The sequence below is a fragment of the Pyrgilauda ruficollis genome, unplaced genomic scaffold (genome assembly GCF_017590135.1).
Source record: "Pyrgilauda ruficollis isolate IOZ18807 unplaced genomic scaffold, ASM1759013v1 scaffold4, whole genome shotgun sequence".
Taxonomy (NCBI): domain Eukaryota; kingdom Metazoa; phylum Chordata; class Aves; order Passeriformes; family Passeridae; genus Pyrgilauda; species Pyrgilauda ruficollis.
In genome coordinates this window covers 2,977,619-3,264,431 of record NW_024525489.1, presented here as the reverse complement: position 1 = coordinate 3,264,431, position 286,813 = coordinate 2,977,619, and the positions used below count along the sequence as shown (strand labels likewise).

Below are 286,813 nucleotides of genomic sequence, written 5' to 3'. Positions count from 1 at the left end.
TTACACAGTCTCTTAACACGATGGTAAAAGTACAGGTGTGTTCGTATGTGAGTGTCATTCAGCATTTCTCATAAAAAGCTTGACTGGTTATGTAACTTTATTTTACAGCCCTCAATCACCCATATCCCCATTTCTGCTCCTCTAGTTGAACTGTGTCCACAGGAAGATCCTGTTCTTGCTGCAAGCTGCTCTGTGTGGGCTAACTTCACTGACTGATCTGAAACTCCAGACGGAAGAAGGGTGGAAGTACCAGCAGGACAAAGGTTCACACACAGGAAGGCTCCCTCAACATTTTATTCACCTGGAAAACAGGACAATAACTAAGTTGTGGTCAGTAATTTCCTCACCTGTATGATTAAAAAAACTCTTTCAAATTTGATTGCTCTTGCCTATTAATCAAGTCCTTAAACAGAGCTGATGAATCACCTACCCCTAGAAAGGGATGAGCAAGTGTGCTTAACCTCTCAGTGCACTGACAGGACAGGTCCTGAGTCCATACTGGAACTTAGCAAACAAATGGGATGACCAGAATTTACAAGGGAAATTTCTAGCTTGTGTACTATTGTCATTTACTGTAAGAAATGAAAGAAAAAAAAAAAATTCATCTCTAGAGATTATTTACCTTGCACCCAATAGTGCACTTGGAAATTACTGTACCCTAAAACAGCTCTGATAAGCAAAGATGAAACTCAAATAGCTAAAAGGGAACTAAAAGAGCTCTTACTTAGTATCAAATCCTGTTTTAAAACTTTCTGCTCTTAAAGACATCCTGTTTATATATTTAATCAATGAACTGGATGTAAGACAAACAAAAATGGCCTGCAATCTTCTGTGAAATGCATATTTGCAGAGATGGAGTAACTCAGCTTTTAAAGTAAACAGCTAAACAGCTTGGGAAATTCCCCAGATTCCTGGTAGATTTTGCTTCTCTTTCTCTGTGAACAGTGTTCTAATTTTTTCTTTTTTTCTGGGAACATATCATGGTTCAATGGTAGGCATTTAGAAAACTCCCTTTTTTTCCACTCTTTCCTTACATGGATCTAATCAAAGAATTCAATTTGGTAAGAGACTCTGCCTCTGACAAAACCCTACATCTGACCTCCTGTGAAATGAGTTCCTGGATAAAGAAATCTTAGGGGATTGCTTTGTTTGTTTTAAGATCTGCTTTCTTTTAAAGTTCAATTGCAAGCCTTCTCCAAAGAGAATAAGGAATGGGGACAGGAGGAAATATTTTGGACCAGCAGCATACTCAGTTCATCCCTCATGACATACATGACCTCCACCCCAAAACTAAGTGGGTTGCACACACACATGCCAACCCACAAAATTGCTCGTATGCATCATTTTTGCTGGAAGGCTTTCTGATGTCTTTCTTCTGAAAGGTAGAAACTTCTTCACACATATAGCTCAAAAACAAGTACTGGTTATACCTATTTATTCTTCTACTAACACTACTACTTCTCTGTGACAGCCCTTATGTGATATTTACTCTGATGTTATTACATAGAAAATGATCCCACCACTTTTCAGACTTTGTCTCTGAAAAAAAAAAGATTCTTTATTCCCCTAACCCTCCTAGTAGCTTTCTCTGTATCTGTACTAGTTTTGGTTCACCTTTCTTTATCATGGTTGAGCAGAAACGTATGCAGTATTTCAGATGAGGGCTGGCCAGGCTCTCACATAATTACATTGATATTTCTCTCTTTAAGAACACAGATACACAAATAAAGAAATAACCCCATCACTATGCATTTGAGTGTCTATTTTCCCTTCTTTTTGCTCCACTGCATTGGTGCCTCAGCATCAGTTGCTAATATGCTTTTGCTCGTTCCTTCTGTTGGCATTTCCAACTCAAGAGTCTACACCTTGTGACAGAAATTCTGGTGAATTGTTCTTAGAGTGTGTGACTGTACACTTGGCGTCGTGGCAGGACGCTAGATAATCTCATCTAGCCTCCCTTGTCCCCAGAAGGCTGGAGCAGATGATCTCTCAGGGTTCCTTCCAACATGGGCTGTCCCATGACTCTATGGTTCTATGAATAATGGCATTTCTATTCCCTTCTGCAAGGTCATGCAGTCTCTTTGGCAGAATATTTCAGTCTTCTTCTGTAGTAATGGTCCCTTTGTACCCAAAGTCTTCACCAAAGATACTAAACAAGAGTGGTCTGTGATCAGTACTTGAGAATCTCCACTAATAAACAATTTCTTAGCCCAATAACTCGCTTTTCAAAAATAAATTTTGCCATTTTCCTTCAGCTAGTTCTACTTTTTCAATAGCTAGTCCTATTTTTCAATTCTTGCACAATTTCTCCAGCTGAAACAATTGTATCTTATATGGCATTGCATCAAATATTGAAGCAGTGTCTTGTTGCTTATTCCTTATTGTCAATTATTTACCTGAGATGGATAATAAATTGGCACTCTCAAGATTCAGTTTATAATGGGAAGACAAATTTTAATAATCTGCTTATCCCAAGAGAGACTACTTACAACCCTTGCTTAGAATTTCAAGAGCTTTGATATTTTAATAATTTAGAATAATGAAAACATGACAATAAGGTCATTATGTGACAGTTAAAGGAGAAAGTTTTTCCACCTGACTGGAGATGTACCCACACTGTGTTCCAGGGGAATGGTCTGGGCATACTTAATTGGACTGCAGCCAGATGGGTGTAAAAAGCTCTACCAGCAGTCTGTAGAACTTTCTAAACACATACAATAAAAGCTCTCCCACAGCAAATTTAAAGCAAACACACGTTTTACAGATGTCGTTTTCTCTTTGGCTCCATGAAGAAGCTGCTCCAGGATGAGATAAGCTGTGACAATGGAGCACCATAGTCACTCAGTACTGACTCCGCAAATGAATGTTTTTATTCTACACCAAGACCTTTGTGATTTAGTTTTTCCACTTCTAAAGAGAATAGTAATGATTCCTTTGCAGCCAACCAAACCCATAATTAGCAGGAAACAGGTTATTTGCAAAAGCTATGCCAGCTATTTTCACAATACATTTGATGTCATGATTTCAAAATTCTGCAGTGAGAAAAGATTCCTACTCTACCATTACAGGTTTTTTCCATAAGAGCTAAGAGTAGGAAAAAAATACCTGAATGAATGCCAGAAATGGAGCATGCAATCCCAGGGATGATTGTTACTACAGTTTCTTTATTAAGAAGTACCCACTTCCAGTGAGCCTGGAGCTATTCTTGGGTTAAATATTACCCAAGTGAGTAAGCAAAGGACTGCATGTCCTCTGAGGTAGCTGTAGGACCGTTTCTACTTCCAGAGAAATCAACGTAAATCCCACATTTCTGCAAAGAATGAAGCCAAATTCTTTCACTCCCTTATGGATGTGTGCCTGCACCACATGCTCTGTGTACATGTAAGATGTTTCTCCAATGACCACTTGACAGTAACCCACGGTTTACAAACAGAAAATTCCTACCCTCCTATAAAGAGAATAACATTAATCTTTGTGACAGAAAATAAACCCCCCACTTCTCCTGCTAATCAGACATGCTTCTTTTCTGTAACAGGAATTATATCACTGCACTGATGGGAAGAAGAGAAAAGGGATTTTTTAATGATTGTTTTATCTATCACTTTCACTGAGACAGAAATTCAAGACTGATTCACATATGGAAACCCCAAATGCCATGCAGCAAAGCATTCATCTATGGACAGGAAACTTAAAGGTGGCATAACCTTTAAGCACTTCTTAAAAGACTGCACAGACACCTTCCTTAATACTTGAGTGACAAAACAAGGCACACATCAAAGCCTTTAATCATATACAGGGTATACAAGTGAAGTGCAATTTCTATATGGCCCTACAGATTAGCCTTGATTCTCTAAAACTGATCCTATTAAGTCATGTTGTCACCAAGCTATGCAGAAACAGAAGGATACAGGAAGAAAAAAAAAAAAAAAAAAAAAAAAAGTGGCATTTGAAATAATGAGACTACAAAGACTAGTGCAAGTACCAAATGCAGATGAGATCAGGAGGTATTGCAGAAGGAGCACTAAATTACAGTAACTGGTACCAGGGCAAAGAACACAAAGTCTGTAGAACAGGCTGGTTTAATTTTTTTTTTTTTAAGACATACTTTCAGTGAGACTGGATAAGTACATGAAGGCACAGGCATGCTCACAGGCATGAATGTAAAATACCAGTGGGAAGGAGCAAGACTTTCTAATAAGCTCTCTTGAGGTATAACAATTGATCTCTGTTACATGAGCAGTAATGGGAAGCTTGACTTTGCCTTTCTGTTGATTTTTTTAGCTTTGGAGGCTAAAATTAACTTTTTAAAATCTAATAATTTTCAATCTGACCCAACTAAAACCAAAATAAATTAATAGATAAATAGCTGAATTGGACTCAGTCTGTTCCTTAAATAAATACTTTTGTCTGTAAGTTTGCAGTAAGCACTTTGCTTCTTCATTACACTCATAGAAAATGCAAAAAAAGAAATCCACACTGAATTGAAGGTTACAAACTGTAACCTTCACTATGAACCTAAGAGGCAAAATCCAGCTTTGCTAGCAACCTTCATCTACATAATACATCCACAAATAAGACTGCAATTCACAGTGCACCCCACATGAACCATGATCTGAATATAGAAAAGATCTTCCCTATTTACCTGCATCTGAAAATCATGTGGATGTGATACAGACCACATTTTTGTGGGGAACAAGTCAAGCCAACTGGAAGCTTTTTGAAGCTACATACATCAAGTGGGATTTTAGCCATATATAGATGTGAAACCTTTTTTTTTTTTTTGATGGTGTAACACTGCTGCAAAAGGAGAGGTTTGGATCTGAAAAAGAATTTTCTGTTGCTTCCTTAACAAATGGGCTTTTTCCTTTCTGTTCTCCTTTCTGGTTCCCTATTCATGTAAAAATTATCCCAGGCTCCAGGACACACTTTCTGTTCTGAAGGTTCCTGTAAATCAATATCCTTACAAAAATCTCCTGCAAAAAGCATAATTGCTGCATGTGTAAGGACACATAAGCCTTTGCTTTAACAGCTCATGGTCTTTGTCAGCTCATGATTCAGCTATCACATTAATTCTATAAATATACCAGAATGTTGGACTTAAGTGGCTTGGGATACTAATTTTGCTCACTTCTTTTACTTGAGTCTCCCAGCTGCCTTAGAACATTAATCACACAATACACTGATTGGTGACGTGCCTTAGTGCCTCTATCAAAAAGAAGAATGATGCAAAAGGCCCTTTGGAAATATTCCTGGGAAAAAAAAGTGAAGCAAGAGATGGAGGAAGAAGCAACCCATGCCCTACTGTTACTAATGGGCATGATGCACAGGAAGAGCTGGAGTTGTACCCTGAGGCTGCGGGAAAAAAGTGGGGACAGTGAGGACTCCCACAGGGCTCCCAGCCCTTCTAAGGAACAGCAACATATTCTTGGACTTAGCTTGTTTTCTCCATCACACATTACTGAGAATTCTGCTGTCTTCCGCTGTACACTCTGCATAGACATTATATAATTTGTAAAGCAATGAACTCCGGTGCAGACACCATGGATTAAAACTTTAACTGCAGAACAAGAACAGTGCTTTCTGATGGGGAGTCTACCACAGAACTTGGATATGACACCAAGTGATAAGCTGGAGTCAGTTTCTAGACAGATGTTTAGAAGAATAAATGTGTAAGGAGGAGGATTTTACTCAGGGCACTAGATTTCTACTTCTGGAAGAGAGTATCTGTGGAACAAAATTCTTTAGAAGGATTCTGCTGGGATGAACTGTCTTGGACTAGCTGATCTTTCCTCCCATTTTTGAGGGCCTACAGGGCTCTATATGTGAGACCAGCTTTGTACAGTCCTGACCTCAATATGAAACATTCCGTCTCTCCCTTCACCCTAAATTATGACAGATTTTCCCAGAGTGAATGTTGTTCATTTCCACCAAGCTACTCCTTCTCCATTACATCTCTACTCTGCCCAAATTACACAGTGGCATCCAGTGCCTGAGGGAATGTGGGTGTGTGGATGAATATTCATAAAATAGCTTCCATTCTTAAGGGTGACACACAGAACAGTTTCAAGGACATTACCCAAAATGCAAACCTTGAACTGTACTGAGACTTTTGTTTTCCTAGGGAGGGACTGCTGCAGATTCTCTCTGTGGGATGACTCAGTTCTTATGGGACCATAAGGAACTTTGAAGACAGCATTTAGGCTGCAGATGCAAATTCTGGAAACTCTCTTGGGAACAACCTAACAAATAATATAAAGAAGCCAACAGCTCATCTGGAGTTTCTAGCCTAAGAAAATGGTACAAGAGGGCCCTTTAGAAGGCAGAGTTGACTAAATGGTTTCCCAAATTCTGTCTTGGCAGTGATCAGCAGTGCACCACTCTACCAAAGAAACAAAAAAAAAGTTTACAAAAAATTAAAATTCAGACATTTCAGATCATATGCTGCTGATAAATACTGTGATCCTGGTGAGGGGAGAAATGAATCCCATGAGTTTAATTAAAATAAAAAAAAAAAATCCAAATGCTGAAGTGAGAGAGTTGGCAATGGGGAGGAGATTTTTATTATCAAAAGGTGCTCTTTGACTGTGAAATACTGTGAGAAAAAGACTCACTGCTGGATCCCAAGCTACAGCATCCACATTTCAAGAGGCTGACACTGTTAGGAATCTTCAGAGAAAGTAAACACATTTTTCTGTGTATTTCTCAATAACATTGCAATCATACTTCCTTTTTGTAACTAAAAAGAAAAATAAACAGAATGTTTTTCTTTCAAGCAATTATCAAACACCTTCAGTGTAGACATAGAACAAAATGCTTAGCAAAAGTCAACCCACAGACATAATCTTCCAGAGGCAATAAGCAAGATGAAGGAAGGATGAAGATACTTGTTCATTTCCAGTGGGTGCATTAAAAGAGTAAATTTTAAAATCTGCTTTTTAAAACAATGTTTAAAACCATCAAACTCTGTTTGCTTTTCTTCCACACAGAGCAGACAATCATCATCAGAAAATGACCAAGCCATATTTTAGGATATACAACACTCCAAGGACTAATGCCAGCAGGACTGATGATTTGGAATATTAAAGACTAAGAAAACTCTTTTGTTACACACACCTCAAAAGAGGAATCAATGAAGAGGAGATAAGTAAATAATAGAACAACTAACAGGAAGATTAGCATTAGACTTTGGCATCGACCAGCAAACGAAAAGCAGAGATGCTATAAAGATTACTGAAGAAGGTGGAGAACATTATGGAGATGAGACATCACTTTTATTAACCAAACCTGTTTAGAGAGACAAAACCCAGCAGCCAGATCCTGACATGCATGGGTGACAAGTGACAAAGGGTTACTGGCAGTGGATGTGTGGGAGAAAGGCATCCCAGTCTGAGGTCGGTACTTTTCCCTGTCTACTCTCCATCATTCCATAGTGGGCTGCACGGCACTTTGACATTTCCAAAGGCAAAACCATGGCTTGAAGAGTCTACCAAGTAAGAAGCTGCTGTTCAAACTGTCTTCTTTTTCCATACTGGTGTTTTCCTGAGATTTAGAAGACTGTAACAATTCAATGTCGAGTAGAGCTGCGTGGTTGAGTCCAGCCCTCTTCGATGGAATAACTGCACACTAGGCAGTTCTTGAAACCTCCTGTTAATGACACTTTCCCACATCACATTGAGAGGTGATTGAGGAGAGCACTCATCTTGGTAGGCAGCTGGCAAGTGCATCAGGCCTTGGTATGGTCACAAAGTTCATGGTGCAGTGCAATAGTGGACAGATCTTTTCATGATCCTTCAACACTTCACTCAAGTGTTTCATTTCATCTGTTAGCTTTCCGATTTCTCTTTTCAGGGAGGTATTTTCCTGCTCAAGAGACTCATATTCCTGGAAGGAGGGGAAAGAAAAAAACCAACAACTTACAGTCAAAACATTCCTTTCAGTGCTTCCACCTTGAGTACATTCACATAACAGTAGAAAAACAGTGTTTCTTACTACAACTTACATAGTGCTCAGAAAGGCAGACCCAGCCTGGGTGCTGGAACAGGGCAAGTGCTTTACCACCTGTGCCCTGATCACACTGCAATTCCTTTCATGGCCCTGAAGACCAGGAGGTGCCGCTTGCCCTCAGAGTCTCCCAGGAGCCCAGGGCTTCAGGCATGGACGGCTGTGTCCCCATGGTGGCCTCTTCCACTCTGGGCTGTCTCTGATGGGAAGGGCCAAAATGGACTCTGCACGGTGAGATCGAGAAAATGAAAGCACTGCCTGCTGAGAAGTGCTGGGAAAACCCGGTGCCTGGAACTGCTGGTGAGAGAAAGGTAGCCCCTGCCCCAGGGCAGTGCCAGGAAAAGCCATTTATCCAGGCTAGCACAGCACGTCCAGTGCTCTCCTCCAAGCCTGGCAGACAGAGCTTGTAGCCACCTGCTCAGAAGCCCGAGAACTCAGGAGGAGGGAAGCATCATACCAGCTTGAAGCCAGACTCATTTTGTCACCACTTCGGGATAACCAAAGGCAGACCACTGCCTTTGGTTATCCCTGACCTGTCTGCTTTTGAGCTAAAGCTTCTCTGGCAATAAATAAGCTGCTATTAACTGCAGAGGAATTTTGAGTTGCTCTGCAGCATCCATGTGATGGATGCAAGACTCCTGCGCCACATTTTTTTATAACTGTGTTTCTCAAGTGTCCCTGCTTCTAAGCCTTCCCATCCTGAAGAGCAGAGAGCTAGAGGTTCAGAGCCAGGCCACTGAAAACCTGCAGATGGATGTCTTGCTGCTGGCCCAAGGCTCAACATTCACCCAATCAATCTCACCTTCCTGGGAAAGCTTCAGAGCAAACTTCAAAGCCTACACGTGCCTTAAAAGGCAGCAGGGAGAGCACCTCATGAAGTGTTCTTCTGGGCAGCCTGGCACTGCCTCTGCTCCCCTTTGCTGCAGAACTTTGGGCTCCTTGCCCTCCCTCACACCCTTGAGCCACCTCTCACAGAGTAAAACAGGCACAGTCCTCCTAACACAGCATTGGAACCAAACTCAGCCAAGTTGTCCGACCCCCACTGTCATTCTGTTCATCTCTTGTTGCCCCAAGCCCCATGGTCCCAGGTTTTGGAATAAATGTTGCTGTCCCATTGCTCTGTTTCATTTTCAGAGGTGAAACTGTCACATTGTTCTTGCTAAGAACGAATGTCTATTCAACCAGATCTGCCTAGAGCTGGCAAAACCTGTGTGCCTCAAAATGAAAATTCCCAGCACAAGGAATATCCTCAAGTTCAGGAGGAACATCAGAGAGGTTGCAGGATGGCACAGGGCCCAAAAATTATTCCACAAAAGCCAGAGGTTACCCCTTTTCAGAACTACCCTGCACCTGGCTTTCTCAGGCGCTGACTCAGAGGAGATCTGGGAAAAAACCAAGCCCAAAACTCCCCACATTGTCCCTCTTACTCTCTGTTAACTGCTGGCAGATCTTTCCACAGTGAGAAAGAAAAAAGCCTGTGATGAACCTTCAGAGCTGAGCAACTGACTCAGCCACAGTGGCAGTGTGCTGCAAAACTGTCGCTTACCCCAAAAGCTGACTCCTGGCTACAAGAGCACTGTACCAGAGCAAAGGGATCCCTGTCCTCCAGTATTTGCACTGGGGACACAAGAAAAGCACACCACATTGTGATATTAAGAGTTTCTGGAAGAATCAATTACTTTCATTGTATCTGTTTGAACACCCACTGTTACTTTTCAAAGCATACAAGGGTAACAGCTAGCCAAGCTGAGCTCCCACACTTGCAGGTTCCCAAGTTCCTAAGAAACCTTTTCAACTGGGTATGTCTGGGAGCCCCATTGCTGAGTGGCAGTGCTGGCACCACAGTTCTAGAACTGATTTAAGCCAGCATTGCCACTGCATGGCCCCCTCCCCTTCCATCACTTTCTACCTTGTAAGACAGCAAGAATTCATCCACTGTCACAGCAAACGTGACAAGCTTAACACTAGTACAGAAGAAAATGGTTCTGGTTGAGCCCAAAGGAGCCCTGTGATCCCATTCTTTGGGTGATCACAGGAAGAGCAAAAGAGGGAGGATGAGGCATGGGCTGGACCATGTCTCTCTCTTCCTAGCAGTGTCACTGAAGGCAGAGCTGCACTGTCCAAGAGCAGCATCAGTGTCTGGGAGTTCCCAACCAGGCATCCCACAGCACACCTTCTGTGCTTCACACCCACAGCTCTCTGAGCAGGATTGTATGAAGACAGGCCCACGCCTGCTTTAGAATTCCTGTTTATTGTAAAGTCCCGTGCTTGGTACCCAAGCCATGCCTGCAAAGCACCAAGTACCCATTCACCTCGTGAAGTTTATCTGCTTTCTGAGTTTGCTTCTTCCGGCTCCTCTGTGCAGCAACTCGATTTTTTTCTCTCCTCCTTACTTTCCTGTCATCTTCTTCACGACTCTGGAAGACATCAGCCAGAAACACTTCACTAGTTTGCAAGGTGCACATAGAAGATGACCGAAGTCGGGTGTGTAACTTTCTGAGAACGAACACTTCCAGTTTTACAGCGCTGATCCTCGGTCTCCCAGAGACCGCAAGATCTCTGCAAAGAGCAGCGCATCCCTCTGCCCCACTGCACAGGCGGACCCGAAGCGGAGGGGTGGAAGCCGGCAGGCTGCCCGGGGATGCAGCGCTTAGCAGGGGCACTGCTATTGATGGGGGAAGCTGGGTACCCGAGCGGGAACGGGCACTGCCGCTCTGCCCGGCGGGCAGCACTTTACACCTGCCTCGCTCCAGCGCGGCCGACGGGGCGGAGGTGCGAGCAGCGTGAAGGAAAGCCCTGCTCCCTTCCCGGCTGCCCGCGCCTCAGGAAAAGCCGCTGCCCGCGCCGTGCCCCGGCGCTTTCCGCGCATCGCCGGCGGCTCGCCCGCGCTCCCACCTGGGAAGAGCCAGCACGGCGGCCGCCTCCCGGGAAAAGAAGGGCCGAAACCCAGGGGCAGCGTGCATCCCCGCCGCGGCGCTGCCCGGCGTGACTCAGCCCCATGTGCCCGCTCTCCCGCCCGCAGCGCCCACCGCCGCCCGGTCCCTACCTGCTGGCCGCCCTCGGCCGCCGCGCCCCGGGACAGCGCGCTGGCCCCCGCCGCCGCCGGGACGGCGCACGACATCCCGGAGCCGCCGAGCCGCCCGCCGGGCTCCCCCGGCCCGCGGGGGGTGCGACTGCCGGGAAGCGGAGGGAAGGGAGTACAAGGGCAGGGCGGGCCGGGGCGGGTCGGGCCGGGGCAGGGGACGCGCCGCCCCGGGCCGGGGGCGACGCAGCCAGGTGCAGGAGCGGCCCGGGGCGGAGCCGCCGCCCACATGGCGCCCGCCTGCATCGGGAACCCGGGAGCACCCGGCCGCCCCATCCCGCGCTGCTCCCCCGCGGGGACCGCCCCCCGGGACCGCCGGCTCTCGTCAGCCGCCGGGAGCCGGGGGAAAGTCCGGGGCACGGCGCTGCCGGGCAGGAGCTGCCTGAAAATCCCCCCGGAGAGCCCCAGCCCCGGGGGCCGGCTGCGTTCGACGCCCCTCCGGGAGGCCCGAGTCGCTCTTTCGCCTGCAGAAATAAACTCCCCGCAGTTTCTCTCCTCTCCAGGCTGCCCCCGGGAGCCGGCCTCGCCCCCGTGTGCCTCCCGCCGCTCACCTGCTGCCGCTCCTGCGCGCCGCGCTCCTCTGACATCGGCTCTCTGAAGCGGCGGCAGCTCCACATGGGGGACAGCCAGCGCAGCCCGGGATCGTGGGTGTGAGGACACGGCATCCGTGCTGGGATAAAGCGATTTTCACTTTCGCTACTCACCCTGTTCCTTTAAATAATAAGGAAATGCGACGGACTTCTTGTAAAGGCAAAGCCAGACAAAGACTGCTGGACATACAGTTGCTGCAGACAAAAATCTTTCTCTTCTACTATTCTGTCGAGAGTATCTTAACAGAACACTGTTTCTTTTACATCTCGGAACACCTTTCTGCGTTTTAATTGCACAGTTACCTTGGCCTTATGCTCTGAAAGGCGGTGTTTGCACTGACAGCTACTTCAACATCCTTGCTCTTCTGCAAAAAGATTTGTACGCTCCTGGCTGTGCTCAGCTCACAGAGGTGAACACATGACCATGTGAGGAGGGTATGTGCCCCCAAGCTGCAGGGCAGTCAGTCACAAAGCCCCAGGTATCTCAAGAAATCAGATACTTCCCTATTTTTCTGTTTTCCTCAGCAGCTTGCGTCATCCAGCTTAGATGAAGTTAGAGTTGGCAAACTGAGTAAATATAGACTATCCTTCCAGGAAGATCTGGCTAACAGTTCATGCTAAAGGTGAGGGAACCAGGTTCCCTGGAGTCCAAGGGTCAAACTGACGCCTGTGCTCTGCCACATGTTTCCTGGTAGGCTCTGGGACTGTGACTAAAAGACTTGAGCATGACTTCCTTGGTTTGAAGTGCTTCTTCCCAGCTGTTCCACCTCAAAGCAGCTTGTGTCTCAACCCTACAGGCTACCCATGCATTTATTTGATTTTGCACTTTTCAAAGAGCTTCTCCAACCCTGGAGGACTGAGTCCCTGTGAGTCTTCCCACCCTATCAGCCATGGGAAGATGGCTGGTGACCACAGCTGGGAAACACACTCTTGCCAATATACCCTGACCTAATCTGCAGCCCCAGACTGTGCTGGGGCTCCCAAGCATCTCACAGGGCATTCCCTGGTTTTTTCAAAAGCAGTCTTGCTTCTTTCTCCCTTTGTCATCTAATGTGCCAAGAGCAGGATGTTCACCAAGGGCGGCTCATGGAGGCAGCAGTAAGGTGTGGGTTCAGTGACATTCTCCACGGGAGCAGATCCAAACCAGCACATCCTGGAAAGCAGCCCTGGCCACCAGGCAGAGAATTAGAGGGTGAATTGCTCTCAACTGCCCCTTTGAAAGAGCCTAATCTTGCTAAACTACACCTCATGCAGTTAAAGGTAAACAGTACACGAGGGCAGGAACAGAGACTTAGTTGGGACAGCTGCTTAAAAAGAGAGCTCTGGGATCTTGCTGCCTTTGTAGCTTAAGCTCAGTTGAAATAGGACTAGAAGCCGGTATTTTCACAGGCTCAGGGAACAGGTACGTTCTCTTGCTATGAACCATGTGGATAAAACACCTCAACAGTCCTCTGGAGTGATCTGTGGGAAAGAAAGTCCCCTTCCACAGAGGGACTTTGAACCCCATGCTCCAGGAACAATGCTGCTGCAAATGGCACCTGCACCAGCTACCTGTCAACATCAAATCATGAGCAGCTCACCAAGAATTTATTAGTCCTGAATAAATATCTGCTTCACTGAATAATTCCCAGCAGCTGCAGAATAAGGTTTCCAGGATAACACAAGCATGGGACAAGCCAGGGGACAGTCCCCTTGAGCTTGAATAGTCTGTTCTTGTTCAGAACAAATGACAAAGGAAATGACAAATCAAAATTTGCTTGTGGGAACAAGTTTCTACTGAGCATTAAAGCTATCTCTGGTACATCTGCAGAAATGCCTACACAGTAATTCCAGGTAGTGCAGCAGTAAAGGCAGAGCGTTTCTGTGGAGGAGAGAAAATCAGCCCAGAAAGCAGCCTAGTCAGCTGAGCTTACATTTTATAATGGCAGTTTATCAGTGATATTTGTCTGCATGAAGCAGCCTACACACATGCAGACTAGTGTCTGATCACAGCTTAGCACAGCACGGCTCTTCTGGAGAATGGCACAGGTCAGAACTGGGTCTCAGAGTGCCCAGGCTTCCAAACAGATGTTAGGATCCATGTGAAGATTTCTGGAAGAGGAGCTTCCCCTCTAGAGTTCATAATCCCCTTTGTTCAGAAGGTACACACAGCAAAAGCATGCGTGGATGCTGCTCCAATTTGCAAGTTTTTCTTGGCTGGGGATGGCCCAGCCTTATGAGCAAAAAGCACATTGCAGACAGGACACACCAACAAACAGCAAGATGTTCTGTCTCGCCCCTGAAAGCCAAGAAATTCAAACTCAGTTTGCAAATGAACCCAAGCATCCATCACCATTGAGCTGTCTTACAAAATTCAAAGGCTATATAAAGAAAAACTACCAGACATTTCTTGATGCAATACCAATTCGTCCCAAGTTAAAAATAAGAAGCTTGGCTGTTGTGACATTTCAGTAGAAGCCTGATTAGACATGTCTTGCACAACACTGCCAATTCCTATGAAAAGTTAACTGAAGGACAAAAGGCTACTGGAGTGGGGGAAAATGAAGTGTTTTATATATTTCTGCCAATGGGAAGAACAGCTAGTTGCAGGTATCACTGGCTGTAGAATTTTTAAATAATCATTGGAAAAACTGCTGAACATTCATGTTGAGTTTAGCTCATCATAGAACTTTCAGTTCAAGGGAGGCTCTCTTTCCAGCACTGCTTGGCCACCAGATTTTTAAATTCCTAGTTTATACGCTGCACTTGGAACCCTGATTGCTTTATCTTTTTCTTTAGGCCATTTGGCCAGCATTTCCAGATGCATTTTTCTTCTTCCACCCAGTTGCAATTGCAACATGGGCTTTGGGAACAAAGATTGACTGCTTTAACAGGGCATTCATTCCCACTTCCTTGAAATCCTGTGCAGGCCAACTATCCCTCAGTCTCTAACTAGAAACATGCACTGTAGTGTGAATCTATGAATTTATTTATTAAGTCTTAAACCACAGTGCTTTCCCTTTTTACTTCTTATGGCATTTGTCTTATCCCAGCTATTTCTGACAGAACTTCTTTGAAGAGGTATATACCTATTCCTAGTTATTTTCTGTACTTGCCTATCAGTTGCAGACAAGAGCACAGAATATTCCTATTAACAGAGGAAATGGCCAAATATTGTAACAGTTGCCATGCAAAATCTTGCAGCGCTCACCTTAGCCTAGCAACACCCAGGATCTATATGAAGAAAGCTGAAGCAGGGATTTCCAACGCCGCACACAGCACGGGCACTCAAAATAGCAAGTGGCTGTGTGAGAAGCTGTCTGAGCCACACGTTCCACAGCCCTGCAGCTCCAGTCCCTCTCACATCCTGTCCTCTCTCACACGAGAAGCTTTGCAGCCCCGAGATTAATAACACTTGTGAGTTCAAAGGCAGTACATGGAACTACTTCAGTTACTCAAGCCAGAATTTAACACAGATGTCCTCTGAAGTACGCTCACTGCTCAGCCACCATCTATTCCAGAATTAGAACTGACAATATTATCTGAAGCTTTGATCTTCCTTAATTGATTTAATTTACTTCATATAAAAACACACATTTGTATATACAAGGTCAGGAAAAATATTTACATATGATTACATATACAAAGTCTCAGTACAGATGCTCACTTTTACATTTGTATATACAAGGTCAGGAAAAATATTTACATATGATTATATATACAAATCAGTACAGATGCTCACTTTTATGAAATAAATGATGCTAAAATCTGTTTTCTTGAGAATTCTCAGTCTCTTAGACATTAGGTCGGACCTGTCTTCTTAGCACCAAATATGTCATTAAGAAAGCTTCTAAAACCCCCCCCTCCATTTACTGTGTTACAAATATATTACATACTAGACAGGAGTATTTACTGCAGGCACATGCAACCATAAACTAGAAAAAGTTATAAATGGTTAAGGCACAATGCTCAATTTAGTACTAATTTGCAATCTTCTAGGTACTAATGAGTATAGAAAACAAAAGTAAGCTAGCTCAGGTAAATACCATTTACTGGTAGCCTCTACTGATCTTTAAAGTTTAGTCAAACAACACAAATGCAAACATAACCCAAGTCAAGATCCTTTCTTAGGTAGAAATATTGCTCAGGAAAACACCAGGCTGCATAATTGGATTACATGAAGTGATATATCAGACCCTAAAATTCTGATGGTTGAATTCCTGTTCAGAAAAGCACACTGCAAGTAAATATATACAATTATTAAAAATCCAAGTTTCAACAAACATGACTATAAATAAGCCTAGATGACCTACATTCAGGAAAGGTAGAATAGCAAGGACTAATATCACATGTGTGCATGGACTTCCTTAAAACTCCAACATCGCATCAAATTTGGTGATTTAATTTTGCTGCAGTGTCAATTAATTCATTAACATAAAAGCCACATGCCTTAGTAATTAATTAAGGTGCATTAGGAGAACTACACATTCTCCAACCTCTTTAGAGAGGTAGTTTCCTAAAAAACTGCCCACATACATAAAGCATGCACAAGAACTCTGAGAAGCACAAGGACTCAAGCTAAAAACTGCAATATAAGAGCAAAAAATGAGTCAAATGGAAAATACACTTGCTGGATATGGGATGCTACTGGTACATGTACCATATACCATCAGCATGTCAGCAAAAGTAGAAATATTTAAGAGGTCAAAGACTAATTAAAGAAGCTCCCATGTGTAGCACTGAGGGGAGATGAGTTCTAAGAAAAAAGATGGAACAGATGTACAACTGAGATTCCAATGTGAAAATACAAAATGAGAAATTCATGCACTGAGAGTGATCTTCCTCCGCCGCAGTGGGTAGCGCCTTCTCTGGGGGGAATCTGCAGCTTTTCTTCTTTTTAGCAAAACATACGGATTTTTACTGGAAACAGTTCCTGTTGGTGTGACTTCTCCTGGTGGTACTGAATTTTGGACATTGTTTTCCTCCTTCACCTTGAAACCAGAAAAGACTTCTTGGCGCAGCTTGCAGAGTTCCAAGGTTGGTTGCAAACTCAGTGCTTGGGAAAAACCTTCTGCTTTTTCTGTGAGTGCCAGAATAGACTGCAAAAACAAACCCAAGTATCTCAAGTTACATGGGAAAAACAATGGTTATAAGGCATGCAATATACTAATGAGATTCTGACAGGCACAAAAGCTTCAGTGTCTGCACAGATGATGCTCAGGATGGTGGGTGGAGGTTGTGAACGCAGAGCTACCACTCCAATAGTGAGGTGTCTGCACTCAGAAACCATGCAAAGAGTGCACCAAGTTGAAGTGCTCCCTCACGACATCTCTAAGCCCAGGCAGTATCACAGGAACACCACAGCCTAAGATGCCTAAGCAGGTACTGAAGTAACAAATGTCATACTCCAGATGAAGTCATACAAGTCTTCAAAAGATGTTCTGTTTTTCAAACACTGCAGGTTCCAAAATCTCAGCAGAAGTATTTCCTGGGTAATCTCCCTTACTACCACATAAGGGGAAATGCTTTACAAAAACAATGCTTTACCTGCTTCCTAAGTACACACACAGGCTTTTTACTACCAAACTATAAGGAAGATGAGTTAGAACTCGTGTTTTGTGACATACTACCAGATCAAGAAAATAGAAACATACTTCTCTTGGAGCACATGGAGGTCTCACCTGCATTGCTTTGCTGATCTGTTTGGATGCCGCTCCTGTCACCTGCTTCAGCTCTGCGATGTAAGCATCTACAGACAAACACAGCACAAATCACCTTCTGAAACATAACTCTTTCCCCCACTACTCACTATCAGAAAATGGACAGAAAGCCAGTAAAGTCCCTGTATAAAACCTAAACCTGCAGCACATCCCTTTCACTGTAACACTGAGGATGACAGCTGGCATGGTATACCTCATTAGTAATACTCTTTATCACTCAAACTGCAGTAGAGGCTAGCAGTCCCAACTACAGAAAGCCCCAAAGTTCTTACCTAAAAAACACAAAGATTTGTTTTCAAAACTTTTAAGCTCACATTACATTTGATAAAACCCATACAGAAACAGAGAATAGACACCACTGTGGCGAACATGAGATTTAGAAAACCTATTTTAAGGAGGGCAAATAAATCATAAATCTTCCTATGTCCTCCAACAAGTTGGCTTTTACAATAAAAGCTGCTTTTTTTTTTTTTTTTTTTTTCCCTTCTGGCTTAATTTATCAAGCATCAACACCAAAAAGAACCAAGTATAAATAACACGAACTGCATTAATTCTGCTGTGCTAATAAGGAAACAAAAAACCCCCAGCTTTCAGGAACACTGAAGCAGGTAGCAGGTGCAGAACACCAGCATATATTTGACTGTAACAGCAATATTATAAGATCACTAATACTTTAATTCTATATTCAAGAGTTAAACTCTAGCCTATTATGAAACTGTTTTCCACGTTCTCCATCCACAAAACTTAAAATGAGGAGACTAGCATGCTTCTGGGAAGTAAGGAGCCTCTTCTCCATTACTATTAGTTTTCTGAAGGGTTTCACCACTGCCTGCAGTTTGACATGGTGTCAGGTGGTGCACACAACCCTAAACCCTGTCAAGGTTAAACAAGGCATTCTGTTTTGAAGTCAATCTTATTAGCGCTGTCAAAAGTATTTTGAAGTCAGTCACTGCATTCTAGCTCAGGGTTACATTCTAGCTTCAGGGTCCCTGCTGAAACATGGTAACCACCAAGAGATGGTGCTTGTTCAACTGTCCATGTATCCAGTGTGCTGGTCAGAGCTGGTTTAGGAACACAAGATCCCTACATGAACATGGACACTAAAATGCACCATCATTCAGTTTGGAAGAATTAGCAGTCCAGAAGCAACCTCTTTAAACTCATCTCAGAGCAATATGGAAGGGTGTTCTGTAAAATAAGGATATATGTACAATGAAGCACTCTTACAATAAAGTATTGGGATGAGAAGGCTGGTAACCTTATGAAATGGTAAGGACGGAGTTAAGTGAAAGAAGAAATAATTATTTGGATTATTGTACAGAAAGTACACAGTTGACACACAGTTAAATGAAATGTGCCTGCAAGAGTTTGGCTTGACATAGATGGCATTATATTCCTCAGTGTTCAAGGCTTTCCAAAACATAGGGAAATGAAACAAGGAAATGAAAGGTATTGAGTAATCTAAACATTTTTGGTTTCTGGCCACTGTACTTGCTAAACTGGGATACATAAACTTCCCAAAGACTACATAATACCAAAATGCTCCATAAACTCCATGGTATCTTTGCTGCAACTTTGCCGTTATCAAATCCAAAACCACAATATCATAGTGTAAACTGCTACTAACTTGCAAGTAGTTGACTGACATCAGAAAAGCCTGGATTTGGACTCTAGAAACCAAAAGGAAGTCAGATATAAAGTGACCACTATACTGCTCCTACTGGCTGCTTTGCTGCACAGGCTGGCACTGCTGGAAACCATGTCTCCCTCTACAAAGAGGAAATTATGTTTAGAATGAAGTCAGATCAGCAGGGTGAGAACTTAAAAATCCAGCTCAGCTCCTCAAACTATGAGCACTGCTGCTTGTTACATCATGTGCAGTAATTCATAGTGAGGGTTCTCACTTTTCAAATTAGAACTGCACTGCTGAATTCTGTCATTTTTCAATACTTAACAACAGGCAACACAAAACTTCCCATTTATTAAAGCCAGCTTCAAAAGAGGACATCCCAATCATCCACTGCAAAATCCATCACCTTGTTCCAAGGAGTCTGTACAAGGCATCTTTCCAAACCATGCAGCAAACTTAAAATGTTGTTTGCAGCTCTGTTCCTTCATCAACCCTCACAAGTGACACAGGCATGATGAAATCTGTGTCCTACTTGGCAAGTTAGGAGAGTCAACACTGCCACCACTGAGTCCTGCACAACAGCTTTCAATTCCCTGAAGGAACTGACTGGTTAGGAAGAGAGGTTGAAGCATTTCTAGTACTCATGCAAAAGGAACACAAGAACAGATGAAGTACAATGTCAGTGATCCATCCAGTTTCCCACCTGGCCTCCACCAGTGATGAAAGAAAGAAGTAAGGAAGCCTTCTGGGGGTAGCTGTGTGACCATTTCTCCCCAACACACACACACACAGAGGCCTTTGCCAGCTTTTTGCCTTCAAGTACAATGCCTAACTGCAGGCAGCACTCAGAATGAGAGAAATGGACACCGTAAAACTCAGGCAGCAATATATTCACTTATGAAAAAACTTCTAGCTTTTTAGAATTTATAAACAGCCAATTTTAAATAAGCTTGAAGAAAGAAAACTTTTTAAACATGTACAGATAGCCAGTAAGTGAGGCAGTGTTTCCTCAGTACAGTTGCCCTCCCCACAAAATCTTTACCTTGAGAATCCAGAGGTCTTATGTCTGCTGGTTTTACCACAGGCTGGTAGAGCTTCTACATATCAAAAAAAAAAAAACAAAAACACAAACCAAAATTGTGAAATACTCCCTTGGTTTAACAGATATCTAATATACATATAGTAATCAGAACAATGGAGATTGTGGTGGAATTATTTAGATCAAGAATGTATTAGAGGTACAGATTATAGATACTTAGTTACTGAAAGTAGCATACTGGTTAACACAGTTACACTCACTGTAAACACATCTCCAGAATCTGCTTTAGTTTGCAGAATTCTGATTATTATAGCAAAAGAACTGACATCCAGGCATTTTGGAAGAAGCATTGCCACCTACTGCATGACTGAGGAAAAAACTGCTCTGGCTTCTCAGGAGCCATTCACAGAACCAGCATGCTTTCACAGAACCACAAACTCCAACAATGGGTACATTAAGACAAAAAGCTAAGAAAAAGAAAAGTACTTAAACAACTACACTCTAGCCCTACAGTTACTTAGATAGAGCTAAGAACACTCTGTTCCACAAACTGTGAATCTTGTGACCTTACATCAGTTAACTGAGACATGAAGTAAACTAGTAATAACTGAACGCAACCCATACTCAGTTACATTAAAGGTGGAATTAGAAGCAGCTAACAGAGAAGAAGGAAACAAAGCAAGGCTGAGGGAACAGAAGTTAGATCATCTGCAAGTTAGTGTTCTCCACTTCAGGAGCTGTCCCTCAACCTTCTTCAAGCAAAACCAAGTAGGGGAAAGCTAATTATGCCTTGCTGTACTTTTGGGAGAAATTTCTTCACAGTTCACACAACTTCTTAGCAAGTCTGCAGTAACAGCTCCAAGCAGGAGAACAAACATGGGTTGCATTTATCTCAAACTCTACAGACCATATTGACTGAAAACCCACAGGACGATCTCTTGCTTTGGCAATTACAAGGAAATCACCACAATAAATGAGTGGTTCTCTCCAGACAAATCACATCTTCATGGCTGCTCTTTATCCTCAGGAAGCATCACACAATTAGCTATGGTGATGAAAGAACCCAAGAAATCCTCAACCAAAACCAAAGAAACTACTGGTACCTTTACAAAATAGCTGAGAGATTAAAAAAAGGACCATTTACAGAGATAAACTAAGCTTTCCATATTTCTTACATATATTTCTACATATTCTTACAGGGAAAAACTAAACTTTTGCAGACAATTTTAATTAAAATAATCATCAAGTTGTGGTAGTGTGAACTTTGAAGAGATCAGCAAGAGAAAAAAAGTAGCATGAGAGGTATTCCACATAAGTAATCCACTGTGGCACTCAGGTAGGTCTTGTTAAATCTTGGTGTTACGCAATAACATATTTTATTTAAGTTGATTTTGTTTGTTTTACATACTTAATACATTGACAAAACAGAGAGATCACAAAAGGTAATATACGTCAGAAAATATCTCAGGTGTAAGATGAAAGTGCACCCATGCACTTTTTCCTTACTGTAAATCATCTCTGCCTGGCTAACCTAGAGAGTTAACTAACATTTGTCAATTTTAGTCCTCAGAAATGCAATGCAGGCTCCTACACAACTTTCTAAAAAAATCCCTGTTTGCTTTAGTATAGAATAGCTGAAGTTGGAAAGGACCTCTAAACACCCTCCTGAAAGTTGGGCTAACTAGGGCAGGTTGCTCAGAAACTCATCCAGTCAACTCCATGAATCTCCCCAAGGATGAAGACTGCACAGTTTCACTGGACAGCTTGTGCCAGTGTTTGACTCTGCCTCAGCCTCTTGTTTTTTATGAAAGGAATCCTAGTTAATCAGGAGGTAAACAAAAGAGAGGTCTAACATAACTTCAGGGAAGAAATCCAGCAGCTGAGGACACCACTGGGTTGTTTAATGCCAGTAATTACTTTACACTGCGTGTCAAAAATCCCACAGAATTTACTGTGCTGATTCATTAATCCACACTGCCTTTTTTCCCATGCTTTACTGAAAGTCATTACTCGATGTAGTTACTTGCTCAAAAAAGTGCTTAGGAAGCCACTGACATTTTTTTAAGTCATACACTGCATGTGATACTATCTGTATGTATGTAGTGCAACATTTAGTACCTCAACCAGCCCTTGAGCAAGGACTTCAAGAACCTGGAAGATAACTAGGTGCCTACTGGTTTGTAAATCTTGAGTCACAAGGATGAAGCAATATGCTTCAGTTTCTTTGTGCTACAGACACAATTCAGACACAGTCACAACACTTTGTAGCTACACTTAGTTACTTAGTAAACTTACTAAGTTTAAACCTTGTTACTGCAGAACCAGTTCTTAAAAAAACCAATTTCATTTTATGATTAACAATCAAAAGCAACCATGGGAAGGAGCTTAAAGGTCAACACTGGATGATTGATTTCTTAATGCAAAGGTTTTCTGGAAGTTTTAGATTACCCACCAACATCTCTTGCTCTGCTTTCATGGTCTGGATAGCATGCACCAGGATCTTTTTAGGCCACCGTTTACGCCTAGCTGTTGTCTCTGCTACTAATTCATGAAATTCATCCTCCAGAATTTCAATATTGGAATCTGAAAGTGACAAACACACATACTTACTGTGGAATTCTCAGACAATTTTTTTTTTTTTGAGAGAAACTTATCAAGACAAAGAAACTTTAGATCTCAAACTAAAAAAATCACGCATGATTATCAACAGAGAAATAAATGGATGTCTTGAATCTCCCTGCTAAGGCAGTATAGAGATTGGAGCATAACATGATGTTGGCCAGTTATTTTGAAGTAAATTATCTGGGGGGGGAAGGCAGAGAACCATCCAGGGGAAAAAATAACAAATATATTTCCCTATGAACTCTGAATCTGTGAAGAAAGTCTTAGGAAGCAATGGCTATCTTTTAAGGAGAAAAATGGTTTATCTGTGTGATTTACAAGCATTAAACAAATTCCAACTGTACAAACAGTAATTGGAAGCCTAACTGATTTTACATCACACAGTGCACAAATAAGCAGTTTAACATTTAAATTCACTGTTCCCACTAATGTGTTGAGTATAACTTGCAAGCCATGTAATGTTTGCAATCTAGTGGTAAAGAATGGATTTTGAGCACCCTCTCTGGGTCACTCTGTGCAGAATCAAGTGATTGCAAAATTCAGAAAGGAAAAGTCAAGGTTCCAGGAGTCTGTGTGTTTGTTCTGGTTGTTTGTTGTAAGATCACCATTAAACCATTCAAGTAACAGGAAAGACTTAAGCCACTGGTCAACATAAACATGGAAGGCACAAAATGCCAGATCTCTTTGTGATTCAAACTGGATCAGAGATAGTCACATGAGTAAATCTATACCTAATTAAACACCAGAATACACTCCTTACACCTGCTTTATTCCAGCTGTGGGCAGATGACAGTGCCTCAGTTTTGTATCATGAGTTCCGTGCATTTTTGACCTTGTAGTCAAAGCAGCTGGAGTTTTATAATTCTAGAACTACAACCGCAGACACTTCAAAGAATCAGAGAATAGTCTGGGTTGGAATAGTCTGGGCCTTTAAAGGTGATCTAGTCCAAGCCCCCTGCAATGAGCAGGTACATCTTCAACTAGATCACATTGCTCAGAGCCCACAGTTTGCTCAGAGCATCCCGACCAAAAAACAGTTCAACGTTTTTGGTTTAACAACTCCACAGTTAGCTCAATGCATCTGTATTTTTACCTCTGTGTAACTGCAAAAGGCATTAAGCTGCAGGCAAAGAGCACCTAAAGCCAACACAACTGAGTGAATGAACAGCACTGGAATTTTCTTTGGACACCAGACTACCAAGAATCTCCACTACTATTATTCAAAACACAGTAATTATAAAAACATTGTTTCTATTACATATATTTATATAGCAATAATTTTCAACACTTAATCTGTATATTAAATAGCAGCAACAGACAGTCTCCTAGGGCCTTTTGATAGATCTTTGGTCACTGACCCCAACACTCAGGCTCTCCAGAGCCTCCTGCTCACAGCAGGGTCTACACCCATGTCAAAACAGGTTGCTCACAGCACTTTTGTCCAGATGGGTTTTGGAAGCCTCCAGCGCTGGAGACAAGCTCTGGGCAGCCTTTTCCAACGCTCTGTTATCCTAAGAATGAGTTTTTACTTCCATACATCAAGTCAGAACCTCCCTTTTCAATCGGACCCCTTCTACCTCAGGACAAAACCAAACCAAAACAAACCCAGCCAGCAGGAAGCGAATGGAAACCGACGCCTACCGCTCCGCAGCCGGGAGTCATCCGAGGCCTCCTCCCAGGGCTGCCCGTTAATGGTGACGTTCTCCCGCACCGCTGTCTCGAAGTTCTGCAAGGCATGGGACAGACTGAGAATCCAGCGGTCCATCCGTGAATTCATCCATCCCTCCTGCAGGAAGGGCCCGTCCCGCCTCACCGCCCTGCCCGGGAGCCACCCCGGGGCAAGCCGCCCCCTCACCCCGGGTGCCGAGCGCTGCCAGCCGGGCCCTGTGCCGGCACAGGACGTTCCCACTTCCCGCTCACCCAGAGCGCGTCTGCCTCGGCGGCGGCCCCGCCGGGCTGTCCCTGCGCCAGGGCCCGCACGAAGGGCGCGCACAGCTCCAGCACCGCGCCCAGCCCGCGCCGCGAGCAGCAGCGCACCCACGGGTCCCGCTGCGCCGCGCCCGCCTCCCCCGGCCCCGCGTCCGCCTCCCCCGGCCCCGCGTCCGCCTTCCCCGGCCCCGCGCCCGCCGGCTCCGGCTCCGGCGGCGTCGCCATTTCCCGCCTGGAACGCGGGGAAAATGCCGGCCCGGAAGCGGAACCCGCAGCCGCCCGGTGCCTTCCCGCCGGGCGCGGCATGGCGGGGCCGGTGGACTGTCACTGCCACCTGGCCGCGCCCTGCTTCCAGCCGGTGAGGCGCGGCGGGCGGGGGGAGTCCCGGGCGCGGCCCCAGCGCTGAGGCGGTGTTTGTCTCTTGCAGGACGTGGCGGCCGTGGTGCGGGCGGCGGAGCAGGTGAGGCGGGGCCGGCCTGAGGGGACCCTCTGCCCGCGGCCCCGCCGGTCTCAGCGGGCCGGGGGTCTCTGTGTGCCGTAGGCGGCCGTGTCAGCGCTGGTGGCGGTGTCGGAGCAGGCGCGCGAGTTCCGGAGCGTCGTGGAGCTGTCTGAGAGGTGCGAGGCCGGCGGGGATTCCGGCGCCCGCCCGTGTCCCGGCGTGGGTCCGCGGCTTGGGGATTGACGGGGGATGCGCTGTCCCCCTCCGTCAGGCCGGCCCTTCTTGTCTTTAAACCTGCGCTCTCTGTGGGCTCTTGGCGTTAAACTTAGGCTCTCTGTAGTCTTTCACACTCTCGCTATCTATTCCATGCTTAGATTCCCAGGGTTTGTCTTGCCATGCCTGGGAGTTCACCCCGTTCAAGAGGTTTCTCCAGAGGAGCAGCGCAGTGTTACTTTGAAGGTAAAACGCGGCCTCTAAAATACTGCTGGGACTTTTCAGGACAGACGACAGGATGCTCCGGTCTGCCTGATTTACCTTCAGGTCTGCCCAGTGGTTTTTCTGCTCTCTGTAATGCAAGGAGACCCAGTGGACCAAATCCCAGGCTCTCTCCATTTTTCCCTATCAGCCCTTAAAGCAGAATTGTTCTCTGGAGTCATCTGGCTGTATTGCTGCAGAGAAATGGTTTTAAAAATCCCAGGTGTGCTTTGCTTACAGCAAACAACATGTGCAGATGTTCCTTTGTTAACATGGGAACTGGAAGGCAATTGTTTGTGACTTTGTCCTAAAAATCTCAGGGAGCTGTCTGCAGCTTTTTTATGTTACCAAGTTATTTTGGGACCTTGTTTTAATTACCTCTGCTGCTACTGTGAAAAGTAGCTCAGAAGTATTTAGAATAAGGTTTCAATATATAAATATATCTATAGAGAGATAGATATAGATAAAGAATGTAATATGTAATGAAATGGTTATTAAGAAGATGAATCCTTCAGGCTTCTAAAATCTTGACTGCACAGCTCACAGTAATGGCAAGTTGTAAAGTACAGAATTTCAGAACAGTGAAGGAAATGCCAATTTAATCAAAATGCTGCGTTCGTAACCCTTTCCTCTTATAAAGGCAGTGAGAGTTGCATCTTTTATTCTTTCAGGATCTGGATGCTGCACTGCCTCTTATAGAACTTTACAAAGACAAATTGGTGGGGATTGGAGAAGTGAGTGGAATTCTATAACTTGTTTAAATCTCTCAAGCAGCAGCTGTCACAGGAATTACAAAAACTGAGTCAATGCTTGTTTTTCTGTATGTGATATGAATTGCTATCAGCCTGAACAAGCATTAAGTCTGATTGGTAGTTCTCTTAATGTGCTTTCCTGTATAGATTTGCTTGATTCCTTCTTTTCCTTTGTTATTGCTATTAGAAAATAGATGGAATTTATGCTGCTGGAGTTGTTGGAAGATTACATACTTATGCTCTCTCATGTTATACCCAAAGGCAGATCTTTCCTGCTTTCTTCTCTGACAAAGTTAGGCTAAGCTGTAATTTCAGTACACCACAATGACTTGTACAGTTCTTTTTTTTTGTCCTTCATCTATCTGTATCCATCTGTTGTCTCCTGTCTTACATTTGTTTATGAATTAATTGAGGCTTTAGGATGGAGTCTGCCTCTATTTGTGTGTTAGTACCAGAGGGACTTACATCTGGTAGTGCACTGGCTACAGAAAAAGCGGGTTTTGGCAGAGCTTTGTAGCTAAATTTGCCATGTTGTACTGTATATGGAGAACTTATCTTCATCTAACTTTGAATGGGACTGCTTTGACAGACTTTAAATTTTGCCTGAACATGTTTAGATCAAAAAAGTATAAAATTAGTGGGTAATTTTTGCTAGAGATTGGACTAAAGCTATAGGTTAAGGTCAGAAATTTTACTTATACTGGAGATCCATGTTTGAGACTTAATCTGATATAATATTCAATAGAACATAAACCCCCAAAAAACCAGTTACAGACTACAATGTTAAATACCCTTGTTAGTAGCTGTCTGCCCACAAATGCTTTCATTGTTGAAAAGTTTATGGTTAAGAATGCATTCTTTTTTTGAGTTAAGCTGCAGCTGAGCTCATTTTAATTGCAGTCTCTAGTATACATAATTTGAAATTCTTTGCAGTTTTGAAGCATGGTATGCCTTTGTATGTCTAATTATGGTTTTGTTAAGTGTTAGGTCTGTAAAACCTTTCCCTTGTCTTCTTGTACTGTAGGTTGGACTAGATTTCACTCCCAGATTTGCCAGCACTGATGAACAGAAGGAAGGACAAAGACAGGTTTTGATCAAGCAGATTGAGCTGGCAAGAAGACTGGATTTGCCATTGTAGGTTTTGTTTATACCAGAAGGAGGATTTGTCAGGTCTCAGTAACATGTTGAAATACTTCCCAGGATTTATGGTTATTAAGTGCCCACAGAACTTTTCTTAGATGGATTAAACTGGCATAAGTGTCCTGTCAGTCTCCAGTTTGAGATTTAATTTTAGAATTTTCCTTATGTTTGCACTTCTGTACAGACATCTTATGTGCCCTGTCCATGCTATGTTGTTCCCATTAATATATGCATCTCTGGGGTTTTTTCTTGATAAAAGTTGTAATACAGATTAATTATTTTCATCCTAAGATACTGTTAGTTTGTTTGTATATGCCAAAAAAAAAAAATTTGGCTAAATTTCCTAATGCTGGTCCTCTCCTTGCTGTGCAGAAATGTTCATTCCCGCTCAGCTGGAAGACCAACCATTAATCTTCTGAAGGAACAAGGTATCCTTTTTTAATGCATTTCCTCTGCCATGGCTTTTGCCAACAGGATTTCTCCAGTTGTGCCATGTCCTCACATCAGTTTGTGTGTGTTTAACTCAGGAGCAGAAGTGCGGAGTTTCTGTGTTAATTCTGTATGGGACCAAGGTCCCATTGGAAGCTGACACGGCAGCCCTGCTGTAACCCTGCTGATGATGTGGTTTGCTTTATTTCTCCAAGGTGCTACCAAGGTGATGCTCCATGCCTTTGATGGGAAGCCGTCTGTAGCCATGGAAGGGGTGAGAGCTGGATACTACTTCTCCATTCCTCCTTCCATTATAAGGAGTGAACAGGTAACGTTTTGTCCCGGTTCCGGCTGGGGTCTGCTCCTTCTCCATGCATTGCACATTTTTACTTTGGCGGAATTTCTGCCTGGGGCTTTTGCCTTAGCTGGACTTTGGATGGGGAAGTCTGGCTAAAACAGCTCAGCTATTCCTGAGAAACAAGGGGGGTTTTTCTCATTTTATTGTGGTTTCTGGTGAACTGTTCTTCAGAAGATTCTGTCACTGTACTGTTTTACAGTAGGGACACGACATGTAGAGAAGGAGTAGTTTTTGTGATAGGACTGCTTTCTGTGATAAGCTCAGGAAATGTAAGAGAGTAAAAAGTTTGATTCAAGTGGAGGGAGCATGAGGGGTGGATATAAATGGGGATGAGGTTAGGTACTTAGGAAGGAAAAACTGCGGTTGAGAGGTAAAGCAGAGAGGAGGAAAAGGAACCCAAATATTATATGCACAGAAAACAGCAAATTAGAATTGCACTGGCAACTCTATAACTGCAATATACCATACCTGTGATTTAATAAATAACAATGAATTCACCTTTGAGATAATAGTGCTTTGGATATTTAGAAAACAGGAGAACCCTAATTTGAAGGGACTTCTGGAGCAGCTCCCGGTGTTCTTGCTTCCATACAGAAATTGTTGATAAAATGTAAACTGTGGCACCAAAGTCTTTTGATGTTGCCTCTAAATGTAGGGAATATCCTCCCTTCATGTTTTTTTCCCCAAAGTTTTAAGTGCATAAAGCATTTAAAGGCTGTCTTATTTTCTTCAAGAAGCAGAAGCTTGTGAAACAGCTGCCGCTGGAAAATATGTGCTTGGAAACTGACTCTCCTGCTCTGGGGCCTGAAAAACAGGTAAATGATGGGAGAGAGGGACTTCTGTGTATTTGTATCCAAACCCACACCTAGTGGAGGTCAGCTACGGGCACGGGATAATAAAGTAGCCTTAAGCGTGGTTACAAGAGAGGAATGAGACCATCAAGGGAACTTAATCCAAGAGTAATGGACACGTGTCATCTTTCTGCCACATGTGCCACAATGTGACTGAAGTTGTGTCAGAAAGTACTGAATCTGAAACACTTGTGATCTCTAGGGGTCTGTAATTTGGTTGGTTTGTTTTTCAGGTGAGAAATGAACCCAAAAATATTTACATTGCTGCTGAATACATTGCGAAAATTAAAGGAATTCCAGTTGGAGAAGTTATAGAAATGACTACACAGAATGCACTAAAAGTATTTCCTAAACTTCAGCACTTTATTCGGATATAGATTCAGAAACTGAAATATATGATGTTGCAGAAAGTATTACTTGTGGTGTTATTAATAAAACCAATGTATATCTTGTATTAAAGTGGAGTTTTGCAGTTGGAAGTTCAAGAAGCAAGGAGTGTAATATAGCTGGATAGGATGAAAATAGGGAATTTCTCAAAGGTCTTTGGTGTGCACCGTAATAGTCTCTTGAATGTGATCAAGACACATTGTTCCTTTGCATCTTTCATGTCTCTGAACAAATAGTTTGTAAAGAAGAGCACCATAAAATTGTCGGTTTAGTTTCTCAGACTGCTTGCCAGCTGCTCCTAGTGTGGGAGATGGCTACAGTACAGTGCTTGCTGTCCCCTTCACTTCTTGTTTCTGCTGACTGAAAGCCACAAGTTGTGGACCCAGTCATGATAAGAAAGCTCCTGTTACAACTGGCAGACTACACATCTCTTTCTGAGCCATTAAAAGAACCCAGCTGGATGGACATTCTCTGTATTCTGTGCTGACTGGACTCTGAGGGGTGCAGAGGCAACATCTTTTCAGAATACAGTTGGAAGAATTATAGTCCTTCTACTCCTTTTCCTTGGCTACTTAAGATGGATTTTTAAAATACTTTACTTTTTAAATTGTGTTAAAAGCAAAAAGCCTGGGTTTGGTCTTAGTTCAAGGATTCACTCTTCTGACTGCTCAGTATCAGGAGACACAGGATGTGACAGGGAGACAAGCTCAATTTTGTGATATCTTGGAGGTGTTCTCTGTAGATTCAGCTATGTTGTCCAGTGTGCTAAAGCTGAATCTGGTGCTCCGTCACAGCCCCTGTGTGGATGTGGGTTTGTGAAATACTGATCAAAACTTTGTTGATTATAAACGAGCAATTGAATGAGGTGAGTTTTACATGGCACCCAGGTGTTCTGAGGGCCACTAAGAAAGTGGAGGTTTTCTCTTACTATGGGGAGTTTTACCAGGTCAGTGAAGAAAATACACAAGCATTAACTTAATTCATGACCACTTCATGGGGGGAGAAGGGGCCAAAGCTTGCAGTGTAAGTGATGCCCCATCCTAAAGTTTTGTTTTCCTCCACCTCATCTTCCTCAGTTTCTTAAAATCACATTGTCAGGGGGTTTTTTTGGCTGCCTTTATCAGAACAGCTGTTCTTCTTTTTGACTAGAAGTAGCTTATTAAGTTTAAACATGTGTTCCTAAACAGCTTTCAGCCTGCAGCAAACAACCAAACTTGCACAATTTGTCTCTACTACAATGTGTATTTAGAGCAGCAACCACCTGGATCTCTACTGAGTGTTTGATCCAGTGGAGAGCTGTTCCTTATCCTGGATCTGCAGGTACCATTTCCACTAAATGGGGCGAAGGACGGAGTTTGCCTGCAGATGGTGCTAGGGAACAGGTGTGCAATAGTCAGACTATTAGCGTGAGCCACTTAATGAATAATCATGTCATTGGAGATGCTAAACATGTGATAGATAGCAGGCAGCCTTACGATGGCTTCCTGCTGCCTATGTGTTGGGAAGTCTCCCAGTATTGCTTGGAAATGCAATTATGTGAGGAGGTGCTCGAGGTAAGAAGTCAGGCAGCATCCAACTATTTGCAAAGTTTTGAGCTAATTATTTTTCTCTATGGAATCCTTAGCATTGGATGAAAACACTGGTTTTGCAAGAAGGGGGAATATTAAATAGGCTCCTCAAAATTCCTGTCTCTGCAGGGGGGTGGTGCTGCTCTGGTTCAGCCTTAGCCTTGCTGCAGGATGATTCCTGACTGTTTGAATCCCTTTTGATGTGGCAGAAACCTTCAACACACTCCCATCCTTGAGCTCCTGTGTGGGCAGGGCACTGCTGAGGGTGGGCAGCCCCCGGGGACCATGGGGCTCTGGGACAGCCCATGTCCCTGGGCCTGCAGCAGCAGGCCTGGAGCTGCTTTGGGTGGTGCAGGAGTGTGGCTGATGCTAGCAAAGGAGGCACGGAGTTGCTTCCCCTCGGCCAGGAAGAGCTGGCATTACAACAGCGATGGGCAGGGTGAGCCTGGCAGGGGCCCATGGCAAAACAAACCAGCTTTGTCCTCTCCTCAGACCTGCGGCGCCACAGCTAAGTCATGGAATAGGTGACCTGGAGTTCCAGAAAAGGAAAACGTAGTGTCACTCCCACTCTACCTTGGCATCCTTGACACATAACAAGAGTCAGAAGCAGCACTCTTTTTCCATTGCAGCTGGTTTGGCTGTGCAAGTTGTGCCCCAGTCCGGCAGTCAGTGCTGGAGGTGGGCAGCAGGTGCTGGAAATAAAGTTGTTGCGCTGCACAAGAAACTCTTTAAGGTGCTCACTCAGGACTCGTGGTACTGCTGTGCAGTGAGGAGGAAGTATAGTTTCTGAGCTGGAAGATGTTGCTGATCCTTAGCAGTCATTCTGTAACTTTACCTCAAATGGGGTATTTAACAGAAGGCTTGGATTTATGCCTGCATTCCCACAGTGACATCTGGCCTGGAGAGGCTGGGGAAGGCAGGATGGCTGGGGGGGAGCTGCCTGGCTGTACACTGTGAAGCCCTGCATCCTCACAGAGGTTGGCCTTAGCAACATCAGTGTGTGTCCTGAACCCTGTTGCAAGCCTCTCAGACCTGGATAAACCATGCCTTCCCCTAGGTAACACAGGAGACTGAAATGGCCAAGGATGTATTGGAGGAAGGAGACAGTGCAACTGTAGTTTTTGGGAAAGTTACTGGTGACCCAAGTTTTCTTTTCAGCCATGCCATCAATTTTGGAGGTCACACACAGGCCAGGTGACCTCCGTCTCAGAGAGGGGAATGGCACAGATTGTCTGCAGCAGTGTGGAAAGTAGTAAGTGTCAATTTCCATCATACCTTCAGCCATCAGCTTTCCTTGGGATGCTACAGCAGTGGACCTGGTGGCACTTTGCAGGACTCCCCATGTCGTTTTACCTTGCAGGATGTACATGGAGTGATAAAAAACCAAGAAAGGGCTCGATCTGTGCTCACTGAAATAGTCTTTGGAGGGCTGCAGCCCTTTGGAGGACTCCCAGGGCCTTTCTTCGGAAATTTGTTTTTAGCCATGGATTAACGGCCTGAATCTCCTGAACTTTGGGACAAAGTGCTCTGAGTTTTTCCAGAATTTGACATGGGAACAAGTGAAGAAATGGTAATGAGGCCAAGTTGATGAAATGCTGCTTATTCCTGCTATTTATCATGATAAGAGTTTAGACTAAAGACTTTTACTGGAGGTGCTTCCAACAGACTCCTATGCAATGCATAGATAGGCTCTTAAGAGGCAAAAGCAAATAAATAAATGGCTGGAAATGCAACTTTCATCACCTATGAAGTTCTGCTTTTGTTTGTTTTTTCATTAATGCAGGCTGGGGTTCAATCCTCTGTTCCCATTACAGAGCAGGAAAGTGAATTTGAGAAAGTCACTGGCTTAGCATAAAGCTTTATTGTTCTCCCCTTTGCTTTCTATATGCAGTACAAAGACACTACTGAGATCAAAGAAAGGATATGAATTACCATAGCACCCAGTTGTCTCAACATTTTCCTCTTCAGCAGGTGGTTATCCATCTGTTCATTTTCCCTGCTGGGGTTGGCTTTTCTATCAGTGTGACTCTCTTGGGGCATGGGAATGTAAACCCTGAGTGCACTGGGTGGTGGCCCCACCATGCAGTGAGTGCCAAGTGCCTCCTCCAGGAGCTGGTGGATTTTTGTGCCCCTTTGAACTACTGTGAATGACAAAACAAGGAGAAACCATAGTGAGAATCAAGGTCCTGATGAACCCTGGGGCAGGAGCTGATGCCCATCTCCCCAAATGCTTGGTGCTGTGCTTAGAGAGACTCTGCTTTGTGCAAGCACAGGAGATCAGTGCCTCTACCCTGCTCAGGTCTGCTGATGAAAACAGGGGCAGGATTCCTTTGAGGAAGCAGAAGTGATCAGTCACTGGAGTGCCTCTGAGGCATGGCACTGTGGACAAGGAGTCTGGACGAGCGCATCTGATGTCCTACCAAAGTGGCAGAATCAATATATACGGATTTCGTCTGCAGTGTCTGGGTGAGGTAATAAGCCTTGTACCCTGCCTCTGAGGGCAGGTGAGGCGGCTGTGTGGTGTCTGTGGGCAGTGATTCAGATGAGCCCAGCCTGCCACAGCACAGCCCTGGCTGTGTTGAGGCTGAGCAAACCTTCAGCTGCCCGTACAAGGCCGAGTACAGCTGCCTGAATGACCACAAAGCAGCAGCAACATGTGGGGAAGCAGAGCTACATCCCCCTGTTCTGGAAGTGCAGTGGGTGAGACATGGAAAAGTGACAGTATGGGCAGTGTGATTGAGGCCCTGCTGCCCCAGATATCACCAGGCAGATGGGCTGGGTCTGTGCCTGGGCTGGCTGTTAAAGCCTGCCTGCAGTGCAGGAGAGCTCTTTGTGCTCCCCACCCTGCTCAGTCCCTCTCACCAAGCCTGTGGGGCTGAGCAGCAGCAGAGCCCTCCCTGTGGCCATTGTCCTCTCTCCTCTCCATCTGCTGCCAGGTCCCTGTGGCTGCCTGCACTTACTGCACCTGGGCTACCCTGGCTGCCAGGGAACAGCAGCTGACGTGTCCCTGCCTCCTCAGCCCCCAAAGGCATGCTGACTCCATCATGTGTGTGGTGGGGTTCATCCCATTCGGAGCAGAGCAGATGGGCAGCGCCACAGTCCAGGTGAGGTGCCCACATGTATTTTGTATTTCTGTGGCAGAGTGTGGACATTGGGTTTAACTTGTTTAGTGTTCCCATATGGACTTTGCATCTGCTATTTTGCCTGTGCCAGGGCTGTATGCTTTGTCACCCAAGAGTGCAAATGGGTGCTGGGTTCCTTGCTGGTGCCCAATCACACCTTAAAGTACATGATGCAACATTGATAGAAGATGTTTCACAGGCAGCACAACCAATAATGCTTTTTTTTCCCCAGGGATTTATGATCTCCTCACCATAGTTATCCCAATCTCATACCCATATCCTGTGATGCTCCCATTAGAGCCCAGCAATCCCAGTGCTGCATTTCCAGCTCCCAGTGTTTCTCCCTAATCTCTGTCTCCCTAAGCTCCTCCATGTACCTTCTGGGCTCTGCCTGTCACAGCACCTTGGCTTTCTTCTGTGTCCCTGTAATCTCCCTGTAATTCCCCATCTCTCTCCCATGGTGCCTCCCCGAACCTGTTGGATTGTCTTTTAGGAAAGACTAGTGTGGGTAGATCATGTTTGGATAGCTGCTGGCATCAGACTCAGCAGCTGGATGTGTGATTCCTCTTGGTGGCCTTGAGAGGGAACAGAGACAGTGACACACAAGTTCCCACAAACTTTCTAGGGACTTTGTACCTCCAAGACGTTTGTCTCTTTGCCAGATTTTGTTGACCATTGTAAAAAACCTCTGAATTGTGGATGTGGACTTAGGGTCAGCATGACCATGTTAAGTGAATTCCATAGAAACGTGTGTGCATGGGATGCTGCATTTCCTGTGTGGAATTGGACCTGTTGCTTGGAGCCTCTTAAGTCTGCTCAGCCTATGAGCACTGGTGAACCTGTGAAATGGACCTGGGGTTATCTAGCAGGAAGGTCTGTCTTTGTGAAGTGCACTGCCTGGAGAGGGCAGCTTTGAAGTACTGCTTGGCACTGGCTTTATTGTTATAACCATATAGAGAGAGTGTTTTTGTGCTCAGATCGTTTCTGGACACACAACAAAGGGTGAGGAAGCAAACAAATGGGGGGCTGTGGGAACAAGTTAAATGGAGCACCATGTGGGGAGTTCCAATCACAACATCACCAGATAACTTCCTGTTTCTCTAGGGGTCATTATTCCTGCCTGGAAAAGTCAGGGTGGAAACTCAGCTCTGTACTACACAGGACCTCTGTGCTGAGTCGAAGCAATGGTGGGTGCACGTGCAGTGGTCTAATGTGGTGTATAATGTGCACAAGCAGATGTCAGCACTGTCCAAAGCAATCCCTTCTGTGCTCCTGGTGAGTGTAGCACACCCATTGACAATCCATGTGTGTGACATTTATCCAAAGATGGCATTTCTTGACCAGCGCATGTAGGCTGCTGTTGTTATTCCAAAATGGTTTCTTACACTTTATTTCACCCAGTGTGCAAGAGGCCAATCCACCCACAGAGTCAAGGTATTTGATTTATTTACGGTTCTGTGCAGAAAGCAAATCCAAAACACAGCCCTGTACCAGGCACTTTGAGGGAAGTTAACTCAACCTCAGCCCAAACCAGCACAATAGCCCAAAATGATGAAGGGCTTGGCTGAAAAGGCAGTGATTTGTGGGACTGGTCTGGAAGGGTGGTTCAACCCTGGCATTGACAACTGCCTTTCCTCTGGAAAGGACTCGGGACCAGCTGCCAGAGACCTTTTAAAAGGTTTCTCAGAGGTTTCTCGGCACTTAAAAGATGAGGCTCAGTTCAGCCAAATGATGAAGAATGGGGCCTTTCTTTGCTCACTAGCAGAGTTACCTGGACTAACATCCCTCCAACTCCCTTTGAATCTATCTTTTAATTTTGTTCTCAAAGGGCTGAGTAATTAGGTTATTTAGAAGCTGTCAGCAATACAGGAGGCTAGTAGCCTCTGTCCTGGACAGTCATTTTCATGGTCTGCTTTTCAAGTTGTACCATAATACAGTTTAGTATTCTGGCTTTGTTTGCCATGGCTCAGCTGGTTTATTACTGGCCATGGATTCTGTCCTGCTCTTCAAGAAACACAAAGATAAAGCTGATGGCCATTGGTGAGGTAACGTGCTCTGATTTCTGCAGAACCACAGGGTGCTTGATTTGGCTATGTGGAAACTGTCTGAAGCTAGCTCATTGTAACATCTGACTGCTTACATTCCTCTGCATGGATAGATATGAAATGAGTTAAGATTAAATCCCAAAACTTCATTTTCTTGGCTAAACATCCATGCAGGAGTAAAATGAAAATTGCAAAATCCCACAAGGGGAGCATATTGATAGATGTCTGTTAATGCTGGTTTCCTGCAATGAAAACCTTGTAGGGAAGCTACTTTGATCTGTGCCAGGAGTGTTTTCGCAGCTGTTATCACATTTTCTTTATTTTTATTAGTTATACGTTACTATATTTCAAGGTTTGTTGTCTTTTGAAGGGTGCTGCCTTCTGCTCTGTTTCTTCTCTGATAAAAGCTTCTGCCCCTCTCCTGAGAAAATGAAGCCAGCAAAGGCATTAGATCCCCCCATTTTGAAGTTCATCACATTTCATGAAGTTTTAGATGACTTTTTGTGTGGATTGGGTTGGACTTCACTCCATGGATTATGTCCATGCCTCAGCAATGTGAGGAGCAGCAGAGAGCCCTTGTGCCGCAGCTGGCACAGCAAAACAACTGGACCTGCCTGTAGGAGTCAGAACCTTTCAGAGTGTCTCCTTTGTACATGGGACTTTAACTAGGCTCAACACCTGTTTCCTGCATCACAGCTCCACAGGCATCTTCTAAAGAACACTAGTGATTGTTTTGAAGGTTATCTAAGTGTTCAGTGTTTAAGATGAAAAGATAACCATACTTGTGAGCACTTACATCTAGGAGCATGGTGTCTGCCAAAAACGAGCTAGAAAACGGTTCCTTTCCAGCTGTGCCTCTGAAGAGGATGTGGCAGACTTCCTAGTCCTTTCCTCAAGATTCTCCCAAAGGAGACTTCTTTTTATGGTTCTTCATCTCAGAGGCTCAGGGATGCTGGTTAGTACAGACCTAGTAACATAAGGAATCCCAAAATACACCTGAAAATTAGTGAAACAAAGACTAAGGAGAGCACTGTAACTTTGGGGGGAAGAGTAGTGAAGGTAGTGGAGCAAAACAGCCACTGCCACAGCATTACCCAAAACAGTGGATTTTTTTGAATTATGGAAGAAAGTATGATTTTGTAAGGTATTTTTTGTCCCTGTGGACTATTTTAAGCAGATATGTATATGCCAAATTTTACTCATCTAATGGGGAAAAAGACATCCTTTCCACTCATTAAAAACCAATATCTTAAAATAAAATGTGAAAGAAGACAATAGGACAGAAAAAAGTGCCATGAACCTGGAAGAAAGGCAGCTGAGCAATTGCAACAGACTTTTCTTGTATTTGCAAGTCCCATTTTGGACCAGGAAGATGCTAAATGAAAAATGTGCCCATTCCCAGTCCTCTGGTGACTGGTAAGTTAATTTGGTGGTCCTTGTCTACCTACCAGTGGGTTGAGGGAATCTCAGCAGACATTTCACCATATGGAGGGCAGAGTTAACAAATCCAAGCTCTGCATTTTTCAGTGCCTGTAGTACTGCTTAAAGTCTTGGAGCATTCTCATCCTGCTGTAAGAAAATTTGATACACAGGGTTTGGGTTGCTCAATTCTGCAGCCTGATCCCAGCTCCCTGGCTTTCATGTGTACACTGTGGATGTTCAGGACATGCTGCTCCATAACTTTGCTGGGACACAGTCTGTCATCCTAGAAAAGGTACAAGCTGATTATTATTTTTCTTTTATTCTTTTATTCTTATTATTTTCTTGCTGTTATTATTTCCCCTCTTGCCATTACAAGGCTTGATCAAGTTAATCCATGCAGAGTTGCTGGAAGTTATTTCAGCAGGGTTATAATTGGATTGCATGAGCCTTTACCTTTTGCTCTTTCTTCCAAATATAATTTACCAGTATCTGAATCAATGTAAAAGGAAAAGTAATACTAGCAGGGATGAGGAATTGGCTGTGGCTGCCACGAAACATATCAATGTCCATGTTTCCCTTTGGAGTGATAATGAGACACTGGGATTTTTTTGATATTGGAAAAAAAAAAAAAAACCACCCAAAAAAAAAAAAAAAAAAACAAAAAAAAACCAAAAAACAATGAGAAAGGGAAGTCACATAAAAAAAAAAAAAAAAAACAAAACAAAAAAAAACAACCAAAAAACAATGAGAAAGAGAAGTCACACAGCAGTTTGAAGCTAAGCCTCCTATAGGCGGTTGTTTTGAAAAAAAACCTGTCCATCTTGAAACTAGAGGCACATTTATTTTTCAGTATTCCCCAGATAAAAACAAACATTTCCACACTTCTAAAGGGAAAGCTCAGTATGACATTCTCAGTGAAACAGTTTGGTGTTTGTAAATAAATAAAATTTCCCAAACATCTAGGTATCTTCAGTTCCTCAAAAAATACAGCCTCTGCCAAGCCCACCTCTTGTCAGGGAGCAGTGGGAGCTCCACCTTCACCACTGTTCATCCCAACATCACCCAGCTCTGTTCTTGTCCCAGGCTCTGGCTGCTCTATCACCTTCCTCTGGTCTGAGGAAGAGGAACAAGAACTTTTGCTTCCAGCACTGACATTTATCCTGGGAGTAGTTGAGCTGGCAGGAGAGTCACCAAGACTGCCAAATCTGCCTGGGAAAAGGGAGGCAATCAGAGCTCTCCCTGTCCCTTCACTTAGGCTGGCAGGAGGGATGCAGGATGTCTCTGAGCATGGTACTCTGAAGCTGCCAGTCTGCTCATGGCTATGATGGTCTTTTGCCAGCATGTGAAACTGCCCTGTGCCTCTCAGCAGCTCTCTGAGTCTGCCTTCTGGCATCAAACATCACCTTTGTCCTGTGCACAGCTACCGAGGTTGCTGCACAGCCGGCATAGAGGAGAGAGCGCTCAAAGCACAGTTATTCCCAGGACCCAAGTTATTTCCACTTCATTCCCCTCCTAAGTTTTCTAAAAGCTATGAACTGTTGGTACTGTCTGAGGTCTTAAGGGACACAAATACTCTGTTCACCCTGTGTTTGCAGTTCATTGGAATTGTAGGATTATCTCCAAAGGCTAAAACAGTCTGAATGCCATTCTGGCAAAGCTGGGATGTATTTTGCATGTTGCTGTATGGATTGCTGTAGTGAGACTGCTTCTCATGGGCCATTCTCTCATGTTTACAGCCCCGGCTGCACTGGTGCAGATAAGAATAAATGGCCTCAAGTTACACCAGGGGAGGCTTAGATTGGATATTAAGAAAAACTTCTTCACTGAAGAAGTGAAGAAGTTTTTTGAGTGCTGGAACAGGCAGCTCAGAGAAGTGCTGGAGTCACCATTGTTGGAGGTATTTAAAAGACATGTAGATGTGGCACTAAGGGACTTGGTTTAGTAGTGGACTTGGCTGTGCTGGGTTAACAGTGGGACTTGATCATTTTAAAGATCTTTTCCAAAATAAATTCTGTCATCCTATATTTAAGAGCCGCAGGGTACTCACAAGACAGATAAGTGGTTTTTAGGTGGACACTACAGCTGTTGGGCTGATACCATATGACTGCTGCTCCAGTGAAACCCACTGATGAATGCATTTGGGGACACCTCAGGGATGTCAGGAGCTGGGTGACTGCTGGAGGTGCCGAGTGCCCTCCATTCCCTGTGGTGCCACCAAGAGCTGGGCGTGGTGCTGAGCTGGACAGTGTGCAGGCTGGAGGTGGGAGCAGAAGGCCAAGGTCTCTAAACATCTGGGTGAAGTATATGTTGTCACTCACATGCAAAAAGGTCTACATACTTTGGGGTTGTCCTGGCACAGGAGCTGCCCACTGTCCGTTGGTTGATATGGGCACTAAGTTTGTCTCCCCTGACAATAAGAGAGGGAATTTTCTGTGAAAGATTCTGGGTTTGCAGCTAATCTGAAATAGTTTGTATCTTGTAACAGTGATGCAAAAGAATACTGTTCAAAACAGTCTTTGGAGAACTCCTGGAGTACTTTCCCAACACAGGAGCTGCCACAAGGAGAGTCTCTGGTGTCTGTCTGTATGACTTCCGGTTAGAATGATTAATGCTATTGGAATGCCAATGCATTTTCCATAATGTACTCTCACAGCCAGGGTCCTGGGCAGAAATCTTTTATTGTTACTCAGTCTAAACAACAACAACAAAAAAAAATCCTGCTGATTTTTAGTTAAGCTGAGGTCAGCCAGCATCTTCCCCATCTAATGCATGTAGGCCTTTAAAGGCTCTCTTCCTGCTGATAACCTCTTCAGAGACAAAACTGGGAACTTCAAGCTGTTACAAAATATTTGGTTTTCCTCAACAGTAGAAGTAGCAATGTTTCTCAAGCTTGGGTGAGCAATCTGTCTCTAAAACACATTTTCATACCAGGCTCGTAGTGGCTCCAAAATCACATGTCCCTTCCATTTAATTTTCAAAGGATCTGTGTGCATGAACCAGACAGGTAAAGTGCAGTGAAGGAGAGCTACACCATGTGTTTTCAAGAGCATAGTGCTTTTTTTTGTAACTCTGAGACATCCTAGAAGTGAAGATTTTGTTGTTGTTGCTCTGAAAAGTGGTTTCACCAGCTGATTGCTCACCATTCCTATGCAGATGGGCAGGGAGCAGGAGCTCGCAGTGGACATTCTGCATCCACAGAAGGCTACCTCTGACTTAGTCACTTGCTGTCCTGCTGCAGCCAACAGAGAAAACTCCCACATTACTGAATTCTTGTAAGTTGAGTTGCTAAGTGGAGTGTGTTAGTGGAATCCTGCCACATCTCCCAGGTGTGCTGTTTGGGGTGGGATGAACTGCAGCCCAGCAGTTCCTTGGGCTGTGGGGGAACACACACACAGATGCATCTGGCTGCATCCGCACAGCTTCTCCAATCCCTCCTGTTCCACAGCCCTCTGATGGTCCAGGCTGATGTCACTTGTCAGCTTTTTGGTTATCTTTTTAGTAAGGAAATGAAGCCAAGGATTTCCTGACAGCACATTGCTGTGCTGGTGTATCAGTGGAGGGAATCTGTGATGTAACACTGAAAATGTCTCCAAGCCTTTCCCCAAATTTAATAACCTTGCAGTGAACAAGTGCTGATCATTCACTGCAAGGTCTAAGACAACCCTTCTACAGATCATGCTTTTTTTCTTTTTTTTTTCTATTTTTTTGGTTGTTTTTTTTTTTTTGTGGGCTTTCTCTTTTCTTACTGTGCATAAAGGATTCAAATGAAAGTTACATTTTTTGTAATATATGAAGAGCCTGTTAATCTTGGAGAATAAGAACCCAATAAATTTTGCAACTATATTTGTTGACATGATTATTTTTTTGTATTAAAAATTTGTTTTGGGTCAGTCGTTTTTCCTCTGCTTGCTTTGCTAGGAAACTCAGGGGTAAAATTCCATTACATATATGAATGATAACTAGCTACAAAAATAAAAGCAGATGGCAGCCAAGCAGAAGTATCAGATGTATATTTCTTCATCTTTTGTACAGATCGAGACACTCAGGAACACAAATTTCTGTTGTTTACAGTAGAGAAGTTAATTACCCATATTTTAAAATTCAGAACTTTTCTCTGCATTTATATATATTCTTGTCAGTACACCAAAAATTGAACCCAGGTCATTAACAAACATGCCTACTGTGGGCAGTCACATTCCCAAACTGGCGTGGCCAGGCAACCTCCTGGAGGTACAATTTTCAGGCAAGTGCCCTGGGTCGCAAAAGCTTTTTCTTCAGTTGAGGGTTCTGGCTTTATCTTGTGGGGAGACTGGGCAAATGTAGCTGCAATGAGGACTGCATAGGAGGAAAAGGATGTTTATGTTTTCCCCTGTATTCTCTCTGAGCTTTCCACCTAGATATTTAGGCGTGTGACTATCCAGCTACTTTATTTCAAGTCCAACTTACTGAGGTTTGTTTAATATCCAGCTAAAATATCTCATTTCTAGCTCAGTTGGGACTTCAGATCTTTTGTTCTGAAATCCCTTTCTTGAGCTGCTGTGGTTTTCTTTTTTAAACAACTCATCTGGGAGACAAGGACCTGGTGCACTCCTGTCATGTAGGTTTTCTCTGCATGGAGAGATCAGCTTTTGCATTGACAATCATAACCAAGATACAAATACATTGTAAAATAAAGTTTGTTGGTTTTGTTTTTTTTTTTCCTTGCAGACTGAGATACATGGTTTGAACCATTAAAACCAGAATATCTGGAAGTCTTCACTGAGTGTGTCTGATGTGCATAAAATTTCTAGGTTTTTTGAGGTTTGGAAGGAGGACATAACTAGGAATTGATATGACTGAGATAACCCAGCTAGGGGTGTCCAAAAGCTAGTAACACCCTGAAAGCAACACTCTACACCTGAGTTTCCTGTATTTTGTGAAATGCCTTGGATTGAATTAAAAAGGCTCCTTCTGAGCCATTTTTTGTACAAACATGCAGTAGCTGCAAGGTGAATTTTTAGTTTCAAAATAATTGTGAACTCTTCTTTCAATGGCACATATGCTAACAGAAGGAACAAAAACATTACTACAAGTAAGGATTTGGCATTTCTAATTGCTTTTTAACCTTCTCCAGCCCAAAAATGTAAGTGTTAGGTCCCTGCCTGACTTCTGAAATTTGGATACAAGAAAATAATCTTTGTGGAGTAAATTTGTATCACTTACTTCCCAGTGAATGTCTGATACATAAGAGGTATTTTGTCCTTTTCAGAGCATTCAGGAAAATAACTTTGTAAATGCTTGGGTATACATGAGGAATTTCTGGCTCTATCACCGATAGGAGTATTCAGGAGAGCCTAAATGTTCATTCAGAGGGTAAATTTAAAACAGATAAAAAATTTAAGCTAAACTGTGCTGTAAACCTTGATATCAGTGTTCTGTTTTTAGATTTATAAATTGTCCATGAAATGTAGAAATCCAGGGACTCACATTTTAAGTGAACTGCTACAATGGATGTTTCTCCTTGGGTAACTTTCTCTTGCTGGGCAACTTTGTCCTTGGCCCTGCTTTTTGAACAAATGGCTATAAATCAGAAGTAATGCTCGTGAAACCTATGAAATACAGCAGGATAAATAAATATCAAAGCTTTGCCATCATGTTGTAAATTTAGTTCGCCTTTTCCTTTCTTTTTTAGGAAGGTGCTTCTGGAGATAAATGTCCCCAGGATGGAAACGCATTGGTTGTACCTCACCAAAATCAAACGGGTTTGATGTCACTGAGACCAGCGCAGCATAGCAAAGATGGATTTGCTTCTGCGTCGATCCGCTGTAAATAAACTTGCTTCTTTCTGGAAGAACTCTCCTTCTCGGAGTTCGCTTGCATCCACGGCCTCTTTCCTTTTCTCTGCAGTTCCCTGGTGTCTCGTTACTGCTTCCGTGCAGGAAGCACATGACACTGAGTGTGCCGAGCCATTGGGTGGAGAGGGAGGACAGATGATGCTTTGTGGGCACGGCGGCAGTGAAACCCAACATGTGCCAGCCATTCTCAGCACAGGACGAGTTTGGACCGTTCTCTGAGGTTGTTAGCTGGCAGCAGCTGGAAGCAGGCAAGGGTGCAACAGTACGGAAAGGAAGAACGGGAGAACAGAACCTGTTTTCATCTGGTTTTAAGGAGTAAATGCTGTCTTTGGATGGACTTCGAGTTCATCCAGATTTCGAGGGGAAAATATGTTAAATGAAATCAGATGTAGATCAGTGTTTGTACCTTATTCCAAAAGAACAAGAATAATTTAGGATGCTAATGCATCTATTCCACCAGCCAAAGTGTCACAGCCGTGTCACAGCCCTTTCCCTGATGCCAAGGGCAACCCAGAGCCTGTGCCAGAGATTATGAAGGGCCACTGCTGCAAGCACTGGCACAGACAGAGTCTCAGCTGTGTTTTCAGCACACAATGTGTAATATGGATATACATTCCTAAAGTCAAAGCCAGTTATTCTGTTGCTTTGATAATGTTTGTTTCAGTTCCCACTATACTTCTTCCTCTTGAGGTCCTGTTTTTAAAAAAAAGATCCATTGCTACAGTACTTAGAACAAGTCAGATAGAGAAACTGAGAGAAATTTACCAAGCATCTGATCTTACAGAGGAAAACTAAAAACAAGGCTTTCTTTTTGGCATGAATGAGAGAGGCAAGAAGGGCCTGAATCTGACACAGGTAACTTTAATTTTAAACAGCAGATTTCTTGCACACACCTCTTACCTGCAAATTCAGGACTACTTGCAGTAGTCTCTAAAATTCCATGGTGCCTGCAGTCATCGCTACTGTTGCTCAGCTAAGTGCTCAGGGAAAGCACACATAGCCAAATTAATAGTTTGAAGCGTGTGTCCATATTATTATCCATACTGTAAATAAGATCAGGAGCTGTGGCTTACATAGGTCAACTGGTCTTGAGTAAAATACCAGCTCCTAATTAGTGAGGGTACTTAAGACTGGTTGCTGAGGGTATCCACAGCCCAGACAAATCTGATTAGACTCTGACATACCTATGAACAATGTGCAGTGTGTTATTTGCTGAACATGTTCCAAACAATTTCCCACAGAAAACAGTAAAATACTATTAACATTGTTAGCAAACTTAAATATTTCTGTATTTTCTTGTTACATTTTAGAGAATAATCTGTCCCTATTATGCCTGCAGCAGCAGAATTACAAACAGTAACAGGGGCTGCCAGCCACTGCTCCTGTGCAGACATGAACCGGGCAGGATTTGGAGGAAGATTGCTTACTGAAGTGATATCTACCCGCCTCTGCACATGAGCCAGACAGCCAGTTTTCTGGGGTATGTGTCAAATCAAATTTCAGAGGTTGAGTGGAAACAAGGAATGTTTTGCCTGCGGCTCTGGAGGCAATGAAGGACTGGGGTGGATGCACACGCCCTGATTATGCTGTGTAGTGGCCACCCTCTGCTGCAATTTGGGCCTCTGTTTCTGCCCATCCATCTCTTATCACTTCAGTACATTTCTCTGCATCACCACTGTAAAGAGACAAATCATAATATGGCAGGGGAAGGCGCTGGATTTTCCCAGGATGTGCTGGAAGTGGTGTGGCCTATGTGTCCCTGGCACAGATGGTGCAGCAGCTGAGGTGCCCTGCCTGTGCCCAGGAAGAGGGCTGAGGGCTGAGCCACAAAGCACCAGTCTGTGCCCACCCAACCTTGCCTGGGCCGGACACACCAGCCGCCAAAAAGGTTATAGGAAGGGGGTGATGCCGATCCTTCCTTGGAGATGTTGTGGGGATTATTTACATCATTGCTATTGCCCAGTCATTCTCATGCAGCCAGCAAAAGTCACACAGCCTTTGTAAGTTCAGTTTAAAAGACTTAAAGAAGTGTGAGTCTCTGTGTGTGTGCACATACACCACTCAGATGTTGGGATGTGGAGATTAAAGCGGAGATGGACAGGAGCAGGAGTGCAGGGATTGTGCAGATAAGGAACCACGAGAAAGATGGACAAAGAAAACGGGAGCAGAGGTATGAAGAAAACAACTACCTCCATCTCCATCCTTATCTACATCTCTATATCTCTATCATCTCTATCTCTATGTATATCCACATACACACACTCCCAACACTTCCCAGCAGCCCGGACTGCAGCCTCTGCCCACCGAGCCCGCCGCGGCCGCAGCAGCGCTGCCGGATCCGGCCCCGCCCGCCCTCGGCGCCGCCTCCCGCTCCGCCCGCCGGGCTCGGCTGCCGGGCCGGCCCCGGGGCGGGGCGGCGGCGAGCGGAGGCACAGCCAGGTGACCTTGGCGGGCAGAGCCGGGCTGCGCCCGTCGCCGCCACCGGGGAAGCTGGGTGGGGAGACGGCCGAGATGGTGGAGGACGGCGGCGAGGAGGAGGCGGAGGGGGAGAGCGGCGGGATGCCGGCGGCCGCGGCCCCGCTGCAGCGCTGCAATGGCTTCCTGCCCGGCAAGGAGGCGGCGGGCGGCGGCCGGGCGGGCGGCGGGGAGCAGGCGGCCCCGGAGGCCGAGGAGATGCTGTCGGCGGGCGGCGTGCGGCCGGAGGCGCGGCTGGAGACGCGGCTGTCGCGGCGGCGGCTGGCGGTGCTGGCCGTTTTCAGCTGCTACTCGCTGGTGAACGCCTTCCAATGGATCCAGTACAGCATCCTCAGCAACGTCTTCGCCGGCTTCTACGGCGTCTCCTTCACGCAGATCGACTGGCTGTCCATGGTGTACATGGTGGCCTACGTGCCGCTGATCCTGCCGGCCACCTGGCTGCTGGATGCCCGCGGGCTGCGCCTCACGGCGCTGCTGGGCGCGGGGCTCAACGCGGTGGGCGCCTGGCTCAAGTGCGGCAGCCTGGCCCCCCAGCGCTACCCGCTCACCCTGGCCGCCCAGGCCGTCTGCGCCGTCGCCCAGGTCTTCATCCTGGGGCTGCCCTCCCGCATCGCCTCCGTCTGGTTCGGCCCCACCGAGGTCTCCACCGCCTGCGCCGTGGCTGTGCTGGGCAACCAGGTAGGGCCGCAGGGGAGCGAGGGGGGCTGCGGAGAAGTGGGCTTCCTTGGAGTTCGGCATCGAGTTAAAAACGTGGTGCTTAAGTGGGAAAAGGCTTTCTCCAGGATGTGGTCCTGGGGGAAAGTGGCCGGGAGAGTAAGCGGGGCTGCCCGGCCGGCCTGGCGTGCAGGAGCCGGGCCATGTGGCAGCGTGTGGCAGGCAGCTCACACATTTCCAGCAGCTGCCGGCAGTACCTCAGTCGAGAACCTTTACAGAAGTGGTTCTGCTCCACTTCCTCTTTCTCTTGCGTTTTGGCGCTTGGATTCATTTGACTGGATTCACCCCCGGTTGGAGGGGTATGAACTACGTGAACTTTCATGAAGAGCCCCAGCGACAACATATATCGGTTTCTGCTCTTTAAAATATGGCCTCTAATTGCCAGGTGCCAGTAGTCAATACCCTGGTGACTCCTGAAGTTTTGTGTAACGCTGTGATAGTTCACATCACTGTTGGGAGCTGATAACTGAGTCACGGATTTCCTCAAGCTCCCTGGTCCTGGCCAGTATCAGAGAGCTGGAACAGGTGCATCTGAAAGCACAGGTGCAGGTATGATGCTTTTTCCTCCTACAGCCTAATTCTCACCTCCTGCCACTGTCCCAGCGCTTTTTTTTTTTTTTCTCCTGTGGCAAAAATTTGTTTAGATTCAAATCAGCATCACTGATGCAGGCTGAGGTCATAGGTAGGGTTTGGTTAAGATAATGGGGGATTTGTTTTTTATCATGTGAGTCTAATGATTTTATGTTTGTGCACTTTGGATTATGACAGCAGTGACATTCATTTTACATATTTACAGTTAGGGTGTACCTAAACCTTGTTTGTAGGTCCTCCAGAATGGTTTTTTTTTTTTTTTTTTGCATCGAATGTTTCCAGTGTACAAGTTAACTATCTCTTTTGAACTGAAGATTTCAAAATATGTTAGTTGTTTCAGCAGTGAGGCAAAAATTTTGGATCTCTATCCTGGTATGAGGTTAAAGGTTTCTTTGGCAGCTAAATTTCCACTCTTCCTGACACGCACCAGTCCTCCCAGTAGCAAGGTGTTACCGGGTTTTCAGTTCTGCAGTGGAGTGTGAAGTATCCAGCTTGGAGCCTGAAACATGCTTCACTTGGATGCTGAGATGTGGGGTTGAAGTGGTGCAGGACAGGAGCAGGAGAGCAGGGATTGTGTGGATGGGGAACCATGAGAAGGATGGACAAGGGAAACAGGATCAGGATGTTAACAAAATAAGCTGTGGATATTTCTGGAGTGTATTCCCCTCCAGAAGCTAGTACTGATCTCAGTGTGCCTGCTTAAGTGCTTGCTGGTACTGTGTCAATAGAACAACAGAATTTCTCTGTTCTCGCATTTTACTTCCTTAAAAAAATCCCTAAAAACTCTCAAAAGCTAGATTGAAAGAGTAGCAAGAAGTTAGGCGCTTGGAAATTAGAAGTAATGTCTGTGTATCCCACTGCAGTTCCCTTCTGCACAGGCATTCCCGCTAGGTCTCACTGTACTGATAATTGCACAACGTGAACTGTGTAAAAGAACAAGTTGCTATAACCCACTCACTGCACTGATAATTGCACAACGTGAACTGTGTAATAGAACAGGCTGCTATAGCGCACCCAGCTGTTGGTCATTTAATTGCTTATCAGATTGCTTATCACACAGCTTCAGACTATGTGAAACTTCAGCGCTACAGTGAGCGAGGCCGGGATAGCAGGCAGGGCAGGAACAGAGCAGTTATCAAAATTTAGATCTCACTTCTTTGGAATGCTGATTGTTCTCAGCTGGAACACAGAGATCACTGGGAATGCAGCGATGTACCTGTCAAGGGTTGTTAGGAGTGCCAGATCTCCACAAGTATTTAACATCTTAAATGAGGCACACCAAACTCATTGGAAGACTTTCTTCTGGCCTTAACCTCTCTAGATGTAAATGATGGAAAATGCTGTCATTTGACTTTGTTGGAACATTGTGGGTACTGCACTGGCTCCTGTTGGGGGAGGAAAAAATAAACCTAAAGAAAAAAAGTGTGTGCTCAGTTCATGTTTCTAGGGTTCATGTACTGAAGAGTGAGGACAAAAGGAGACAAATTCTTCCTGTGACCACTGGATACTGTGTCAATATGATGGCCTGTGGGAAAAAATGTAGCAAACCCCTCATCAGGGTATGCACAAAGGGTGTTTTGTAAGTGCAGTGGCACACCTCTAATGTGCATGCTTTCTGATTGTTGGACTTGTTACTGTAACAGTCTTTGGTGCTCTTTTTTCATTTAATTTTACCTAAAATAAATGTTTCAACACTTTAAAATGCCGTTTAGTTTTGGGGGAGCAGAAGAGAGAAATTGAAGAATAGCCCAGGACTTGTTCCTTCATATTTTAAAATGCTTTACATATATATATACCCAAAATTTCAGTCCCTGTTTTATGTCTCTTTAATGCAAAATCAGTTGTTACATTGGAATTTACTCCACACACAAACCCACTGCTTCTTCATTCTGTGATTTTTATTTATTTCCTTAGCAATAATTGTTGAGTTTGGTCTTAATAAGGATATTCCTTTTCTCTGTTCTGTCTGTTCTTCAATAAACCTTGCAGGCAGGCTTTGTAGTGGCAGGAACATGACATCAAATGAAGAACATTTCTACAAGAGTAGCTGGAATCTTTTGTCATCTGTAGTCCTTCAGCTGGAGGATGACTGATACAAATTTATGTTCGTGCATGGTACTTTCACTTCCTGTGAAAGATTCTTGTATAAGTATGAAGATTCTTGTATAAGTACTATGTGTAGTGCAAATATATACACTAAGTGTGGTATTGTAGTTCAATTGAGAAGTGAAAAGGTTAAACCTGAGTTATGGAAGATCTGGTTGTAAAACAACATTGAGAGCAAGTGGCTCAGAAGTGTGATACTATGGTTTTATTAATGCTTATTATGATAACAATTCTGAATTCTACCTGGTAAGACTTTTCACTTCTGTTAATTTGTATGTTCAGAGGGAAATGATTTTTGGTTTTCTTTTCCTTGCTTTACAGCTTGGTACTGCAATTGGCTTTTTGTTGCCGCCTGTTTTGGTCCCAAATACACCGAATGATATTGATCTTATGGCACATAACATCAGCATCATGTTCTATGGGACAGCGATAGTGTCCACGCTTTTGTTCTTCTTAGCAGGAGTTGGTAAGTGTTTAAATTACTGGAATTTACATGCTGGCCACAGGGGGTGTTTACAACGTCTCACTTTTAAAACAGCTGACTGCTCGAAGTAGTTGAGGTTACAATTTTTCCAGTTTGTGTTCACTTACTAGTTGTGCCAGGGTTAAGCAACAGCCATTTCCCTCTATGTTGTGCTTCACATGGGGTGATTTCTTTCAGATTATTTAGTTCTCTTAGTTTCTTTGCTGCAAGGATTTATTATATAATGTAAATTCACTCTGTTAATCTTACAATTTATATACAAAGGTCCTGAGTATTGCAGATGAAGTCTGTCTTTGACCATATTTTGGTAGCAATCAGATGTGACCAGATAACAACACATCCTTTGTGCATGTGACTCACTTCTTCCATGAGAAAATGTAGATTTTTTTTTCTCGTGGAGTTGTTAAAACTACAAGTCACTCTCCTGAAATTCATCAAGCTGAAACACTTCCAAAAAAAAAAGCACATTAGTTTTGTAGAGATGAAGCAAAAATTTTTCCTTCTTCTTTTTCCCCAGTGTTTGAAGAAAAGCCCAAATACCCTCCCAGTCACTCTCAAGCAGTCCTGCAAACTAAACCTCCTGAGGATTACTCCTACAAGCAGTCCATTATTAACTTGTTCAAAAATATTCCATTTATACTTTTGCTAATCAGTTATGGTAAGTGGTGCTATCTCCTTGTAGTCTGGCAGGAAGGTCCAAATGCAGGCCAGAAGCACATAGAATTTTAATTGTGGGGTTTTTTTTTTACGGGGGAGGGAGTGTCAAGCTTTTATTTACTCAGGTGCCAGTGCTGGAAAATCCGTAAGGATGCAAAATATCACTTATAGGTCCAGTGAAGAGATTTTACCTGGCACATAAAAGGTTTTGTGTTGTGAGTCTTAAATGGCAGAAGATGACTTCTTTAGGGTAAAAAATCAGCATGGTTGCACTTGGAATAACTGAAGTTTTTTTCTTGGTACTGCAGGTATTATGACTGGGGCATTTTATTCTGTCTCCACATTATTAAACCAGATGATAGTAACTCATTATGAGGTAAGTTTCTTGGCTCTTATCTTTCTCTTTTCCACTGTACATTTGCAGAGGTGATATTTATTTTGTAGGTGCTATGTGTGCTCAGACATTTGGTTTCTTTTATACCTCTGTACAGTTTCTTGTGCCATACAGCTGTGGGAGTCATAGGAATGTTTGTTTGCACTTATGACTGCCAAGAGGTCTGAACTTGACTCTGAATGGAAGCAATTATTAATGAGCACCATATAAATATTTGTTGAAAGGGAGAAGAAGTGAACGCTGGGAGAATTGGCTTGACACTGGTGGTGGCAGGAATGGTGGGTTCGATTATTTGTGGTTTGTGGCTGGATTACACTAAAACATACAAGTAAGTGTGGGTAGGCATGTGTGGGGTTAGGGGTAGGAGAGTGGTGCAATTGCATTAGGAAAATGCTCCAACATAAGGGCTGAAATGAACTGCTGATGAAATGAAGTTGGTCCCTGACCTTCTAGTGGTCTTGATGGAGAGAAGTTTCTGCGGCTACAGCGAAAGCTTGAGACTCTTACTGGTTATTGGCTAAAAGAAATGAGGGAGAAGAATGCAAAGGGGTTTATCATCTACTCCTGTCTCTTAGGAGTGTAAGGAAAGCACTGTAGGTCCTACATACAGTGGCCAGGTGGCCCAGTGGGCTTCTTCTCCTAGGAAAGCATAAAGTCTCAAAGCCTGCCCTGCACTGTTTTGTAAAATGGCCAGCTGATGGATTCTTGATTATTTTATGCTACTCCTGATCCTATTAGTAAGTGTAATGTTTGTTTTAATTCAGGGGATGACCATAGAGCAGAGCTCTCTTCTGGGGTAGGAGCTCCTGGGTCCATCATCCATGGAGTGGTGCCCCCAGGAGCGAGCGCTGCCCTGGAGCACTGTTTGTGATGGAATAATTCTCCCCTGTGATTCTTAGTACATTGTGTGCCTCTACAAGCCTAATGGATGTTAATGCTGTAGATTGGCTTTGTTTCTGCGTGTGTTTTGGCTTACAAATATGTGCTTTAAGAATTTGGAAGACATCCCTTTTTCCAGATTCAAAATAAATAGAACACTGTAATGAGATTTGTTTGACTTGCCTCTTGGTAGGCTGACATTTATTGCTAATAGTGTTGGACTCAGCTGCTCCTGTGTTGATGTATTGTGTAATGGGCAGCACTGCAGAATGGCCAAGAGGTACAGCATAGCAGAGAACTAAAATAGTCTTAAGGTAGTAGTATGTGCTGTGATTGTCCATTCTTTGAGAGTTTGAGTAAGTGTCCTTAGCCTTGAGTGAAGCAGCCAGATAACCAAGACAATGAAGGGTTCAGTAATGGATGTGTGCTCACTGCATGCTAAGTTCGAGGCAGAATTACATGAAGCAAATTTTATAGCTTTAGCATGTAATGTTCGTGTTATCCTTCCATGCTTCAGCAATGTGCTGCGGCCTTCTATGAACAATGTTAATTTTTTGTTGTTGTTGGGTTGCAGGCAAACTACTTTGATTGTTTACATTCTCTCTTTCATTGGGCTGCTGGTATTTACTTTCACCCTGGACCTCGGATACCTTATAGTAGTGTTCGTGACTGGAGGAGTGCTTGGGTGAGCAATTAAAGAGCACTACAAGACTTACTGCAGTTCTGTTCTAAAACATATTTAAATGTTTTACCTAGATAATTCTACTGTGTATTCTGTCACCATGGTCTCAGCCTATGCCTTTAGCTCACAGTACAGATAGGGTTTCAGCTTCTGTTACATCAGAATAAAGCTAAAGTAACTCTTCAATAAATCTCATTTATCATTTTATGGAACTAAGAGAGGTCTCTATGAAGTCAATTTGTTTGGTTCCAATTCACAAAGCTGTCTGCAGTGAAGTTGAAACTTTCTCTTGACCAGTGTGTAGGTGATTAGTTTAACTGAGCAGATCTAGGAAAACTGGCTTCTCTGCATTTTCATTAATCTATACTTTGATAGCCCAAGCAACATGCTGGTTGCTTTGTTTGCTGTGCTCATAGATACCCAATCTAAAAGCCTCAAGAGGTGCTGAGGGAGTGTTGCTGTATTCAGACACAGAAGTTAAGATAAAACCAGAAAAGTCTTGAGAGTTTCAGTTTAAAAACCAATCAACCATCCTCCCCGGCATTGAGCCTCTTCTCTTCCCATCATTGATCGGTCCCCTCAGCTTCTTCCATTGCAGCTTCCAGCAGGTGTTCAAGTGTACAGCCCCACTCCCTACTCATGGGTTTTTTGTCCTCCAGCATGGATATTTGGGCTGATCAAATGATGATGTGTATGGCTTTCATATGAAGGTAATTGGCTTCAAGTATGGAGTGGCTTGCGGACTCCTTTGAAAAGGTTGTTTCATATGTATGGTGGTTATGGGAAATAAGACAAACATGCTTTAACAGCTTTGCCCTAAAGAGAAAGATGTGTGGCTAAAATTCTTGGATCACACTGAGGAAATGAAGCAGTCACTATTATTTGGAATTATTGAATTCTGTTAAGTCATGAACACATGACAATTCAGAATACCAGCTGATTCATAATACCGTGTGTGTATGTTAGGTTTTTTTAGCTGTAGTAACAGATGAAGACCACACCTGTCATCCTCTTACTCTCCTCTTCAACAGGTTCTTCATGACTGGCTATCTTCCACTTGGGTTTGAATTTGCTGTGGAAATTACATATCCAGAGTCTGAAGGCACTTCCTCAGGTCTCCTTAATGCATCAGCACAGGTTACAGCATTTTATTTCTTCAAGTGAAGTAATATTCAGGAATGCCACGATGCTCAAATCTAGGAAGGCTTTCTTAGACTTAGCTAAGTCTCTGTTTTGTTGCTATAGTCCTGGTTTTTTAAAATTTGATTTCTGTAAGATGTGACCTGGAACTTTTAAAGGTAAAATGATGACTCTTTTCTGTGGTCCTGATGAAGTTACTTGTTTGTTTACAGATATTTGGAATTATCTTTACACTTGTTCAAGGAAAGCTCACAACAGACTACAGTCCTCGTGCAGGAAACATCTTTCTTTGTGCTTGGATTTTTGTGGGCATTATTTTAACAGGTAATTACAAGTGCAAGTAATGGCTTCTCTTTAATGTAAAAATGTAGGTGCTTTTGGGATGATGTTGCTAATATATGGACAGCCATCTGACCCCGAATTCTTGAGACATGTCTTGAATTTGAGACAGATGTCCATCTCCAGAGTGGGGTGAGAAATAGAAACAAATGCACAAATGGAGGCAGTTTGCAGTTTTCCAAATGCGGGAAATTGCCGATGCACTCTGGAACTATGCCAGTGTTTATACATGGCGACTCACAAATGTGCTGAAAGTGCTGAACTATGAAGCTTTTCTTTAAGTGCTAGTGATTTAAAAGATTTTATTGTCAATTCCTGCTTTGTGTGCTTTGTGAGGAGCAAGTTCAAATTGTCAGTGAGTTCAAATTGCAAAAAGCGAATACAGGTATTTTGAAAACGTGCTGAAAGCAGTTTCTGTGTGCTTGCACCCTGCAAACATTTCCCTTGAAATGCATGTCACTGCAAAGGTGTGAACCAGCTTCTCTTTTTCCTTCTTTTCTCAGCCTTAATAAAATCAGATTTGCGAAGACACAATGTGAATTCAGGGATTATGAACTTGGACGTCAAAGCTGTAAGTGTTGACTCTTTTACTGTGATTGTATTACCTGCTTGAATGCTTGACTTCTACTGGCATAACAATATTAGCTGCAAAAGAGTACTTGACAAAATCTTATGACTGATCCCGTGCTGCTTTTGACAACAGAGCCACATGGGATGCTGCCCTCACGTATCTGTTTTTCTTCTTAAATCTCATGAAAAAAACTGGAAAAACTTCTGCTCTCAGATTTTTTTTTTTAAATTTTTGAGTATTTGAATTTTAAGTGGCTAATAATATTTATTTATTGCTTGAATCTTGCTTTCTCATAATAGCAGGGTAGCACTGTAAATTGTGAAGCCTTTTTGTTTATTGTTTATTTATGAAGCCATCCTATAGACTATGTATTTTATTTAAAATACCTGCAGTCCCTTCAGATGAAGTCAGTGTCTGATAAACAGAAGCCAGGCTGGAGTTTCTATGCAGTGCTGCATAAAGAGCTGTGTTTGTTCTTCTGCTGACACTCTCAATTTAAAGGAAGAGTGAGCATAGCATTTTCTGATGATCACAAGGCTCCATGTTTCAGCAGCTTTCCCAAACTACTACAGTTACTAGGAGAAATAAAGCTCTCAGTTGAAAATTTTTTCAGTGCTGTGGTTTTTGATTATTCGGATCAAGATATGAGACAGCTTTTTGGAGTCACACATCGCAAGATCCTCTGCCATGTTTATTTTTGTGTAGGTGTCTTACATGCCCAGCAGCTTTTGATCATCTGTGACCAACTGCACACTGTTAGTGTCTGTATGAGGTTCAGAAACCTCCGAACTGGTGCGGTCTGAGCTAACTTGAGCCTGAAACCCGTTCGCAGCTGCGTGTGCTCAGGGTGGCATCCTGTGGGTTTCCCAGCCAGGGTTGCGGCTGTGCGTGACTTATCTGCTTTCCATTATCACCTCGTTAACTAGCCTAGGTCGTCACAAGGCTTCGTTCATATTAGCCAGGGTGTAAGAAAAGCTGCAGTCCTTGCCCTGATGTTGCCATGCATGATTGAGACCTTCCTGTGTTAATAATGTTCAATATCACTTTGATACTGAACCTTGATCAAGATTCTACTGTGGTTAAATGTAAAGGAGAAAAAAAAATGGGAAGTTAATCTTTATGTCACAGATATTTATATGCAGTAAATATACGCTTTAGAGTTATACTAAGAAACTAAACTCTATGTTTGGTCTCTTTTTTTTTTATTACAAAAAGAAGTTAAAATAGGATTTTATATAATTTGCTTAATTGGGCTAATTAACTAGTTGTACTGTTGGAGCCTAACCTAATAATTACCCAAAAAATACTGAGTTTGAGAATAATTCTGTTGAATAACAGCTTAATTCCTGTTGTGTTTTTACTTTTTTCTCCTTCTTCAGGTACCAGTTGACAGTCCTGTAGAACCTGAAAGCACTACATTAAAGATTCAGTCAGCTTTATGAAGCTGAAGGAAGGTGACTCAGAAACGCACAAGTTTGGTTAGATATGGAATGATATGAGCTAGTGTAATCACTGGATTTGTGTGTACGAGTAGTGAAATGTGTTTGTTGATATTGGTGGTAGTTGTGTACTGGAAGCTATGAAGATGCTCAGTTCGTTTTGCTCGAGATACAAACAATTCACCTTTGTATGGAATATTTATTTTAACATTTTCAAGTCTTGCAGTTTCATTAGTAAAGAGCTGTGTGAACACTCTCCGTGGTAGGGAGACGTGCATTCAGGATGCATACTTGAAAAAAATCAGGAATCTTGAAGTACAGTTGTCATGATCAGATGTATCTAATCTTCTTTTCTTGTTCAGTCTTGCTGGTGCATTTGAAAAGTCAAAGAGTAGGGAAATGCACATCAGGAGGATGTTCACGAGTTCATTTTTTATTTTAAATGTATCTGTATTTGAATATAAGCCAATGATTCCTTCTGGAAAAGTGATAGCACAATACTGAAAACAAGAGATGATGTATGTGTTTCATACTGGCATCTGACATTTCTTTTGCCTTGAAACTTCTTTATAGGTATCAGAAGGCAGATAAGAGAAAACACTGTTCTTGCTATAGCTTCATTGTAGCATTTCTGGGGAGATTTAAAAAGTTTCTCACTAGATAAATTGGAGAAAAAACATTTCTTATTAAATACAGTAAAAAGGAGGACAAATGCCTTTGATATCTCTATTATGAAATATTTATAAGCAATGGAACACTACCACACAAGTTTCCTCCATGGAATATTTTGAGTGCTTTCTCAGTTAAAGAGAGAGGAGTATGTGTTTACAAAGAGCCAGTGCCTTTACTTTGTAAAGAAGATCCCTGCCTCATCTTGAGTTTAATCAGTGCTGCTGAAGAAATTCCATTTTGTGTGTTAAACTTCTGAATATTTGTGGAGTATCAGAAAACGTGTTCTGTCCTTTTTATGAATTGTATCACTTGTCTCATGTGAAATTCCTGTGCTTGTGTAACTTAAATCATTTATTTTGTGGTTTGTTAAAAGCTATAAGGATGACTGAAAAGAAAATAATGATATTTTCACTTTTTCTGATCAAGTATTTTCTTTTATACCATCTTAGCTGCTAAATGAGCAGACATTATTAACAGTAACTTTTTGTTACTTCATTTATCTGGATTTGGTATGTGGGTTTTTCAGTGCAGTGCTTTTGAAAATTTTCTCCTTTACCTTGTGCTCTATCTACACACCCACAGAACTGATAGCACTACAATAATACTATTGCTGGGAAAGTCAGACCTGGGTTAGTGGACTTTTTGGAAACATTTCATTTTTAGCTCAGCAAACTGAGCCTGCAAGTTCAGTGCTATCAGTGGTGCTGTGTCTTTGAGTTCCCACAGATGCAGTGCCATCCAGAAGGTGGAATCCTACTTGAAGTTTTCCACAGGTTTTAACAGTTGGGGATGGGGAATTATTTAACTCTGTGCTGGTTTCAGCTGGGCTAGTTAATTTTCTTCACAGTGGCTGGCATGGGGCTGTGTTTTGGATTTGTGCTGAACACAGGGTTGATAACACAGAGATGTTTTATCCTTGCTGAGTAGGGCTTACACAGAGCCAAGGCCTTTTCTGCTTTTCATACGTCAGAAAAGGCGAGGAAGCTGGGAGTGCATGGGATGTTGGGAGGAGACACAGCCAGGACAGGTGACCCCAACTGACCAAAGGGATATTCCAGACCATGTGACATCATGTTCAGTGTATACAGTGTATACAGAAGGAGGAAGGGAGAGATGTTTAGAGTAATGGTGTTTTCTTCCTGAGAAGCCATTGCAATTGGTGGGGATGGCTGAACACCTTACTGCCCATGGGAAGCAGTAAATTAATTCCTTGTTTTTCTTTGCTTGTGTGTGGCTTCTGCTTTCCCCATTAAGCTGCCTCTCATCCCATGAGTTTTCCAGTTTTTACCCTTCTGATTCTGTCCTCAATCCCACTGGTGGGGAAGGGAGTGAGCAAGTGGCTGCCTGGGGCTTGGTGGATGGCTGGGGTTAAATAACAACAAACTCCAAGATAGTCTCTAAGTACAATAAATATAATTAAAAGCTTTTCTTTTTCTTGTTTTGCTGTAGACTCAGGAAAATCCTTTTGTATAAAAAGGGCCCTGAAAACTTATCTTTGTAAGCTTAGCCTCTAAATGTGATGATCTTGATTTAAACATTTTGTATAATAAATGCTTTAGACGGGGAAAGGCCTATCAGAATAAACAAAGCACACTTGGAACACTTGCCTTGCCAAAAAGGGTTCATGTCTCTTTGCTGGGTCCAGTGCTAGGGAGAAAATGGCCAGGCCTTGCTGCTCCTGGGCGGGTCAACTCTAGAAGCTGAAGCAGCTGAATATAGGAAAAGTCACTCTTGGCTATTCAAATGGCAGGCAAGGGTATAGGAGTGAAAGTAGAGATGCTTTCAGTATGTGAGTCCTTTACATTGAAGCTGCCCCATCAAGGGATGTGCAGGTTTTCAGCCTGACTCAGAAAAGTGAAAGTTTCTGCCTTGTGACATATATGGGTGGCTTTTCCCTTTGAAAAAATGATAATAACATGTGCCAAAAAATATATATGTTTTTCATCAAGATATAGATCCAGAAAATATTTATGTTCATGGCCATGCATGGTTGCTTTGACTTTTGGTGTTGCAAAATCTTAACAAGATAATATTTTTGTAGTTTTGGGGAATTGTTTTCAAATTCCCCAGTAGAAAGTCTTTGGCAGTATCCAGGATGTTTGCTGACCTGTTCAATATACACTGCTCAAAATGAAAGATTGAGTATTTTTGTTCCATTCTTAAAATTTATTTTTTAATTCCTTTCTTTACTGCTAGTTTCCAGTTTCTTTAGTTATGTTCAGCTGATTATTGAAAAAATATTCTGGTTCTGGCTCCTTGTTTTATCTTCTGCCAAATTACTTGGCTACCTTCTGAAAAGGTTGAAAGAAGATTTTGGCTTGCTGGAAACCCTGCTGGGTCCCTGAAAAGAAAATATTCCTAATAGTGAAGGCTTAATTACATCCTGGATTTAATATTCCCCTTCTAAAAGGAGCTTGAAAGTTGGAAACCTATGAGCTATTTTCAGGCAATGATAAAGCATTTAAATGAAAGGCTCAGCTGCAGAATAAAAAGCAAATAAAGAGCAAAACAGTATTTTTTTATGCAATAGTCTTATCATCTGTCAAAAAATCGAGGTTCTAGCTCATGGCAGAAATAAATTTGGAGTAATTTAGGCTTTGTGGTTTTTGCTTTTAATTTTTGGATTTTAGCAGAAAACATCCACTCAATCAAGCATAAAATCATAGCATGTTAAGAGGTTGGAAGGGACCTTAAAGTTCATCTGGTCCCAACCCACCTGCCATGGGCAGGGACACCTCCCACTAGACGAGGTTGCTCAAGGCTCTATCCAACCTGGCCTTGGACACTGCCAGGGTTGGGTGTCCACAACCTGCCTGGGCAACCTGTTCCAGTGCTTACCATCCTCACAGTAAAAAATTTATTCCTGATATCTAAATTAAATTCCCTCTCTTTCAGTTTGTACCCATTCCCTTTTGTCCTATCACTACAATTCCTGACAAAGAGTCCCTCCCACTTCACTGTAGTCCCTCTTCAGATACTGGAAGGTTGCTATGAGTTCTCCATGCAACCTTCTTAGCCTGGAAATTCCACATGCATTTGGAATTGCACATAGGGTTTCTGACTCTTAGCCTTCAGACCCTGGCTCAGCCCCCCAGCAAGAGTAGAGTTGAGGGCGAAAAATTCTAGCTGCTTAAAAAAAGTAATTGTATCATGAATTGAATTGCACATCAGCTAGGAGAGGATGGTGTAAGAAACGAGAACAAGCGAGAACAGGCATCCCACTCCCATGCATCAGCTTTTTCTTTTCAATTTGCTTTTTTTCCGCCTGTTTCAGGAGAGCTCTGGAGGATGCAAGAGAACACACACAGTGGGGAGCATAAACAAGGGAACTGCCCCCAAGTTCCCAGGAGCTCAGCAGGTTGTGCAGTTGATATCTTGCAGCTACAAAATTCGGAGATTAGCGTTCTTACCTGTGTGGTTCTTCCCAGCCACAGTAAACTTTTGGTCATTTCAGTGGAAGAGACTCAAGAGAGCATTGACACATTTTTATTTAGGATTCCTGCCACAGCCTTAAATCCCTCATTTGTACTGGCTGGGTGTGAAAATACCAGACCTGTAGGATAGAGTCTGGAATTGCTGGTAGGTAAGTGCCTCAGAACAAGTATTTGTAGATGGGTGTTTGTCTTTAGTAACATCTCTTTCTGTTGCTAAATGCCCATGGTTTACGAGGAAGAAAGAACAAGGGAGGAAGTAGCAAGAATACATATAAATAATTGCAGATTAATAGGGATGTCTTGAGAGGCTAGACAGTGTTAAAGGAGTAAAGTACGTATTTGTTAAAAAGGCCTTCAAAGGATACACCTTGGGCAGTACAACAGCCCAGCCAGGGCTACACCCAAAATGGATGATGGGTCACACGTTTTCACACTTTTATAAGTTTTGGTCCATGTACATTTTGGGGTTAATTGTCCAATTACAGCTTCAGGTTACGAAGTCCCATCCTCCCAGATTGCTCTCCTCAGTTATCTGTTGTTTATATCTTTTGGGCCCAAAGCTGCAATGGTGTCCTTGGTTCTCAGGCTGGAAAAGGATTGTTTTGTCAAACTAAACTGTGAAGAGAATTTGCTAACACTTTATATAAACTTCAGAGTTATATACTAATGCAGTACAGAACTAATACAGTACAGTATAGGAAGATATGAAAGCTAAAACTTAAGACATCCATAGGGCTTTTCTAACTTCAGCCTCTTGGTCATCTCTTTTGTTCAAGGCAGTATGTGGTTTCAGAGACAATCAGTGGAGTGTGTAATCAGAGCTGCCAGCCCATATTGCCTAATGAAACAATGGGTTTTTGAGAAATATTTGTACTACCTTCTGCATCTACAACCAAGTGAAATTGGGTTAAGCTGTAAACATTTGTTTTCCTTTTCCATGTTGTGAACTCACTAGTTTTTCTGTGTGAATGGGAGTGTGTGACCTTTACAGTTGTTGTCTTTCAATACATGTATGTACCTCCTCAAGTGTTACAGGCTATTGATGTTTCATGGAGCACAAGCTGTCATTGTACACAATAATATGTGATTGCTCCCAGCCCCACCATTTGGTCTGAATTCTTTGAAGAGGAAAAAGTGATTTTAATGCAGGAACTAGAATGAATTAAGCAAAAAATTTCCTAAGAGAAATGTATTTCTGTGTAAGACCCGTGTTATTTACTGCTCATGCCTTTGTTCTACTCATGAAGATAACAAATGTGTTTTGCTGTAGTATTTTGGTTTTGTTAGTGTCCAATTTTTTATTTCAAGAGAAAATTAAAAGTTCCTAATGAATATTCTCTGATTGCAATACTGTATGTATGTGTATATGTGGATGGCATCATTCCTTACCATTCTGTTACTAATAAAGTGTATAATGCCTAAATTGATTGGAGCCAAGAGTAATATTTTTGACAGCTGCTAATCTAAAAGTGATTATTTTTTTCCTTAGAACCTGCCTTTTAATGTAGGAAAATATATAAGTGTATGACTTATTGTGTCATTAATAAACATACATGTATATGCAGAGTGCATGTATGCAGGGTATAGAAATTTATTTTACACAAGAGTATTGGCATCCAGAGACATTTTCTTGGGGCATGGAATTAAAATACTACCATTGGTAGCCGAGTTGTACTGCTCTAGCACAGAGATTTCTCCTCTGCTTTGGAAAAGGTCTATGAGGAAATGAAAGGGCAAGTTATCCCCTGAAGCAGAGTGATCCAAAGGCAGCTCCTTGAGGATAGTGCAGATATTATTTTAATAAAGCACTTAGCTGCCTAGAGATTATATGGGGAGAGAGGGTAGGATAACTTCTGAGACAGGATAGAAGTGAGACATTACATTCAGTTATGGCTAAAATCAGAGTTGTCTTCAGTGGGAGCACAGCAGAACCCTTGTGAACACTCTGCAAGGGTTCTGTCACCTACCTTCAGGCATTTAGCCCAGGTGTGAGCCAGGCAAATTTGAGGAAACTGCTTCAAAGTATGTAGAGTCGTGGTAAGAAAATGTTTCATTTTTTTTAAATCTCACTTCTCCACAAAGCTGGGATTCTCTCTCAGCTATTTTGGTGTAGGAGGTGCTTCACAGAAGGAGGTTGCATGTGCTGCAGAGCACAGAAAACACAAGCCTTGTGTCATAAAGCAACACTGATATGCAGTTCAACGCTGGGTTGAACTTTCAGGTGGGTTCTTCATTTTACAACCAGGACCACAAGGTCATGTTCCTCTTACGGTACCTCTATGAAAGCTGCAGGCAATATCCCCAGTTAGCACTGTAATTTAAACATTCCCACAGCTAGGAAGGAACAATCCCAGAAAATTATTATTGTCTAAAGTTTCTTTGGCATTGGAGTTTTGGGGTTGGTCATTTTATTTCTTTTTTTTCTGGATAGATTCTTGGTCCTTCCAAGAAAACACTAGAAACCTCATCAGGTAAATGGGAAATGTGAAGCCATCCCAGCTATGGTTAGTCAGATAATCATTTCTGTAGCTGGGAGGAGGCTTTGTGATCCAAAGCTAACAATTATTACCCCTTCCAGAAAGTGATGTGGTTTGTGCATGGATAAAATAGGCAGATGTCTAACAGTCCAGCTGCTTCCTGGCCTGGAAAGGTTTCTTAGTACTCTGCTGGATTTCCTTCTGTCTGTGCTTCACAATGAGCTAACCCTATCTGACCATGTTCTAAATCAATATTTACAGCTCTATTAAACAACAACTTTTCAGAAAACAAAACAATAATATCCTGAACTTTGTAGAAAGGACTTCAGCACATATGTCACAAAGGCTAAGTATTGGCAATGGTTAGGCATAATTACTGATTTGTGAGTAATTATATATTTGTGAGTAAGGAGCTAATACCTGCTTAATGTCAGGGATCAAAATTTGGCCTCTAGGATGCTAATTTCCAGTGCTTCCTCAGTAAACTGCTTCTGCTTGTAACACTGCTTAGACCATTAAAAAGGCAGTAAATACTATCTAAAGGGCATTGTCAGTATTGTGGACTTGTGTTACCAGTTTCCCGAAACAGACACAAGACTCTACAAAAGCTACAAACTCCATGCAGATGGAAAATCCTGGGGAAGTATTGAAAGGTTCAGAAGCTTTTCTAGCCTGTATTAGGCTGAACCAGAGAGTTCCCACTTTCTTTTTTCAGAAAGGGGGAGACCTAAGGTTTTTTAGATGTTGATCACTAGTTTGGTTAAGGTAATAGAGGGAGTACAGGTGACTGCAGAATCAGTAATTCTTTTAGAAATCAAATTGTCCAGCTTGCTGCCAAGAGAAAAAGAAGTTAAAATATAACAGTGCAGCTTCCAAGGCTGTGCATGGCGTTTTCTCCACTAAATATTGGAAGGCAACTTGATTTTCTCAGAATAATTCATCAGCTAGTTCTGAACAACCCTGCAGGCATTAGACAGAATGTACATCCTGTGTGGAATGAAGAGGCACTGTCCCACAGGAGTGAGAATGACTCACCCAGAGATCATTAACAGGCTCCAGGGAACTTGAATTTGTGTTATCTTCTGCTCCCAATGAACAGCTGAATTTTCTTTGGGCCCTAATGCTAAAAGCCTGAAATTCACTTAGAGGCTACTGCCTAAAGCCTAGAAATACCGTGATTTCTCATCTTGTCACTGCCCCACTGAAGCTTCAAAAGGGTAGAGAAGGCCTCAAAAGCTTGATGAAATTGTCTGAACCAGACTGTCACCAGGGGAGATACAGAGGTTCCCCTGCTTTTGGGGGACAGAATGCTCCATGGTCAGTGTAATTTTTCTCTGACTTACTTCATCTGCTCAGAATGTGAGAATCTCATGAGGGTTGAAATGTCTGTTGCACTGAGAACATTAGGGAGTCTCCTTGAAGTCCACAGCTTGTGTGATTACACAGCATTCCTGGGTTTGATTCTAAAGCCAGAAGGTGCTCTGTAGGCTTCAGTTTGCTCTGAAGATTACTATCATTCATGTCATGGCAAATAATGAAGACGGCTGAAAAAAAGTAATTTTGCTCCAGATGACTGTATTTCCTTTAAGAGCTTTATTTTTTAAATGACTGTGGTATTTGAATTTTACTGTCACCTTCAGGTACTTGTGGAGCATTTTGATTACTCTTCAATCATTCTCTGGAAAGGGGGACTCTTAATCTGCAGAGCACTGTCTCTCAGGGATGCTTGAAGTGATGCTTCAGATCAAAAATTGTTTGATGAAATCATCAGTGTAGTCATGACACTTTGTAGCACCATGGCATTGAGAACAGTAAATCACACATTTCTCTTTGCAGTTTTCACACAGCATCTCGATTCAAAGGCTTTTGGTGTTTGGGCTTGTGACACATTCTATTGCTAGGCCTAATAACTTTCCCAGTCTACTTTTCTTTCTTTCTGGAAAGAAAATGCATTTGAGGAACTTAAATACATAAGGATGACATTTGGTCAGTGTTTCCTAACCAGCATCATACTATTCCTAGAGGACACAGGTTATCCAATAGCAGAACTAGACTGCTTAATTGATTTCTGATCAGCAACAACAATTGTACTTCTAACCTCAAGCAGGCAGGGGTTTATTGCAGTACATTCCTCTCTCCACGAAGGCAGGGATGACTCAGGTGTTCACTTGGCAGTGGAGGCAAGTCCTGACTCTCACCTCTGGTGCCACCACTGGCAGCTCCTTTGTGACAAGGCCTGTGGGAGCTGACGATTGCAGAATAGCAATCTCATTTCTAGGTACCAGCTTTTTTCAGCCACTACCTGTATTTTTATTATGCAGTTCCCCTGGGGGAAAAAAAAAAAAAAGAAAAAAAAAAAGTGATTGTGCTGGGTAGTTTACCCTCTGACAAAACGTCAAGGAAGTAATTAGTAAAAAAAAAAATATTGCCAATATTCATGGAAGGTTACATTAGTGTTTTCTTGTTTTTGTAAGCAGAGCTTGCTGCAGAGGTACAAATCATGTGATATGATGTCAAGTAAGACCTTCACAGTAAACAAGCTACTGCAATGTTTGAGACTGAAACTTTGGAACAAGACAGGAGTAAGGCAGGCTAATTGGGATGCTAATGTTGTACCACTCAGGAACAACAGCTTCACCTCTATCTGATGCCATCAGTTGTAGACCAGAGTGAGGTGACTGCAGAGTGAGGAAGTATGGAAAAGGTTATTTTACTGTCAGCAAAGGGTCAGTCAGGTTACTAGGACATGCTGACCTGCAACTGGGAGTGGAAAGTGAAAATTTGCAAACCAGTTTTGGGGAAGGTCTGATTTATAGGCTTTTCATGACACTTTGATTTTTTTTTTAATGCTTTTAAAAATCTTTTTTATTGCAAGGAAATCTTGCCTGTTGGACTATCTGAGAACAACCGGAGCCCATCTAGCCCCATCTAAAATAAACACTGTAATGTAGAATTATTGCAGGAGATCCTGTACTTGCTCAGGTAGAAATCAAAACATGCTGCTGAAGTTCTTCATTGGTGCAGCCAAAGCAGCTGATGGCTGGTTTTTCTGCTAGACCATTGCAAAATAAACAGTGTGTTAAGAGTTCTCAGAAAGGGCTACCTTGGGGAAAGCTCCAAGGAAGCACACCCTCAGGAATTTCTTTTATAGCTTACTTTTTTTAAGTCTGCTTTAGATATTTATTTTCCCAGTGATCACAGGGAAATTCTATGAGTACAGAAAGTTATTCTTATTGGTTATGCAAATCGCTCCTGCAAACTTGTACCAACAGCCATTCCCACATTGCCATGGTTACATCCTTACCACAGTTTAACCTTTCATTTCATCACTAAAAAAATCCCACTCCAGCATAATGTTAAATTTAGGGAAAAAGCCCCAAACAAACAAATTTTATATTCCTTTCAAAGGATCAGATGAGGTCACTATGGTCTTTTCAGGAAATGGGCCAATATTTGCATTGCAATAATGCAATTTACTTAAAGCAGGCAAACTTTCTTGACCTGTGTTTTTCTGCTGCCCTCTGCAAAGCTGAAGCACCCATGTAGGATTAACCATTTTGGACTGCAGCCGCTCTGCTGGCTGCTAAATGCAGAAAAAGCCATTAAGATCACTTGGCCTGACTTTAGCAGAACAGTGTGCCCAAGCTGGTGTCAGGAAAATCCACAAAAGCCAGAGGTTTATGTCCAAAAAAGGAGATGGAGGAATCCTGCAACTTTACTCACTTAAAGGGAGGGAGTCCACCGGAGCACAAGCCCGCAAACTTTTCTCTCCTCAGGTTTTGGAGGGCGCAGCCTCCTTTTATCCTAAATTCCCGGTTGCACATTGCCCCCCGCCTTCCCCGTTGGCTGAGGCACTAGGAAGGTACAGCCTTCCCGAACTGTCTACCACGTATTCCCCCCTTGAACCTACTATTTTACCCCAAAGTTCAAAAGCTCAGGCTTGTGCAGACTCCCACTTTTTTGTTTCAGGAGCCGAGCTGCCCGGGCTCTGCGAGGAACCTGCTGCCCGCAGTTAGTAGAGACATTAAGCCCCTTTTCAAAGATGTTAACACCCACACCTTCACCCATGAAATTGTGTGTAAAGACATCAGCTTTCCTCTTACTGGGAAGGTATCCAGGCTTCAGCTTTTGCACTGAGTGTTGCCAGCTGGAGGTACTGGGCACGTTTCCTGCTCCACCAGTAGCTAATACTGGTACAGAGTTGGTGTCCACTTTTACTGACCTGGGAAACAACCCAGGTCCAGATCTGTCCTGTTACCATCTGATGGAAGGAAGGAAGAAAAGATTAACAAGCTTTTGCTTCCCAGCACTGCCTTGGATGGCAGCAGATTTGAACTCTCCCTTCTTGTACAAAAGAAAACAACTTCTGCTCCTAGGAGGGTTGGAACAAAACGTGTCTCCTGCCCCTGCTGGCTGGGCTGCTGGAGCAGCTCCCCTCTGCCTGCCTGCGGAGGCATCAAAGCAAATGCACCAGGGCCAGCTTTGTGGCGTGGCTGTGGCTCTGAGAAGGGTGCTGCTGTGGACTGGGACCCGGGGAATTGCCACATGGCCTGGCTTGGAGGGGTCCAAGGTTGCAGAGCCAGGGCTGGCCAGGCAAGGCAGGGACAATGGCAATCTGCTGACCAGCCCATCTTTTGCTGCAGGGCTGCTGCTGGTCTTGTTTCACTTCTGGGTTTGTGGCCCTGGTAGCACAGAGCAGCATTCCTGTTCACAGCGAGAAGTATTTTCATGTAACAAGGTTTGTTGATAGCAGAGTCTGGACAAGGCATTACAAAGGTCTTAGAAAAGGCTGGATCTGTGCTGGCAAAAGATCTGCAGGGCAGAAAACCACTGAATTTCCAAGCAGCAAAGCAGGAGTGTGAGACCTCGCTGGCCACGAGACAGCAAATGATACCAGTCATCCTTCCCCAGCCTGGCTGCAGCTCCCTCTTCGGAGGCCAGGTCAGGCTGGAGCTGCTGCCCAGGAAAGCCTTCTCCTGCTGGCTCCTCGCACAAGAAGGGCTGTTTGGAAACAATGGGTAATAGAGGAAGTGTTTTCCCAGACAAGTCCAAATAAATACATGAATGAACTTCCTCTGCTCAATATCACAGGGCAGTGAGGGTTTGCTGTGTGGCTGGGCTGAATTCATTGCTGTTTGCAAGAGAATGCTCTCAGAGGAAGAGGACAGTGGGACTCTTTGTGGGGGTGTGGGGGTGGCACTTTGGAGAAGAAGTCTGCTTGGAAAAAGTGCCAATGCTGATATCACCTTGCTGCCATGGCGCAAATTAAGAGCTATTAAGTTTCCTGCACTTGCTTGTGTAATTGCACTGCAGGGCCTTTTGAATGCTGCATTTAAATGAGTCTGCAATTGGAAATAATGAAGGTTAAAACCCTCTTACATGATGATTCTATGATCAAATTAGTTCCTTTGACCCAGAAAGCAGCTGTGGTAGCAATGAGCTCTGCACGAGGAGTAAGACTGTAGATGGAGGTGCTGTTCAGAGCTAGCTTTAGAAAGGTACATCCATACAAAGTGACTGAATTTCAAAGTCAAACAGGTCTGGCACACTGGGACAGAGGCTGGGCAGGAACCTGGTGTGAGAGGAAGACCTGAAAACAGAGGAAGGCAGCTTTGCCGAGAGTCACGGTATCAAAATTAGGTGGCCCTGTGAGGTGAAAGCCATGAGATACTGGGGGCATGATGCATATCCCATCCTGCTTTTACTCACCTTCAATGTCTGTTCATAACTAATACCAGGGAGGGCTTTGGCTAATCCAAAGCAGCCTTATTCTATTTTTACACTTAATTTGTAGCTGGTGAGAGGGTTATTGAGACTTTCCCTTAGTTGCAGGGACTTAGGAACTCCACTTTTATTTCCTTAGGCTGTTGCTTTGAAGTTGCCTTTAGCTCCAGGACCTCAGCTAATTTCTGCCCTGCCTGTTCAGCCCACAGCTGGCCTTGGACACACTGACTGACCTCTGGGAGTTCAACTTGTCACTCTTCTGCCTAAGCAACAGGTAAGAATTTTCTTTCACTTCTGATTGGAAGTGGTCCGAATGCTGCAGACTGCTATGAACAGAGCTGTGATGTCTAAACCTTGCCATGCCCCTTACCTGTCTGGCCAGGGAGAGTCCTTCCCTCTGGCATGGAGCACACCCTGACATGGTGGATGCAGGAGGCTTTGAATTGCAAAGCACGTAGCATCACTCTAATCTTCACCCTTTCAGGGTGGCTAAGAAGTGGGTGGGTGTAGGAAAACACAATCTGAAGGTTCCTGTCTGGTCTGGGCAGTGAAGCAGCACTGAATAAGGCTGTGACAGCCTCAACATAGTTGCCTGTTCCAACAGGCACCATAGTATACATGGGAATACATGTGACTGCCAGCTTGTGTATCAGCATCCTTGAGGATGACACTCTGCTGGGTAATCCCAGCACTCCAGGCTCTGTCACATGCAGTGTGCCCCTCAGCTGCTCACACATGGATGCCACCACCTGCACTGTTCCATTAGCTCTAAGATCCAGGTCTGAATGATTTTCAGGCTTTCTCCTGGCTCTGCTCCAGTGAACTCACAGATTTCCTTGGCCTTCCTTTCCTTGCACTGTCTTGCCTGAACCTCTCTTGGCTCCTTGAGAGCCCTCTCCTCTGTGTCCACTGTCATCTGCAGCCTCTCTGGGTGTCTGTGCTTCATCATCTCCCATCGGGAGCTCTTCTTGGTGCTCTCACATCTTGCTGATGTTCAGCATCATCTACACTGCAGAAAGAGAGACTGTGCTTCCCCTGGGATCCTGCTTCCAAACCCAGCAGGGTGTGTGTGTGTGGGTGTGTGTGTATCATCTCTGCCCAGCATGGATGTGCATTTTCCCCCCAACTGCAGTGTTTGCTTGATTAGGGAAATGCAGGACATAGTGGAAAGGGTGAAGACTTCACAGTAGCTCTAAATCCACTCTGACCTTTACCCCTTTCCCCCAGATTATGTTGCCATTTACACACAGAGTCCCGACATTCAGCTCGGGGAGGGTCCTACACCGAAGTCTCTTGGGTTGAAAGCTGACTCTAGGCAAGCCATGTAAGCTGAAGCCCTTGATTTGCTTTAGCTGACGGAACAGATTTTCACTGTCCTCCCTTCTGTTAAACCCCCTGATGAGATTCTGGCATACCATGTGGCCAGGGGACAGCAGGGAGGATTACTGGTAGGACTCACAGAGACGTCGGCTCCTGTGGAGAGTGATTAGCAACTCATCATACACTCCTGGCTCCTGAGAGCCTTCGGGAAGCTGATTAAGGCACCGCAGAAATTTATTCCTGTCTGGGAGCAGGGGAGATCAGTGCGGCAGCAGTATCTGAGCGCATGGTCAGGCGATGGGAGCGATGTTTTTCAGACTATTTGATGGGGGTCACTCATAGGTCTAGGAGAAGCATTGCACTGACACTGTTGTGCTTGACATGAAGAGCTGAAAATTCCCTCCGAACGTGGCTGTGGCCATCAGGGCACAGTGGCGCTGGAGCGGGCAGCACCGCCAGGGAGGTCTCTGCCCACCCCTCTCTGGTGCCCCTCTCGGCAGCCCTTTGCCCCCAGGATCTCACTGCCACCACCGTACCGCTGAGTGCTTAACAGGGCGTCTTCCAGCTCGGCTGGGACGAACGGAACAGCCCGGCTCTCTCCGAGGAGGACTCCATCCTCCGGCGTCCATCCCGCAGTGGGGACCGGGACGCACGGCTGGGCTCGGGCTGGCCTGAGCTGGGCTCGGTTTGAGGGGATCGCCTCAGTTCGGAGGGACCAGGCCCCGCGCTGCTGGGCCGGGCTGGGCTCGACCCGGCTCGGCGCTGCTGGGTTCGGCTGGGCTGGGCTGGGCTTGACCCGGCTCGGCCCGCCTGGGTTCGGCTGCGGGCGAAAGCGCTCGGACTGCGCCGCCCGCTTGTGGTGTCCCGCGTTGTCCGGCAGGGAGCGCCTCCCGGCGGCGTCTCCGCCAGGGGCGGCCCGAGCAGCCGGCGTGCGGCGGCCGGCAAGGAGGGCGGCCGGTCGCGGAGCGCCCAGCCGCGGGCGGCGGGCGGTGGCGGCGGGAGCGGCGGGGGCTCGGAGGAGGAGGAGCAGGAGCAGCAGCGGGACGGCGGCTCGCTCTTCCTGGTGAACAAGAGCGGCTTCCCCATGGACGGGCAGACCTGGGAGCGGATGTGGGGCCACGTGGAGCGGGTGCACCCCGACGGCGGTGCCGTGGCGGCGGCCATCCGGAGCGCCGCCCGCCTGGCTCGGGTAAGGCGAAGCTGCCGTGGGTCCCCTCGTGCGGGAGGAGCGGGTGACGCCGAGCCCGAGGTCGGGGGCCGGCGGCTGCCGCCCTCTGTGCGCGTCGAGCGGCCGGGGAGGCTCCAGGGCCGGGTGCGAGGGTGTGACACCGCAGCCCGGGGGATGCTCTCGGGGCACTGGGGAGAAGGATGCATTTCTGCGTCTGCTGTACGAAAGCGCTCAGAACGGACTGCGGGGGCTGCGGGGTGCTCAGGGGCTGCAGTGGGTGTCCTGGAGAACAAGCAGGAAAAAAATCACTCCTTTTTGCTTGGGGAGAAAAAAAACAGAAAACAAAAGTTAAAAGAAATCTTCGGGAACTGAGTGAAGCAGTTTGTGAAATTTAAAGCAGGTTTTTCTTTTGCTTTTGGAACAGTAGGGTTTCCTTAAGCACAATGTTGCTCCTCAAATGTAACAAGGGATTTAAAATTCAGACATTTCTTTTCCAGTATGTGGAAAGTTTCCAAATGCTTTTCTCTGGTACGTTCCTCAGCCCCAAATAGCTCTGCCTCACCCAAATCTTTTTCCTCCAGACAGCAAATAAAATGTTGAGGTCTGCTGTAGTTGCAAGGCTTCTTGACACTGTGCTGTATTACTGATCACAATGTCTTTAACACTCTCTGCTTTGGCAGACTTTGAGCTTGATTCCCTCCTCACATCAAGCAGCATTAATGTGAGCTGACCGCTGAAGTCTGGCTTGGTTCATACCCCTCTGTGTGCTGGGGTGAGATGGTCGGGCTGCTGCTGTCATGGTCCAAGCTGTCAGTGATACTGACATGAACCATATGCCTGTTCTTTTCGTGGAGTAGAAAGGAAATCTTGTGCACAGTTGAAATCTTGTTGTGTAGGGCTGTATTGGGAAGGTGCTTTTCAAATAAGCTGCAGGCTGAAAAGGCCTTTCTTCTCTCTTCTGCAATGCTCAATCCAGTGCAGGTGCAAAAGGGACCATCTCCCTCACTCTGCTCTCCTTGTGCTGGAGCCAGCCTTTGTTTGGATGGAGGAGCATATCTAACTAAAGAATAATCAGGTTATGCTGAGTTTGTGGTTTCTTGGTGTGGTTCATCTTGTGCTTACACAAGCACTTGAGGTGGAAATGAAGGGGCAGGGACTGGGCAGAACTTCTTGTTTCAGCAGCCTGACCAGCTTATGCCAGTCTAGATGGCCTGCAAGCCCATTTGGTGTTAAGAGATGGCAAAGCATGCACTAGACTTGACTTTCATCCTTTACTTCCCAGTTCCATGTAACTTTTACTGGTGACACCTGTGGTGACTGACAAAGCATCTGGTGAGAGACATGCAGTGGCTCCAGTGTGCCGGTCTGCACACTGTATTCCTGTGGGAATGTCCCAGAGAGCATTGCCCATGGCCTCTTCCTCAGTGCCACAGGTCTGGGCTCACTCTATGTAGCATGTGTGGAAGCTGGGCAGAATAAAAATGTTTTGAAATCTGCCTGGCCAAATCATTCGATGTTGATGATCAGTGCCCAGTGCTGTAGGAGTTGTACTCCTCCTGTACTCCACAGAAGTAAAAGCCCTGTTAGAGTGATTACTTTCTTCAGGGGCTGGAGGACCTGGTGCCCTCTGTGACTAAGTAGCTCTTGCTGGCTAAGTTTGGGACTTCTGGGGTCAAAGAGTAGTTTGAGGACTAGCTGGTTCTTATTAGGGCCAGCACAGCTCAGGGGAGCAAGTCTCACTTCACCACTGAAGGTTAGGAGCAGGGTTTTTTTGCCACAAAATGGTAGTGGATTACCAAAGTTGTGATGGTAATTTCTGGGTCAGAGTAGGGATGTGAGTGGAGACTTGTTCCTTAAATGGTGGTACAAATTATCCTAATTGGCTTGTGCTGCTGGGTATGTGTCACCCTGCGAAAGACCAGGTACTGCTGTTTGGGAGTGGTGAGGAAAACTTGTGCCTGTGAGAAGACTTGTAATCTGCTTGCATTGATGGTTGGTTCAGGCTGAGTGAGTGGCATGTGCAACCGCTCCATTTCTGCATCTGATCTGTTTTTAATCCCTAGTGATGGGAGAGAGTTTTCATCCCCTCTCCAAGAAGCTCCACTTGATTGCTCTAATCATCTTGGCATTAGTCTCAGCAATCATACACGCAGGGTGGTAAGTAGCTTCTGACTGTGTCTGTGAGGTTGCCCTTACTGGAACAAATGCAAACTGCAGAGGTGCAGAGCTGCGTCTCTCTCAGGAGGCAGAGTTTTTACAAAAAGCTGTCTTGTCTGCAAGGGCACTTTTGGAACCTGTGGGGTCCCCACCTCTGTCTGTTGGCTTGAGCTCTGTGAATAGTGCAGGCTCACTGTTTGGAAGGGCTGTGCAATCCTTTACCTGTTCTGTGATCTTGAAGGTACTTGGAGATTGTAATAAATTAAACCTCTCAGCAGCTTTGAGGACTCTCGCCTGTCAGCTTCATCTGTGCTGAGTAACAGTATGCTTGCAGGGGGAGCTGGTAGAAAATGACTTTCTGGTCACTGAGACAGTGGAATCGGCCAAAATGAGTTTCACACAGGATGTCAGTGGTGAAGTGAGACTACAGCATTTCCAGCCGTGGGATGAGTCTCCAGCTCTGCCACGTGGTCTCACACTGCAGCAGCTCTCCTGTCTGGAGCTGCTATTCTTTGGAAAGACTGATAGAAGGTCAAGGCTTTTCATCTGTCTCGTCTCTGAATTTGACTTGCTTTACAAATTCATGGTCTGTAGTGCTGTGTCTGCATTTTGTCTTGCCATCCATGACTTCTTGCCTGCTCCTTGCTGCTGTGGATGCATACCAGGAGCTGGAGGGCTGCATCCTCAATCACAACAAAGCTGTGCTTTCCTGCACTTGTATTGTGCAGCCCTGGCTTCTGCTTCATGCTGGGTGGATGCCCAGGATCAATCCTCCTGCAGCTGGGGCAGGAATCAGGGAGAGGAAAATGTTTGGGAGGAGTGGGAGTTGCATGTGGCTCCCCACTGCCTGGCCTGGCTGGCAGCATGGTGTGTGTACTGCCTGCCCTGCACTGGAGAGAGGAGAGCAGTGCTGCCCTGTGTGGGCTCAGGCTTATGGATGATTCTCACTTCTTGCCTGAGATCTGGAGGGGCTTGAGCCTCCTGGCTCAGCAGGCCTGCTGAGGTAACTGGAATGTTCTAGCCAGTGGGAAAACCCTGGTTCTCTTTTCTAGGCTATGCTCTGGTATCTGATGCCATCATCCTCCTTGGATAATGTGATCACCTACCTTGGAGATTGGGGGCACCTCATTTGGAGTCTGAACCTGTCTCCTCTGGTGAGGGTGGCCACTGTGGGTTTCAGGAGGGGCTGTGTCTATTCACACTGGTGCTATCCCCATGGGATGCTGTCCTGGGTCCCACAGCAGGGTGAGGGCTGGGAAAAGGATGAAATCCCCACCTCTGCAGCAGCCAGACCCCTCGCTGGCTGGGGCTCCCATTGCCTCGGCGTGTTGTGTAAGTGCAATGCATGCATCTAGAACTTCCGTATCTTTGAAGCAAAGGACTGAGTATATTGGAGCAGAAATGGCCACCCCAGGAAGGTGTGACAGCCCTGCCATAATTCCCTTTGTCAGCTCCTTGCTGCTTCTGGAGCTTGAGCCTTATCTGGTGTGTTGAGTCCAGGTGTGCCTTCGTGCTGGAAAGGACAGGTGAATAATTCATCCAGCCCAAAGGGGCTGGGTGAGAAAGGAACCTGTGGAACCAAAAAAAATGCCTCTAATGAAGAGCTTAGGAAAACTGTGATTAAGAAGTGCTAATGAGTCTTGCTCTTAACTCCCACTGGTGAGAAGAGAAAGCCCATGTGCAGGTGTGCTGGCGCCCGCCCCTGTAGCACGGGGATGGCGGGGGCGAGCTGGAAGCCTTGCCATCTGCTTGCCACTTACAGTATATTTCTGTGTGCCGGTAGTGTATTAGTCTCTGGTTTGGTGTTTTTCTGGTTTTAAATACTTCTCCAAGGTGCATTTACTGTTTCACTGTAGTAACTTGCTGCATGTAGTAAATTCTGGATTTCGTTGCCTTGGGATTCCCGGTGCTCATTTTCTGAAAGCAAAAACACAATCTTAACAGAGGTGGGAACTGGAGAGGAAAGTCTTTGTGACAGAGATGGCCTCATACCATGTGAACTGGCTGCTCTTATCAGTAATTGCTGACTTAGAGTGTATTAAAGACAGTGGCGTGTCACTTTATGAGCTTTAAACTATGGTTATGGCAACATAGTCCCACAGACGCTTTACTTTGCACCTTGTCACAGCTGCCCAAATTGCTGGTTCCTGAATTTGAATCTGCATTAATATTCAACTAAACTGCTTCCTCCACTGTGTGAGAATTGTGCTAACTTCTTTTTAGCCATGCTGCCCACTTTAATATCTGCTGACCCCATATTTTGCAGTCTTACCCCTGAAATAAGTGTGTGACATTCATATTTTCTGAAAAATCCCTTTGCCCAGGATTTTTCTCTTGGGAAGCTGCAAAGCCTCAGAAAAAAAGGAAACCAATAATTGTCTGATTAGCTTCTCCTGTGTTTTGCTCATTTGAAATGTGTTTGGAGATTGTTTACCATCAGGTGGTTATTTCACTGGGTTTCTGATGTGAATTGTTTTGACTTATTGGCCAACCAGTGCCAAGCTATGCTGGGACTCTGGAGAGAGTCAGGAGTTTCGTTATTATCTTTTTAGCATTCTGGAAGTATCCTTTCTGTATTCTTCCGTATAGTATAGTTTAGTATTCTTTAATATAATATAATATCATAAAATAATAAATCAGCCTTCTGAAAACATAGAGTCAGATTAATCATTCCTTCCAACGTCAGGACACCCCGCAAATACAATATAAGTGGACTTGGGACAAAGCTGTGCTGCTTTCCTGCATGGCTGCAGGCTCAGGAGCCAAATAGCTGTGGGGATTAAGTGTGGATTGGGGGCCTGCCTTCTTAAAATGCTTAGGCACAAGCAGATGTCTTACGAGATTTTGGAAAAATCCCATTATGTTGCCAGTCTATATCTTTAAGTGTCTTAATGTCATTAAATATTTGGGTCCCAGGTGGTCTTCTAGGTGCTGTGCTCTCCCTCCCCAGCAAGCGTGCTGCAGACATATGGCAGATGGGAAATTATGCAGCTTAGGATCCTTGTCTCCTTTTATCTTTCTCTTGTGGTAAAGAAGGCCAGAAGTTAGACTTGAAATGGCTTTCTGGGGGAAGGAGAACAGCAGAGTCAGTAGTGGGACTCTGCTCATCCAAACTGCTCTGTGCTGGGGCGGGGGATGGAAAGCATAAGCTTTCTGTGCTGGACTGCCTGCCTGCATCGGTGGTGTTTGAGGGATGCTGGCAGCTCTGATGATCAGCCTGCCACGGTCTCTGTGCAGGGAAGGGCTGGCTCTGCTGCTGGGGCAGCCCCCGTGGTCAGCAGGACGACTTTGCCTGATGCTGGAGTTCACGTGGGGCTTAAGCCATCTGTGCTGCCGCGTTGTGTTGCACTGAGCACATGCCGCTGCTCAGTAAATCACTTATCTGCTCTGCGGGGAGCCGTGGCTGTCTAACCTCTTCATCTTTTTCCTTGTGTCCAGCCCTCAGTCCCGCCAGTGCCAAACTACAAGCTCTCCATGTCAATCCCAGAATGGCTCCAGGCAATACAGACCTACATGAAGATGCTGCAGTATCCTTCTCCAGCGTGTGGTCTCTGGAAAGAAAGCTGACTTGTGCCTGGTGTGAATTAACAGAGCTTTACTGAAGCTTTAGCTGGTTGCGAGGGCTTGGGATCATTTGGGGGTAAAGGGACACCTCCAGGGATTTGTGATAGCATCAGCAGCACTGAGCTTGTCATAGCAGTCCTCTGGGAGATGTAATTAACTTTAAATTATACTGAAAAATTTAACTGAAGTGACATTGGTGGGAATAGAGGTGCTTATTTTCAAGTTGATGTATGAGGATATTATGATCAGATCGTGATGCCTGGAGAAATAATATGGCATCTTGTCATAAAGCGACTAAGAGAGAGCCAGTGTTGTGGCAAGCCCTTTCTCCCTCTGCCTTGGCAGCCCCTGTGGGTTCCCTGAGGATTGCCTGTGTACTCAGCCTGCAGGCAGTGCTTGTCACTGGGGTGAGAGGCACAAGCAGCTGTCCTGACCCCAAGGTGGGCAGGCTTGCCTGTGACACAGGAACTGACCAAAGGCATCTCCCTTCCAGATGTTCCACCTTGCTTGGGAGATTCATCAGGCATCTACACATCTGTCTAGCCTGTCTGTCACTGCCCCATGCCCAATTCCTGACTTTCCATTGCTGACACATAATTTCAGAGAAGGTTACTGGCCCAGTTACTGGCCCACTCTTCTGTTTCCCTTTTTTTCTGAGCTCTGCCTTCTTGTGTGTGTGGGGAAACTGGGGGGATGAGGAATGAGTGTAAAGTGCTGGTAAGGATTAAGAAGGATATAATAAGGAGGCAGCTGGAAGAACATGCAGAAATAGCAGGCGCAGGGAGTCGTGGTTGGGATCAAGGCGCAGCCGGGCCTGGAGCTGCAGCAGCTGCCGTGGGCGGGGGGGCTGGGGCCTGCCTGCTCTGCAGGGGGACGGTGCATTTCTCTTCTTTATGGCAGCCACTTGGCCAGGACAAGAGGCTTCTTCCTCGCTGGGATTGTGCCAGAGAGGATACCATGTCATACAGTGCTCCAAAAATTACATTATCCCCCACCTCCCCCCGTAGTGGTTTTGAAATCCTGCATTCTGCTATGTAGCAGGAGCAGGCCTTAGGCACAGGGTTTGGATCTGTGTTCAGAAAAGCTTCAAAGTGGGCTGGGGAGCAGCGTCTGGCTTCCTTTGAGGGCTGGAGGAGGATGTATGCTTTGTGCAGAGCACCCTGCAAGGGCCTCATGAATTAGTTTTGAAGGCAGGAGGGGGAAGTAAAGCCTTGTTTGTGAAGAACTCTGAACTCTAATTGAAGTCAGTTCAGAGCATCCTGGTGAGAGCTGGAGTTTTTATTTAGGCTATGGTTATCCATCCAGCAGCTGTGCTATTTATGCCTTGCAAGCAACTCTTAGCTTCCATGGGTCACCTGCTTGTGCCCTGGTGTCTGCCTTGGTATCACTGATTTTACTGGCATGAGCATTGTGATGGAATAGAATTTAGGTACTAGGTTAGGAAAGAGATTCAACTGGAAAAGTAACCTATCAAAAATAAGGGCAGTGTGATTTTTTTTTTTTTAACTTAAATGGGTTTGTTGTTTTGGTTTTACTGAACAGATTGTTTTCCTGCTCTGATTTATTGTGTTGCTACTTGAACAGAAATGCTCAAGGAGCAGGGAAGAGGCTGCTTCTATTAATGCTGCTGTGTGACAGCCTATGCTTCTAGGAAAGTGGTGCTGAGATTTGGTTGACTATCTGCTGGCATCATTTGTGATGAACTTTTCTACTATTAGTGTTAGCTAATGACCTTGACTTCCTGGTTGTTTTCATTTCAAGAGCACTGCATTTTTTAGAGAATGGTTTATATTTTCTAAGTGTGAAGGGATGCACCTGCAGTGGTTTTGGTTGGCAGGTCACAGGTGAGCCATGAGGCTGATGGAGTTAAAAGACTTCTAAAGGAAATAAGTTTTTTCAGACCACAGATTATATTGATTGGTTTGGGTAGGCTATGAAAGCTTTCTCTTGCCCACGTAGGAGACTTTTTTTCAAACTTGCAACCTAGTAATGAGCGGGACCTAATGGAAAAGAGAATTTATAACCTTCAGATGCTGAATTTGAGTGTCGTTTTTGATGGTCAGCCTTAATACATGATTCTGCACCTACTGCTGTTAATAAGTCATATAAAAAGACAAGTGAAAATTTTTGCTTTATTTTACATGCCATGTGTTTAATATCTGAGAGTCAATGGCTTTTACTGCTTGTTTTGTGTTTCAACAGGAACTCAGAACTGAAATCCACCTTTTCAGCAGTGTTATTTTATTGCTTGACTGTTCAAGTTACTTTCCCTTAACAGACAAAATACAGATACAATCACACGGGAACACAGTTCTTCGAGATCAGAAAAACCAGACCTCTGAGTGGGTAAGTGTCATTGGAATTGGTCTAGTGCCCTTGTTCCTGATCACCTGGCATCCAAGCACTGCAGCACCATGGCATGGGAGGACTGTGTCCTCTGTGCCACAGCTCCCACAGCTCCTCTGTTGCTGCCTTTGCGAGGAGTGTCCCAGCTTGCTGCTGGGTGGCAAAAGGACCATCGAGACCAACGAGTGGAAGGGCTGTTCTTGCTCAGCAGCTGCGTGGGTGCTGCTTGGCTTCAGGCCAGAGCTGATGCACAGGGGTGGGAAAACTCTCTGCTTATTGGTGTTGGGTTGGGAGGGCTGGGCTGTTTTTCTGAAAACTGAGTAAGTCCTGATATTCTGGTTGTGCTGCAATGCCCATTGCAGGTGGTAGGAAGGGATTAGCTGCGTGAAATGCAGCAGAAGTTTGGACATCCTGGGGCACAGTAGTTTTCCCTGGAGGCTCACAATGGACTGTTTAAGTTGTGTCTGTGCTTCTGCCTTGCTGCTCACTTTGCTGTTCCATCCGTGTGGCGGGCTTGTGCAGGTTTGTGATGAGTTGTGCAGTGCAACTATGAAAATGTGCATGTATGAGGCTGGCAGCAGAGAGCTGGGGTCTCTTGCATGTTAGAACTGCATCATACTTAGGACAGCTCTTTAACAGAACCTAATAAATTAGGAAGTTAGGGCAGGAAGGGTGTTGACAGTATTATACTTTTATTTTAGGGTGAAATTAAGATAAGCAGAATATAATTACTCCCATAGGTTGGTCTGTCTCTAGCTCTTCCCAGTTCTCTGTCAATAAACTAATGGTCCCTCACTCTAAAATTCCAGTTCCCATCTCAGCTTTGTGCTTCAGGTTTTCATGTTGCTGACAGCAATCTTGCTCACCTCCTTTATCTAATGTTCTCTGCTCTGGTGGAACTAGTTTAAAACAAATCTTGTGCCTTGAATGATAGATGGGTTTACAGAAGCTTAAACCAATTTTCAAGCTGCTCACTCATTTTTAAATTTGTCCCATTACTTTTTTCAAAGGAAGTGAAGGATGAAAATGAATTATGCTCAGCACTTACCACTTAAAAGGTCGTTGTCTTCATGGGCTGGATAAAAGCCTGGCTTAAGAGGATGGTGCTCTTTCCTGGAAGGGAACAGATACAGTGCTCACAGCTGGAGATGTGCCTGTGGCTTTGAATCATCTCCCAAGTGGAACCATTTCCTCTGTTTATCTGCCTTAATATTTGCTTGGGGGCAAGTGTCTGACTCCTCTCCTTCTTGCTGCTTGGAACTTCTTGGAATGGGGTGACAGGACTGTTGTGGAGTTAAGGTTGGCGCCCCTGGAAATGGTCCAAATGCTCAGGGGCTGCCAGCTTTCCAGGCACTGTTGCCTGAACATGGTGTATGCTGGACTCAGTGTAAAGTCCTAAGACCTGTGCAGCTTTGCTCCTGGGTTGGGTGGATGGGAGTGCTGGGAGGAGTGGAGCTGTCAGGAGCACCTGTTGCTGCCTGGATCCTGCTGTTCTGCTGTAGGGCTCAACTCTTGCCTGGTCTTGGTTTCTCCAATTTTGAGAAGGAGAACGCGTGCGAGGCTGTCTGAAGTTCCTGCCATTTTTATGAAACCAAAATTCCAGTTGTTTTTATGAAACGGTTTCTGGTTTAGAGTTCAGGTATTTTAAAACTTTCCTGGCCAACTCAGGAGGGTGGGACCAGACTGTTTTCAGTGGTGCCCAGTGACAGGACAAGGAGCAATGGGCGGAAGCTGGAAGTTCCATTTAAGTATGAGGAAAAAAATGTTTACTTTGAGGCTGACAGAGCACTTGAACAGGCTGCCCATAGAAGTTATGGAGTCTCCTTCTGTGGAGATATTCAAAACCTACCTGTGCAACCTGCTCTAAATGAAACTGCTTTAGCAGGAGGGTAGCTTTAGCAGATCGTCTCTGAAGGTCCCTTCCAACCCCACTTTGGTGAGTCTGTGTGAATAGTGCATTGATTCCCCTGTAACATTGAGGTATGCACGAAAGCTTCCCTTTCCTTCATCTGGCCAGTTTTCATCAAAGCTGAAAAATCACCTGCACCTCCAAGTTTGTTTTTTTTTCTTGGGAGGTGTGCTCTACTTTGCAAAAAATCTGCTCCCAGCATGGCAATGACAGGTGTCATGTGCTGAGATGACAGGAGCTGCTCTGAGCAATTTCTGAGGTGTGCAACACAGCGTTTGCAAGTTGATTGGGCAAGATGCTGAAGGCCTCCAATTGCCACTAGCTCTTGAAAAATGAGGCTGTTCCCAGCTTTATTGACACTAAACATATTGCTGATTTCATAATGTGGGGGCTCAAAGCTAATGAATGTATTACAAGATCTTTGGCAGCCTCTCCTCAAGACAGCAGTGGCTGGACACAAAGAAGCTGAGTACTAGATGGAAATTGAATATTCATAAATTCATGTCAAAGTGTCCTGAAGCAGCTGGGGCATATTAATGGGTTTTTCTGTTATGGAGGGAGGACTAGATATTGTAGAGATTTACTGCCAGCATCAGTATGATGTATGAGAAAATAAAAATGCGAGGCTGAGAATAGGAAGAAGAGCATAAATTATGTATTGGAGCTCATTAAGGGATATAGTCTTGCTATAATTCAGTATTTACAATCTCTTTAAGTAAAACTCACTCTTATTATCAACTTAACTTTCGGAGTGCCAGACACCACGTGGATTTGCCTAGACTACAGATAGCACTTTTAGAAATGCTAGATTTCTGTTTGTGTTGCTGTGCGAGTCAGGGTGGCAGAGCTGTGAACCTGTAAACTTGGTGTGCTGTTCTTGTTGTACTGCCAAACTGTGTCTGAAAATGTGCCTGGGTCGCACCTCTCCTGAGCTGGCTGTATTTGCATAAAATCCAAATTTATGGGTGTAGCTACATCCACTGTAGGAGTGCTTTGCTAATATAGGTGTCCTGGGACAGTGTCCTTCAAGGCTTCATGATGTACCTTTTTGTACTAAGTAGGTAAAGGGCACCCTGTGAAGTTCAGCTCTGCTGATCCATTTGTGTATGCATGTGATATGAATGTTTCAGACACCAGTAGGACTGGTTTTCCTATTCCCATGCAGGATTATGCTGGCTAAACCTATATTAGCCAGTCTGTTGAAAAATGGTACTTTTGACTGACATAATCATTCTTTTTAAAACTTCCAGGCTTAGATCATGACAGAGCTTTAGGAAAAAAGTGTATGTCTGGATATCTAGTAAAATCTGTAACTGTGAATTCAGTGTCAACAAGCTGTTACTACTGGGTTTACAAGGAGAAATAAGCCCTCTGGAAGCTTCTGGTTTAGGATGCAAGCATGAGACACAATGAGAAACAAATCTCTTTGTCCTCCACAGAGGATCTGGGGAGGTGCAGTATTGTGCTGTTCTCTCCAGTTAAGTGCCAACCGAACAGGGGGACCTACAACTGAAGCAGGAACTGATGTTTGGGTGGATTCTGTGGTCTTTGGGAAATGGGAGCCCAGAAGCTGCTCTGTGAGGAGGGAGAGACATTCAGCGGCAGCAGATATAATGTGTGATCGATTGCAGTAGAGGAGCACGTGGCAACGATGCAACCAAATAACAGGGAAGGGGAGACAGGAAATAATACTGTTTCCACACACCATGTTATTAAGGAACACTGATGGGGCTGTAAAGAAAAATAGGCTCATAGCATTTCCAGACAATAGACTGCAGAAGGCATTTGAACATCTGCTTCTCTCTCGCACAAAGGGGGAATGTTACAAATGTGGTGTGGTGTTCAGCATGTGGTGGAAATGATTTTGCTGTTGAAACACTGTTTTTGAGAGATTCACAAGATCCGTGTCTGCTCTGCTATTTTATCTCCTTTTGCCCCTGCTGGAGCCTTTCGCTTCACTCTTGGCTTCATTATCATGAATGAAACTGTCAGGAGCCTTAGAAAAACTTGGGAGAGGGAGATTTTATAGACCTCATGCAAATAGATGGGTCTGTGCAAGGAGAATTTTGTGGAAAGATGTGCTGGAGGAGATCTCACTAATAAAAAATGTATTCAATCTTGTAGGAGTCTTTCTGGTGAAGGTAATGGGGAGCCTCACCTAAGCATGGTTATCCCTGAAGGGACTCCAGTGTGATCGGTGCCAGCTGGTGAGATCCTCCAGTCTGGGCATGCTGAATGGTTTTAAGATTTTTCTAAGCTGTATATGAAATTGGGTGCCCCAAGTGAAAAATCTGGAAGCAAAAGGAATTAGTGATTCTTATGAGCTGTCTTTAGACACTGTCATTTTAAACAGAAAGCATCCTAAAGAGGCAAAGTGAACTCCTTTCAGGGCCTCTGTTACTGCAGGAAGCAAGGGAGATAGTACTGCTTGGCTCCTGAAAACACTGAAAGAAATTTGAATCAATTAACAAGGAAGTATCACTATCTGCCAAGGACTAGGTTTTGAGGGAGGAACAAGCAGCCTGTTCCTGTTGGCTACATTTGTTAGAGGCAGAAATGTTCACTGTAGTCTGGAATAGAGATCTGCCTGGCAGACCTCAGAGAGTGGTGTAAATGGTACAAAGAGGGGAGCTGCAGGGTGCTTGTCTTTGACTGTAGCAGTCTCTCCTGGAAGAGATGGGCTGCCCCCAATGCTCACTGGAGTGTGGGGAGAGGGTGACTGTGGGCTAATTCCCAGCTGTCTGATATAAGACTGTAAAGAGTAGCTATACATGTAGACTCTTTTCAGGTGACTGTCAAGATTTAAAGAAAATCTCAGAAGCAAACCCTGCTAAGGCAGGAAATTGAAATGCTTGATGCTGTTTTTTAATTCTTTTCTGCCTTCCTTAAATCTCCTTTCACAAGTTTAACTGCAAACTTTCTGGTCACTATTAACATCTGAGACAGTGTGATGAGAATTTAGGAGTGAGGGAAAAGAGGGAAAGGACAAATCAAAGAGCACCTGCAGTGAGCAGTTCTCAAATGAGCTGAATGCTCTGTAATTTGCAATAGATCCCTTAGAGAACTGACAAGCAGCCTTCAGCCATTAATATTTGAGTTAGAGAATGTGGGGAGGGTTGGGTGCTGAGGAAGGCAAAGATAGCAGCCTTTAAAAAGAATAAGGGAAAAGATAAGTCTAGGAACTTTGAGTTTATCTGCAGTTCAAGGGAAGGGAAAGGCAACATTAATATAATATTAATATTGTTGGGGACAGTTTGTTTCTGAGAATTTCCTTCTATGAGCATGTAAGAGCTTTTGTCATCAAGGGAGAAGACATGGATGTAATAACTCCTTGTTTTAGTGTGGCTTTTGATAAGGCCACATCTTATCTCTGCAGATAAGGCAGGGACCTTGAGTCTAAATAAAACTCTTTAATGTAAGGACCCAGCTTGGTGAAAAGCAGCACGTAGAAAGTGGCACTTTACCAATCTTGCCTAGCAGAGATTGTCAGTTGAGGTGTGCAGTGTCTGTCCCAGCTCAGTTTTTCCTTAATGGTATAGGTAAGACTAATTGTGTGCTGATGGGTGATTTGCAGTCCAGGCTGGACAAGATGACAAGGCTTTGAAAAGTGAGACTGGGATATTCAGTGTGATCTCTTGGGCTGGAGCAAACAGGAGATAATTTAGTGAGGGCAAATGTGTAGGAGAGTTTGGGAGTAGCCAGCTGTAGAGAGCAAAAGGCTAGTTTTGCAAAGAAGAAGCTTAAAAAAATAAAAGAAACCAAACAAAAATTTCCAAAAAAGCCCAGCCAAAAAATCCCCACCCCTAACAAAAAAAATCTCCCAACCAACCCACAAAAAAACCCCACCAAAAACACCAACAAAACCCACAAAAAGCCACCAGAACCCCATTCAGTGTGGGCCAACAGGGAAAAGTCAGCAGCATGCTGGCTTGGTTGCAAATATGCACTGAAAGATGGATTCAGAAGGAAATTGGTCTGTTTGTACTGTTGTGGGCTTAGCCAAAGGACTGTGAGAAGTGAGTTGGTTGAAGGGATTCCAAAATAGAAAAAAACAAACATTGTCCTAAAATCATAACCTCAGGGGGAGTGAGGGAGGAATTAAATAAAAGTTAGTGTCTGCTTCCTCATTTTACAGAGGAGAGGGTAGATTACAGTCTTTTGCATATACAAATGTCTGCAGCAAGAGGAGAGATGATGAAAGGTCTCCATGCCCACTGTGGAGAGCAGAAATAGCTCCTGATTTAATTTGCAAAAAGGGAAGGATTTAGTTTAAACATTAAGATGCAAGGTTAAGTATAGGATAGATTAGCTGGTGGGTTCCCAGGCTTTTGAGAAGCCAGTTGAAAGCAGACTGAAAAATAATCTGTGAGGAGTGATTTAGATTTGGCTTGTGCTACCTTGAGCAGAGCTGTGGCTTGGGGATTCTCCAGGGGCTCTGCTTCCAATACAAACACAGGGTTTAAGGCCATACTTTGACTCAAGCTTGCTAAAAGTGGACGAAAAACTCTCAGTGGCTCTTGAACTGGGTCACGCACATAAAGCCTGCGGTCCGTGCTGGAAATGCAGAGAGAAAGCAAACTGTTTGCAGGGTACTCCCCAGGGTTCCAGGGTGGATGTGTGTGAGGACACAGCCTGCCCCAAAAATGCAGGTGGATGCTGCTTTGCTGACAGCTGGTGGTGCCTCCTGGGCGATGCTCCCCTCGCACAGACCCTCCTCACTGTCCTGCTCCATTGGTACCTCTGAGCTGCCAGGTGCCAGTGCAGCTCCTGGATCCAGGTGCAGGCTGCTGTGTGTGCCTGAGGAGGAGATGCTGGCCCTGCCCCTCAGACTGTGTAGGGAGCACGAGTAGGTCACACCAAATGACTTGCAGATAAATGGTTTTACAACTCAACATTTTTCCTCATGCTGCACATTCATAATCAGCCGGTTTCTTTTGTGTTTTTTTTTTTTCTTTAACTCCCATGTAGTTAGAAGATAGGAAATCCAGTGGATTATCTTGTTTATGGATACCTCCCATGCCTCATCTGCACATAACACTTCTGAGACAGAGACGGGGCTGTGCAGTGGCCACTGCTGTGACCAGTGGGAGCCTCTGTGGGCAATGAAGGAGCCCCATTGTGTGCCCTCCCCGGGGCTGCTCTGTGCTTCCAGCAGTTCTCTGGGGTTCTGTGCCTGATTGTGAGAGTGGAGGAGGCAGACAAACTCTAATTAGTCTTCTGTACTGCAGGCAGAGTGTAAGGGGTGGTTGTTTACAAATGAAAAGATAATTTCTAACTTGGATAAATGGGACACGAAATGGCTGTGACAGGCTGCAATAGCAGTGGAAGTTCTGTTGTCACTTGCATTCAACACAAGGTTTAAAATGCATGAGGTGGGTGAATCAGAAAGTGGAGGAAACAGACTGATGGTTTCAGATGCATATTTTCATAATCTTCTCTAATACAAATATTTTTGTCATTTAATCTTGTATTTCCTTAGAGTATGGATCTGTTTACAAAGCTTTTCCCAGAGAAAGGATATGGATAGAGAAGACTGCAAAATAAAAGTTATCTTTTGGCTTAGTTTTCAGCTGCACTTTTTTGGGGGGGGTGTATTTTTTTGGTGTGGCATTGGATGTGACTCTTCTGGCCTTTTTTAGGCTGCTTCCAGTTTGTTGTTTTTTTTTCAAACTGTCCAGGATTTCCAGGATCTGTTTGTGGAAGGGGGTATGTTACCTATTAGGTTAATAGTGCAGTGTCAATCTGGCACAACAGCTTTCTCAGCTGACCTGAGGTTGCTTGTCACAGTGTTGTCCCTGTCAAATAATTGTACACCAGAGATAGTGTGTAGATTGTAGCTAAACTTTGGAAACTTGCAAAATCCTGAGCATGTGTAGTTTCCTGCACTCCTGCTGGAAATTGTGTGGATTTTGCCACAGGAGATGTAGAGCAGCAGCAAGACAATAACTCAGTTTGCAGGGATGTGAAGTGTCTGTGTTGGTAGAGCTTTCTGCAGAGCAGGCTTTGATAAAAAGGCAATAAATTCTGGTCTGCAGCCGTAGCTATGGGATTATGGAGGCATCTGTAGCTTTTAGGGGGCCATGTAACCATCCTTTCTCTTCTGCTTTGTTTGCCTTTCCTGCAGAGGAGAGCCAGGGTTATTTTGAAAATAAGCTAAACTCAGTCCTGCTCTGGGATTTCCATGATTGCCAGCTTGTGCAGTTCAGCGGGGCTTTGTGTAACAGTCTGCAGTGATGCTCAGGGAGTTGCTGTAAGATGTACAGAGGACCGCATTCCTTCCATTTACCTTCAATATATTTCTTTTCCTCTTTCTTTTTTTTTTTCCCCCCCAGTCATCCTCCAGAAGTTAACAGGACTCCAACAAGTCACTGAAGGGGAGAATCAAGTTCCCCAGCTCTTGCTGAGATAAGAACTGGAGATGCCTGGCTCTTGGTGTATGAGAGGACCTTTTGATTCCTGTCAATTGCTCTAGCTGGAAGGACTGAAAACTGTTTTGTTTCTGTTCTAGGTTAATGGAGACAGCAAAAGAAATGACCAGGGAGTCCTTACCTATCAAATGCCTTGAAGCAGTTATCCTGGGGATGTATCCTTTCACGTGCCTGTGACTTTTTCCACTGCAGCTCTGTTGAATACATTGCCCCTCACAGATGGTGTTTGAGAGGGTTGCAGCCAAAAAGGTGAGTGCCAGCAGCTTGGGGAGCTGCCCTGGTATTCATCACCAAGTTGCTGAGTTGCCTGGGATTGTAGGTGGGAGTTGGGATGCTGTGTGCCAGATCACAAGTGTTGTGATTTGGCCATGCAGACTTCGCCTCCTGCCCTGGTATTCTGCATAATGCCAGGATCTGACCCAAAGTGCCCAGATAAGTACCTGTCTACACAATCCTTGTTTTCTTTGTTAGCATTTCTCTGTTGGTTGTTGTTGGAGCTTGGTAACACCCGAGGAGGTGGGTTCTGTTCTGTATTTGTCTGGTGTTTACATGGCCAAGTCGTATTAGCTTTTGCCTCTGAACCCACAGCTGTGCTTTGTGCAAAAACATGTGTTTTACAGTTAAACATTTGAGCTTCCCCTTAACATAATGCTTGCTTCCTACTCAGTCTTCAGTCATTTAGACACTGACTTACTTCTCCTTCCTCTGGTGCTGTCACTGATAAATCAACCTACACCATCCTAAAACACTGGAGGAGGGCAAGGCAGGGCTGCAGGAACAGGTTGCCAGACGCATCTTGTCAGAAATGATTAAGTTTCACTTAAAACAAATCCCAACTAAAAATAAGCCCCGAAGCAAACCATCTCCTGGTATGTCTCTGCAGCGTTTTGCTGGCTGCTGCTGCCCCCTCCCGTGGGAGAGGGAGCTGGCAGAGCCTGGCAGGTAGTGCCTGTGAGAATCCATGGCTGCTGAGGAGTGGGAAGGGGATGGGCTGAGCAATGTGTGCCAGGGCTAGGCCTCGGACTGGAGTCTGAGAGGTCGCTCTGGCTGACAGGGTTTCCCCTGGGAATGCTGACAAGCTTTGCATGAGCTGGAGGGATTGGGGTCCTGGGGCTTGATGTCAACAAGAGACTCAAAGCCCTTCCAGAAGGAGAAATCATAGAATATCCTGAGTTGGAAGACACCCACAAAAACCATGGAAGTTCAGGCCCTGTGTTGTCCAAATCCTTTTTAAACTCTGTCAGGCTGCCTGGTGCTGTGACTGCTTCCCTGGGGAGCCTGTTCCAGTACCCAACCTTCTTCTGGGTGAAGAACCCTTCCCTAATATCCAACCTAAACCTTCCTGACACAGCTTCAGGCCATTCCCCCGGGTCCTGTCACTGGGCACCACAGAGCAGAAATCAGTGCCTGCCCTTCCTCTTCCCCTCTGGAGGAAGTTGTAACTGCAATGAGGTCTCCCCTCAGTCTCCTCCAAGCTGAACAAGCCAGGTGACCTCAGCCACTCCTTGTATGGCTTCCCCTCAAGGACCATCTTCATTGCCCTCTTTGGGATGCTCTCTAATAGATTTATATCCTTTTTTTATATTGTGGCACTCAGAACTGCCCCCAGCACTGGAAGTGAGGCTGCCCCAGTGCACAGCAGAGTGGGACAGTCTCCTCCCTTGCCCGGCTGGCAGTGCTGTGCCTGATGCCCCCCATGACATGGTTGGCCCTCCTGGCTGCCAGGGCACTGCTGACTCATGTTCCCTCTCTGTGATGCTGTTCTCCAGCTTCTCATTCCCCGTCTATCCACACAACTGGGTGTGCCCTGTCCCAGATGCAGAACCTGACACTTCCCTTGTGAAACTTCATAGGTTGGAGATCACCTGGCTTTCCAATGTCAAGGTCTGTCTGCAGGGCCTCTCTGCCCTTGAGAGAGTCAGCAGCTCTTCCCAATTTTGTGTCATCAGCAAACTTACTAAGCATACCTTTGAGTCTTGCATCCAAATAATTTGTGAAGATGTTGAACTGGCCTTAAAATGGAGCCCTGTGGAACTCCACTGGTGAGTGGTTCCCAGCCTGGTGTAATCCCGTTTGCTGTAACCCTTTGTGTCTGACCCGTGAGCCTGTTGCTTACCCATTGTGTTATGTATTTCTCTAGCTGTATGCTGGATATTTTGTCCAGGAGAACACTGGGAGTCACAGTATTGAAGCTTTCCTGAAACCCAAAAAGTTTATGTTAACTGATTTCCCTTAAAGTGATGTCAGTGGGTCTGTTATGCTTGCCCTTGTGTCAGGGTTATGCCCTAAACTATTGGAATGGGGGAAATAATCCCCAGGTGGAATTGATGCCCCTCTGCAGTGTCAGTGTGGCCTGCAGTGGTGTATTTCTAGCAGTGAACTGATTATTCTACATATCACAGGAGCAAAGGCTGATTAGTGGCCTATGGATAACTGTGATAACCTGAAAGTGTTGTTGCTGGGTTTTTTGCGTGCCTCAAACCTGACTTATGGGTTCAGTTTGGTGGTTTTGGTTTGGTTTTTTTTTTTTTTTTGAGAAGTGAAGGAGGCAAAATAGTCGAAAGCTGTATTTTGTACTATTTGTTGTCATTTGAAGTCTCTTCAGAGTTAAGACGTGTATGGATTTTTCTGTGTCTAGATGCTAAGTAAAAAACCCAAACTTAAGGCAAACCTTTTTTTTTAATGAGAAATTTTAGCCAGGGGACTGTATGGGACAGGCTTGTCTTTCTAGGACCTCTGCATCTAGTCTTGGAAGTATCTCTCTGAGAGCAGGGACTGTCTGCTGGCTGGTGGTTCAGGAACAGATGCATTTAGGTTTACAAGATTCATGTGCTATGAGCCCCAGGTATTTTGCTTGAGGTGTGGGTACACAGAGAGTGTAGCAGTGGTGAGTGGGTGGGCCACCTGAATTTGTGTCTGGGAAGTGGCTGGTATGGAGGCTGTGCCAATAGGGAGCCTTGCAGTGCTGTGATGCATGTGCAGCATGAGGGGTTTTGGGAGGCATCTTTGGCATGGCATGTTGGGAAGTTTGCTTTTTTTTTGGCAGCCATGAGATTTTGATCTTTGGCATTGCCCTCTGGATGAGGCCAACATGGTGAGGCCAACAGCGTTCCAAGGTCAGGTGTTTTCCAGTGAAGATGTGCTTACCCTCTCCTGAGTTCCCAGCCAGTGCCTTCACACCGGCCTGAGCTGAGCAGCCCTGTGTGTGTGTTAACCTCTGGTTCCATTCCATGTATCTGGAAATAAGGTACTGCTGTAATCTGTGTGCTGGCAGGCCTTGAGTTGCTTGGATACTGAAAAAGCACAGCCCACTCCGGCGGCCCCTCGGTGTGAGCCTTCCTTCAAAGGCCAGCTTAGCGAGATGTCGCTTTAATTGAGCTGCTTGCTGGCTTGTGCAATCGCCTTTTACTGTGTGACTTCTTATAAAATGCTTCTATAATCCCTCTTGGTGCAGAATTAAGTTTGGCATAATTGCCTATGCACTTGATCTTGGAACATTTTTATAGGGCAGTGAGGTAAAGTACTGAGCTACCCTGTCTGCACACACCAAGGAAGCAGCTGCACTGAGGTGACCGAAAGCTCAAGCAGATCTTCCAGTATTATTTTGCAGCAGTGTGCACAGCTCTTTTTCACTGTGTAGCTGTCTGAACTGGCTTCATATCTCTGTGCTTACATGATCTGCTTGTCAGTGCCTAACCAGAAGCATTCCTCCTGCTGTCTTCCCCAGGGCATTTCTCAGTTCAGTTGTAAATCAGCTGAGTAATGGTGCGTTCAGCCCACTCTTTCTGAGCAAAGATCCAATTGATTTGAGCTCATGAAAGGGAATAGTAAACCAGAAAGTGCCAAGGGAATTTTATCTGCACTGCATTCACTTTATTAAAACGTGGAGAGCAAAATATCAGAGAGGGAGAGGGAAGCTGCACACTGCAGCCCTCCTCGGGGAGTCTTGGGGAGTGTATCTGCATTGGCTGAGCATAAATCACATAAATCACTCCTGTTGCCTTCAGCATCCTTCTCCCAGTTCATGTGAGGTAACACTTCGACCCACACAGGGTATTAGAGCCCCTGGCCAATAATATCATTAAACAAGAAGAGCAAAAGTGTCTCTTTTGGAGTGAGAAATTATTCAGTACTGCACTGTTCCTTCTGTGGATGCAATCCATGAGTGATGTTTATCACCACTGGAGACCTGGGTGCATCCATCTTCTCCAGGCCAGAAGGTACATCCCTGGGCTGGAAGTGAGGGTTTTCAGTAAGGGGGAGAGCTTCTTGCAGTCATTGCAGGATATTGATATCTGTGTAGTGCTCTTCTTTGCCTCCTGCATGCTTGTCTGCAGCTTAACAACTTGCTGACTGAAATATGGGAAAGGAAGATGGTGGTGAATGTCTACAGCCTCTGTGGTGGCTGAGAAGAGCTGAGAGAGTGCTTTTAGTTGCTTACATTGTTATGGTCTAATCTTTAGACAGTCCCACCTCTCGCTGTAGCCAGGCACTGGAGAGTAGGTTTCTCAATCTAAGGGATGTCACCCAGGCAGTCCCACTTTGGGAAGCTGAACCAGCTGCTTGAGCCTTTTCTACATGGAGCCTGGAGCTGCCAGGGGGAACCCTGGGCCCTCTGTGTAGACAGCATCCAGCTGTGGGCTCAGTAGCACTCTGCCTCACAGTAAGCAATCCCAGGTCCATGGGAAATGCTATCTGACTCCAGCTGGAAACCTCTCTAAGTGTTTATTGCTGCTGGTTGGGGGCCCTCTGAGCAGTTGCTTGGAAAACCAGCTCTTCTGGTTTTACTGAAGCCTTATTGATGGTTTGGAAATTTATTTTTCTCCTGCTTCACATGCTGCTCTGTTCTAGCAGCTTCAGCATTGCTAAGAACTAGAACTGCTTCCTTGCTCCCCAGCCTGCTGCCATCCCTCCAGCTCGCTGCTGCCCAGTGGCACTTGCTCATGGCCCCAGCCCATGGGAGAGGGGAGAACCAGACATCCTGTAGTTTTCTGTGCTCATCTTGACCAGACTTCAGCAAAACACCCTTGCTGGGCTCTTAAGCACAAAGCACTGCCCCTTTTCAGGTATGGATTCCAGCAGTTGCTCTTGTTAAACCTTGTGTGGTTGGTGGTTCCCCATCTCTCCAATTTGTTGAGGTCTCTCTGCAGCACCTCTCTGCCCATGAAAGAGTCAACAGCTCTTCTCAGTTTGGTGCTGTCCCCAAACTTCCTTTGAGTTCTGTGTCCATGTTATAATGAAGATGTTGAAGAGACCTGGGCTGAGGATGAAGCCCTGCAGAATCCCTCTAGTGACTGGGCTGATGTTACCAATTTGCTAGGACTCTCTTGTGCCTGACCTGTGAGCTTCTTGTGCTTCAGTTTCTGCTGCCTCTTCTGTTGGTTGGCACCACTGAGAAGAGCCTGGCTCCAGCATCTTGATTGTCAAGAAGACCCAGGATTAGGAGGCCACTGAGCTTTGCTGCAGCTACTTTTGCCCTCTACACTGCTTCTCTATTGTGACATGTAATTCACTCCCTGACTCTCCATCCTGCAGTTACAGTCCCAGCTCAGAAGTGTGATTACAGCTGCAGCATTGCTATGTGCTTGCCTTTTGTTTGCCACAATACAGTCTCCTTGGGCAGAGCAGAAAGGAAAGCTATAATAATGATGCATGGACAGAGGGGAAGATCTGACATGCCTTTCCAGCCCATTTGCTGTGTATTTCATCTCGGGTGGGGACTCTCATTAACCAGTCCCTCAGCAGAAGCAACCTGTACCTAAAGGTTAATTTCCACAGCAGTTGTTGCTGGGTTATTTGATGGTGGGTAATTTCTGCCCTGAAAAGATTCTTTTACTCCTACTAAGTATTTAATGAGATTAAATTGCAACTTCTCTGAGCCCTTGTGGCAGAAGTGTGTATGTGTGGCGGGTGGCCGCCAAAGCTTTGTATGGGCTTAACAGAAAGGCACTTGGGGAGCAGAGTGAAAACCCTTTCATAATGAGGGGGAAAAATAGTGATGATGTTTGAAAGCTTCATAGGTGTTAATAAAAGGTAGTGCTTTTTCAGCTACACAGAATGATAAATACAATGGGCTTTTGCAGGAATCGGTCTGTAGGACACAAATTATTGTAGCACGACTTTGATGTACACAGGATGCACCTTTTAAGGCCCAAAGCAAGGTGACCTTTTAAATGAGGTGAGTGTGTGCTGAGTTTTCCAGTTGACATAATGGCGCTGGGCCCCATTCTGCCCTTGCAGTGTATTTATAATCTTTATTAATAAGTCACCTACTGATGGTGGGATGAGGGCAATTTTCTTGGAGAAGCTAGTCCTAAGCAGCAGTGATCCAGTGAGACCATCTAAGGCAAATAGAGCTGTTTCTGTTCTGCATAGGTGATGTTGGGGCAGGCTTTGACAGTCACTGCAGGGTGTCTGTGTTTGATGGCAGTGGGGCAGGAGGTGAGTGCATGTGGCCATGGCTGGGTGACAGATGTGTGTGGTAGGGAGGTCTGTGCTCTGCTGTGCACAGTCTTCCACACTCATGGTCATACAGCCAGTGAAGTGCAGCGTGAGCTGAGCCCACAGTGTTGTCTGTTCCTTTACCCTTTAACACATTTTCTCCAGGCTGCTAAAGCTGATGACATCTAGCACTGAATACAGCTAAACATGTTTGACATGGAACTGAAAATCTTCCCTGTGACTGTTCTGAAAGTTGTGTCAATGTGTTTTTCTTGCCTGTGGGTTTTTTTTTTTTTTTTTTTTTTTTTTTTTTTTTTTTGGGTTTTTTTTTTTTTTTTTTTTTTTTTTTTTTTTTTTTTTTTTTTTTTTTTTTTTTTTTTTTTTTTTTTTTTTTTTTTTTTGGTTTGTTTGTGAAACTCCTTGCTCTTGACTTCAGATTCTGGGCAGTTCATGAATCTCTTATTAGTTGGTTTCTGCTTTTACCCAGAAGCCAAAAGTTTGAATTTGTGAAATTCAACAAACACTGGGTGAAATATTCCCCTGAGAAAATGGTTTAGAGAGAGATGAGAGCCACTGGATGCTTTTCACGAAAACTTAGGAACAAAGAGGTGAAATGTGGGGTGCAGCAGGGGTCAGCATCCCAGGAAGCCACACTGGTGGTGAGGTGGTGGCATGTCAAGCTGGGCAGAGCCAAAACGGAGCCCAAATTGTGTTTTACAGTCTTTATACAAAGGCTTTTTTGTGCTCTCAGTTTCCCAGCAGCTGTCTGGCAGCCGTGCTATGGAGGCAGGGGAGGAAGGCTGGTCACAATAACATCCCAGGATATCTCAGCTCTGTGGTGGCTCTTGTTTCACTGCTGTTAAATACCTCCTTTTAGGGCATGAGGTAGGGAGAAGAGGGGATATTGGTGATGCCCAGAGCAGAATCCTGGACAAAGCAGGTCCCTGCAGCTTCAGTGGGAACCGAGCCCACTCCTCCATCTGTCAGGATGCCCCGACACTATCCTGGCAGTGCTGCCTTTTGGGCTGGTGTATTTTGTAGTGGCAGCACCATGACCAGCTGACTCAAAGGATGGCTCCAAGGTTACAGCAGGTGCCTCTGGCTGGAGTAACCCCAGGCTGGAGAGCTTTGCTACAGCCTTTTCTGGTCATCCCTCCTCCATCCCCCAGGCGTGTGGGTGGGAGCCTCAGCTGCAGAGGGGAAGGGCACCTGCTGTCCCAGGGGCCAGGTGCCAGCACGTGGAGCCAGGGTGAGTTTCAGCTGTCCCAGGATTAGCAGCAGGGAGCTGCGTGCAACGTAGGTGCTGACGCAAAGCTGCTTGTGTGAGGGATTCTCAGCCTGTCCTTTCCCTGACATGGGCCAGCAGCCTCCCTAGAAGGTGAGCTGCATGTAGCTCGGTCCTGGCCTCTGCACGTGGTGCCTTTGAAATGGCCAGTCAGCGATTCCAGGGACAGGGTTTTCTTTTTAAGAGCATTGTTTCTGACCATGCCTCTGTGCTTATCTAATTAATTATTGGACCTTTCCTTTGATTCTTCTCAGCAGTGTGTTTCAAGGGTAACATGCTAAAACACTCTATATGAGGAGTGGCAATGTCGAGGACCAGGTTACAGAAGGAAAGGCAGACTGTCATCTTGGTGAGGAATAAATCCAAATTTCTTGGTACTATTTGAAGACGTGAGAAAATGAGGTTCAGTGAACTAAGTTGTATCAAACCCTCAAGAAAGGGAGGTAAACGCTTTTCCCTTTGGAAGCGTGGGAGTTTGATGTAGGTATCAAACTAGATCTAGGGAGGGTAGTCTCTCTTTGGGTGTGCTGACCTGAACAGTGCTGTGGTTTTTATCTTTTCGTTAAGTGTGATTGAGAGTCATGCCCTTCCCCATCTGAACCATTGCATCTTATTTTCCAAGCAGTGAAATGGGCTTTGGCAGCACTGGCTGTATCTGGGCACAACGAGAATAAGTTTGTGTTTACAGGAAAGCCCTTTGCCCTGGCAGTTAAGAACCCCAAACCTGCTGAAGATGTCTCACAGGTGTAATTGTACCTGCTGCTTTCCCAGCACTGTTGTTGCCTTGATGCAGTGCACCCCAGCTACTTAACAAACGGGCAGCCCTCCGTGGAACGATTCCCCATCAGCTTTAAAACCCACTTCTCAGGGAACTATTTTCATCACGTGGTGCTTGGGATTTACTGCAACGGCCGCTACGGCTCGCTGGGCATGAGCAGGCGATCAGACCTGATGGACAAACCTCTCACTTACCGAACTCTGAGCGACCTCATCTTCGAATTCGAAGACTCTTATAAAAAGTACTTGCATTCAGTCAAAAAAGTCAAAATCGGGTTGTATGTCCCACACGAGCCGCACAGCTTCCAGCCCATCGAGTGGAAACAGCTGGTCCTCAACGTGTCCAAAATGATGCGCACAGAAGTCAGAAAGGAGCTGGAGAAGTTTGCCAGGGATATGAGGATGAAGGTAGGTCCATGCACCTGGGTGTTGGGCTCAGGAGGCACCTGTGTCTTGTCCCATCCTGCGGAGATGGATCTTGGTGTGTGTCAGCCTGAGATCATGCAGGTATCAGGTGTGCTGGGTGGGTGCTTGCATCTCTCTTGGTGCTGCTTCCCAGGATTTTTGGTGTGCTTTCAAGCCCTTACAGCTATTTAGTTGAAGGATTTCCCCTTTAGCCTGGGAAACACTTGAACCCATACTTGTTCCTGGCTATCAGGGAGCTGTTGCCCAGTTTGCTTTCCTCAGTGACTCCAGAAGAAGGTGACTGGGAAGAATCAGCATGGCTGGGCTGAAACTGCTGGGAAGAGTGGCCCGGTTGCAGGTTGGGGGGTCTGTGTTTTCTACCTGAGCTGCAGGAGGTGCCATGGGACATCTGTGTCAGTGGCTGCCTCTCCTTGCAGGACATGCCAGGGGGCTGATGTCTACTACCCTCAGCTAAATCACAGAGTAAATTATGTGGGAAAGGCGAGTAAAGTGACTCCCTGAGAGACTTCCCTGCTGGCTGGTTGGACTGAAGAGCTCATTGGGAAACAACGGGGAGACAAGGCAGGCTGCCAGGGACCTGGAGGGTTTGGCTGCCCTTGGGGATGAGGGGTGTCCCTGACAGTGCCTCTGAGCCTGGCATGGGTGAGGAGCTGTTTGTGGTCACAGTGGAAGCAGATTTGGTGCCTGTCCAGCTGGTTGCCAGCAGTGAGAGCAGAGCAGGTGTGTTGCTAAGTATGGGTCTGGCTCTTGTGCAGAGGTATGTGGCATCGTGTCCAAGTTATTCTGGGTTCTCGTCCCCTTCCCTGCTAAAGGACGGCTCCTACGTAGCAGCCACGTGCCTTTTTGGCGGAGGCACCTACCCCCTTGCCCTGACCTTGGGGTGAGCCTTGCCAGTGGCATCATAGCCCCTATGTTCTGCTGCCATCTGTCCTGCCCTGCCAAGGAGTTTTGAGGGTCACCTTGTACCGTGCTATCACCTTAAGCATATGGCCTTGATTACTGATGTAATTAAGTTTGGGTTTTTTCCTTCTTCTCTATTCATGCGCTTTTAATATTATCCAGAGAGCAAACAGCTGAAGCAGGCTCGAGTTGAAGAAGTTCACATAGGTGGATGACTTACTGAATTTTGTACTTGTTTTTGATAGAGGGACCAGCTCTCTGTGTGCACTGAGTTGTGACACTGGGTGTTGTCCTGTGATGTCCTGGGTGTTGTCCACACTGTGAGTGCCTCAGGGTCAGGACCCTGAACCCTTCTAGACTGAAGGCCCTGCATCTGATCTTTCCCTCGAGTTACTGCAGAATTCAGAGGGCTTCTTTGTGAGTGGGTTGAGTTTGGAGGATCAGGTCTTAAAAGCAGTCCAGAGCATGAGTGTAATGCTGATGGCCCTCTGATGTTGGAGGGCCTGAAGGATGGGGGCAAGTTGGAGACCTACTGAAAAGCCTCACTGTCAGAGTTCAGCTGCCAGCCTAAGAGATGGTCACCTCTGTTTGTTGAGAGAAAAGCTGGAGAGGGCGATTTGGCTGCCTGAGTTTCTTTCAGCTGAGGCTCAAAGCCATTTTTCTTATCTATTGCTGTTGGCAGCTCTGAAGAAAGCTGTGGATGAGACAGTATTCATCTGGGAACTGAACTGGTGACACCAACTAATTCTTGCAGGAGGCCCCTGAACAGCTATCACATGATAACAGCTTTGAGTTCCTCTTAACCTGGGCAGGGTTTGAATAAGCCCCAAGGGACTGAAGGCTCTTTGTGTGCCATCCCTGCTACTGTATGAGGCCCTTTATTTCAAATTTTTATTTGCAGTGAATCATTGCCTTTATTGAAGGCCACTTCCTTCCCTCCCCCATCTCTCACAGATTCTGAAACCCTCAAGTGCCCATTCTCCAATGAAGGAGAGACCCCGGGGGAAGTCGCTGTCCCCTCGCCGGAGGCAAGGTAGCCCTCAGAGACGGGCTTGCAGGAGAGATAAATCGTGAGTATTCCTGCCACCATCCCTGCTGGGGCACAGGGGGAGGCTGCTGATGTTGCTTTGCTGTACAAAACTTCCGTGCTCACTGGCATGTACAGGAAAATGGCACCAGGTGCCTTTGTTACCAGAGAGGCTCCAGAAGCTGCTGGCACTGCTGATGTCCTGGCATTGCTGTGCTTCCTGCTGCCTGATGGCCCCTTCGTGCAGAGTCCTTGCACTGTGCAGTGTACAGGGACAGGGGAAAAGTAAACTTGTCTTTCCAAAGTGACAACATCACTTGAATTGTATTCTTTGATTTTAATCAGCTCAGAAAAAACCCAGGCTGCTTTCCATGTGTGTCATAGCTAAGAGCTGTTCTTCAGCTGTGTGGGGAGGGATGGATGCAATACCTCTAAATGGATAGAACTGTGCTTTCAGATGCACAGACCCTTTACAGCCACTGGCAATTCAGACTCCCCTACCTTAGATGTGGAAGAGCTGAGTTCTAGCTGTAGTGCTCCATGCCAGGAAGCTGACAACTGTGAAAGACTATATGTAACCCAGATTAGTCACATATTTATGATCATTGCTTTTTAAACAGGCTCCCAGACTACTGTCTCAACAGTTATTTATTTATTTTAAAGCAGCTAACAAAGACATTAGACTAACCTTCTAAAGATAACTTCAAGATACGTTAGCAGCAGATGATTTCACAGCAAGCTTTTATTTTTACATGTTCATTCACACTCAGTCCACGATGCTGTACTTTGGGCTTCGTCACTGAGAGCTCCTTGTTTAGTGCATAGATAATTATAGTTGTAATGGGCTCAGCTGCTTCAGGCTTCTTCACCTCTTAGATTCTCTTTGAGGAACAGTTTAATTTTTGAGTTTCTGATAGTGCTTCTGCAGTTGCTGGAGTGGATGAAGTATTTCTGGAGAGGAATGAGTGTCACTGGGCTTGCAGACTCTCCAGTTGAGGTGGTTTCCTGAAAAAGCTGCTGGGCATGTGGCTGCTCTGCAGTGACTGATCTCTCCTTGGCAGCTTTGTTTTTCCAGGACAGAAAGACAGGGAGTGTGCAGGTGGCCTTGCAGTGGCTTCAGCACTTGTTACCTGCTCAGTGGTTCTGTTCTGTTGCTCTGTATCAAGAGCAAATTATATGTAACTCTAAAATAAACCTTGGGTCACCCTGATAGAAGATGCAGGACTCAGATGCAGTGTGATGAGCTGTGAGCCCTGAAGGGGGAATGGCATCCCCAGGTCAGGGATGACCTGAATGACACATCCCAGCACGTGCAGAGGTTGATATAAGGTGAGAAATACAACAGGAGAAATGGGATATTCTCTTCTCCATATTGATGGATCTCTGAGAACCTGATGGAGTGAGAGGCCTTTGTGTTACACACAGAAGAGGAAGGAGTCAGGTTTGCTAGGCTTTAGGCTGGAATCCAAGCTAAAGAATGGCTGTGCTTATCAACACTGTTTTGTTTCTTTGTGAATCTCTTACTCATGTGCTGTAATTACAGCTTTCTTGAGCTTGCTGGGGAGGGGGAGAGAAGTATTTTGCTCCAGTGTGAGCTGGCAGGGGCAGAATAACACATTCATTTGAAAGGCTTCACCTGCTGATGACAAGCTGTTATTACAGCCTGGGTTTTGTCAACAGTAAAATTATATGGGCCTGCTGGGAGAAATCTCCCACTGAAGGATATGGAGTGTGAACTAGAGTATCTTGGCTGGATTGTTTCTGAAGGACAAAGGCTGAAACTGTGCTTAACGATGGAAGAGGATTTCACAGCCACAAACATTTAATTTCTCATCCTTGCCCCTTCAGCTTTATTAGGTAAATGTTAGTGGTGGCTGCCAGCAAGCCCACAATAGCCTTTCAGCTTGGAAATACAGCTGCAAGGCAGGTGGGGCACATTGCAGGACAGGTGGCAATGCAATACCCAATGCATGCCTGCCTAGGAGGCTGGTGTGTAGTCAAATTGCAGCTTGTTAACTGAGCTGTGCAGCAGTCCCTGTGCTCTCAGCCCACAGCTGGTGTGATCCTGCATGAATGCAGAGGATATAGACATAGAGGGTGGTGTCAGTCTTGCTGGAGAATCTGAAGCTTTACTGTATCCACTTGCCCATCCTCTGAAGTCCCAAAGTAGAAGGGTGCAGTAAATTGCAGACCTGTCTTGGAACAGGCAGTGAAGTGTTTCATCCTCACTAGGAGTTCTTGGAGCTGGAGGGGCTTGGGAGAGTTGCTATGAGTTTGGAAGGGAGGGTCATGCAGCAGTCTGGAGAATCTCTGCTCCTAAATGTCAGCTCACCAGATCTATTTCTTTTCAATTTCACATTGAGTCTTAACGTGCATGCTTTGCGAGTGGTGTGGCAACACTGGCCTTGTGTGCTTCCAGCCCAGTGTAGCTGCTGAAAGCGCAATTCTGCTAGTCTGTTTTATCATGGATGTGCAAGGGGGCAGGATTACATTAGGATGTGTAAATCAGGCAGCTTCAGTGCAGACAGCTAATGAATCCTGTGTGCCCAGCATCTGGGCACAGCTTGCTCACCTGCTCGTGGACAGGGTACTTTGGACAGGAGGTGTGATCTGATGGGCCAGTAAAGCAGAGGCCCCTGGCCTCAGAGGGATGTTTGGCATAAGGTCATTTGCCAGCCGAGGAGAATGGGATCTGTGGTGCCTCTGGTCCAAGTCTTGTCTTTTCCTGAAACTTATGGAGGCCAGTCTGTTTGTAGCTAAAAGCTACAGACAATTGTGGATGGGTGGAAATAGGCATGTCATCATGGGTGTACAGTGACTCCCCATCTCTCCTGGATAATCAGCGAAGGTACTACCATCCAGGCATGTTTAATTAAAACCATATTGTGACCTTAATTAAAGGGAGGGAGAAAAAGGTGTGAAGAGAATCCCTAAATTGGAGAGAAGGGGAAAGGAAGGACACTGGAAATTTCATACAGTGCATCTCTTGCTGGTCTCTGACTCCTACATCAGCTCTGAGGGATGCAGCTTGTAGCTTGTTTACTGATTAGTCAAATCCCATCTGCTTGGAAGGAATAATGTGGAAAAATGCAAATTACCTTACAGTGATTTCTTTTAAGTGTGATCCCTTCCTACAAGTGAGAAAGACCAGTGAAGACTCCTTCACTTCTGTGAATTACTTAAACCGAGACAAACAAGAAGCATGGTGCAGGGCAGTACTACAGTGAGGATGGTGAGGTTATTATGAGAGGTGCTTAGATAAATGGCAAAGCAACAGGTTTCATTCAATGTGTCACTAGGCAGAAGAGCATTAGATGCCTCAAATGCTGTGCAGATTCTCAGCAGGGATCTGGTGTTAGCAGTTCTGCTCTTAAAAAGAAAAAAGTAAAAAAAATCCTTATTGAATTGAGGAATTAAAAAATATTTCAGAGGCTCTGTTGCGTGCAGTATGTGTGAGCTATACACTCTCAGTTCTTGGGGCTGCAGCAGTACAGCTCTTCCCTGGTGTGTGCCCCAGCAGTGTGCCACAGGCAGGGCTGGGCTTTGCCTGGTTTCCAGCCTGCCTGTGACACTGCTGCCTCTCGGGGGCCTGCTGCCTGCCCTGAGCTGCTCCAGTGGGAATGGGCTGGCAGCCTGCAGCGGGGAGATAAGCGCCAGCCTGGCTGTGCAAACTCAGGGGTCACATCTGCTGCAGAGTGAGCAAAGAGTAAGCACACAGAGCTGGAAACCAGGGCTGAGCAGCTGAAAGCACTGGAGCCATGATCATTGTACTGCTGGGGCTTTAGCTGTGTTTCTGCAGGGAAGCAGACGTGCTATGGAGTACTAGAGAAATGTGTGCTTTAAACAATGTCTGTCTTTAGAAAAGACAGACGGCTTAGTGTGAAAGCAGCCAAGAGCCTACAATAAATTCTCAGATTAGACACTTCCAGACTATAAATCAGCTGGCTAGTTTCAGTTTGACAACTTTGTTGCAGGAGCTTTTCAATTCCTTGCTAAAAAAAGAGACTGATAGCTCAAGGTTTCCTTTGGTTCAGGCTGTCCGAATACTTAAATGGCCTAACAGCGTCCATGTGTGTGTGATTGCTCAGGTGAATGGTATCAGAATGTTGAATGGCAGGAGGCTGAAGGGAGTCCACCCTGTTTGGTGGTCTCCAGCCCCTCACACAGACCCAATCAGGAGGAGGGGGCAGGCTGGGGGACAGCCAACACGCAGTGGCCATGTCAGAGGCCCTGCCTGTTTGCTCTCAGCTGTTCTGGCTTTGTTCTGAAAGCTGGAGTCCTGCTCCGGGGTAGATGACAGGTGGGGCGTGTCTAGTCGTAGCTACTCATTTAGGCCCTCCCTCACGTCAGGAGGAGGGGGTGCTTCAGGCTCACATCCTGGATCCCAGCACGGCTCAGCTTGTGCTTCACTGGTGTGTGGCCTCAGAGACAACACACAGATAGCTCTATCACAGTAGTTCCTGTAGCAGATTTTCCAGGATTGTGTTTAAGATGACATTAGCTCTATCCACCCTCCTGTGAGGCGAGCTTTTCCCTGTGTGGCTGCTGTGCTCTCCACATCTGCACGGCCATGCGGGATCGCAGCGCCCTCTTCCCTCCCCTGTGCACAGGCCGGCGGTGCTGGACAAGAAAGGAGACCTGGCTACACTCAACGAGGTGGGCTACCAGCTCCGCATCTGACACAGCCGTGCCACGGACTCCAGAGGGCTCCCCGCTGCTGCCGCTGCACTTTACCTGCACTCCCTTGGAAGGAAAAAGGAATGGGACTGTTTTTTAACTTACATACTCTCACAATAAAAGTTTGACCTAGAAAATAGGGGGTAATTTTTTTTTTGGTGGCAGTATTTATTTCAATTTATAGAAAAGGCATCAGTGAAGGGAACCTAAAATCAGATTTGCCAGGGTATGAGATTTTTTTTCTCTCCCATCATGTAGCAGGTGACTTCAGTCATGTGAGTTTCTTCAAATATAATTTCCCAGTACAAGTGTTAATTGAACTTGGCCTTGTGCTGGGTGGTTGCATTGGAGTAACTAACAAATCATATTCTTAGTATTAAGATGTGCTGGGGTGCAGTGCAATTAAAAAAAAATAATATTCACTATTTATCTTTAATTCAGCAATAAAAGCAAGCAGTGAAGAAGTGGCATAAGTTTTTAAAGTATCAATATTACCTCACTAGACTTAATAGATATGCAAAACTGTCAGTATTATTGTTTTCTAACCAATTTGTACTGTTTCCCGGCATTACTGGGAGTATTAAAACAGCACTGGATGTTTTACTGCCACCTGTATTATTATTTTCTGCATGTTGCCGAAAGATGTTAAGTAATAGTAATATGCAATTGTATTCTTAACACTGACATCTTGTTAGGCAAGATACGAGGTTTGGGGTTTTTTAAATTATGATAATTGATGAATAATGAATTTTTAAACTTTCATAATTTTTTTGTACTTTTGTCACAAGCTTTTAGTCTTTCTGAACTATACCGCTGAAGCACAAAACACAGAGATTGCTGTTTTGTAGAGACAAGTCAGCTTTTTTCTCATATATGTAGTACCTGGAATAATGGAAAAACTGTGGGAATTGCTAACCTGAGTCCATGTGCTTTTCTTTCCACATTTACGTGCATATTTGAACCTTGTCTTTGAAAGGCTGAGCAGTCTCTGATGGTGATGCCTTGAAACCTTGTATTATATCAGGCATGGCAGGCTGAAGTTAAGCCTTCTGCTGTGCTGTGCAGGGAGTTTTCCTGCATGTGTTGTAGTAACTACTGCTTAGTCAGACTTGAATAAGGAAGTGTGACTGAAATAGATGAAAATCAAGCTTGTCTGCTTCCTCCCTGCTCAGTTGTTTTGTTGTAAGACTTGGCTAAGGACCTGTGATGGACAGCAGTGTTCTCAAGTGACGCGGTAAGACTCACTGGGGTCCACCATTCGACTTAGTGAAGTTCTCTGGAAGCATTTGAGTGCTGCATTCCTGGAAATGTTTCACTAGGTGCCTAAATATAAACTGGATTATTGTACATGTCCAGCCTCTACCCTTTGTGCTGTGCTCATAGATGATGCTGCCATGGGCCTGGTGTACCTCCCCTCCTGGGCACTTACTTTTTTGGGATCTCGATGAAGATGGATGCTGTTACAGACTGACAGTAATGCTTATTCAAATGGAATGATTCAAGCTCCTAGAACATTTCCATCAGCCAGAAAAGGAATGAATATAGAAGGAAAGAACTGCTAGTTCACAGACCTCATTGCTCAAAAAAACTGAATTTCACCTGCCTAGGACAGGAAGAAAAACCAAGACCCAGCAACTCTCTACAGCCAATGAAAGGCTTTCTACTAATTAAGACTTCAGAAGCTCTAAAAAGAAAACTTTTTGAAAGTGTGACACCTCTTTATCCAAGTTTACCATATCAATAACAGGAGGGCCTTTCCCATCCCTCCTTCTCTAAACTTTTCCACTCCTGTGTTCACAGTAAGATTTTTTTTGGTTAAGGAGTGAAGCTGAAGAGAGGGAAATACTCTTTTGGTAGAAATTCTTGTGTGATTTGACATCAGCTGCAGAGTTTTGGTTTAAAACTTTGTGCTGCCCAGTGTTTTGTGACCTAAATAATTTTTTTAAATGACTTCTCATGGATAAAATGATGTGGAAAAACTTTTTATCAGCTGTATCCTATAGCACAATGTTATCTGATAGGTTGCAACTTTTTTTCTATGAAACTATGGTTTACTTCAGCTCAAATAATGGTTGTATATAGTTTCTACCCTTGTCCAGCACACTTTGGTTTCTCTTAACTGATACTGAAGCTTTTTAATGCTGTAGAGGTGTGTTGACAAATTGCTTTTAGTCCTTGTTTAAAGTTCTGCTGAAATACTCTCTTGAAACTTGCTTATGATGGCATTTGTCTTAAGTGTGGTTCAAGTGACAACAAAGTGGTCAAATAGTGTAGAAAAACTTGCATGACTTTTTGGGCTTTTTCTCATCACTTGTATATGCACAGCATGAAACTTCAATAAAAGTATCATGGTAGTCTTTTTTTTTTTTTATGACTCATGTGCAGTTTTTTTTGTTTTTGCTCTTAACAAGGGTTGCTCCAAAGGGTTAGCTGTAATGTGGGTGTACCCAGAAATTTTTTGCCTGTATCTAAGTATGCTGGCATCTATGACATTACACAGATGCTTGAAACCAGACAGGAGCCAGAATCAAACAGGTTGTCATCCTCAGCATCAACCTCACTGTTAATAGGTAGAAGAAATTTACAACTACTATGTTCAATTACAACTACCTATGACTATGACCAAAGTCAAATTTTCAGCAATGTAAGCTGAATGTTTTGGCAGGTGCTTATATTTTGTAATGGACTGAGGAGCTTCTTTAATTGCAGTTGTCTGCAGTCTGGGAAAGGCAACACAGGTGAAAATTCCACAAGTGCTTCTGGGAGACAAGTGTGTCTGAATGGGTGCAGGTTTTCCAGCACTACACTGAAAGACAATTCTGTTACTTCCAAGTTGGTTCAACATACACATCCATGTGTTGTTTGATCAAGTTACAAGATTTGTTTCCAGCCCCTCTACATTTCCTATTCAGGCAGCCTAGTGGTTTTTTAATTACTTTGTAAATTATATTTTATACAGAATGTTTAGAGTGCACAGTGAGAGTAAATATAAAACCATGATAATTTAATAACCTCAGGATCTGTCATTTTAAGACAGAACCTGGGCTTTTTAATAACTAAATGGAAAAAAAACCCCACCCTATCACCAGCTGTTCAATATGTATGAAACCTCAAGATGTCAAGGGCTAATTTTTTTGCTCCTGCATAGATCAGTAAAGTTTCCTGTGATGTGGTGTGCTCATTAAGCTTAACTTTATTTCAGATTCTTTAAAAAAGATTTCAGTGAATGCTACCTAGATATAAGCCCTCAGAATTTTAAGCAGCAAATTCTTAAAGAATAAGTATTTGCCTATATGACTTTCTTTCTCTGAAAGTTCAGTCTTGCAGCCTCTGCACTGACAACACTGAGTAAATTCCTTTGCAGAAGTATTAAGATGGAAGTGTCCACAAAGCACCTTTGTAGTAAAACATTATTTCAACTCATAAAATGCTGCAGGCACACAAACACGTTCCCTTTGCTTGAGGAAACACACAGTTCTCAGAATAGTCCTTTTTACTGTGATTTACAATAAAAATCATTTACAACATATTAATTAAAAATAATGCCATTTGGAGTCTGGCACAGATGTTTTCCTTTCTCAAAGAGGAAGCTAATGTAAAATCCTTTTTCTCCCTAAAAGACTTCATAAAGTAAATTAAACATTTTTTTTTTGTTTTAAAAAGGAAGTCCCTTTAGAAAGTCTACTTTACACAACACTAATAAATCAGCATGCAGGAACACTTATTTGAACCGGACCAGCAGTGCTTGAATGAAGCTTTTAAAAAAATAATAATCATCCCATGAGAGAGAAGGTAAAGGGAACTTTACCTACACCACAAGTCCTTTCAATATTACCGTTCAATAAGCCTGAACTCTGCTAGCAGTGGCAGGTGATCAGAAGAGTTCTTTTCATTGGGAAGACCATTAACAGTCCAAAGATCTTTCTCTGTTAGAAGTGCCAGCCTGCCAAGAAGTCTCAGACCTCCACAAAAAGAATCCTCTGCTCCTGTTAGAAAAAAAACCAACCAAAAGGCAATGTTTATCAGTGTGGGTAAAATATTACATGTTCATATAGATGTAGAAGGAGGAAAACAGTATGGCAGCAATAATGCACAGTTGTTAGTGTTCCATGCAAAATCACCAATACAACAGTTCAGAAATTCTTTTACAACTCAAAACAGTTTCATCAGTAGAGCTCAAAGTATTCAGAAGGACACTATTTTGTGGAGGGGTAAATAGAAATAAAAAGGAAAATGCATTTATTTGTCCATTGTAACTCCCCTGAAAAAGCCTCATATAATCCAGTCCATTACTTTGGACAACAGCTGACACTTGTGAAGGTAAGCATCTTTTTAGAGCTACTGGTTCACATAACATTTTATTTCTGTATCCTCAAGCACACAGTTCCCCAGCAGGCAGGTCATATGGACACTTTTGCTCATAAGGGTGAAGGTATTCTAGCTTTCTGTTCCCTTTCATCATAAGCAAGGGATCTCCATTATCTCCTGCTACCTATTCCTGTAACTGCCTAAGAAATCCACCCCCACCTCCTTCCCCAGATGAAACACCACACTGCTCATGCAAGAGTGAACATGACTCAAGCCTTGCAATTACTGCACAATTACACAGAATGGATTGGGTTGGAAGGGATGCTAGGGATCATCAAGTTCTGACCCACTTGCCATGGGCAGGTAACACTTTCCACTAGACTGTGTTGCTCAGAGCTCCATCCAGCCTGACCTTGGACACTTGCACAGATAGAGCAGCGTTGGTCCCAATACTGATCCCTGAGAAATGCCACTTTTCTCCACCTGGACTTTAAAGCATTGATGGCAACTGTTTGTTTCCAGCCAATTCATGGAGTGGTGCAGCCACCAAATTAATCTCTCCAGCTGCTGGGCAGGACCATGTCAAATGCGTTGCACAAGGTAGATATTCAGTTGTTCTTCCCTTTTCTACAATTTTCTACAATTATTGCCCCTCAAGGCCACTAGATTTGTCAGTCATGATTTGCCCATCATCAAAGAGCAACCAGCTTTTTCAGCTCAGGTGGAGAAATTCCACTGAGATCCTTCCATGATGTGTAAAATTTAGATTTCCTGAGCTATGTATTCAAGTTGGACAACTACTCAGCAACCTTACCTACTGCTTTTAGAGTGCAGAGATGATCCTGGGCAAGTTGAGTGCTTTCAGGACCAGCACAAACTGCAGCTGTAACTTTTGACAGAAATAGTTTCTGTGTGAAAGTTCTCAGCAAATTCAGAACTTCCTGGCTTGCCCTGGTACTGGCTTCCCAAAGAGATACTTTAAAGGACTATCCAGCAACTGCTGAGCTCCTCAGAGAGTTCAACAGCTTCATCCTTTGCCATCTGCCAGCTTTCCAGCCCTTCAACAACCCAGCAGCTGTTTGCTGCTTTAAAGAAAAGCTTTTTTACTGCAAAGATCTCTTGGCAGCTCTAGAGCACATATCCACCAGGTCTTGAGACAAATTTATCATTTGGGACAGCACCTGCATATCTACAAAGGAGCAGTGTGTTGCCACAGAGAGCTTGGTCTGCATGCAGTGGTTAATGTCATTTAGTACACTCAGCAAAACTGTGCCCTGCAGGACTTAGGTAGATACTGAACCCTGGTTACAGGAAATCCTGAATACCAAACCAAATATCTGGATAAACATGACAGAATAAAGCATGAATATTTTAAAATAAAACCCTTTAAATGGAAAAAAACAATCTGTGAGCCTAGACCACATTTAAAATTCACTTGTACAGACACTGGCAGCTTTAAATACAGAGGCCCAGGTCATTAGAAAACTGAAAATCCAAACCAGGCTTAATTTCTAAGAGCTCATGAATAAAAACTGTACTAGTTTAAAGTAGTTGGAAAATTCAAGTTTGGTTCCATTCTGTACTCTGATGTAGGAACAATCTATTTGAAAAACAAGTCCAAAAAGAAAAAAGTGCTGTATCTCTGCTGAAGCAACGATGGTGCTGATGATGCAAAAAATATATAATGATGGTGCAAAAAATATATAAACAGGTGAACTAGGATTAAATTTTGTGCAGAGATGCACTCTGCAATCACACAGCACTGCATTAAATCACATGGCATTCCAAAGTCATTTAAATACTTCCCATACTGTCGCTTTTCATTCAAAGCTTTTGTATTTGCCATTTTACATTAAGTAGCATTTACTGTGCACATTATGACAAATGAGACTTCTGTGAATCGATTCAATGAATTTTAACAATCTAGTCTCAAGTTACAAGAGATGAAGGTGGTGTTTTCGTTCCACATACTGAAAAAACAGTATTAATTTATAAAAATCAGTGGCACTGTGCAGTGGGAGCAGGAATGGAATCCAGGTTTCTTTGCTCCAAGTTCTGCAGAGACATTTATGTGCTAGCACTGCACTGATGTTTGACGGCACAAAACACAGAACTCACGAGGGCATGGAAAGCAAACTGCTCAGAAGCACCCATGGAGCGAATCCCAGAGCAGTAAAGCTTGGAGAAACACTGTGATACCTATCACAAAATTCCCACAGAGGTACCGCGACTTTCTTGCACCATCTGGTGACTTTTAGCTGCAACTGCAAACCAGAGAGTGACAGCTGGGCCTGTGCCAGTGACCGTGCTCAGAGCAAAGGCCAAGAGTCTGTTACTTGGCAGAAATTACTGCAAGACAAGCTGAGAAGTAAATTGCCAGGAAACGGTTCCTTTATCAGTTTTAATGCACATCACAAATTGCTGTTCACCATTGTGTTGATCAGGTGATTGGGAATACTGCCTTGCCGTAGGTCTGGCCTGCATTACTGACAGCAGTACTTCTCAGGTGCTACTTCCACTGCTGCTTTCCTGTACCTCCAGCTTGTCTCCATGCTGAGACAGGAACTACAGAGATGTTCAGTCAGATGAAAAGGTTGTAGTGCCCTGTGTGGCACTACAAGTCCAGCTGTGATGAGCAGACAAGGTCAGCCACGTTTCTCAGGTAACACCTGACATTCAAAGCACTACCACAAACCTGTGAGGAACTTCACATGGATGAAATCATCACTACACTCCTCTTAAAACACCAAACAAATATTCTTGTTTAGCATTTATGAAAATTAAAAGTTGGTTTCCTTACCTGGCTGGTCAACAGTATCATCATTTGCTGCAGAATAGAAAATATAATCCACAGTGACAGCACTTCGGGAATGACAAGTTGTCACTTCTGGTATCCCAGTTTCAGGGAAGTAATGAGAATACACTGAAGACAATTTAAAATGGTGCCGCAATTTCGAAGACAACCTAAAGATACATCAAAGAAAAGAATTTTATTTTCTTGCATTATCAAGAAGGAATAAGCAATGAAGAAATACCAAATAGTTCCTGCTTACAAACAAAATGAATTATCTGGATATGCAAACTAGTGTTTCTCTCCTGGAAACCATCCCACAGCCTTTTGTGTGAGACGCCTAAAACTCTGAAGCAAAATGCAGGCAGCATTTTCAAGTAAAATTGCTGATGAGAACTGGCATAGCTGACACTTTACTTATAGATAGCTTTTAACTCCATATACATTCTGTAAGCATTCATATGTCCTCACTCAGCAATCTCTCCCTGACACGCAGGCAAAAATATCCCTGAAAGCAACTCATATGAAAGCAATAAAACACAAACTCATCTAACCAGACCCTTCAGCATAAACAGAAATTCAGTTTTAGTCGTTTTTTCCTCCCCCAAGCTAGAGGTATCAAATTCCAAGTTAGGCTATGCTTAAGTCTTTCCTCCACTCAGGGTCCCATTTTCTGTCTCACCATGATTTGTCTTTTCAGTTCAGCCCATCTTGTCTCACCTGTCTTTTCAATCTTGAAAGCAAACTCTAAAACTGCACCTTTCAGCAAAAGAACTCCTGTCTCTCAGACATTTGCTTCCATCATCTCTACAAATCATCCATCCCTCAGCTGTACCTGCCTCATCCTGCATTTTAAACCTAGGCTGCAATGTGTTCTGATTGAAATCCAAGCAATTAAAAAAAAATTTTTAAAAATCAGCACGTTACCTTGCCTGATTCAGAGCAGAGACAAACATGCCAGTTGGTATAACACAGACAAGTAGTGATTTCTGCTTTTGTTACATGACATCCCTTTTAAGATGAGGGAGAAAAGCACTGTAAGAAGCATTCAGCATGCTATAGTTTTAAACCATAGCATAGGGCTTCCTGTTTGTTATTTACTTCTTCTCTCAGAAATACCATGGCACCTTTTTTATCACCAAGAGTTCTAATATGACTATCTGCAGTGATACCAAGATCTCATTTCTGGTAAGAAATAGCTGACTTGGAGCCTATCATCCCATACATACATTTAGGGCAATTTCCTTCTTCTATGCCTTACTTTATATGCCTTTACCAGTTTGGTAAATGCAAATATATTCTTGCTTTCAAAAAGCCATTACATCTTCCTCCTCAGCATTCTAGCCATGGCTTCCTCCTTCTGAGTGAAAGTTGTATTGCCAAATCCATAATACTCCACATTTCTCAGACTCAAAGAACTTAAATACTCCCACAGAACTCATGACAAGGAAGATTTTATGACCTTTCCAGTTCCGTTCCCTACTTCCTCCCAGTTTCACACTGTATTATAGGATTTTATACATCCATAAACCAGTGTAGCAAAAACAATAAAAAGAGAGAGAAGTACCAATACTTTAGCAGCTGGACAACATTGTCTTATTTTTTCCTCTCCCACTTTTAAAAACATGGCTTCTGCAACTGGACTGAAGTTTCCATGTTTCTTGCAATGTCCCTACAGAGTCTGATGTTCTGTTTATGTCAAGAAGAGACAAAAAATGCCAGAAGCATTCTTTTAATGAGCAGACAGAAAGTACCCTCTAAACAGCACTGATACCTCAGCCCTGCATTCTGAAAAAATATCTGCAAGTTCCTGGAAGAACACACATTACATTATTGCCAGTTCTAGTCTTTTGCTGTCTGATCAGCTTTTTCATGTTTAAATGAACAATGTTTTTGCCAAAAAGGCAGATGGGGTTGGGTGATCATCAGGTATTGACAGCTGGAATCAGATATAAATTTGGTCTAAAACCAAAACCAACCCCCACGTAACCAGCCAAGGGCTTCCACATTTTTCCCCAATACATACTTTTCAGATGCTATTACAATCTCCTGAGTGTTGTCTGGTTTTGCTGCTTCCAATTTTTCTCCTGGAAAATAAAAATAAATTCAATTTATATTTAAAATAGAATATAAGTGAGACTAATGCTGAAGAGCTAGAGAAAAGCTACAGTAAAAAAAAAAAGGTATCTTTAAGTACACTTATTTTTTTTTCCATCTGGCAAGATACAATTCACCAAGATGGATTAAATTCTTCTTTTCTATTAGTAACATCCCCTCTAAAGACTCTTTTATATTATGTCCCATTAATTTCAAATTGTTTTTTCCGTCAAAGGAAAAAATAGTGGATGAAAGATGTAGCCATACTCAGCAAGGAATCACTTGCTTTTCCCAACTGTTCCATGAAGTGCCAACACTGTAATTCATAAACACTGAGGCAGAATGCAGGTCCACACTATGTCCATGTGCTGCATTCCTTCCCCTCCCTTTCCCAATCACAGCACAGCTGGCTTTCAGGATGCAAACACAGGAGCTTAAACACTGCACACCAATTTCCTGAAGGGAATTTCGAACTATTATCTTATAAAGATTCAAATTTGCAAAGTTTATAAATAAATCACTTTACACTCCAATGAGCCCAACAAGAAATTTCTGTAACCTCAAGACTCACTGTTTTTCCCCCAGTAAAACAGAATGTATGGTTTTCAGTACTAGCTCAATAGTACTTTCAAAGGCTCACAAAAATTCATTAATTCAAAAACTGACCTGCATTTTCTTCCTTTTGTTGCTGTTTTATTTCATATACACAGTTTTGTGAAATACCTAATTTTTTTGGCCAAATTGGAATAGGTAAGATTCTTTGTCCCCTTGGAAACTGTTCTTGTCCAGAGACCTGAGAAAGACAAGAAGTTTTTTTTTCAGACAAACCAAACAAACCTGAAATAAGTGAACATTTTTTGTCAAGTTTAAGGAAAAAGGCCCAGCCCCTTGGAATAATTATAATGAGTCAAATCCCTGTAAAAATAACACCCTTTATGTACATCCACTCTGTTTGTCTGTAACAAGTTCTTTGCAGGTACCCAGTTTTTCCAGATGGTTCTTGTGATACTGAGACACTTCTAAGGACACTTTTAGCAATGTGACAGCACTGGCTAAGCATACCGAGCTACCCAGCACACACTTCAGCTGCAGGATGCTGATCCTTCTGAGAGCAAGTCAAGTCAAATGGCGGCTTGAATCAAGTCCCCACTAGCAAAGAACACCCAGGGCTATTTTTTTTGTTTCCTCATTTTATGCAGTTCAGTCACTCCTATTACATAGCATGTGACACATCCAACAGCTGCATACAAGAGCTCACAACAAGACATCTTTTAACATGAAACAGTTGAGATTCAGCATCTAATTGCAGCTTTGCTTTTACAATTACTGTAGCCACCAAGTTTATCTACAGTAAGAGTCATCTTCCCACAGAGAACACAGTAGGTTTTTGATTAAGTGGTTATTTTATCCTACTTAAAGTCTGGGACACTTAAACACAGTGATAAAATCATCCAAACACAGTGATACAATCGTTCTGTGGATTCACTAAATTTCAGGAATGATTGTTGGTGAGTTTTTCTTTTCAGAATGCTGGGAGAGGACACAATATTCCCTAAGGCACAGCTAATATATCCAAGCTTATTTAACCGCAATAACTTTTGCTTTGCAGGCTGCTGACAGGGCACCAAGAGAGGCATTGCAATGGAAACAATCACATCACCACCCAAATACTTCTCGTTAATCAGCATTAACCATTTTTTGGTGAGACATGAGAAGCACAGCCTACCTTCCCTATAGCAAGTCCTTCATAATTTAACTTTCCTTCCTTTATAAATCTGTACAATGGAGAGCCAGGAACAGAATTGAAGTCCCCACAGATGATAATTGGGCAGAAAGAGCCATCCTTCTGAGGGGCAACACTGGCAATCTCTGCCAGGAGCATTGCAAGCTGGGTCAGTTTGATGTCTCCTCTCCTTGGGTTGTACAGCAGGTGTGTATTGGCAATACAGATGGCAGCACTGGCTTTACAGTGAAATCTGGGTTGCAGCAGCAACACCAGTCCAACGTTGTCCCTGTCCAAGAGTGGGATATCACGGCGAAAAAATTCCACTGGCTTTGAGGAAATCAGGCTAAATTTGGAAGTTTTGAAGCAAATGGCACAGCCATCAGGTTTTCTGCCTGTCCTCATTTTATACTCACAGTGATATCCTGCAAGAAAGGCAATTAAGAATATAAAATACTATTGTATAAATAGAGATTTTAAAACAAACAAAAAATCAGAAAGATCTCATGCTGCTTTTCTCACATCAGTCAACCCACAGTCTGAAGCACCAAAGTCTGTATGAAGTCTAATCACAGACTTATTATTAATTAGACTAAGTCTAATCTTAGCTGAGGTGAGGCAGGACAGGAAATGTGGTCCAATATGTTACGCAATGTGTAAACATCTACATACTCTAAGATACTAGTCATGTTCTTATCTCCTCATCTGGGAAAAAACCCAAGCCAAAACAACAAAGAAACCCCCACAAGGCACATAGAAGTGGCCTAGTGCATTGAAGTTTTTTCTGGATGCTGCAAGAATGGCTTAGGAGTAATACCAGTGAAGCATTACCAATCAAAAGCCTTGATCATGCTAAGTCATTACACAATGTCTAAAATTATTCATGGAACAAAGGTCTCAAATGTATTTACGTAATTATGCAATTATCCAGTGAGCAGCAAATTGCAAGCTTTCACCAAGGAAACAGAGACACTTATAAAATGACAACACTGGAGTTCAAACAAGTCCATCTAGAAATAGTGATTTGCCAGTTTTTTCATTTTATGTAGAGGTGATTTAAACAAGACGGTATCTATGTAAGGAAAAAAATTTAGACCTTGAAACAGTATCTAGTTTTTGCCATTTTAAAATGTTCTCTGCCCTGCCCAGACCATATGAAGTCATGAAGTGCCCACTTAGTGAAGTAGGGTGAGTTGATTTGAGCCTACACCAGTGCTGGAACAAGGGATTCCCATTCCCCTCTCCAAGATTCAGGTCATGTTGCTCCTGCCACTTGTTGTGGCACTTAGTGCTAACTCAGTAAGCCAACAGAAACTAACCCAGAAAAATAAAATTAGTCTGGACAGTATTCTGCTGGACTGGTGGATTTCACTAGTGAGGGCCAGAACTAGCCCAGTATAAGGGGCACGACATGCACCTGGGAGTTAGGGATGGGGAAAGGAAGAGCTAAAGCAAGCGTCACATCCTCCTGCACCGTAGTTACAAGCTCGCTTGCTCCCACAAGCCTGGTCTCCCAGTGTTGTTTCATGTTTCAAGTGGATTTCAATCAGTACTGCCATTACTCTCTTCTTTGCAAACACTCAATTCTAGGAGCTAGACTACCTCAACCAACCAAAAAAGAAAAAAGTATCAGTCCAGTGCTGCTCCTTGACCATGTCCTTCTGGCATCAGACAAGAACCACTGCCAGGATGGAAGTGGGACCCTGGCACTGGAAGGTGGTGCAGGGCATAAAAGATTTAGATCAGTTTAAACCACCATGGAATCAATCCTTAGCAACACATCCCTTCCATAAAATCACAAGTCTATTCAGACTGACTGACAGCACTTGTATAAAAACTTAATGAATATATACTGACCATGGATAACATTTAGTGCTAATACGTGGAAGGTTTCAAGGCACAAAAAACCATCCCCTTGAAGAGCTTCCCAACAAGAATACTGGTAAAAAAAAATTAAGGTGGTTTCAAGAGAGCACTTGATGAATTAGTAAAAGAGGATACACAACATTGTTGCATGTGATAGCAGAAGACTTGATTCTATAATCTATAAGAGGGGGTTTTTTTGTTGGTTTTTTTTTTTTTGTTTTTTTGTTTTGTTTTGTTAGGAAACTAGTTCTGAGTTCTCAAAGGGTAACAAGTTACCCCTGCAGGGGAGAAGAGTTTCATCATACCCAGGGATTCCAAACTTGACTTGATCTCTGTTCTATAGTGGTCTTCTTGGACTTCCTGTAAGCAGAGCACCTAAAAGGCAAAGGTTTACAATTAAAATATATTAGTAAGTACATCAACATGTTACTACAGCATATCTCTGATGGCCGATCTGTATAGGTATTAAAAAAAGCAAACTCAAAAGGTTTTTGACTCCATAATCCCACTAAAGAATTCACTCTTCTACAGAAAGCGCTCCCTAAGATTATGAAGAAGGCCCCAATTCCTCATTTTTCAGACAGACATTTTCAGACGTGAGATTCAGTTTAATCTAAATAGTAACTTGCTCCTACATTCTCAGCAGCTCAGGGGAAGGCTCAGGGAGAAGGGATGAAGAGGCAAATGGCATACTACAGGGTGGATAAAGGGCTTCCACATTATAAGAACCTGAACCAAAGATCAAACTCAAAATACTCATTTAAGAGAGTTCACGGAATCACAGGATATTTTGAGTTGGAATGGACCCACAAGGATCACTGAGTCCAACTCTAGCTGTGAGCATCTCTGAGCCTTCCCCCAGCACGCTGCAGAAACATAGCTCTACAGCCACCACTGGGATAAAGGACTGAGCTCCCAAAGGGAAACAAGTTACCCCTGTCGCTGAACTGCAGCAACACATTCCACTTGCCCAGCTGACATTAGCTCATTCAAGGTCTCAAGGGACAGTCAAATCTCAAGTAACATTCTGAAATCTCTGCTTTATTTAAGGTTACAGTTCCAACCAATGAAATAGTTAAAAATCTATGTCCTTTACCAAGAAACTTCTCTGTGGAAAGGACACCTGCATCTACCATGGTCTGAGAGCAGCTGCTCCTGTCAGAAAACTATCCAAGGTATCTCATTGTAAAGATACATGCATACAGGATGTATAGCTTTATTAGGAAGAAAGGAAGAGATTGAAGGGACTTTAATTTCCAGATTCCTGACTATGTACTAACATAACTGCATTTTTCAAATGGTACAAGGCTGGTTTTCTGTGGCTTCCCTAATACAACTACTTTTTTTCAGTACTGTTTTCTGACTCAAACAGGATGGATTCTATCACTGAACTTTTGTTGGTCTGAACAACAATTGAAGCAAAATGTTACTGACTTGACTTCCTGGTTAAGACTTAAAATAATTTGTGTCCTCAAAAACAAACAATAAACTCTACAACCAACCAAAACCACAGAGGTGTTTTTTCATACCCCAGTGCAGAGTAGCAGAATTTGCTACTTCAGTTTATCAGTTCTTAAGAAATATCCACATGCTCATTTTCTACTCACATCTGCATCCAGCTCTTTGATTTCTTGTAGGATGTTGGGAAATCTGTATGTCCAGAATAGCAGTCGCTGCCTGCAGTGTTTGTACAGGTGAGAGTTGTCTTCCAACAAATTCTGTGAGAGGATATTGTAGGACATGACAGTAAAATCAAATGTTGCCTCACTTCCTGTACTGCTTTGGTCAGATCCTTTATTTTTAGCAATTTTCATTGTTTTACTCTGCTGACAGAAATATTCCCAGCGTCTTTTGATGGCTCCTGTTAAAAGCACATGAAGCAGAAAAAAGTTATGTTATAGACCAAATGACTTCTTACTGCTCTTGGAAATCATTCTACTGACAACTATTTGTCCTTCAAATCTCTTAAATAATCCTAAAAGCTTATTCAATTAGCAGTGATTCAGACCCTCTGTTTGAGATGGATAAGCATCAGGATAAAAAAATAAAAATCAAACAAAAAAGCCCCAAAACCCAACCTTAAAATAAACAGCACAAAACCATCATATGCCCTGGATTTCAACTGCTTTGAAACTGGGGAACTGGCATATTCTAAGGAGAGTGTTGCAATCAGACTACATCCCCTGCTCTTGTAGAAGGGCTGCCTAACTGGTGAGCCAAATCAGCCTGTTGGGAGTCTTACACTGCCTTGTGTCACTGCCTCCTCAGCAGATGGTGTACGCTAGTCTGGGATACACTCCTTAGAGCAGCATATGGGCACCTTGTTGATCTCTCTATCCATGGCTAACAAAGGGTTAGGAAGCCATCAGTCACCACTAGCCCCTGTACAGTCTGTAAAACTCAGCCATAAGCTGCAACAGGGTCTACTACAGGAGTCCCAAGACAAATAATGAACCAAATTTTTCTCAGTGAGTTGAGAAATCAAGAAATTAAGTCTCAGAAATACCAAGAACTGCTGAAAAGGCTCCCTTCACCTTTCTGCCATTTTTAATTTCATACTTACTATTAGTAGGAAAATTCATAGTAACATATCTGCCCATCATTAGGCATCCAATTACTTTTTAAGAAATGCATTTCTCCACTTAAATCTCATAGAGATGCTTTTCACCCCTTATATCTGACCTCATCTGAGAGCAAGCTGAGGTCCAGTTATCTGTGCTACAACCAGTGGCAGACTGCAGCTATAGCTCTCACCATCTGTCCTATTTGGGTAGTAATTTTCATTGCTGTGCTTAGATTATTCAGGACTTTACAATGTTTGCAATGAATACAGCAAGTTAAGTTCTGTTTCTGTGGTGGGAGAGAAGCCACGTTGCTCCTCAGCAGGTATCTTTAATTAGCATCACCTTATAAAGGGTGACTGGGAAGGACCAGCATGCCAACCACACTCTCAGATAAAGCTATCTGATAAAAGACAAGCAGGGACTCAGTAATTAAGGCATAAAGCGAAGTCCCTTCCTTTGGCTCCTGAAATGAATATGATGTTTCTAAGCCTTATAGGTAGGTATTTGTGTCCAAAAATTCCTTTGGGATGCTGATAGCATCTATTGCCCTTTTTAGTCATAATAAAATTTCCAGTTTATTTTGCTAAGGAAGTGATTTATTCAAGAAGGCAACAATTTTGACTGTGTCCCTCTATTTGTCTCACACTAGACAAAACTGTAAGTATACACAAGGCTCAGGAAAATATTGGGATGCTATGTGCAAGACTGTATCTGTAACAAGCCAGCACAGATGCTTTGAAGTTTCATGGAATTTTGTTACTAAGCCCAGTAGACAACTCTGCACTTCTTCCTGTGTTTATCTGGATAAGCCCACATGCTGCTTGCTTTGTCAGATGTGATCTGACACAAAACTTGCCAACAAGCCAGTGGCAGAATACAGCTGTAAGAACAAAATCACACAAGCACACCGGAAGCATGTACCATTAAAACTCAGTGCCCTCTTTCTCAGTTTTCTAGGCCACAGATAACACCACTGGTCTGGAAAGAAACCACTTCAGGTCCAGTAGGGTTTATGAGCTCAGATAGAGCACAAGGAATGAAGCTATACAACTGCCAGTCCAGCTCAGCCCTACAGCAAGTCAGCCAAATATTTTTGCTTTCCAGAGCTACCAAGTTAACAGACATGACCTGGTGACAGAGACATGAGAGAGTGTTGTTTGAACCAAGCTCAGGACTCCCCAGGCTGGGCAACCCCTCACACAACTGACTGTGTTCCAAGCACAGCGAACCTAGTTCTGGTAGACTGTTTGACAGCACAAAATACAAGTTTGCAGATTAAACAGCATTACAAAACTGCATCATTTTAGACATGTTTTCCTGAGAGGGGTGCCAAGAAAAGCAGTAACTCAAAAGGAGCAGGCACTACTGCTCATGTCTCTAACTCATTTGTGTATTTAGCATTACAAATAAACATGGCAAATGAGCAAAGAGCATCTTTTACCTTTCTTGCTGCCACATTTTTCTTCTTTCTGTGCTACAGAAAGACAAGATACTTCCTTCTGATTACACAAGTTTGTGTGTTGTTCAGGAGTTGAAGTATCATCCTGGCCACTGAGTCTTCTCTTCTTTGTCAATGGTTCTTCTCCCTCAGATTTCATACTGGGGTTGGGTAGGTGAAAGCAACAACTTTGTGTGTACTTATCAAGATGCCAATTAGAGTTCTGAAATTGTCTCCAAGGTCCAAAAAATGGAGGGAATCTCCAGTTTGCTGAAAAATCAGCTGAAATAGGGAGTGGAAATGAGGCCCAGGGAGGATAGTGTCCGGCCCATCTCATACAGCTGGAAACTGGGCTGTTCAAGGCCAGTATCTGGGAGCCATTCCAGTGGGTGATCCAGTCTCTGCCCAGCCTCTGCACATGGCGGGGCAGCATGGAGTATCTACCAAAAAAGCACAAGTTTCATTACTAGCACACAACTACATCTGCCTGTAGAAAGCCGTGGAGGCAAAGTCATCCTGGTCAGGACTTACAGAAGATTCTCTCTACAAGTTAATGTACACAAGATATTCAAACATTTACATACAAGGTATTTAAACATTTATCTAAATGACATGCAACATGGGACTTTACAAAGTCATCTTGCATCCTTTTCCCCCCCCAGATTTACAAGTGCCATTTAGCATTCAAACCCTATCCGTCTCAGTAAGGATTTAAAATTTATTTTCTGCCTTGTTGAATTCAAGTGTCAGATCTTTCAAGTGCTCAGAGGAATGACCTTTACAAAAGGTAATTTTGCATGCTGCATTAACTTTATCATAAGGCTATTTGTAAGGAATGAGAAGACCACTTTCCTGCAAGCCATCAGAACTTTGGAAAGCCATTGATTTGGCTCAAATCCCAATGCCAACACGACAGGGAAATAAAGGTACTAAGTCTCAAGCCATCACTAGCACCATCGTAAATCTGTATTCTTACTTCTTTTCCAGGAGAGCAAACCACAGGTCAGCAACTAAAGCCAAGAAAAAGGTGGATTTCTTTTTTTTTTTTCTTTAGAAGAAAGAAATCTGTCTCTCAACAAAATCACAGGAAGGAAGGCTTAGTGACAATAGTACCTCAGCTTCCTCCCTGTTTAAATAAGGTATATTTTGAACCTATAAGCAAAAGGTAACAAAGCTTGATATGCTTGAAGTTGTGCTGAAGTGAGAACCTCCCAGCTGCCATTCAGCCGAGCAAATAAGCCGAAATACAGAATCACAGAACATGCTGAGTTGGAAGAGACCCACAAAGATCGTTGAGTTCAAGCCCTGGTCCCGCACAGCACACCCTAAGAGTCACACCATGTGCCCGACAGCATTTTTCAAAGGCTCCCTGAACTCTGTGTGGCTGCCTGGTGCTGCTCCCTGGGGAAGCTGCTGCAGCACCCAGCCACTCTCCGGGTGAAGAACCTTTTTCTAATATCCAGCCTAAACCTTCCCTGACACAACTTCAGGGCATTCCTTCGGGTCCTGTCACTGGGCACCACAGAGCACAGATCAGCGCCTGCCGCTCCTCTTCCCTTCATAAGGAAGTTGCGGACTGCCATGAGGTCTCAGTCTCCTCCAGGCTCCAAATGACCTCGGCCGCCCCTCACATATGTTCCCCGCAAGGATCTTCACCATCTTCATTGCCCTCCTTTGGACACCCTCTAATCGCTAATACAACTTTCAGCAAAACCCGCCTGTCCTGAAATAACCCTTTTCCGCCACAGCGCACCACATGTAGTCCAGCGGACACAAAAACAAAACACCGCCCCGGACATCACAGCATTACTATGGAGCAAAAAGAGGCATCACTCCTTTACAAAAAAACCCCCAAAACACATGCTTTAGAAAAAAGCACTGAGAAATTGCCCCCCGCTAAACCCCGCAGCCCCCCACCCCCAGCAACAGAATGCCCCACGCCGAGCTGCCCTCTGTTTATCGCGGCCCTGCTCGGCCTAATGGCGGGCATTACCACCGGCGCCCCCAGCCCCGGTTACCTCCGGGCGGGCCCGGGCCCCGCTACCGGCCCCGCGCAGCCCCGGCGTCCCCCGAAGGGGTCAGCCCAGGGCAGCGCCAGCTCCGGCCGCCGCGCTCCGGCCGCCCCGCCGCCGCCTCATCCCCCGCACGGGCTGCGGCCGCGCCGCGCCCTCCCGCTCGCTCCTGGGACTTGTAGTCCAAGGGCCGGGCCGGCGGCCATGTTTAGTCCGGGCAGCCGACGCCGGGGCCCGGCCGCTCCGGAGCGCAGCAAAACCTGCGCGTAGGCAGCCGGACTGGGGCTCTCGAAGCGTTTAAATTGAGGTAACGCTGGGCTCGTCCAGTAGTTTCTTCACCCAGAGGGTGGTCGGGCACTGGAAAAGCTCCCCAGGAAAGTGGTCACGGCACCAAGTCTGGCAGAATTCAAGAAGCATTTGGACAACAGTCTCAGGCAAGGTGTGACCCTCGAGAATGTCCTGTGCAGGGCCAGGAGCTGGACTTTGATGATCCTTGTGGATCCCTTCCAACTCAGCGTATTCTGTGATAGTTTCCATAAGTGGTCTCCTCCCTGGGATCACAGTGTGTTCCTGCAGGGTCGAGGGGCCGGGAAAGAGCTGCCGTACATTTCAAGGCGCCATAGCACATTTCTAGGGCAGCAGCACCATGCTTAGTGTTTGCAGAAAAAAACCAAACCCCGTGCACCCAAGCGAGTATTTCAACATTGTCAGGTTTTAAAATGCAGCTGAAGGTGCTCTGCTAGGGAGAGCTGGCCTGAGAGATGGGTGGGAGAGCTGCCTGCCCTGCAGCCCCCGCTGACAGACGCACCGCTGCTTACCAGCTGCAGCAACAATCCTCTGCCTCTGCCGATGTTGCTTGAATAAGCACTTAGAACGCTTTCTAGAGGTCTTCTGAGGACAGTGGAAATGTTCGCCCTGTTTACTGTAAGGAAACGTACCACAATGCATATGAAAATTGTAGTGCTGAATAGTGCAGATGCTGTGCAGGAACTGTAATCAAGTAAAATACCGTTTCTCTGCATTCCTTTTATATCTGTCATAAAAGTGACTTTAAATAACATTTGAAGTTTTCCCAGGAGTGGTGGGGAAGACTGGAATTGAAATAACACAGTGATGAGCATGCTAGTTAGGCAACGTGTCAGATCCACTTTGGGTTTTCCTTTTCTTGAACACAACTTACTGGTGAAAGGTAAAAATACCCATAAATTTTCTGTTAGTTTCTTCACCATATGAGAATGAAACTACTAACCCCATTACACATGTGTAGTAAAGGATCTCCCAACTGCATTTTCAAGACCATCTTGTTTTGGTGGTTTGTTCTTTTCTGAATGTTTGTATTCTTATCTTTGAGATGTATTTCTAGGACAGAAGATGGTAAGCCACAGCTATAGCAACCACAACTGCTGTTATTTCTAGGAGCAGAATCTACACATAACATGCAGTTATTTTCTGTATTTTGACCTGCACAGGGACACCAAAATTGATCTGTCACTTCAAAGGTTTTTACATAGTAGTAATCTCAGTAGTGATTCCGGAAAAAAAGAAATCATGGAAGCTTTGGGTTTTAATGAAAATAAAGATGTCCTGAAAAATATGGAAGTTGTGTAACAGACAAAAGAAAAAGACTAACCTATTGATATGATGCAAATTGTTTCTCATCTCAGTGTTGCTAGATTATCTTGCCTTGACCTAGAAAAGTTTTAATAAGCCAGTAACACTTAATTGTGGGTTTTTTATTCCCATCTAATTACTACTTTGTGTTGGCTATACCATGTGAAAAGATATTCTGCAGAATTAGATATCTCCAAATTCTGATTTGGAAGTAGAAGCCAAATTATTTTATGAGTCATTTGAGCTTTTGAAACTCCCTAGTGAATGGAGGCTACTGACTCACTGAGGGATGCTTTGATTGATGACACTGCACATAAGAACAGCCACAGTGGCTCAGATCAATGGTCCACTGAGCTCAGTTTCCTGCTTTCTAAATGTTATTAGCAGCAGATGCCTAGAAATGTTCAGGGACTGGGCAAACTTCAAATGAACACTCTCCCTGCCTCTTGCTGTTTTCAGCTCCATGCATTTCCTAAGCCTGATACTTGAATACATTCAAGTACTTGAATATGCGAAATTTTGGTAACTTACAGAACTTCCATGAAGTTCTGTGTACCAGCACAAGATGTAGAAGACATGTTCTTCCCCTCTCAGAAAATAAAGGAGAGTGACAAGTGAGCTGCTAACAACCTATGTCCTCTTTCTTACCTCTTCCTTAAGAAAATGTTTCTCAAGGGAGAGGCGCGTGCTTACTATGAACTTCAGTACAAGAACTCTTATCTTTCACACAGATGCACAATTAAGTATTGTTAAATACTTTATGTCAAAAACCTTCATGAGAGCAGAGATATTAATAACCTGGTAAGGAAAAGCTGTTTTAACATCTGCAATTAAATGAATGCATGCACAGTAGTTAAAAAAAATAAATATCGAGTTTATATGATCTGAGGTGTGAGATTTGCATTGGTACAGACCCCACTACAGACAAGAAATCAAAGGTAATCTTACAAAAGGACAAGGTCCTGTGGCACAAAGTTATGCTCCTTAGAAGGGAAGCAATACCCCTCAAACCCTGGAGGGTTTCCTAACACCAAAGTGTTCTGCAGACCTGTGCACGCAGAGAGCCTATCCATAGAAGAAGTCCAGGTGCAGCTTACAGAACCTGGAGAAGAAACAACACACAAAACATGGTGACTCCATAACCATCAAACTTGCCTTTCTGGTAGCATTCCTCTTTAAAATCCGTGAGTCATTTCTGCATTACAGGCCTATGGATTTAGGGCAGCATAGCCTAAAATGGCCCACGGCAGACACTGGGAGCGGCGTACCAGGGGCTCGTTACGGATTTGTAGAGGCCACGGGCGCCTGTGTGGGCGAGGGGCCCGACGGTCAGTCCCCGCCAAGTGTAAATCCCCCACGGCCGTGCCCCTGCAGAGCACCTGGAATGGAGCCCCGCCGCCGCCGGGCTGTGCCTGCCACGTCTGGGCCGTGACACCTCGGCCTCGTCCCTGCGGCGCGGACTTCCAGCCTCGGGGAGAGACCGCGAGCCGGGGATCGGCGCATCCGAGCATCCCGCGGCGGCCGGGAGGGGCTCCCCGGGCCGGGCCTCCGGCACCGCCCGGGCGGGGCGGGGCGGGGGGGGCGTTCCCGGGCGCCGCTTCCGCCTGTGTCGGGCGGGCGGGCGGCGCGGCGGGGGCAGCGGCAGGATGCTGAGCCCGCGGGAGCGCGGCGCCGACCTGGCCCGCTTCTACACCGTGACGGAGCCGCGCCGCCACCCCCGCGGCCACACCGTCTACAAGGTCACGGCGCGGGTGAGTCGGCGGCCGCCGCCCAGCCCCTCGCCCCCGCGGCTCCCCGCGCCCGGCCTGCCCCGCATTCGGGCAGTAAAGCCGCCGCTGCGTGCGGAGCAGTGTCCGCGGCTGCCGTGCCCGGCCGCGACGTGGAAACTCCTGTGAGGGACACGGGTGGGAGAGAGGGAGGGGAGGGTAGGTGGAACACGGCGGCCCCTCCCGAGCCGAGCCCCAGTCGCCTCCTGCAAACTTGTAGCCTCGCAACGTTGTAATGGCTTCGGACACGCTTTGCAATTAACTCTCGATTTCCTTGCTGTGCGTTGCAGGGCATGCGAGAGCAGCTTTAAAACAAACAGCTCCTTCTCTTTTTCCTCCCGTTCTTCCGCCCCAGATGTCGTGGGTAGGCTGCAGTGGGATTGCCCAGCGTTCCTGGCAGCCCCGCAGCACAGCGGCGCGCTGGGGAGGAGCCGGGAGGGAGCGGAGTGCCGCGGCTCTGCACGCCCACGCCGGCAGCGCGGAGCTGCCGGAGCCGCGCATGGAGCCTGAGCGTGCCCAGGAGGGCCAGCCCGGGCGGGCAGGGCGCTCTGGGTCACTCAGGCCTAGCATAGGAAGCAGGGAAACTGCTGCAGATACTGGGAGAGCTGCTGTGCTGCTGACTTTGATGAAAGCTCCGTGTGTTCTCCCAGGGAAATTCCTTGCTTTCTTTTCCACTTTCCTATTAAACCAAAAAAACGAGGCGAGTAAGTAAATATGTGGCGATAGGTTCAAGACGAGTGGCAGTTTAGCTCACAGGTGTGGTGGAGTATATTGGGAGCATCAGAAGAGGAGTCACAGAGAGACAGGGTTTTAAATGACCCGTGATCCTGTAGTTACTGCATCCGTAGACATCCTGCCTGTGAAAGCAAGGTATGCTTATAAGCACCCTTAATTCAAAGACTACAACATTCTGTATATGTGTACAGATTCTAATGTCAGGGGTTGTTAGCCTATGATCAGTTTGTATGACTTGTAAAATTAAAAAAAATTTTTTGGTCATCTCTCAATCATCTACCTATCATCTATTTATCTATATATCTCTCCAAGGTCACCAAACACAAATATGTTAAAACTGTTCTTTTTAGTCCAATACAACTTAGTATTTGTGAAGAGGAAAAGAAAGAGTTGCTTTTTCCTATGGTGGTGCAATTTAAAAAGCCTTTCCTGAAATAGATGCAGAGAGGAAAACAGTACCATCACATCTTCTGCAGTTCTTCTTGATGGCCCAAATGTGTGTGTACTGAAAAGTTGTGTCAGTGAAATAAAGACTAATAGGAATGAGCCAAGACTTCTGCTGCTTATTTTGCTCTGGTGCTTTGTTCTTATTGACTAAAGCCAGTTAAATTTCTCTGTGATGTTTTGGTTTCTGTAAAATAGTTCAAAATGAAGGTGGGGATGTCATTCTCTCTCCTTGTCCCATAAACTGTGGGTGCTCTGATGCCTTTCCAAGCAAGTGTGAGATCAGGTGGTGTGCTTGGATTTAGCACAGAGCAAGGAGCTGATCAGTCTGTGAGCTGTCCAAATTCAACTGACTTAACCAGAGATCATTAGTTTTTTACAGTATTTTTGATAGCTAAAATCACCAAAGTGAAAAATTATTTCATTTTTTTTTTTGCAGTAAAGGATGCTTTGGACTCCTAAGTGCAGAAATATAAACTTTTGTTTCAGCAGGGTTGTCTGATAATCTGTTGTGTAGTACTTGAAGTGAGGATTTGGGAAATTGAATAAAACGATTTAAAAAGGATTCAGTGTACCTGTCAAGTACCCTTTCTTTTTCTTTCCTCCTATTCCTCCCTCCTGTTCCTGTGGTGATCTGGCTCCATGGTTGATATCACAGCACTCCAGCTGTATTTGCTGAGCATCAGCTCAGCAACTTTGGGGGACCGCCAGGAAAAAAAGTGAGGTGGGCCTTCCTGTTGTGTTGAATATCATTCTGGCTGAGATCTAGGGTAGTCAGTATGTGTTAGTGGAGATTTGTGGCTCCTTAGTGCAGTATGTGAGTGAGTCCTTTGTGAAATGAAGTTAAAGGAACTTTCTGTTTCAATGTTATGTAGATAAATAATCATGGATAAGAAAGCACTTGTATTAGTGTGTCCTGGCCAAGGCATAACTACCCATGCAATCTCTTCTGAGTGCTAAGAGGGTCTATCTTATTGCAGCTTTTTTCTTAAAAGTTTTGTTTGTATAGCAGAGAATATTTTATTTATTAGTAAACTGTAACATAATTGTAAATGCAGACAAGGTATATGAATATTGGCTTTTTAATACCCATTTCCAAATGCAAAGAAACAGATAGATATTAGCAATTATGATATGAGGAGTGTTCTTTAACGATACCTGAAAATATAGGGCACTAATAAAAGTTTAGAGGATTTGGAAGATTACAATTATCAATGATAATTAAAATCCTAATGAGTTATGTTGGATATCTGCAGGTCAGATGAAGAATGGGATAATCTGAAATACTTTTCTCAATGTTGAGGATCCTTGTAGGATCTCTGTTTTCAGAGATCTGGTGCAGTAATTACACATTGCTTAGCTCATTGGTAGGTATCCTAATAATATTTTTGAAAATAGGTTATAGTTGCTTGTGTTACAGATTTGCAGAAGGAACTGACTGCATTGATCCTTGGGGAAGGATAAAAAAAAGTACATGGAAAATTTAGGGGGCTGGGTCATCTTTGCCAAGTCTCTAGGTTGACTATAGATTGGGCGGAAGGGGCAGACCTCTTGCGAGGCTGACCTTCAGAAAAGGATATGAAGAACAAAGTAGGACAACACATAAATTATTACATACTGACTTAAAGTTGGCATGGCTGGGAGATATAGAAGGCGGTGTAACATAAGAACAAGTGTGAAACAGGGCCTCTGGGTTTTATTCCAGATTCTTACTAACTGGCTGGGTAATTACTCATCTCTCTGGGTCTCCTTCTGCCCATCTGGTAACTTACCAAGCTGCCAAAACTGTTGCAAGGCTTTAACTAAAGGTGAACTGCAAAGCAAAGCAGTTGGTGTCTGCCCTTTGGTGTTCTCTGTGATGTGTAGCCATGCTTGTGATATTTTCTTCCCCAGATCTACAGACTCCTTGCATCAAGTACGCCAGCTATTAGAAAAGGAGGTTAGGATTATTTCACCAGTTGTACTTTTAAACTGCCTGGTAGTGAATGAAAGAGCAGCAGCCCCAAGGTTAACATTTGGTAAAGTTGCCAAATGTTAGATTACTCAAGAGTGAGGAAAAGTTGAGAAAGGTTTTATCAATGTAGACTACGCTGGAAGAAGAGGACTTTGGTGTGCAAGGTGAGAGAGAGAACATGGAGCTGTGAAGGAAAATGTTTCAGGTCTTTTGGGAGATTGCTAGAGAAGGAAATGCTTCTCTTTTCCATCTTGTTTCCTCCAAAATGTGAGAGAGATGAGTGGCTGGGCTGTAGTAAATTGATGGTACAAAATCTGGGAGGTTTTGGCAAGGATTCTTGCAAAATGGAAGTGAGGAAGAGAGCTGAGTTTGTGGGAGATATAAGGTATGCTATTGTCACTTAGCAAGAGGAAAGTGTGGATTCAGTGGCTTCCATCTCAGAGCAACAGCTGCGTGGTGCTTGCGGAACGGCGGGACGGTGTGTGAGTCTCTGGGGTGCAAGTGCTGTGGGCTCCCTGCGCTTCCTTACATGCATCACCTCTTCAGGGCATCAATTATTCCGGGGTGTGTCGCTGAGAACAGTCCCAGTTGGATTAAAAATGCCCTATTTTGCTTTAGCTAACAATAGACTAATTATTTTGTTAAACAGCTTTGGCTCTTAGGATGAAGGATATACTGACTTGCACAAGATAATTGCAGTTATGAATTAAAGATGTGTCTGTTTGGTTTGTGTGTTGGTGGGGATATGTTCTTACTGCTCTTTATAGGACCAGTACAAAACTTGGATTACAAAGGCTTTTGTGATCAATATTTATTTAAAGAAAAAAAATCTTGATGAAATACTGGCTTCTTTATGGTATGCAGCCAAGCCTGGTTTTCACTGCAATTTTCCCCTGGACTAAGTAATTTATAATTAATTAGGCCAAGAGTTTTTAAGGAGAAACAAATACGCAGGGATAGTCAGATGTGTCTGCGCACTGGTGATTGTAAGTAAAGTGGAAGTACTGTCTTACTAAATACGAGTCCTCGCGTTCTCAGTGAGGTTGTTTGCAGCTTATATTAAGGCAAGTAGCCTTAGTGAGCTCTTCTTATTGGGAGTAATGTGCCCCTAATATGAATTAGCAGGAAGAGACCGGAAAGATGATAGGAGATGTGCTCAATGTAGCTTTGTTTTGAGACATGCTTTTTGTGCCATTCTGCCTAGAATGTACGTCTGTCTTTATGTGTGATCACGACTGACTGCTGCTGAAATCCCTTGCTGTGTTGTCTTTGGGTATTCAACTTCTCTAAAACTAAATCAAAACTTTCAGAGTGCACAGGACCATGCAGCTGTTTGCCTTTTTCCAGACTTTTCTCTTCAGCAACAAATCATTGTATGTTACTCTTTAACTTCCAAACTGAAAATCCAAGGACTTACGTGATTTCATTTTTGTTTTGCCTTTCAGATTGTTTCAAGAAAAAATCCAGAGGATGTCCAGGAGGTAACAGTTTAAACTTGTGCAAATGTCTTTATGAATCACACTATGCCTTTTGAAACATCTTTGATGTAATTTAGCAGTTTCTGTGTGTTTTGTCCTTGTAATTGAGCCAACAATTTTCATGTTTCCATTTGTCTTTAGCTTTCATAGTTGAAAACAGTAGCTAGTGTGATATAATACATTTCATCTCTTAGTGATGAATGGTGACTTGAAACAAAGTCTTAGAGAGTAAAGTGCTTTTTGATGACAAAACTGCTTTGATAACTTTACAAGCTCTTTTCTTGGGGCTGGAATTGGCAAATTGATGGTTAGTTAACTCCTACTGGTAAAATTAGAGATCATTCCACAATTCAAGTCTTAGGTCGCAGCTGTAGGTACTCTTTTCCTCTTTAACCAATGCTTCACTGAAAAGTCTACACCATTACTGCCTGTTAGTGAAGAGGGAGAATGGAGGTGTCTAGGAGTTGTTGAGAGAGATTAGACTGTAAGTCATATATATTATGACTATCTCTCTGAGGCTCCTTTAGTATTTTCCAGTGATACACTTCGACAAAACTTTAAAATTGCTTATTCTTTGCCTGTTCTGAAGAGTGTATGAATAAGGAGCTGCTGTATTCTTTTGCATCTTAAATACCTCAAAAGTCTGTCACAGGAGTCATTTATTGAGAGAGAAAAATACACCATGTGTGTGTGCATTGTGGATTTTTTTCTTTTTAATTAAGAAATCTGTTGTTTCCCCCCACTCTTATTTATTTTTTTTCTGGACTAGTGACTTGACATGGTTACTATTATACTATGTACCTGCAAAATCTTCCCTCAAAAGCTCAACCTTATGGTTTTTCAGGCATCATGTAACACATGCATATGTTCAGTTTCTGGTGCAGTCTCTTACTACAACTGAGGAGAACCTGCATAGTTGATGAAAGGACAGCTCTTAACTGAACTCATTGCATCTCTGTGTGGTCAAACATGAGTTATTGATTAGTGGCTTGGCAGAGGTGAGAATTGGCTAATACATCTAACACCCCTTTACTGCATCCTTCTTTGAAATCTTGAGAATCAGGGAAGCATGAGCATTTGTGCTTTCTGCATTTTTTTTTAATCTCTAGGAGATTAAAATAACCTATCAGAATCAGAGATGATATGGAACTAGTTTAGAACTGCATTACTGTAGTTTGTAGCTTGATGTTCACCTTTTCCAGGGAGACTCCTGAATTGAACCTATCCATGGGCACATTCTGCCATTACCTTAATCTTCATTTGTGAGGAAAAGCACTTTATAAGAGCTGTTGATGAGTCCATTCATCAGAAAAATATATTGTAAGTGTCTTTCAGCTAGAGTATTGCATGAATATGTGTTAAGTAGTTTTGACACAATGGCAAAACCATATCTTTTAGTTGTTGCTTTGATTTGTGGCTATAGGTTACCCATGCAGAGTTTCACATGCTCTAGACAATAAGAGGACATAAATATGAGATGAATTTCTTAGTAGTTGCCCTTTTCCACCCTGCATTGTACCTTATTAATTATTCTGCATGTTAGGTGTGGGGTGAATCTGTTATAAGCATTATCTGAAAATAGTTGGTTATTACAAGGAATATCCTAAATAGTAGTTGACATAAGGAAGAATTGTAGTCAGAAACCCTCATATGTTGAGAGCTTTTCTGTTACATGGCCTCTTACAGTAAAAAAAAGAACTGTGGGCAGCCTTTGGGAGAAAAAGAATATGCCCTTAACCTGCTCCCACAGAAAATGAATTTACCTCAGTTTTCCAGAATGCTCAATGAGGAATTGAATGGGAAATTTTGTGCACAAAACCACCTCATGGCTTTAGGATGTGTCTCATGCAACCTGCTTCCCACATCCATGCAGGACCACTGAGCTGTGCCTGCCTCTTCCTCCTCCGGGTGTCTCTTAATGCCCCTGCTGTGATGCTAATACATTCTTTACATACATACAGCTGCTCGTAAGGCTGTGTGCTGTGACCTCAGCTCCACTTGCCAGTTTTCTGTCACATGTTTTGGCTGCCCTTTGGGATACAAGTCTTCACTACAGCCCCTTTCCCACTGCAGCCAGTTAGAGCTCAATGTAATCCCAGCTGTTGTTGTTGGGGCAGGAAGGAAGAGAACCTTGTAAGGGCTTCCCTCTCGAAAGAATTAAAGAATTGAATGTGAAGTTTTGTGTGGGGATAGTAGATACAGAAAGGCCAGTGAACCTAACTTTAATGTCCTCGCTTCTGGGGACTGATGGTAGCAATGTGGTGTGTAAGGCAATTGCATCTGGGGTAGTCCTGTGGCCTTTTTTTCCTTTTCATTTAGGAGAAAGGCTTATTAATTGTGGAACAGATGAGTTGCATGAGTTAATAGAGATCTACTGGCTCTCGCCATGACAAGCACCTTATTGCATTAGCAGTCTAACATATGTTTTATGATATGCTTGCTGTGCTTCGTTGGGCCTCAAAGTACAATGTGTCCTTCCTCCAAATATAATTTCTAATGAGGAGGTTAGAGTGGGAACTTTGCTAACTTTGCTGGGCTACATGCATGCAAAGGCATGTTTTCCATGAGCTTCTGGAAGGTTTTAGGATAACCTTGACTGCTTTTGCTTTTCAAGTTACTTAGGGATATTTACTTTTTTCCTCTTGACTATTGAGTGATCACTTGTAGCAGTGAAAAATGATGCTTTTTTAGTGGAATGAAATCTCATGCTCTTATTTTCTGGCAGCTTTTCATGTTTCTAAGTACTGACAGTAACTTAATGTTTAAAGAACTCACCATCTTAAGCAATTCTTTGTTCTATATGCACACTGCTCAAGAAGTGCTAATCATGCACTCTCTGGTTATTGGATTAGATAAAAGTATAGCATCGAAAAATTATTATTTCTGATAGCAAAATGACTAGTTTGCCTTCTTGAGATTCCTCACTTGTGTGTGAGGAGTATCAGCTGTAATTAAGTAATGAAAATGTGTGCCAATGAAGGAGTCAGAATCAGGACTGCTGGTTCTAGTACAGCTAAATTAATAAGGTGGTTAGTGTGTTGCCACACTAAAGCTTTGCATGTCTGCTGTTGAGCATCCTTTTACCTTATATCTGCATTGTTCTGTAGGTAGGTCTTGCATCTGCTGAAACTTAGAAGGCCTCTGATGGCAGTGTTAAAAAAAACAAAACAAAACAAACCAAAACACACAAATGTTCTAAATCGAAACCTTTTCCTTAGCTCTAAATCTGGTTTGCTTGAAAAAAAATTCAACTTTTTCAATTATGATTGCTCATGAGAAGGCAACCTGGTAAATCATTCAGAAATATGTGGAATATTTAAAGTTGTGGTTAGTTGTATTAAGTTAATTGAGACATTTGACTGGTGCAACTGTGGAATCAACTGCTGAATGCATGCATTCTCCTTGCTTTTTTCCCTTCTGTTCTACTTTAATCACTTTGCATTAGTGTTGAGGTTTATTTTGGTGGCTTAGTGAGTCTGACCAAAAATGAGGTCAGGATATAAAAAAATCTCTGTTAATATCTTTTCATCCTGACAACAAATCCAATAGCAGTCAAGTGTAAATTTTATTATTTATTTCTTTCATTGGTTTGATTTTCCTACTGGGTTCTCCTCCTTTCTTGAATGGAAAGAATGGGGTGGGAGAAGGATAAGGTAGATAGCTGACGGGGAGATGACTACTTTCTGCAAAGGAGGGATCAGGAGTAGCTGGTATAATGGACCAATGACCTCTTTATGTTTCTAAGATGGAGTTTTTTGTCTAGATTACAAAAGGAACATAGTGTTTTTTTTTTTTTTTTTAATGTTATTACAGAAAAAAACCCCATTTAAGATGGAGGCTAGCATTTACATCTGATCCACACTTTACATACACAATTTAGGAGCTGTTTTCTAGTCCTGGGTACTTAATATATCCCTAAAAATCCCTTGCTTGTGTTGGGATTTCTCTTCCCTGGTTTTCTCTTTTGCTGTTGTGTCTCTTCCCCATACCTGCAGCTGCACCAGGCACAGTGTGCTGTTGAATGTTGGGTAGTGCAGCATTTTTTCCTCTTTTGCTGGCTCCCTGTGTAGGTCTGGATCTCAGAATGACTGAAACAGTGCTGCCTTTGCCCTCCTTTCAGCTTTTACTCAGTTTTTCTCTATGCACTGTAGCAGCCAAAATGTAGGTTGGGGGCAGTTAATGACCTTTTTTTATGCTTGTTACAGTTGGCAGTACCGACTATATATTTTTGTTAAACAAATTTGCTGGAGTTAGTGGTCTGATGTGATTAACCCAGTGGATTAGTGGTGTGATGTAATATGAACAATGAACCTCACTAATACTTCTCTCTGGTTTCTCTTCTTCAGATAATTGTTTGGAAGAGATACAGTGACTTTAAGAAACTGCACAAAGATCTTTGGCAAATTCATAAAAACCTATGCAGACACACAGAGCTCTTTCCACCTTTTGCCAAAGCAATAGTGTTTGGTAAGCATAATTTCTTCCTGACCTGCTGAAATTCTTTGATAACTTAATATCTATAAATACATCTTGTTTTGTCACTGAATGAAAAATTTTCCTTGTGCTTTTTCTACTCAACTTGTAGGTGTGCCGGTATCATAACTTGATGCTTTTATTTATTTCTGTAATGTATAACAGTTTATGTCCATGCCTCCACGTTAGACATAGTAGCTGAGATATTTATTGATGCATATGTTCTGTATCTTTACAACATACATTCCCTGTTTTCAGGAGCATAAAGTCTATATTAGCTTAGTGAACAGCACTTGAACAGCAAACAAAGTATTTTATATATGAGCTGTCCGATTTTTAGTGATGAGCTAAATTAAATTATTAAATGTTTGTTACAGAAAAAAAAATATTACGGCAATTTGATTGCAATTGCCAGTTTTATTTAGCTAAGCTTTTGAGATCAGTTTTACGTATTTCACCAAAACAATCTGCCAGAGAAACAGGTGACAAAAAGGAATTAGCTCTTACAGGTCTTAACTTCACCCTCATGTCCTCATGGATGAGCTATAGGTGGATTTCCAGTGAGGTGGTGTGACTGTATAGAATTCCACATACTACACTTTTTTTTAGCAGTGTTGCGTTTATAAAATCACCTTTTTTTAGTGTATGTTCTTCATGTTCGGCACAAGCTGGAGCTATGTTTTTGGTGTACATATATATCACATAATATACACTGTGTTTTAAAGTGTTTTTCAACAGTTTTTTTGGTGTGTTCAGCATATTTGGTATCTTTTTTGCATGCATATACTGCATGCTCTGTGAGTGTTTCTGAGGCATTTCTAAAGTGTTGCTGATTGTTGCTTTTGGTGTACATTTACCACCTGCTTTTGAAACCTTTTTCCCAAGAATTTTAAAGTTGCATTTTGAAAGTGTCCAACAAGTGTTTGACATTTGTTTACTTGCATCTATCAGGCACATTTGTTTTTTTTTTTTTTTTGCATGAACTTTTTGGTTTCTAATGTGCTTTTGGGGTTAAACGTTTCCGGTGTGGATTTGGACTGTTTTTAGGTGTGGTTTTGGTCATGGCTAGGTCATGGTCATGGTTAGGGCATGGCTAAGATGTTATTTCTGTCCAGGATTTCTTTAGTGGGTTCTTTTTGCATACATACACAGTATGAATTTTCAGTGTGTTATTTTATGAGTTATCCAGTGGAATTTTTTCTGTGTATCCTGTATATTTGCTGGGTCTTTTTAGCATGAATTTTCCATGTGCAATTTACCATTGGGCATTTTAATGGTTTTTAATCTTTGAACATGTTTGGTGGTTTTTTTGGCATGCGTCCACCAGATCCTTTTTTGTGAGGTTTTCAGTTCTTGAGGTGTATTTTGGGTTTATTAAATCCTTTTCAAAACCTAAGGCATTTTGGGCTTATTAAATCCTTTTTATGGTGTTTACAAGTTGGTTTAGTTTGGTGGTTTTTAAATTTGTTTTGTTTTTTAATTAGCACTCATTTGTATTTATGGTTTCTCTGTGCACCTTGTATGGGGTTTAGTGCCCAGGATGTTTGGCATTTTTAAAAATGCATCTGCCATATGCTCTTGTTTCTGGTCTGGGATTTCTGTGTGTCTTTTGGTGTGGATTTTGGTTCTTACAGTGTTGTCCCAGTATATTTGGCATTACTGCAGTAGTATTTCGGGTGTCCAGTATGTTTGGCATCTTTTGGCATGAATTTCCAATGTGCTCTTTCTTTGCTAAGCTTCTTGAACTTTTAAAAAAAAATGTCTTTTGTTTCTCAGGCATTGCTGCAGTGTTGCTTTCCATTGCCATGAATCTGTTTTAGTGTTTTTTTAAACATACAGCACACTTCAGCATGGATTTGCCTTTTTTTTTTCTTTTGCATCCTGCCACCACATCATTTTTTTTTTTCCCTCTCCATATTTTTGGCATTTTTAGTGTTGAGCTTGTTTGGCATTTTTTACGACACCTCTAGCACATGCTTTATGTATATTTGCAGTTTCCATGTGTTGTCTGGTTTTTGTGTTTATTGCCATACATGTTTTTGCATGGTTTGGATGTATTGTGCATGTTTTAGCACCCAGACAGTATTTGGTGTTTTTTGGTGCACATCGAGTGCTGATTTTTGCAAGTTTTCTTTGTGTGGCATTTTTTTGCAGTGTTGGGCAGTCATCTAGAGGCTATTTTCCCAAAATTTCTGTGTGGCTCGTATTGGTATGTTTCAGCATCCAGCATGTTTCACATTGTTGGCCTGCATCTATGAAGCTGAATTCTCATGTAGATTTTGTGGTTCTCTGGATAGAGCTAGGTGAAATTCTTGGTTTAAATTGTTTTTCACATCAGCCAAATTGTACCCAAGTTTAATGTAATTTTTTTTTTGCTTATTTGTGAAGTTGGAAGTGGGATAAGTTTCGGTGCTATGTCAGAGCATAGGCAATAGTGGCTGAATGAAGCATAAGTATTAGTTTCATTCTGAGATTATTTTAAATCTGATTTATAGAATAGAGTTCTCACTGGACAAATTATTTACAAAGCTAGTATTTGCAAAGCATAATTTAATTTCAGGTAGAAGATATGATAGCTATTCATAGGGGAGAAAAGAGAGGGGTAAAAGAAAATCAGAGTGGAAGAGAGTATAGGTGTCTAATATCTTAAATAATTTAAAATTGCTATAAATGCAAATCAACTGTTTTTACACTAGCTCTGTAAGCAGAGGAAGAATTGAGTGAAATCCCTTCTGAAAAACAACCTTCTATTGTATTTAGTGAACAAAAGTGACATTGTGAGAGAAGGAAATACACAGAAACATTCAATGCAGTTATTTATTAAAAACCTCTTTGAAATTAAAACTAAACAAAAAAAAAAAAAACCACCCCTCTATTTAAATGAAGCTGAGACACACAAGAATACAGAAAAGTGGATTAATGTAAAAACAAATTTTAAATGAATGGTACATAGCTGAAAGGAACAGCCCTATATGACTCTCCAATTTAAGAATTATTTTTGTATTTACAACGTAAAATTTCATTGTGTATCCTTCCATTGCAATTCTGCACATAGTAACTGCCATATGATTTATTTTAATTTAAAATAAAAATCCTAAGGTTTTTTTTTGTACTAGAGGAAAAATACAATCTTCATAGATAACAAGGTTTTGAAAAACTCGTTTTCAGTCTCATTCTGTTAGTGATGACCTGCAAGGTCCATCTCTCTCAAGATCTTTTGTTTCCATGCTGCTTTGATGGACCATTTCTGTAGTGTTGCTTCCCTGTGGCAATGTTTCCGTTGTTGCAGCTTTTAGACTAGTTTCTAATTAAACTTGTGAGTAGAATTGTTGGCAACTGTTGAGGGGGGCGGGTTTTGATTTTTTTTTTTTTTTGGATACCTGTGCTTTAAATAGTGTTATGTACCTATTGTTTGCAGAGGGTGCAGTTTGTGCAATGGGCGTTGGTGGTTCTGACAGTTGAACTTAGTTGTAGTAGAAGCGTTAAAGCTGAGGAGCATCTCCAGTTCAGCATTCAGAGTTTCAGGAGATGGTGTGGAGAACTGAGATGTATTTAAAAACAAATGTGTCATGCTGTGCTTCCATATTTCATGCAACTAAGGACTTGCCACAAAGTGTGTGTATTTTTATATTGCTGCAGTGGAGGCGCTTGTGTCAAAGCACAAAAATTGCTATGGATAGGAAAAAGAAATCATCTGACTTTCTCTGTACTTCACTTGAACATTTCCTACTTGTTTTTGTAGGAAAAACCTCAGTGAACTTGATCATGGAAGTCTAAAACATCCTAACATGTCCAGCTGCTAAAATTATGATACCTATATCTGGGACATGATTCCTGTCCTATCCTAAGATGCATTAACGTAATTTTTTTCAGTACTTTCAAGCTACTTCCTTTTTGTTGTTGTTGCACCCTTGTGTTTCCATATGTTGACCATACATGGCATTTTACCAAAATATGGGTAAATCTGCATGTATTGTATCTAGCAATTGCAGAAATGTACTCTAGTATAAAAAAATACTACACCCCCCCCAATCCACCAAAAAAGAAACAAAAATTCCCCAGATATTGATAACTTGCTAGCAGCGAGTCAGAAAGATGATTTTCGTTACAAAGCTCACATAAGGGTGCTCTTTGCATTTGAAGACACTGAATGAAGTAACTTATTTATGAATTTGGTCTTGTGAAGTCTTGTGAGAAGCTAACTGAAACGTGAACACACACTTTGCTGGGTGTTTAGTTTTTCAGATCTGCTCCACAAAATTATTTGTGGATTCTTTTTACAGGAATTTACATTTGGTTTTTATATAAACAGGAAATTTTGATTGGATCATTGCTGCAGGAGTAATAACTGTGTTATATGCTGAAGTTGTAGTTGACACTTCTTAAAAATATCAGAAAGATATGATCCCTATGATGAAGTGTGTGTATATCTGAGAATTGTAAAGACTAGCAGAAATAATGTTGATTTAGATGCAGAATGACATCCTGATAGAAATGTTGGAAGTGTCAGCTGGCTGTGTAAGCACCTTTGAGCATTTCCTTGAGAAGAGTGACAGTGAAAGTATTGAGCAATACAACATTGCTTGAAAGTACGAAAAAAGGAAAAGGAGGAAGGAGGTAGGCCGGGATGCCTGGGAATTAAACTGGCAGCAAGATGCCAGCAGGTGTGTGAACTGAGCCAGTACTGAATAACGTTCTTCCTTCCCCTAAAGGCCTCTAGTTCTAGAAGCAGTTTTCCTGATGCTATCACGGTGCTAATGGGCTGGAAAATGCGACAGTGACTAATGTTTCAACAGCTCTGTTCAAGCATGTATTTCTGTTTTTTTTAGCTCAGCATCCTAAGAAACTAAGGCTTGTGTAATTGCCTTTAGAAAGTCTAACCCCTTAGTGATGTAGCTAATATCAGCTAAATTTGAGAGTGCAGGTGGTTGCAAATGTAATTATACTTCTGCAAAGTCTGTGAAATGGCAGCTGAGTGAGAAGAGAGCATGTGTTTTGATGCTGCTGAGGGCCAGGCAGGCTCAACTGGTACCTGTGAGGTTTGCAGCTGCCTGGCAATCAGTCAATGCACACCGGTCAGCCTGGCAGGGCTGGTCCTGTGTCCTGTCTGGTGCCCAGTGGAGAAACTGAGAAGATGTGGATAAGCAAAATTAGTTTTTAATGAGTTTGATGAAATAGAACAGGGAGAGATTCTTGAGAAACGAGGAAAAATATCTTGCAGAATTTTTTTCTTGCAAAAGTTTTCTGTTTCTGGTATTGTTAGGTGTTTACTTCTTCACCCTTGATTTTCTACTGCATTGTAACAGCGTTCGTGTGAATTTGTAGATTCATTTAGCTGGCCCATGCTGCTGTGCTTTGCTGAGGGAAATTGTTTTCTTTCCATGATGTCCAATTTTGCATGGAATGAGCCAAGAGCCCTAATGCACCCCCAGTGTTGCTCTGAAGACTTAGGAAGTTTGGTGAGCAGTTTAATAGGGCCTGATTTCAATGTTACCACTCACCATGGTAGCATTGCTTTTGCCTTCTTTCTGCCTGCTTGTTGCTCACTCTTTTGTACAGCTGCTTCTGTTTGTACAGCTGAAACGGCAGGGTGAGCAAGGCACGGAACCAGTCCAGCTGAAAATTAGCCCAATGATGTCTTTTCTTTTCTTTCATGGGAAAAATAAGCCCCAAAAGCTTTGTTTGTGATCTTGTGAGTATGTGTGTGTCTTTTTAGTTTTATTTTCTTTTTTCTGATACCGCATGGGCAGGAGCTATTTACTTGAAGAATTTCTGGAAAGAATCCTGCTTTGATACTTTCTTCTGGGATTATTTTTTTGCTCGCTCTAAGTATAAATGAATTTTGCTTTTGTATTCAATGTTTCTTTTGTCCTCTTCAAAGGTTAATGCCACAGAGCTGTCATAGGTGGTTCTTATTTTTCTGGTCATGCTGTTATAGTAGTACTGTTTCTTGAACTTGTCTTCCCAGTCCTTTTTTCCCCTCTGTATAGCTGTTGCAATATCTGTTCTATTCTCCTCCAATTATTACTGTTAACCTCTGCCCTTTTTCTTTTGTAAACTTGTAACTATTTCAACAACAAAGTGATGTTGATATAAAAAGCTAAAATAAGTTGCATGCAATTGTGAAGGATGTGAATTTAAGGTAGCAATCCAAGGGTTTTCTCCTGAGAAGCAAATCTCTTCAGGTGAACTGTGGGATTGTTTTTAAGTATGTTTTTTCTAATTGGAATGTTTTGGGTGCTGGGTAGAGAAAAAGGAATGATCATACATTTTAGTAAATGAGCTGCTTCCAGCTCTGTTTACCCCTTGAATCCAGAAGGAGATGAGACCCTGTCTGCATGGAGTTACTTCAGAGGAAAGCTTCAGTGTCTGGTAGCAGGGCTTCACCATCTCCCCTACACTTTGTCTCCTCCATAAATGGCACCTTGGAACTGAAGATCTGTTTGGGGGCTTTTAGCAATACTTTGTTTACTACCCGCTCATATTGTGCGTTCTTCTTGAGAATACGTGAAGATTGCTCAGCTCCTTACAGGATTTGGGCCATAATCAAGGCTGACACTGACTGGCATATTGTCAAATTGTGCATGTATCATTTATTGTCAGATAACACTGGACATCCGTTAGTGTCTCTTGGCTAATCAAGAGTGTTGCCTCACATATTCTTACGATGAGAAGGCGAAGGATTCTTGTCGTAGCTGCCAGCTTTCATCATCCGAGCGGATTGCAGAAGACGGAACTCTAGGGACAACTGAGAATAGGAAGTTTGAAGATTTGCTATGTTCTCCTGAAGCGTTGGAGTGACTTTCATAGACTCAGGGCATTGTCTCCAGAAGGTTGCTTTTGTCTCAGTTGTTTTCTTTTGTTGTAGTTATTATTGCAAAATAAATGTGTAGTTATTTCTAAAACTGTCAATCTGTTCCAGGGAGATTTGATGAAACTGTGATTGAAGAAAGAAGGCAATGTGCTGAAGATCTCTTGCAGTTTTCTGCCAATATCCCTGCTCTCTATAACAGCAAACAGCTGGAAGAGTTTTTTAAGGTTGGTTAGTATTTGCAGAAGTATTTGCTTCTTACCGACATGACTGAAGTATAGTGCTGATTCTGCTTTACTTTATAAACCGTGGTATGGCAGTGAGCTGGTCTGACATACTTTGTGAAGGGACTGGGGGTTTTCCGTTCACTCTGGATATGTGGCTTTAAAAAACCCCCATGCCACACCTCTGCAAGGTGGAAAGTTTTACAGGAACTTCAGGTGAAGGGATTTGAGTTTTTTTTGGTTGAATGATGAGTAAAACTTGTGATGATAAATTCCAGTGGGAAGTAATAAAAATATTGTCACTGTTCCTTTATTTTCAGTAGGCATTTACAGTTTCAAACCAAAGGAGTGAAGACTGTTTACACTGTTTCCTTCTGGTCTTTGTGGACCCAGGTCCACAGCAATAAATTTAGCATGTAACTAGTCCAACCTGTTGCTTGTACAGTGCTGTGAGAATCAGTCTCCATAACAAATTTTAGGACAGTACATTGATATGGACTTCCTCTTTATTACTTCGTCTTTATTTTCAATAGTTCCTCTTTATTTCAGTAGCTTAGTCTAACATTCTGCAAACTCATAAGCATAAATTTACACGTACCCATGATAGTAACTCTCTGGAATTAAGGAAATGTTGATCTGGCTGAGATGGGACTTAAGCATATTAATGTGTTTAGTATATTTAAATGATATGCATATGCAAGAGCAAAATCTTATCAAAGCTTAAGATTCTTTGCTTGTTTTTGTGATGAAGTTATTGCAGTGTTCTTTAAAATGCTTAAAATAATGTTCTTTAAGCTTTGGTGTCAATAAGTGACTGGGGGACCAAGTTAGACTATTTTACTTTTTGGTTTATTTGCATTTGTGTTTTTCAGTTCTTTGAAAACGCTTCTATGGTTTTGGGTAGTTTTTCAGACCTCTCTTTCCTTCCTTTGCTTAATAAAAGTGTTCGTTTTAGCCTCCCAATGGACCTTTTGTGGCTTTGCAGGGAAATGAATAAAATTAGAAAACCGATGTTTTTTTAGGACACACGTGTCTTCAAGAGGGGCTATGCAAATGCAGTAATTTAAGCTTATTTGTTAGCTGATGTGGTGTCTGTAAGAGAGCTGTAGGTTTGGTCTGTCATCAGCTCAGCCTGTGTGCTTTTAGCTCTACCCATGTGTGGTTTTGTTCCTTTTCAGATTTTTGTGGCTGTGGAAAGAGAGACTTGAACAATGAATTCTTAAAAACATCTGAAGGGAGTGTTCTGTGCATCTATGTGTTATAAACTCCAGAAGAACGAGCTAGCTTGTGTGAAAATGTGCTGGGCTGGTTCAAGACAGATTAGCAATGCTTGTTTGTAATACGGTTTTGAAAATGGTGCACTTTTTGTTAAAGTGGCATAGAAAGTGTGCACTTGAGATGTGAAGCAGAAATATAAGAAAACACTGAAAACATTTAGGTGGTTTCTAATGCTATGGTTACTTCTCTTAGCTTTGATTCCTTTTAGGCTTGGAGAGGAATGTCCTTTTATCTTTGTAAATTCTCAGCTGTGACTGAACTCAAGATAGTGGGTCATGAGTGGGACATCAGTCTGATAGAGAGTCCTGTGCTTGGGAGAGCCACTGAAGGGCACAGACTATATGTGATACAAGAGATCAGGAGCATTATTATTCTCTCTTTGTTAGACTTGGGTGTGCAGGTCTGTGTGGTTCAAAATTCTGAAGCTGCAGTAGGCTAAATATTTAGCTATCTAGTCAGTCTGTGGCAACCAAACATAGCTTAACTGAAAGTCCTTGTTTAATTTTGCAGGCTTATATGGTTTAATTCAATTCATTAACTCTAAATTAATGGAGCACTCACTGATTAGGAAATATCATTTTGGCTATCACTTCTATACAATGATAATTTCCATAGAGCTCAGCAGCTGAGTAATTCCTTTGCCTCTTTTTTTTTTCCAGGGTGGAGAGGTGCATGATGGCTCTGAGTTGATTGGTCCTGTTGAGCCTCTGTCTGACTCTCTGACTGACAACCTGTCTGACTGCAGCTCTGAAGGTTTGCTTTCTCTTCCCACATAACCTCACAGCATGATCTGTTTTAAAGCACCTCGTAAATGGCAAGTGACAGATTTCTTCATGGAGCACTGGCCTCCAGTTTCTGTTTGCTTGTTATGGCAAAAAAGCTGAGCTGGGATTGGCAAGAGAGAAATTTGGCTCAACAGAGCTGTCTGCACTTCTGGAGGTTTTATTCTAAAGGTGTACATGCTGACTTGGATACCATGTGTAGAGTAATTTTAGTGGCACTTTTAGTGGTACTTCACTTGCACTAAATAATAGTGTAGCTGTAAGGAAGGGTCAGTCAGCCCAAATAAATACTGTGCTAGAGTTTCTTGCCTACCTCTAGGCTGTCAGTTTAAGCATTTCTGTGTACCATGCAATCTTTTAGATATTTATGTGTTTCTGAGTTATGCTTGGTCCTTGTGATTTCTGTGAAATTCTTCTTCGACTCTTAAGTTTTCCTTTGGAGTTGCTTAACACTTGTATATAAATCCACATTATTATGCAAACATGTCGTAAGCTTATTTAGGGAGGGATCTGATCTTTCTGGCATAGAATTTGCTTTGATAGAACAATCCTTGCATAACAAAAAATTGATTTTGTGTTCTAAGGGTGGTTGGTTAATTTTTTCTTCTTGAGGTTGTATGAGAGGCACTGGGATCTCTCTGTGTCAATAACTTTGTGCTTAGTCGTACAATATATTCTACATAGGAAGTGAGCTTTGCATTTTATTTTGTAGTACCTTCTGTGATGTTAATGAACTAAGGTCCCCACAATGTTTTGTTCTGTGAAGGGAAAGGTATAGAAGTTGTTGTTGTTTATATATATAAACCCATATAGGTTTATGTTTATATATAACACATATGTTTATATATAAACATATATGTTTATATGTAGTTGTTTAGTTGAAGAGGGCAGTTATGATAAATAGCACTAACTAGTTTTAAAGAGTTTTAATGATTTCTGTCGAAGTTAAAATTTCAGATTCTGACAATGCACTCACTTTACACTGTGCCCTATAAAATAGTGCTTCTAAAAGTGCTTAATGTGAACGTTTCTATTCATTATTCGCAAGAGCCTCATTTTTAGCAGAAGAAAACCACTTCCTTTATGTCAGATAAAATACTGAAAAGAAAAAAATGCTCTAAAGTAGAAAAACTCTTTGATACCCTTCTGAATCGGCTGGAGGGCTTTTACAGGATCCTTGGAACAGCTACGAGCACAGGAGTTGGATATGCTGAATGTGAATTTTGTGGAGTTAAATTTTCTAAAATCCTACGTGTCTGCCATCTCATATTGTCTTATGTTTGAAAGCAGATTTTAGTGGGTGGGAGGCTGTGGACAGAATGAAACATCTGTCTTTAAAACCTCTAGATGGCAGTGGCAATACTCGGCCTTGAGTCCTCTCCCTGACTCTCCTCACAACCTCCCGCCTGCATCTGATTTTTCCCACTCTGATTATGGCAGTTAACTGTGGCTGGTTCACTCTGTCCCTTTCTGTGGGCATGCAGGGGCCTTCACGTGGGCACTGCTCCTTCAGGCTATTGTACTGAGAAGTAGCAAATCCATCCCTTAACAGGTGCTGCTGTTTGCTTTTAAGGGTGGGTTGTGTTTTCTCACTTTTATCTGTTCTTTCCAGACAAAGTTCATTTTGCATAAGGTGTGCACATTAATGGTGGAAGATGCAAATTGACAGTAGTAGCAATGTTTTTGTACCAAAATAAGCAACAATTATCTTGCTTGTAAAAGGAGTTTGGCAGTTCATGCTTTCATAAGAATCTGCTTTTCAAGATACCAGGTTACCCAGGCTTTCCACCAGTTTTTGGAAACTGTGTTTACTTTTCAGATACCTGGTAAAATTGCACACGGCAGAGACAAGTACAGAGATTTGTGTTCAATTTCAGCATCATTATTCTTATCTTATATTCCTGACAAAGAGTCACTCTGTCTTCTTCTCTGAGTACACTGGATGATGTTCAGACGTCCCACTTCCTCATCATAAATCTTTCTATATCAATTAACTTAGCAGATTCTTTAGAGAACTTGATCAGGAAGTAATTTTTTTTTCATTCTCTTTTTTCCTCTTTCCTTCTGTTTTTCCATGGACACATTATCTTCCCAGAAATAATCCTGTGCACTTCAGATGCTTTCTACCCCATAAACTGACTGGAAACCCCATGTTGTTGTTGTGTGGTGCCAGCTCCAGGCTCTAAACCTGACCTAAAGAAAATTTTATTAGCTCAGGCTCTGTGCCATGCTAGCTGTGTTCATACAGCTTTTGGTCCAGTTGGCTACAAGACAAGAGCCAACGCAGTTTTGTTTGGCCTGTGGGGAGGGGAACTTGAGTCTGTGTGAAATCTGCTGTGTGGATGGGCTCTAATTCATCTCATCTGGGTGGCCAGAACACCCTTCCAAAACCCCCAGCTTTTCCATTCATGCTTTCTCTCTGCACTCTTTGTACATCAATCAGATCTGCTTCTACCACCTTGTACCTCTAAATGGTGTTTAATAAATGCTCAGTTCTCCACCCCCAAATTTGATATTGCTGCCCCTAAATTGAGCAGGTGAATGGCCCATTATTATTATGCTAGTTAATGAATCCTCTGTCTTCCTCCAGCTTTTCTGTTGTGATTTTTCCTTCTTTCTTGCAGTTTTGGGGGCTACACAGGCAATTTTCTTCTCTGCCTGTACCCTTCCCTTTATGTCCCTTCCAAGGGAAGATGAGGAGTATTGTCTTCTGTGCACCCTGTCCCTTCCTCTCAAGTAGCATAGTGTCAAATGTATCACTGTCCCTTGCTTTTCAGACAAACAGTGGCTGGTAATTGGTTGTCCTTCATGTCTTTTTCCTCTCACTCATGTTAAGGAACTACTGGCTTTTAGAAAAAGCAGTATTTCTACAGTGCCTTCTTACTCCTGTTCCAGCTGCAAAATGTAAAAGAAAGTTTTAGTTGCCTTTGAGTCAGCTTCTAGCTGCTGCCGCATACTTTTTGAAAATAAGTATGGTATGTTACCTGGAAATGTGGTTAAACTCATCACTCTTACAATAATATAGGAGAAAGCAGACACCAGGTTTTAGCTCAGAATTTACTTTCTCTGTGCATGCAAACAGCTAAATGTCTTGACCTTGTTGCCTCTTTTATTGCCTCAGTGGGTACATGTGCCAAGGTGATAAAACAAACTGCTACTTGATATCCAGGTGGCACTGCCAAATTTGTGGCTTGCTCCATATGTCTCATGCAGAGTACTATTCTGGAATGACTTTTTGAGACTGAAAGCTGGCTTTTTTTTTTTTTTTTCTCTTGGTGTGTAGGTCCCAGCTTTGAAAACTTTGTTGTTTTAAGTTTCCTTATCCATGAATCATCAGAGCAGAGAGAGATAGGGACTATAGTCTTGCTGTTGTTGAAATGAGGTGGAGTATGAGGTTTGAATAATCCCCCATCCAAGCATGGACCTGTGTTTTGTTTTTAAATCTTGGAAGCAGTGAGAAATGGCAAGCATAATACCTACTTTTAATGGTGTGTTAACAAATGGGTATATCTGATAGCAAATCAAAGAGCAGTTTTATATACTTATAGGAGGGTCATGTATTTTCATTTCTGATGGCAAAGGAACTTGTAATCTGGGTGTCAGAAACATTTTTGTCCTTCTTTTCAGTTCGAAAGGATTTAAGTGGGCTTGATGATGTGACACTTACAAGTCAGTCGGAATGTGGAGGTGAGATCTAGAAGTTGTCTCCATTACATTTGTGGAAATTAAATCATTAGAAAACCATAACTGAGTGAATGCCTTTTATGGATGATAATCCTTACAGAATGAAATGCTATATATGTAAAATAGCTTTGTTGCCATTTATTCCCAAATAACCATGAAAAGTACCTGTGGTTTAGTTACTGAAGGTCAGCTTGCAGTAAGAGTGTAGTGGCTTATGGCAAATGTAAGATAAAATGTGTTACCTCAGATTTGAGTGATGAAAGAGGTGTTAAGTAATTTATTTTACCATGTGTTAGCAATGAAGGAAGATTATATGTGTTACATGTGAGCTGAGTGCTGCATGATACGTATGCTGACAGTAGCTCTGTGTTAATTCAAACTCCTAATTTACTGTTTTGAGGGTGCTTCGTCTTACTGATTTTAAAGAGTATGTTGGGATTTCTTGCAACAGTAATTTGGCTCCTGCTGGTTGATTTTTCTAATAGCAGTCACACAGGTTTAGTTTTGTAATTTGTGGAGCTCAATGGTGAGCTGCTTTGGCAGTTTAAGTTGGGTGTTAGATGTTGGTCTCTTCATTCCCAGTACTGAAATGAAGACTAGTTGTTCTGCAGAGTTGGTAGTTAATTTTTAAAAATATGTTTCTATAGGTACGAAATTTTTTAGAGACAGCATTGCAACCAGGGAGTTTCTGTGGGTATTCTGAGGAAACTGCATAAGTGAAAAAGAGCTAAATCTTTGACGGGGATAAGGAATTTTGGACATTCCTAAGGTATATAAGCAATCTAGAGTAATGGATGCCTTTCTGACTTTCAGGCTTCTCCAGTGACAGTGACCTGATCTCTCTGACAGTCGATGTAGATTCTCTCGCCGAGGTAGATGATGGAATGGCATCCAACCAAAGTTCTCCCAGTAGAGCTGCTGGCCTCTGTGTTACTTCTGATCCCGCAGTCCAAAGCACACTGGCATCTGAGCAGGAGTGGAGCAAACCTGAAGGAGAAAAGGAAAGCCATGGTTTGTTTACTGGAAGCTTAAAATCCAAGCCAGGCAAACAAGATTACTTGGAGAAAGCAGGCGAGTTAATAAAACTGGCCTTGAAGAAGGAGGAGGAGGAAGATTATGAAACTGCCTTAAGCTTTTATAGAAAGGGGGTTGATCTGCTTCTGGAAGGTGTTCAAGGTATGGATCTTCTCATTATGTTTGTCTTCTCCTTGGTTGTGTTTGTTTATGACATTTCCATGGCTAACATCAGCTTACTGCATTGCAAAGAAGTGATCTGAAATGCAGAGTTACGTGTGCTTGGCTTTCATGTATTTGATAGCTGTGTGCATGTGAGAGAGAGAGAAACTTTTCTCTCTAAGACTGAATGATAATTTAGGGTCTCATCTTCCAAGTGCCCAATATCTCCTCTGTTAGAATTGCAGCACAACCTTCAACTTGCAGGTGAGTAGCAAAGTGCTCCACTTTTGCCTCTTTCCTTTTTATTGCCTAACCTTTAATTAATATGTGGCACTTGCAGCACTGTTGAAACATTATTTAATTTACGTGGTTAAGTGAGGATTAATTATCCCCATTTTACGCTTGGGAGGAGGCAGACTCAGGTTAACTTCCCAATCACAAAAGGATTAGAACTGCTCTTGTCTCACAGCTTCTTGCTTCTTCCATTAAACTATTCTCCTTTTCTAACTAAAGGATGCATAGAAACTTACATGCTTGCATTGCTAGAGGAGAACAGGGCTTTTTTTACCTTGTCAAAAGACTTTGGTCTGTCAATATATATCTGCAAAAGCTGTTGTTAATAAACTGGATGCAATTATATGCAAATTTCTGCCTCCTTGCACCTTGTCAGTAAGGGAGAAAATTTTTTCCTTTATCTCTTGAGAATCTCAAGTGATAACCTCATGTAATCTGTGTTTTGTCCAACAGTGGCTTAAAGCTATAAAGTACAGGGAAAGATTTGTTCTTTTCTGGAGTGAATTCAGAGTCTGTGTATTGTGCTTCTGTCCCACACAGATCAAATGAGTGAGATTAGAATTGTGCCTTTGTTTGACAGTGTACAGCACAGGTGCATTCTGCTGCTCCAGATCTGGACTTGGACATGAATGTACCAAACACACACAAGCAAAAAGCCTTTGCTGCATCCCAGTGGGATGCACAGCAGTGGTCCCGACCTTCTGAACAGTTCTAGCAATGGAAGTTACCTGCTGAGCTGATTTAATGGGACCTGACAAAAAATAATGGGTAGGTTACTGATGAGAACTAGAGGTGTGAGCCAAGATATGTGCATAGCCTTTGCTTAAAGTGTCTTATACTTTTTGGCAAAAGTAAATCCACCTCTTTTCAAGTCTCAGTGATGTCAGTAGGGTTGCTGCTTTGCTGCTTGTTGTGGCTTTTCAATAGCATCCTTCCTTTCCTTGCCTGTGTTGTCAAAATGTTTTTCATTCTTAGTGTTGAATATGCTGGCAGTCTTCTTTGGAGACCCCAGCTATTCTTTCTTTGCAAGTACACTTTTTCATAGACCTGTAGGCCATTCAGTTGTGATCTTCTGAAGGATATCCTGTTTTGTCATAAACACTTCTGTCTGCCAGCCCTGATGCAAGGCTGCCATGATGCTGTTTTGAACTGACAGTTCAAACTTCAACTTCAAAAGCTTGTTTTATTAAATAGTTTCAAGCTGTTAGGGCATAAAAACAAGTCAGTCTATTGCACATCAGTTTTGCTGTGGTAATTATTGTGTATACTTGAGTTGTGGCAGTGGTTAAACATGTTGGCTTTGAATTCATGGTAATCCTTAGAGTAATATGTTTGCTTTAAAGTTGTGAAAGACTTTTTGCATGTAAGTAACTTGCTCAACTCATGCACATGAACTTGTTAAACCAGAGCAGGTTGAACTTCTTACTTGTATTTGCCAAAATTTCCTCCAAGGATTTCTTTTTTTTTTTTGCTGTTGACTAACCACTCTTCTGGCTGCCTCAGATAACTGTTAATCCTTTTCTGTCACCCACTTATCCCTGCTTTTCAGGCTAGGAAGAAATTCAAGGAATCTCAGAAAATTGTGATATTCTGCATGATTTTCTTGATGCCACTCAGTGCAGTGGGAGCTACTAATAAATTTTTAGTGATGGCTACCTGTGTGGTGTGTGTCAGTGTTCCTGATGGATAAAGAGACATGTAACCAGCACCAGCACCTTTTTCTTTGCAGTCCCTGACATTGCATCAAGAGGAAGTAATGGGAATGAGTTGCATTTTAGGTGGCATCTTACACCTTGAGATAATTGTACACAGGGTGGTTCCTAGCAGTCAGCTATTTTTTCATTTCTCTGTGTTACCCTGCATGGCTGTGAAGAATTCATTGTTTTCTGGGCATTCACACTAGATTTGGGTAGATCTAGCTCATTTTGTCCCATTCTCCTTGAAGCTTCTGAAAGCTGGCAGAGAGACACTGTTGCCCTCTTCATGATGGCGGGGCTGGTCCAAATGTCTTCCTAAAAATGTGCTATCTCATGGTCTATGAGGACAGTAAAAAAAGAAAAAAAAAGCCCCGAACAAAACTTTTTAATGTAGCGGCTTTGTGAAGGCAGTGTGTTCAGCATAAATATGTGAGCATTTAATGTATATTGCAGTGAAAACCCACAAAGCTTCTACCTAATCACTTCAGTTATTTAAACACCCCTGGTTATGTATTTCACACGGATAATAACATACTCCTTTCAAAGATAAGGATGGTCCAATTATTACAAAATGCTTCTGCTCGTCTGCCACTGATTATTTTGCACCTATTCGGTGTAAATAAGACTTTGTAACAGCTGAGAGTGAAACACATTGTTCATCGATCCTTGCACAAGTGTGCAGTGCTGTTGTCCCTGTACACAGCCTCTGCAGAACGCGTGGCCTCTGGAACGGGCCGCAGGTGGCTTTTTTCCCTGGAAAATGCAGTGACACGGGAATGCAGACTTTGGCCACGAGGTGGCCACCCGAGACTTGGAATGGGGCGATTGTAGCAGTGCACGGAGATGGGGGAAGGAATGGCACCCATCCTCAGAGCTCCCAGCGTGGCGTTTGAGGCACACCACCTGCTCAGGTGCAGTGCCTCCGTGAGCTGCTTCGGTGGCTCTGAAGGGTGAGGCTGTGTCTGGCACCAGTCGCTCCTTTAGGCTCAGCACAAGATCTGCTGCTCAAGGCTGCCTCGACAAAACCATGCCTGAGAAAGTTCAGTGCTGCAGGTTTATACACCTGTGCTGGTCAGTTTGAGGTAGGTGGCTTCCCTAAAGGCAGTTGAGAACACTTGAGCCTGTTATACTCCTGATGACTTTCCAGCTCTCTGAGCTGCTGGCACTAGTGTTGGGCAAGGCAAGTGTTGTATGTTTGAGAAATGGACGTCTTGACTTTGTTTTCAGCTCTGTGCACATGCTCTCAGATGTACAGTGGTGTTAATTATTCTGGGCAAGGTGCATATGTATTTTCTTTTGCAAGTCTCTTGCAGACTTTAGTACTAAATCCTTTCTTGTCCTATATATAGTCCTGCCAAGAGACCCAATTTGTGTCCCTTGGGGAAAGACTGCTGCGTGCTCAGAGACTTTGGATGCTGGGCATCTGCTCCTTATACATATCTGGCCTACTTCTGCTCCATACTTGTTTTTAATATTAACCAGTTGTCAGTGGGAAGAAGAATGAAATCTTGGACTGGCAGTGTAGCCCTTGAACTGCACCTTTTGTGCCTTCCTGTTTCATGTATACCAGAGCTGCCTTGCTTGCAGTGACAGGATATCTGCCATAATTTCCTTTTTCTTCTGAATATGTACCAATTCTGCTGCTCCTCTTGTCTTTTCTGGGCTTTGCTGCATGCAGGGTTTGGAAGCTTTTGGAAGATAGGTCTGTAAAGACTGTGTAGGATGGTTCAACAATTCTCTAGGAGTTGAAACCTTCTAGAATTCAAGATTTTCTGCCTTTGTAAGCATACTGAGTATGCTAACTGAAAGAAACTTTGGCTTATACAATTATAGCTTTTCCTTTGTTTTGTTAGCATGTCAGAGCACTTCGAGGTCAGTGCATTGCTTCAGGCCTAGAGATGGAAAAAAATGTGCTAATCAATAGCAAGCCACCAACTTCTAGCTGGAAGTTAACTCTGTTTTATGCAAAGTAGTGCATTCCCTGACTTTGGTATAGGGCACAGTTTATGTTAGGAAGAAGCAGATAACGAGACTGAAATTATGGAGAGTTTTTTTGTAATAAAGAATGGAGTCTTGTTTGTATAAGCTGCTCCTTTTTTTACAACAGCAGCCTTTCTTTAGTTGTATCCATTATGGACCTGGGCAATCTGAGGTGTGTGATAAACAGAGTTAACACTGCTGCTTATTGCTGTGTTTCAATAACTTCAGGCATGTGAAGAAGCAAGAGTGTTGCATAATATGGCCAGCCTAATTAATGTAGAAAAGTTCCGTGTCTTTTAGAAACCAAATGTGTTCGTTGCTGGTCTGTCCATGTTGTACATTAACATCTGAAGGGAGACGACCCATTTACTCCGTCGGTGTTTTGGGATGTTTATTTCACATGTGTAGCAGCTGTGGCTGGGCAGAATGAATATTGATTTAGTTTAGGCAGCATGAACCTTGTTGCATGAAGCATGCGATGCCTCTGGAGTGTCAGCAGCCATAAGCTGTTTTCCAGGTATCTCTGTTTTGTGTTAGGGATCTACAAGTTCTGAATAAGGTGCTGGTGTCTTTGAAATCAGACTGTGAATGTCAGTTTTGCACTGCTCCATGCTATTTTAATGTTTATCCAGTAAACAGAGCTGGAACAAAAATTACACAAATTACTGGAACCTTGCTAAAATGACTGACTTTTAACCCAGAAATGCATATACAATGAAATGCTGGGAATACTTTGGACTACTAGATGATATTTTTGGATATACTGAAAACAAACCAACTTGTGTCTAATTACTGGGATTATGATGAGCTGTGATTTGAACTTGTGATGGAGCCAGGGATGCAAACAGGAGCATGCTTGACAGAATGCCAAGAAGACAGTACTTTATGAAAAGGAAAACAGCCATGGCGTTCCACCAGCGCATTTCTGGCTTCCTTTGCTTGTTTGTTGAATGGCACTTGTGAAGACAGCTTCTGTTACCACACAGTAGCTATTTTAAATTCCTTTCACTTGTGAAGGCCTCTGAGTAGTGTTCCTCATTGATGTTAACAGTTTCTGAGCTATCCAGCAGATGTGTCTGGTTGTGACAATGTGTTTAAGGAAACAACAGACCTGTTTTCTGAGAAGGTGAATTGGGCTGTGAGCTGGTGTCTGCAGGGAAACCCTCAGAGTTGTGCTGAGCTCCACAGGGTAGGTTGGTGATTGGATGACTGATGGAAGTGTAATTCTCCCTGCCCTGATCTTAGGCTTCTCTGTTCCTATGGTGTTATTATCATTCAACCTGTTTGCTGTAGAACTTGTTTGGGCTGAGCTTTCTGAACAATGATACAAAGTGCTCCCTCTCTCCTAGTGCTTCATACAACCTTGAAATCACAGCTGCTGCTTCAGAAGAAAAGTGTGTGACGGGAGTTGTCTGTTGATAAGATTACAACTGGATTAAGAATTGATGTTGGAGATACTGTGGTTGATTAAAAAAAAAGTCACATCTCACCATGCTGCCAGTGATGCTGAAACACATGCTAGTATGGACTAGGAACTGTTCATAATTGGAATGTGTTGTCTTCTAAGCTCATTGCAGACCATACAGAGCTTCAGAGCTGGTCAGTGCTGTAGCATCCTTCACTGTGCAGTAGGTGCTGGATGGACTTCCCTGAGTGATGTCATTCCCTGTGTGAAAGTGCTGGGTTTAGACACATCGTTGTGGCAAAGCAGTAAAATACAGTGTGTGCCAGTAAAGTATGGTTAATGTATATAGTTAATGCCAGAAACTGGTTACTGTATAAATACAGCCAGATTCGGCTATGTAAAGGAACACTCAAGGCAAAGTTCCATTTAAACTGCAAGACTTCTCTGCACAAGGAGGCTGATAAAGGTCTGAGGTTTAGTACATGCTGCAGGGCTTAGAGCCTTGCAATACATGTGAAAGTGAATTGTAGTCATGCCTGCAAGCCAGTGTGTAGGGTGTGATGCAGAGATGACTCTGAATGTGGTTACTTAGCATGTGACTTTTAAAGAATTAATAAATACGTGACCAGGTGAGCCTTAAAAATCTCTTTTTTCTTCCCTCTTGGGACACAGCTAGCTCCATTGACTTGGTGGTGTTCTGACTTTTCCAAGATTGAGTCTTTCCTCATAGCAGTTCCTTGCCAGGTTGCTGCCTGTGCCTGGCCTCTTTAACAGACATCTCTTCCAGCCTGCACTGCCTTTTATCTCAGCTGTTGTTAGCCACAACACTTAGCTGCAAAGTGCAGGAATCTTTTTTTGACTGTAGCTGTGTGGGGTTTCTGCCTCCCATCAGAAGACCCAGTAGGGCTGCCACAGTTCTTGCAGCATGCAGGGTAGACAGGGCAGACTGATTAGGTTACAGTGACACTGCTGTCTGCAGGTGAGAAATTTGAAGTCTCTGGCTGCAGAATTCAATGCCTTAGGCACTGTAGGTGAATTGAGGCAAATTACTAGCTGGAATAGAAAAATTGCATAGATAGGTTTAAAGGTATGATGCTGCATGATAATCAGTGCTCTGATTCTCTCCCAAACAGTTCTTGCATATACAGCTTCTGTCTTTTCACATTATCCTTTTCTCTTTTCCTGTCCTCTTTCCCTCTTAACTCTTCCAGTATCTTAAAGTAGCCTCCTTAGCTTCAGAGCTGTGTAGGACTAGTATAGGTTTGATCTCTACAAGGCCTGCTGCTAGCTCTTCTGTTTTAGAGATTCTTGCGATTGCTCAGGGAAAAATACCATTTCCCATAGTAGTATATAAAAGTACATATGAATTGCATTTAATACATAAATATGAGTAGTATTAGACTGTCAGGATTTATTGATCTCATAATTGGGGGTTTTTAATCTGCCTTTTTCTTTTTTTTTTCCCCTGCAGTAAACTGTTCTTACTTGAAGGGGTAGGTGTCTCTGTGCCTGGATTCCCTCTGCTCTGAAGCGAGGGATGTTTGTGGATGCTAATTATAATTTGAACTTGTGCTTTTAGTCAAGAAGTGCAGAGAAGTTGGAAATTTCCTCTCTCTCATGGTGATGGCCTGTATAACATTTTTCCCTGCTCTGACTGTCAGTGCTCTTCCCCTGTTCCAATAGTACTTGTGTTGGAGGACTTGCTGCTGCTGTCACCATTTTGTTCCCTCCTCTGTGCTAGAATGTCACTGCTTGTCCTTCTGTCTTGAAACACTTATAGGGTTTATTGCCTTCTGAAGTAGTTCAACAGAAGAATATTTAGGAATATTTATCATACTAACTCTTATTTTGGTGAAATACCTTACAGTTAGGACTACAAGTATCAGCAGATAGATGGGAAGTTAAGACTTTCCTCCCTGAAATGTTGGGTGCTGTGGCCATTCATTTTATTTTTTCCAGGTACATGCACATGAAAAGCTACCACCACCTTGTGGATTTAACATGAGAGTTTATCTAGAAGCAGATGTTTGTTGGTTAATATTTCTGGCAAGTTACATTTCTTATCTTCAGTGTTACTGACTCCTTCTTTACTGGTCACTCAAACACATTTCACCCACACCATTCTTCTGTGTAATCTTAACTTTGGCAAATGTGCCAACATTTTTTTCCCTAGAGAGATGTTTACCTAGACATTTACATGACAGGTGTGTAGCCATAAGTTTTCTACAGGATGCAGAACTGGCAACTTCATAGGAAATATAGATCTCTAAGGGTCTCAGGCAACCTGCAGTGAAGATGATGTATGTAACATATGGACATAATAGTTACCAGCACACTGGAAATTTGGAAGAAGAATTTGTAGGCATTCACTCACTGTCACAAATTCGTGCTTTGGTGTGAAAGGTTTAACTTTTAAGTGGCTTTTCTTCTTTGTTGATAGAATGCAGTACTGTCCTGAATCATCAGAAAAGCAAGAAAGAATGGTTCTGATAAATGTGTAGCATCTTAATCAATTTCGGCTCTCTCAAAATGTCAAGAAAAAAGAGGAAAAAAGATCACTTTAACTGTTTTGTCATAATGGGCTTAACCTTTGTCTTATTATTTAATATTTACAGGTTTTTTTCAGCTGCAGAATTTGATCAGCACCTCTAAGTAACTTGCTGTTAATACAATGTAAAGCATACTAGAGCTGATGAGGTAGTGGTCTTATTTCAGAATTCCAAGCCCCCACCTGCTGCTCAAATCTATAGCTCTTTCCTTGATGCTGCAGTATCAGTCTACCCCACCACCTGCCACATTTCACTTAAGTAATTGTTTGAAAATTAAAGGTTACCCACCCTCCTGTGAAAGTTGGTGGAGACTTGTTCCAAAATCAGCAGCTTTTCCCCTTCCTGAAATAAATTTTGGGGTTATAAAACAGTGTCCAAAGTCATCACAAACCCGTGCTGGATTATGAGTCGCATTGTCACTTACGGTGTGCCTGAGCTTTTGTTTGGCTAATATGGACAAAGGAGTCTGCTTCACATGATGTAAGAAGTGTTTGCCCTAAGAAGAACAGAGGTCCTCTTGAACCAATTAGGCAAAAATAACAGCTGGGCTACCCACTAATAAGGAAGGTGCTGCTAAACCTCTTTTCATTGTGAGAAGAAATACATCTTTTAAGGCTTACTCCCTTGCATTTTTATAGAGAGCAATTCTTTGAAAAATTCAGCAATCCAGCTGGGTGATATGTGCAGGAAGACTGTGAAGAAGATAAAGAAACTTTTAAAAATAAAAAATGGTATTATAGCTGTTAGATTTGGCAATTATAAATGTTTCATTGAAGATTTCAGTATTTAGAGAAAGTTTTACTGTTTAAATTGTTAAGAACGTGGAGTTTGGGGCTGGCACAACAGGCAGTCTGGCACAAGTTCCTTGTATCTTGTTCTGCAAGAGGATGTTTCTTCCTGGAGCAAATCTCTTCTGATATCTTCTTTAAAGGAAGGCAGCCCACATATATTTTTAGTAAGTCTGAGAGAAAAGCAGGAAGAGGAGGTTACAGAGGATTGGGACAGGTAATATTAACTTTATGGCCTTACTTTTTCTGTGAAAATATTCCTGTCCTGGCCAACCATCTACTCAAGTAGGGAGTGCACCCATGTTGCCCTGACAGATTAACTCTTGCTGAGGAAAACCTCTAACACCTTAAGGGGGATGATTTGGTCCTGGTCAGGTGCAAAGAAAGGAAGGAATATCTAGAATTCCTGGGAGGGTGCTACATATAATGATTTACTGATGATTTTTTTTTTTTTTTTTTTTTTTTTTTTTTTTTTTTTTTTTTTTTTTGGTATATGTTAGTAGCAAGTGGTAACTAGAGCTAATTTATAGTCCAGAGAGAAACAGGTCTTCACCATGACTTTGTCCTGGGTTCTTGGAGGAGAGTAGTTACACATCAGGGCAAGTTTGACAGCACTTCTATGCATCTGAGATGTGTTCTCTTTGTAGTATCCCAGATTATTTGGAGAAAAAGGACAGATTTTCATCCACGGTCTTTACTGACCCAATTTTTTTTTTATTTGTCTAAGTTCATTGCATGTGGCCCCCTTTCAATAACTTTTTGCTGTTTCTACCTAAGCATGGGTAACTTTACCATATGATGGAATTACAGAAGATTTGATGTGTGAATAAGCAGTTAACTGAGCTGAACACTTGAGCATTGAGTTAGGTGATCTCTCCACAGTGTGTCCTCTTCTGAGCTGTAGTTATGATATTTTATTAAAAATTCTTTCTTAGGATTTTTCTTTCTTGAGAGCTGAGGGCCTCAAGAAAGAAATGTAAACAATAACTATCTGCTGTTGTGGAATGTAACAGGTGTATTTTTTATTAGTCTGTGTAGATTGTTTTTAATTGATGACTAATCACTGCTACTTGTGTTGAGGCTGTGAACAGTCACAAGATTTTGTTATGCATTTTATTCTATTCCTGTTCTTTGTAACCTTCTGATGATTTTTTCTTTCTGTTCTTTTAGTATAGTTTTGATGTAATATTTTAATATAATATATAACATAATAAATCAACCTTCTGAGAAACATAGAGTCAAACCTTGTGTCTCCACACATGAGGTGTTCACCTCATCACTGAGCTGCTATGAAGTGTGAGTGAAGACTGAGCAGAAGACAAACAAAAATACTGCTAGTTTTCCAGATGCCACTGCTGTACATCGTGGAAGTGCTGCTTCTTTGTGTTTTTCATTCAAATCAGTGCACTGTGGGCAAACAATCAGACAAGTCACAGAAGAACTCAATTGCACAATTATTCCAGTATTTGTGGTTTTCCTCTATCAAACCCTCAAAATAATTTGAATGTTTTTAGGAATATCTATGTTTGTAAATATATTGTAGCTGAGCTGTCTTTAGAAATATAAATTAAAGAACGAATTTTAAATCATTGGCTGCTGTCCTAATGTCCTGGCTTACTGTTACTTTGGTCAGCGGGTGGCCTGTTCAGCCTTTCCAAAGCCAATTTTCATTTTAGGATATTTTAACTTCTTTGAAATAGGCAAAGCCTTTGGAAAATGAGGGAGCAGCCTGCTTGTGCTTGTGTGTGTGGATGAAGGCTTACATGTGCAACAAAGTAGCTGTAGAGTTTTTATATTCTGTTTGCAGTAATAGTAAACAGAGCATCTAAAATAACCACTTGCACATTGCAACAAACACATCATCATTTGCTTAAAAAGAGTTATAATTACAGTTGACGAAGCATGGACACCATAAAAATGCATTAGTTTGGCTTGACACATTAATTACCTGTTTTTGCAGATGTTTTTATATATTGTTGTGTGAACAGTTTACAAAATAATTACAGGAAAGTCATATGGAAAATAAACTAAGTGGGTGGTTTCTCGCCTTAATATTTTCATTCATGTGAATCTGTGTGAGGCACAGCTGCTCTGTAGCAAAAGCAGAGAGAGAGAAATGGGGAATCTTGAGGGGTTTTTATTCTAAGGTCCCTGTGATCAGCCTTGCTGCACTTTTGTATCTTGCTTTAGCAATGTAGTTTTTAAAAGTGTAAAATGACACTGCTGATTTAATCCCAGTGATCAGGAGGGGGGAGAAGCTTTGATCCTGATCAGATGAAACATAAATCTTCTAGTATCTAGGAAAATAAATGAAAAATCAATATTATTTTAAGCAGGATGAGCTTTTATGAGCAGTTGTAAAGATTCATCAAAGGCTTTGACACAGTTTAAACATTTCCTGTTTGCTGGCATTTAAAGAAAAATGCCTTTTAAGTTTAAATTGTAATTAGAGAGATACCTCTTTAGATTATTGTGAGCTAACCACAGAATGGAAATAGGAGATTAATATGCTCACATAATATTTAAATCAAAAGTTCTTAACTAGGAATAAATGATTATTTCTAATTTATTATAAAATAAAATTGATGCTTTTGAAAATACATTTTACATAACTAAAACCAATATTTAATGGCAAAATGTAACATTGCATTTAAAAAACCCATGGAGTCTGAATCACAGCTTTGACATCTGTCAGATATAAGGATTTGTTCTAGTACTGTATTTTAGTGATTTATTTGGTTTTAAGTGAACAGTTCTATGACCTCGAATTTGGCATAAATGCTAAAGATTATTTTTAGCTTAATGGGGTCTTTATTGTTACTCTCTGTGTTTGAGGCTTTTAAAGTAGCATTTATTTGTTTATTAAATGTATATCCTGTATTTATGTACAGATATTTGTGAGAATTGGCTGTTTAAATGGGAATTTGTATTGTGATGTAGTTTTTTACATTTTCTTTGTTAAACTAATGCAAAAAAAAAAAAAAAAAGCCAAAATCCTATTTTCATAAATCTAAATCATCCACCTGTTAAAGTATTCAGAGACTGAACTGTTAATGATCTCATCCACAAACACAATGTGAGAACTTGTTGAATAAATGTTATTTTTTGAATTCACACCCTTTTTTATGGCTGAAGATTTTAACGAGGGGAACAGCTTGCAAAGGTTATTTAACAAATTACTCGGGAAGGAAAAGTAGAAGGAAAACTGAAATTAATGTCTTGTGAAAGTAGGGAGAACAAAGACAGCTCTAAGGGGACATCCTAGCTGGTTTGCGTTAATTACTGTAAAATTACTGAAGCATTGGAAAAAAGCAAGAAACATCCAAACTAAATACACATAACTAACAATTAGGCAATAAGCTTGACTTTTATGATAGCCTTAGACACTAACCTAGCAGTTTTCTAGCAGCCTGCTTGAAGGAAATGCTGGCTGAAGAGTTTATTGCTGCTGTGCACATGTCTTGTTTTCCCTGAGCAGCTGCCACTTGGTGTGTCTGAGAGAACGTGGGTGCTCACCGGTGCACTGGCACGAGGAAGTTTCATGGTGCTTTCACACTACCTGCAGAGATGAAAGCCAGAGTTAGTCCTGTTTTAGGACATTGCAACACAGGCTTATTGAAAAAAATACTGTGTATCTACTCTCTTTTGATAATGCCAACTTCAAAGAGTTGAGTGATGTTATTTCTTTTTTTTATCCTAGGTGGGAATAAGACTGGCAGTCTTAGGAAGGGAACTTTTTACCAAGATTTCCCTAGGTCTTTAGAATGAGAGAAATTACTGAGATACTGATAAATAACCATAATATAGTATGCTGAAAGTGCACTGAATTTCTGTATGTCTCAAACAAAGTGTTTTGCAGAGCAGTCTTGTGTCTATATTCTAGGAGGGGTCAATCACTTTTTCCTCCTACTGTGAGGTGGATAGTAAAATTTACAAGAGATCACTTATCCCAGAACTTGGAGTACCCAAAGTGTCTTCTGCTTACTTTTGATGGAGTCTGGGTGTGACGGTTCTATGTGTTCGGGTACTCTCTAGTCATGACATGAAAGGAATGGGAGTCTCTATTTTAAAACAATCCACCTTGACCCCTGCCTTTAATTCTGCCCATGAAAATCTTACAATGTCTTCCACATTGCCACAATTGCACCCTGAAAACCTCCCACAGTAATTTCTGAATGCAAGCATTCACACAGTAAGTTCTCTATCAGAAATTCCATAATAAGCTTGCCCTTTTTTATGAGACTCATTCTTGATAACCCACAATAATCTTGGTTTTTTTTCTTATCAGTTACAAAGTTTCTGGTTGAACTCCTTCAAGGTTGCACTCGGGTTCCTTTCATGGCCCGGTGATCAGTGTCTTACGAGCTCCAGTCTTCGTTAATGTTTGTTATCTGCCGTTGGTTGGGGTTTGTTTATTTGTCTGTTTAATTTATTGCCTCTCCTGTTGCTTGCCTTGTCTTTCATGTGGAGTAGCTGTCGGGCAGATATCCTTGCAGTTCCTTGCCCTGTTTGAGCATAGGTTTGAGAGGTGCTGGCTTGCACCTGGCAGTGCAGAGCCTGTCACAGTCAAGGCTTTGTTTCTGCAAGTTTTGCATGGCCTCAGCTAGGGCTGGGGGAGACTGTCAGGGCCATATCAAGTCTCTGCTGTCCTTCGGTCTTCTTCTGGGACAGTTGTTTCTGTCTTTTTTTCAGCATAATAATCTCATTTCTCTGTTATAACAATTGTGTCTTGCAGTGTCTTACTTTGCTGGGTTTGCCATCACAGGCTGAGTCTGTTACAGCAATATATCACTCAGGATGTGAATGCCTAAACCAAACTGAAAGCTTCAGAGTGAATTTAGAGTTTGTGTGGTGCCATGTGGTTCTCACCAAGAATTTGGGTAGATCAGAAATAATACAGTGGTTGTTTAGCCATCTGGCTAAAGTGAAGTAGTTGGTGCAAGTGCTTATTGCTTTCTTCCCATGTTACTCCAAGACAAGTGGCAAGGAATGTCTAGCATGGAAAATCTGTGAGCAGGAGTTCTTAGTGTCTCTCCTCAGTTGCCTTCTTGCTTTCAATAGCATTTCTAGACTTCATGTATAATTAGGAGAGTCCATACTGGAAACTTGAGGAAAAAAAAGTTTGTTGCTTTGTTGTAAACATTTTGTTCTGCCTTTCCTAATGGATGTTGCTTTTTGGGATACAGGGTTTGTTTCAGTTCTTATCTATGTTACCATAGGAACATATACCAAATCACAGAAATATTAGGAAAGGCTATTTTTTACCATAGTCTATAGCAAGGCTTAATTTGTTATTTTTGTAGAACTCTGAGATCATAGTACTGGATTTTTAGAAGATGCATATTTTTAGGTTTGATTATGAATAACCCAAAGGAAATCAAAAAGGTAGAATCAAAGTAGTCATGTGCTTTGGTTACTTAGTACCTCTCTCTTTATAGAAAACATAACTTTTTTTTTCTCCATTGAGGTGAATCAAGTCCAACTCGTCGAGAAGCAGTGAAAAGGAAGACAGCAGAATACCTTATGCGTGCTGAAAAAATTTCCAGTCTCTACCATAAAACCTCTGAAGATGCATCTGTTTCTATGGTAGGCTTTAATTAATTTTTTTTCTGAATTAATTTTTTTCAGGGTTTGGTATCATTAAGTAGCAAAGCATATTCTAGCTTATGGTTCAAAAGCTGTCTAGCATTTCTCTTTTGGGAGGCCCGAGGAGTTTTTTTGATGTTGTGTTTCTGTTAAGTTGCCATTCTTTCTGATTCTTCATAATTTTACAAGGAGTGCTGGGTTTAATACAGGACTGCTTTTCACATGCTTTCCTACTGCTCATGGTTGATCATGTAGACATTTTTCATCATGCTGAAGAATCTAAAGGTAAAGGAAAAAGCCACACTAGAGAGCAACATTTCGTTTGACTTTTCCATGAGAATGCTGGTCAGTCCTGTGGGGAGTGAAAAGCTTGTTGGTTTCTTTAGCCTAGCACAAGTGAGTCAAGCACAGGGTAGAGGGGATCAGATTAATTTTCACAGAACAGGTCCTTAATAGAGCAAAGGTTCTTCCTGATCCTTTCAAATGTCTCTCTTGGATATGCTTGTGGGATCAGTTCCTTTTGATTTTTGAGAAGTTGCTGTGCTAATGCCACTTTCTTGAGCAGAATACCCTTATCTGTGCTCGTACAAAAGACAAACAAAGTTTGTTCTAAGATACCTTTGATAAATATCTAACTTGCCCTACCTTAAACAGTTCCTTTAGGATTTATCTCTTTCTACTTTAGACTTTTACTGCAGTCATGTTAAACTGTGTTATTGTCAATGACTGCCCTATTGCAGTAAGTATAAAAGCTACAAACTTCCTGACTCTCTAATATCAAGGGATAACAAAAGGGATAGAAGATTATTGCTTCTTACTTTGCACGGATCTAAAAATGCTTTAAGGAGACAAGCTGCTGCAAAATTTGGAGGCCTTCTAAAAGCTGTCCGTCTAATAAGTAAATTTAAAAAGCAAAGACACTGATTTTTTGAGGGTAGATTTTTTCATGTTGAGAGCCCACAATTTTGAGGATGTTCCAAATGGGATATATTTTGTGAGGCTTGGAGTCTTGCTGTTGCTATGAACTGTACTTTGAACAATTTAGTACTTTGGACAGATAGGAACTCCTACTAGGTATTCTTTCTTTGGGTCAAACACCCCTGAAAATGGGGAAGAAGCTATATTGAATGGAATCCTCAGTGTGTTTGGAAACTGAAGAACAAGAGAAAAAAATCCACGCACAACCTATTTTTGCCTTTTTATAAGTTTAAAAACTAACTGTGGTTGGGAAGGAGGAAGAAATAGGTTGCATTTTTCTGTGTGTGCTTGAGAGGTAAAGTATTTCCTCTTTTATGCTGTACTGAATAAGACACATGCCTTCTTTGCAGATCCAAAGAAGAGCAGATTTAATTGGGATAAGACAAGAAAAAAAAAGCAGGTAGAATAAAAAACCATTCTCCTTCTGTGTTGAAACTCAAAATTGACAAATCATGGCAAATCTTGTTTTGTACAAAGTGTTGCATCTGGCTGATTCTGCTGTGTACAGAAAAAAAAAAAAAAGGCCATCCAGCCATGATTTAGCCTTTTTTTTCCCTGTGTTTTTACATGTATTTTAATGTCCTTTATTTGCTGCTCTTCATAATGTGTAAGTTTTACTTTTTTCTTAGAACTTTGGAATTTGCTGATATTGAGGGCAGATAGTGCTTATGGGTCATGGTGACTGTGGTGAGGAACAGCTTGTCTCTTGTTCATAGCTGAAAATTACCTGGGAGAAGGACTTAACTCCCAAAATAATTGTGAGGATAGTGGTAGGGACCACAAAGAATTGGCATGCTCTGTGCTTTTGCTTAATGCCTTAAGGAAAATGAGGAATGTGACTGTTCCCCTGTGTTGGTTGCTGAGCAGGCCTGAATTCTTGCACTTTAGTTACTGCTTATTATTTTTACTTCTCGAGACAGTTTATATTGGAGTTTGTATGAATTATTCCACCCCATATGGACAGTGATAAGTGCCCTGGAAGAACCTCCATCTATAGACAGTGTGATTCTTGGGAGATACAAGTGGCAACTTGCAGATACTTTGTGTCCTTCTCCTACAGACCTTAAGTGCATGATGGGCACGGTTAGTGCAGTACCCGGGCCCCCTTAGGAGTGGCAGAGTGCAGTTTTGTTATGGAAAGCATGATTCAGTGCAGGGAATGTCATGGGCAGTGGGGGTGCTGAGACCATTTGCGCCTTGGAGGAAGAGGTCTGGCTAGTAAGTGGGCGTGGGGATTTAAGGCAAAGTGCTCTTGTTCGTGACCTGGTGTCACTGGGCAGAACTGGTTTGTCACCTCTGTCTGCTGTAAGTGGCTTTGTGTTTCCTGTGGTGCCCTTAAAAGGAGCAGTCATGGGCATCAGAACTCGGCTAACCTGTCCTCCTTGCAGATGGAGTTTTACCTCCTTACACATGGAGTTTTACCTCCACCAGGCCAAAGAACTGTCCAGCAAGGGAAGCAGTAAGCTCAGAAGTGCAGGTTCAGTTACTGTCCTGCACTTCTCAGCCTGTCAGATCTCCCAAAGGCTTGGGATGCCAGCCATGTGCTGGGCCACCTGCAGCAGTCTCAAAAGCCTGTGCCCACTAAATGTACCCTTTGCCATCTGAGCACCATGTGAAGGTAAAGCACAGAGCCTGGCTTTTCTCTGGGAGTCCGGGCAAGGAGGAAGTGAGCCATTCTTTTGTGGCTGGAAATGCCAGGCCCTTGCCTTTTCCAAGACTAGATTTCCCTAAAGAGGCAAAAGTCTGGTATTTGAGAGCGGAGAAGCAAAATTGTCTTTGATGTCATGGAAACCAAATGAAGAACAGCTACTTTGTTACTTTTCAGCAGTGTAGCTCTCAAGGATAGCATCCTTAGCAACCACCCCTGCTGCTTGGAAGTTCAAGTGGTGAAGAGAGGAGCACAAGAAGATGGTATTTGGAGAATCCTTGGCATTGTTAAAGAAAGGTTTTGGGTAGAGGGCTTAAAAGAAACATAGGGAACTGACTCAGCTGTGACCTTGAGCTGGGAACTCATCTGAGTGTCTTGTAAACATTCAGAAAAGCCTTGCTGTGATCCATAAGAGTAGGAGATGTGGAGACAGCTCCTGAAGCTTTTAAACAGGCACATGAACCTTCTGGAAAAACAAGCTGCAGCAAATGCTGTCCTTTCCTTCTTCCTTTGGTGCAGCACGGCAGCCTCAAGGGCCGTCTCTTGGACAAGTGCTGCAGAGCGCTGTGTAAGAGCAGCGCTGGCTCATTTTACAGATTCTCAAGCTGCATTTTCTTCTCTGCCCCTTTATAAGTAGCATCTCTGGGAGCCACCTCCAAGCCTGAGTAGGAGCTGCAGCAACAGCCTCTGAATCACACTGGCCTGACCATCAGGAAGCTGGAGTCTTGCATAGCTGTCAGTGGCAAAGCCCAGCACAGCTGCTTGTACAGGCTGTGGGGATGTTTTAACTTTGGTTGTTTTTATAAAGCACATTTTTATTCCCTCTGCATCCCAAGGATTGAAATTGGCTCTGATTCTACTTACACCTAACTTCGTATATTCAGAGTTGTTTCTTTTTGCACCATTATGAAAGCTGTTGTCTTTTAAAATGTCAATTATTTTTGATTTTTCAAAGCAATTTAGTAACAAGAGGTATATGCAAGCCTGTTGCCCAGACAGAAGAAGCAGTCTTTGTGGTTTCCATAAGATATCTTCCTAAAATTCTCATTAAATGTGCATGAAAATTACATGAAGTATAAAGAAAATGCGCTGCTGTAGTTCTGTGAGATATAAATTTAACATAAAATAAGAGATTCAGTCTCAACTTCTAGGATCACATCCAAGATGTGTCCCAGCTTCAGGAAAAGTGCATTTCCCAGCTTGTGCTCACTGAGGGCCTCCTGAAGCATGCTGTAGTTCTGTCTGGTTCAGATGCAGGCAGAAATCCGACCTGGTTTTCTCCTGGTGCAGAGAGAGGAAGAAGCCAGGATGTTTGCCATACCAGGAGAGCTGGAAGCACTGTCACACCCATGAGGCAGATACCAGTGTATCTGCATCAAAACAAGGCATCTCCTTGCTGCAAGTGAAGGTCTGGCTATGCTACAGGTAGACATTATTGAAATATCAATGAAATATCTGAAAGGCAAGGGGAGATTGCATTTTGATGTGCAGGTCTGCACTGGTATTCATGAAAGTTCTCTTATCCTGAGGATCCATGGTGACTGATGTCAAAGGTGGCAGCATTAGCAGTTAAATTAGCAGAACTTTCTGGGTGAAAGAATGAAGAGGGGAAAATAAAGATCAAATATTTAATTAGAGGGAAATCCAGGGAAAGTAGCGGTTGTGCTGGGAAAGCTTTGAGAGACCAGTGCGAGGGGCATCACTGCTTGAGCACGTGGATTGCTTTGAGCAACCCAGGAAGGACCAGGACTCCACCATTCCTCGAGTACCACTGCATCCCAGGAAGAAAAGGGTGCAAGGAGCCCCACCACAGATGCTGGGGTGCCCCCAGCCTGAGATGTACACATGGTGTGGTTTTTGGAGTTTCCCTGTGAGGCCAGGAGCTGGATCCTTGGGGATCCCTTCCAACTCAGGATATTCTATGATTTCCCATCAACTGGTGTTTGTGTCACTGGGCTAGGGATAGTGCTCTTGCCTTAAATGAGGTTAACGTGAAATGCCCTTTCTCTTACTTGACTGGTGGAGTTCTCTGTCTCCCTCTGCTCTTCTACCTGCTGGCAGTGATGCCAAAGCTGAGGCAAGGGCTATGGCCATATTCCTTGTGTAGCTTACAAAACCAGAGCTTTCCAAAGGCAAGCAGTGGCCACAGGCTGCTGGGTCCAATCAGCATCAGCCTTTTCTACTTGAAATCTACACATGGTAAAAGGTGGTGGTGGGAGAGGATCTGGTGATGCCTATCCTTACTCTGGGTAAATCCAGCCATGCAGCTCAGAGTGTAGTCTGGAAATAGAGAGGGCCTGACCACAACAGAGAAGATCCTGGGATACCTGAGCAGCATGCTGAGCATTTGAACTGCTGAAGGCCTTCTGCAGGCAGAGGTGGCCTTACAGTTTGTTCAGAATATTTGTCTCATTTCTAAAGGCAAATGAAGCTTTTTTTTTTTTTTTTTTGTTATCCCACTCTGTTTTTTGATCAGAGTGAGGGTTTTTAGTTGTTTTTCTTCTTGCTGCCTAGATGCTGAGCTTGGATTTTTACTCTATTCAGAGGAGCAGGCTGTTTCATAGAGTGCTTAATTGCTGTAGTTTTGGGAATTGTTCTGGGAATTCAGAGTTTGTTTCCATCCTGCTTCACAACAGAATGTGATGCCTTCCCATCATTGGGCTCTTCTATTAGACTTTTGAAACAATGAAACCAAAGTACTTTAAAGAGCAAAACTGATGAAAATGGAGAGCCTGCTGGGAAATGTGGATGTGATTGTAAATCCCTTTAAGGTAAGAAGTGACTGTAGAGCACACATATAAAAATCTGTGTGTACACATGCTATTACCAACTGTGCCACCACTGGTTACATTTTAGAGAAGGACCTAAAATATATATACTGGGTTTTTTTGGCTCCTTGGACAGGATGGGTGCAGAAATCTGATTGTATAGCATTATTAGAAAACTATTAACTTCTGCAGGGATGTATGAACTTAATTCATGGTTGAATGTTATTCATAAGAGCAAATTTTAAAAGCGTGATTATTGAGGAATGGTTATGAAATGTAATAGCAAGCAGACAGAAGTAAAAATCTTTTATAGTAGTCTAGAGGATTAGGAAATGTTATCTTCCTTCAAATGTCTTCCTTGGAAATCTTGTCATGAATAAACTGTGTTAACACAATTCTTTGTTTCAAGGGAAGTTTTTCATTATTGCAGAAAAATTGCCTACTCTCAAAATACTTTCAACAGCTCACTGGAATGTGGAACTGAAATTAGGTTTGGAGGAAAAAGTTCCTGTAGAATTTTCTTTTTTTTATTCTTCTTCCTGTTAAAGTTTTAGATTGTAGAATCTGGGCTGTTTTTTCTTAACTGCTGTTGGTATTCCTGCTTGGCAGGGTTTACATGACAAAACAATTATCAGATCCATACAAAAAAATGAAGATCACTAATAAACTCCCAAACATTGAGCCTAGAAAAGCACACTTTTCTGCAAGCTTTTTGAACATGTATTTATGGTCCTTTCTTTTGGATTTTGTGGACAATCCGTACTTAAATAAGTACTGATTTTTAGGAAGGAATTTGGAAGGAGAGAATGTTGTTGAGTGAATGGGGAAGGCTTCGAGGAGTAGCTTTGTCCTTGGAGGATAGCACAGTGAGGATGCCTGAGGGGGAAAAAACAGGGTGGCAGGAAGTTGCTCTGCCTAGTTCAGGATCTTGGAGTTTCTCATCACAAGGGAAAGTTTTTTGATTTGTCTTGATACTTAAGCATTTAATCCACAGCATATTTGTTTACCAACCATTTTCCTTTGTGACACAGCTGTTAAATATTGCCTCAGAATGCTGACCTTCCTCTTCCTTTGCACCTTTGTGTAATAGAAATCTACTTGGGGAGGCCAGGTTATGCTTCAAAGGAGTTTTACATTCAGCAGCTCTGCAAATGAAGTTACCTTATTTGTGAGGAAGAGATACAGATCTGTGGTTCTATTTGAAGCTACCTGTTGAATTTTTGGAGGAAGATCTAATAAATTCTCTCAGTTGGCAACTAGAAACTGCTGAAAATCTTTGTTCATATGCCAGAGGTATATGGGATGCTTAAATGTTGATCTTTATTCCAAAAGACTTCCAGTTGAAATGTTGTTCCTTCCCTCTGACATTCAAGCTTTGAATTGCTCTGAAAAACTACAAAACATAGTGTGGACAAACATCTATGTATATTAGCATATTAACTACTTGAATAGTTAGCACCTGCCAATTTTCTTGCTGTGGTGTTAATTTCTAGATTAATGATACATAGCTAGTTACTTTTTTCTAAGGCGGCTTTAGGAATCATTTCTATTGTGCACCTTATTACTAAAAGGATTTCATAAAGCCCACCAGAGAGCAAGAGAACCCTATTTATAATTCTATTTTTTATGTTCTTCAGACTTAAAAAGCCTCTAATTTGCTTTCTCCTCCTCAGTGATCTCTGAATTATTTTGTACCCAGAATACCTGTAAGGCTTTGATTGATTATTATTATGTGGTAAGAACTAAGTAATCAATTGCTGGGTTCCATTAAGCATAGAAAATATAAAAATTCATTGCTTTTTTCTTTGTTAAATTTTTGTTTTCAGTTTTATCTTGACTTTTATTTACTTGCAAGTTGATTTTTTTCCCCCCGCTAAGGACAAACAGAAAACTTCTCCTTTCATCTTCAGTCTCTCTGATTTATGATAAATTTAGTTTCCTTCGGCCTGGCATTTGCTTCAGCAGGCAGTCTTCCTTCAAGTACCACCCTGATTGATGTATAATCTTTGATATCTTCCATTAGCCTCCAGGATCACTAAGTTCAAGGCCCTCTTGGAACCTAAGGAGCCCTGCCGAGGAACTGAAGACCTTCAGAGTCCTTGGGGTGATTGACAAGGTAATTCTTCAGTGTCTCTTCAAGAATTCACTCATAAATCGACTACATGCTGACATTTTGTCTTTGAAGCTGTGGATCTTAAGAATATGAAACAAAAGGGGAAAATGACTCAAATGCATCTGCACCTTAAAATAACAAAAGTAGAAGACAAAAAGGCTTTTATCTAAGCAATTCATGTAAGGTCATGCAAAATGTATTTGAGCTAAAGGATAAGGTACATGTTTGGTAGCATTCAATAGGATCAGGCCTGTTTTTCAAAAATGAAATCATGGTTGCTGTTCTGGGGTAAGGACAAGTTGATCTCTTTTCAGTTGAACAGTCTGGTGGATACTGAAAATACAGAAGGGTAGAAATTCTTACTTTTGAACTCTTACTTGAAGTGGGAGCTGGGGACACACATGACTGTTCTCCTTCCCTGAGAATTCAGAATTGAAATCCCTTGCCAAGACAGAGATTCAAGCAATGAAGCCAAGCTTATTTTTGAGTCATGCAAATAATGTCTTCCAGAATCCCAGGATAATACCCGTCTGTAAACAGTAAAGGACCATACAGAATTTTTTGCAAGCCTAATTAAGAGACCAGAAGAATTGTTAGGTTGTTTTGATAATGCTGATTAGTTACCACCTTACCAAATACTTTTAAGATGATGCATTATTCAGCAGTGTGACAGTGGCTAATGCAGACTGGAACGGCTCGTTTCCTTTTTGCTGTGCCAAATCCCTTGTGCCTTTTGATAGTTCCTTATGTAGTCCCTAGTTTGTGCATGAGCTACTGATGCATGGTCAATTTATGCATTTGTAACGTGCATCAAAAACCTGTGGCTCATCCCTTGAGGTCTGTATTTCTTGGTTTCTTTTTCTTGTTGGACTGAACCTACCTATTGGGACTGTTTTTTGTTTATCTTTGCCTGTTTCATTGTAATTGTGTGCATAAGTTGATAACTTCTCCTTGGGGGGCTGTATACATCAGGTGTTATGGTTGTTTTTATAGCACACAAGGTTTCCTGAGCTCTGACTTCATATTCATTGTATCTTCTTTCCTCAGTTGAAAGTAGATGCAGAATGTAGCCTGTATTCCACTCTGTGTACATATCAGAGAGACATGTTGGAAAGGCCACCTATCTGTAGCACCTGTTAGTAGGTGCTAACTAAATTAGTAGCCACTAAATGGATGCAGTGTGCATGGATTTTTTGAATTATTCTGACAGAGTGAACCTGCAGAGATGTTGGAAATTGATCAAGAAAGACTTTCTCAGTATCTCCTTTCTTGTGTAATGCTAGTGAGCAGCTACTGGAAAAGATGCTTGACCAGAGTGAAGCTTTTGCAGTCCTTGGTGGTACCTGATCTCCTTAGCTCTCTTTGAGCAGTTTCAGTAAGCGTCCCAGGTGTGAGCTGAACATGTCCAGATCTTTGAAGCAGAGCTGGGGAGAATCAGGGTTCTGATGATGAGAAAAACACAAGATTCTCAGAGTTGGAGATGTATGCAAGGAGTAGCAGGCCTGTGCATACAGCTGGAATGCTCCTGTGTGAACAGTATCATAGGGCTCAGAGTTCATGTTTAATTACTGTGTAGAAAAGGGAGCTGGATTCTTTCAGGAGTCTTTGTACTCTCCTTTCCTTCTTCCAGATTCTTGTGTCACAATCTTAGCTTTATTCTGAGTAGTCTGCTTTTTAGCACATATTTCTAGGGATCTGTAAAATTGTGAGGCAAATGAAAACCTACTCTAAGCCCAGAAAATATTTTATTTGGTTTTATAGTGCATACACAAAATGCATGTGAATATGAAACAAAAGTGTGCATGTCTGTGGGCTGGAGATGATGCCCCTGCCTTTAGTTTAAAGCACCATCTCCCTTCCTTCCTCACCATCACTGTCATTTCCCTCCTTCTCTGCTTCCATATGCCCTAAAGCTCTCATCATGGAGAAATCCAATCAATGTGTAAGTATCCTTGCTACAGCAAAGTAGATGACATAGCGTGCTTGTTCCTGAAAATGGATTTTGATTTTCAGGGCCAGCACTGAAGATGCTATGCTTTTGGGCACAAGGCTGTAACTGATTCAGCACCATGCAGAGTTTTGCCTGAAAATAATCTTCCATTCTAACCCTAAGGTAGCTGCTTCTGTTTCAGCAGAAAATGGGTGTGTGGGTAGTAATGAGCCACTGGCATTGTAACTGCTGGCTTGACTAATCCTGTGCAAGACTGGCTTAAACACACCGACTTGAAAATGGTGTTGGTTGGTTTGCAGACTTGTTCTCCCACTGCTGAAGCCCAGAGTGGTGTCTGCCTGCTACAGAGCTGCCTCGAGAAAACCAGCTGTTAACCTTCCCTCATTCAAGTGCTGAAAGGTTCAGTGCTTTCCCTTAGAGTCGTGTCACTCTTTGTTCTTCTTTTGAAGCCTCTTCAAGTGTTTTGAATTGGATTCATTTTCACAGACAAAATGCTTGTTGCTACCTGAAACTCTGGGTTTTTCAAACTATTTTAGACCAGGCAGAATGTTTAGGTATTTAATTTTAGCCTGGTTTATTCCCAATGTGCAGTCTGTCTTTCCCTGTCTGCCCTTTCACCTTCCTTGTCACCTCAATAATTTTTGTTGCTTTGACCATTTTCTGCTAAATCTGAGAGTTAGAGATCTTAACATTATTAAGCTCCTTAAATTATTGTGAAAATTCAGGGAAGTATGACCATATGTGCCTTGCCTCCCATCCTTCTGCTTTTGCTCTCGTGCAAAGGCTGTAGTATAAATCTGACTATTTTAGTAGACTATATTTTGCTTGAGGAAGCCTTTTTTTTTTTTTTTTTTTTTTTTTTGAGTTCTGCTGCTGCTGTGTTTGCTCACTTCATGGTGTCAAAAGGTAACGAGGTGGTGTTTGCAGGTATTTTATATGTTTAATATGTAAAGAGCCTGCCTGTGAGTAGGTTTCTGAAAATGGAGGTGTAATCTAATTGTAAAGGTGGCTTTTGTCCTGCAAACGTTATGGAATGTGAGGTGCTGCTGTTTGGTTAGCAAGGCTCTTACTAGTGTTACCAGAGGTACTGCATAGGAAACAAGTACCTAAATATTGTAGCTGTTGTTATCACCAGCTATGAATGATCAATTATTTTATCATCTCATATACCTTTAAGTAGGAAACTTCTTTTTTTGGAATAGGGAAGAGTTTTGCTTTCAAAATTTGCCTAATTAAAAATCAAGGTTGTAGGTTCTGTGCTGAGTTTCTGCCCTAGGCAAATCTTTCCTTTGAAGCTACAACCAGCCCCTAAAGAAACGACTTTGTTATGGTGCTGCTGGATACCTTCACAATGCTGTTTCAAACCAAATTTCTTATTCTTTAGAACCCTCTGTTATTTAGATTCATTCAATTTAAAGATTCACCTTGAAAGCAGAGTGCATTAAGTAATAACTATGCCTCTGTAACCAATGACTGTCTTTTATGTCTCTTCTATCCCCTCCCCGGTCCCCCATCAAGGCGCACTGTCAGTACTGGCACTGGCTGTGTTCAGTTCTTCCACAGCTGTCCATGCATTTGAGCTTGTTGTTCAATGCACTGTTAAGCTTTATTATGATACCTAATAAAATCACGTATTCTCATCAGGGCCTTGTGGTAAAATTATTTTTGGAGTTTCTGAGATAGATTATGTTTTTTAGAAAATGGAAGCAATTCTGCTAATTGTGAATATAGGGTTTTTTTGTGTCTCCCATGCTGTCCTGAGAAGTCCTAATTCTGGTGGCTGTACATTTTGGTGAAGTGACTTTAAAAATACGCCGGAGAACCAAATTAATATTATTAATTATTTATAAAGCGTGATCACTATTTGTCTGCTTAATGAGTGAAAGTGCCAAAAGGCAGAAATCGGTAGAATATATGTCAACTTCACATGCATAATCTGCAGACCCAGAGTTGAATTCAAACAGGTTATGGCTAATTCTAATGAAATTTAATCAGAGGGGTAGGAGGAATAGTCCCTTCTTATGGCAGCATGTATGGTGTTGTTGCATGAGTAACAGACATAGCTAACTATGTCCTTTTAGTGTTTGTTAGGAACTTAAATATTCAGCCTTTTATTGTCAGGCGAGATTAAAGACTGTTGCAGCTGTGAAATGGAGTTGACCATAGCAGATGTTTTCTCTCCCCTGGCTCTCAGGTGCACTCTGTCAAGCACCTTTAGATCATCTTACAGATTTGCCTGAGTGGCTGTGTGTGCTTAAGAAGTGTGGGGGAAAGGGAGCTGGAATGTACATACAAACAGGACATAATGGAAAATAGCAGTAGAAAAACGTTGAAAATCTGCAGCTGAGTAATAATAATAACTATTCATATAAGTAAACTTTTAAGAGCTGGTTTTATGTTTTGATAACCTTTTAGTTTCTCAAGTGGCTTGCCAAGTCCTACAAAACCAAACCAACTACAGAGTTATTGTCAAAACTGATTTCTTGGCTCACCACCTTCCTTTCCCTACTGCTGTGGGATTATTCCTAAACTACTGTCAGGTTTCAAGCCCCAAGTAACAAAGCTTGCTCAACTTTAAAATGTAGTCTCTCTGCCAGCTAGAAAGGGTCCTGTCCCTTCTTCCCTGCCCCCAAACACGTGCCACTGGTTTTCCTGAAATTATTCCATTTATGTTCCATAAATCTGAACATTTCTCAGTGTTTTTTGTTGTAACCCTTGCTTCTCTCTAGCTTCTTTCCTGTTTGTCTCACTAAAATTTCTTTTGACTTGAGTGAGATTTGGTAGAGTAATGCAAATTTTGCCCTTGCCTTTAGAAAAAAGAAATTACTTTGTTGAATGTTCTTCTGCAGGCTGTACTATATGTCTTCTGGCCTTCAGAGAGAAATAAATTATTGAGATATTTTCTTTTAAGCCAAGATTATTTAAGTTTTTCTTCCTAATTGTTACTAAGTTGCTTAATACATAGTTTGTGCCAGGCAATTGTTCTGGGATGCCAGTGGCATTTCATACTGTAAAATGCTTTCATTATTAAAACCTGCCAGATACATTTTCTAGGTTAATATTTCACCATTTGTAATTTACTGGTCAGTTTTTAGTTTACTTTTAAGGAAGTGGACTTTTCTCTCTGTTACCAACTGACTCAAAGTATTTAAAAATTCAAATTTGAATATATGCTTCTTTCTTAGCATTTTCATTATTTAAAGCTGCACCATTTGTCTTATAAGTACACTATTATTCCAAGTCATAGAATATACAGAGTCTAAGTTCCTTAGAATAATGGTTTGAAAGGAGGAATAATTGCAAACTGAAGATAATTCATATTGCACAGGTACAAGGATAAGGAATAATCACATTTTTCATACATATTAGCCAAATGTAATCTCTTTCTGTAACGACAGAGGGAGATGAGTGAGAGTCCGGGTGGTGTAATCTGAAAAGTGACAAGAATAAATCTGTGTTAAGTAGATCTTTTAATCCTGGTAGCTTTGTGACAGCCGGCACAGCTGAGGAGAGCAGGAGGAATTGCACCCCTGCTCCTGCGCATCAGCAGAGCTGTGTCCTGAGTGCAGCGCCCAGCTGAGCTCCAGCCTCGGCTGAGGTTTTCTTGCAGTCCCAAATACTTGTGCCAGGCATCAGGTGGATGACTTGTCTCATTCCTTGTCATCTGTCACTACAGCATTTTCCAGCTGGTGGGGTAAACATAAGAGAAAAAATCCTCATCTGATACATCTTCAAGTTTGTAGGACTTTTGCTAGAGTCTATCCTATCTGTGTATCCTATGATAAGGATACATTTGTTTAGCAGATAAGGACCAGAGTTAATAGGTGGCCCACTGGTGACAATAATTACATGATGTGTTTTCGGTGTAAAGCAGCAATTTAATAACAAAATGGAGCTGGTTTAAAGTAATCCCTTAGCTGTGGTTTGTCTTGGAGACCTTTCTGCTGTCTGATTCTGCAGTAAGAGATCTTATTCAATTTTCTTTGATCAGGCACGAGCTTTTTTTCACTTGTGTTAGTGAACTTAAAGTCACATTTTTGTAAGCAAATGTGTTGACGTCTTTGTTTTGATTAGCGTTAAAAGCCGCTCCAGTAAATAAAAAGCACAGGTATGTTCTGTGCTATGAATGAACAGAAACTAGGAAAAAAAAATCAGTATTGTCATGCTGGGCAGGGAAGAAGGGAGGGGGGCAAAATCCCAGAAAAGGAAGGGGATCTGGGGAAGCAAATGTGTGCAGTGTGTTAACACATAGGATTTGTGTGTCAGTGTTCAAGGCACCCGCGGGAGAGCAGCGTGCTTCAGAGCAGCCCTTCCTTCTCCCAGAGCTGTCCCCCGTGACCTTGGCTGGGGGCTCGCTGGGGTGACTGCTGGTTCACCACGTTCTCTTTTCCTGGTGCGCCTTGCCTGTTGCCTGCCCCTGGGTCTGCGCTCCCCCTTATGCTGACTTCTGCAGTATTCCTTCGGTCTCTTATCTCAGGGCTTTGATGCATATGTTCTGAAGGTGGCCACCGTGACTTTGGGTGGCAGCAGATGGTAAACCTTCAGGCTGCCACCGGCTATACTGGTGTTAAGTTGGAAACTTAACGTTTGATGAAGAATCAGTAGTGCATATGAAAGAGCTTTTACTGCAGAAATATCTTTTAATTAAAAAAAATTAGCATACCAAAACATTTGCTAATTTCTGTGCATTTAAAGGATCTTAAAATTAACTGTTTTCTTAAAGCTAGACTATGGTTATTTACCAAGCAGGTTTTATTTTATTTTTCTCCAATTAATTGGACCTACTATATTGAATTGAATAGAATTTATTTTCCTCTAAGCTGTTGGGTACACTGTAAATCAAATCTAAGAAGCTAATTTTTTTAAGTAGCTGCTGTCAGCATCAGAATTAACTCTTGACTGAGGGAAGGAAAATAAAATGACAAGTAGGAAATTCTGTTTGGCATCATGTCTGCACTTTACTGAGATGCTGTTGTGCAGTGCTGCTGTGTTCACTTGTTTTTTGGGATGTTCCTGAGAGCTCCAGTGCTTGTAAAAATTTAGGATGTCTGTGCTGCTGAAGACACTTATTTACATTAGATATTTATTGGTGGTGATTGCTATTTGTGTGTCAGTGTTTTTGGCCGTGTTGAGGTTGTCATCAGTGCAAAAAAAATAAAGAAAGAATGAGTAAGCAACAGAGCTGTAAGAGCCAGCACGATATGTGGACCTTGACTCTGTTCATCCATTAGTATTACAAATAGGATTTTGCCTTGTCTCCTTTTGTGTCACAATCTAGTTGCTCAGTGCCCAGGAGTGCCCTGCTGTGCCTTCTCCCTCCTCTCTGAGACAGGATGCTGAATGTTACAGCCGGCAGTTCATTGTTAGCAGAAGTTAAATATTATAACTTATGTAGTGAAAGAGGTTCTGTCAGCTCTGTGAGCTAGAAGCAGCCTCGGCTAATGCCAGCATCTCTGTGTGATCTGCTCTAGAGAATAGCAGAGCTCTCTCCTAGGGAATACTCTGTGGAATCCTGTTTTGTCCCATTGTGCCTTTAGGGTGAGGACATGTCACTTTGCATTTTAAAAAGGAATCTTAGAATTACAAAAACCCTTTTTCCACGAGGGAAGTGTGAAGGAATGCAAACAGGAGACTTGGTGCACTGCTGTCTATAAATTGGCTGTAAAGCGTGAGGTGAGGAGTAAGTTGGCACCTGGGTCGGTTGTGCCCTTCTGCAGCAGTGTTGTAATGCATGCAAGAGCTGCTGACCTTTCTCTGCTCTGGATGAGTGATAAAAAGTCAAGCAAATATACTTGTGACCCTTTCTTTCCTGGACTTACCCCTTCCTGAAATAGCTTTCTGATAGTGACTTACCCATTCATGTTGTCCTTTAATTATTTGGGAGAATCTGGTTAAACCACATCTGTGTAATAATGCATGCAGGCTGCTTTCACTTGAAACAAGTTTTTGATTTGGTGGGCCCATGTAAAGTCTGCAGTCTGCCAGGGCCAAATGGACCATCACTACATGAATTTCTGAAGTTACTTCCAAGACTCTTCCTGGGCTTTTTGGAGTCCCTTTTGATGTAAACAGTCTTGCCAAAGGTTGGTACTGAATCAACAGAGAAATAATTGTCCCTAGAATGAAGTGGAACTGTAAATGTAAGTCATATGAGGAGGGTAGGATGCTTGATAGGAAGCAAAAGAAAGGAGCTGGTTAGTTGGACTGGGTAGTCCGTGTAGGTAGTTAACCTCAAAGGCACAGGGATCTTAGTTGCTGTTATTGCAGGTATAAAAGTGTAGCTGCTGCTTTCGTGTTGATGCTGCAATATAGCAGCAGATGAAGTTACCCCACAGGGACCTGCTGCCTGCTTTATTGGCCTTGGTGGTGGTGCTTCTGTACCTCAACTTATGGGGAGAGGGCTCAGTAATCTCTTCTGTTGCACCATATGCTAATACAGTGCTGATAAGCAAGTGTGAACAATGAAAGGGAGGAATACATTAATTGTATTTGTGCAATAAGGTATGCTATCAAAGGTAATTATTTCATGACAGTTTTAGTTATAGCAGTTGTTTTATCATGGAATGAAAGATGACTTTAGGAGCCTTTTATTGGAAAGACAATTGTATCAAATTAGTACCAAATTAGATTTTTGTCTTTATAAAGGTGAGCAAACCCATGAGCAGTTTTTAAATTGGTGTCTTCTACTGTACAAATGAACGAATCCTGTTTGAGGGTTAAAGAAGCTATTATTCTGTCCTTTATGCTGACAGCTTCATTACTGATTGGCCTACTGTTGGTATTAAAAAAATGTTTGGCTTCTTATGATCTTTGTGCGTGCAACTATAATATTAATACAGACCACGGAACTGTTCATTAAGAAATGACTTTAAATGAGGTTGATGCTTGTAAATCTGGAGAGATACAGATGTTAAATGCTGCCATTCCTTTTCATATACAGCCGTATGGCTAATAATTTCCAAGTGGCTAAAGCTCTTGTTAGCAAGCGTGCTGGTGTGTTAAGAATGGCCCTATAAATAACTTCAAGAACTGAAGTTGAAGGTGCTTCTTTTAAAGACTATTGTTAACTAAACATTATTGCCAAACAGATGGAAAGCATTCACCAGCCTGATGTTTTTAGGTCTAATTATATTATCGCCAGTCCTGTACGGCTCAGTTGAAGAGGTGTATCCAGAGGCCAATTTATAATCATTTAGCCAACACCTGTTTGGGAGATATTGACAGTCAAAGGGCACATTTGAAAAAAGAAATCACATATGTTCTCGTATTTATTGCCTCAATGTGAACAGTGTCTAGTTGCAAACAAACTTGGGAGAAGAGGAAGGAGAGTGATTGTAAACACATACGTGTTTCCAAACCATTTTTATCTTCTTTTGGCACCTCTTGTAAAGTGGCTTTTATTTTTTATCTTGTTCTGTTGATTTTCTTTGGTTGGTTGGTGTGATTTTGTGTTTCTCAATTTTAATTGTACACCTTTTGGTTAAGCAAGGATAACAAAACCAGTTTTACAGTTGTTATTTATTGAGTTGGTTTCCTCTGTTTCTGGAAGCCCTATGTAAGAGGCCTAAAAAGTTGTTTGGCAAACTCAAAAGACTGGGAATATTTGTCTTTCTTTACCATGCTGTTGAAATGGAAACTGTGTGTCATTCCTTTTTTTAAAAGAATCTCAATAGCACCAACTTCTGTTGATATTTTTTCCCCTGCCAAAGATACAGAAAAGTTTTTAAAATTGTCTGCAAGCCTAGTAAAAGAGGAGGTCTTTGAAATGGGGAAGAGTCTGTGACTTCATTTATTTTGGTGAAATATCGTGACAGAGGAATGATTAGAAAATACTTCCGTTCTCCTTCTCGTGTTTGAGATGCAGTGGAGAGAGAAGTAGGTTTTGAATGCTGCCATCCAGAGACAGCAGAGCATGGCTGCATTGCTGCCCCTCGCAGCAGGGAGCTGAGGGAGGCTGGGTGGTGCTCTCCTTCTGCCACCTGATGAAGCCCTGTTGCTCCTGATGTGTCATTCCTCTGCAAGAAGTCTTTGTGGGTGCAGGCTGGCTTGATCTTCACTGCTCCTTGTCTGTTCAACCCAGCGTTAGGTAACCCCAGTGCCTGGAAGGGAGAGAAGCCCTTTAGGAGTTTGATTTTGCAGCCTAATTATTTTGCTGTAACTGTATGTGAATATTTATATTGGAAGCTTACAATGTCTGCTGTAAACAAACAATGATGGCACATTCTTGTTCCTAGAGGAGGGTTGAGCTTGTGCTTGTGCTGCTCATGTGGCTGTCTTGCAGCTGGTGCTTTTCAAGCACATCTGTGTTCTTAGGGTTTGAAAACACTTAATTCCTGAGCAGGGTGACTTGAAGGCAGAGGGTTCCAGCTTTCTAAAGCTGCAGTTTCCTAAATGTATATATACTTGTATCTTTTTCTTGTTTTGTTTTCAACACATAAACAAATGGTGCTTGCTAAAAGTGTAGGTGCTATTTAGTGCTTCTCTCATTGCTTTGTTTAAAGTGCTTTCAGTAGAGGTGATGCACTGCTAGCAGAGATGCTCTTTGCAGCTGTACGTGTTCTTGCCTCTGCAGGAAACCCATCCACACTTTTCTCTCTAAATAAATCCTCTTTTTTGTTGTTGTTACCCTCATTTTAAAGATCTAGATCCTCAGTCATTTTTTTGCTAAAAAAAAAAAAAAAAGAGACTGGTTGTCAAGTCTGTATGCTGCAGGGGTTTAATTTTTAAATTGATTATATCACTTTCTGTGTAAGAGTATTCGGCATTAGATTTAAGAACTATGTTTTGTTCGCTTACTTCTGTGAATCCTAAATAAATTCTGATTACTTTTTGCTTAGGTTTTGCTTGTAATGGACACTAGAACACAGCAGACTTTTATATTGAAGGTGAGTAAAATCTTTTATTATATGGCCTCTGAAATTATACCACCACACAAAGATCAATTTGTATGTAGTTTATAGAGGTATCCCTGCAATATATTTTTATTATGGTAATACGCATTAAGTTCCCTGGAATTCTTTTTGTCAGTGTTTGGTTGCATTCCTTTCCTTTCTCTCTAACATCCCTAGTGCTCAGATGCGCTGGTTTAGTCACCTGAAATACTTCTGGTTATTGAGGCCAACACCTTTGCAGGCTTTGGTAGAGAATCACACATTTAATGTGCTGCTTAAAACATCTATAAAGCCCTGGTGGCTCAGGACTTCTGACAAAGGTGAAAATTCTCCTTAATCTGAGCACATTCACTGCACTTTGTGTTTGGTCTTCTTTTGCTGAGGGATATCCTGCTGGCCAGAGTGGTTTCTGGATGAAATGTACAACTGGCCTTCTTCATTTTACATCAATAATCGGAGATAACTAGGTTTAATGTTACTAACCCAGTACCTTTCTGTACAGTTATTTGGTCAGTAAAATTTTTGCATTACTCTTTTATGTTTCAGAAAGTGTTCTGATCAAGACCCCAATGTGCTCAGAGCATCTGTGATGCTGAGAATTGGTTTAGTTTTGAGTACTGTTTTTGTGGCCATTTACTTCAGGCTCCCCTTGACATGAATTCCACTGCTAATGGTGGGAAGGATGGAAAAAAAGCTGCGTCCCAAACATGAAGCTATAATTACTTGTTAACATTTTGTGACTTTGCTTCAGATCTGGCTTACAACCCACCTTAACTGTGCATCGGCCTTTGAAATTGTATGTGCAGGATACAGCAAATCTGTTTGTTTCTCATAAAGGTTCATTTGTGAATATTGTATATTAGAACCTCACATTATCTACTGGCAGATAGGGTAACATTGAATTTCCCATGTAACTGCCTATGTTTATCAATATTGTAATAGGTCACACTATTGACATAATTTTTTTCTCTTTCTCTCTCGCCTCCCTTCCACCCTCCCACATCAATTTTTTCACTTCTGGCAACTTCATCCCTGCGCTGCCTCCCAAAAATCATTGCCTCTCAAGGAGACTAATCCTTTCTGTTCCTTTTTATTGAGGTGGTTGCTGTCTTTAGTAAAGTAAAATGGAAATGTGAGGATTACCTGTGAGGCTAAGGCATTGTTTTGTCTTTAAGACTTGAATTGAATTTTTTTAATAGTGTCTTTTGGTCACGCGCAAAAATAAAATTTTAAAAAAAGGTCACAGGGAAATAACTGAGTGTCATCCTGATGACTTAGTTTGAGAGAGATTCTAATAAAAACATTGACCCATGTAATTGATTTTAATGGCAGCTTTGTGCCATCTTCTGTTCTCTGGAAACGCGCCAGATGCCATCAGCACAGCCTCGGGGGACCGAGGGGCATAGAGCAGCAGATGAGTGGTTTCTCTGAAGCCCAGAGTAACTCGGATAGATTAGTTTCGTTGATAAACACAGAGCACAGCAGGCTCCAAAGGCAACTGAGGGTACAACTGACCTTTTTGTTCTCTGTCAGGGTCTAAGGAAAAGTAGTGAGTGCAGCAGGAGCAGAACGACCATCATCCCCCGCTGCGTGCCCAACATGGTGTGTCTGCACAAGTACATCATCTCCGAGGAGTCTGTCTTCCTCGTGCTGCAGCACGCAGAAGGTTTGTCTCTCCTTTAAGCATATTGTTGAAAAGAGTCAAAGTTTTTCAGTTTTAATCAATGGCGCACTTCATTGTCAGATGAATCTCTTTCCATCCATTAAAATATTTTTAGTGTGGCAGAGAGGTGTCATGTAAGACACCCCACTATGTTCCTCTGTCCCTCCCCCTTTTCCCTTCTCATTCTGCGGTGGATCTCATTCCTGCTTCAAATGGCCTCAAATCCTGATGGGTTACTTGAATTGTAGCAGTACTGAAGGCTTCCAACTGTTTATTTTCTACAGGAGAGGGAGTGGTTTGACTGCAACAACTATCGGCATTATTTAGTTATCTCTGAGATAGTCTTTGACTAGTAAATCTTTTTAGCATCTTCTAGTTAAAATGACAAGTATTTGCACTAGAATTTAATAGCTCTGCTAAAAACCATGAACATTTTCCTGTTGGTTAATATTGCTCTGATCTGGATTTTTAAGAAAATAGCTAGTGGCATCACACAGGAGTTCAAAGCAGAACCACAGAGATGTGTCTTCAAACTATTTATAAAATTCCTGTTAAATGTACAGTGAACAGGTGGCACAAAATAATTACATTTTGATTTTTTTGTCTAACACCTGGATTTAAATATTCCCTAAATGTAATTACCCATATTTGTTTAGAATGAGTGCAGAATATAAATTTTGGGGTTGCTAATAGTTATTTTTTAGGAAATGTTAATAACTCAGACAGAATGGATGATGTGAAGAAACTAAGCTGACTGATAGAGAAGATAATTTTATTACATTGAATATTATTTATTTTTTCCCCTAATAACTTAGATTTTGGCTTTTTCATGAACAATTTGTCATATGAGGCCAGCTAAAGTTAGCTTTGCAACAGGAATGAATGTTTCTGCAATGTGTGTCTTGGTTTTGCCATGAGCACTGATGCAAGAAGAAAAGCCTCACATTGCAGTAGGGCCTGATGGTGATCTTGGAAATTTACATTGCTGCTTTGTACAGTGCAGCACTTTCTTTGAGATGTGTATAGAATAATAGACAAATTAATTGGGAGATTCTCACCTGAGCTGCACATAAGCGGTTACATTTTGTTCAGAGAAAAAGTATTTTTAAAAACCCACAACCAAAGAAGCCCCAAACCAAACAAAAAATCCCACCCACAACCCTTGTTGTCCTACAGTTTTGCTCTTCTCTTTAGGAAGAACGTTCTTCCTTGACACAAATGGAAAAATGAGTGGAGTAGTAGTGGAATTTTGTGGCAGAAGTGGTCAGATGTAAGAACAAAAGTTTTAAGTAAAAGACAAAGACAACCTTCTGGAAGTGTTAATTTTATTGTGATAACAGTAAGAGAAATAGAGACGTGGCACAATCAGAGCTCTTTCATTTTCATGAACCTACTGTCTGAGCTCAGAACATGCAAAGGGAGAGGAAGAGCCATATATTCTGTTGTAAAAAGGGGTAGCTGGGGTACACAGTGATAAGTAAATTGCCTGAGAATGTATTCAAATAAGTGTATTGCAGATGTAGGGCCTGATTCCAAATCCCAAACTGGGGCAATGGCCACCGCTCCTCACCCTGCTGTGACACTAATGCTGGAAAGGGATTCGGGAGAAAGGCTTCTAACTCTGTGGGAATAAAGAATAAATAAAAATAGAGCTAAAGTTACGCTGCATTGTATGCAGACTAGTCTTGCTCACCCCACTGATGATGGTCTTGATCAGATCAGTCTTACATTAGAAGTACTCATTCTTTAAATTACAAGGATAATAATACCAGGAATCCCTATAGACAAACCTATCTTAAAATGTTGTCCATCTCAAATTAGATATGAATAGAGAAGATGCTTGTAGTTGATTTTGGGAAAGGATAAAAATTTCTAAGACAGTACTTTTTATGCAATAGTCTCTTGAAATTTTTCAATGACTTTTGAATGCTCTAAATATTCATACTCCAAGTAATTCTAGTAAGCAGTAAGATTGTACCAGTCAAATTTGTAAGTGGTGCTGATTTATGATGTTAGGTTTGTTAGCTACATCATTGTGAGTTTGAAAGGTAAAATACTAACTTAAATGGGTAGTGGCTCATACTGTAGCAAATTCAGAGGTTTTAATGCTATGAATGGACAATAACTGTTTGCTAAGCTGCTCACTGTTTCCTATCCATAGTAGATTTTAACTCTATTATTAAGAGCAGCACTGTTGGGTTTTGTGTGGAATTCTGCAAGCTTAACCACAGACTCAAGAAGAAGACCTTGGTTGGTTGGTTGTTTTGGTAAATCATGGTGGTATAACATGCCTGGAGTTGGTGAGTGAGGTCTTGGGTTCTTTTAGAGATTTTTCTCCCAGCCACAGTGAGACACTTCAAGGATGTATCTGAAGCACAAAAGTCCATAACGTTATCTTGTAGCTTTTTTGGAAAGCACTTGCCAAGTTCTAGTGTGGGAGAGAGCCAATCTGATGTTAATAAGGCCTCGCTTCTTCCTGGCACTACTAACAACAGAAATTTTAGAAACAGATGCTTCAAAAATAGGCTGGGGGGCTTCCATGGGACATCAAAGTTTAAGTGGCTGTTAGAAGCTGTCAAATCTCTTTAAGCATAAGCAAGCTGGAGTTCCTATCAATCTGGAGAGCACTCAAGAAACTTCCTGCTGAAGAGGCTTGCTGCACGCAGCAATTGATAGACAACACCATGGTAGCACTCTGGCTTGCAAAGCTGGGGATTTGTTTTTAGGAGAGGAGATAATGCTAGCTGTAAATATTTGACAGCAATCAGAAAATGTAGGGAAGGTGATATGCTCCTTGGCAAGTGACTTTTTCAGGAGGCTGCTTTGGAATAGTAGCTTTTGCTCCAAGTGCATTGGAGCTTTGCCTAAACCAGCAAACCTTGCAGCAGAGATTCACCAGAGCACTGGAAATACAGGACTGCAGATACATGACTCTGATGCTTGTAAACTACTGATGTGTTAGAGATTGGGCAGGAGGGCAGCTTCCCGTTTGTGTGGAGCTGCAGCTCCACTGCGTCTGCTGTTGGGATGCTGTGGAATATTGTTGTTGTGCCAGGCAGTTCCTGTGTGTCTGCTTTGCTTTTGGCCTAGGAACTGTGCAAGCCCCATTTTTGGTAGCTGTTGCATTAACATGGTGAAGTTTACCGGTAGGCATGTCTCTATTCAAAAGGAGGACAGTGATTCTTTGAAAACCATGAAATTATTCCTTTTCCAGCAAGGAAGGCTATTAGTTCTCATGAGGTGCATGCTTGAGGATTGGAAGTCCTGGCCATACACAAATCCTTATGCAGTGATGTAGAGAGTTGGGCCCAGTTTTGGAGAATAATTCAAGCATATGTCTTTCAGTACTCTGTTTTTCTTCCCTATCACATTACAGTTATTTGGAAGCCTGGGTTGTTCACTTTGACTTTGTTTGGGTTTCCTAAATACAGTGACTGCTGCATTCTTAGCTGCATTCCAGTTCTGCGAGAATTGCAATACTTCATCCCTGGGAATATTCTCATGGGCCAAGCTAGCAAAAGCTACTGATGTATTTTGGAATATGTCTCCTTAGTCAGCCAATCTTTCAGGATGTGAAGCTGAAATGAGAAGTGTCTGAGCACTGGGTGAGGAAGAATCCAACTGGTCATGAATTTTTCTTGTCAGCTGGAACAAAAACATGTTTAGGAGATTAAATTTGCTGATCTGCTAGGTTTCTTTTTCTCCTGTCATATGTACTATATAGTATCTGTATTTTCTTTTTGGTGTTCCTACATCAAGTGCTATTAAAAAAAAAGGTGCAGAAACATTTGAAAGAATAATAAAGATTCCTAGTCAGCTTCATCACTTGGTCACTTTGTGCTGAATTTCCTGTTGATTATTTTGGACACTAACTTTTTAGATTCTGCCTTTAGAAGCAGAGGTATAAGCTCCAGAATACTGGAAATGTGGTTAAGTATGGTGCTGCTAACAAGAAATTTTTCATTGAATAGCTGCAGAAGAATGTGGAACTTGATGATTTTCATGTGCTTATAAAACCAGAAAGACTGAACTAGGCTGGCTGTAGAATCAGTTCATGGTAGAAGAAAACAAACTTAATAATTAGTTACGTTAATAATATAGTTCTGAAATGGCATTAAACACTAACAAACTTTAGCTTAATACTGTTGCTTTTATAGTTATTTAGTCTGTTGGACTGTTTGACAGTGACTGAAGCTTACTTGTTTGGATTGATTTCTGTAATTTTAGTTTTTATAGATTCCTGATACTATATTAGCACGCTTTGCTAATGGGTTTTCTTGATCTTACACAACACATGGGGAGAGGGGGAAAGATTATTAGTATGTCATTCATAAAGGCATAATTACATACGCAGATACAAATATCACTTTTGTTTGACCCTGGATTGAATGTTTTCAAAAAGGAATGAAATTGTTGTTTTTCACTATAGAACACAATTATTGCATGGCATTTATTTACGTATTTCCACTTGACCAGGAGGCCAATCTTGAAATATTTGTATGTTAACATATTTGGACATAATTTTTGTTTCGTTTTGATTTGTTTACTTGTGTTTAACTCTTTAGTTGAAGTTGCAGTAAGTAGTCATTTCCAGTGTGGTTTTTAAATGCAAGTCATTAATAATGAACAACTTCTTTTTCAAAACCTAAGATAATAGATTTGCAAAAACAAATGAGTTGTTGCAGTTCTCCCTGTTTTCACAAGTGGACAGTGGTGAATTCCTGAACACTGTAAAAATAAAGAGATTTCTTTTTTGTCTTTTGCAACTTTTATGTCTACTGAACCTCTCAAATCTGCCAGTGATTTTTCTGTGGATTTTTGAAGTATTGATCCCTACATGTCTCTTTTTCCTTCCTTAATCTTTCTTGGGTCTCCCTTAAACTGCAGTAAACCAAGTAGAAGCCCACATACAGTGGAGGCTGTGTGAAATCTTGCATGAGGTGAGGCGGAGGGAGCAGAAGACAGGAGTTGTCCTGAGAGCAGCTTGACTTGCCAATAGGTGAAAAACTTAAGTTGTGCAAGGATAATTCTTGCATTCTTCCTATTGTGGGCAGCCCAGCCCCTTCTTACCTTAGTGTAGGGGTACAAACATTTGGGTCAGTGAGAGCTGTTCAGGTGTCACATGTAAAAGCACACCTGGCGTCCAGTGGTGACACAGGAAAATGATGTGACAAAAGAACACAGGAAGAAGGTTTTGAGCTTTCTGCCTCCCTGGGTCAAAGCTCAAGGCAGGCCTCTGTTAGCAAGACCTTTTCTTACAACTTCCTTCAGAGGAAGCACTGATGGTGCTCATACTTGCATTAAAGCCATACCTGGAGTCTGAGGTGGTGTTGTGCCAGGCACTTCCCAAAGCTCCAAAATTCTTATGTGAGTCTTCATGGGTTGTGGTCTGTGAACATGCTTTGAAACACCTGAGATTTGTGTTTTCAGAATAAATTTGTGACTAAACACTAGTAATACATAGATGAAAATATTTAGCTTGTACTAATTTATCTTAATGCAGGTGGGATGGGGAGACGATATAATTTTTTTATTAAATAGTGTGTTTTATTAAATGCAGTAAGGACATGGTTCTCAAATTAGATTTTATTGTTTGGTGTGAAATGGACATGAATAATTCCATGCCTAGTTAATAAACTGGGCAAAGTTATTTTATTATAGTACTTGAAGTAATTGAATTTTAAAGGAAATTAATTGTTATGGATAAAAGTGTGAAAAAGAGTATAAACTCTGAGACATAGGTAAAAAATATGTATGTTCTTGCTCTCTTTCTCATTAACTTTTCTATTTTTTTATCTCCGTGCCATTTCATATCAAAAATATAAATAAATGTAGAAGTATAACATTAGAAAAGAACTGCTGGTGATTATGGGATGGACAACTCTTATTTTCACCAGATCAGCTGCAGACCAGTAATCCTGAAGTGCTGTGCAAGCTGCAGGGCTCCGAAGGCAGGCTGCCTTTGCCCTGCTGCGCTGCTGTGTCACATGTTGTGTTTAAAGCAAGTGGCCTCACCTGAAGAGCCTGCAGGGGCTCCCTGCTTCTCACAGGGCTGAAATCCTGCTTGTCAGGCAGCTCTGGCAGGAGCTGAGCCCTCGGTGTCACCAGCACAGGGCCTGGGGTCACTTGTGCCCAGGCAGGCTCAGAGTCAGTCACTGCGCTGCCTCGCTGGGCTGTGGGGCTGCTGCTCTGCTGGGAGGGGACCAGGGGCTGTGCCTCACTGCTGTGGCAGGGCACACTTTGGGTGCATATTTTGAATGCACCTCTGGGTAAGAATTTAAAATGTTTATATTTACAATGGTCAGTATAGCAGTTCTTGTTCCTCTCTCTGTGAGCATTGCTTCCCTTTGCTCCTGTTTGTTTACCTGGCATCCTTTCTCACTGCATTCTAGAAGGTAGCAAGGGTCATCCTGACCTGGTGCTCACTCTGTTTGTACCTAGGGCAGAAACCAGGGTGATTAACAGACCTAAATTTTCATTTATACCATTGGACTCAAGCTGTTAGAATTCCCTCTTAGTGTTTTTAATATACTTACTTTCAGCACAAGCAGTGAGGTATTTTTTTCTCCTTGAAAAACAAGTCTTGTCTTAGCCAGGGGGATGGAGGGCAGGAAAACTTCACATTATATTATTCAAATTAATTTTTTAAAGTGTCAAGGTTTTTCTGTCTTTGGTAAGTTTTATTTGAAATACCTGGGAGTATAGAAAATCTGTTCCTAGGCAATGATAAATAGTTTCTTCTTTTATGGTACTTTTTAAAGGAATTTTGCCTGATAAAGAGAGCATTAAAAAACCCCAGACTATTAAAGAATGTATTTTGGAAAAATATAAAACTCTGTTTTATCCAAATAAGTAACAAAAACCCAACAAAAAACCCACCAACTTTGCAGATGCCCAGTGGGATGGATACTTATTTTTTCTTTTACAAAGATTTTGTTCAAACTCCTGCATTTTCCAGAATTTCTGTACAGTCTTTTAAGTTGAAATGTCTTGACATTGCATTTCTCCCTAACTTATCAAAGCAGACTTGCTAGCTTTAAGCCAAATTCTTTGGCACATACAAGAGGTACAGTAACTTCCTGATTTATTTTGCTAAAATTATGTTTTGAAGTCTGTGAGCTTTTTTAATATGTGCAGCATTTGGAAACATGAAGAGTCCTGGTTTGTATTTTTTCAATGTAACTTATTTTTGGAGATATAACTTTCCTAGATGCTGTGAAGGAGCTGTTTGCTTGTGCAACTTAAAGTATTGATAAATCCTTGTGTGGTGCAGCAAAGCATAAAAAGCTTTTTTTAAAATTCTAAAGTAAATGGAAGAAATATATCAATATTTAACTAAAATCCCCAACTTCTTCAAAGACAGACACAGACTCTTAACATATCGTGCTAATATGTTAATTTCCCTTACTGAACTTGCTGTTTAGTTTTCAGTCCATTTCCACTAATGTTGCTGTGAGTTTAGAGCTGTGGTACAGAATTATTCACTGTAGGCAGGGGTAGTGATGGGCACTAAACAATTTGGTCTTCCCTAGTTTTTGCTTCTTTTGAGGCAGCAGGTGGAGCATAGTGACCACTTTGCAACTTGAGACACGCTCTGAAATTATACTTTAGTGAAGTTTAAAAACAAAAAAGCAGCAGCTTAATCTCAGATGCAGCTCTTTATGTAATAATACAAATCTATGTGAAAAGCAAGTTGTGGTCCCTGTAATTATTTCCTGCTGGTATAGCGGATCCAAATAACTCCGTGGACATAAGCATATAGTGACAGTGAGGATATTTTCCTGTTTCATTAAAAAAAATTCTATTTTGAGTGAAATTAAGAGATCCCCTCCCTTTTTTCTTTTTTTTTTTTTTTTCAGGAGGGAAACTCTGGTCTTATGTCAGCAAGTTCCTAAACAGGAGTCCTGAAGAGAGCTTTGAAATTCCTGAATCCAGAACATCCAGTTCAACTAAAATTTACCTGGAGCAACCAACACCAACTCCTAAAGAAACTGGTAGCAGCACCGATTCCCGAGAAAGCTGTGGGGAGAGCATGCTGAAGGTGGTCCCACTGAGGAGCAGCCTGACACCAAGCTCTCAGGATGACAGCAGCAACCAGGAAGATGGTCAGGAGAGTTCCAAGTGGATGGACTCGGCATCCAGCTCAGAAGAAGAGTGCACCACTAGTTATTTAACGTTGTGCAATGAATACGGGCAGGAAAAAATTGACTCTGGCTCCCTAAATGAGGAACCAGTGGCAAAAGCAGAGAGTGAAGGGCTGCATACCAAAGAGAGGAGTTCCTTGCAGAGGTGCAGTATTGTTGGCAGTGACAGCTTCACCTCCCAGATTGCACCTCAGGAACGAAAGCTGTTCATCGACAATGCCGAGTCAGAAATAGCCAGCTCTACTAGGATACAGGACTCGTTAACTAGATCCAAGAACAGCCCCATGGAGCTCTTCAGGATAGACAGCAAAGATAGCACTAGTGAGCTCCTGGGGCTTGAGTTTGGAGAAAAATTGTATAACCTGAAATCAGAACCTTTAAAGCCATTGTTTTCTGCCCCAGATCATGACAGAAGCTTAAATGCCCTGGAGAGCAAAATGGGTGTGAAAGCTCATGACACCATGAGCAGGGGTTCAAATGACTCCGTGCCAGTTATCTCCTTTAAGGATGCTGCTTTTGATGATGTGAATAGCATTGATGAAGGAAGGCCTGATCTCCTAATAAACTTACCAGGCATGTCTGATGAAACAGAGGAGCCAGCCATGTCAAGACCAGCAAAATTTACAAAATCTGATAGGGACATGTCAGAAGTAAAGTTGTTAGAAACACCTGATGTCTTGCAATTAAATAATTCTACAGAACCATGCAAAGCATTTGATCAAGAGCCAAATCATGTGGCACCAGAAGTGGGTGATCCTGCCCACAAGGAAGCAAATGAGCGAAGTGGTGTCACTCAGGGAGCTCTTGGGACTCTCTTTTCATCTGACCAAGAGGTAGGTGCTTCAGAAGACGGGGCTCTGTTCCAAGAGCTTGGGGCCTGCTCCTTAAACATGACGAGCCAAGAAGAAAGTTCATGTGTTCCCAACCCACTCTCAGGTGCTCCAGAGGTTAGTTTGGATGCAGATGTGCTAAGGAATGAAGGAGTGTTGCTATTTTCCAATCAAACTGAAGACAACGGGACAGAGGAGGCAGACTCGGCTATGTCACCAGCAGGTGAAAGTAAAAAGACTGCACCAAAGAAGGAAGACAAAATAGGAGGAGCAGGGCAGAAGGAAATACATCAATTTTTTCAGGACCTCGATGAAAGATTAGCGCTAACCTCCAGGTTTAATATCCCAGAGGATTGTATTCAAAGATGGGCAGCTGAAATGGTGGTAGCCCTTGATGCTTTACATAGAGAAGGAATTGTGTGCCGCGATTTGAACCCAAACAACATCTTATTGAATGATAGAGGTCAGGAACTTTTGCAAATGCATTTCTTTTTATTCGCTGTTGCTTCCAATTAACTGAGTAGGCGTTTTATCTTGTAATTAGTATCTTCATTTCCTGTCTAGAGCTTCATTATCAGTGCAGCAAATTCACCCCCAGTAATAGCTTCTAGTACTTAATGATGCCATTATTCTTAATGATACTGTTTTTAGCTACAAAAGGAGTAATTACAGTTCACTTCTGCAGAAAATGGAAGGGAAAAATGTTTTGATTTCTCCTGTCGTTTTGTTTTTAGGACACATTCAGCTAACGTATTTTAGCAGGTGGAGGGAGGTTGAAGATTCCTGTGACAACGATGCCATAGAGAGAATGTACTGTGCCCCAGGTTAGAGCAATCACCTACAATGTTTCACTTGGAAAGTAGATTAACAGCTTTCATTTTCTCACGTAGTCTCTGTAGCATGTAACTGGAGATCATGCAATATCTGAGTTTTTTTTGCTTCTTGTTCTTAATGTCTTAAAAAGCTACAGGGCTCATAACTGCTTTATTGTTGAACTGTGGTGATGTTTGTTATGTCATTTCCATAATGTATCATTGCACTGAATGTCTTGTTTAAGAAAGTTAGGAATGTTCTGCTTTCTTCCAGTTATTTCTTGTGTGTGAGTACATCTTGGTAAATGAGGAGAGCAAATGAGGGATGAGGGTGGAAAGGTGGCATTAAGACCCTTAAAACCACAAAAATTTATACATGCAAAGGACATGGGTAGTGGGGGGAGAACCACAGAGGTTTGAAAAATAGAACCCTAATAGACTCAAGGATGCCTCTGACATTTTGATGAGCTACAGTGGGCTTTGAAATAGTTTAGAGAGCTCTTTCCTTAGAACTGCTTTCATCAGTCATGAGGGTGATAAAATCAGTATTTTATAGCAAGGATGGCACTTGAAACTGAGCCCTCCCTCTTTTCCTTTTTCCAATTTATTTTCTGCTAATATAGTTGTCTGTGATTTTTGGCAGTAACTGCCAAAAATCAGGTGTTCCACGTACAGTTTCATATTTTAAAAATTTCATAGTTAACTTATAAAAACTATGTTTAGAGTTGAAATTACTATGTTTTCATTCTGAGTTTGAAATGCCAACATAACTTTCTGCTGAGTGCATGGTCTGGCCAGGCATTACAACTTGGCATGCAGATAGTCCTCAAGCTCAGAGTCTGCAAATATGCTTAGAAAAATTTAGAATAAGAACTACCAGCCATGGAAGTTCTGAATTTAGTTTGGCATCAGGTGTTTCTTCTGTGTTTTTGTTCTTCAAGTGAAACGCAGCAGGGAACTGCCTCTATGAATACAGGTGGTAGGGTCTCAACAAACTTTGAATTTCAGCTTCTTGAGAAAAATGAAAAATAAAATCTTTTCTACGCAAGTCAAAAGGGCAGGTATCACAGAAAAGAATTCTTTTCACCTATCAAAGTAAATCCAACACCTTTGTTCTACCTTCATGCCACTTTTATTCAAGAACAAGATAATTGGGGAATCCCAGCAATTACTGTGTTTGTTAAATAGATGGCTGTCCTGGTTGCCAGCATGTGTGACAGCCTGTTAGAGAGAGGTGTTTTCCTGCCTCCCTAACGCAGCCGCAAACAAAGTGCTCCCCAGTCGAGTTCTAGCAAAGATGGAAGTGCAGCCTTTTCCCACCCTGTCATCATTAATGAGCTGTGAAAGTCAAAGCTTAATTTTTCTGTACTTTAATGAGGATCCAAAGAGAGGTGCTTTTTGCCCCCTAAGCCCCAACCAGCCAACTCCTGCAGTAATTAAGTGTTTAGGGAGCAGTTGAAATAATATTTAGAAGTCCCCGAATGCAAGAATAAAGTTTTCCACACCGTCATTATTTCCACCTCACAGCACAGGTGTGGTGCCCATCCGGGCTTTTTTTTGCTGAAGTTGCCCTCCCCTCTCTGCCCTGTCTGCCCAACCCCAGGCTGCATTTGCTTTGTGAAGGTCAAGATTTGCAAATGCAAGTATTAGATATATTCAAGGTGAAGGAATTGGTACTGCTCCATGATTCTTGCCTTTCATATTTGTTGATCTTAATGTTACCTCTGTGAAACATGCTTGCACTTTAGTGTAGCTGTTACATGTTAATTTTTAGTAGGAGAGTAATACTTGGTATAATTTAGCAGCACAAAATATATTTTGGAGTCAAGTGCCATTCTTTTTTGAGGAATGATTCAGTAATGTGTCCACAGCAGCTTTCTTAGGGCTACTGCTGCTGGTAAATGTTGTTTTAGAACTTTGGACCAGTGTTAAAAGAAATAATCACATGAATAAGCTTTCTCTAAGTTACGATATTTCAGGGGGCAAAAAAAGCTTCATTTGGATGATAATTTTTTTTCATTTTGAGGAGTGTACTATGTCCCAGAACCCCTTTATCATGAAAGCATTGCTCCTCAGGCTGCTTCTTCGAATAAGGATTTTGAAATTATATTTGTCCTTCAGTTCAGTACACTAGGAACAAGTATTAAGGTTTTAAAATTATTTTTTAAGTTTCTTTTTAATGTAACTGTTTCTCACGTCTTGGTTTTGCCTTTTTTTTTTTTTTTTTTTTTTTTTCTTTTTTTCTGAGGGAAATGCCATAGTTTTGTAGAGGTGAACAATTATCTTCACAAAATTTTATCAGGTCTTATGATTTCTTACTGTAGTAAAACACAGTGTCTAAAATAAGTGATTCAAAGTGAGTCTGTCTCATTTTGAATTTTTCTGGTGTTCTCAGGATTATGTGCTCTGTTGCCCTGCCTCTGGGTAGTCAGCCTTCCTTCTCCTTTTCTCTCCTGCTGAAGGATGCAGTGAAACTTGGCTTGTAAAAATGTTGTGTTTGGCTTGCTGTGTCCTTTTAACAGAGTTTGAGATAGAATAGATTTGGATATGATAACTTGTATTCTACGTGAGTTCAACAATTTAGTGCACTCTTTCAAAGTATGCAAGACAGGGAAGGTGCCTATCAATAAACACTGCTTTTTAGGGTCTGCTGTTGGAGACTGAGAACAGATGACTTTAGGGCCGCAGGTTTTTTCTGCATTGATTTTTGAGGAGCAAATTTTGGAGGCAGAAAAAGGGGAGGATAAATGTGAAATTTAAACACGTTGCAGGATATCTTGAGTTTAAAAAATATAGGAAATTGTATTGCAGAATTACATGAAAATTTTAAATGTATTTGAAACAGTTGTGTCTTTTTGGTTGTTGAGGTTTCAGATGTTGCTTTTCTGCAGTGCAAGTTATAAAGTGATTTGCAGTGAAGTGCATGAAGATGTATTTAAATCTTAAGCTGTTTTATTTGTTGAAGAAAAACATAAGGTCTAAATTCTACAGTTCATATATTGAAAACTAATTGCTGTATGGGTGAGGGATAGTAATGTGTGTAATAGTAATAGTAGTGGGGAAGCTTTGCAGGACCAAGGGAGAATAGAAGTCCACCTATGTGGAACTTTCTTGCGGGATTTAGTGTTTAAGGCTTTCTGTGCACCAGAGTGTAACCTTGCATTAAGGTAAAGCAAGGCAGTGTAGGTACAGCAACAGTGATCAGATCCCTGCCCTGGTGAAGTGCAGGGACTTGTTCAGCTCCTGTTGTCCTACGAAAAGTGGAGAGGCAATTTGACTGCATATGTCAAAAAGACATTATGCAGTGCATATATAAAATAATAGAGCGACTGCAGCGATTATGAATGCAAAAGTGTCAAAAAGACGAGGAAGGGGAATAGTTTAAAAAGCTGCATCGCGCTCCCTGTGAGCCGTATAATTAGTTCTATATGAAAGAGCAATGGTCATTTTGCATCGCGCATAAGTTCCGAGCGGGGCTGCATCGGTTGCAGGAGTGGCACTTCCCCGCTGCCGACGGGAGGTGGCATTGTACCATTAATGGATGTTGCTGTCACACAGGCTGCCCCTAATTTGCTTCACTTCTCCTAAGAACTGGAGATGGAAGATGCAGCTCATTTGTAATGATTTGCACATCAAGAGTTGTGCTCGTAAGCTCGTGGTTTGTTACAGTGCTGTTGAATCTGTTGGTGTGGCTGGGTAACTCTTTACTGCTGTACAGTTCTGCTCAATTTAAAAACAAACCCAAAAGTTCCTGAACCAGGTCTGGCACCAGCAAAGCTGTTTGCAGATGCTTAAAAGTAGTGTCTATGCTATTCTTTGATTAGTGCCCAAACTAAATCTTTGCTGTTCACCTATGATAAGTCAAATGTTGTTTCTCTAATTTACAAGAGAAACACTGGATTATAAATCATACCATATAAACTCAACACCACTTCAAGTAAAACTGTGGGAGGTTTGGCTGAGAATGACCTATTTGCTTTTAAAGAAGAAATTAAGCACTTGTAACTAAGAATTTCTGTTGTGTTAATATGGCTAAGGTGACTATAGTGAGGTTTATATATTTGGTTTCCTTTAACTTTCCTCTTTATAGTAATTTTGTTTTCTGAACATTTTAAAGTGCACTGAGCAGCTGATGTCTGAATACAAAGTTATTAGCAGATCAGATGAGAATGATTCACTTCTGTTTAAACAGCCCTTTGCTCTCCATGCCCCCTGAGAACTCTTATCACATATTTGTCCAAAAAATCCCCACGAAAACTAACAAAAAATCCCTTGCTTTATCCCCATGCCTGGTGGCTGATAGTATCAGCAATGTATCTCTTTATCTCTTGGTTAATGTGCCTTGGTATTCTGAAGGGGGGAAAATTCCAGTAACAGATTCAATTTACATGGACAGAAACTTGAGCAAATGCCAGCCTAGCAGGGGGGCCATTATTCTGCTCTATAAATAAGTTTAAAAAAGAAACACACACACAAACCTGTGAATCAACATGTTTTGGTCTAAATGAGAGAAAAGCAAGCTAGATGAATTTTGAAATGCAAATTATCACCTTCTGTTATTTTAAGTATTGGTTTTGCCAACATTGTAATCTTAAATATAAAGAGTTGTTAACTTTTAAATACAGTAATAATTGTATTCCATTCTTGACAGTCACAATTTAAAAAATAAAATTGGTAACTTTTTTTTTTGAAAAGCCGTTCTGAGTATGGTTAATACCTGTGAGAAAGACAGAATTGTCTGCAGCCGTTGCCTAGACAAGGCTTTCTTTGGGTAAAGCAGATTTAAGTTAAAGATTTTTCCATAAAGAGAAATTTTAAGGTACTTTTTCAGTCTAACCTGTGAAGTGTCATGTTGTAGAAGCAGCTTGCTGGTCTGACATCTTGTGTAAATATGAAGTGTGAATGAGATGTTTTATTTACACTCCCTGAGTTCTTGTTCCAGCAGCGGGGATGCTTTCTGTTGCATCCCTATAGTGTTTTTGGAGGATGAGGTTTCAGAACTAGGCTGCCTTTAGAGTCTTTTTTCTTTCTTCTTTAAACAAGTTTTCACCAGACTGTGTTTACTAAAACTGGAGATTTGCTGCTTGAGATCCTAAAGCCAAAGGGAGCTTAGCTTCCTAGAAAATGTAAGTAGGAAACTGGCCATCAGTAGTGCATCGTATTATTCTGATGCTTTCATAAGCTGTGTGCTATAATCAAGTCTTATTTACACAAACTAGCATTCACAGAAGCCTACACATAAATATATGGTAAATTTGGTTTTATGTAACCTGCTGTTACTTGTGCACAGTGCAAAACCTAAGCAAAAAGAAGGCATTGTGTGTAAAGGATTTTGTTCAAAAAAAAAAAAAAAGACAAAACTGTTTCAATGTGCAACCTGATTTTTGTACTCCCAAATAAAGATGTCACTTTTGCTCTTAAACAATTGAAAATACAGATGCAAAGTGCAGCTGGTCACCTAAAATATATGGCATGAAAATAAAAATTGCTAATCGATATTATTAGCCTGCATGCTATAATTTTTATTTACTGAATAAGAGAAAAATTATTTGCCTCTGTTTACCAAATAGACATTTGATGCAGAAAAACCTGCATATTATTTGTGTTTGTGTTTTTTCAGTAGGAGTTTGCAGGCACTCATTAAATCTGCTATTCTGTATTATAGTAATTTAATTTGTGTAGATTGTTTAAGAAGCAAAATAACTGTGGTAGATTAAAGTGTCATTGACCCTGAGATGTGTCAAAGGGTGGGCTGGTCTCACGGTTATAGTGGTAAGAGTGGACTTCCTGCTTTTTACCTCTGACTCTGTCCTAGATTTTTTGTGACATTAATGTCTCAGGATTATCTGAAAAAGAAAAGAAAAAAATCTGGATAGGCAAAGGAGCTTTGGGCATCAAAAGCAGAAGGATGGGCTAGCTTGATTTGAAAAGCCCTGGCAATAAGAAACAGGATCAAACACAAACATGAAAAATACATGGCTGGTGTGAATAAGGTCTGGATGTGTAGAAAAAGTACTGATTCCTGTGAGGCTGGGTGTAACAGTTTTACAGCAACCATTTGGAGTGGGACAGCTCTCTAGAGACCCCAGGGCATCCCACGGAAAACAGTGACAACTGACTGCTCCCTGAATAGCAAAATGTCATGAACTTGGAGTTGATAACTGAAAGCATAGGTTTGGGGAGAGTGTCAGATACTTTCTGAAAAAAATCTGATCTCAGGCTTGTTGCAGGTACGCAACATGTTTCAGGTGAAGTTTCATGGTCTTGTGGTTTTTCTTAGACTCTGTAACTAGAAGAAGCAGTAAGATGTACCCAAGCTGTTGATTTGTAAAAGTCTGATGTTTTAGTCTGGCTGTCATAAAAGCCAGTTGTTAACGCCAGAAGAAACTGTACTTTACCTGTGTTTATTTATGTCTGTTCTTATTAGTAGTATTAATATTACAGATGATACTAAACCTTGAAGAGAGCATACAAGATGCCTTGTGAAAATAAACTGAGCTAGCTATGAGGTTAATTAATGTTTGCTTTGTTTTGATAACAGAACAGTAATAAAACTTTGTCTCTTTCGTCACACAATTATTTTAGAGGAAGTTTTGATTCCATCTTGGGCTGCTAAAAGAACGAAAGAGCATGGTTCCCTCTATTATTTTTTCTTTTTTTCTTTTTTTTTCTTTTTTTTTTTTTTTTTGCCAAAGAGGAACATAGATGCTCATATGTTTTTGAATAACTTTGAGATGAAGCTTTCTATTTTCATACTCCATTTGATCTTAGCAAATGTTCATTGGACTTGCCTCACTACTTCATTGTTTAAAGACCATGATAAACTTCTTATACTTAAATGTAGATGGTTCAATACTGTGCTTTATAAATTGCTGAAGCATTTTAGGCAAAGCATTATGGCCAGATTGCTTGTGGGATGTTTTATTTAGTGACTGTATCTTACAGTATCTTGACTGACTGCGTCTGTTGAGAGTGAATTAGGTTGGAGTTAGTTTAGTTTATTCTCTGCACATGTTTCTTTACATATATAGATATCAAAAGATGATAAAACAGTAATCTTTTAAAATTAAGTCAGTGTACGGTAAATAGAATTTCCAGAGTCTCTAATGTTTTTTCCTGCAGTGTTTATCTTAAGGACCACAGGAGGGGAAAACATTGTATTTCTTTTCAGGATGTTGAATAAGTCCAATTCCTCATGAACAGTTTCAGATACCTGATGGTAGTTCAGATGTCTCCTTATTTTCTTATCAGTGCAGAAATTATACTTGAGAGTATGCTGTTTCTGCTTGCAGTGTGGGGTAAGGGAAAAGCCTTTTGTGACTCCTGGGTGTCTGGGGATGCACTACATCCACCTAGAGCCAGGTTTCCTGTGAGCTGACTGGAGATGCTATATATATATATATATATATATATATATTACTGTTTGTCCTACAGAATTTTTGGTAAAGTTTTTGTTCTTGGTGATTCACGAGCCATCTGGCCTGAGTTGCACAGTGAATGTCTAAGGCCTCCTGTAAGCCTGGCTTCTTCCATCTTAACTACTGTTTGCATGTGCTGGTCATGAGGCATTATTGTCAGCCCTGGAGGAAACTGTGTTTGGAAGAAAAAGTGGCAGGTGTGGTAGTAAAAGCCTTTGAAATCCTTCAGCAAGAAGGGTATATATTTCAAGTTGCTGTGTAAAGAATGAGAAAATAAGCCTCAGTTTGCCATTGATAACTTTATTGAGAATGTGTGTTCAGGAGAGGGGAAGTTCTGCTTTTTCCTTGGAACTGGCACTTCTGTTTAAAATACAAAATGTTGTCAGCTATGTCTCCCTTAAGAGGAAGTAAGGTATTGCTGTGTATAATGCAAATATTGAGATAAGTATGGAAACCATAAAGAAATGACCTTTCAGTTAAGACCAGCTGCTCTGGAAGGAGGACAGTGCAGGGTAGTGAAGGTGTTTACCTGCACCATCTGTCTCTGTATAAACCTGATAGCATTTTACAAATCTCCTTCCCTTCAGTTATCCCAGTGGCTGCTGTTGGAATTGCTCTGTGCAGGAATTCAGCATTACTGTTGACTTGTGCTTCGTGGTGCTGGATGTCATGGCCATACTTTGGGAAGGGAGAAAGAGGAAAGCTCTCTCTTTAATGAAATTGCAGTAAAGTTGGAAGAGCTATTGACTTTTTTTTCACCCTACTTTATTATTTCTCTGATTTTCTATTTGAGGATGATAGGAATGTTTTTTTCTGCAAATGTTTTTCTGCCAGTCCTAGAAGCACCAACACTGTGTACATGTGTACACATGTTTATTTTTGTACAAATCTGGGTAAGGTCCTTGATTTCAAGGTTCATGAAGGAGAGATTTGGCACAAATATCCCCATGTTATTCACTCAAGCTTATGTGTCGCTGCCATTTATTGTCTAAATTACTTTGCTGATGGATTGAGATGAAAATGTTTTCTTAGTGAAGGCAGATACTGTAGTTCAGATTTATTGCAATATTGAAGCTTAAAAAAAAGCATATGCCCTGTGTGGTATATTACATTAGCCAGCTACTCTGTGTCCCTCAAAAGCACTTCATAATCTACAGTTTCTAAATTTTCCCATGATGTTTAGTCAAGATAAAATGCAGTAATATTGATGTGGTATCCTGGCCTTATTATGATCAGTATTGCATCAGAAGTCATGAGACCTGTTCGAAGGAAGGAAATGTAAACAACATATGTTTATTTGTAATGTACACAGTGTCTTTTAAATTTTCTTTTTGTTTTTAAGGAAAACATTTATTTTAACCTGAAATAAGGAAACTTTGGAACCTAGGGAAAGCAGCTGGAAGGCAGACATTGCATAATAGGAAAAAAGTTGAGCTAAAATTTAGTTTTTGTAAAGAAGAGGACTCAGGTGTTGCCCTCAGCTGAGTTTTCTATTTTGTGTTCTGTGTTGGTTCAGGTGACTTGTTATGCAGCTTCTGCTTGTGCATGAGAACCCTGACAGAGCCCTTCAGCCCTAGGAGAAATCTATGTTACTTGCCTGTTCTTAATTTATTCCACTCATGTAATTTTGGTCGTGGCCAAAAGTGGATGAAACAGTTCAGTGCTGCTCTTGTCAGAGAACTGCAGTGATATTTGTTTTGGCTTGGCATATATTGAAAGTGTTCTTCCAGTTGAAAATATGAGCTTGGGTTTTGAGGAAGTGGACTCTGGTTTGCTTTTTGACTCTTACTCTATATATGTCCATTTTCTTCATCAGTGCTTCTTCCTGTAATGAACAGTTCTGTGAAAGGAGGCACTGTGACTTTTGTTCTTTAGAGAATTGGATCAGCATCTCTGATTGCCAGCATAAAGAGAAATAACACAGAAACTGAGTAAATTTCTTTTGTAGAATTTCTTTTCCCTGTCCTCTGAATGATGTATTTTTTTCACATTTAATTTCAGTTGGGTTGTAACTCATGAGGCCCATTCCCACTAAGTGCCTTTGGGGGAAAATGAATTATTTCCTTCTGTGGCATTATTCTAAAATTTAAGGTGTGTCAATGTGGGATAGTTAGTGGAACTGAGAATGTAGTAGTCAATCTTATTAATTCTTGGCTTTGTTGTCCTTATTCTGTAGTAAGTGTGTAATTTAATTTAAAAATAAAAATCTTCACTTGTTGGGAAGAAAGCTCCCTTGAACTGAGAAGGCATTTCGATTTAGTAGGTTTCACTGAGAATTGCTGTGAATACCTTTCACCAGCTGGTTTATGTGGAAAGGCACAACTTTGGGGTTGTTTTTCTTTTTTTTTTTCTTTTTTTTAAAGGATAGTTACCTAGAAGGTTGGCCTTTCTGAAGGACTTTAAAATTAAATTGCAAGAATACGTTTTGATTTTTACACAAATTCTCTCAATTTACTGTAACTGCAGCTTCATCCAAGTGCTCGCACGGGATCTTAAAACATTTTAAAAATGCATGTAATTGTCTTGATACAATTCCTCATGTAATTGCTGTTACATCTTTGTAAAAGTTTTTTGGTGCTGATGGGAGCATTAATCTGTAGGGAGTGGAATAAATTCCGCTGTGTGGCACCCTTATAGTGATGTATTGTTCGTTCCAAGGCCATTACGTGTGGTACTTTTCAGTGTTACATATGTGCTACCTCAAGAAACAATGCCTGAGCCATCCTTCCTTGTTGCTCTTGCAGCAGCAGCCTGAGCTTAGTTCTGGGAGGTGCTGAGCCTCTTCCAGCTTGTATGGCAGCTGCACATCCCTGAACTCAGCGTGGCTGTGCTTCCCTGTCTCTGGGGAGCTGTGGGGTGATGCCTCCCTTTCCCTGACCCTGGCCTGGGACTCATCTGGAGCTCTCCTTGGCCATGCTCATGCTAAGCTCCATAAAACGATGAGCAGGATTTTTTTAGCTGTGCTGCACTGCTTTTCACAGCAACAGCTATGTGACTGTATGCTAATTGTTGTCCTCTGCTGGGGAGCTGGTGTGGCTTTTGCCACCAAAGCTATTTTAGTGGAGCTTCTGCATTTTTTGACAGTCAAAATGAAGATTTCATCTTCATTGCAATCTGGTTTTCTGCCTGTTTCAGGGGAGACAGCGTGGTGTGTTTGTATTTAATAATTTTTGTAGTTTAAAGCCTGAGTCAGAGAAGGCCAGGTTTTCTGCATGCATCATGCTACTGTATAGGTGTGTGTGTATGACCAGGGACTGGTTCCCTCCCTGCTGTCCCTTGTGCCTGTGCAGCAACAGCAGTGTTGGGTTGGATGCTAGGGAAAAGGACTTTTCATACCAGTGTACAGTTTTGGCTGGGCTGTAGCAATACACAGTTACTGGCTGTGGTTATGCTGTTTGAAGCAGATTTAATATACCTCTATAAGACCATTGTGAAAAGCCTCCCATGGGGATCCCACTAAAGAGTGTGGGTTAGGCATGAGACAAATACTACCCTCAAAGGCGAAACTAAGGCATGCAGTAGACTACTGCACCCTCCCTTGTGCTGCTCTTCTGGATGTTGTAGGCCACTCTGATCTGTCCAGCTCTTCTGGCCAGGATAAATTCTCTAAATCTGCTTTGCTTTACTGTCTGCCATTGTCCAGTTTTGTCCAGAATAGAAAAATCATAACTGTAATGCCTACAAGTCTCGAAAGTGCCTATGTATGCATGGAAAAGACAAATTATGCATGAAATGTATGGTGTTGCTGTTCTTGAACAATGCAGTCTGTAGGTGGCTAAAGGGCTAACTAAATTGCAGGCATAATGAAAGCTCTGTGGTATTTAGTATATGTTCTGTCAGCATTAAACAGTCACCTTGTAAATATATGTTAATTTTGAAGGTGTAACTGACCTTTTTAATATTAATTGAAATGTCTCATGTTTAGAGGTTGGTGCTATCCTAGAAGAGACAGAAGCCTGTGACTGGTGGAGCCTGGGTGCCATTCTTTTTGAACTCCTCACTGGGAAGGTAGGGCTGAGGGCAAGTGACTTGATAAAAGTGACTTATTGGCCAGTAGTTCCTTACCAGTGGTGTGCCCAGGTGTGATTCCCGTGATTGTATTTCTCTGATGGGCTTTGCCTGAGCACTCTCAATTTGCTTAGTCTGCATGGGACCAGAGAAACAAAACATGCTCAGCCTTCAGCAGAACAACTTAATAGAGCTGTACCAAACTAAGGACTGAAAAAATAATCAAAACTATGCTGCTCTCTTAGCTACAGTGAAATTCAAGTTCTCTAACATTCCACCTGTACATGTACAAAACTTTTGCCCTAATACTTCCAGTATTCAGTACTTCCTGAGACTGTGTAGAAGCCATATATTGTTACACATTAATTCAGTATTTTGAGACAAAGAGTGCTTGGCCAAATCAAACTGGCGATTGGTTGATGCTCTGCACAAAGAAAGCAAAGTCCACCAAATTCGCAGGCTCTTCAAATTTGAGCAGTAGAACAGAAGCTTTAAGATGTAAATGTTCTAAAGCTCTATCTCAGGGAGTTCATCAGCACCTGTAGACATTCCTCCCAGAACCAGTACTTCATAATAGGAAGCACTGAATTTTGGCTTTGTGTGTTAAATTTGCATGGATTATAGGAGATAATCCAACACTGCAGTTTTGAAATTAATAAATATGCCTTCCTGCTTTGATTTATTTTTTCCCTTTTTCCTTTTCTCCTCCAGTCTCTGGTTGAGTGCCATCCATCAGGAATAAACACTCATACTTCTTTGAATATACCAGACCATGTATCAAAGGAGGCCAGATCACTGATTCAGCAGGTAGGTGAGGGCTTTCTCTATGTGCTGTGTGGATGGGACAAATACTTGCCTACCTGACTTGTTCTGGTGAAGTTAAGGTAAAACCAGAAAGCTGCTGGTAGGAACATGGATGGCCCTTTTGTCAGTACTGATGAATTTTGCCCACTTGTCTTGTTGCATTTGCAAACTTTGACTTCTGCTGCCGGCTGGATCTGTAGAAAACTGGAGTGCTTTGCCATTTCTTCAAAGAACAAGTTTGGCATATGCTTTGGAAACACCTGCTGGTGATGCATGAACATTTTAGGAATTCTGCCCTAAATGTTCATGGAAACATTTGTAGTGAACTAAAGTAAAAAATGCTGATGCCAATTCAGCAAAATAGCTCAAAGTGCTATGAAACCTGTAGCACACTGATCTGAAGTTATGACCTTGCTGTGGTTGAAAGTGTGTAGCTCTCCTCCAGGAAACCTTCTGGATGCCATTTTTTAAGAAAAGTACTTTAAATGGTGAATCCAATTACTTTTGTAGTCAGAAGACAAAGTGGGTAGGTTGGACAAAAGGCAAAATTGTAAAATATAGACAAGCTTCCAGACTGATAAACCATTTTAAAATTAATGGGAATAGTACTGTTTGATGGTTTTAATTTACTCTTAGCTTTAGGTAGTCATAACTGAACATATAGTACAGGGTCTTGAAATTCAGTCAATGCAGTTTTTCTTCTAGTTAATTTTGACATAACTTTGGAAGTGGTGCCTAGATCTGACCTGTTCCACTTGAGAAGAAGAGGCAATATATGTGAGTTCTGGTGTTCAGCTTTGAAGAGGATCTTGCTAGCGGGTGCATAAATAATGGCATGACTTAAATGAAGTTTTGAACAAAGCAGAGTTGACAAAGTATTTCTTGAAGAAATCAAAGGAAACAGATTTTGAAAATTCTGTGAGTGAGAAGACCCAGTGACAGATTGATTTCTGTGCTGTTACTGTGAAATGATTAGTGGAAATGGAACTGTATGTTTTGACAACACCTATTTTGACTAAGTGACGTGAAGTCATTGAAGGTGAAAGTACATGTCTGGCAAACGTGGAAAGGGAAATGACTGAAGAAAAATCCCATTTCTATATAATCTATATTTATATAGTTGGATGGTAGCAAATTTTTACCTTCACCCACAGATGCTATAAGAGACAAATAGCTGAAGGAAAGCAAAATCACATTTAATGAGGGGAATTCCTCCCATTATGACTAGAAGACAAATGAAATCGTCCAGTCCATGAGTCCTTGCCAGTCCCTGCTGGATTGTTTTTTGCTGTAGACTAACGTATTGCTTATTTTCACATATGCCAAAGAACGTCTCTTTTGCCACTGGTGGGTTTAAGTGGCAAATGTATTTCTGCACTCACAGCTGTGTTAAAAGGCCCTGTGTGTTCAGAGAACAGTCTCCCCAGTGCCTGTTAGATCAAACTGTCTGATGTAGGGTGGTGACTTATCTGGTGGAGGTTTGGCTGTATGAAGCAGTAAATCACATTTTTGTTGTGTGACTATCCAAGGAAGCTGCCATTCATTGTTGAGGAAGCCTTGTCAGGAAAAGGAAGAGAGCTCTCTTGGCATGGATAGCAATTTGTCATTGCTACTTTCCTTCCCCCCACTGCCAAGGGTAAACAGGTCAAAACATCACAGCGTAACTCTCCGGGATCAGTGTTCAGCTATACAGAAAATTGTGAGGCGTTGTCTCCTGCTGTGGCTTCCAGTCCAGGTGACTTCAATGTAAACATCATCTTCATTTAACCAGCATCTGAAAAACAGAGATCTGTTTATTTCTGCTGAAAAATAAAGTTGTTTTTTGATGTTGGTTAAGAATTTTGCACTTAGTTTTTTTGTTTTCAGGAACCTTCAAGTTCTCTTACAAACAAAATGTGCAATGTGACTTTTCAATAGGTGTCTGTTTCAGTTTACATTTGTTTTCTGAGATTAAAGTTATTCTGGAAGGACAAACTCCAGAAAATAAGTGACCATGCGTGATTTCCCTGTGCTGGTGCTGCCTGTATTTCCAGGGAAGGCAGATATACCCTGGCTGCATCTGTGGCTTGTGGGAAGTACCAGAGCAGCACCATTCACTGTCAGCAGGCTACTTTTACTGTGTGACACTATGACTGTAAACAGCAGAGCCATCTTAAAATCTGTAAATTGCTATGTTTATGGATGTAGGCTCACTTAGATGTTGACTGCATCAAGATATGAATACACATTTTTCCAAGTGACAACTGGGAGAAGTTATCCTATTAGCTGTTGCTGAAAAAGCAAGCAAGAGATCATGCCTTTGTACTGGCTGTAATTGAATAGAGTATAAACACTTCTTGAAAACTGCAAAATATGTTTGTGTGTCTTTATTAGTCTCTTTGGAGTTTACCTTTGCATTCCCTTTTATATGGATTGGTATCTTTAAACAGATGTAAATATTGTGATTTCCTTTTCACATGAATTCAGCATGTGATGTACAACTAAAAAGCAAATGAGGTGCTGAGTTTCAGGAAATTTCCATGAAGCCATTAGGCTGTTTTGTTTCTTTCGTTGGGGTTTTGACTTTGCAGTTTTAGGCCATTTGTAGGACTCTTTAAAAGTTTGGTTTAAAAATTTTGGGTTTTTTTTTTTTTTTTTTTTTTTTTTTTTTTTTTTTTTTTTTTTTAGGAAATGGAGAGCTGGCTATGTTATCCTGATATTTTAGGACCAACTCAAAATTTATGAAACGGAAAGTTACAGACCACTATCCCTGATGTAGCCATAACACAGTGGTGTGAGCAAAGGTTAACATGAAGCAAACGCAGCGTCCAGAGTTCTACTGATGCAGGCTCTGGCTGCTGCTGTCTCTTTTTAAAATGAGGTTACACTTGAAATGAAGTCCCAGTGTGCAGTGCTTCAGGGAATTGCATGCTGTGATCAGTAGTCTCTGAAGACTGTAAGACTGATACTCAAGGAAAGGAGAGTCTTCTTCCATTTACTGGATTTTAGGAATTTCAAGTATGCTTTTGCACTCTTGAAAGTAATTCATAGAGCAGGAAAACAGTAGGATGTCCCTTACCTTAGACCTTTCTGGAACTTTTAAGCAGTTGTTTTTGTTCTTACTCCCTGAATCATGTGTTTTTTTTCTTTTATGTCAAGCTTTTGCAGTTTAATCCTGCGGAGCGTCTTGGTGCTGGCGTTGCTGGTGTTGAAGACATCAAATCTCATCCATTTTTTGCCCTTATAGAATGGGCAGATCTGGAGAGATGAGAGACATGTGCCCTCTGAACAAACTCAGGTCAACTGGACAAGTTTCTCTGGCGCAGGAGCACCCTGACTCGCTTCCTTTGGATGTCTCAAGCCACTTGGACGTAATGGCTAAAGGATGCTGGAGCAACAGAGCCAAAAGTGAACACTTTTAACAGGAATCACTGGTTGTACAGGGTGCTGGCTTGTTTTTACCACAGCTACGTGTGTGTGAGTCCTTTCATCAAAGGAAGGTTTGTGAGGCAACTCCTGGGCAGCATGTTTGGCACTGCCAGATAAGCAGAGGCAGGAATGTCCTCCTGGTGCTTTGTCCGGTGATGGAAGTATCTATAGACTGTGCCAGTTGAAAGTATTTTTTTATTGTGTCAATAGATCATTTCCCTATGCTAAGTGCAGCTCTTGGGGGAGGGGTAGGGAAGGAAAAAGCAAGTAATTTATTAACGGTATATGCTAAAGAAAATACTAAATAAAATACTAAAATGCTTTATGCAAAAGTTGACACATTAAAAATAATATATCCATTAAAAATTAAGAAAGCTGTTGCATAATACTGTGGAATGTGTCTTGAAAATAGCATATCATTTCCCATTCTGGAAAGAGCATATAAAAGGCAAATAATGCTGTCAAATGTTGTACTTTGTTGGCTGGCAATGTCTGTTTAAAACTCTTGACTGTTGTATTTGATGAGCTACGTGTTAAAGTCACTACAGAAAGGGAAATCTTCTTTTCCTCAGCTGGATAAACACTGCTTTAGCACTCTAATAAGGAGCAAGAACACATAGCACTAAATAAATATATAGATAAAAAAGGAAAAACTCTTCTTTCATCGCTGCAGCCACTGCTTTATCACTTAATGAACTTTACTTCCTCTAAGTGTCCTATTTTTAGCTGCTACTTCAGGAAAAAAACCTTTCTGCTCGTGTTCTTGTGCTTGAGGAAGCTTCTGAACTCCCCTGTTTGTTTGTTAATAGTCTTAATAAATCAAAGAAAGCCTTCGCCCACTCTGCTGCTCGAACAGGAAGAAGCCTGGGATTTGCTCATGCCAAATGACTAAGTGACATCTCTGAGCAAACCCTAGTGGGTAAGACTTGGGCAGGAGCCAATTAGCTGACCTGTTTGTTTGCTAGAAACGTCTGGAGAATGGGAGAAGAATATAAGACATGCAGAATATTTTGCTGAGTGCTGCTAGTGCTGCTAAGCAGCCATGCCTGTATGGGTTCCTGACATCCAAATGCTGTGCACTGCAATGTACAGATTATGTATCCATGGGTTTTTTCCTAAATATTCCCTTTGCTTGCACTCTTTCCCCCCCCCTTTTCTTCTTCTGCCCAGCTTTATCCGGAGAACAAAGGGCAAATTCCTTTGGGAAAGTGAGGTGACAGCAACGATTATTGAATTTACAACTCAAAAAAAAAGGTATCCTTCCATTTGTATTTTAGCAGTGTATTTTATGGGCACTCCCAAAAGTGCATCTGTACAGTCTCCATCTGTTAGACACCAGGTCAATGTATTCAAATGAAGTGGAAAAGGAAAATGCTTCACTTAAACAAAGGAAATCTGGAAACATTTTTTTTTCCTTTTAAAATTATTCCACTCCCTTCTTTTTTTTTTTCTTCCCTTTCTTGTGATCACCAGGCCAGCAGAGGGGCTGTCACAACACTGCAGGTTGTAACCAGGTCACTAGTATCACTGCCTACCCAGTGCTGTCCAAGATTACATCACTCGCAGAAGCTGTGTTTCAACCCACCACCCTCTGGCTTCATAACAGGAACTCCCTCAGGTGAGCCACAGGAACAACTTCCTGTGCCGAGCCGGTCGGAAATCTGTAATGCAGAGACCAAGCTGATCCCGAGCTTCCTTCCAGCACTGCCCTGGCTGTGACTTTGGAGAGGGCTCGTTGCTCAAGAAAAGCCTCCCTCCCCTCGGCCACCTGACTCCCTCCCTGGGGCTCTCTCGCCCAGCCACCAGATCATGCCACTGCCTGTGTTGATCTGTCCCATTGCATTTGCCTGGTGATAACTGTACAAAAAAGTATTTTCCATGTTACTTTGAAATGCTGTCATGTTCAGGTTGTGCTCGTGTGCTGGCTGTAAGCAAAGTCAGGATAAGATAGCACGGGAGCACAGGCTGCTTTCTATGAGCAGCCGCAGGAGAACCCTGTTCTGGCAGAAACCAGATGATCAGTCACTCTCACTGCAAAGCATTCCGTTTAGTTAATGACACCAACATGTTTTTTCAAGTATGTTAGTAGTGAGGAAATCTAGATCATGGAGAGTAGAAGGAATGGCAGTATGACTTGCCAGAAATGAGCTTTTGAGATGCTACAAGTATTTGTAACATTACCAATGACTCAAATAATTGTTTGTCAAGGGAAGCACGGTCTGGAGTTAATTGCACAAAACCAATCCTGCTTCTATTTTTTTTTTTCCTTGAACATGTATTATGTTGTATTGGTGTTTACATGTATTCCTTCAATAAACAAAACCTTTCAAACCTAATTCAGACCTTGGCTTTCTGAACTTCACATTTAGTTCTTGAATATTGACCTTACCTGATCAGTGCTTTTTGTCCTTTGCTTTAATGAGTTGAAATGCTCTAGATACCTTCTTTTTGGTGCCTATAACAAAGCCCTGTGGTGCACTACTCCATTTGGATGAGTGTTCATTCCCACTTCCTTCTGTTACACCTAATGGCTATCAGCAAAACAAAACAGTGCCTTTTTTTTTTTTTTCCCCACAAGAATTAGCTACAGTCTATGTAAAACATGGTAAAATAAACCTATAGATTTTCTTATTCTCCTCTGGATGTTCAGGTACAGCAGATTACACACTTAGGGCATCTCAAAGTGGTAATTCTTTGCACCCTGTTAACTACCCTGTAATATTCTTTGTGTCCTACTAAGAAAAACTGGGATACAAAGTGTTCAAAGGCTTGCCCTGAGTAGAATTGCTGTGAGGTAAGCGTGGGCCCCTGCCCAGACCTATAGGAGAAACTGCATCTCCTGAAATACAAGGGATATAACTTTGAATGGCTGTATTCGCAGCTTCTGTTCTTGTAGTACAGCTCCCGTGTCTCCTGTGAAAATCACCTCGCAGACAGCAGTCACAGTCACGCTGACTCTGGGCGCACCTTTGGGATGCTGAGTTGGCAGGGTTACCCATTCTGGAGCATCCACCCGGCTCCTCTCTCCAGTGCTAACCTGTTCCTTGGTGTGTCCCCGCAGCGAAGGGCACTGGGATGAAGAAGGCTGGGGAGGTCAGCTCTCTAAATGAAGCACTCAGCATAACAAGGTACGGGGAAGTGCGAAGTAAACCACTATAGGATTTTCTTTTTTTTTTTTGAGTGTGGTATCATTTGTTTTCTCAAGGACACTGAGTAGGAAGCTGGAGAAACAGAAACTTCCTGTGTGGTGAGATTTATGGTAGGGATTTTAGCAATAAAATGAAAAAGTACAATTGTTAGTTTCTTTGGGTTTTTGCTTTCTGTAAGGGTTGTGCTGTGAGCTGAGTGCTCTGGCTCTTGGCTGCTGCCTGGTCCTGTGCTCCATGTGAGGGACCATTTCCTGGGCCCTGGCACGTGCCATCCTGTGGCTGGGCACCCAGCGTCCTCCTCCAGTCTGTAGCACCTCTGGCAGCCAGCCCTCAGCTCCGTGTGTCTGCTGAGCTACCCCTGGCTTTCAAATCAAAGCCCCACAGCTTTTTGCAGGCCCCAAGAGGTTTGCTGTGTGGGATTGGTTTGCCTGCAGCAGCGCCCAGTTGAATGTTGCCCATTCCCTCCGCTCAGTGGCTTGTTCCCTGAGGACTGCTGTGCTTGCTGCGTGGTGTCCTGAGGGGCCTATGGGAGATGCTGCTGGAGAGGCCCCTCGTGGCCGGGGCCTGTTGTTCTCCTCAGCCTTGCTCCCGCCCAGCAGCCTTCTGTGGGCTCTGCTCTGCAGTGGTTCGTGGCACCACGTACATTAATGGTGGTTGTTTGGCACATGCCCCCCTACAAAGGGTAGGTTGGGGCCTAGTGAGGACCAGATGTGGGGCTTTGGCCACCCTGATGCCTGAGGATCTTCCATGTGGTTGTGCCTCCGGGGCTGGGCTCCCTGCGGGTGTCACACCATGGCGCTGCATGGGGACAAGGAATGTGGCAAGGTCACCGGACTGCGGTGAGCTCTTGCTTAGGGGAATGGGTCTGGGGGCGACAGGGGAGTGGGGGACTGGGCCAAGCGGCAGCAGGGATGCTGCAGCCCCCAGGACAGGGTGCCTCATGTGGCTCCAGCTGCCGTTTGGGAAGGGGTGGCAGAGCCAACTCCCAGAGGGGGAATGGGACTTGCTTAAAAGGTGCCGAGCAGCTGCTGCTGGCAGCAGGGGTTGAGACTGGCAGCACAGGGCTGGCTGCTGCGCTGCGGGGCTGGTGGAGGGCTGCTTCCTGCCTGAGCCATCTGCATGAGCAGAGCTGGGCAGCCCTGGCCCAAAGGTTGCATTGTCCTCAAGAAAATCCCAACTTATGAGTGGCAAAATGGTGGAAGTGAAGCTGGTGCTGTGCAGCGAAATCTCCTGCACCCCTGCTGCGGGGCAGAGGAGGCTAATCAGGGTATAGCAGAGAGGATGCTCCAGACTCCTGGCAGCGGGTGACAGCTTGATGTGCTGCCCCAACAGGACCTCACTGTCTCTTGGCAGATCAGAGGCTCTCCTTCTCCAAAGGCCGCTCTGTCTCCATCTTCTTGGCCCAGGGACCCATCAGGAGGGATTAGTGCTGCTGCCAGAGGACTACAGTGGCTCTGTGATGTGTGGGAAGGCTGGGGACACGTGCAGCTCTGGGCAGTGGTGAATTGGTGTTGTCTTGGGTAGGCTGTGGGTGGTTGCCTTGATGCTTTCCTGCTGAGATCCTAAGGGTGGCAAGTTTGAGAAAAGTCTTTTGGGGATAATAAGCTAGATTAGGCTGTTGCCAAGTGGTGGATCTGGATAAAGACGGACCAGACAAGGAACGAGCAGTTGTTGGGTCAGTGGTCTTCCTTAGCAGAGCGTTGCTAACCTCTTTTTGCTTGCCTTGGAGAAGAGATGTTTTGCCTTGATACAACCTCACTTGTGCCAATTTCTCCCATCCCCTTCCATGAGCTGAGCCATTTTTTTCCAGGGTATTTTCTAGGTTTGCTCAGCTCTCTCCATCTGTGTCCTGTGTTACATCCTTCAGCCTTGGTCATAGATTTTCTTGCCCTTTCTGTGCCCTTGATTCTGAAATGCTGCCCCAAAATGCTGGGACACAGGAGCAGATTATTAAACGCAGCTGTTATCCCCATGTACTGGTGAAGCAAAGAGAGAGGATTACTCCCACAATATGAAAGTACAGGGATTGTAAAAGCATTAGGAAATTGGTTCCCCCAGCAGTGTGTGAGTAACAAGTTTTATGGCACCTCGCGCAGTGGTGGGATAACGAGGAGGGAGCCTCCATGAGAGACCGGTGGTGTGCCATGATTTAGAGCACGACTCTGGCCAGCTATGCTCCACTTGGGGTGTTGCTTGTGCTCTCTGGTCTGACACTTGCCAGCTCATAATCTTACTTTACAAACCAGGCATGGAGAAGAGCTACTTCAACAGCATGGATCATGAGCCAATTGGCACACACACTTTCTCCAGATTTTAAAATTTGCTACTCTGCTGCCTTGGTTGCCATCCTTTCCAGCATCATGTCTTCTTTGGTCTCAGAGAACTCCCCTGCCATCAGCCCCTGCCAGGCCCAGCAAACAAAATAGGGTGAGGTGAGAGGGGAGTTCCCCTAAGAAGGACCCTGGCTGCTCTGGCTCCTTGCAGGCCCCATGACAGGTGCTCTGGATACTGCAAAGTCCTGAGTTAATCACCTTCCCAGGGTAAAGCAACTGCACAGTGTGAAGTCCCAGCCCCATTAACATCACTGGGAGTTTTCCCACTGACTTTTCTGGGGTCAGGAGCTTACCCTTCAATTACAGAGAGAAGCCAATTTCATTGGAAACAGGTATAGAAATCTTGTTTCCTTTCCTACTTTAAGTACACCCATGCAGTTTCAGTCCTGCTGTTAGTGAAATAAAAGTGTGGTTTTTTATTTGGTTGGTTTTTGTGGTTTGCTTTTTTTTTTAATGTTGTTTTGGTTTCATTGCTATTCTGGTGGGTGCAGTTAATATGGCTGTTCAGTTACTCTCCCTGGCTGGGTTGAGGTCTGCTAGTCTTCCCTCAGCCTTTGCCGTGTCTCTGATTTACTGTGGGGGCCTCCCTATAAAACAGGGAGGGCATTTTGCCGGGTGGCAGAGATGGGAAGAGTTACTGAGAGCCTGCCCTGTGTTTTAAGGCTGAGAAGTCCTTGATGAGCAGGGTTGCACAAGCCCCGTTAGGGTGACTGGAGCTCAGAGGGCTGAGAAAGGCAGGCATCTGGTTTCCTCATTATTTCTTTTCATAAATAATCCCTTGTCCTTGCACCCTGGACTCTGACAGCATTTAGAATATGCCGGGCGGGCTTTTTTTCTTCTCCTCTCCGAAACTTATTCATTTGGAGAGCGATGAAACAATAGGTTTTTGTCTAAATCTTTACCAGTGAAATTGTCAGGAGAGATTTCCGTCCCCCACTCCCGTCTATCTTCCTTTTGTCTCCTTCAGTTGTTGGGGTCAGGATTCGCTGCCAAACGGAGCCCGCAGTTGCTTTTCCAGGCCCCAGATGCCAATATGTGGCTGCATCTGGCTGGTTGGCAGGCGCCGGGCAGTGGTGCTGGCTGCGCTGTCAGGCGGCGGTGGCGGCGCTTGGTGGGCGCCCTGCTTCTTTGAGGATGTGGTCCCAACCAAGAACAGGGATAATAATTAAATCTGCTAAAGGAGGTGAATTACCGGCTAGGGTGGCTACTGTTGGAAGCTGCGCCCGCTCCCGGCCCTGGCTTTTTTTGTCCTCGTCGGCAGTATCCCGTGTAACCTCACCTTCTTGTGCTGTGAGCGTTTTCAGGTGCCTTAAGGCATGGAGCTCCTTGAAAGAGAAATACAAATCACTAAAAATGTAGAGATAAAACCCTCTCCTTAGAGGCCATGTGTTTGGCATGGGAAACACACGATAACAGCTTGCTTTAGAAAGGTGACATTTCCACTGAAGGCTGAATAATAAAAAATGCATTAGACTTTTGTAATGAAGACAGCTTCTGGGACCGGGGAATCTACTGCTTCCTTGAAATATATGCGTGGTAGCGCTCCCTGGCCCTAATGGGTGTCACATGTGGCTCTGGCTACATTAATGTTGCAAGCTCTATTAAAAGGGATTGTCAGTAGCCCTTCACATGCGGTGAATCAAAGCTGTCTTTCCCTAACTTTGCTTTAGCTCAGGCTTGTGTGTGTAGACTTGCCCAGGGTTAAGTCACTTTTAATATTAAGATGGATAGAAAAGACTCTAGTACTTTTTTTTCTTTCTTTTTTTTTTTTTTTTTTTCCTCTCCCTTTTAATTCAGAGCTTGCTGGTGAAGGACTCTGGAGGGATGGGGAAGGAGGAGACAGCCAGGCAGCTTAAAGAGGCCTCTGAGGGTCATGTTGAGTCTGTGCTATTATGTTCCAGCGAGGAGAATAGCTTTATTGACAGACAGCTGTTTGACTCCTGCAGCCACACAGTATTTGCTGCAGAGCTGCATAAATACTGAGCCTGTGTTGACAAATTCCTCGTCAGTGCAAGATAGTTAAACCTGCTTGTTTAATCATTTGTGTGCTCTTACCTCTGCTGCTCTGAAAAGAATGAGCTGCTGTTTTACAATACAATGCATGAGAAGCCTCTAAATGGTCAGAGCTGTTTCACGTGAGGTTTTCAGGGTGTGTTTTTATTTAGACCTTCTTGGAAACACAGTACTCCATTTTTTTGTTATGTCAGTTGGGTTTTACTCCCTTCTTTTTTTCTCTCTATTATTTTTTTCCCTCTAGAAAGTGTATAATTTTTGTTTTTTAAATAAAAAATTCTGGCAAGCTGTCTTTACAATGGAGGTAGCAGCTCTCTTGGCAGACCTCAGGTCCTGTCTCCAATGTGACACCAGCACTGGCACGGCCCCTTTAGGAGTCCCACACCTTGGTTTGCAGCACGTGTGCAAAGGCACGTGAGGATTTATGTTTTGGTTTGGCTTTTCTGGCACAGGGATATGGAACCTGTGCTACTGGTCACCTCCTGTCTGTAGCTTGGGGGTGGCTTTTTGATCTCCCACCCATTTCACAATAATATCCACCTTCATACCAGCATACTATCTTGTCACATTGTTGGCCTCATCTCTGGAAATGTAGTATCTAAAATTAAAGATTTGTTTCCGTTTTGGAAATTTTCTGTTGACCTTTGTCACTTGAACAGGTAGAGGGGTGTAAATCAGGGTTCCTGACACACAGTCAAAGGGAAAAAAGAGAGATATCTTTGGAGATTTTCTTTGGACCCTCTTTACAGTGTGGCATTCTCTTTAGTCCTTTCAAAATGTTTCTGGTGTGCGAGTGATTTTCTAATCAAAAGGTGAATTATTGAGGGGTGACCAAAAGAGAAGACCTCACTGAAATGGGAACCTATTGTTCAGTTGTACAAAAAATGTAGAACTGTCAAGTTGGTTTTTAGAGAGATGGGTCACTATGTTTATGTGGCAGTGAAGGAGATATGCATTTCTTTCAGGATCACAAGTAAAGCTGTGCATGCTTGAAGTGGTTGGTACAGGCAAGCTGTCTGTCCTATAGCTGTAACTACTTATGGAGCTGAACCTGGTGGTGCTGCTGGGTTTTGAGACTTTTTATCAGTTTCCTGGCAGGTCCAGGCCAAGCCAACATTGTCTGATGTTCTCATTTTTTTTAAAGTCCTGGTGTTGGTGCAAGACATTGGTTATATTGAGATTTACACTTGTGTCATGATGCTTGTGCCCTATGGAAGGACACTTCACCTAGCCAGCGGGGCCTGATGAGGCTGCAGAGATCAGCATACAAAGAAATCAGGTTTCCACTGATTTCAGAGAGTACAGGTAGGTTTTTTTTTCATTGATTTAACTAAAAAAACCTAGCATAAAAACAGTCTTAGGAGTATGGCACAGCTTTACTAATTGGCCTCACTCGAAGCCTCAGGAGCCTGGACAGCTCCTACATTACTTCCAAGGGAATACCTCCTCCTCTCTCCATATATGTGCTTCCTGAGGGGGTTCCGTTTGCAACCAAGTTATTAATTGAATGTTGGTTTTATCATTCACATGACACCAGTTTTTACTTTCAGTTATTTTTTAGTCTTTTTCTAGATGGACTTGGTTCTGACATGTGTCCTAGCCACCAAAAGGGTGGTTTGCTGCAGAAGTGCTTTCTTTCCATTCTAGCATTTTAAAAGCATGTTCTCTTCCTTTTAGTACATCCTTATAGATTTTATGTTGAGGCCCAAGAGCTGTCCAAGTTTAAGTAGCTATTAAAGTATTTCTATATGAATGAGAAACATTAAAAAAAATCCCAATACTTTGAATGAGATTAGGAGCTTTGGAAGCATTAGAATCACTTTTGGCTTAAAGCATAAGTCAACCTTCAGCTAGGCCTTTTTAAACAAAGGCTTTCTTTCTGTCCTTCATCTTTCATCATTTTAAGAGACTAACTGCAGAGCTCTGACATAGTCAGTTGAATTCAGAGTCCACCTTCAGAGCTGGGTCAGTACAGCTTCCAGAAGATGATTGAAAGCAGATTGGGTTTCTACAGGTTTCCATCTTTTAACCCTGCTGTTGATAGTATGACTGTTGTTCCCACTGGCCTTTTTGAACAGGATTTTTGGCTGGAGGCTAGCAAAACCCAAAGCCTCAAGAATTCTTGCCAGTAGCAGGGCTGATATAGTCCCCATTCCAACTACATTGGACCAGCTGGAGAAGGACAACAACCCAAAAGTCTGATGGATAAGAGAAAAAATCCTGTTCTGTCTTCAGTGAGGTAGCACTATTTTGTCTTTATGCAGCAATCTCATACAACCCATGTGGAAACCTGAAGGAGGGAACATTCTCAGCCCCAGAGAACTGACAGCTCAAATGGCCCCAAATCAGAGGGCCTGAAACAATAGGGCTGAAGCCACAGTGTTTGGTGACACTGATCCTGCTGGGACTGAGCTCTTCAGTCTCTCTTCAGGTGCCTGATATTTCCCAGATGCTCCCCAGCCCAGTGCCACACTCACCCTAATAACAAAGATGTAGATGGTTTATATCCACCACAATTTTCTAGCTTGTTTTCCTTGCTCCTGAATGATGAGAACCCCCTGTGCTGGTTCAGGTGTTGCTGCCATGGGAGTCCCAGAGGATGATGTACAGCACATCCACCCTGAGCACTGGGCAGCTCTGCTGCAGGAAGTCAGAGATTTTCTATCATAGAATACAACAGGGCTTTTCTGCAGTCATTATGGAGAGAGCGTTTCACTTGGATATGTGCAGCTCATTTGTTACAAAGCAAGCCGTGTTCCTGGTGTGCCACTCTATGCATGATGCTTATTTATTCCAGCCCTTAATCAGAGCTGGGTCAAATCCCTCTAAGGAAGACATAAAGGTCCTACAATGGTTTTTTTTAGGAATTAAAGTTATAACTCCTCCTCTGAAGTCTCGATTCAACAGCATTGATGTCTCAATACTGTAAGAAATAGCCATTATCAACCGAACTCCAACCAGGTAAAGCCCACTGAAGGAATTCTGTCTGGAGTGGTCAAATTTCAGTACAAACACAGAGGGTCAACTTGTGACATTTGGCTCCTGTATTCTGTTCATAAGCATCCCAGTGTATTTGCTTTGCTCTCCCTGTCGTTTTCCTCCTCTGTTCCCCTGTCAATATATCAGTGTCAGGGAGTTCAGACATCACAAGGGCCGGTGGATTTTTTTATTATTTTTGTAACACCTAATGTGGAATTTTGCATGAGCAACACTCCTTCCTGTCGGCACTTGGAAAATCTTTTGTGTTACGTCCGTCCTTTCTCTGAAGTAATCGGTCAACTATTTCTAGCAAAAAAATATTCCTCTGTAGTGCCATCAGGTATGTTAGAAAGATTAGTGCAAGATCTGAAGGCCCTGTCCAGCTAAATTCAACAAAACTTCCATGGCTTTTAATGCTCTCCTTTTTTATTGCTCTGCAGATATTGCTTGTGGACTTGGAATAAGAAAAAGGCTCCCAGATAGTCCCCGATAGACACAAGCTACAGAGAGGCTACACAATATCTGAGTGACATGCCAAGGGTCAGGAACAGGAGTCTGTGCATATCTTCTTTTCTGTGTTTTTTTTGTTTGTTTGTTTGTTTTTTTTAACTAACTTTAAAAACACTACACCAAAGACTTGTCTAAAATTTGTTAGGCTACTAGGAATGGGACCTGCCTCTTCTGTTGGCTGAAAAGGCAGTGGGATTTTTATCTCTCCACAGCTGGGGAAGTGCTCTCAATAAGGCAGTATGAAAATCTTACTTAGTGCCTAAGATGCGTTTGGGGGAGAGAAGGTTTTCCTAAGATATTTAAACGTTCACCTGACTAACAATGGGAGAAATCACTTCCTTTGCTCTCCCCTCAGGATTTGACACTAGCTGAAATAGAGCTGAAACTCCTGACAATTATTAAGAAATCCTTAAGAATGGAGAAGTGACAGAACTGAGGGTCATACTGTTTTCCATGTCACCAGTTGCACTAGCTGGAACTGCGCATGTAAGCTGAACTTATTTGCAGTGGTTGCTTTGATCTGACTTTGGGAAGCATGGAGCTGGTCTGTCAGCACATGTTTGTGGAAAAAAACACCTTCTCTGGCTTTAACAGGGGAATCAGCTCCTCCACGAGTTACAATGCTAGGGACAAAACAACTATTTGTTCTTCGGCTTTCCTTCAGCCTTTCTTCAGATGGGCTGTCTGGGGAAGCTTCCTCCCGAGTTTCAATGTCTCTGCTCCCTAGGAAGGAGCCATGTGTGTGCAGCTGCCCCTGGCATGGCTGCCTCACTGCCCCACTCAGTGCCTTGCTCTACACTGCCGTCTCCTGTGGCTTTTTGTTATATATTAAAAAATAAAAGTTTACTTCAGATTGAGAGTATTTTTGTGCAGCACCTTTTTTTCTTTTTTTTTTTCTTTCTTTTTTTTTTGTTTTGTTTTTGTTTGACAGCCATGACAGTCTCTCCTCATTATTATGGAAAATATAGGGTTGGTGGTAATTACTATCTGAGTATGAATGGGAGCAGAAGTGGGCATAGACTGCACTGGCCTTTCTTTGACAAGGTATAACTTTCTTCTGAATTTCCGTGTTAATTAATGCTTATTTAAAAACCACTTTAATTGGCAGTAAACATCTCAACTTTTTGTACTCATTAAAATGCACCCATTGATGTGTGATGGATTTTTTAAAGCTTAATTAACTTTCTTCCTGTATATATAACCTATAATAATGACAAATACTGGAAACTGCCTCCCTTTCCCCCCTCCCCTCTTTTTTGCCCTCCCCCCAATATTTCTATCACTTGAAGAAAGGCTATAAAGATGTATCTTGACTTGGCCAGGATTGGGGAGGAGCTCCCTGGGCACAATAATTCAGCCCCTCTCAGAGACCCCACAGAGGCTGAGAGTGGCCAGGAGCTACAGGCACCTGCCCTGTGTGCCCATGCCCTATCCTGTGCCTGCTCTTGCAGCCCAAGATGCTCACTATGCCCTCACTCTTCTCCCTTGTGGGCAGAAATTGGATCCTTCTCCCAGCTTCACTGTGGGTCATTCATCACCATTTTTTAAAAATAAAATTGCTGTGGAAACTTTTTCCCAGGTAAGCTTACAGACCTTTTCTTCCCTGAAGAAAACCAGAATCTTTCAGTGAAAATTGATTTTTCTAGTTCTCTTGTTTTGGTTTTTTATTTTTCTTTTTTTTTTTTTTTAATAGATTGAGACAGGTTTATCTGCATGCACATGTGAATGCCAAGTCAAAAGAACCAAGGAGCCTCTGATAGTGTGTCCTGGTTTAGGACTTTCTTCTTCCTCCAATTTTCAGCCCATATCTGAGCTGGTTTTAGTGCAAAACTTTCTAGTGCAATGAAGAGAACAATGATTTCAACTTCTAATTTTTAAGAGTCACAGCATTTTGGACTATGAAATTAGACTCCTGAATCACTTTTGAACATGAGATGTTGGTACTTTTTGCAACTGTGATCCTTTGTATACAAGTGAAATTACAAGCAGAACACGTTACAGTAATTCATGAAAATATGCAAATTGCTTGGTTCAGCTATTACACATTGATCATTTCCCAGTCTTTCTTTGTAATTTATAGAATATTCTTGTTTAAGGTGGGTAGATCAGAAGTTTTAAAGTGGGCAGTCTGGTTTGTGAAGGCACTTCTAGCGAGTAAATTTTAAATGCATGAAGCAATGATTTAATTTCCACAAGTGCTTAATTTCCAAAAACTCCTAATATCTTCATGCAAATGTAAACCTGTTTAAAATACCTTGTGAAATGCTCTTCATTCTCCTTTGCTCTGTGTGCTTTCTCTAACCCAGCTGATAATTGTGCTGCTGCCCAGTTTCTTTCTCTTTACCTGTCTCAAAGAGTGATTAGGATGACTGTCAAAATTTCCCACTGTAATAATAAATATACCAAGAAATTCCCTCCTGCTCTGTGAATGTTGTGTGGCCAAGCTAGCTGATATTTACTGGCAATTACATCTTGTCTGCTTCACAGGAATCTTCCATTCCATGGTGACCAACACAAATCTTTAGACACAGTTTATCATTCACCTAAATTAAGTGCACACTTAAAACCATAGAGCTTGCTGAGTTTCTCCTGCTGGGTAGTTTTCCTGTACAGCTTGAGAACAGGACAAACAAGATTTGCATTGGCTGAGAACTGGATTTCTCTCACCTGCTTAAGATAACTTAATTAGGGTGACAATATTTAATTATTATTTTAAAATATACCTTCATCCGGAAAAATGTGGATGGCATGCAGTATTCTGAACATTAATGCTAACTTTCTTCCTGGGATGATTTCAAGGCTATCATTAAAAATAAATGCTGCTGCCTGTTAATTTGACCATGTCAATAAATAAAAATGTCCATAACGTGTATGAGGCTAATTAGGATTTTATAGCTGTGTTGTTCTGGTTGATAGCTGTGCTGTTGGCTTGCTGGGTCTTTATGTTTTGGTGATGTACACCTCATTGATGCATAACATGTAACACCTGTTGATGCAGTAAATGTTTATTCCTGGCAATTGGCCCTCACATCATTTCTGGTACCAGAGCTCTGTGTAGCAGGCTCAGCTCTCATAATCTCTTGGTTTAGAAGAGTTTTCCTAAAGGAAACCTGAAAGCTTCTGCAATCCTGGTGCAGCTCCCTAATGTTTGTGAAAAAGGACAGCATGATTCTCTGTCTCAGAGGGATAAGTTTATAACCGTGGGCTGGTTTGGTCCTTGCCTGTGAGGCAGGGCCACTCCTGTGACAGGATACTGAAGGCTCCAGGCACAGCTGCTCTTTTTCTCCCTGCATGTCTCGGCAAACAAGCAGCACCAGTGATGCTGCAGCCTCCTCAGCTTTAGGTGCCATATAGAAACATAGGCATTCTGAAATAAAATCTGTGCTCACTGCCCTGAGTTCCTGCTCTTCACTCTTTTTCAGCTCCAGGCCTACCTGAGAATTGCAACTCTGTAATAAAGAGCCACAATTTCCTTGTAGGTGGAGTTCCGCAAAGTCCAATTAGTTTCAGACTTTGCTTTGAAATGTGAAAGATTATACCCATCTTACCTTTGTTTACTTGAACAGCTTTAACTAGATCTGCTTGAACTGTTGTTAAAATTTATTGGGTTTTAAATATTTATTTATTGTTTTTAAAATCCCATTAATGTCTTGGTTTTAAGGGGATTTTGTGACAGTGGATTGCACAAGCCCATTTGATGCTGTGCTTAACTAGAAATGTTGTCTTTTGCCTGGAGTGTTGACTCCCAGGCTCAGCTCCACGGCAATTCCTACATGGTAGGAGAGTCACCCCGTGCTAATGAAGGGAGTAGAAGCACCTCCTAGCACAGCTGAGGACAACAAGGGTTTCAGAGAAGTTGCAGCCACACACCTTGGAGGTTTGGCTTTGTGGAAGTTCTGCATGAGTGAACAGGTTCCTTTGCTTCATACGTAGGAGCATTAGAAATATATTCTATTAATCCTGTTATTATATATTTAAAAACTATTAATCATAGCTTTAAAATAACTGGTAATTAACAGGACAACAGTGTTACTCATCAGAAAGAAAAAAGCAGGTGAGCAACACAGCTTGGTATCAAATTCAATAAACGAGCACAATACATAATCCAGCAGTTTATCATCCCTGCCTCAATCTTGTTGCCCTGCAACATTTTGAAACTTCATTTTCCAAAAAAGATAATTGTTGCTAAATGAAAATAAAGCTGCTGTAGAAGCCTCTACCACTATATTCAGTACAGGAAAAAGATGGAACTATTGGAGGACGTCCAGAGGAGGGTAATGAAAATTTTCATGGAGCTGGAACACCTCTGCTGTGCAGACAGCCTGAGAGAGTTGGGGTTCAGCCTGGAGAAGACAAGGCTCTGGGGAGACCTTATAGCACCTTCCAGTGCCTAAAGGGGCTACAAGAGAACTGGGGACAAACTTTCTAAAAACACAGGTAGTGATAGGTCAAGGGGTAGAGGTTTTAAACTAAAAGAGCTTCAGATTAGAAAGAAGGAAGACTTTTTTACAACAAGAGTGGTGAAACACTGGAACAGGTTGCCTGGAGAGGTGGTGGGTGTCCCATCCCTGGAAACATTCAAGATCCCATTGGATGGGCACTGAGCAACCTGCTCTGGCTGAAGATGCCCCTGCTTATTGCAGGGCTGTTGGATTAGATGACCTTCAAAGGCCCCTTCTGACCCAAAGCATTCTATGATTCTGTGATGATATTTCTATTGGACATAATGGCAGAGATGTGTGAGAAAGCAATGACTAAAGCAGACAGGTGGGAGAAAGACTTAAATATTTGATCTCCATGAAAGGTAGGTGTATTCAGATTTTTCTTCTTTGCTTTTTGGCAAAAGTTCTCTCATAAAGGAAAGGCAATGCCTTTGACTGCAAAACAGTTTGAAGGGAAAAAATAGGGATCTAGTTTCAAAAGCAGCTTATGAAATGGTGGAAAGTGTACTCCTGGGCAAATTTATCCCTGATCTGTACTTGTGTCACCCAGCACCTGCCATAGGAACTTGCCATTGGCCATGGGAGCAGTTTCTTGGTAAGACTTTTCCTGCCGGAACCATCTCTCTTCTTAAAATGGGATGTCTTCTCATCTACACATTTATCTGCACAGGTTATGCAGAGTCAGTTTGTACTTGCCTGTGATTTATATATGGCCAAGAGGTTAATGGCTCAGATTCAGAGATAGTGTTGATTGCCCAGTCAGCACCTGATATACCTGCAACCAATCCAAATCAAGTACCTGGGTTTATGGTTCAAAACATAAACCCTATAGTCCCCACTTCGCAAACTGACTTGGTGAGAGGAATTGCTGGATTTAATGGGTCAGGATTGTTCAGAAACCCATCTTGGCAATCTTGAGGCCACCAATGTCACTAATTTTTCAGATATTTTGCCAAAGCAAACCAGTAAAAGTTTTGATTTTTGAAAAGTGGAAGAGAATGGTTTCCAGATTATTTAAATAATCTCCTTAGAAAAACTCTCTCTCCCAGGCTAGGAAGACAAAAGCAGAAAACTAGAGTAGTGAAAATTAAAAGCAAAACAGCTTGGATTTTTTACCAAGAAATTGGTAAAATTTTGTAAAATAAAATTTCACTTTATAGAAATACAACATTTCTTTAAAAGATATTTTGTTTAACGGGCCATTTTGATTTGATTATTGTTTTTATCTTTCAATGGCAAGTTATTTACTGTTTACTTTTCTCCCCATTGTGTCACCCCAGGCCTTACTAAATGTGTTCTATTCAAACCCTGCTCTGAAGACAGAAATATTAATTTCCACATGGGCTTTTCTATAGAACTCATCACTATGGTAACTGAATGTTTCATAAACATTAATGAACTTATTTTCACTGCACTGCAGTGAGGCATTGGGTGGTAGTATTATCCCCATTTCATGATGAAGAACTGAGGCAGAAAGAGATTAAGTACAAAAGTATTCACTAATTTTAAGTTCCCCATCTGAGATGCATGGTCTGATTTTTCAGAGGACTTAGTTTGTCATCTGTTCAAAGCACAGCTCCCATTGCCTTCGGTTGCAGCTGTGAGTTCAAATTTCTTTGTGCTTTCTGTACTTGGATAGAGACTGCTTTAATCTTGAACATACGTGGCCTTTATAATTTCTTTTCCTCAACATAATCAGAAGGAATTGAAGCTTACTAGCTCCTGGCCATATATTTTTTCTACATATTAACTGAAATGACAATGTTTTACATGATTTTATCCAAACACCATTTCATAGCTTATTCTTACTACTAAAATAATTTATTAGATAGTAACTTAACTTCTCAAAGATTAGAAAATCATCTGCTTGGGTAGAGTTCAATTTTTGTTTTCAAGAAAGAGAGCAAAACTCCTGGGAGGTCCATTTGAGGACAACCTGGGGGCTACTGATGTAGCTACAAACAGTTAAACTGGAATAATAGATTTTAATGCAGAGTCACTAATTAAAAAAATTTATCCTACCCTCCCTGAAAATCAAGATATCAAGCAAACTAAATGTATTAGTTATATTGTTATATTTTTCCAGCAGGTGAATCAAATATCTTGTTTCAAACACACCTGGACTTTTCTGAAGTTTAGATTTGCTGTGATTCACCCACAGACATATCCTAGCATAGCAGGGAGTTTATTAAAATTGTTTTCTGTCTTTGGGCAGGAGGGCTTTATAGTGGCTTGGATATCTTGAAGAGCCAGCCCTTAATTTGCGTCAGAATATGACATAGGGTTTATGGATCCCCTCATAATTTTGCAGGCTCCTCTTCCATTCTTTTCTTTTGACCTACAAGTTGCAAAAGTTTATAAATGAAAAGTCTACTTTCAGGTCTTTCCCGAGATATTGAATCCTGGAGCAAATTTTTGTAGATGTTTTTCTGAAGCATTGATTCAGAAAGCAAGCGCTGACCCCCTCTTAACCACAGAGGTGCAAACAGGCTGCTGCAATATCTTGTTGTTGAATTTTCCTTCCAGTGCCAAATGAAAGAGAGCTTGCCCTTTTCCTCAAATCTCTCCCTGATCGAGAGATGAGTGAGCTGGTAGCTACAATATCCAACGGCTTCACCAAGTTGAGAATGTGATGTCTGTGTAATAATGCTCAATTTTGCACACTTCAAATCCATTAGTAGCAATTACCTTACCTGAGGTGTTTTGAGTTAGTTTTAGTACAGCATTCTTGCAGTTGGTAGATAATGAATATAATAATGTATACAGCATTTTCAAGTCTCTGTTTTTAGCTACAATAATGCCATTAGGATTCTATTTAGCAAATGTGTGCTTCACACTAAAAGTTAAGACTTTTTTTGTTCATGTTTTCCCTACCATGATTTCAATTGCATCTCATATCCTATTCTGTGCAGTGCTGGCTTGCCTGAAAGAGCAGGAAAGTGTTTTACCCACTGCACCTGTGCAAAGGCAGCGAGGTCTGGCATGTTGAGAGCAAAACAGGGACGAAGGAGGGCAGGACATTGCCTGAGCCATCATGCAGCCTTCCAAGCACCCCTGGGCAAGCTGTGTGCCCACACTTTGCTGGGTCCTGTTTGCCCAAGGGGTGAGGATGATGACGCCCTCGCAGCACAGCAGCCGTTCTGCTCGCCCCAGGAGGGGCTGTGACACTGCTGAAGCTGCTGGTGGGCCCCATGGTGGTAAAGATGCAGGTGGGCTGCATGGTGCTGAGAGAGGCAGGTGTTGCAGCACATTTCACTAAGGGTTGCCAGCTCAGACATCTGTGTTGGGGGTCCTTAGGCACTGCAGATGTGTTGTGGCTCTCCTTCCCCTCTGAGCTTTTTTCTCTTCTCCAGAAAAAGAATGTGGAGTCCATATGAGGTGTTACAGCTGAGAAGAACTCGTCTTGGACCTGGGCGATAAAAAAGAGTGGATGGTAAAGCAAGGGTGGCTGGAGTGAATGCTGTCCCATGCCTGCTTGTTTCCACAAGTCAGTGATGTCAGACAGCTCTGGTGTCAGTGGGATAACCCTGCCTTGCTCTGGGTTGAGGACTACCCCAGTACTCCACCCTTATAAGATCCCTCTTCATCCCTTGTCCTTGTAGTGAGATAATTATTTGGACTGGAGAACCAGTACTCCACAGGCTTTCCTTTTCTCTGCCCGCTGAAGGGAAAAATAAGAAATCTGGTTTTGGGCTATCATTTGAACCAAGTGATACTGCTAAGCTAACACAGAGTTTTCTAAGAAATAATATTTCTTTGATTGCATTTTTCCAAAGAATTCCTTACAAAGAATAAGAAAGGGATGAGGAGATATAATTGATACCTCCTTTATAGATCTCACTGCTAAGGTCTCTGGCATAGATAATATCAGCACCTTAAAATAGTTTCAAAATGTTACAATGCTCCTTTCATCTTAAATTGACCAAACTCAAGAAGCAAGGAGTATTTGGGCAGCCACACAACTTGTTGTTGTTGTTGATGTGTTTAGAAATGGACAGAGTAATAGCTGAGAGAGCTTTCTCTGCATTAAACTGAAACATGTGAACCTGTCTTTGTCAGACACACACCTTGTCTCCAGTTCTTTTGCTCTTACTTAGATGATCTTTTGAAAAAGCAAACTGATTCTTCTGGCACTGAATTGATCTTTCTCACCTTTTAGTTCCTCTGGCGCACTGACCACGTGCTCATCCCATGCCACCTCCGGCCCTGTGAGCACACATTCACTACACTGGAATCCAGTACTTGATGCAGAGTGGTGGAGAGCTGTCCTAGTAATGCTCAGCAGGGAAAACTAAGCTGAATTTTAGCACCCAGGGACAAGGACAAAATGTTGGAAAAGCACTCGTCTGCATGAAGATAACAAAGTGCTGCTGGCCGTGGGGTAGGCGGGTTGAAGGGGAGCAGGGCCTGTGCCCCCTCCTCTCTTGCTGCCCCCTCCTCTCTTGCTGCCCCTTCTCCTTGCCTGCACCACCTCCTGCCCCCTTCAGCTGCGAGAGTGACTGTCACCTCCATCCGTCTGCTGCCCCTGATGTCTGCTTGCCTGACAGCAGAGCCCAAAAGCTGACCCCATCCACAGGCTGCGCACTGAAGGGGAGCCGGGGGAGGCAGATATCACCTCTCAGTCACAACGAGATCAGGCTGCTCCGGGGGCAGCACAGCAAAGCGCTGGCCCTGATCTTCTTGCATTGCCATCACCTACCCTGAAATTAGTAACAGCACGTCCAAGGTTAGTGGCAAATTCAGATACCCAAGCTACACGGGGAGGGTGAATAAAGGACAGTGGTTGTGTACAGTATAAGCAGTTGCCTTAGACAATGCGTGACCTCTGAATTAAAAGACCAGGATTAGCAAAGAGCTTTTTTGCATTATTGGGCCCATTTACAAAAAGCTTTAGCCCTAATTGTATGGTACCACAGAGCTTTAACTTGAGCACATATTGGTTTTGTAACCTGATCCCCACATAAATCATAGTTGGTGAGAGCAGAACAATTAGTGCCTTAATCTACTGGGACTACACAGTATCTTTAAATCTGAATTTTCCTGATCATTATGGGTATTACAAGAGTCAATTAATTTATATTTCACACAAAATGTAATTAAATCCCACGATAACCTGACTGTGAAATGAAGTGGAAAAAGGGGGGGGGGGGGGGGGGGGGAAGTGAGGAGAAGAGTGGGAAAATCCTTTCCTTATGGAGCTGCCATCAGACACCACGGCATGTAATCAACAGAGGCAAACTGCCTCCTCTTCGGTGCAGAAATTTTGGGGTGAGGGGTGTTGTTGTTGGGTGAGGGTTGTTTCCCAATTTTGTACTGAGTGGTCATGTGGTCTCAAGAAGCGTTTGCTGCCATGTACTTCCAGCCCAGCCTGCAAGAAAAGTGATCCATGGTTGCTAACCCATATAAGTGCTAAGGAAAGGGGAAGGCCTTGATGTTCCAAAGAGCCTGATGCCTGTAGCTGGTCACCTAAGGGAATCCACTTATGACTCTATTACCCAGTAAATTAGCAGAGTGGTTCAGTCAGGTATATTTATCATGAAGAGAACTGAAGATAATTAATACACTGCATTGAATGCAAATTGCACCCACAGCACTTATCTCATTTTCAATTAGCACAAATGTTACAGCACTGCAGGCTTGTTATGGTTTTACCATGGGTTGGGTAATTAATTTCTGTGAGCTACATATCAGACACCTGATAATGCCGTTTATTAATAAATGTCACCCCAGGTATCTGTTAGGAGAGGTAAATAAATTAAATGTTCAGTTGTCTGCCCTGTGCAAATCTATTCTTACACCTCATTGCATCTTTTCACTTGTTTGTTTATCAAGGAGAATGACTGCTGAGATTATAATGGCAAACAAAGGAATATGAGGAACAGTAATCCGCACCCTAAAGTGGTGTTCCTCTCACCACTGCTGATGGCAGGAGCCATGTCACTGTCTCTTTCCTGCCTGGGGACGTGGCTGTGGGTCACTGATGTGACGTCCCTTCAGGGCTGCCCAGGACCCATGAGAGTGGAAAAGCTGAATTGCCCTGCAAATCCTCACTTTTTAGGAATTTTCCAACCCCTTATTGGTGTATATTTCTGCCTGTAACTCTGTCCCACAGAGTGTTTAACTGCCCATGTCCTGGAGCCAGCACCCACACAGCTGCCTGTGGTGACTGTGCTCATCAGCTCCTCAGCAGATTCAGTTTTGTGTTTTCCCCTTTCCTTCCAAAACTTCGGAAAAGGAGGGTGGGGTTGGGTGCACCTGCTGAGTTGTCCCCACCCCAGCAGGGCCAAGGCCCCTGGTGCAGATGAGGGCCCCTCCAGCTGCCTCAGGGCCAGGGGTGGCAGGGCGTGGACTACAGCATGGATTTTTGGAGATCTTTCCTTCTGGAAAAAAAATTGTAAGATTATAAGGAGAATGAAACAGCCATGTGGTCTTTGATCTGTTCCAGGTTTTGGGAGAACAGTGGAGCAGGAGGTGATGGGTCCTGACAGCACAGCAGTGGATAAAACCAGGTAAGGCCCTTATGTAGGGATATGAGATGGTCAGGAAGGGCCGTCTGCCTCCAGACCCTGAGCTGTCTTCTACTGAGGGTGAAGACCATATCTGCAAACTTTCTGGCCAACTCCTGTTTTCCAAAGTTTTAACACAGGTCTCATTACCTTTGAGAGGAAAGATCCTTTGGTCTTTTTTTCCCTCCCTCTCATTTGATTCTGAGATTTGGGCAAACCACACTAACAAAAGTAGTTGTGTAGTCCAGTGTGAACTTTGGTGATCCTTCTCCCCAAGGAAGAGCACAAGCAGGTAGCTGCAGTGACTTTAGCAAGCTTTGTATGATCTGTCTCAGATCATGTTAGCCTGGTTAAATTAACACAAACTCCATCATGTGAGTTGATAAAAATTTAGTTGCTAGAAAGATGCTTTATGGTAGTGATTTCTTACTTACAAGTAAATTTATACTGTGTAAATACTCTGTTTTGATGTGCATTAGGAATTGTACCAGTTTGAATACACTGGCAAAATAAATACGTCTAACTGACCATTACATTGGTAGAAATATGAGTATGGAACTTGTTAGAGTGTTAATCTTTCTTGAAGGTAAAGACTATTTACAGCAAAAAAAAGTAGGTGCAATACAACACTCAGTTTCCCAGATATAAACATATTAGGAAGAATCATATTATGAGTGACTTTTAAGTTAGCTGTAGGGAAGAGACTGTTGCCACAATAATTTAATCAGTGTGAATTTCAGTGAAAAGTGCTTTTAAGCAAAATGCTTTCATCCCTTATGGAGGTCTTCATTATATTTACAAGTTCTTGTACTGTAAATAATTTCCACGTGCTTCCTGGTAGTGTGACTGGCATCTTACCATCGTCTGCTGTGATTTTTTGTCAGATTTCAGGACTCAGAGATAGCTCATGATTTGAAATAGGATTTACAATAATGCTTTAAAAATACTGCAGCACTTGAAAAATCAATTTTAAAAAGCCTTATTTGGATTGAAGTTTATACTTCAGAGCAGAACACATGATTTTAAAGGCCAGATGACCTGCTAACATCCTTTAAAACCATGTTTAATATGCTGAGAAGCATGTATAAACTCTCAGTTTAAACAATTATAATATCCATCCTAAGAAGCTAACAAGGTATAGAATTAATGCAAACTCCTTATTTGAACTGGAACAGTATTTCCAATAAAAATAGAAATGATGACTGCAATGTGAGTGGGACAGATCTGGTTTCTTTCCAGTCAGATCTAGGCTAACCCCCAAGCACAATAGGTCCGACATGGACTCCTGACCCAAATGTGTGCCCTGCACACTGGTACCCCCCAGGTGGCCACCTTTCCCTGGGAGGGGTAGCACAGCTGGTGCCAGGGTCATGCCAAACCAGCTGTACCATGCCCACCTTTGGCATGGCTGGTGGGACTGCTGCTACCTGCAGAGAGTCTCTCACGGGGAGCAGGCATTGCAGAAAAGGTTTTTCTGGGGGAACCACTCAGCACAACAAGGAGACTTTTACAGGGAGAGTGGCCTATGAAAGTGTTGTTGGTGCCTGAGGTCGGTAGTACTGGTGGGGAATGAGCTCATGTGGGTCATGTTCATAACAGCCAGCTCCCTGAACCATACAGTGAGCCTTGTATCCATTCATCAGTTGCTCATTGATTCCCTCCCCCACCTTCCTGGCAAGGGAGAAGTGGATGCAATGGAGTATCTTGTTTTTGTGTTTCTGATGTTATTATTTATGCAAGTCAAATATGCCATAGGATGGAGGGGAAGTTTGGTGAATGTTTGCATGCCCTGAAGGTGTTCAATCTACAAGCTGAGGGCTCTGGACAGATGTGTGTGATTCTTTCTGCAAAGAGCTCATAGGGTTGGTGGAGAGAATCTGTCAAATATTTCCTTCGCTGCAGCTTCATGCAGTGTTAGATGTGATGAGGGTTATAAGAATGAAGACCATGAACTCAATTAGGAATTCGACAGGAAGCTGGTGCCAGGCCCAATGCCAGGTTTGATATGCCTTTGTCACTGAAGAGATGCATTGCAGCAGTAAATGAAGTTTTCTAAGCATGAATGCTGCGTGTTTGCGTATTTCAAATGACTATAGTCCAGCTGAGAAGTGACATAGCCATGAATAACAGAGACAAGGTCATCACCTTCCAAGGTGGCACAGAGCCTCCTAACCAATGGAAAAGAAGTGTTTCTTGCAGAAGTCACCATGGGAAAACTTGGCATCAGTAGCAAATCCAAGAGCACACCTAAATTACGAAACCAACATGCCACTTGGGGAAATACACCATCCAGCCAGGCATAGTGCACTCAAGTGACAAGGTCTTAGAGACAGTTTCCTGTCTCCCATCTGTCTTACCCCTGTTTTGCTTGGATTTAACCAGCTGTTTTTCTTTCACTACCATGTTGTGGTAGCTGTGTGTGTATATACTGAGGAATTTAGGTGTAGCTGTATTTCACCTGGCAATTCAATCCATGCTGTATCACTCAGCATCTTCATGTAGGGAGGCACCACAAAGAATACAGACCAAGTAGTCCACAGGAGAGAAGAGTGTAGTTCTGAAGATAACACTTCTTCACAAGTCAGAAAGTGTGTACCAGCAGGAATGATTCAAAATAATTTTAGTACATTATCCTGGAATTCTGCCACCCATCAGGCGAGACAGCAATATCTCATGGTTAATGCTGAAGTCAAGGAGGATGAGGATGGATGCCTGCCCTGTCTCCACAGACAGGAGGGTGTCATCCATCAATGCCACTTGAACAGCTCCAGTTCCATGTCCTGGCTTCAGTCCAGACTGTGCCAGATTTAAAATATTCACCTTTAGCAGGTATAGTTCGAGCTGCCCTTTGGCTAGAAACTGTAGGAAATTTCCAGGTAGTTGGGAACCCTCTTGGATATTGGTTAGGAAGAACTCATGTCCACAGCGTAGATTTTCTCAAGGCTAGGTGACAATCAATTCCCAACATGTTGGTAATTCCCCAGCTTCCCTCTTTCAAGACTTGGACCTTCTGGGCTGGGCTCTGGAACAATCTTGGGCAGATGGCAGCATGAGGAAGCCAGACAACATTGCCGGGTTAAATCCAGGACAAGAATAAATTCTGAGGTGTAGTCGCTGCAGCCAGAAGCCCTGTCCTGTCAACACAATGGTAAACACTTTTTCCTCTGATCTAATGGGTGAGAGCACTTCCTAGGATTTTAAAATGAAGGTAACTTTGGCCATATGTAAAAGAATGGCCACTTGTCCACTGCACTGTGCCCCAGCTTGCAACACACTGAATAGTTCTGTCTTTGCTTGGTTGCTGTGGAAGCTGGGTGAGCCCCGAGCTCTTGTGCCTCTGTGCGGATCAGTGTGTACTGAAGTGCATCAAGGAGAGAATTACAGAAAGGAGAAAGTCTATTATCTGTCTCATTTGCACTCCCTGTGATTATTTGTGTCTATGTGTAAGATTTCTTTTAGCTCCTTGGTTCCTTCTGGCTGTGGGTATTTAATGGAAATCCATGGGGGTGGTTACTGTGTACCATCAGGTTGGGACCAAATGCACTTGGCACTGAACAAAAATAAACACGAAGAGCTTGAATATGCAACAACTTTTTCTTTTCTACCTTATAGATCAATGTCAAAAGCCTTTAAGTCTTTATGTCTGAGTAGTTTTTTTCTGCAGCTACATGTTAATTACGTGTTTATATTCTCATAAATGCGGATTTACATTTACCTGTGTTTCAAGATGATTAGTGGGTACCAAGCAACTGATTACACTTGCAGCCAATCCTGTGCCATTAACAGTGAAAAATGGCAGGCACTGTTGTTTCAAATCTCATTTGGTTTGGCAAGGGTATGATGGTAAAAAATAACAGCTAAATCAATTGCTTGAATATACAGGGTTTTTCACCTTCAGGCATCTTTATCAGCACAGCTTTGATTAATATCTGTACACTGACTGGTATTTTCCTATGCCATTAGAGAAAATTTAATAGGTTGTTCACTATTTTGCTCCAAGAAGTGGATTTTGGAAATTAAAAAAAAAAAAAAAAAATCCTCATATTTGACCCAGAATCTGAAGTATTATTTGAAAATATTGGTGAGCTATTTAGTTTTCTAAATTACAATACTAAGTTTATTTTATTTAACAAACAAAAATTCCAGCAAAGCATTGTTTGCCCTATTACAAACAGGTCAGAGCTCACAATAAGCACACATGTGATGAAGTTAAACTAATATTAGCCAGTAGAGGAGAGGGTCAAATGTTTAATCTGAAACTGATTTCTTGGTTAAAACATGCAGTTTTCTGTCAAACAAAGAGAGTAATAAATTTTTGCTGCTTGTAGGCAGTTGTTTCAATTTGGGGAAAAAAGTAAAAAAAATGGCCAAAAACCTGTTTCATTTCAGCATTTCTAAACATTCCAATATGTTCTACAATGAAATACTTTGATTTTACAACTACAAATGTTATTTAATTTTCAAAATTACTTCCAGTTTATTTAAAAAAGTAAAATGTTAGATATTAAATATAAATTAAACTTTTTTGAGTGAATAAAATTTTTTGCTGGAATGGTATAATCTGCTTTTTTTTTTTTTTTTGCTAATGTTTTTTTTTTTTTTTAAACAAAGGAAAACTTCTGGAAACTTATTTTGGGTCAAAGCAACTAATGATTACATATTATCTTTTCATTTGGCCTTGATTAGATTTGACTGCTTATAGCCCCTTGAACAAAGCTTGAAGGAAGAAATGTCAATTTCAAGTTTCTCACTTCCCAGAAACAGATAAAATATTCCAACTATTGGAACCAGTTAGGAGAGCCAGTGGAATGGTGGGGACTTCAGTTTCTCTGGGCTCAGGAGCTTTGGAGTTTGAGCTGGCTACCATGAAAGTCAGTAGAAAAATGTGTGTGCAGGATTTGTCCTGTTGTAGCTAATCCTGGCAATCAAAAAGTCTACAGACTCAGATACTTCCCTGGGCTTGTTTCTGATGAATCTGTGGTATAAGAAAATTACCTTGATCCTGTAGTGCGTCCACTCCTTTCCTATTGTCAATGCTTTTAAGGTCCTTGCAATCCTGCTCAGTGCTGTAGATATCACACTTCACCACCTAAGGAGTTTTTTTTGGTAATCTTTGCTATAACAAGGAGGCAAAGGTTGTTGTGAGTGAAGACAAGGGTGGGGGTGGGGAGATTTTCAGTCAGCAAGTGATCTGAGAATAAAGAAAGGTTACCTGTTTGTTTGTCAACAGGATGAAGTAAATAAGAGTTAAAAAAATCAGAGACACCAGTCAAAGGCAATCAAATATGTATTTAATTAAAGCAAACATAAAAATTAAAGTTACATGTTGAATCAATAAACAGCACTTTTTTCTACATGCATTTTGAACAAGACAGATCAGAATCTTGCATGATGAAGACATAATGTGTCATAATAATTAGGAACACAGACAAAAGAACAGCTAATCAACATGCAAATTTATGCAGTTCTGGCGATTCAGATGAGGCAGATTTCTACCTCTTTTTTTGCTTGATTCATCTTCATTGCTAATCATCTGAAGGCTGCCAAATGTTCACTGACACTAATGTATTATAGGTCAAGAGAGGCAGGTCTTCACCTATTACCCCCACAAACAATATGCTTTCCTTCCCTGTTTCCTCTTCAGGATTTTCAGCAATTACTGCCAGATGCAATCAGACTCCTTGAATAGGAGCAACTGGGGCTTGTTTGTGGCTTGGATTCATTAGAATCAGGAGGATGAAGAAAGGAATAAATTACTTAATTGCACAAAAAAGTTGCAGCCAAAGTGATGGTGAGAGAAGCTGATTGTGTAGTTGCGTATTAGGCCACTCTTGGAATGGAGGATCTTAGAATAGCTGGTAGCTTGGCCTTCCTGATTCAGACAGATTTGGGTGTCCTCCAAAACAGATGGCTCCACACACCATCTATTCTTCTCTTTGTCAGGTTTTACCATTTATTTGATCTTGTTCATCTATGATGCTAGTTGTATTAGATGTAACACAAATATGCATTCAGATCATATCCATTTAGTCCTGCATCCCAACTTTTATTCTTTTAGCCTTGTTTGATGAGATGATCAAGTTGAACAAAGCCCTTGTTGTCCTGTTCCCACACAACATCCATACATAAACCACCAGAACCTATGACTAAAGCCTTGCACAGAAAAATAATCCTCCTGTGTCACAGGTTTTAAAGGTTTTTTTCTCCCCATTTTACCAAGCAGCTCCCACCTCTGACAAATAACCAGACACAACAAATAGTTAATTTTTATTTGATCCCATAGAAGCAAACATTTGCATATGCCCAAGCAAAACTGCCCCCCTCCCATCCTTATGCTGAGACCCCTGTTCAGATATTCTCTTCAGGTTCCAGGCCATGTGTTATGCTTGTGGGTGGTCTTAAGATCTTAAAGAAAAGCTTTGCTCTGTGAAGTCATGCAGCACTGTATGTAATTAAGAGGCTTTTTTTCCCTTTTTTTTTTTTCCTAACCCCCTGAATGTTTCCCGATTTCATTGTTGTTGCGAATGATTAACACTTTGTGGAAGAGTTGCCTTTCAGGTAATGGTTAACATTAACTTTGTAAAAATGAGATGTGTGGTTAGGGGCTGACTTCCCAGTGTCCTGCTGAGCACAGTGCTGCTCCGCAGTACTGCTCACTCACAGGGGCTGGAGTGGGGTCACACATCCTCCTGGTGCCGGGGTCTGAAGTGTGTGCTGCTCTCTGTGCATTTATAGGGCAGCCTTGGCAGCTGCTATTGGTCTTTCATCTGGGGCAGTTGGGGTAACCCTTGTTTTCCTGATGGCTGTGGGGATCTGTGGTCAGAGAGGGGCAGGTCTTTATGCAATACGACATGGTCCTGGATTACAATGACTTTTCAGGGTCTGTAGTCATTTATCTTTTGGCCCAACATCTGCTGCAACCTGACAGATGCCCAGGAACAATACTTTACTCTGCTATCATGTTTGTCTTGAGTGCACAGCACAGGATTTTTGGGTACCTTTGAAGCCAAAAATTGGAGATTGTGAAACTCTTTAACATTTCCTGAAGTAAAATGAAGCACCCATGGCAATGGCAGTGTAGTTGCAATGCTGGAGGGAGAGCTCAAGCTTACAATTTCCAAGGAGATAAACTGAAGACACACCTCTTGCCAAGGCTGGCATCTAACAACGGTTTGCATTGCCTCATTGGGGCAGCTATTCCAAAGAACCTATCTATCTCCTGTAGTCTTTTTAGAGGCCATGTGTTGATACAGGTTTGCCCTTCAGATGGCAGATTTTGGGACTGAAGCTGATGGAATTTTTAGGCCAGAACCTCAGCTGCATAGCTGCCAGTGTCCGTCTTGCGCTCCTTGTCCTCCCCTCAGCCCTTCCACAGTACCCATGGCCCACAGTTGCTTTGGTCTCAAGGTTTCCCCACTCCTCCTCCTGCACCAGAGGGGAAGGAGAATCATGCCCCAAGGAGAAGTGGGGTCCAACTGATGGCTCCCCTTGCCCTGGGCAGGGCAAATCATGGATCATTTCCCCTTCCTGTCAGTGAAGACAGAGGGCTAGTTATGCTGGAAAAGCAAAAGTAATGCTCTCTTCCATGCACTGCTTTCACTCCCATGAGCAAGTGTGATTTTTATTTGGGGTGTTTCATAGGGCACTGGTGAACACATTTTATTGCAAGTCTTGGAGGTTTAATTTTACTGCTGTGTCACTAGGGGGAGATTTTTGAAGGCACAAATGCATTTAAGTGCTTACTTTCTTTTGAAAGTCAACAGGAGTTACACACCTAAATGGCCTTTGTGTGTGAGGGCAATACTGTGAAATGGGTAGAGAAGGGGTAGAGCCCACATATCTGTTGCAGGTGATAAAGAAAGCCAATGGGTGAGGCTACACTGAACTTGTTGGTTGTTTTTTTTTTTTTTTTTTTTTTTGTTTTTTTTTTTTTTTTTTTTAAATTGCCTTCACATCCTTCATTTCTCACAGGCTGGGAATTGGTTTGTTACAAAGCATTGAGATACCACATCTCCTCAGTCGAAATCCTCCTAGATAGTTTTGTGATAAGAAGACTGAGCAATTCCACACAAGGAACTTGTCTTTGTACAGATGATACCTGGCTGCTTTTCTGTCTAAAGTTATAGAGATTCAAGAGCTGATGATGTCTTACAAAGGCTCCCTCTATCCGAGGGTCCCCTCAGAAAGGCGGGGGGAGATTTGCTTTGACAGGCTTTAAAGTCTGTGTAATCTCTTGCAGAATGGCCTCTGCTTTCACAGCTCCTCATGTTGCACCATGTCCTGATTTCTACACTTGTATTTGCCAATGAAACATTGCCTGAGCTTGGGTGAACAGTTCTCAGTCTGAGTGAGGGCTGCTTACTTCGAGATTTACCACTTTTTCTTCTGTTTTGAAACTATCCCAATGCACAGAATTTTATCAATAACATCTGAGTGACTAAACTGTTCTGAATGGAAACACGAGGGAGGATGAAGGATGTAAGTGAATACTCTTGTGTGCCTGGAAGGCAAGAAGCACTGGCAAAACTTTGGGCAAATAAAAGGCTATTTGTGCCAACACTGGTGAAAAGGGTATGGACACAGTTGGAAGCAAAAGGCCTCTGCAGTGTGCATGTTGTAAATGGTGCTTTAACTAGGTCTAAACACCTCTGCTGGGCACCTGTGGCCATCTGCTGTTAGCAGTGCTCTTTAAATGCTACTGTTCCCTATCAGAGGCACAGGTTTAGAAAATGGACCTTTCTGTGTGGAATGTGCATGTCTGTGGGCAGACCACCATCCTTCGTATGTGTTCAAAACGGAGGTTAAAAAGGTTGCTGTCTTGTTGTGTCAGGAGTGGCAGACGTCACCTGGCTGGTCTCTGAAGGCTCTTGAGGAACTTCTGCCCATTGGTGAACTCATTCGTTCTGACACTCTATTACCTCCTTTGTTTTGACATATTTTCACTCTCCTCTTAATGTTTCCTGTTTTCATGAATCTTGCCCTTCTGCTGCATTTTCCTGTGTGTGTTTTTTTTTTTTCTCCCAGATGTTGTATGGCTGGCTATTTCAGTAACTCTTTACCTACTACAGAACTGAAAAAAAGGCAAGTGGAAAAACCCCACGCTGGAATGATAGCGTATTTTCCATGCGTGTGTCACACGCTGGCTGAAACATGTTCAACTGATACGTTAAACATCTATCTAAAATACTGCTATACAAAGGGCTTAATTATTGTATCCATTCAGGGTAGGAGTTGGCATCTGCTATTTCGAAAAGCAAGAGGCTCTTTTAAAATAGCAACGATTTTCTGGCAATGATGGATTTAATATTTGTTTAGTGCTTGAACCTGTTTAGGCACAGGTTTGTCTGATGTAGGTAGTTTAGGACTTATTAAATGGCCAAAATACACAAGTGTAGGACAGGATATTTGAAGATGCACACAGCAACTCTTATTCTGATTTCTGAAAGTCAGGTTATCCATTAAGATGACTAACTATGTATTTCTTCACTTGAAAATATCAGCCATGCCAACTCTTTGCTTACCAAAGTAATTATATCTGTATATAAGCAGACTTATCAGGGTCAGGTTTTCTTCCTGTATGGTGTAGTTTATATATGGTATAACCTAGTGCTAGTATGTAGTGACTGCACCTGGAGCTAAAATGGGATGACCTGTGTAGTTTTACATACCTGTAATACTTGTATTTGACAGCTCGTTGCTGAAAACTTTGCAAGGTAAGTACATATAAGCCTGGGTCCTAAGCTTCAGAGGTTTTGTCAATTTACCTCTGAGATTCAGTTGCCATGAATATGTGTCAAGTCAAATTTCACATTGGGAAGGTATAACTAATGTAAAAACCAGGTTATTTGGAACTGACAGCAACTATCTTTGTCATAGTTCTGTCAGCCTTCCCCTCAGCTCTGCAAGTGAACATCTAAGTAAATGTCCTTGAAGCATGTTTCTTCCCCCACTTCACTCACTTGATGGGTGGATGTCACTTGCTGAAGCACTTGTAGTGTCTGCAAGTACACTTGGGAAGATTTTCTCCAAATCCCAACTGTTGGAGTAACTCTTTAACCAGTACATACATGCTTGGAAAATGTCTGTGGTGAATATCCTATTGTTCTTCAAAAGACCCAGGGTGTGAAAAATGTGCTGCCTTTGAACAAGCTGAACATGGTTGAGTCCATTGCTATTGGAGGACATTGTAAGGCTTGTCATGTTCTTATTGCCAACTAGATTCTCTGCATGCAATGTATCCAAAGTTTGACCCATGGCTCTGCTACTTTGCTGTGCATCTACTCCCGGTTAGAGAAACTGTCTAGCCTAACCTCTCTGCCACTTCATTAGCTTGGTAATGTCCTCAACTGAATATGGGCATAAATGACCCCTGAGGAAGACCTTGCCACAGGACAAGGTCCCAGAATTTCTTCTTAATCTTCTTCTCTGGCCACTCCTTGGGCTGCCCAGGATGCTGAGGGTCAGAGGAATTCAATCTATAAATGCAATTAAATTCTTCACAGCAGAAACTTTCCCTTCACATGCATTGTTGGTCAATGTGGCATTTGGTCCTTTGCCCATGGAGCTGGGAGCTGAATTCAAGAGAACAGCCCCTAAACTGCGAGACACTGGTAACTTGTGACATGTAAGGCACTTCAGAGTGGCTTGCAGTGTGCCAAGCAGAGAGGTGGAATACTTGGGAAAAAGGACTTCAAAGTTCTTGATTTAAACCATGTCACATAATTTGGAGGATAATGACAGTCTCCCAAAATCTCTTGTTACTTTTTTGTATTTTGAAAATGCCACATGACACTGTCAAGTGATGGGGGTGCTATCAAGCAGTCACCTGGTCCCCGTGCTAGATGGGCTTGTTGGATGAGTTAGGAAGTCCAGAAGTTTGGACCCTTGATGGCAGCAAAGTCTTCTTCTCTTCAAATGTATGTATAACATGTTTTCTATGCCCTCTTAAAAGACAATGGTACCTGGGATTTCTTTCAGATCCAGATGGAAAGCTTTTGTTGAAAGGAGTGGTAATGAGGCTTAGTAAGATTTGTTTTTTGTTAAGAAAAGATCATCTGGCGCTTGCTTTTGGAGCTGGTTGCTCATGAAGGTTTCTAATTCAGGGTCTTAATTTTTGTAAAGAGTGAATTACAAGAAGTCAGAAGAATGATGCGAAGAGCATTTAATAATGCACATTCACAAAGAAGTGGTGTAACTACATTAATTAGGCAAGTCTTGCGTAAAGATGCAATGTAATTATATATTTGAGACAGTTAATTAGGGAGCTACTTGGAAATTTCAGTGAATATTAAGGTAATTATACATAAATACTATAACCATTAAGACTGCACCCATAATGAAAGCAATAACTAATTACATAAATAACAGCATACTTATGTTTTTACATTACCAATACCTAACAATACTTCCTCTCTTTCCCTGCTCTCTTTGCCATGCAAATGACAAAACTTCATTTTTTGATTTAGATATTCTTGCAAATTGTTGAGGAAACAATGAACTTTCCCCTTGTCCTCTTTCTCTAGAGAAGGCTGGACAACAGGAGTTATGCACACCTAGCAGGAAGACAGTCAAGCATACTGCACAGGTCTTCAGGTTACATGCTGAGTTTTTGGTGACTTCTCTTGGAATTCATACAAGCCCAGGTCTGAGAAGTCTAGTAAAGAAATTGTATAGCTTTAAGGATAATGTTTTAGCTGTTCAGGCAGCTTTGAGTGAATCAGTAGTGAGGGTTAGGTGAATGGCTGTCATAGAAACAGTGCCCCGCATTTCGTAGTGTTGGGCCTGTAGGCAAATGCCAGATCTTTGCTAAAACATTTCCTACCATTTGGTTCTGTCAGAGTTTGAGATATCTGTCTGCTGTCACCTTCATGTTCACCTAAATCTAGTGGCTTCAAGGGACAAGTGTGTCAACGCTTATATGTTGTGAACATTGCTGTTGTTTTTCCAAACTACTTCAACAAGGCTGTAACTCAGGCTCTTTAAACACTTAAGAACTGCTGTGCTGAGAGCTTTATATGAGGGGCAGCCTTATTGACTCAGATGAAAATCAGAATTGTTCCTTCTTAACATACTTATGGAGTCAATAATACTTTCTAGCAGCTCTCACCTAAGGATCTAAAAGTCTCAGAATGAGTCTGTGATTATGTGTACTATCATGATGGAGACTTTACATGTGGGGAAACTGAGGCACAAAGAGCTCAAATGACTTAGCCAATGTAATGAAGGACATCCAGAGTCCCACTGGAAGTCTCTCTGCTCTGTTTTAGTCAAAGTCATCCTCTCTCCTGGCAAAAGGATGTGGTAGGTACATGGTTTGGGGTCTAGTGATGGGAATTTTTCCTCTCTTTGTCAATCTTGTCTGAATAATTAAATTGACCTGGTGAGACAGTGGAGTTCACAAAGGAATGTAATTTTCAGCCAGTTGTCCATATTATTATGCTTCCATTAACATCATGAGAAGCAGAATGAAAAGACCCATAGCAGCATGGGCTCAGCGCATGTTTGTAATTTTGAAGTTGCTGTCCTGCAGAACACAAGGTCATAACTAGAGAGGGGCTGGCACCTGGGATTTGCTGAGGCAAAGTTAGAGATGATTTAGGACAACACAGTAAATTTTGCTGTACTCTTGTTGCACACTCCAGGGTAAGTAGCTGTATGCAACTAAATGGTGTTTTCTTAGCTTAACAACAGTGACCAATGATACTTCCTGTCATAAAATTCAAAACATATCAAAGGCTGGTAGGACATTTCAACTTATTTTGATTCTAAATAAATAGTGTAATAATTTTGAGATGGCAAATCCTTTCAATTTCTAGAAATTATTTTATTGTTACGGGTTTACATAATGGCTCGTGTTCCAAGGCAGGTAAGTTCTTATATCTTTTTTTTGCACAGAGTAATGTCACTAAGTTTTTAAACTCTTTGTTTCTAGCAGAGTGAGATTAGGGGCAGCTGACCTTTTTTGGCATTATAATACATGGACACTGAACTTTGTGTAGATCTGTTAGAAGAAAGATTAATTAACAAATGCTACAGCAATATATACCTACCAAAGATAAATTTTGCTACATTGCTATGATACATTTCCCTGAGTTTGTGACCAAGAGAAATATAGTAGTTCTAGTTCATCAAGATTTCTATAGAGTGTTTTATACAGTGGTATACAGAACAAAACTATTTGGGCTGGAGAAGACATGGCACAATAAATGTAAAGAAATGGCTAAGGAAAGATTGTTGAAAACTGAACTAAAAGAACTGCCAAGGGACAAGAACAGTAACTAGCAAAGTTTATTAATGATCAGTCTTTTGACCTATCTGAACATTTTTATTTGTAGTCACAGCAGAAAATCTGTGCAAATACAAAGTCTATAAAGAGACAGCCGAGAGGCCTTGACAGTTCAGAGAAGGACTGACCCTGACAACGGAGAAATGGAAAACGGATAAAATGAAGTACTAATAAACCACAAGGTCATGCAGATGGTTTTTTGCTCTGAGCAGGAGGCTCACCAGCTGGAAGTAAGAGGGAAGTGTTTTGCTGAATATCCCAATGATTGACAAATGCTGGGGCTCTACAACAGCAGGGAAGGGAAGTATTCTCTGAGATGTTCTCCTGGATGTTGCATCAGGGGAAGCATATCCAGGAAACATGTGGGATTCCTGACTACTTTTGTACAAGGCACTGGGGACATCCAAAAAAAGACAGACTCCATAAGAAGGGAAATTAAATTGAGATAGGAAATGGGGGATAAGGACTGTGTCTTTAGTTTAGCAAAACTAAAACTGAGTTGAGATATATGTCTCCCTATAAATATATTATCAGGGTAAGTGGTAAGAGAGAATTGGTTAAATTAAAGGTGTATTGAATGCCATAGGAACAATTGATAGGAGCCAACTGAATAAATGTTCTTTGGAAAAAGGATGAAGGTTTTAATAACGTGAAGTTTTGGAGCAGTTTTCCAACAGGAGTCACAGGGGCAAGAAAACTACCTGGTTTCAAGAAAAAACTTGAGAAATTTATCAATGAGATTGTGATGTTGTGATATCAATGAGATATGATGTGTCAGATGTAGCAGGGGATGACCTGGGAGGACTCTTCCAGTCCTATTTCCTATGTAAAACTATTCAACAGTGTCCCTGGTCTCCAGAGTATTTTTTTTCTGTAAAAAGACTTCAATAGCAAGCTAGGGAAAATGGCCTTTGCTTTGGATTCTTTGTTTGCCCTTATCTATACAGGAGACACAGATCTGATCAAAGTGCCAATGAATCTTGTGGTAGATTGGATGCAGATCTCTATTATCTGTGTGACAATACCTTTTAGGGGTGCTGCTCATTACTGGGGCCCAGCTACTTTCCATGACCTGACATTTATGATCCCAGTTCATCTCTTAGCTAAATTCATCTGAAGCTGTTTCCTTGATAGCCCTTTCAATATTTTGCAGGTTTCTTACAGTTCTTGTATTCTTGTAACCTTCTGAGGTCCTTCAAAGCAAGCCAAACAATCTTCTACCTGTCAGAGTGCCATCAGCTAGCCAAGCCCATGAGTAGATCCATAATTCTCTGAGATAAGATCAATAGCCCATCATCCTCTGCTATCCTAAAAAGATCTGGCAACTGAAGTCTAGGTGTAGCAACTGAAAGAACTGTTAATAATGGATGATGACTGACAAAACTCTTAGGTGTGAAAGAAGATTTACCAGGAGCATGATGTTCATGCATAGTGCTCATTGATTGACAGCCCCAACAGGTTAGAGGTTACCCATGGAATACAGTCTTGATGGCCTAGGATGAAATGTTCCCCCTGACCCTTATGTAAGCTGGTGATACAAAGCACTGGCTAACATATCATTAACCTGCGACACCATGATGATGGGATTAAGACCCAGAGGGCTTTATCTCTACCTTATTAATGGCAATTAAAAGCTATGTGACAGTTTTAAAACTTGTTGGTGCAAAGAGAGTTAGTGCCTGTCTTACGGTGGTACAGTAAATAATTGTCTGGTTGCTCGGCTTTTCATAATCTGCCCATGCAGCTGTATATTATCATCATTTTGCTGCAAATACAGCTTTTCGATTTATCAACAAAAGAGCAGGTAAGGCTCTATGTAAATAATGATGAAGGACACTTCCAGGTTGGATTTTTTCCCATTTAGATTGCTGAGCATGAAAGAAGCAGAGGATTTTCAAAACTAGTGGCAGTATCTGTTAGACCTGTTTTTCAAAGCCTAATTACCCCCAAAAATGTTCACCCCAATTTTAGTTACTGCAAACTTCATCTGACTAATTCAGAGGGCAGGTATTAAAATATCTCTCTGCCCTTCTTTATAGGGAAAGGGATTTTTATTCCTTCTTGGGTGTTTATGATTGTGGGAGCTGTACTGATTTGTGGCAAGAAGCTTCATATCTTTTGGCCTTCTGAATTCAAGGAAATGTGATTACTCCCAGAGCAATATTGTGAGTGCTGTGAACTAGAAATAGCTCTCTTATGTGCTGCTCCTGTTAAAATCTCAATCTAAATTGGAAAGAAAGGATCAACCCCAAGTATGTGCTCTAACTGTAAAGTCATGTTTCCCTCAAATATTTAGTGGCTGCTCTTGTGCTCCTACATATCCTGATTAACTTCTTTAGTTGGGGCATCTCACTTTTCAGACTGTGTTTCTGAACCATCTTCATCACTTCTATTTTTCTGTGCAGATGTGCATTAGGTGCTTTTTCATGAGAACTGGGCGTTGGGGTTTTAAGGGGATCTTATATGCCATGAATCTTTCTTGATCTTTTAGGAAGCATGGTTAGGTTTTGGCTTCCAAGAGTTAATCTCAACACTGGAGTGATAGAGTGGCGAAAAAGTCATCAGTGCAGCTCCCAAAGATACTTCTCCCCACTTGCTCCCCAGCAAGCAAGAGGCAAGGACACCAGGTCTGCCTTTGTCTGTATTTTTAGTGAATTTTTTCCACGGTTATAAAAGCTGGAAAACTTTTATGCATTTGGTGTTCCTTCCTTTTGGGTTAGAGAGAAGGACTCTCAGCTTTTGCCACTGCTGTAATTTCAGAGGTGTTGGTGGCTGTGGCAGCCTGCAGTGGCCAGTGTCTGGCTGAGCCACTCCAGCTGTGCCAAACCAGCTTCAGGACTCCTGTTGGGTCCTGCCTTCTCCTAGCTCTCCAGAAGCTGTGGGACTGGGAGACGTCGCTGTCATTTTAGCCTCTTGGCACTCCAAGGCAGAGACTGCCTTACACTTGTAGTTTATACAGCCCCAAGCACAATGTCAGCATTACACATTAATTAATAATAGTGGCTTATATTGCTAATCACTTAATTATAAATTATGTCTGCTGGTTATGCCTGCCATCACATATTACTTTGTAGTTACATAGATATACACATAGTGTATCTGGGCTTTTGTAAATCAGCTTGTAGTTGTTCAATGATACAAAGGCTATGCCAGCGCATAAATCCGATGTAAACTGCTAATCATTTTTAAATGAAGACAAAGCAATCTGAGTTTTAAATCCATAATGCAACAGAATTACAGTGCATGTGCCTGAAATTTAGGAAGAGAACTTGCTTTGCAGACGTTTCAATTGTAACCAAAATTCTGACGTTATGCGCATTACATGGTATTTTACTGAAATCACACTCAGTGGCAGATTTGCATAAATGAATGTATTGTATTTTTTATAACTGTGAAAGCTTTAATTACCTAAACTCTAATTAGGCTTGCATTTTTTAGAAAACACAAGATATTAGCTTATTTTGTAGTTGGCTCAACTTTAATGTTTTCCTACATTTGTAACTCATACGTAATAAAATTCTATAAAAACACAGGGAAAACAGAGAGATGAAGGCATCCCTGGAATTTCTGGAGCTGATTGGTTGTTTCTCCTCTTGGTGCATTTAAGCTTCAATGTACTGAAATTTTCTTGAATGCTGCCCTAGGGCCAAAACCACACCTGATATAATTTGCAGACAGATTTGGTAGTGTGGCGTCAAGGATGAATCTAAACAAGTATATTTTGATAATTTCTAGATATAAAGGTATTGTGTGAAAGGGAGTTATTGATGATATTATTTTATAGTGAAATTTGTTTGGTGTAGAACTCTTGTGGAGTTCTACAATGTTTTTTTGTAGAGCAAGATGACAATAATGTCTGGGTACTTGGCCTGCTGGGATTGGGATTGCAACAAAGATTTAGGCATACAACACAGATTAGAAAAAGTTTATCCCAATAGGACTTTCACATGGCATCCATGGCACTGTGGTGCCTTTGATAAAGTGGGAAAAATTAACCAGATAAATACAGCAACCTTTAATTGTTATTGCCCCTTTTGCCTAACCTATGAAAGAAGTGCTAATTCATCTTGTGTTAATTCTTCTGAATTTTCTCCTTTGCTTCCATATTGAACACACCTCTTGTCTCTCTGTTTGCACTTTCCTGTGTCATAAAGTTGTGGCAGTCTCCTGTGTGCTTGTCACTGTGTGGGTAGGCTGCTGTAAAGTGCTCAAACAAAGCTACTTTTGCAGGCAATTTAGAGGTGTGTGCTGGATCAGAACATCCAGCCCAGCATTCACTGAGGACATGCTGCTGGAAGCGTGCAGCACCTCTCTTCTCTCCTGCTGCTGAGGCAGGTCTACAAGGTCTACATGCTGTTGACATGCTCGTTGTGGTGTGTAGCCTTCCAGATGCTCAGGAGTGCTGCTTTTCTAAGTCAAAGGGAGGTGAAGATACCTCACCTCTTGAAGGACTGTGTTGAGAAAAATTGTATAAATCCTCCAGTTTTATTCTAGGTGCTGCTTGCAGCACCTGTCAGGTAGAACCAAACAGCAACACAGTCCTACATTGCCAGAACAGAAAAAAAAAAAAATACTGTTACTATCTCACCCCTTATTACTATTGAGGGTTTCAGCTCTATTTTGTCAGGAGGAATGAAAAAGAGAAAAGGAGCATCATATTTATTTCTGTAATTTCTTCTCCCTTACTCTTTTTAATCCATTAACATCTTGCAACAGAAACATCTGAGGAGATGTTGATCTAAACAAATAAATTGTTTAGATGAGAAGTAAGAGATGTAAACATTTAGCATGTACAGGTTACATTTCTTGTTATCTTCTCAGACCTCAAGGCTCCCTTTTTAGAATGCCGACTGTGCCTTTCATTTAAGTTATTATAGTGCTCTGGGACACATTCTTCTCTGCTGGTGGGGATATATGGCAGATTGTGGAATGTTACTGCATTTGTTCTAACTAACATCAACTGGAGTGATGTAGGACACATTATTAAAAGAGCCTTTCTTCTTTCCTTACACATCATAACACTGTCCTAAATATTTTATTTTGAAGGCATGCAGATACCTGCGATTGCAAGGTATCACTAAAGCTTCTATGCCAGGGCAGACCTGTGAGTGGATTCAGTGATGCCAGCCCTGCTTAGAGCAGTCTTCAGAAGCACTCTAAATCCAGAAAGCTCCGTGTCCCATTCCCAGCCACCTGCATCATATCTCTGGATATTCTGCAGGCTGTGTATGTGTTTGTGTGTGCAGCTACCAGCTGGCTGAAGCTCCTGATGTGCTCCCGTGTAGAACCACGTGTCCCTGCTTTCTTGGTGGCCTTCAGATGGTGCAGATAAAGCTATTGGGAAAGACGATCTTGGGGAGCATGTAGTGCACAAGTATATCCACGTCCTGTAATTTCTTGTGGGCAGTGGTCTTCTAGACTTGTCCTAAGGGTAAAGCCTACTGTGAATGGAGTCTCAGACCCACAAGAGGAGTTGTACCTGTTTGTTATGAACCTGAACAGAATTAGTTCTTCTCTTCTACAAGAGGCAAAGCATCAGCAAACTCAAATAAAGGGTGGTATGTACCTGTCTACCTTTTAGGTTCTTAGTCCTTCTCAGCAAAGGAGTCTTCCTGTGTTATATCCTCCTGGATTAAGGTACTAAACAACGTGGCTAAAGGTGGAGAAAGAAAATCAGGTCTTATGGTATGTTATTTGACATTGATGCTGCATTTGGTACTGTTTCCAGACATTTTCAGACAGACAGAAGGAAAGGGGTAGACCTTTTACTTCAGAATACATGAAACACGTATGTTTTGAAGAAATCATATTGACATTTTGTGTTAAAGTGGAATATTTTTCTTAGAGCCAGAAATGAATGTCAAATGGCACAGCCAGCTTGAAATCTGTATGAACAAGTGAATTACAACACGTTCATTTCCTAGACCTGCTTTTTAGGCCTCCCAGTAACTCTTGGATATTATGGTTTCCAAGTCTTCTTATCCTTAAGTAGTTTTATTTTCTTTGTTGTGTGAAAAGCAGCAAGGAAAACTTAGTTATATAATGAGAAAACACTGAGTGGACCAGGAACTAGTCCATCAAAAAGATGACATGTTAAAGAAGATTGTATTAGAGAAGATTGTCCCACCCTTATTAGCAGAATTTTGTTTGCAACGGTGTATACAAGAAAAATGAATAAGCTCCAAGAAGAAAAGCTTGATCCAGTATTTACATCTCAGCTATGGCACTGGGACATTTGGGTTGGTATATTTTTATCCCTCCAGAATATTTTCATTTTCTGTACTAGTTCTGGCAAGCCTTTTGGCCCCACTGCACAGATGCAGCACTGAGTGTCATGACACCTTTCTTCGGTGGTGCAGTGCCCACAGAGGGATTGGCAGCCTGAAGGTAGGTGTGCAGGTTTGTTATAAAATCTGGATGGAGTTTGGGAGCTGGCCAGAGAGAGACCATTGCAAGGTGCTGCCCTCCAGGCACAGACTCTTTACCTGGCACTGTCACCCTGTACCTGGGCTTAGCTCAGTGTCTGACCTTTCTCCCAAGAACCAACAAGGTGACAGCAGTAATTTGTCTGATACTTTACTGGTTTGTAAATTCATCCAAAACATTGGAGTTCACTTTCCTTTTTTCCTGCCTTAATTCCTTAATCTCTTTTCTGGTATGATTAGATCCTATACATCAAGCTAGTCATAGGCAGGATGAGAGGAGAGGACACTCTTCATGCCTCTTCTTAAAACAATTCTTGTAAAATTCAGGATTAATGGGGATAGAAAAAGGATGTGAGGATAGCCTCACTGTGTAGCACATTAGTTAGCACACCTACTTAAGAAAGGAAGATTGTGTATCAAAGACTGTGAAACAGGTAATAGAAATCCAATGCTGCCATTACTGCTAGGTGTGCATTCCTCCTGTAGCCCTGGTGTATAGGAAATGGAGAGTTCTATGGAGATGGTTTTGTATGGAAGGCCCTTCCAGCAGATGTTCCAAAGGTACCTATAAGACCAGGCTGATCTTCTGACATAGACGGAAGTGTGTGAATGCCTGCTGGGGCAAAAATACTTGATTCCCATTGAGTGACTGAGCCTTTTCAAGACAGCATTTTTGATCCATGCATAGAAACAAAATTGTGGAAACTGGGCAAAATGTAATGCAATTGATTGATGTGCCAAAAGTCTTCTGGGTGTTGTGAGGCTTATATCTTTGCCATGCAGGCAGGTTATAGCTTTCCAAGCACTGTTGTGAGTCTGGTCCAGAAGCATTGAGTTTTCTACCAGTAAACTGCAGAAAGTGTCCTTATGTCCCCAAGGAGCTCAGCTATTGTGCCCCAGTATCAGATAAATAGTTAACGTAAAAAGGACAAAGAAAAGTTTAACAGTATCCCTTTCAGACTTCAAGCTGCTAGAAAAATATAATTCCAACTTGATATGGGATGTTTTGACAGGCAAAGAGGAAAAAGGCAACATTTCAAAATTGTAGGTAATTTGTGAGGAGATGAATTTGTGATTTTTCCAAACTTGGTTCTGAAGGGTCTTGAGAAGCCAATATGAATCACTGGTTCCCAGGCTTTCTGAGACCAGACCCTAGGATCTGCACCTGAGTCTCCTAAAAATTGAAGATTCTGAGATCAGTGTGAGAAAAAAATTTTGGCGGAGTACCCTAAGTCACACAGTGGGCTTGTGTGGAAGCCAGGGCCCAGCATCCTTTCTCCAAGTTCTCTCAACAATAAGAACAACCTCCTCAGCAATTGCCTTACAAAAGGTTTGAACATCAGGTTACCCAGAGACATGAGCAGATAGTAGAGCAGTGATGTACAAATGAAAGTCCTACACTTTGACCTCCAACCACATGAAGCCCCATTACAATAAATATCCAACAACACATCCCTTTCCACACCACATGGATGCTGCCTTAGGTACAAAGGTACTAAAATGACTGTTCCATGTAATAAAACATGGTGGGAGAAATTATGAAGTATAAAGTGAGGTTATTGCCTTCACTGCTAATTAAAGTTTACTGTATCTTCTTGCAGCTTTGTTTAATGGGCTCCTACATATCATGGGGTGTTTCTTTAAAGAAATAAAAGAAAGCTCTTTTTAAGGTCACTCACTTGACCTCAATTCATTGTGTTGTGAATGCGGTATTGTAGTAGCACATATTGTGTGGGGTACAACACCATGTGCTGCTCCAAGACTCCTGTGGTAGCTAAGCACAAAGGGCTGTGTTAACGATGATGTGTCAGCCTTAGCTTTGAATTTCCTTGCTTGAGTGCTAGTTTTCATTACTGACACATAATACATGGTGTTAACCATTTCAGCGCTGAACTGTGCACAGGGACACACCACCGTTTGTGCTTGGAAATGGCCATTTCTGAAGTGCCAATGATCTGAGGTGCAATTATTATTTTATTACTTAATGGCACCAATTAGGGCAAGCATTGTCAACTAGCACACAATGATCTCAGCACCACAGTGTGATATAACTATTACAATGAGTATCATAGCCTGATACTTATGTCATATAGGGAATAAAAAGGTTCAGGCTTTTTTTTTTTTTTTTCTCTGATTTGGCAAAAAAATCTGTAATCTGAGGTTTTCACTTTGTTTCTTTCTTTGTGCCTTTATTTCCTTGTCAGATAAATTCTGTAAAGCTCTTTAAATATTGATCATGTAAAAAACTTCATGTAACATTTCCTACCACAAAAAAAATTCTTAGTAGTAACTCATACAGCTCTGTTCTTTGATGGCTAAATCCTTGCTTATTTTCTCTTCAGTCTTTTTCCCAGTCTGCTAGCTGAGTCTAGATCCGTGTTTACATCATGCATCTCAAGCTGCAGCTGCTGTGGACTCTCTTGTTTGGTGGAACTCTGTTACTTTGGTATCTTGGCTCTTTATCTGGCTCGGGTTGCTTCCTCCTCAATACATGTTCCACTCATGAGGCGGGTGATCCAAAGCCCATTGAAGTAAATGGAAAAATTGCTGTTGATTAAATTATTTCACATCTGCACTCCCTGGCTCTACCAGCTTCTTCTATTGTCCACACATCCTGATTCACAAATGTTTCAAATGACAGCTTTAGGAACATGAAAGCCTTTGGGGCAATGGCCTAAAGAGACAGCAGAGGGTAAAATTTGTGAGCATTATAATGCTAGAGCTGTAGTGCTTCCATTAGTCAGTGCTGAGCACCAACTGAAAAGCCTGCTTCAGTCAGGCAAGGAAGGCTTGCATTTCACACACACAGGCACACAGTCAGCCCTTATCTCAGAGTGTAGTTCATCAGGAGGATTATTTCTTTCCAAGAGCAAACTGAGCAGCAGCTATGCTTGTCCTCCAACCCTGGAAATCACTAGGAAATGCTGGGAACATGTGGAGGGAGGAAGCCAGTTCCTGTATACTTGACCTGCTGTCAGGATCACAGTTTCATAACAACAGGGTGCCTACACCCTTCATTTCGGTGCTGCCCCCAGTTACTTCTTTAAAGTGACTTCTTGTGGGGACCCTTTATAGACTGGTGTAATTTATACTGGAATTTCAATGGACTTCTCAAAATGGTGAAAATGGTAGTGAGAGGTATCAGTAGACCTTATTTTCAGATGACAGTAGTGAAAATTCAAGTACATTTTCAAAATAAAGGAGCTGTTTACCAACACAATATTTGGAAGCAGATATGAATGCCATGTACAGTTATGGCAACATTTGGTAAAGGTCACATGCACTTAACTGCTCAACAACTCAAATATAATTCCCAAGGTTTTCTCATTTTATTTTTTTCCCTCTTTCTCTCCTGTAATGCTGTGTCTGCTTTCTCTTGAACTGGAGTGTTATTTCAGGCACAAAGATCATGAGGTAATTACATAGAGCCAGGCCCAGATGTGGGGATAGAAATTCAGCACTTTGAGCTCACCTGTCCTAAGGAGAAAGTTTATAAACACTTGGGAGCTGTTTAAAAGCATTTACAAATCTTTTGATATGCATTGTTTGTGTTAAGGCATGGATTCAGCTTTACTAATGAACAGATGCTGGTTTGCATGCCTGAATTATATAACTTTGTACCAAACCTTTCCGTTCATTGCTAAAAGAATAGCAACATCATTAGAGTTATAAATATAGTTACCAAGGAAACCAGTCTATCATAATTGGTTATCCTTCATTCTTTATCCCAGTCTCTTTCTGCTCTCTATCCCATGCACCTGACTGTGTTTCCCCCCCTAGTTAAAAGATATGATAACCTGCTATCAGACTGGCTAACTTGTTGATCTGCATCTTAATAGAGATAAATATACCTTGCCTGCAAAATTTAAATCAGGTTTTCTTTCTTCTTCCATTTTAGTTTTTGGGGTTCTCAAGGGAATCTGTCAGTTTTTTGTGCCCAAGCTATTGAAAAGTTACTTGGATTTTTAGTATTTCCAAATTCATGTGTTGCCACTAAAAACACAATCAAGGAAAAGAGGAAGCAATTAATGGCTAACAGTTGGAATTATCTCCCCCGAAATGTTTAAAATAATCAAGGAAAAGAAGATGCAATATCCTGTGGTAGAGGAAGGAAAGGACTTGTCTTTCTTTGCCAGGACCTTGAGGCATTTCTTTTCTACAGCAATTGTCTGGGTGATTTTGCTGTGTGTCTTTGGTCCTGATTTCCTACCCATGTAGCAGGTGTAAGCCATGCCATTAATGAGATCAATGACATTATTTGCACAAATGGAGTGAAACACTTTGTTCTGTGAGGCTCCCTTTCCTTGAATTCCCCTGCATTGTCATTTTATTAAGATAGGCGAAAGCTTAAGCTTTAACTGAATGTCACATCAATTTTATTATGTCTGTAGGCGTCTTTGTTTTTTAAAATTCATGACAAGTTCCTTGCAATACATTTTTACTACATTACAGCCACCTGTTCTACCTTGGTGGGTGGCTGTAAATCTGGGACTGTCCTTTTGTGTGTGTGCACATGAATGATTGTTTCTTTATGCAGCATATTAGGAGCTTCCAAAATATATTCATAGCCTGGACCATTCTAGGGGGGCATGTGCATGTTTTATGGATTGGCTTTCCTTTTCTGCTACCGCAAAAGAATCACCTGGGGTCCCAAAGAAAAGCTTCTTGTCCTTCCCATGGGCCACCACATGTATTTTATCCATTCCTAGCCACAGTCAGTTCACTTGTCCTGTATGTTGCCATTAAAACAGTTTGCTTCTAGATCAGCTTCAAATAAATGATTCAGATTGGGGTGATTCTTGACATGCCTTTACATTTTATTGTCAATATCTGGCTTACCCAAAGATTGTCCATTATAGATACTATGTGTTAGGAAAACATGCAAACACTTCCTTAATATCCCTTTGGTGTTTCTGGGGTTGGATTCAGCAAAAGCCCTCAGCTTCCATGGAGCTGCAGACAGACTTGGGTGGGACTCCACCTCTTCCTGAAGGGAAGCCCACTTCACTCTGTTGTTCAGGGGTGCAATTGGCTTGTGGGGGTGAGGTGTTGAATGTGAACTCAGGATGACCAACCTTCTGCCCCTCTTGTCTGGGTCAGGCTCGGACAATCATCTCACATCCATGTGCTGTAGTTTCCTAATTTTCAAATGGAGATTTTGATATTTGCTCTCTGCATTTTTTCTTCCTGTCAGCTTAATTGCTAATCTTCATTGGTGTGTTACACTGAAAATTCTTGTAAAGATGTTTGTTTCAATACTATAGCTTTTTGACACTGTTCAAGTGCCAGTGGCCTAAAAGATAAGTGCATTTATTTAATGGGATGAATTGCAAATAAACTAACTCAATACATTATTAGAACTCTGGGCTGATTTCAGGTAGAGGCTTATGGGCTTGTTTTGTTCATGGCCAATGGAAGCTCCTGGGGACAGAATCTTCTCCCTCTGTATATTAGTTTTTAAGAACTGCAAAATAATATCATTATGCAGAGGCTGTCCAGTCCTTTGTACAGTATTGTAACCCAAATTCCTGGGCCATATAGAAGGCTCGTGATGATAGAAAGCAGTCTCAAGAGTCAATGCTGCAGGCTAGTCTTTTATTAATCTCCTGCAAAATGAGGTCCCACAGCAGCAAATCAGCCAGTGCTGACACATTTAGTGCTTGTCTTCCCTAGTTCACATAAGGGGAAGAGCTCTGCATCCCCATTTCTGAGAGAACGAGGTGCAGCATGCGCTGTGTCTAAGGAAGAGGTTGGGTTTGCCAAGAGCACCAGATGAGACATTGATGAAATCCTGGGAGCGCCTGTGTACTTCTGGTGGTGTGGATTGTAAATCACAGTAAGGGATGTCGATGCTTTAATTATGTGTATGTGATGGTCTATGTGTTTGTGCTTGTGGGTTTTTTATAAGTATGGTAAATGGAGAAGAGAATCTGGCCTGGCTCTGAGGCTGCTGCTGCTACTGGCGAGGCAGGAGAGCATTTTGGCAAAGCAGTATATTTATTTTTTTTTGAACCTCCCTCCACAGCCCCTCCTGCTGCACTATATTTTTCTATTTTTTTCAGGGTTTTTTGTGTTCCTTATCTGAGGTGCTGCTGGGACTGGCCGTGTGCTGCAGCTTAGTGAGCTCTTTCCCATTTATCTGGTGTGGTTCCCAACCTATGATTTAACTGTGGTGTGTGCAACAGAAAGAGAAAAACAACGTTTGATCTGCTAAAACGTACCTTAAGAGCAAACACACACACATAGATGAAGGTATCAGCTGGGTTCTGCCCACAGTTATGTCAAACAAAGTATGCTAGGAAGTGCCAACTTTCCTTTTGTGCTGTGACACCAAGCGCTGCCAAAAGATATTAAAAAGCTTGCGTGAACTAGGTGATGGCAGCTGTAACTATCTAAGTTATTGCCTGGCAGCTGTAATGCTTCTTCAGTGCTGCTGGCTGCTTTTTATATTTGGTTCCCCATTTGTTTGCCCTTATTCTAGCAACCGATACCACCAAAGCAGGCAATCAGTGTGTTACAGCACATGGCCACTTGCTACTGCAAAATAGGCAGCTTAGTAGTGGCAATTGAGAGACTCTCATGCAGCAGCTGATATAAGTCATATTTCTTTTGGAAGAGAACCAACCTAGCTTTTTTTTTTTTGTTATGTGTCACTGTGAATCCAAGAAACCTTAGATGAGCTGATGGCAAAAGGCAAACACACACACATGCACGTACACACAGACATTCACATGCATACACACAAAAAAATGCAGCTTTCCGTGTTCTTTCCGTGTTGGCTCTAAATGTGCTAGAACAATATAGCCAGCTCCCAGCCCCTGCCAATCCTACATCTGCTCTCTAAAACCTCCAGCAAATAAGAATTACTGTGGGGTTGTTTAACCAACGCTTACAATATACACACTTTTCATTTTTTCGTCACTTCTATCTGTACACTGATGGCAAAGGTTTGAGAGATAATGGAGAATGATACCCACTGGGCACTTGCTTTTTCAGTGCTGTGAGGTGGGCAGTAGCCACCTAGATCTCTCTGCTGGCATGATTTGGGGCAATATAAAATGTTTCTCATTGCTGTGAGCTTTTGGGAAATTGTACAGTAGGGAGTGGGATTTTTTTTAGTGTTTTTTTTTTTTTTTTTTTTTTTTTTTTTCCTTTCCTGAGGGGAGGGCTTTATGTCTTTATATTGTGTTTTTCTTTTGAGTTTCCTCTTTTCAGTCATCTCTTAAATAATTCCTACCATCTGTGGATGCAATATTTCTGGGAGACATGTTATTTCTTTTATCCTTTATCAGACTAGTTTTGAAAGTCCTGCAACATGATAGTACTTTCACAGCATGATCAACCTCAGAGCAATTTCTTCAGCATGGAAAATGGACTGAAGTAGTAGTTGCATCTTGCAGAGGATAGGGCAGAAGATCTCAGTGGAGCTTTTAGATTTTTCTTCCTTTTCTGTTTAGGCTCAGCTGTTACAGAGACCTGAGACAATTGCATGTTGTCTCACAGTAATAAGACACCATAATAATTCTTTCCACCAAAGAGTCCCAAAGCATTCATGAGTGTTTAATTACCTATTCCATTTCACAGATGAGGATGCTGAAATGCAGAGCAGTTAAGTGATGTGACAAAAGACACCTAGGTATTTGATAATGTAACTTGAAAAAGAAACATCATGTTATTAATCCATTTTGAATCACAGAGACTGGACTGTGCTTACCATGATTGTGACTAAAGAAATCTGCATTGCTTCAGAGCCTTGCCTCCAAATTAATTGCTTAACTGTTGTTTTTTACCCTCCTAGTATGCTCTGAGTTTAAAAATCCCCAGTTAACTCTAAATCTATTTTGTTGGTATTGTGCAAGACAAATCATCACTATTACTTCAAAATGCTGGAGACATTTTCAGAAAGTGCTGTAAATGGTAGGGTGTTGGTATGACTAGGGGGAGACTCACATCTGGCATTACAGATTATACCAATCCTATAGAGAGTACTCTGGTGCTAGGAAAAACCTGTGTTGACCCTCTAAATTTTCTGTTAATTTCTCTCTGTGAGGAGAGATCTCTGGAAAAACATAGTTCCTACCTTCTGTTGCAGAAGTCATACCTGCCTGCAGTAGTGAAGCATGCCAAAGAAGAGGGCGTTTATTTTGAGAATTCAGATGAGTTCTGCTAATTCAAAGTTCTCTTGGACTGGATGGAAATCTGCACATGCACAATCTCATGTGGAAAGTCTGGCATGGCTTGAAGAGAGAAATCACCTGTGAGGTCTGTGAAGCAGCCTTAAGTGGCTTAACCTCACACCTATCATCTTCCAGATTTCTTTGCTGAAATAAGCCAACCTGTTTTCTAGTTGCCCCAGGACTTGCTTTTTTTCTGTTCCTTTTGTGGATAGAAAGCAATGCTCATGAATCAGATGTGTGTGTGGGAAACAGCTCCTACAACGCACCAGTGGGATGAGCCTGTGTCTTGCAGACTGCAGAAAGTGTTGCCCTTTATATCCCACACATATCAAAGAGGCTGGGAACACCCACCTATAGGTTCTCAAACCACTCCTGGCAGCAGGAGATGTTCTTTACCTCTTGGTGTTCTTGACTGTCTGCAAAAAACATGTTCTTGTTCTGTCCCTTTACTCCACTCTGGTGAGACCCCACCTGGAGTACTGAGTACAGCCCTGGGGTTCTCAGCACAAGAAGGACAGGGATCTGTTGGAGCAAGTCCACAGGAGGCCACCAAGCTGATTAGAGCAATGGAGCACCTCGCCTACGAGCAAAAGCTGAGAGAATTTGGTTTGTTCAGCCTGGAGAAGAGAAGGCTTTGGGATGACCTAACTGTGGCCTTCCAGTACCTGGACAGAGCCTGCATGAATGATGGAGAAAGATTTTTTACAAGAGCCTGTAGTGACAGAGTAAGGGGGAATGGATTAAAACTAAAAGGCAGTAGGTTTAGATTAGATAGTAGAGGAAGTTTTTTGCTGTGAGGGTGGTGAGGCACTGGAACAGGTGGCCCAGAGCATCCGTGTAAGTGTTGATGGCAGGCTGGATGGAGCTCTTGAGCAATTGGTCTAGTGGAAGGTGTCCCAGGCCATGGCAGGACGGGTTGGAATGAGATGGTCTTTAAGGTCGCTTCCAACCCAAATCTTTCTATGACTCTGTGATTACCACTGTCAAATTAGAGATCTGATGCTCCTGATACATATTTAGAGTTGATCACCCACAGTTGCTGATCTGTTAATCAAATCTTGTCTGAGATGCTTTTAAAGTAGTATCCTGTCATCTAAATTAATTACCTAAAAGAAGGTGCTTGGTAGGGAAAAATTACCTTGTTTAGATTTTGTTTCTTTGTCTTTTTTTTTGGTATTGTTAGTTTCTCTGCGATTATAGAACAATCCAAATCAACTTTCACCATTATTTGCCATTGCTAAATGCAAAATAGGTTACTTGGAACCTGTTGTATCCCCATTTCTTTTTCTCAAATAATACCACAAAATCAAACATAAAAATGCTTTTTATTCTGACACACTCACACCGTTGGCAACACCAATGCATTCAGTATTTTTTTTTTCCTGGGGGCTGATTTGAGCCATTCATTTCCTCAAGAAATGCATGTATGTGTTTTTGTGTATGTGTGTAATGGAAATGCTGACAGACCCTTAACTATAACAGCACGAAAGGCGCCACTAAAATAACAGTGGAACAGATGCTGTCACCACTGCCCCTGGTGGGGAAAGAAGATGAAACAGAAGGGCATTAGAGTTGGTGGATGGCAAATTAATCCTATTGTACTAGCAGCTGCAACCACCAAGATGCTCGCATTCATGCTTAGACACTTCCAGTACACCAAGCTCTAGTAGGGGCGGTTGGAAAGGATGAGGCAATGAAAGGTCACTGGAACTGTTTATATCTGAACAAGAACAAAAATAATAATCATAAAAAATTTCGGTGTATGTTCTCTACTGTGACTAGGCTTTTTTTACTGTGGCAACCCAATCTATCAATCTGAGACTCCCAGTATTTCTCGAATGCTGAAGTATAATGCCAGTAATTTTTGTTTTCTTTTTTCCTCTGCACCCAAGCTTCCATATGCTCAAACTCTGATTTTAGATCTTTTTTTTTTATGCTTATATTAGCAGGAAAAAAAATTATCACTGTTATTTTTAAACAGTGAGTAAGAAAGTTATAATTTTCATTCCTAAGACAATCTGGTTGATTTTGTGGGGCTGTTGTGGCAATTGAAACTCTGAAAGACCTGTGACCTTAAATCATTGGATTAAAAAAAGGAAGCTTCTTTCCAATGAAGTGGATAATGTAAATCAGAATTTTAGGGGCTCAATTTATCCTTACAGGATTTTTTTTGGTGAAAACTTGTTGAAGGGAGCTGTGCAAACAATAGCTTGTGTAAGCCAAAGCTGGCATCTAGCAATTCTTAATGTCTGAATGAAAGTGCTTTTCTTTCCCCCCCTTCACAGTACGTGTTGCCAAGAAAACAAGGAGTAGTTGCTTTAAGCATTTACAAATGGTAATGCACCAACAGCTGGTCTCAATCCAACTGAGCTATTGTAGGGGTATTAAAAAGACAGGCCAGAGTTTGAGATCTACTGCCAACCTCCCTTGTGGAGTTAGGGAACATTTTACTTGGAAAAAAAGGTCTTCTCTTCCTGCAGAGATCCATGGCTGTATTCTCCTGCAGAGCCTGAGCCCTGCCTGGCAGAGTAGGCAAAAATACATCGGTAGGCCAAATGCTTCATTGACATGAAAGTGTAGAATCTAATAGATCTCCAGCTAGATTATTTATCTCAGTCTAATATTATAGTCTTCATCTGTGTTTTACACATTTTGCTTGTTAGATGAATAATTCTTTTATGTGGCTATATTTTTATAAATTTTCTTGCTGTCCTAGAAAAATCTTTCAACTTAGTGAATATAATACCAGTATTAAGGAAATAAAGTTAATTCTTCTGAATTTAAGAATTGTTCTAAAGTGGGTTTAATCTGAAAGACTTTTCTGCTTTCTGCAAAAAACCACAATCTTTTCTACATCAAGCAGGAATTGTAACATATTATTTGACTTCTAAGTTTGTAGGTAACTATAATACTTTTTTTTGGAATATAATTACAGATGAAATATGTTCACAGCAAATGTCCAAGAGAGAGCAATAAAAATTATTATTTTGCATGCTGAAGGCCTCTGCTATTAGCAGTACATTTTATATAGGCTACCTTTTCTGAACAGAAATGCAATATTTGGCTTTTCCCTGAAAGATAAATGAACCCATTTGTTGATGTGGCACATTTGAGCTGGACATTTATGTGAAACAAAAGGGGCCAAATTAATTGTAAAACAAAACACCGCCCCCCCCCCCCCCCCCCCCCCCGAAAGCAGGCAAACAAACCATCACAGGAGCAAATGTGAAAATATACCTTTTTCTCTCTTTCTAGAGATATTTGCATTTCAAGGTAGTTCACAGAGAGTGGCACAATGCCCACTTGTTTAGGTTTGTGTGTGTGTGTGTGTATTTATTTATTTTTTTACAATCATATGGCTTGGTTCTGTTTTCCAGATCTTGTCCGAGAGCTGCTATTTGAAATAAAAATGTTTGTATCCATTTCCTCATTAATCATTGTAATACAACCTGCTGCAGCTAAATGACAAAACAGATGCAACGATGAAAATTAAAAGTGATGGATACTTATCTTTGGCTATAAAAGCTGCTAACAATTTAGAGAACTAGAGTGCCTTTTGGAGCTAGAATGTGGCAAATGAGAGAACAATAATAGGGCTAAAGAGTTTACTGTTTGTAAACCAGATAACTGGGGAGTCTGCCTTGCTCTCTCGCACCTGTTTTATATGGTTTGTCTTTTCTACTGAGTAAGATCAAGTGAGGTATTATTTTAAAGTCTGATATGTATAGCATTGTTGGAACTGGATGTAATCTAACCCCAGCAAAACTGCTGGACACATGACCTTGCTTTTTTTATGGTGTTTTGAACTTGAAAATAGGCCTCTTTATTTTTCTCTACCATACACACCAGCTTGGCTTGTGAGCTTTTCCTTGCAAAATGGGGTCCTTTTCCCTAATGAGAGCAGACCTATCATGATATGAAATATGCTTTTGAAATGTCACACTCTAAATCTGAATTCTTTATGGTTTATTTGCAGAAATGCTATTTTTTTCAGTGCACTTTGTGGAGATACTCACCCTGAAGGGTGTAAAATACAAGGGTCAGAGTCTTACAGTGAAAATATTTATGGCAGCTCCCTTGGGAACTCCACTCTTGTATGCAGTAAGAAGTATTCTCTCATCCATCCCTATCTGCTCTCCTGCTGCAGCTGGGACTCTTAAAGGTTGCTCTATGCTTTGCTGTGCCTGTGATTTGGCTGTATGCTTCCAAAATGCTTATATACAACACTGAAACTGCAATCAAAACCTTCATGTGCATGCAGTGATTGTCCTGCATGAATATTTTAAAATGCACAAGGAAGCGTGTTCATGTGCAAGGAAGACGTACAAATACTTCACATTCACCCATATTTGAGAGAGTTGGGAAGAGGGTCTCTGGGGTCACAGAACCACAAAATATTCTGGGTTGGAAGGGATTCACTTGGATCATCAAATTCCAACTCCTGAACCTGCACAGGACAACCCCAAGGCTTCACACCATGTGCTCGAGAGCATTGTCCAAACACCTCTTGAGCTCTGTCAGGCTGGTGCTGTGACCACTGCCCTGAGGAGCTGTTCCAGTGCCCAACCATCCTCTGGGTGAGGAATGTTTTCCTGATATCCAACCTAAACCTCCCCTGACACAGCTTCAGGCCATTCCCTTGGGTCCTGTCGCTGGGCACCACAGAGCGGAGATCAGCGCCTGCCCCTCCTCTTCCCCTCACGAGGAAGCTGTAACTGCAAGGAGGTCTCCCTTCAGTCTCATCCAGGCTGAACAAGCTAAGTGTGGTTTCCCTTCTAGATGCTTCACCCTGTTCATTGCCCTTTGGACACCCTAATAGCTTTACATCCTTCTTACCTTGTGGCACTCAAAACCACACACAGGACTCAGGGTGAGGCTGCACTTTTTTCTTATAAGACACTCTGTGCTTACAGGGATGAAAAGCAGCATAACAATACAAGTTCTGTTCATTGCTCACGGTCTGCTTCAGGTGCATCTTCTCTCAAAATATTACTGTTATCCGTGTTATCTCAAGTTTATCTTGAAAATGTAAATGCAACAAAGATTATGATTTCTCAATTTTCTGCTATCATGATTTATTTGTTTACTACCTTTAATGATTTCCTTCTTTGGAAATAGAAGTGTTGCCTTCCGCAATGCGGAGAAACTAAAGTGAGGAAGGGCAAAGCTGCTTAGGGCATTTTTAACAGGCCTGGAAACCATTTTCTCCAGCTAGTTAGTTGGAATCCACCCTGGGGGATCTAAGGTGGTGAGTATCTACTTGTCAGTAAGGAAGAAGTGATATAATCTACTGAGCAGCAAAGAAAAGAATGATGAGCAAGGGAAATTATTAATAGTAAGTGGCAAAAGATAACAGAAGCAGAAAGCTTCTTCTTTTACTTCCTCATCTGTCACTAGGCATCTTATACTGTTTTGATTCCTTTCAGATCAGTTTTGAAGTTGCTTATTTCTCCATGCATCACTTGTGGTCTGTTTGAAACATGCTGATGGTCTTACTCCTGGCTGCAAAACTAGAAAATCCTTCCTGGAAGCAGGGAAGAGAGCATCTCTCTGGATGTGCAGCAACTGTGCCTTTGAGTGAAGAGTGAAAAAGGCCCCCATGTTTGACTTTAACTTCTGTGGATATCCTACCTGCCATGGAAAGCTGCAGTAAGAGAGGTCACAATTCCCGACTTCTTGCCATTCACATTGCGTCAAATCATGCCTGCAGCCCTGTGTCAGCAAGCACCTGTGGTGCTATAGCCTGGCTCCAATATCTTTCTGGGAAAAGAGTGCCTGCTCTTATCCTTAGCAGCACAGCCTTCACCTAGGTGTAGTCAGAGAGCAAATCCCGATGCTCAGTGAAGCCTGTCCAATGTTATCTGATGGTGGATAGAAATGTCCCTGCTGTAAGCTGCTGCACTCAGATCCTGATCCATGAACTGAGATCTAATGGCTTTGCATGGTTTTCCCCCGGGAAACTGAAGGAGCATCTAAGTCACACCATGGTGTCCTTAAATCTTGGTGTATTTATCACAGCTGAGTGCACTTTGTGCACTACACTAAACCATGGTTCACTTGCCATCAACCAGTCCTGATCTGAGCTGGTTTCTTCATTCACACTGTTGAACTACAAATCTGCTAATTCAGGTATTATGGTGTGAAGTATTTCTATGGGTTGATTATTTATCTTATTTCTTAAAGTAAGTCCAAACTAAATGCATCCTATTGGCACTCTCAGGAACCATCTCATTTACAACATCTTGCTATTCTTTATCTCATCCCATTATTTCTGATTACCTAGTACAAGCAATGACACTTGCTTGAAAAAAAACCCAGAGTTTCTCAGATTCAGCAGCAAATTGAAGCTGAATGTCATGACTTTTAGGGCTTTTCTCCCCACACAGGATGTATTTTTGAGGATAGAGAACATCTCTGTTATGTGAGGACATGCTTTTCCATAAGAGATACCCTAGATTTACTGGTAAGCTTTGAAGGAGAGCCATAACATAAAGCAATAACAGCATCACCTTCTGAAAATTTAGAGGCAACCCAAAGATTTACCCTCCAAGATATTGGCAATCAGGACTTTAGAAACTTTCTGAACTTCTGACTGCATTGTATTTAATAGTCCCTCATAGATTTATTTCTCCATTAATTTTTCTAGAACCCATTTATACTTCTGGCTTTCACAACACCCTGTGACAGCAAATATCAGAATTTTTGTTGCATGAAGAATAATTTTTTTTAAAAATTTTTTTCTATCTGATAATTTTATTGAGTGCCCTAACTCTTTGTATTAACATAATCATTCCATGTTCACCTTCTAACTACCATTCATGCTTTTGTAAACTTTATCACATCCCTCTTTTGCTGTATTTTTTCCCCTGTCTGATGAGCTACAGTCTCATTTCTCACTGCAAAAAAAGCTCTCCTGTGCCTATGGTCAGCTATTCCACCCTATTCTATGGGTCAGCTAGTCTTCATAACATTCCTATGCATTCTGTGCTCTCAGATAGAGACTAGAATTATTCAAGATGCAGGTGCACTGAGGATTTATGCAGCAAGATGGATTTTTTTTTTTTCATTCTGTTTTTCTCTCATTTTCTTTCCTGGCAATTCCTAAAAGCCTCTCTGGGCATTTCTGACAGCATTTGGCACTGTGGTTTTATGATTATTCAAAGTGACTCCAAGATCTCTCTCCTGGGCAGTGCTGATCGCTGTGTACCTATAACTAGTGCTATATTTCCCCACGTGCTAGTTGCCATTTCCTACCACTGAGTTTCATCTCAGTTCATGACATCCTTCAGCAGCTCTTCACAATTAGCTTCAGCTCTGGCTCTTCTGAGCAATGCTGTATCATCAGCAAACTTTGTTACCTCACTTGTACTGCTTCCCCAGGTTGTTTATGAGTATAGTGAAGAGCATGCTTGAAACCTTTTTCCACTGGGAAAAATAATTGTGCAGTTCAATTTCTGCTATTAATTTCTTATTCTGGGAATGCTTGGCTTCACTGCAAGTGGAGATGTTCACACTGTTTTGACCTGCTACTGTCTTAGTCCATATACTCATTGAATATTCAAAAAATTTTTGAGGCATGACTCCTTTTTGTAAAAACTGTTGGATCTTTCCCCAGAACATCATATTTATACGTGTTTACTAATTTTATTCATTTTATTGGTTCTAGCAATTTATCTGCTGCAGAGGTCAGGTTTCCTGATTTCTCATTCTCTCAGTCTTCTATGGAGCCCTTAAGAAACACCAGTATTTTCACATTTTTTGCCTATTCTTTCTTCAGATACTGAGACAGAATTGAGGTCTTGGTTACAGGCCTCCATCAGTAACTTAGTAACATCTATGTTTTCTAATCCAAGTGACTGTTTAATATTCATTTATTGATTTATTCTAAGGACTCTTCAACTCACCTTTTATTTCCTGTTTAATATTTTTTAACTTTCTTAAATACTTTTACATGAGTTTAGCTGAGATAGCAGCTACTGGGGGCCCTCTGAAAGCCTGGAAAAAAGGAGGTGTTTTCCCCAATAAATTGGGAATGTTCTGGATGCTTTCTGGACATCTGTGCTTTTAAGGGTAGTGATTACTGCAAATACTTTATTACTCTCAGCAAGATCTCCCATCAGCCTTTCTGTATTTCTAGGTGGATTTTGTAACCTCATGTTCTGCTTGTGCTTTTCAGAAGAAATTATGTGTATCACTAAGTTCTGTTTTGTCTGTTTTTTATGCACTTCAGCTGGAGCTAGAACATCTTCTCTTACTTTGTACTTATTTTTTTCATCATGGATATTGCTTTTAATTTGAATGTCTGTGCCTTTTTCCAACACTGCTGAAGAAACCAGTATATTTTTTCATCAAACACTTGTCCAATAAGTGGTGAGTATATCCTGTTTTGGGGTTTAATTCTGTTCCTTCTCTAGGCTGACTTTACAGAATTATTATCTCTGTGGTTTGGAATAGGGCTCATTTAAATAAACAAGAGAGCTGCACTGTTAAGTGTTTTATATTTGTTTACATTGCATTGGTGTGAGAGGGATCACTCTCCAAATGTGCAAGGGGATTTTTACACCCCACTGGTACTCCACTCTTGGACTGCATTTTTGCAATTGTAACATTATATGATGAAAAGTCAATTTTTGAAACAAACTTCCCATTAGTTTCAACTTGGCTTCTACAGTTATTTTCACACCTAAGCAAATGCTACTAGGATTTAAATCAGCTGTACACAATTTCCAGCATCATCATCCTGATCTTCGCGCTTCATTTAGGAACCTTAATGAAAATGCAGTTGGCTGCTCCTTGTTCATATTGACAGGACCTAATCATCCTGAAGACACATCTTTTGGCAGAGCAACTGATCTAAGTAAATCAGGATGTCTCTGATGTTGGTGGACTGGTCCATGTTTTTACATTGAACAAATACCTGCTTATAGCTGTACTTTACATCAAGAAAAGTCACTTTGTAACGTACCCTTAAAAAGTGATGAATCTTGCCAAATAACTTTATGTTATTCGGAATTTCTAAAAATTCCCCCTGCATTTGACTTACTTTGATTACCAGTTCAGACATTCTGTACCGAGTACATCAGGTACATTATCACATTTCTTGTGTCAGTTTCTCACTAGATAAAAATGGATGGTGAAAAGCTTGCATATTTTTTAATTTTTTTTTTTTTTAATTCTGCAAGTATTTGATCTTAAATTAAGCTTGCACAGCTTGCAGTATCATAGCCTATGCATTGACTCTTTTTAATACCCTATGGGAGTTAAAGACTAAGAGAATATTGGCTGGTATCAATCCCCATTTAGTTTTTCTGTTCTGCATTAATGCCTATGTAAATAAGTGAAACATTTCTGTTTCTTAGGATGTCTTTACTAAATGTTTCTTATGTTTCTCAGTGCGGAAAGGAATGCTTTGACTGTCAAATGAGCAATTTTTCATGCAACATTTTTGCACTCCTAAATGACAGAAAGAAAATGCCTCCAACTGTGGTCCAGTGCTACATAAAGAACACAAATCTCAGGTCAGTAAGAAAAGAACTTCTCTGCTTGCAAGATCAACTTGAATATATTTGAGCTTCACCAAAGCTTCTTCAGAGCCTGTAAACAGGTCCTCCTTTGCCTTCAAATTGCTCTTTCTAATCTTGGTAATTTACACATTCAACTCCTGACAAGTGCTCAAGAATCCAATCTGTCTTTGGCCTGAGGGATTCTCTGCCAGAAACTTTGAGACTTATTTAAAAGTAGGCAAGTCTGTCTGTCTTCAGAAAGACATAGGAATGAGAAGGCATTGAAGTTAAGTGATTTACAAGGGAAAATTCTGGTGATAATATTGATATTCAGTTTCCTGGCCTTCAGTCCTGTAATTGGATCCATAAGCAATTCTTCCTCTATCCTGTAGTTTTGCTTTCCTGGCTAAAAAAAGAGGCCAAACCATGAGCCTGAAGCTCAACATCCCCAGAAGTCAGGAGGTAGCCTGAAGATTCTCTCTTAAATTCCTTCAATGTGAAGTAAAATATGTACAGATCTCTGAAGGGCAGTTTGAGTTTTTATTTTCTCTACTAGTTTTTATTTATACTATATTTTCTGATCTACATCTGAACAGTTTGATGTTTGTGAGTCTGGAGAGGGGCTGGAAGAAATGAATAGTAGGTTGGTCACCAACAAATGACTGACAGTTGTGATGAGAAAAATGTTGATGATAACTCTTCAGCTGGGCAGCCTTGGAGGAAAAACAGATGAAATCACTTTGGCTAAAATAGATGTCTGTAGCTTCATTAAATCTCTCACAAAGAAACAAACCCTTGCCTGATAGTTTTTACAAAGGCAGGAACAGCCAGAATGCCAAGAGAAAGCCCAGTCCAGACCAACACTTCAATGGCATTTCAGTGCAAAATTGCTGATTTCCTCCTTGTGCTGCAAGAATCAAGAGAAATACAGAGTCTCAGGCTTAGATATTTTTTAAAACTATATTTTTCCCCTATAACAGTCAGCTTAAACTCAAGCATGAGGCGAATGGTGGATTTGAAAGTGCAGTTTTCAGAGAGCAGTGAATCTGGCATGCACACAGCGCATTGTGCTGCCAGTCCTTTTTGATGTAGCAACTTGTGTGCTTCCTCCTGCCTTTGGAGCTGGGGCTCTGTGTGCCATGGTGTCGTTGTTGTGACAATGATATCTCCAGTTACCTGCACCATCAAAACATCCTTTTTGATTTGGAGTTACAAGAAACAGCAGATTGGAAAAAACAAGTAAATGTCAGCTGTCTGGACTTAAAACTAATCCTTTCTCCTGAAGATCTCATTGCACTTTTTATACCTAGGCCAATATTCCTCAGAATGATAGAATTAGATGTTCTCATCTCACAGGTATAAGGAACCACAAGTTGAGCAGCTTGCCTGGGAGAATACCTAAAAAGTTTTGACTCCAAAAACAGATTCACCCATACTGTGTGCTAGCCAAATAGCTGTTCTTGTCCAGAAGTTCTCTGAGCTGGGGCTTGATGAGTCCAAATTATGAATCTAGTAAAATAACTTTTACTGTTGCAGGATGGCTTTTTAGGACCTTTGAAAATCAGGACATCTGCTAGTATATAACATCCTGTACTCAAATACAGATTACACTGGCTTGGGATCTCCAGCTCAGCTGTGGAATGATTCTCGTGTATTCTAACAGTGATAAATGCTCTAACAAGGAAACAGAAAAATACATCTACCACATATCCTTTGTTGTTTTCTTTGTGAACCTGGACAGCTCATTTGTCTCTCTGGTTCCTATGGTTCCTCATGGATTCAATCATTCCATCATGCTATTTCTTTCTCCTGTTATTTGCAGACTTTTTCTTCCCTAAGCTGCTGGTTCCCCACTGTTACATATGATCTACCTGTTCAGCTTTGGGTTTCTGTTTTCCTTCTTTTGCGATACTTCCTCTCCCTCCCTCTTTCTCCCTGTGCAGTTTCCTTGTCTGGTCCTTCCTTTGCTTTCGTATCTTTCCACCTCTTTTTTTTTTTTTTTTTTTTTTTTTTTTGCACTGTGCACCTCCTCAGTCATTCCTGCCTTCACCCTGAATATATCCTGTACCTTTCTCCTGAGGAGGGCTGAGCCGTGGTGATGGCGCATTCCTTACAGAACCTCACAGTTACTCAGATGTCTGTCAAAGTCCCCTCAAGTGAGCTGGAATAGCTGAGGAAGTTACTGGAGCAGGAGGAGATATCTTTGAGCAGAAAGTTGGAGGTAAACTAACTAATGTCTGTAGTCATGTGGTAACAGAGATCTGCAACCTCTGTGTCTTGTGAGAGCACCCACTGAAACCCAGCTAAACCACCCAGAAACTGGGTTAGGCAGAGTATTTTGCACAATGCTTTGAATAAATGAACTCGTATAATTAGCAAATAAACTTTTCCACCAACTTGCCAATAACCCACTTTATTTCCCTGCAGTGGTTTCCAAGGTCAGCTGCAAAAGTCATTTCACTTGAACCTGCTTCTGATAAGCTTTTTCCTCTGATTAATATTATGGTCTTTCCTCTGGTCCCTGGTCACTGTCCTTTCTCAGTACAGCCTCTTGGCTTGGATGGTATTTGCAGGGCTGCATGAAAACACCTGAGCTAACCTATTAGCTTAGGTAGTGAAAGCAGTTTTTACAGATCACTATGTTACCTTTCCAGGGCTAATGAATGCTCTCTCTCTCTCTCTCTCTCTTTTTTGCTCTTTTACAGGGGTGTTAACCTGGGAAACTGTTTCTTGTGGCTGTGCTTGATCACTGAGAGTTATCTTGCGTATTTATCCTTATGGAACTACTGTGCCCCATCCTTGTCTCCATACCCGTTTCTGAATCTTCTTTCAGGCTACTCTAATGGCTGGCTTCATATTTCTCTTCCTTCAAAAAAAACTCTTTTGAGAATTCACTTCAAAGACTCTTATAAATGACAGCTTCAATGACAGGTATAGTAATTAACCTACTAATAAAAGTAATTAATAAAAAACCCTAAGCCATGTTTTATATTCTGAAAACTGGCCATAATCAGACTAACCATTTGCTGATTCTTCCTGTATTTCTATGTTGTCCCTTCTTGTCTCATCTAATCTACATCATGGCTGAATCCATGCTTACTTCTGTGTATTTTTGTGTATTATTAATGCGCATGGGACTCCTGATAATACAGCATGTACATGTGATTTGGAAAATATATGCATGTGAATATAGCCTTCCAACTGAACTAGATCCAGAGAGAGAGACATGGGAGGCAGATCTTCTGCTCCTGCAGCTAGTGTGTATATGCAAAGCACCAGACTGAAGGAGCATCTATATTACTGCTTGCTCAAAGCAGCAGAGACTCTGTCATACATAATACAGAGACATCATTACTAATATGAAACACTGCTGGGGAGAAGGGACACATGGGCGGGCCAAGATGGCAGATGGCTTTTAGTGGCATGCTGCTTTCAGTTCTTCTACCTTTGTAATTTGTGCAATTTAAAGCTTTTGGTTACTGTTTTTAGTCTGCTGTCCATTGGCCCTTCTGGGAGTTTTTGTTGTGTGAGAATGCAGTGTATTTTTAGTGAGGGCTGCAGCCAATCCTAAGTGCTGTGTTCTCCTAGTGACTGGTGTTACAAAGGCAGCCTAGTCAAGAATAGCTTTTATGATCAGCTGGTTTGCTGAAGAATTGATGAAAACAGCAGTTGTCCCAGCTATACAAGCTCTGCTCTGTTGTACTGCAGGATTTTGTGGTTGCTCTGTAAGGCACAAGTGCTGAGGTGGAAAGCTCTCTGGCAGCCAAAAAGAGATGGTGGACATAAAATATACCTCTAAGAGAGGCAGTTTGTAAGTGGGAAGAGGGATGTTTGGGAGCATCCTCCCTCATTTGCATAGTGATAGAGAAATTCTTTGAGGGGACAGGAACATGAAGGAGCCAAGGGACCCTTCCTCTGCTTTAAGAATGGCATCTAGGAAATTTGGGGTTCCTTCTTACCCTGTTGTGTGACTTGACTCAATAGTGGAAGCACAGAAGTGCTTTTAAGGAAATGGTGGAAGTTTTGTGAGACACCCTCTCTTCTGCTCTAATTTCTAGACGGAAGAAACTAAAAAAAGCTTGGGGAAGGTTTCATGGATGCTTCTGAACTAGAAAGAAGCCTAAGATGCAAAGCCTGCTATTTGGATCTCTCTTGCTTTCTTCTTCTTCTTTTTTGGTTTTTTTTTTTTTTCCAACCTTTCTGAGTTCTCCGATACTTTACTTCCACCCCTGATTTTTATCTTTTATTTATGTGAGGCTCTCTCTAATTACAGCAGGTCAAATCAGCTCAGCTAAGCATAAGCTTTATTGTACAGCAATGTGGTTTTAACCTTTACGCAGTGTACATTTTCAAGGCAGTTTTAATACCAAGCTGTATTTGCACAGGTAAAAATTCTTATGCGTGTTAGCAAGTGTAGGACTTCTTATACTGAAAAGCCAATGCTCAAGCAAGCAGTCTTGCCAAGGACCTTGGCTGCATTTCTGTTGCTGAGTGGGGTCAAACCATGAGAAATAACAAGAACTTTTGTTCAGACTCACAGCTCAGAGGAATTGAAATATCCTGTCATACGTATGTTAGTTCTTTTGAGCTCAGGTGGTTTTTCCACCTGGAGCCTAGGTACCAGATGAATTCCTCAAATTAGTTTAGGAATTTTCTAGGCATGCTGTTGGATTAATTTTTAGATTCAAATTATTATATTTTTATCAGTTTCTTATACTCTCAACGTACACTATAAGTGGATTTTTTTTCAATCAAAATTTGAGCGAACACAAAGCAGGAATGTAACAGTCTATTTTCAACTCTATTTTCAGGAGTTGTTATAATTCACAATGCATACAGTAGCTATAAAAAGACACATTATATTTTCAAGGTCTGTCACATTATTTACAATGTGAGAACATAAAAACTCCCTGATGTTTCCTGGTAAACAGTCAGAGCCAGTAGCACTGCTGAACAACGGGTTAGGTACCTCAGGTGCACAACCAGCTTCAGGTGGAGTAAGAAGCCAAGGGTATAGAAACATACTCTTTTTAGAGGACAAGAGGGTACTTCAATATCTGCAGTTTCAAATGCTGGAGTATATGGGTTAACAGAAACATTTCTGGTATTATGTGGTCTACCACTGCTACCTTCCAGGCAGTCAGTCATCTAAGGAAAATTTCCACATGAGTGGCTGCTGAAAAACACAATGCCCCTTACCCTAGGGTGAATCCTAGTTTTGTTAAAGTCAATGACAAAATTGCCTTTGACTTCAATGGGGTCAGAACTGGTGATGTCTGATTTCCACTTGAGTTTCGGATTGGAGGTATCTTGCAGGAAAACAACTTGGTCTTCCACGTAACAATTTGCAGGTTTTTCACCTTCATGGCCAAAGAGAGTTTATCCTTCTCTGAATCTAGATGCACCCATAGAAGATATTACTGCCCTCCTTTTCAGAGGTCAATGTTTCCTCACTCTTTAAATTGTTTTAGGGTTAGTTACACAACTGGAAATTGTGGTTTCAGCTGGGATATTTGACCTGGAGTGAATTGAGGAGTGCTCACATATACTGCATAGACCATAGACAAAGCAAAAACCAGGAGGTGCAGATTTGGTTGTGTTAAACGCTGTGTCAGGAGAAGGACATGTACCCATAGTTTAGGTCCTTGGAAGAGTGCCACCAGCTTGTGGCTCCTTCGTGTACTGAAGGCCACCACTTAGCAGAGCTGTGTGCACAGCTAATTTCTGTCAGGAAAAACCTTATATGGATAGAAGGCTGTGTGGGATTTGACAGCTTGCCTGAACCAACTCTTTTTCTTAAGGCTAAGTGAGAACTTTGCCCTCAGGGTTTCACATGCATATTGGAAAAGCTTTTCTCGTGCTCCTTCTCTGCTTGTCCTGGTATTCCCACAGGCTGGGGCTGCTGGTGGGATGAGTTGTCAGTAATGTGTTCTTGTGCTGCGTGCTTCATGCACCTTCAGAAGGTGGGAGGTATCTCACAACAGCTGGGTTGCAACAGCCACATCTGGCTATTTCTACCTTATGTAGTTTTTCTTGTCTGCTTGGTTTTGTTAGTACTCCAAAATGACATTTCAAACAGCGAACTTCCCAACTTTTCATACAGCCTTTCTGTATTTCTGTACTTACTTAGGCCTACTAGGTGCTCACAGACGTGTGGTTACACACACACAATAGCAATGGAATCAGCACTTACAATGAGGTGTTTTCCACAGGTAACTGCAAGGCCCTGGTGGGCACAGTTGTGCTCAGGTGCTGGTGAATGCTCTGGTGTATGGAACTGGACTGGTGTCTGGTATCTGCCATTTTAATGCCTCTGTAGTGTTTTGTTTATCACTAAAATGGAAGCTGTTGGGCTCAAACACTGGAGAATTGTATAAATCAGACTAAACCAGAACAAATGGAAAACATAACAAAATTGCTGGAAAAATACAAAAGGACTCCTTCAGCAGGGCTCAGAGCATTAATTTATTCCAAGAGAAATGACTGATTCATTTGAGCAATAGCCGCTCTGATCCCTCACATATGCAAATGGCTGACAAAGGCAGGCTTCTAGATTTGCAAGTGACATAAATAGTTTTTTTTTTTTGCAGTATGTGTTGCAGGACTTCAGGCTCAGATGTGTTTTATAAAAAGAGAAGGATTCTCCTCATTTTTATTATATAGTTCTTCCACACTAGAATGTCCTCTTTTTGTTATCTGCTGCATACCTGTGTACCAAGTAAAGAGTTCCGATGACTGACCATAAACAGTTTTGGTATCTCTGATCTGTATCTCCCTCTCTGTGGAAGAAATCTATTCTTATTTACATGAACATTTATGTAGCATACAATTTACTTTCAAAATGATTCCATAACTCCATAATTCACAAGACTGCACTACTTTGGTGCCAGCATTTCTTTTGCATCTTGTTTGTTTGAAAGAAGATTCTTCTGGCATTTTTTGAATTATAAGTTGGCAAACAAGAATTTTTTCCTCTTGACTTCAAAGCAAACACAACAATAAAGACTTTACAGGTGGATCCTTGTGGGAAGCCTGCTGACACCTTATTTAGTGTCTGATTTTAAATTATGAGAAGAAGAGTGAACTTGTTCAATGTACTTTGTGCCATTCAAATTCTGACTGTGAGGTGCTGTATCCTATTAGAGCAATGAAACTGTGGCCCTTGTGCAATGCAAGGCAGCTGGGATCTTGAGGCTGGGCTTGTGGTAAGTGTGCCACAGCTGCACAGTGTGAAGCTGCTGACCCCTGCTCACCCAGGAAGGTCCTAGGGCTTAGATGGAGCAGTGTGCTCAGACCAGAAGCTGGCAGGGAGCACAGAAGCAATGCTTCATTTTGTGGTAGCTTTTGTGCTGAGTGGGTAGATCTGCACACTTATTTCCAGGACAAACAATTGAAACAGCAAACTCACAAGGGACTCTTCTGTCAAGGTTTTTAAGTCCAAATTCAGCAGCTATCCATCAGACAAAGTGTAGGTGGTTGATCTTGCCTTGCTGCAAGGAGCTGGACCACCTCTCTTGAGGTTCCTTTTGGCTGTAAACTTACCTAATTTTGTTGTTATAATGATTCAATTTGGGGTGAGAACATCTGAAAGGGAGACAAGAAATTCTACTAGGCGAGCAATAACAGAAATGGAAATGCTTCTTATTTTTCCCTTCTCTGTCAGGTGATTGCTTTTAAAATGAGCAGTTATTGTAATACTGTCATCCTTTCCATTTTAATTTCCTTTGTGATTTATTTGTGTTGGGTCAAAAGGTGACCCAAAAGATTGGTGAAAATCAGCAATTTACAGCTGACCGCACCAGGGACTCAACTTCTCAGCCTCAGAAAATTCAAGAGTGTTTTGTATGACTGGTTATATTTGCAGCTGCGATCGAAGGGCTTGGCAGCAGATCCTTGAAGTGGTCAGATTGTGGGCTGTTCTGTGCTATTGTACTAGGTTGTTGCACATTTTTGGTAGAGAAAGTTTTATTGCCTAATTCTGGGCAATTTTGATTGTCAGGTGCAGGTGAAGGCAGTTGAATTTTGTTGAAGGTTGTGGCTGGAGACGCCACAGCTGAAGTGTCAGGATCCTGTGTGTTTGTTGGTGTGGAGGGTCTGAACCTGATTTGAAGGTTGCTAATATGGTGGGTTGAGCTTTGCTTGGGGAGTGCCCTGAAACTCTCAAGGTGCAGCAGGCACAAGGCACACCAGCATCCAACCTGTCTGGCATGACTGCTTCACATGAAAGGGGAAAAAGCAGCTACTAGAAGGAGGTGTTTCCACCCTCATATAGACACAAGGTCAGCCTGACCTATTATCTATTTCTGTCTGAGGTAAACAAAATCACTTATTACCAAATGGCAGCATCCACACAGGTGATCAATATGGGGATGTCTGCAGCTTGTTCCTTTTGTGAATGTAATAGTCTCCTCTGTTTTCTTTCCTTTGCTATTTTCATCCGAATAATGCAGTCTGACAATGTTTCTAAGTTACTGAGAACAACCAAGGGATAAACAGTTCAGTCACCTTGGCCTCTTTCTTCTCCTAGTATTAAAAGAGAGGCTAGCAGTTACTATGATATAGTATTTTACTCATTAACTTTCTTTTGAAGGTTCATAATGTGGAAGCTGTTTAAAAAAATCAATTTGCATAAATGCTTTTTAACAACAACAAAAAAAGATTACTCTTCCTTGACTTATTAATATTTTTTTTACATAGCAATTAGATACAAAATCTTGTGTGCTTGTTCAGATATATGCACATATATTCACACACACATGCACATATATATGCACAAAACTTGTCTCCTGTAGCTGGAAACAGTTCAACTGAGAAAAATTATGTGCACACCAAAACAATTGTGATTTTTCAACAAGATCCCAGTGTTTTCTTTGTAAAAAACTAGGATTGGAAAAACATGAGGTTTTCCTGCCAGATTCCATTCATTTTCAGCAGGAACAATCTGCTCCTCTCAGCTGAACGTTTTACAGCAAGAATGGCTGGAACTGAGGAACCAGCTCCTGTTTGGAAATAGTAATTGTTTTTAATGAAAATGCCTGCCTACCATTTGGAGCTAATACCAGAACCATGATTCCACTAGGACAAAGCATCAGCTGGACAGAAATGTACAGTGCAAGAGGGCAAGATGTCACATTACCAGGAAAGCAAAGGAGAAGGTCTTTCTTTTTTTCCTGCTTTTTCTTTTTCTCTCCTTTTCTATTGGTTTCATCTGCAGTTCCCTAAGAGATACTAGATAATAAAAAGGGCAAGGGCCAAAAATCACCTGGTGGTGACTGGAGTCATGCCAAACCATTGTATGTTTGAAAACAAAACTGATGGTAAAGGAACAGTGTGTTAGACCTCCCTGATAGTTAGGGTTTGCTTGGAAAAAATATAACCAGCTTGGCAGAAATAATCTGATGTACAAGAAGACGGATGTGATTGAAAAACCCAGGGAGTTCAGCTTTGTACAATCCTGTCCACTCATTGCAGAAGCCAACATCTTAAGATACAGTAAAGTGTTTCAAGCAGAGATTCAATGATTTTTTCGCTATCTCTATTTAGAGCCAGGTTTTGCTGCAGTTCTTATGTCTGGATACAGATTGGGAAATCACAAAAGCCGAATATGTTTGGCTACACTTAAAGCCAGATGAATATTTACAAGAAGAGTGACTCCCTAAATAAAAAATCTATGGTTGGACAAGCCCATTAATGGAAATAATGGCTTTTACATAACATGCTTTCCTTGTCCATCTCGGCTTTCTACCCTCTCCAGTGATGGGCTCTGGCAGGGTTTCTAATGCACTGCATCTCTTCCCGTGTTTTCAGCGGTGTGAGTCACCAGCACTACTATTAAAGACATCTCCCAATTAACAACAGAAAGTTAAAGCTTTCACCCAGCCTTGCTGCTTACAAGGTTTTCAACATTTACTGGTTTTGCTGGCTCAAGCTTGGCTGTGAAGACCAGGTTTCTCTTTTGTACTCTGACATAACTTTTCTGCAATTCAGTTTATACCAAATAGCTAACAAGCTCAGAATATGGTCTATTTGCACACAAGCAGCTTACTTTCTATTACTTATTTAGGTTTTATTTTAAATGGAAGGAGTATATTAGTTAAAAAGACATGAAGTATAGAATTATATCCATGATAGTCTGAGAATGTTAGAGAGGACTGAAATATCTGAAGGGACAGGTATTACCTTTTCAGGTGAGTTGATACAAAACAAAATTGGTTGATACAAAACAAAATTCTGAGTTGATACAAAACAAAATTGTAACAGAAATTACAATACATAATATTATATATAAAAATAATGTATTAGTTATAGAAATAATTATACTAAAATAATGGTATAATAGGTAATAACAGAAATATGATATAATAAAAAAATTACATTTTCAGACAGATCTTGCTGTTTTACCAAATCAGTAAAACGCACTATCTAGAACTTAGGCTATGATTCCATCTATTAGGGAAAAATATCTATCTGGATACATCTCAATGGTGCCTAATACAATGATGACACTATCTATTTTCACAGCACATGCAGGATGGCTTTTGATATCAATGACCATAGAGAACAAAGCCAAACAGAAGTGTGAACTCACTCTCACCCCAATAATTCCACTGTGATAACACAGGTTAATGCTGAAAATAATTCAGGTCACTGTGTGAATCTACTAGACCACAGCAGGTTCTTTACAGGCATTTCAGTTTATCATGCTGTATTTTAAGAAGTCAAAAAAATGCCCCTTAATTTGTGGCTGTCACAACATCTGTCCCGCTGAGAAATTGGAGTTTCACCTACAAACCTTTGAGTTGTCTTCCTATATGTTCAGTGTGTCTTGGAATAGAAAAGAAGGTAATAAGGGTTGTAGCCAGCTTTGAAAATGCCCAAATTCGGTAGCACAAAGTGTCAGCCTGGTCTTGTGCTGGAACTGTGAGTACTCTTGTGATGTTCCAGAGTAGCCAGCTTGGATGACTCTAACCCAGGCTTCAGCCTCTTTCTTGGAGGTCTGAATGGATGCATGTACTGGAGTATTAGAAATACATTCTAAGTTACCTAATTTGCTTAGTAGTTGGCTGTCTTTTAGCCATTGCAATGAAAAGCTCTTGGCAAAGTAACTATTAATACCTATTTTTTAAGTTTGCTGCTGGGTAATAAAACATTAGCGGTACTCAGATAAAAATTCTGAAATTAGGAAGACAAACTAATGCCCTGTTAGTGTAGAAATAAGACAGAAATCCTTTCAAGAGTAATCTCCTCCATTTCTGAGTTTACTGGCAGAAAAGAATTGTGGGGGTGAGTAGATATCCTTAATTTGTGACTGCTTTTTGAGAGGGACTTACACAGTATACTGCACTAAAATGTGGTGCTTATATTCGCTTACAAATCTGATCTGTTGATTTAGGATCCAGATTTTGCAATTTAACCCCAAAGCCACAGAAAGCTCCTCCCAGAAACCTCTAGTTGAACATACTGATGGGCCAGATGTAGTGACTTGGCAGGAAGGGCTCAGATGAACAGAACAGTGTCTTGGATTGAACTGCTGTCTTGGATTCGGCAGGAAGACTTTTCATCCTGGATTGCATCTGCAGCCCTGCACATTTGGCAGCTGATGAATTTTTGCTGTAAAACCTAGGTCTTGTGTTCAGATAGGATGTGGCATTATGGAATATACATTTTGGTTCAGATGCTTGAGGTAGATCCCTCAGTCTGAGTATCTGAATACCATAAGACTGAAACCTTGCAGCTTTTCTTGTGGGCAAGCAGTAGATAATAATTTTATTTTTGTCTTGGTGAATGCTGTTCATCTGAAATGAAGTTGTTTTGCTGCTCATACCCGAGTCAGCCATCCAAGAAGAATGAATAAATAAGGGTTTTCAAACATGATCCTGTATGTTTTGTTAATAAATCCCAGTTTATTAGTTATTTCCTGTTTTGCCCTAGAAAAAGCCAAAAGAGTTTATTAAGAGCCTATCCACTGATTTTTAAGTGGGAATTAGAAAAGATGATAAACTGAGCAACTGCTTCTGTGAATAGAAGGAATTAGGTCTGATGCTATTTTCTTGTTTGTTGGGCTTGCTGTAAATGGGTATTTCTGTACTGAGTACTTAGAGATCTGACATTACTGAGCATGTCCAGATCCATTAATAATAATAACTTTGTGTATGGAACAGGCTTATTATGTTAGATGCAGTAAACTTATGCCTTGAAAGCTTGTAGTAGATTTTGAGGAAAACAATGGTGCAAAATTGGATGCTTTTATGCATAATTTCCATGGGTGTTCTTTGAGTTTTATTTGCTTCTGACACTTTCACACCAATTTTCACCAACATTTATCATAAGAAAATACCTTTAGGTAATTAGTAGTCAGTATTAATAGTTGCTTTCCTATGACTTTATTGGAATTGAAATTTTAATTTCAATTTAAAAGATACATTTTTCATAGTTTTCCATTTTCTTTATTTCTCCTTCTTTTTGATTTCTTTTAAATTTTAAAATGGAAAAGACAAAATAGAATCAAAACTTTAAAAAAATTAGAGGTTATTGTGGAACACTGGAGTTCACTCCTTTGGATGGCCTTCAGAAAGAGCCTGTCACCTATCTCTATTGATTATATAGGGTCTTAGTGTGGGTTCCTGAAGTTAGACTTTTAAGTTAGACAGTGTAAATTCCTCACATACTCTTTCACACTTATGGTGAATTCATTTGTGGATCAAAGCATATGGCCATGGCCCTTAGTTAGACAACTTTAAAAAAGTTTCTGTAGAATAGCAGGCAAAAGAGAGGATATTGTACTTTTAGAAATATGGTTCTGAAGTCTCAGTCATCATGGGAAGGCGAAAATAGAAAATCCTGGACACAGTCTATTATGCTGCCATTAAATTATGAGAACATTTTCTCAGGTTCGAGTTCATATGGATAGTTCTACCTTTTTACATTAGCTATTATGAGTCCCAATGCCGTTCTCTAGGCTGCTTTCACTACTGATTTTGCTGTCTGTGGAGTAAATCTGGGTTCATGCTGAGGGTTAGGATGATGAAGTCCTTTGTTTTCCAAATGGCTCTTTGTGGACACTACAGCTGTTTTGCAGTTTTTCCTTTTGCATTGTAATTGAGTCTTCTCACTGACACTGCCTCTATACTTAGCCCTTATAGGTCAAGATGTGCTTCTGAAGTTTGCTTAATAAAAAATTTACACAGCCAAGAAACAATAAAGTCAACATAGACAATAATTCCCATACCTTTAGTACTATGATAAAGCAATATGCTTGAACATAACTGTAAAATATTTGGGAAAACATGGAATATAGCTTGCTGTCCTGCTGTTTGGTTGAATGGGACTAGTAACCTTCAAATCAGCTGAAAGTCCTGAAGTGCTCAGTGCTATGAAAGGGCACATGTACATGGGTGCTCTTTTCTGGGCATTGCAAGTCTTGCAGCATTCTTACCCCCAGTAAGAAAATCAGTCAACCCTCCTTTAATGTCTTTGGCCTGGGCAAGTGCAAAGTTGCATGGTAGAGGAGGGGTTAATGACATGCATGCAGCTGCTAATACTTACTTCTGAGGCAATATGGTCTTCAGGGGTAATTTCCAGGCCGGCTCTAACATGTCACATTTACCATCAAACACAGCTAGGGCCATTGCACATTTTCTTAGGGCTATCAGGAGCTCCTGCTGGCCTTCTTCCTTTTTGCCTGCTGTACAGAGTTCCATTAACCAGCTGGACTCTCTCTATTCCTGCACTACTTCTGCTGAGTGTCTGTGTACACATGGTAACTCCCAGTTTCCCTGACTGACCATACATGGTTTTTGCTACTCGATGACTTATCAAAGAGTATTGAGTCTTATTTCCCCAAGATGAAGTGGGTCAGGTGAAGTAATTGTGAGAGAAAATGTCAGGGACACAATATGGAAGGTTAGATAGCGCTAATTGTAAGGGGAGCTCAGGAGATATTTGAAAGTTTAAACATATGCCTGAAAAAAAATTAAAAAGTTTTTGAAGTTAATTGGAAGGTACAAAGAGATATTAAGTGGCTCTGTGGAGCAGTGAAAGACAGCCCCAAACACATCCCAGGGCCGTGCCTCTGCTGTGGATTGAGGTGGGCAGATGCACTTGCCTTGCTACTCTAGCCTGGGGTGTAGCTGGTTTGGATGAAATTCCCAGAAAGGCAGAGGCCTTATTTGCAGGTGCCAGAACTCTGGCATTCTTATTTGGCTTGTGTTGACATCTGGACAGTACATACAACTGCAGGCCTTTCATGGAGAGGAAGACAGGAAGGTCCTGCAGTCACACCCCTGACCTCAATGAAAATATATCTTCTCTTGTGCCACTATCTGCTCTATCAGCTCTGCTCTCTGTAACTGTGAGGATAAATCCACAAGGACTCTGACATTCAGTTTGTCACACAGACCAAGAATTTAAAAAATAAAATTAATTAGAATAAAGGGAAGCAAGGTAATTACACTCATCTTCACAATATTCAATTCAGCTCCATCCATATCTCTAATTTAAGGTCAGCCCAATAATTCAGTGAACAAAATAGAAGTGGATGCCATTAAAAACTGAATATTTACCAGGCTTCAGTGCTCACTGAACATAGCTGTTCTTTACCTTGGTAATTTACTTTCTTATTTGCCAGGTTAAAAACTGAAAAATTCTCCAAATACTAGACAAAATATAACTACAATTTGGATTTGAATGGCACCAGTGCTAGTTTTTATTGATTTTCACACACAAGCCAATAATTTCTGCTTAATTCTAAAGGAAAATATTCACACCTATGCAAAGAATTTGGATAGTCAGGGACGGATTATAGAACCATACCTTCTTGTGAGCCTGAAATTTGTTACACTGTATGAAGGTTAGTCATTGAGGCAGGTGACTGAATGGGTGGTCTCTGTTTAATTTTTAATCTGCATATTACTTTAGCTGCTTTGATGATATTCTCACCAGGGAAGCCAGGGGCTAAGCAGGTAATGCAGCAGAGCAGAATTTTTCTGCATTAAAATTTCCAACTGTTACCAAATAGATCCAAGCGCAGCTCCCAGAAGTAAAAGTGATGAATAAGCAAAGCAATGTCATCCAACCTGGAAAACAGAAAGACTAAAAGACATAATCATAAAAATGTTGGAAGTGGTGAGTATCTTGTCTACACTAGAGTTCCCATCAGCAGTAACAGCAATGGGAATTTTTTAGGAAAATCTCAGTGATATGGAGCCATTAAAGTCGGTTCCTGTAGCTCAGGACCAAGGAATGTTTCTTCAGGGCAGTTCCAGACAGGACTGCTTTGTTTCTGGATTATCTACCCTCTGGATAAATCAGATATTGATTTTCTTTGGTTTGAGTCCATTTAAGCACTCATCTACATGAATCCATCTATAAATTAACCGCAGCATTAATCTATAAAGAGTTTAAAGCTGCTTATTAACTGAGGCACACCCCCTCTTCCTACAGGTGTGTCTATGAACTTCCAGTGCTACCTGGCTGTGACATTTAAGGTTGGTCTTTGCCAACACGTGGTTCTGTGGCACAGGCAGGACTCTGGCTCTCACTGAGAGATCTAAATGAGGAAAGGGGAGGCTGAAGGGAAGCAAGAACATACTCAGGTATTTAGCAGCAGTAATTAGCAAACAGTAAAAAGAAAGCAATATAGAACAATAGGTCATATGTGTGGCCTTTAATTTCAGAACTCTCTCTGTTTCAGGACTCTGAAAGTTGAGCCTTTGAAAACCCTGCCCAAGGAGTCTTCCTGTTGAGAGGTCATGTGTCAGACAAACAGAACATAGGAGGCTGGCTATAGTCTGAGGTGCTGCTGAGCAGATGATGCCAGCACGTTTGGGCACTTCCGCCTGTAGCAAGGAAGCTCCTTGGCCCTGCAGCTGTAAGTGCTGATCAGAGGTTCCCTGAGCTCAGAGCTGGTGTTCAAGTGCTGTGCCACTAAGTTCTCTGAGGAAAAGTGTGAGGTAGCCCATTTAAATGGAATCACCTGTTGCAAATGCAGACATTTGGATTTTAGAGTGGTGCAGGAACCTGTTTTCTGGCTCAGCTGACAGTAAACAATCCCCTGAAACCCTGGAAAAAAAGGGAGGCAAAAGTTTTTTTTCCCCACTGTGGTAAATTCATGGCATTCTGAATCTGAGTGCATGGTGCCTATATATTTCCTCTGAAAACCAAAACCACAATCCTGTTCCTCTGAATATCAGGGCCAAACACAGGTGAGGAATTGGTTTTGTTGGATGGGAGGCTGGGGGGAATTCTCTTCCCTGTGGGGTATGCCTGTGTATACATATAACAAATGTATACATAGTCATACATATATGTATACATATAACATTTATACATATACATCTAACAGAGACAGGGCTAATATTTCTCTTAGCTCCTGAATGTTATGAGTCTGTAGAAAGACCTTAGGACACCTCCTAACAGTCCCTAGATCTGCAACAGTAGGTACTGGAAGTGTTTAATTGTTTGAAACTATAGTTTTGGCTGCAAAACCACTGAAGTATGTAAATTATTCCAAACTTTCAGAGATTGGTACTTTTTTTTTTTCTTATTAGCATCATACAAAGATAAAGCAACAGTGTAAATAGACAACTGAGTGTTCCTTGGGCCATGCTTGCTGATGAGACGCTTGCATTTCTCTCTGTATCTCTCTTTCAAGATGCTGAGGCTTTACTCAGTAGCTGCTCTCAATGTGGGTTGCCATATGGCAAGCAGAAAACAGTGCTGGAAGAACTTTCACACATATCTATTGCAGTGTTTTCCTTGCTAAATAGGGATTTTCTTCCTTAAGTACAAATTTCACACTCAGATCTCTGGGGTGATGCATTAAACCACAAACAAGGCTGAAGTGTTTGCATCAGCCTGTTGTAATGCCTAGGAGAAATCCACCTTCTCCTTCTCTTTTGTGCTGTGGGGTTGTTTTGTTGAAACCTGTCTGGTCCAATTGGTATGGAAGCTGGGGGAAGGAAGAACTCCATTAGATTTGCTGTTAAAACTACACCAGGTTCATCAACAACTTTGTTGCCAGTATGTTCTCATAGCATTGTCCCTGAGGGGTTCCTCTGAATCCCCCCTCAGTTTTGCTTGCAAAAGTCCATTATGCTACTGTAAGTTTTAGATTAATTTCTCCATTTCTCAGATCTAAATTTTTCCATTTCACAGATCTGTGTGTTCCTCTAAAGCACCTATTTCAGCCAAAGCATCTGTTCAAGTGTGATTGTGTGTCCACGTTTGTCTTTGTATGACTTAGCTTGTCATATTTCTTTCAATCTCTCTGTGGTATCTACCCATCCACGCGTCAAGCTGCGAACCAATATTGATTTCAGAGACCATATGTTATCCTGATGTCTACAAGCATTTCTCCTGGTAGTATCAATGGGAGTTCTTCCAGTGGAGTCAGGGTTTTCCAAGCTTGGATGCTACTCTTGATACTTGTGTTGGCTTATGAACTTTTCTTCACAAGAGACAGAAATTTAGGTGCAACTCAATGCAAAACGTGCTTAGTCAAATAGAGACTAGTTTGTTGTGAATCACAGTTCAGCTTTTAGCAACATTTAACTGCAAACTTTATGAACAAAATGTTGTACTATGAATATGCCATAGCAGTTAATGTAAGTAACATCAGTATAAATCTTTTGGCCTGTCCATGTATGGTGCCTGATTTAAACCTGCTGAAGTCAACAGAAAGATGAATGTGGTTTTCAAGAAGTCAGGTTTATAGTTACCTAATCCCTCTAGTTAGAGGAGCAGGGTATTTGGAAGCAGTGCTTCTTCACCACAGCCTGGCACAATTTAGGAAGTCTGGGCTGCCTTAATCCGAGTCTGGTTCTCCCTCCACGGCCCCACTAGATATAGGTCTGTCTCAGGCTTTTGGGCTTTGGGGCTCCTCTGCCACTGCTAGGAGGGTTGGAGCATGTGAGATGGTATATGGACAGCATATTCTCCTCTATGGAGTTCAGGGACTATTCAGTGGGACTGACTCTCCAGCAGTTTTTTGGGTTGTTTTTCTAAGAGGCTCAGCCATGTGGGTTTCCTTCATTATTCAGCCATGAATATGTATTGAAGGTCACAAATTAATTAGATTCTCTTATGTAGCACCCTCCTCAATTAAAGAGTATATTAGAGTGCCATCTTCCACTGTGAGTGCCTTTGTGCTAAAAGATGAGTGGGACCCTTCCAGTTCTGTCAAAAAGGTCCTCCAGCTACCCCATATTTCCTGGGGTGTTTTTTGTTTTGTTTTGGTTTGTTTGTTTTGGTTTGGTTTTGGTTTCGTTTTTTAAAATAAATTTTTTTAATTTTTTCACATGAAATGCCATAGTCTTCAGTGCTGCATTTCTGTAGCACTTGCCTAATTTTAATGTGTTTTTATCCAATAAATGTCAAGAAATTAAAAAAAAAATAGGTATTTCTCCTGACACAGGCCTTTAATTCACTGTCTTTTAGAGACAGTTCTTTCTCAAAAGAGATTCTGGAATGCAGGCAAAAATTTACCACCTGCAAGTGCTGGCTGGAGGATGGCAGGCCATATTATAGAAACATGGAATATCTCAAATTGGAAGGCACTGATAAGAATCATGTATTTTATAACTATATACATGTCCAAGCATAGACACAAGACACCAGTGTAAAACTTTGGAAAGAATTTTTCTTCCCTTAGCCCAGAAGAAGAAAATATTGGGGGAAATATATTGGTTCTAGCCTATCTTTTCAACAGGGCAGAAAATCTTGTGCTGTATGGTTGTACCTACCCAGCTCATGGTCATACCTAGCCATTGGTCATAGCTACTATTGCAGCTGTAAAAAAAACACGGGGGCTGGAAACACCGGGATGAATACAACTTTAGTCATGAAAGTCTGTTCAGCTTCAATTTGTTGGGCTACTGGGGAAAATTCTTCCCGGACTCTTGCAGAAGATTAAACTGATACTTCTTAGCACACAAAATGAGCATCTAGAGGTGTTAGTCATTAACTTCAGGTGTGCATAGGCCTGTATGCAAAAGACTGTAAAATAAATTTTTAAAAGAGAAAAAAAATCCTAAAGTGTTTCTTTCTGGGTTTCATCACCTGGTCAGCATTAAGCTGTTAACTTGTAGTGTTTTGTTTATTGCATTTATATTGTGGTGGGCAAGAACTCCATACAATAATATAAGAATTTATATAAGACCTAATGAGAAACACATGCAGCCTGCTTAGTTTATTTTAAAACATCTCTCAGGTTTACCCACTGCATCTGGGGTGATGAAATGAAGCTCAGATGAAGCAAAATCTCTGTAGAAGGTAACACAGGTTCTGGGTACCTCTGAGTGAAACATGATGAAAATACTGTCCTGCTTTTGCTTATCTTTGCTACCATTTTAATTTCTTTATCTGGTTAAAGAAAGAGAGAGCTGGTGCTGGAGGAGGAGGAGGATGGGGTGGGTTTGGGAGATGGGGAGCAGGGAGCAGACCTACTGAATAACATGCTCAAGAGCTCTCCTGCACAATGAGATTAGCACGATGGGATCATTTTGGTGCCAAGGTGCTAACACAATAATACAAGCGAGTTTGCCAACTTTTCAAATTGAATGTATTTGATTATTTGCTTTTAATTAGTGTGAGTTTTGGAGTATGTACAGGATTGTTAGAGATACATGAAAAGCCTCCTATGGCAGGAGAGTGTATTCTCAGTAAAGACGGTACAGCATTGTTCTTTTTTAGCTGTGAAGAATGAGATTTAACAGCTATGTTAAATGTTTTAGCCTGTTTCTATTGTGCCTCCATTTCAACCTATTGGCAAGCCCAAGTGATGCGAGAAAATAAACCTCTCATTTGATCTGAATGTTGAGGACTTTGCTATAAGAAGAATTTCTAGCCTAACTTCAGGATACAGAAAATATCACCATTTTATTTACAAGAAGCTCCTACATTTTTCCCCCTTAACAAGATCTTGACTA

The 286,813-nt window shown here is 42.0% G+C and overlaps 7 protein-coding genes across 9 annotated transcripts; 4 read left to right on the top strand and 3 right to left on the bottom strand.

Annotated features, from left to right (window-relative positions):
• Positions 1 to 6,625: 6,625 nt before the first annotated feature.
• BATF3 (basic leucine zipper ATF-like transcription factor 3) lies at positions 6,626 to 11,765 on the bottom strand. 2 transcript variants are annotated; one of them, XM_041477174.1, is made up of 3 exons: positions 11,635 to 11,765; positions 10,314 to 10,418; positions 6,626 to 7,881 (listed from the first exon to the last, which is right to left on the bottom strand). In XM_041477174.1, the coding sequence occupies exons 1-3, from the start codon at positions 11,746 to 11,748 to the stop codon at positions 7,696 to 7,698; spliced, it is 405 nt and encodes a 134-aa protein (XP_041333108.1). In that variant the 5' UTR covers positions 11,749 to 11,765; the 3' UTR covers positions 6,626 to 7,695. The 2 variants fall into 2 exon arrangements, with proteins under 2 accessions (XP_041333108.1, XP_041333109.1); XM_041477175.1 differs by lacking the exon at positions 11,635 to 11,765 and adding an exon at positions 11,048 to 11,129.
• A 3,566-nt stretch (positions 11,766 to 15,331) lies between these two features.
• NSL1 (NSL1 component of MIS12 kinetochore complex) lies at positions 15,332 to 24,898 on the bottom strand. The gene is made up of 6 exons (XM_041477073.1): positions 24,584 to 24,898; positions 24,305 to 24,389; positions 22,494 to 22,624; positions 20,045 to 20,099; positions 17,334 to 17,401; positions 15,332 to 16,751 (listed from the first exon to the last, which is right to left on the bottom strand). The coding sequence occupies exons 1-6, from the start codon at positions 24,896 to 24,898 to the stop codon at positions 16,473 to 16,475; spliced, it is 933 nt and encodes a 310-aa protein (XP_041333007.1). The 3' UTR covers positions 15,332 to 16,472.
• On the top strand, positions 24,808 to 29,634 carry TATDN3 (TatD DNase domain containing 3). Its single transcript, XM_041477002.1, has 10 exons — positions 24,808 to 24,950; positions 25,020 to 25,052; positions 25,134 to 25,207; positions 25,406 to 25,490; positions 26,177 to 26,239; positions 27,282 to 27,391; positions 27,770 to 27,825; positions 28,042 to 28,154; positions 28,919 to 28,999; positions 29,269 to 29,634. Exons 1-10 carry the CDS (start codon positions 24,897 to 24,899, stop codon positions 29,410 to 29,412), a joined length of 813 nt encoding a protein of 270 aa, XP_041332936.1. The 5' UTR covers positions 24,808 to 24,896; the 3' UTR covers positions 29,413 to 29,634.
• A 16,207-nt stretch (positions 29,635 to 45,841) lies between these two features.
• On the top strand, positions 45,842 to 61,413 carry FLVCR1 (FLVCR heme transporter 1). Its single transcript, XM_041476898.1, has 10 exons — positions 45,842 to 46,566; positions 49,621 to 49,765; positions 50,301 to 50,441; positions 50,749 to 50,816; positions 51,059 to 51,162; positions 52,288 to 52,398; positions 53,427 to 53,532; positions 53,748 to 53,859; positions 54,378 to 54,445; positions 55,825 to 61,413. Exons 1-10 carry the CDS (start codon positions 45,925 to 45,927, stop codon positions 55,885 to 55,887), a joined length of 1,560 nt encoding a protein of 519 aa, XP_041332832.1. The 5' UTR covers positions 45,842 to 45,924; the 3' UTR covers positions 55,888 to 61,413.
• A 9,024-nt stretch (positions 61,414 to 70,437) lies between these two features.
• VASH2 (vasohibin 2) lies at positions 70,438 to 104,983 on the top strand. Its single transcript, XM_041476911.1, has 7 exons — positions 70,438 to 70,700; positions 76,275 to 76,363; positions 78,690 to 78,746; positions 87,164 to 87,238; positions 95,613 to 95,994; positions 97,867 to 97,982; positions 102,550 to 104,983. Exons 1-7 carry the CDS (start codon positions 70,596 to 70,598, stop codon positions 102,617 to 102,619), a joined length of 894 nt encoding a protein of 297 aa, XP_041332845.1. The 5' UTR covers positions 70,438 to 70,595; the 3' UTR covers positions 102,620 to 104,983.
• A 1,113-nt stretch (positions 104,984 to 106,096) lies between these two features.
• On the bottom strand, positions 106,097 to 121,579 carry ANGEL2 (angel homolog 2). Its single transcript, XM_041476910.1, has 9 exons — positions 121,422 to 121,579; positions 119,407 to 119,843; positions 117,009 to 117,262; positions 115,707 to 115,776; positions 113,539 to 113,960; positions 112,479 to 112,605; positions 111,742 to 111,802; positions 109,725 to 109,888; positions 106,097 to 106,602 (listed from the first exon to the last, which is right to left on the bottom strand). The coding sequence occupies exons 2-9, from the start codon at positions 119,834 to 119,836 to the stop codon at positions 106,448 to 106,450; spliced, it is 1,683 nt and encodes a 560-aa protein (XP_041332844.1). The 5' UTR covers positions 119,837 to 119,843; positions 121,422 to 121,579; the 3' UTR covers positions 106,097 to 106,447.
• Positions 121,580 to 124,647: 3,068 nt separating this feature from the next.
• RPS6KC1 (ribosomal protein S6 kinase C1) lies at positions 124,648 to 209,902 on the top strand. 2 transcript variants are annotated; one of them, XM_041477192.1, is made up of 16 exons: positions 124,648 to 124,777; positions 129,371 to 129,406; positions 133,750 to 133,870; positions 140,799 to 140,914; positions 142,849 to 142,942; positions 146,599 to 146,658; positions 147,469 to 147,831; positions 162,012 to 162,130; positions 169,548 to 169,640; positions 180,426 to 180,473; positions 182,013 to 182,145; positions 190,002 to 191,579; positions 191,851 to 191,940; positions 203,272 to 203,354; positions 204,066 to 204,161; positions 207,297 to 209,902. In XM_041477192.1, the coding sequence occupies exons 1-16, from the start codon at positions 124,673 to 124,675 to the stop codon at positions 207,405 to 207,407; spliced, it is 3,246 nt and encodes a 1,081-aa protein (XP_041333126.1). In that variant the 5' UTR covers positions 124,648 to 124,672; the 3' UTR covers positions 207,408 to 209,902. The 2 variants fall into 2 exon arrangements, with proteins under 2 accessions (XP_041333126.1, XP_041333127.1); XM_041477193.1 differs by lacking the exon at positions 146,599 to 146,658.
• The last annotated feature ends 76,911 nt before the right edge of the window (positions 209,903 to 286,813 follow it).

Bases quoted from the DNA above. Each gene is read 5' to 3' on its own strand.
- ANGEL2 (XM_041476910.1), bottom strand. From the start codon at position 119,836: ATGCTGCCCCGCCATGTGCAGAGGCTGGGCAGAGACTGGATCACCCAC. The intron at 113,961-115,706 runs GTATGATGAAAC...CCTTTCTTGCAG, and splicing joins GTCAAGTTTGGAATCCCTGG to GATATCACTGTGAGTATAAA. The intron at 112,606-113,538 runs GTAGGCTGTGCT...TGTCTTTCTCAG, and splicing joins AAGGACTTGCTATAGGGAAG to GTCTCTGGACAAGAACAGTT.
- VASH2 (XM_041476911.1), top strand. From the start codon at position 70,596: ATGGACGGGCAGACCTGGGAGCGGATGTGGGGCCACGTGGAGCGGGTG. The intron at 87,239-95,612 runs GTATCCTTTCAC...AGTGCACCCCAG, and splicing joins GAAGCAGTTATCCTGGGGAT to CTACTTAACAAACGGGCAGC. The intron at 97,983-102,549 runs GTGAGTATTCCT...CCCTGTGCACAG, and splicing joins GCTTGCAGGAGAGATAAATC to GCCGGCGGTGCTGGACAAGA.
- NSL1 (XM_041477073.1), bottom strand. From the start codon at position 24,898: ATGCCGCGCCCGGCGGGAAGGCACCGGGCGGCTGCGGGTTCCGCTTCC. The intron at 24,390-24,583 runs GTGAGCGGGAAG...CATGCCTTGCAG, and splicing joins CCGAGGCAGACGCGCTCTGG to AACTTCGAGACAGCGGTGCG. The intron at 20,100-22,493 runs GTGGGTAATCTA...TTTGATATGTAG, and splicing joins AAGCAGAGCAAGAGATGTTG to AAGCTCTACCAGCCTGTGGT.
- BATF3 (XM_041477174.1), bottom strand. From the start codon at position 11,748: ATGCCGTGTCCTCACACCCACGATCCCGGGCTGCGCTGGCTGTCCCCC. The intron at 10,419-11,634 runs GTGAGCGGCGGG...GATGTCTTCCAG, and splicing joins GCGCGCAGGAGCGGCAGCAG to AGTCGTGAAGAAGATGACAG. The intron at 7,882-10,313 runs GTGAATGGGTAC...CCCTCCTTCCAG, and splicing joins AAGCAGATAAACTTCACGAG to GAATATGAGTCTCTTGAGCA.
- FLVCR1 (XM_041476898.1), top strand. From the start codon at position 45,925: ATGGTGGAGGACGGCGGCGAGGAGGAGGCGGAGGGGGAGAGCGGCGGG. The intron at 50,442-50,748 runs GTAAGTGGTGCT...TTGGTACTGCAG, and splicing joins ACTTTTGCTAATCAGTTATG to GTATTATGACTGGGGCATTT. The intron at 54,446-55,824 runs GTAAGTGTTGAC...CTCCTTCTTCAG, and splicing joins TGAACTTGGACGTCAAAGCT to GTACCAGTTGACAGTCCTGT.
- TATDN3 (XM_041477002.1), top strand. From the start codon at position 24,897: ATGGCGGGGCCGGTGGACTGTCACTGCCACCTGGCCGCGCCCTGCTTC. The intron at 25,208-25,405 runs GTGCGAGGCCGG...TTCCATGCTTAG, and splicing joins GTCGTGGAGCTGTCTGAGAG to ATTCCCAGGGTTTGTCTTGC. The intron at 28,155-28,918 runs GTAACGTTTTGT...ATTTTCTTCAAG, and splicing joins CCATTATAAGGAGTGAACAG to AAGCAGAAGCTTGTGAAACA.
- RPS6KC1 (XM_041477192.1), top strand. From the start codon at position 124,673: ATGCTGAGCCCGCGGGAGCGCGGCGCCGACCTGGCCCGCTTCTACACC. The intron at 142,943-146,598 runs GTTTGCTTTCTC...CCTTCTTTTCAG, and splicing joins GTCTGACTGCAGCTCTGAAG to TTCGAAAGGATTTAAGTGGG. The intron at 191,580-191,850 runs GTCAGGAACTTT...TTTTGTTTTTAG, and splicing joins CATCTTATTGAATGATAGAG to GACACATTCAGCTAACGTAT.